Source organism: Tympanuchus pallidicinctus, unplaced genomic scaffold, assembly GCF_026119805.1.
Source record: "Tympanuchus pallidicinctus isolate F22 unplaced genomic scaffold, pur_lepc_1.0 scaffold20, whole genome shotgun sequence".
Lineage (NCBI taxonomy): Eukaryota > Metazoa > Chordata > Aves > Galliformes > Phasianidae > Tympanuchus > Tympanuchus pallidicinctus.
In genome coordinates, this window is record NW_026294722.1 from 2,243,400 (window position 1) to 2,530,797 (window position 287,398).

The following is a 287,398-nucleotide window of genomic DNA, read 5'->3' on the forward strand; positions in this document are numbered from 1 at the left end:
GTCAATGAAGTTCTCATGGCATTTATGCTGAATTGGGAAAAGACATTCTTTTATTCAGTTCACTTGGTGTTTCTTTGTCTCAGATTGCTGTCCTGCTGCCTAAAATAAATTATTGCTCCTAAAAGCACGAGGGAATGTTGGATCCCTGTAAGAGAAGCTAGATGAAAATCACTTTTCCTTTTTAAGAAAGGCCTGCTGGAGTTTGCTTCTAAAAAACTAAACAACAACAGGAAGAGATGGTAACAAAAATCCTCACTTGCTCTCATGGTGATTTGGTTCTCTGCAGGACAGATTGTTGCAGGTGTTTCTCCCTCCATAGCAGGTAAATTGAAAACATCTAAGCTCTTCTTTTCTTTTTTTTTTGTTTCTTCAAAGCCCAAACGCATCGGTTGGAAGGGGCTGTCCCACTTGAGGTTGTTAGCTGTTAGCAGAGAATGACCATTCTTCTCTGTTTTCCCTTCTTCCTTCGGGCTTCGCTCATTAGAAGATCAGTTACGTTCAGTGTAGCTGGCAGATGATACATCTGGCACCTGTTACATCCTAACTCTGCACAGTAAGATCTGCTAGCCCACAGAATGTCCGTCCTTCCAGCAATTGTCCAGACCACAGCCAAGGGAGGCAGCAAGAGACTGAAGCTAGCTGGAACATAGTAGGCATTAAGGCAAGCTCTTAAATGGCCAGTGGGGATTTTGTTTTTCCTATTCTCACTGCAGTGTTTCAGCTTTCATCTGTCTCCTTGAGACTCTTTGCTGATCCAAACGCTTCTGCTTGCCCTGAATCACTACAGTTTGGAGAGGTTTGTCTTTGTTTTAGGTGTGAGTGAGGTGCTGGATTTCCCATGCTATTTCATGTTAACTCAAAATAAACCTGTCAGATCCATAGGTTGCCAGCCAGTCCACTGAAAGAGGTAAGGACAGACCTTTGGTGAGAAATACGTTCCGCTGCAATCGTGTGAGCTGAATGTAGGCGACTAGCTGCACGTAAAAACAGAAAGCACCTTTTGATGCAACAAAGACAAGGAAATAACATCAGTTTATTTATTCTATTGATGCGGTGATTTATGTAGGAAACGTTAGTATCCAGCAGTTTAATATCTTGGCACTAAGATACATGTACATTTGTGCTCCGTGCTGCTCTTTTATCTGTAGCATGTACTGACTGCAGTAGTTTTTGATCCAGACAGGCTCTTCCTCTGCAGTTACAGAACATTCTTGGAAGTCGATATCAGACCTCTCGTACAGACCATCTCATAGCAGAGCTCCCCTCACGATTGCTCTGAAAAGAGCACACGTGTGTAACAAATAGGCAGCCTTATGGGAATTACTGGGAAACGGCTGTCTTATAAAACAAACGTTTACTTTTCCGTGTTACCTTTTTTCATCCAAGCTGTGAAATTACAGGGTAGAACTTAACAGCTTCAGAGCAGCACTGTTCTGTGTGCCATCTGTGGTGCCCTCTGCTGCACATCTCTGTAGGAGCAAGCCAAGTGCGCATGCTGCTGCATTCCTCACACTGCTCTTTTTCACATCTGAACATTTAATAATGGTTTATGATTAGTTTTCCTGGTCCTTTTCCCTCTAACACACATAAAAATGCATTCTGCATTTAAAATTGAAATGCTTTCAAAAAAAAGAAAATAATAATAATTAAGGAGAACTTATAGAGTGAAAATGAATAATTAAACAGGGCTTTCAGAAGTAAACCTGCTAGTTCTATTACTGATTGTTGCTCATTTGTTATCCTGGATACTAGCTTATTTGTTTACAAATACTTACGTATTTATACACATATATTTAGTTTCTTTTCTGTTCATTCTGATGTAAGCACTGAGAATCTTGGTCCTGCTTTTTTTCTAATTGCTGTTTGCTGTTATGGGGAAGGGACAAGTCATTACATTATCTTCTCTCATGTAGATATACATCGCTTCGTTTGCAATCCATCCCTAGGAGCAGGGTATTGTGTTGTCAGTTCTACATCAAACAAAAATCTGTTGATTTTGATGTTGAATTGTTGGAAAGAACTACGGAGTTTTTACGTAAATATTTCCGGAGTGATCTCAAGGTACCTAAAGGCCAAAAGACTGAACATGAAAGAACTGAAAATTTCTATTCATTATTTCCCCTTTCTTCTGCTTGCCTCTGCTAACTGGAGCACCTTGTGTTCGAATCTTAATGGCCTGGGGCCTTCCTCAGATCAGTCAATCCACGATTCTTTTAATTACCTACTCAGGATGGATTTGGACTGCTTACTCTCATGAGTACCAGAAAAGAAACTTCATAGGCAGGAGCCAATGGAGCAACAGCAACAACCTGCTGTCTCCAACATTTTATGCCCCGTGTCGTCTGCCTGCTAACAACAAGCCTAAGCATGGCGACTTTGGAAGTGCTGCTGGCAGTGAGCTCGGCACAGCACAGCTTCCAGTGTTGCTGCCTGCTGTGCACAAAATGCAGTTGTTATCAGCGCTGAGCTCACTACTATTTTCTCCAGAAAGATATTTATCTCCTGAGTAACTACTAATATTCACAGAATGACCGTTTTCAGTCAGTCAATTGCTCTGCAAGGAGCTTAAAAGTCCTTGGCCTATCGTAGCTGTAGAGGTGAGAGCTGTGTAAATCCCCAGACGTGGCTTTTCATTACAGCAGAGCTGCAGTGGGGGGTCCCTGTACTGTGCATTCAGAAACCACAGAGCAGAAAGAGCATGCGGCTCATCCTGGGCACTGCAGCACGTCTGCACTGAGCAGAAGATGGGCGCACGCTGCTCTGCTGTTCTGCTCCCCCAGAAGTTCTGCATCTTCTCTCGAAGCTCATGATGTCTTCTGAATTTCTGGCAGGAAAGAGGCAAATATCTGAAGAAAAATGGTACGAAATGCGTCAAGATAATAAAGACACGTGGGGTTTCCTTTCAAATTCACAGTTTAGCTGTGTGTTGTCCATTTTGAAGCGATGCCCTCCAGCCGAGGGTTCCACATGAATCACACATGGCCCATTGCAGCCAAAAGTCTGACAATATTCAGCATTTTTTTCCCTTAAAGCTCAGCTTCCAACACTGCAGGTTGAGTATTTCTTCTGAACACGAGTTTTTAACAGTGCATTGAGAAAAACATGAAAACGTATCCCAACTCTATTCTAAGTCCTCTGAACACTGAAGGCGAGTTATAAAATTAGTATTAAACAAAGCTGTATTTCATTTAGAGAAAAGAAACTGACTTCTCAGCTTGGCACTGGGGCTTTCAGCTTTCTTCCAGCTACTGAGAGCAATCAGGAAGAGACTTTCGGTGCTGGAGGAAGAAAGAAATCACTGGTTGCTCAGGAAGGGTGAGAAAAGTGTTGATGAGCCGTGCCGCCATTTTGTGCTCAATGGTTTCACTGATCGCAGTGCCTGCAGGGATCTGGGTGCTGCAGGGCTTTGCTTAAACAGCTGCTGAGGTACAGCAACCCTGGAGACCGATTTTGGCTTCAGTTGCTAAAGCAGTCAGTCAGTCCTGGTCAGTCAGGCAGTCAGTTGCAGCCGGTCAGTGGGTCAGTCAGTGGGTCAGTCAGTCAGTGGGTCAGTCTGTGGGTCAGTCAGTCTGTGGGTCAGTCGGTCTGTGGGTCAGTCGGTCAGGGCGGGAAAGGCTGCATCCATTGGGAAGGGTGGGGCCAACTCCCCCCTTGGAAAGGGCGGGAAAAGTCCTCAGTCAGTCAGGAAAAGCCGTTCTTCAACTCAAGCTCTGCAGCAAATGTCTGCTTTCCCTGAGCAGCTACCCCTGCAGTTTCTCTTTACGTCCCAAAGTAGCCTTTCCTAACCTGGCAGTCTCTTTAAAACAGCTCCAACCCTTCCAGGGAGGTTGGGTGTGCAGTGCCCGCCATGGAGGAGCGCGGTGCTGCGGCGCTGCCTGGGCACAAGGATGGCTGTGAGGAAACCAGAGCGTCGGCTCACGGCAGCGACGTCCCTAGGTAACAGCTGGGAAATGCTGCACTTGTGCTCTTTCCGTGGTAGGAGTTAAGTTGGAAGTGCTTGTGCAAAGATGACAAATACTGTGCTGCTGTGACATGGGAAAGAGCAGCTCTCACACTGTCCCAGCGCAGATGGGTTTCCTCAGATTTCCCAGCAAATCTGTAGGTACAGACAGCAGTGCAGCAAACAGTGACAGCAAACACACTGAGTGTCATCACGAAATGACAGGGAGCATCGCAGGGCTATCTTAAGAGGAAAAGGATAATAATCATAATGCTGGAGAGCTCTCGGTCTCTGTGGCAGGGCATGGGGAATGCGTGCTTCCAGCGTTCGGTTTGCAGCTCCGGGGCTTGGAGTGCATTGCTTTATCACTGTGCAGATACTTACTGGTAACTGTTTCTGTATAGTCATGTTACACTTGCTTGCTGTGCTATGAAATGAGTCTTATATGCTCCTAATGTTCAAGATCACTGCCTGTGCTGTGCAGAAGCTGTGTCTATTCACAGTTAGAAATGCTGTGTGGCACAGTGCTGCCCTCAGCCCCGTCGCAGTGTTAGCTAAACCGTGGGGAACATCATGCAGGCACACCTCGGTTTATCTCTGCGAAGGGAGAGGAAATATCAGCAAGGGGTACAAATAGAATTGCTGTCCTCTTCTTTATAATTTGTTGCAATTACAGCTTGCGTTGGCCAAGCACTGAGAAACGGGTGGGAACAGCAGCCTGGGCTTTCACGTTCATGAAGTGCAAATGGAATATTCGGACAGTGACAGTGAACAGAACCACGTGAATATGTAAAATACTTACAAGAATCAGAGCAATGACGTGGCTTAGATTTACCACCAACCCAACCATTCATTCATCCATCTGCTTATACATATTGTTGTTATCTTCAACTCTACCTTTTGCTAACTTGCTCTTCACCTTAGCCTTTCTATTCTGCTGTCACCCTTCACTGCGTTACATAGTTTAGCTTACCAGCTGACCATTCCCTCTACTTTACAGAACTGCTATTTTGGATAATGTGCAATAGGTAGGACGTTATGTTGAAGGAAGAGACCGTGAGTCTGGAAGTCAGGAAATCTTGTCTCTCTGTGATCAAATTTAACCTTATTGGACAAAAAAAATCAGCACTACTAGTAGGTTTGTGCTATATACAGATGCTACAATGAATAATTTAAAAGAAAAGATTAATACTTCCCAGAAATTGTTCCCAAAGAATGAGAATCTTGACTTAGCAAAACAATGGGGAAGTGCAAGTTGAGTCACAAAGTGGAAGAAATGTATTTAGATGACAGAAGAGAACTTTAATGACACCCCGTTGTTGTTTAGGGACACTCATAGCGAGGTTTAAAACATTATTCTTACTGGTTTTGTAACGGTAGGATAATTAATGTGGTCTACACTACATGTCTTTGTGTGTTACTTAATGACAAAATAGGTCTTTGCTGATACTGGTGCTAATGTAAGTTTTTGTTTGTTTGTTGTTTTTGGTTTTCTACTCTTCAATCCCACCTACGCTTATGATGGCATTTAACAGAGTTGTAATGGTAAGGACAGCTGAAATGTTGGTGTCAGATTGCTTATGAAAATAAAGAGCATCTGTCATAACACTCAGAGCAGCCTGAAGTTTGGATGTAATGCATCTGCTTGCAAGGTTACTTGGTCTTTTTAGATGCAGGTTCTGTTCTTTGCATCTGTTGAGACCAAGCCCTCGTATAATTAAAACCCTTAACAGTTTGTTTAGGGCAACAGATCAGAAGGTTAATGTGCAGGGCTACAACAGGAAGTATTTGTTCTGTTGAACTTTTTTTTCTGAATTCACAGCATTTAAAAACAACTTAGCACAAATCACAGCCAAGGCCAATATTACATCATTTGAAGTAAAACATTAATCATGAATCAGAAACCAGCCAGCTGCTCTGAAAGCTCAGCTGGTGAAAAATCCACTGGTTTTAGGGTTGAATAGAAATGTACTTTTAATTGTGCTCTCAGTCATGAATCTGGAATGGAAAGTCAAATCTTACATGGAAACTAAGGAGAAGGACATGCAAAAACAAAGAAGGCTTTGAAATGTGTATATATACAAATACGTGTGTGTGTGTACATGCCTGAAGAAGTTTTGAATTAAGTGATTTCTGGAAGGATGAGGATAGATTATGGAAATGCAAAATAGAACTGTGTTAAATTATATGAACTGCTTAATTGTTTTCTTTCTTTCAGTTCTGAAGTTCTTGAAGCAATAGAAAACGTTATTCTAGATGTGCTGAAAAGTTTGGCCAAAAAACAAGCACCTGTTCTCACACTGGCTAATAGATCAGATTGGAGGAATGTAGAGTAAGTACAGTGTGTTTTGAAGTCTTACCTTACATGAGTATATATGGCACAAATGCAATGCTTTTATAACTTCCAAAAGTTGAACTGACGTCGTTCTATCAGAATCAGTAATTCAGCTTCTTGAAAAACTGCTGTACAAAGGCAAAGTGACGCAGACATCGTGCATTAACTGAAGAGCAGGCCACAGCATAAAGGAGAATGTAAAATTCCGTAAAAAGAATGAGAAAGAAAAGAAGTCCTATAGCCAGATATGTTCTAGATGCAGTAGAAAACAGAAATAGTACGTTGTGTTTGATTAAACAAAAACTGTTTTAGGCTGGAAACTCTCACTCACAATTTTATTTACCAATCCATTCGCAGTGCTTTCTCTCTTTCTTTTTTTCTCTGCTTGTCCTCATGGTACCTTATTTCTTCAAATGGTAGCAATAAGTTTGTCCTCCTTTTATCCTTCAAAGAAGGTGGTTGCCAGCTCCTACCGTTCTCTTACTCCCATGCTGTGTCCATGCACTATCTTAAGTCCATTATTTGCCAAATAAAGTAAAACCAGATTCTGCAATGTTATCTAAATTTCAGATCTCATGCCAGCTTACCTAGGCAGGAGCAGAGAAAGAACAACCCATCCTTTATACCACAGCTTTGTAGAAGTCCATGCAGCAGTACTTTTCCAAGGCATGAAATTCAACTGAGAATGAGAAATCCTTTACTTTTTATAGCATGAAAGCAAAAGGATAAAGGAAGGCATGGATCTGCTCCTTATCTTGTAATAGCTTTGGGCACCCATGAGCTGAAGGATATTTAGATCAATCTGACTGCAGAGGTCCTTGTAAGTGGACATGTTACAAACACTGGAGGTTGAGAAAGCATAGCAGACCTTCCATGCATTACACCTCAGTGGAATACTCAATGAGAACAATAAATTTCTGTCCATCAAAGAAGTGAAGGTCCCAAAGGCAATTAGCTAACTGAAATGCTTGCATGCCCCAGTGAATGCAGTGGTTGGTGTCCTGATGGCTTGACAACAAATGTTTTACTTCAATGGCTGTAAAATGAAAGTATTATAACAAAGCTTTGCCATCTTTGGCAGTCTCAGGGGAACGGCCATTCTGGGCTGGGAAAAGAAACATGGGGTGTAATTTGCCATCAGAACACATAGAGGGAAAACGTCCAAATGAAAATGGCATCACAGTTTGTTAAAAATAAGACACGTCAATCAAATTCAAAAAGCAGAACCATTATTTATGGTGGAGAAATGGAAACTTGCATAGGCATTCCATTGAGTGAAAACATTTGTAGATACCCAGAGAGAGATTTACCTGGGAATGAGGTCAACCTATGAGAATGCCAGGCCTAAAGCAGTATGTGTGCTTTACAGAAAGCTACTCTGCAGGGAACTCTGCAAGGCCAGGAAGGACAGCTGGGTGCAGGCTGTCAGGCTAGGCTGAGCCTTCCTTGTGAGCCATGTGTGAGGGCTGTGGGGCTGGTTCTTAGGCAGGGTGTTCTCTAGAAGAAGTGTTCCTAGTGACCTTATTGGAGCACAGAGGTGACTGCTGCTCCGTGCAGATCTGATGCAGGCAGCAGGCAGCGAAAAGCGCGCAGCCTCAGTGCTGCAACACGCTGCAGTGAGTGCCGAGCACAGGGAGCTGCTGCTGCACTGGTTGTGCTCTGCCACCCAAAGGATGCGAGGAGCAAAGGAAGGCTTTGAGAATCTTGATGTGGTTTTGTATCAAACGATGGTCACCTCACCGTCAGTGCTTTTAAAAAGCACCTGAGGAGTTCTAAAGCAGAAGCGAGTGCTGTGTAGGCAGGCTGTCGTACCTGAGGGCACTGCAGCAAAACGCTGCAAAGAAAACGCTGTCTCTTCTGAAGAGATCCTTCAGATACAAAATGAAATGGTGCAGACCATTTAGGTGGGACAGCTGTTCAGAGAATAGGGTGCCCCACATTTTTCTTTCCAAAAGTTCCAAGAATGGAATCGAGTTGAGTTATTGTGATAATAATTTGAGGGTACAAATTGGATCATACAATTGTAAAATCAAATAATTGCGCTTTCTTGTATGTTGTACATCAGAAAATGACTGCATGTTAGACTTGAAGTGAATACTAATAATGAATGACATTTTTTTTCCTTTATTTGTTTGTTTGCTGCTAGTCTATCATGTCTGAAAATAGAACAAGCATCTTTGACTTTAAGAGAGGGCTCTCAGTCTGAGCAATCTGGGTAAAATCGTTTACATATCCTTACTTGTAAGCTGACAGTTCTATTGCATTTGTTTGCCATGTGTCAGATTTAAAGATTCTGTAGGTCTACAAATGATTCCTCGTTCCACTACAAAACAAATCAGAAGCGACTGCCCTGCAACAGCACCAAAGTTTGGTAAGTTCCAAAGTTGAATTCTTAACTTTTTTTGTTGTATTTTAGTTTGAAACCTTGTAAAAGACATAAATTATGCCTTGTGTGCTACAAGACTAACAAAACTGATACTAATAGGAAGCCCTTCAGCTTTTCTCTGTTGCGTTATAGTGTTGTTACAGTTTCTATGGTGCCTGACTGAATGTCAGATTGAAGCACATTCGCAAAGTCTACAAGTAAAAACATCCCCCTCCTCCAAAAAGCCAGCTGGGAAAGGAATCTTGGAGTACAGACAATAAGCCACTTTCCTTTTCCAGAGCAGGCAATGAATTTCTTTGTCTGGACAGCAGGACATGTGTTCCCTCTCTCAGCTCCTTCATATGCACTTTTCTCTAACTGCTAGAAATTACTGGGTCCACTGGTTGGTGCCATCTCTCAGTATTTCACACCATGTTAAAATACATGCACAGGCTGTGTTCATGCTTCACTGTTTTATTGTATGAGACACAAATATCTGTCAACATAAATACAAATGATTGCATGTGCATTTCTGAGCAGTGACAACAAAGAATTTGTAATGCATTTTTTCAGCTATGATGCTCAAAATGTTATCGATGATCTATAAGATGGTGCAGAGCAATTCGTACGCAACTAAAAGGTAATGTGACATTTCTGTGAGTTCAGGTGCAGTTGTATTTTAGGAGCGCTGCTGGGGAAGCAGAGTGGGGTGCAAATCTTTCAGATAACAGATTTCTCTGTGGGAAATCTTTCCAGTGGTTTGATTACCCATGCCTTCAGCTGAGTGTTACTCTGTATTCTGACAGCCTGTTAGCTTTTTCAGTATTGTAATTCATATTGTAATTACATGTTTTGGTCTTGACAGAGATATATACTACTCAGATACACTCCTGTTCGGTAGCCAGAGAGTTGTGGACGATTTAATCAATGAAATCTCTTGCATGCTTCAGATACCTCGAAGAAGTCTGCACATTGTAAGTGGCTTATGATTACTGCTTTTATTCTGTAATCATTTCCAAATCGTATGGGCAGTGTGTGAAGCTGAAATATCAACAACACCTGATGAAGTTCTACTGTAACATTTGAAAGGTTCCTGTTTTCAGAGAAAATTCATACAGTTTGCTTGCTTCCAAGAGTGGCACAAAGTGCTAGCCAAGATCACGAGGCCTTTTGTATTACCTGGGAAGGCAGTGCAGAGTGCAAGGCATCTGCTTTGCAGTTTATACTGAGATGACTTCCTAGTGTGGGGTTTAAGTGGAAGTTTTGAGTGAGTCAGACATGCAGCCATCTGAATTTCCTGCATCTCATGCTTTACAAGAATTATTTTGTATACACAAATGCAGTTGTTTCTGTACTTTATTACAAATCCACCTTTATATCCATGGTGTCAACAATGTTGCTGTGTGTTTTAAGAGGTCGATGGCTGCTGATAGCAGCTTGTTACCAGTTGGAATGTTTTCCAGAGGTTTCTTGGTTTGCCCATTCAGTAACAGTAACATAAAAGCACATTAATTCCAATTTACTCTATGCAACTTTTTATTTTTTTTCAGCTGTCTACCAGTAAAGGATTTGTTGCTGGTAATTTAAGTTACACTGAGGAAGATGGTACAAAAGTGAATTGTACCAATGGTGCAACAGTACGTATTAAATAACTAACAGTAATTAGAATACATAGAACAGTTGCATTTGGAAGGAACCTACATAGATCAACTACCTCCGTGTGATACCCTGCACTTCATGTAGCTCAGGTTGCTCCATTTATTAAACTAACTGACACTCACCCTCTCTAACTTCTTTAGTGGCAACAAAACAGAAAAAAGAATAAACTGAGCCATCACAGTAAGAGGAGTAATTATCTTCTGGACCCAAACTATGTTCTCATTTACACAAGTTTGATAGTAATGCCCTATTAGCATAAGAGGTAATATTCTCATCGTGTGCCCAATGATGTACAAGCAGAGATCTACAAATGTAACATCAGGATATTTAGTCTCAGAATATCACTAATACAGGACTTGCAAGCATTAGAAGGGCTTGTATTATCAACTGATGTTATCAGAGGTGATACTGAGCTACAGAGAAGTCTATAACCACAGCTGTATAAGCAGCCAGGAATTGCTGATTGCTGTCGCTGTTCAGGTTATGAAAGTGGAAGCAGAACTGTGACTGCTGACTGCTGTCACGATTTCCTGACAGATGTGCTCATTGTAAGCTTAATCTGGCCACTTCCAAATGGAAAGATTGCTTCAGCTGCCCATCATGCTTTGTTTTTAAGCAAAGTGTAAAGGCCCCCGTTGTTAATACTCTTCTACAGCTCTTCATAGTTTTATTTGTTGGCACCAGAGGTGATTTAGCTGTCAGAAATAAAAACAGACCACACACTTCAATATAGACACGTTCTTTTGCCAAGTTCTTCCTCCAGTCCCTGCTCTGTTATCCATATGCTTGCCAGATTGACCCAATCCTAATACGAGATGTAAACATTGCTGTGCCTTAAACTGTTGCAGCAATGTAGTTATAAAAGCAGGTTGCAGGTTAATAAAAGAAAGGATTAAATGGTCTTCCAAAGAGAAAGCCCAAACACTTTAAACCTGAATTAAATTTGCAATCTTAAATTGGCACCGAGCTGACCTTTCTTCTGGCTAAAAGAGATGTGAAATGAATCAGGACATTGTTTTCTCTGTACAGCCCATGCAAAGGGCTGAGCTGCAGCAGTGGCACAGATGCACTTCAGAAAAGTGTGCAGTAGAGCAGGATACGAAAGGTTGAATGTACTTACAAAGCAGGGAAAGTGCCAAGGCTGATCTTGTATATTAGGAGATGAATGGTTGTTTTAGGATGTAATGGTGTCCTTCATTACCTAATGTTGTTTTTTTAAAACATATCCTTTTCTCTATCATAAATTATTGGTTTGGTTTTTATTGTTTTAGGCAGTTACCGTGCCATCTAACGTTCAAGGAATTAAAAGTATCCTTTGAGCAGAAACTCTCAGTGTGGACTGAAAAAATAAAGTGAAAACAAAGAATATTCCAAGTTAAACAATGTTCTGGTAATTTTTTCTCTGCCTTTGGCTCCAGAATTGAGTCAAGAGCTGCTTTTGGCTCCAGAATAAGTATTTTAGAACATTCAGATTGAATGGGTTGCTGTGACGGATTGTCTCACGTGCAGGTAGCCTTAACATGAAAGATCTATACTCGCGTGCCAAATTCATATTAATTGTAGAAAAAGATGCAACCTTCCAGAGACTCCTGGATGATGAGTTCTGCATTAAATTGGCCCCATGTATAATGATTACGGTATGAGTTTACATTTCGTATTGCTGTTAGACATCAGAATTTACAAGGTACCTCAGCCTCATAATGCTGCTCAAACTTGGCCAAAAGGCAGTAATAAGACAGTGTGCCTTAGCATCTTGGTGCTGTTTTGTTATAATGGTAATGAAAACACAAAATGAACATCGTGAAGATTTATTTCCTCCAGCCATCCTCTCAGAGCCTGGAAGCTGATCAAACTCATCTGGGTGCTGCAAAGTCACACAAGGCCCCGCTGTTGTTCTCCATGCTCCTAAACTTTGCAAGCCCAAGTGAAATCAAACTGTTTGATTTTTGGATCTCATTGAAAGATTTACGCAGCTTGCACAAGTAATTAATTCATGAGTTGATTAAGAACCTGAGGGATGTGTAAATATCCACGCCTTCGTGTTCTGGGACCAGCAGCGAGGAAGAGACTTGGGCCCCTGTCTAAGACGGAGAAGCACTTATACTCTGTAGCACACCGTATGCACCTTGTTTTACATTGTATCCTTAGTGCTACAAATGCTTTTGAGAAGGAAAAAAAGCAGCCTTTTTCTTTCAATGCTTAAGGCCTATTGGAGAAATTTTCCTGCAGGCGTTTTGTTTGCAAGTTTTAATTGGCAAAAGTAAGCATATATGTAGCCAGATGTTGTTTTAATTAATTTAAACCTGTCTGCTTTATTTTGTTTCCTTAGGGAAGAGGCATACCAGATCTTAACACACGACTTCTGGTCAGAAAGCTCTGGGATACATTTCAAATCCCTATTTTCACCCTTGTGGATGCAGATCCACATGGTAGGTCTGTAGCTCTCTAATAGAAGAAGAAAGCAAGATTTACCTTGATTCTCATTTTGCACTGTTAATGCCATAAAAGTGAATTGTTAACGCAGTCTTCATAAGCATTCCCAGTGTGAAGATAACAGATACCTGACAATTGGTGTTCTTGAACCCAGGTGTGGAAATAATGTGTATCTACAAATATGGATCTGTGGTGAGTATCATTTCCCACTCGAATATATTGATCTGAATTCAGCCTTGAAGTTTGGATGCACGATGAGTTAGAATGGTTACTACCTCTTCCTATTTTCTTTAAACACAGGCACCATTTTTAGGCCTTTGTATCTGCAAGAAGAGCTTCTTCCTGTAACAAACAGAAATTGGATAACAATGTCAGGTGTTTCGTTTAACTGTATCTCAGTTTCTTCCTGCTACGCAGGCAGTTCTCAGGAAATCCAAATGGAAAAGCATTTTCCAGTTTGCTTTGTTTCTGCCATGGAAGACAAATGATGGCTGGAAGAAGCTGGGGAGGAAAAGGACATAACTTGTGAGATAGGTGAACAGCACGGTCCTCCAAGGAATCGTGTTGTGTTGTGAAGGTTTTGGTTTGGGGTGAGAATTTGTGTTTGGATACATATTTTAGTGTGCAACATTAAGGAGGAAAAGGCAAGGGTAACAAGTAGGGGCACTGCATTACATCACTAAAAGAATAGGTCCAGAAAGACAATATGGAAGGCAGGCAGGTAGCAGAGAGAAAGATGGAGATGGAGGAAGAACATCTAAAGAAAACAAACAAAGAAACAAACCCCACCTTCTGGAAACAGTCATGGCTGATGTCCAGGCTCAAGAATATGTCATAACACATGCCTCAGGGACCCCAGTGGAGACAGAACTCGTGTTTTCAGGTGATCTGCCAGGACTTTAACTCTGCCAGCAATGTGTGTAAACTGAGAGAACAGCATTTTCCAGGATTAAAATAGATTATTGGGTTTCTGATAATCTTACACAGCGAAATTCACTGATTATATATAATGTGGTGCTTGTAGCAGGGAATATCAGGAATTTCCAGTCATAGTTGTCACTGCTTCTCCTGGCTTCAGTTTTGTTTGGCAATCAAACTCAGGCTGACTGCAAACAAACAAACAAAAACCACAAGATAAAAAGAACAGAATGCACCAATCTAGAATCTTTCATGGCTGAAGGTGGCAAGCCATAAAAGAGAAACTGTTCTCAGCAATGGGGTGTGGTAAGTTCCAGTTGCACTGTTTCCTCCTCTAAAGTTCTGATAGTGAAAAGAGCCAACCAACCCTGTTATGCAACCTGACTGTAGCCAAGAACTGCTTCTATCTCAAAGGATTTAACTAAAAGTCTCTGAATGTTACAGCTGGCTTTTCTTATTCCAGTCAATGTCTTTTGAGGCTCACCAGCTCACCGTCCCATGCATAAAGTGGCTTGGTCTCCTTCCGTCTGATCTCAAAAGGTTGGTGATTTCCCAGAAGGAATGAAACTTTCATAGACAGTGAATAAAATCTGACTAAATTCATCAAACAAACAAAGCCACAGCAACAAAACCAACATGCAACACTTGAATCCAATATTGATTGCTGTTTTCATCCATTATTCTGGCTTGTAAAGAAGTAACTGGAAATCAGTGTTTCTGAAATACATGAGAAAATGTAATAACTTTATTTGCTTTTCAGATTAAACATACAAGCAGATGTCCTGATTCCGTTTACGAAGCAAGATCAAAACAAGTTAACAAGTCTACAAAAGAGGCCTTACATTGCTTGTCAGCCAGCGTGGAAAAAAGAGGTCTGTACAAACTTATCTCCTATTTCTTACTTCTATAGGGCAAATCCTGCCACCTGCAGTCCTGTTCCTTCTTATTCTTATAAACTTTCAGTATAGCTTTTGCAACTGTAAAAAAAAAAAGGGGCACGATTGAGAAAGTCCATGTCTACCCCTGGGTCTGGGTCTGGCGGTTACAGCATCACAAATTAATTAGTTCCTTTTTTATTTCTTTTAGCTGGAAATTATGGCAGCATCTAAAATGAAGGCTGAAATCCAAGTTCTAACTTCTCTTTCATCAGATTATCTTTCCAGAGTGTATTTACCAAACAAATTGCAATTTTGTGGATGGATATGAATGCCTGTTTGCAAATGGGCTGTTTTTCTTTATATTGATTTGTTTTCTTGATTAAGAGAAAAACAGAGAAGCATAGGAGTGTGTATCAGCATCTTGCTCGGCTTATTGTAACTAGATTAGGATTGTCTCTTCTTTCTATTTCAAGCTGTAAAAGGAATCACAGCTCTTACAGAGTACAGTTTGTTCCACTCTGCCTTCAGCACTGCACTGTTCCTTCCGCCCAGGGAACGCTGTTAGAGATGGCAGCTAGGATCGGATCGAGGGACTGTTTTGTCTTCTGTCTCAAAGCAGACAACGATGCTGTGCACACCTTGCAATTTCTGCAAAGTAAAGGACTTTGTTGGCAACTTGTTGTAAGCACCTCCTTGTGGAAACGACGGCAGCCCAGCACTGCGCTGCTCTGCGCTCTGTGTGCGCTCGGGCTGGCAGCGCGCAGTCAGAGCTTCATTCCCGCACATCCCAAACCGCTGTAAACGTTCCAGCGACCCAACTGCTATTCGCTTGGAGTGAGCAAGCACGCAGATGTTGTTCATTAAGAGTATAAGCAGTCTTGTTAATGGTGCACATCACAACAAAATCCCTCCTTCATTTTTTTTAGTTGGCTCCGAAACGGTGAAAAGGAGCCGGAAAAGGCAGTGATTAAAGTGTATAATAAACCTTCTGTGAAGAAACGGAATTGACTGCATGGGAAAAGCTTCCAAAATCGATCCGCAGCCAAAACCGATGCACGTATTTTCGGCAGACTTTCTTCCTACCGCCGCACCAAATTAAAAAGGAACCGGAACAGCTTTTACTGCCCCGCTCCGCGCAGCGAAGCCGAAGGAGCGCCCGCCCCGCCCCTGCGCATGCGCTATTCCCGCCCCACGGCTAGCGGCGCCTGCGCAGTGAGGCGCGGCCTGCCCCGTGCGCAGCGCTCAGCCGGGCCGTGCTGCGGGAGGCGCGTTGAGCCGTGCGGTGAGCGAGGGCCGGGCGCTCGGTACCCGGAGCCCTTAAGCGGTCTCGCGTCGCCCCGTCCGCGGTCGGTTCCGGTGGGCTCCCAAACGGTCGCGTTCCGTCGCCGGCCAGTCCTCCGCGCTGCCGGCGGCGCGGCGGATCCCTTGGCATGGCGCTGCCCCGCCTGCCCGCAGTGCTGGCCTCGGCGTCGGCCGGCCCGTAGGCACAGCGCGGTTGGGGCCGGGAGCCGGGAGCGGGCTGCCGTCGGCTCGGGGCTATGAGGGGAATTAGCGGGCTTCCCATAGCATCGCGGGGCGGGGTCTCTCGGGATGCGGTACTTCGTTGTCCCGCTGGTGTCCCCTCCGCTTCTGACCGGGCCGCTTTCTCGTTTGCAGAACGAGGATGAGTCTGTTCGGCTCCACGTCCGGGTTCGGTACCGGCGGTACCAGCATGTTCGGCAGCACAACTGCAGATAACCACAACCCAATGAAGGCGCGTATGTGAGCCCCTGGAAGCCATGCCCTGTGTGCTCGCAGTGCTGCACTCCCACCAACCCCACAGAGGTAAAGGTTTCAGTGTCACAGTTCTCAAACGTGGCTAATCTTATGTCTTTTGTTTTCTTGTAGGATATTGAGGTCACATCTCCGCCCGATGACAGCATATCTTGTTTAGCGTTCAGTCCACCAACACTGCCGGGCAATTTCCTTATTGCAGGATCGTGGGCAAATGATGTGAGTACCCACAGTCAGGCCTACAGATGAATAAAGTAAAAGCATCGGGGCCTACAGTGCAAAATGTGGTCCTTAGAGCTTATGCTGTGGAGCTGGAAGTCCTCCTCTTCTGTTGCAAAATGTGTCTTAACGCCTTGGCACCACATACTTTGACATGGCAGCTTCAGCTGGGAGATGGAGTTGTGAGCTCATGTTAGTCATTCCTCTCCCTATGGCTTTTAAGTTTCAGCTCAGAACACGTAATCAGTATTTCTTCTGTTGTGTTTTTGTTATTTTGACTTTTGAAGATTCATTTTCTTGTGCAATTAGACTATCATACTTTGCCCAGTGGAAGAGCCGTGAATGCAGATAAAATCTTAGCTGGTTTGACAGGTTTGTGTCAAAGAGATGAGGCTCTTACAGTCTTACTGAAATTTCTGTTGGGATTTGGAGTGTGTGTTCCCAACCAACACAAAGAGAGAGTAGGACTAAAATGCGAGTGGAGGTTTTAACTGTTCTGCTTGGTCTGGTGGCCAGTGGCCTGCAACAGCTTGCTCCTAGCTGACAGCTAAGCATCTTCAAGATGAGAAATCTTCAAGGTGAGAATTCTTTTAACTTTGTAGTCTTACATCTCTATGTTACATCGGTATTTGTGTCTCCTCTTCCAGGTTCGCTGCTGGGAAGTTCAGGATAATGGGCAGACGATTCCAAAGGCTCAGCAGATGCACACAGGGCCTGTACTGGATGGCTGCTGGAGTGATGTATGTTTCAGCTTAAAAATAAACAGTGACATTTAATCGTAAGCCTAAATAAATTGGCATGTATTTTCTGGAAACATGAGTATAGATGTAGATGCATCCCATGATCATTGTATACGTTTCTGTTACTGTGATTGTGTGCTGAGCATGCTCTAACAGAAGAGGCTGAGAGGGGCAGATAAGAGGTAAAAGTGTATTTAAAAGTGAAAGTGTATTTAAAGCTAGGTAATAGCATGGCTTTCTCTTTGGGCTTAAAAGAAAATTGGGAAAAAGCCTTGAATGGAGAACCTTAAATCTAAGCTGCTGTATTTTAAGCTGAGTTTCCATTGTGTTGTTTATATTTCACAATACAGAATGTGTTTTTGTGAAGATTTTACCAACCTCACGGCCTTCTGCTGTTTACAGCAAAGGGACACAAATGGGCTAGTGATGATTTGACCAGCAGAATGTTTAAAGGCTGTTATGGGTATTGTTGGTGTAACGGCCCAGAGTACAACAGAAAAGAATGTGCCAAAATCAACTACCCTTCCTTTGAAAAGCTTTTAGCTAGATACTGAATACTTTTTTCTGTATATTGGAACAAATAATCACTGTTTGTTGGGGCCTTATCTTTGTTACTAACATACAGGTGTGAAGAAACAGTAGTGGGCAGGCATGGAGGAATGCCTGTTTCTGAGTTGAAGGTGGCATTGCTGAGTGTGCCACTGTTACACAGACTCATAAAGAAATTTCTATTTTGTTTCTTCTTTTCTCTTTGTTTCTCCTGTTTGTCTTGCAATGCCTTTATGTGTTACATTACTGTTATATTCTGGAACAGAGTAAGACATGACAATTTTCTGATGCAGATATTTTTTCTCTTGTGCTTTCTCTTGTTATTCAGGATGGAAGTAAAGTATTTACTGCTTCCTGTGATAAAACAGCCAAAATGTGGGATCTCAACAGTAATCAGGCTATTCAGATCGCACAAGTGAGTCCCAAGCTATTGTGTAGTTTTTTCTTTTCCTTCATTAAAAGCTACCCTTGTTAGCTGAGTGTGCTAATGCTTAGTGTCTCTAAAGTAGATACTAATATGAGAGAGATTTTCTAGAATGGTTTAATAAGTGTAAATACATGCAAAAATATGAGGAGCATAAATAAGAAACGTGGGTCGTTGCCCTAGTGTGTGCTTTTTCTTTTTTATTTTCTTCTTCAGCACGAAGCTCCTGTGAAGACCATCCACTGGATTAAAGCACCAAATTACAGCTGTGTGATGACAGGAAGCTGGGATAAAACTTTGAAGGTACAACTTTTACCCAAACAAGGTGCAGAGTGTGCTGACAATCTGTTTATGGCAGCATTTATCAGAGGGAAAATATTTTCTTAAACACGCGATTCAAGAACAGATCAGTGCAGTGACTTCACTTCATAGAGGGTTGTAGTGTCTGACAAGAATGAATCAGCTTGGTACTATTTGCTCAACTCTGAGCTCTGTTTGTTTTGCTTTCTTTCCATCAGTTCTGGGATACCCGTTCACCAACGCCTATGATGACTCTGCAGCTCCCTGAAAGATGTTACTGTGCAGATGTGGTGAGCCATGATGTGTAGTAAACTGAGAGTCAGCTGGATGGCTGGGGGGAGGAGTGAAGTGGCTGTGTGGGGCTTTTGTAGGTTCACACTGAGTGCTGGCTGTTAGTATTTGACCTCTGATCTTAGTGACAACACTAATGTTGATGTTCTTGATCCAACCTCCAGAAAACAGATATTTGCAGCATACAAAGTGAAGAGACAAAGGCTTGGTGTGCTTGTAACATTCCAAAGGCAAACCAGCAGTAGGACTGGCCTTGCTTTATTTGCAGATTAGGTTGTATACCACTGTTGGAAATCACATTGGAAGGGTCATCTAATGATGAGGGGGTTTTGGTAAGGCTCTCAGTGGCAGTAGAGAGCTGACTTGTTGGAAGATCTGCCTGCAGGTGAACTCTTTTCTTCCTACCTCCCCAAAAAGAAGTCTGGTGCTGTAAAATTCTTCAGGATTTCTGTGAAATAATAAATTGACTTCTCTGTCATGCTAAGAACACCACTGCCTCTCTTCCAACCTGTTCTATAACTCATCTAGGTTCATCCTATGGCTGCTGTGGCCACCGCAGAAAGGGGTTTGATAGTTTATCAGTTAGAGAACCAGCCATCTGAATTTAGAAGAATAGAATCACCTCTTAAACACCAGGTAAAGAGTTATATTTGATACAAGTGCATTTGTACAGATTGTTGAAATGATGTACTTGCTGTTCTTTAAAAAAAAAAAGCAACAAATTATGTCAAAGGTGGAGTTCTTTCCTTCGGTGTGGCACGTGTCCTACGTTGATGTTTATTATGGTGCTATATTAAAATAAATTGCCACCTCCTTAATTTCTAAAATGCTCTCTTCCTCAAATCTAGCATCGCTGCGTTGCTATTTTTAAAGACAAAGTGAACAAACCTACTGGATTTGCCCTTGGAAGTATTGAAGGAAGAGTAGCTATTCATTATATCAACCCTCCAAATCCGTGAGTATTCTTGTTAAATCATTCTCAATTTATTTCTCAGTTTACAACGAAGAACAAAAGAGATGTTTGTTGGTTTTCTCCCCAGTGCAAAAGATAATTTCACTTTCAAATGTCATCGCTCCAATGGAACAAACACGTCAGCACCTCAGGATATCTATGCTGTAAGTACTGAGCTTATATCTCGAGGTCGTCTGTGTGGGAAAACAGCGTGAGTTCTGAACGTAAAACCTGCTATGAACTGTTAATTCTTTTTCAGCTTCAGGTGAAAGTTGTGTTGGACTCTGTGCTTTAGGTGCAGTCGTTGGCGTGCACTGAGGAAAAGCAACATTTTGCACTTTCTTTAAAACAGAAGTCAGATTAACTGTTCATTTCATCCTTTTGGTGGAGATAAAACTTGTTGATCTTGCTGTTATTGCTGATTTTGAGCCAGTGCCATTACACAATATACTAAGCATTACACATTTAATATTTAGCTGCTACAATAAAGATGCTTTCCTTGTTGCTCCAGTGTCTAGTTTCAAAAATGGATCTGGTAAAACACTTCAGAAATAAGATGTATCTATAGTTGCAAAAACCCTTTTATCGTGTATTTACTCTTGGGATTCAGCATGTGTTTTGTTCCAATCTGTGGGTGACTGTGCTGTCTTCCATAGCATTTTCTGTGATTCTGCAGGTAAATGGAATAGCATTCCATCCTGTCCATGGCACTCTTGCGACAGTGGGATCTGATGGTAGATTCAGCTTTTGGGATAAAGATGCACGAACAAAACTAAAAACGTCAGAACAACTTGACCAGCCAATATCTGCTTGTTGTTTCAACCATAATGGGAATATATTTGCATATGCTTCCAGTTATGATTGGTCAAAGGTAAGAAAGGTTTCAACCCGTGTTCACTCTTGTACGTAATGATTAGGGCAATTATCCTGTCACACAAAGCTTTACTGATCTCTGTCGCTGGTGATAGAGACTTTCTAGCTGCATAGGCACACAAGGAAATTTACAGTGGTCATAGTAGGCAGAAAAATGATGACTTCTAACACTGGAGCAGTGTGATGTTCAGTATGGCTCTTAGCTTCAGTTGCTAAGATTGGAAGCAGTGCTGCTTTGCAAATGTGATGAGCAGCACGTAAGCAGTGTGGCTCAGGAGTCGTGCTGGTTGCTCTCATGTTCTGCTGTGGAAACGGCCGTGGTGCACGCTGCACACTCAGAAGTTCTCACTAATCTTTGAAATCTGCTTCTCATTCAGATGACTGTTTTTTCTTTCTGCTAAGCTGTCACTGTGTTTATAAACACTTCTAACAGTGTTTCAATGGTAGGTACTGTATTTCCAGAACCAAGTGCAGCTTGCTGGTGGCTCTCACTTATCCATGTACCTTCCAGATTTGACTTAACAAGACCTTATCTGGGTGCAAGAGAATCAAAAAGCATTGAGGTGCAGGATCAGTTCTCCTTTATAGTTTATGAAAGGCACAGTTGAAATATGACTGAATTTTAATGGAATTACAGTGGGAAAGTATTCATTGCCTGTTATAACTCACACTCTTAAATCTGAAGATGACATTCATTGTATTTTCAACTTAAATGAATGCAGAAGTAACAAATGAATTCTATCACATGCCACGAAGGGAAGTAAGGCTGTGATTTCCTGTGTTGTATCTAGTCTTAGGAATGCTGGCCAAAGTAAAATGACGTTGTTAGACAGGGGCAGATGGATTCTTCTGTTCTAAATACTCAGGTAGACTGCAGTGGTACGTGTGCACCAAAGTGTCTTTCACATCTGTTCACCAGTAGGTACTAAGTTTGTTTTCTGCAACTGTTCCTACGTAGTAGATTTGATAAGCTTCAAGTTGTGCATCAGACCTCAGTAGTTCTACACAATTCTTGTGATTACTTAGCTGGTAAACTGAGCAATATATTACTATAACTAAGTGTTATGACTCAGTAATGCCTGATATCTGACCTGGAAGACCTCGAGTGAATCGTAACAGACGAAACTAATGGGATATTCATATTTTTGTACTTTAAGATAATGTTGATATTGTCTCTATTGAAGAGAGTAAATAGAGCTGATGTTTCTTTTTTAGGGTCATGAATTTTACAATCCACAAAAGAAAAACTACATTTTTCTGCGGAATGCAGCAGAAGAGTTAAAGCCTCGGAATAAAAAGTAGTGAGTATGAGTCTGAGTTGTGTTACTCTCCTGTGTTTCTGCCATTCATGCCTATACTCTGCCACTTGTGCCCTACTGCACCACAGTTCTGTCAAACCTGGATTGTTTTTAACGGGAATTGGAAGAATGATTGGTGTTGTGAATTGCTGGAGGATGTTTTTCAAGCTAATTATTATGATGTGTCTGTATGTATTGGAGGAGAGGCTGTTGTTCATGTGACTCAAGCACTGTCTGTTCCAAAGCAATAATGGAATTGCAGCAAAATTTAAGTCTTCATTAGTTATTCCTGCTTAGAAGCTTAGGCATTTGTTTCTTTTTTTTTTTTTTTTTTTAATTGGTACTAACTAAAATGTGTTAATTGTAATAGTTCTGGAGGAGTTGTATGCATACTGTATTTTTTTTGTAAGCACTTGCAATTCTTCATGTAGTTCTTGAAGGAGGCTTGTTTTTACTTATGGTCTAGGGATTCTTTCATTGGCTGATACATTTTTTAATGATTTTAAATGAAGTGCTGCCTGCTGTATGCTGGGAGGAAATGCCTTGCAAATTGTTTTCCATTTTTTTAATGACTTTGGTAGGTATGTATAGCATTGACAAATTCAAGACAGAAGATGGATGGACACAAGTTTTCCTTTACTTTCACACTCCAGCAATGCACAAGACTTTTGAGCCAATGATTCTCCTGTTAGTCCAAAGGAGAAACTGCCAGTTGTGCCAAGTGGTACAGAGTGATGTCAGCAGCCATTGAAAGTTCTGTTCTGTTTGTGACCGAACCAATGAGTGCAAAATACCAGTGGCCTACACTGCTTTAAAGCTGACGTTTTTTGAGTTCAGTTAGTTTCTACATCTCTGTTAACACTTCTCGTCCCTTAACAGGGGTTTCTGGACTGAAAAGAAAGCTCATTTTTCTATTAACTAGAGAATAGTGCTGGTGAGTTTCATCCTGATGAAAAAAACGCTGTGAAGCAAAGTCAAAGCAATGTGTGTCCCTCTGGTCTGATCCCACTGTTTACTTCTGACTGTCCCCTTGTACACATGCCAAAGTTTCTTTCTAGAAGCGAATGCTTACTGTTCCTGCTCAACTCTTGTTTGATAACAATGGTGAGGGGATGCATGTATAAAAATACTTGTCCTATTGTACAAACTCTGTAAAACTGTATGTTGTGACAGTTATGGTTATGGATTCATGCGAGGTTTCAAATAAAATTTTTACGAAATGCTTTTTTATATTTTGCAGTTCTGATACAATCACGTGGCCACGTTGCTGTGCTTGCTCCTGTGAGCAGCTTTGTGTCCTTTCACTGCAGTTCATACATTCTTTAAAAGTAAAATACTTCTTCCCCAGCTGCCTTCTCTGCAAATGGAATGCATTTTGCAGCTGCTGTTTTATTGTGAATCATACCTGTGGTTTGGCCTCAAAGAATTAAGAGGAGAAGCATTAAAGGCCTTTTGTCTTATGGGGGAATGAAGTTGCTTGCTATTGCAACAGCCAGACACCTGACAATTGGACTCCAGTATAACTGAGTCACACTGTCTTCACAATCTCCAGCTCACTGGCGCTCTGACTTCAGACCCTGCTGTGTTCATCAGTCCTTGCTTGCTTTCTTGGTGTGTATTTCCTACTTGGTGCATCTTTGAGGAAGGTCCATACTGCTGTTGTCTGTTCTGGGCCTTGTTTCTCAAGCTAAGTTTTTTTCCTGCTACTCCTGTGTTGATATGATTTTGGTTTTCGCATTCATGGACTATTAGTTTTCTTCAACATAGGAAAAAAAGTTCCCAACAGTTCAGCAGTAGCTGCTTGCTTGCTTAAATAGATCTGTGTGTGTATGTTTTATTGTTGCTTGCTTTTCAGTTGTTGCTTGTGCCGTAATCTTCGGCTGTTCCCGTGTTTTTCCAGTCTTCCCAGTCAGCTGGATGCCAGCAGGCAGTAAACTCAAGGTTGTGTGATTGCTGATGGCCAGAAAATTTAAAATCCCGTGAGCAGAGCCTCCCACTGGTGTAAATAGGGAAGAATGGGATGTATCACCTCTTGTTTAAAGATTCAGATTCTTTGTTTAAATACACAACTGTGTGAATGAAGTTGAGAGAAAATGGATTCATCCCAGGTTGGCATGTACATTTCTATGGGTTCCAATGGAGCTGCACCTGCTTGAGAGGATACTGAGCTTGCCCAGAACTTTTTCATTTTGTATTACTAAGTTGAGTGCTTATTCTCTTGTTGGAATTGACTTCTTTATCTCAGCGAGGCTTCAGAATTATTTAGTCATTGTGTTAATTGTTCAGACTAATTTTAGAAGGGCATATTTTCCATTACATTGCTCTGTGTGTTAGATACATTCAGCTGAGATGACAAACTTTGAACTGATTTGCTCTCCATTACCCAAAAGAATGCATTGGCAATTTACTCCTCCTCATAATTATTGTGGATTCTTTTGTGAAGTGAACACAGCTGTATCCATTCAAGCCCTAAGAGCTTACTTTCCTTACCCACATCTCGGTGTTACTTGTGTGGCAGTTACTTATCCTCAACTACCTGAAGCAGAAAGTAAGATTCTTGGGGAAGGTGTTTTCACAGCCACGGTGGTGGTTTGCCCAGAAGGAAGGAAGTTTTTGGAGCTTCACCATGGAACGTTGCCCTGCCTTCTATGCTTACAGCCGGCTGAGGTCTGTCGCCTCTCAGCAGTGCTGCAGCAGAACACAGTGGATGGAATAAATTCAGAAAACAAGTCCCTCGTCGAATTTTCTGTACTGACAGATGCAGTAACGCATAAAAGGCATGAGGTCAACTCAACCTGTTGCTGTGCATCTCCCTTTTAGCCAGGAGGTGGCAGCGTTGGCAGGATGGTGCGCGCTGTGCGCAGATGCTTTGCAGTGCAACCCAGCCGCAGTTGTGCTGGAATACAGGTGCCTTCATACAGGTGCCTTCATTGCTTCTTGTCTTTGTATTGGCTTATACAGCTTTGAATTCGTTGATGCTTTAAAGGAAAAAAAGCACAAAAACTTAAAATGTATTTCTAATATCAAGCTATCCCCCCAAAACACTGACAGAATGCAAGGGCGTACGTACGGTTGCAATGCTTTCCTTTTAATTTGAGTTTTAGAGGAGTGTATCTATCTGTAAAGGTAAACCAAGACTAAGAAAGAAGCCAATCTGTGTACTTCAGTAAAAGCAAGCAGGTAAGCTCAAAGCTGTGTAACCTAAAAACAGGTGCACTTTTTGGCAAAAATTTGAAAGCCTTTGGATTTTCATTTTCAAAGCTAACAAGTGTGCAAGACAACAAAAGGGAGAAACAGTGTGAATGTCTGTGTAGGATTTTAGATTGCTGCCTCACGTAGCTGTCTTATCCCTGGGCATCATCTAAAACAAAGAGCAATGAGGTCTGCATTGGCAGAATGTCATCGCCTGCCTCCCCAACCTGCAGCAGGAAAGGAGCTGATGAGGAGCTGATGTGGCAGCTGCAGCCTTAGCAAAGGGATGGCAGCGATCTGTGGGTGCCACCTGATGCTGGGCTGGACTCAGGCTCACAGGTATCTGTTTCAGTTCCATCAGAGGGTTCTTTAACACAAAGCAAACCTTTGGTTATTTGTGCCATTTCCCTGCTCCTGAAATTGGGATGGTGCTCTTTTAGGTAAAAGAAATTCAAGGCTTTCATAAGGCAGCAGGAGGTGGAGGCATTACCACAGGGAGGGCTGTGTGCCTCTGGAGCAGTTTCACATTGGTAGAGCAATTCCAAATGTTTGTGTTGCAGCAGTTCTGCAAATACTTTCTGTTACAGTACATAAAAGATACAATACCTGCCAGCGTTAGCTTTGTAAAGAGAGACCGTTTTCTTCTGTTGACTAATTAGCCAGTGAATATATTCAGTTTGAAGAGTCACTTCAATAATTTAGCAGGCAAGTGCCAGGTAATATAGGAGCTTTTGTCTTCCCAGCGGCACAGATCCTGTGTAACTCAATCTCTGGCTTTATGTATTCAAGGAAGTGTTTGGTGTAGCTCCTGTATCAAGTGCCACTGAAAAGCAGGCCCAGATAAAAGATTAAGGTAATGCTCTTTGCTCTGAAACAGGAAAGTCTACCCTTTACTGTCCAGCGTATCTTTTGCAGGCAAGAACTGCTTTATACACCTATGCTAAGGTCCAATAATGAGCCTATTGAAACAACATAAAAAAGCTGAAAACTGCTTTCTAAACAAGTCTTTGTCTTACTTTATGGCGTATCACCAAATATTTTTCAGTCTGATGCAGGATGCTTCCTGTCATTAATGTTTCTTTAATGCAGACCACCACTTGTGCTGCATTCCTTGGTTTGCTGGACCAGGTGGGGAGAATGATGATGTTCAGTTCCTGGCAACACCACATAAGCAAAAACCAAATCACACATTTTCTTCAGCCTTTTCTAAGGAATTTATTCACATTTGTGCCGTCTGCCAGAGAAGTTTAAGTTCAAATGTCCTCTTCTGAGTCAAAAGGTTCAGTGATCTTTCCCTACCAGCCTACAATATCACAACTAACCTACAAGAAAGGGAGATACGTTTCGTTTGGGATGGGCATGACTATTGCACCCAGCAAGGAGCAGAAATAATGCACTACCTTAAACTGGAATCTAGCTAAGATGTCTACCTTGTATAGAAAGGCTGTTTATTCTCAATTGACTAAAACTGGAATTAAAATGCAATCTTTTTTAAACTTTCTTTGGTAAGGACAGCTGTCTGCCATGCTCCTGCTGTAACACAGAGTGGGATTTATGTGGACTCAAAAGGACCAATACCACTTACTGACAGGTAGTTGCTTTCCCACTCTTTTCCTTTGAGATCTCCTTTTTCTACCTAATGTTAATTCATGGTCTAAATCAGCAGGGCTGCAGGCAGTAATTAGTTGCTTATGCTTTGATGTTTAATTTATGGACCAGTTTCTATATGTGAAGAACAACTTTACTTTTGCTGAGAGTTGTCAGATGATATCAAACAGTGTGTAGCAACACACTGGCTGGGTCAAAATGTCTTTCCACAATAACACAAAAAGGTGGGAAGCATCTGTTAAGAGTACAGCTTAGTGTAAAGGTTTCCACTGAACCTTTTTTTTTTTGAGCTACTGTTCAAACACAGGCTGTGTGATGCAGTTAGTTCTCTGATGCTGACCTATGTTTTTCACAATGGCTTCGGTCATCCTGATCACCAGCTGAACAGCTTCCTTTGGTGGTCTTGCCAGCAGCAGTGGAGAACTGAAAGAAGATTGAGCTCTCCAAACTATGGTGAACGTGGCAAGTTCTCCACTAGTCACTTTCCTATCATGGAGACATTGGAGACTGCACCTGCTGCTCCCTTGCTCTTACAAGGCCTTCTCTTCATGGGCTGTGCTGTTAATCCTGGTAAGGAAAGAGCACTGTTGTTTTTTATTCTTATGGACTGATGAAAACGTACTTTGAGGTGATTCCATTCTGTGGGCCTGGAGTCCGAGGCCAGTCCTGGTGTATTATTCCAGAAGAATTATTTCCTGATACAGCACCAATTCATACGTTCCATTCACAACCTTGAATTTATTTCAAATAGAAACTAATCCATCAACCTTCTCTCTGAGAACGTGTGCATGTGCTGTATACCCTCCTTGTCGCTGCGTTGCTGGGATTTGCCTGTTGAGGTACTGGTGATGTTTCACCCTCCGCAGTGATGGCTTCATGCCGGCTGCTGGCTGCAGCAGTGCTGTGAGAGCTGGGTGCCACAGCCCAGGGAGCTGCGACCTCCTGTGACCCTGCTGCTCTCCTGTGGCAACGTGGTGGCTGAGGTTTTGCTCTTTAGCACAAGGCGTGCTGCAGGCCTTACAAGGCCGTGTAGAAACTGGAATCGTTCTGCCTGAAGTTCAGTCCAGGTAACTGCGTTGGTTTTCTTTGAATACCTTTCTGGACTCCATGGATACGGTTTTTGTATCCAATATCGATATGTTGTTTTGATGTCTAGACAGTTCAATTGTGTTCATATCCTGGGCAGAGCCACTGCTCCGCAACGAATCTTTGCTGCCTGGTGTTTGAACAGAGGAGACATGGCAACTAGAAGGCTTTGAGAGTTTCCAACCGTCTCTAAAGAAGGTTAATTAGACCTCATGCTGATCATCTGGTTTTTTGGTGTACAGTATTCTGCACTTGGCAGGTTCACTGCAGGCATTAAATATCCTCCAAAAGTATCAGAGTTTGTTTGGAAGAGGGATATCAGGGTAGGTGGATTGTTCATCTCATTAGATGTGGCGAGGCAGAAGTCGATATTATGAAGGTCTAAAGGAGGCAGTGCAGATGGCTGAGAGCCATCAGGTTCATCTGTGTGAAGCAGGATGGAAGAGCCCACCTCAGCTCCACCCCAGTGCTGTTGACATGCTCAGCTCTGCAGTCTGGCAGCTGTTAAGGATGCCCATTCTGTATGTACCAGCCTGCTGTCAGTGTGGGAGGTGAGACACCTTGCTGAATGTTTTATTTCACCTTGACCATTCTGGGGTTGGAGTGGGTGGGTGGTTCCTGCCCTGTTTGCTCTGTGGTGTCACACACAGCTCATGAAAAGGCCATAGGATGTGGCCCTGTCAGCTCTGGTACAGATTGTTAGAAACATTCTGGCATTATTCTTTCTTTCTATCTTTTAATCAGAAAATACCACTTATTTTTAATAGCTCAGGAAATACTTGGAGAGAAAAGAAACATGTTGTATCAAAATGCCTGAAATTTTCTGCTTCCTTCCTTTAAGGAATGAAATGGTTGCTTCCTCATATTAAAATAATGGATTTTATGATTTTAAAAATGCTAACAGAAGTTTGAAGTTACAATTAATATTTCCCATGTGTACAATATTAAATTTAAGTTAGGAAAACATTTGTTGAGCTAATTGGAAAGCTTTGCAGTTTGACTCAAGTGGAATGGAAAAAATAAAAACGCAGGGAGGGCGCTGCCTCCTTTGCACTGAGCATCCCGACGAGCTCACTGAGTGCCAACAACCTGAACGGGCCAAAAGCCATCCTCCCCTGAAAGGTAAGGGCTGCATCACTCAAGGCAAAGAAATCATCATAGTGATTACGATAAAACCGTTTGGCGTAGATTGCAATGATGCCAGCAAACAAGTCGCTGTTGTAATCGAGGGCAGCGTTCTCATCACTTAGAAAGGCAGCAAAGCACCCTGCAGGCAGACTGTGACAGTTCCCAGCTAGCAGGTCTAATCAGATTGTCTGCATCCTCAGCGCTGTCATCCCAGCTCCTCAGCGTGCTCTGCCCAGGCTGGCTATAGCTGGGTTGGCTCCACAAATCCCCAGAGGTGACCTGTGAAAAACAGACCGTGGAGGAGAAACTCCCCAAGAGCAGAATAACCAGCTCTGCTCTGTGGATATCGGCAGGGAAGGCATGACCACTCAAAGTGCACTGCAAGATGTTCAGCTGAAGCACAGTGAAACAAACCCTTTTACTTGCTGACCCAATCATCTGTGGTCCCAAGCACATGCTTCATTTTTCCGCAGCTCCTTCTGGGCCAGGAACTTGTCTCAGCGATGATTTCCACCTCCCAGCAACAGGCAACCAGCAGAGTCCTGCACATCAGGCTGGACCTCAGTTTCATCAAGGCTTGCCACCAGCTGCTCCCAGCCGGCCACCTCCCAGGCAGCAATTCAGCACAGAAGGACTATTTTCCCTTTCTCGCCATCATGGCCCATTTTGGTCACGGATCTGTTACCACACAGATGCTTCAAAGCCACACCTATCAGTCCCAAGCATGGTCTCAGCATGAAGGGAGTCTGTAATGTGTATGCTGAGTGCTGGAGCATGTGGAGGGGAAAGTGCCAAGCTGCTGTGCTGCATCTGAGCCTGATGTGAGGAAACTTGCAGGGAAAGTGATGGTGAGGGTACCAGTGATGAATCTCACTGGGGAATCTCACTGCCACAGCTCATCTATTCTCACAGCTGGGAGCAAAGCTCTTGCAGTGGCAGCACCCAGCAGCTGGAAGTGATTTACCATCCAATGGACTTTGATTCCTGATATTGCCTGTCGACCGTGTGAAGTACAGGATTGGAAGAAGGGGGAAAGAAATTGCAAGATCTGCATGCATGCCATCAACAAAAGGCAAAGCACAGCACTCCAAACTATAGAACATCCATATTCATGTGGCATCCTGTTGTGCTTGTTCATTGCAGGTTACCTGCAGCATTAAATCAGACCACTCTGTGTCCACTAGAGCTAATGGTCTGCCTGTGTGCAACCAGTAGAGCCAGCAAAAGAAATGGAGCATGCTCAGCATCCCCGGTTCTGAAATATTTCAGAACAGAAAATAATCCTGCTGGAAGACTCCCACTAATGCAAAAGCCTATTCAAAGAGCACTCCTGACTAGGAACATCCTCTATTCAAATATTTTATTAAAAGTGGCCTGAAGAGAAAGAATATTTATTTTTTAATTCTCATTGCAGCAGCTCTGAATTAAGCAGTGGTCGTGGTGTGTTCAGGGCATCAAAGCAGAAAATCAGACAAAGGGCCCAGATGCAGAATTTCCTGCCATAACCTAAACCAAATGCCACTGAACGCAGCTTCCCCCAAGGTCTCCCTGCAACACTGCTGCTCACAGCCGAGCTGGTGGCCAGCATCCAGGCAGAGCATTAGTAAAACTAACAGACCAAACTGTTCCCACACTAAGTCCCTTGCTCTTGAGTTAACTTATTTAACTGCTGAGCATCTGAAAGGCATGTTTCATCTACTGTTGCAACAAGCAGTGAGTGGGTATCCATGACAAAATCCAAGGGCACTGCCCTGCAGCCACGAAGCCTTGGCTGAGCAGCAGCAGAAACTGGAAAAGGTCAGAGTTCCACAGTAGCACTGCTCCATTCTAAAAATAAAGCCCATCAGTTTCTTAAGAAACGAGGGACATTCTTTAATAGCTTTCAGATCAGATGTGTGCTATCTCAGCACACTTCTCCCAAACAAAGGAGAAATGTACGTGAGGACAGTACCACTGAGCCTCACTGGCAGCTGTTTTGTCCATCCCTGCAAGAGAGGGACAGGAGCAGGGCAGGCTTAACAGCAAGCAGGGCACGGGGCTAGCTTTCTCCCTGCAATGAGTTTGCTGTCTGCTTTTCTTTGATCCTGCTCGTGTGCTGTCAGGCACACAGCTCCCTCTGCCACCATTTGTTTTCGTTCCTTTAGTCAGGGACGTTTCTATGGTTCTGTACCTGTTTGATCTTACAGTGCCTTTGCTAAAGCTCCCAACAGACTCCGTGCACGTGGTCTGGTGACCTGCAGCTGCTCTGTGTTGGCTGTGGGATATGCTGCTGCTGGAGCCCACTGGGAGGAGCCTTTGTGTATCAGTTCTGCGTCAGCCTTAAGGAGTAGATGAACGTGAGTAGAAGTATATTAATGTAAGTAAGAGATCAGTGAGTTTTCTTAACTATGTTATCATGAAATTAATCTTCCCAGTGTGTATTAGGATAGGATGCTCTGGATGTGCCATACAGTTCACATAAATCAGGAGTACGGACAGTTGCACACTGCTGCCAGATAGGACTTTTATTGCCTCTGTGTTGGGTGACCGGTGTACTTTTAGTTCTTAATAACTGCACAGAGCTTCGTAGAGCTGTGCAATAACACGTATCAGATCTGCATTGCTGCTTCTGTGACTTTTTGCTTGCAGTCATCTCTCAGCTTTGTGCTGAGCGTTGCCCAGTGTTCCCAAAGCAGCTCTGTAGTTGGAGATACATCCAATGTCTGCAGGGGTTGACCGAAGAAGCTCAAAACATGCTCTTCTCAGGTATTCCTCTTATCATAATAAAAGCATGGGAAAACATCAGCTCCTGCAGCTTTGATCTGCTGGCTGAATCAAATCGCTTGGTGTTAGGGGGAGGCCAGCTCCCCCCAAAATTAAAGTAATTATATGTATCTCTATAATATATACATAGACACTTATTTTTTTCTATTATAGATATATAGGCTCTCGTAAAGCTACTCTTACTCACTTTCTTTCTCTTTTCCTTTCCTCTGTGTTTGGGTAACATCTCAGGCTGTGTTTGTAATAGCTGCATCATGAGACAGGAGATTTCATTTCCCGTCCTGCTTGCAGGCTGTGGCACAGTAAATGTGTGCTCCCCCACCCCACAGTGCCAGTGGTACTGTGGGATTCAGAGCGAGGATTGAATCCTCATTTCTTTCTTTTCTGACTGCAGAGAGCTCCCATTGCTGTCTCCACGAAAGAAGAGGAATTGGGTCTCATCCTGAGAGAGAGGTGGGGTGCAGTGAGGCAGAAAAGAGAACAGTGTGTGTGATGGTTTTTGTTCTGATGGGTTTGAGTGTCAAGAGCTGAGATGTTTGTGGTGGCTTTCGAGGACTCCAGGAGCCTTGCCTTCCTTGGGGCAGGAGTCCATGTGCATGGTTTGAATCTCTGCCACCACGTGGAGCAGAGTGAGGGCTGTTAAGGGCTGGTGATTGAATGCCAACTGGGTTGTTACTCACCGAGGGTGGCCCAGAGGGCAGTTTGTGGGGGAAGTCACGCAGGCATAGGGCAACGATGCAGTGTCGCAGAGGTGCAGCTCCCGCTGCGTTCTGACCCCTGAGACCCCTGGCTGTGGGCTGTGCTGCTGGGAGCCAATGGCTGATGGTCCCTGGCTGCTCCTTGTTCAGAGGGTGCTGCTGCTGTGGGATGCTGGCTGTGCCAGCTCAGCTCCATCTGCCTCTACAGCAATCAGTGGAAATGTGTCTTAGCCTTAAGGTCTGGGGCTTTAGGAATGAAAAGCTTAACGGCTTTCCTTTCTTCTCTTATGGAGCATAGGATGTTTAGAGCTATGGAAGCAGTGCGAGAAAAAATATTAATGAATAACGATGGAGTGCAACCTTAATGCATTCCTTTCTCTTGAAATAACTGGCTTTTCTCTGTGGGCTCTGTAGAAGAAACGTCTGTAGAGGCCGAGTCTGTTCAGAAGCCAAAGGATGGAGTCAGACCCTTCAATGGTTTTCTCGCTAAAATGTTACCCCTGCATTTATCGCCCGGCAAAACTCCTCCTTCTGCCCCACTCTAAAACCATAACGCAGGATGAGCCGAAGGCTCCGAGGCTCCGGCTGATGGAAACCGGGGCGTGGGAGCTGCGGCGGTGAAGGGGTGCGGTGCGGTGTTGTTTGGTGCGGTGCAGGAGACCCCCGCCCTCGCAGTGCAGCAGGAGGAGGCGGGCGGTGCCGGCGGCGCGCCCGAGGCGGGCTGTGTGGCGGCACTCCGCTCTCGGCCCCCGGCGCCCTTCGGCCCTCCCTCCTTTCCTCCGGGGCCGCCGCCGGTGCCCGGCGGGCGCAGGGCCGGACTACGCGCCCCGAGCGCCTCTGCGCGGCGGCGGTGCGGCGCGGGGCGGGGCCGGGCGCGGCCCTACAAAGGCGGCGGTGCGGCGCGCGGCCGATACTCACCGGCACCGGCGGGCGGGGAGGGCGGGCGGCGCCCGCGCTGACGGGACAAAGCGCGGCCATGAGCCCGCTGTAGGCCGCTGGGAGCCGCCGCCGCCTCCAGGGAGGGAGGGAGGGAGGGGGTTCTGGCCGCGGGTGGATGCCGGTTGCGGCCGGCCGCGCCCGGCACCATGCACACCGTGCAGAAGGACACTACCTTCACCAAGATCTTCGTCGGGGGGCTGCCCTACCACACCACCGACTCCTCCCTCAGGAAGTACTTCGAAGTCTTCGGGGACATCGAGGAGGCGGTGGTGATCACCGACCGGCAGACGGGCAAATCCCGGGGATACGGCTTTGTAAGTGCCGCCCCAGCGCTGCGTTGCGGGCCGGGCTGCGCGCGGGCGAAGGGCGCGGTGCGGTGCGGTGCCGGTAACGCTCCGTGCGTCCCCCAAAGTCCTCGCTCCGCTGGGACTGCCGGCACCGGCCCGCTAAGTGCCCTAACGGAGCGCCAGGAAGGCGAGGAGAGCCGCCGGCTGAGGGCAGCTCGGTGCGGGGCACGCAGCCCGTTTGGGCACGGGGCGCTCCGAGGAGCGGAGCTGAGCGCCGGACCGAAGCGCGGCGGTAAACAAAGCGGTCCGGGCGCCCGTTGGCGGAGCGCTGCCGAGGCGCGGTCGCTACAAACGACGCGGTTCTCCTTCCAGGTGACCATGGCGGACAGAGCCGCGGCTGAGCGAGCGTGCAAAGACCCCAACCCTATCATCGATGGCAGGAAAGCAAACGTGAACCTGGCGTATCTGGGAGCAAAGCCGAGGAGTATTCAAACCGGTGAGGAGCCCGAGAGGTCCGTCGCTCTCTTGTTAGGTTGCTGCGGCACGGAAGGAGTGCTCGGGCTGATCGGCACGCTGCCTGCTCGCCCCTGGGTGCTGCTGGTGGAGGACGCGCTGTGCTCGTGTTACCTCTGTGCCGTATCCATTACTGTACCTGTTACACCGGCACAGCGCACCCAAGTTCACGTAACTCAGTTAAAGCCCTTTTCTTCCGCGGCCGATCTGTTTTCCTGCTCTCCCCTCCGTTACGTCAGCGTTAGCACCGAGATCCATTTCAGCGTTTTGCCCTGGGGTTTAATTTTACCCGCGGTGCCGGGCGGTAGATGAGATGTTGTGCCCGTTGTCTGTGCTGATGGCCGCACTGGTGCACCATCCTTTAATCTGAATCCCCATCTGCTGTGCGCTGTGCACCAAACGAACTTGCTCCTAAACGGGGCTCTAAGTTTGCTCACGCACGCAGCGCACAAAATGGATGTGCGTTGGTCTGATGTTGTGTGTGTGTGCTGAGCCGCAGGGCACAGTGGCTGCCATTCGGTCATATTGTTTTCCTGAATGTTTTTTCAGGTTTTACCATAGGTGTGCAGCAGCTCCACCCAGCCTTCATCCAGAGACCCTTTGGGTAAGTGGATGTTGTTTCTTAACAGTCGGGTGGAAATCAGATTCGCAAATCAGCTTCCTCATTATTTAAAATGCGTGAAACGAGCCGGGAGAGGGGAGTTGCAACAGCTGTAGTTAATGCTGGGAGTGCTTTATTTCTGGTGGAGATTTCAGAAGTTTTGTGCATTTGTCAGCTTTCATATAATTCCCAAAGATCCTCCTTTATCCTCAGTAAGTCTCAGTCACAGCAGACCCGGCGCGCTGCTCGCTGCTCTGCCAGCTTCAAGAATTCACGCGAATTCAGATATATGGAAAGTAGTTTCTCTGTTGCAGTACTTAAGGTGTCAAAGCAATTAAGCAAATTCTGTTCTCATGTTTCTCAAATAAGAGCTGCTTCCTCTGCGCCGTTTCCCACGTAATAATGCTTGGGGTACAGTTTTATCCTAGAAAACAAATTGCATTGGAAACAAAGTCTGTTACTTAATGAAAGTAACACTAGGTCAAAAATTGATTTTGGACAGATGTTATACAAGGCTTGAATAGTCTGCAAAAGTGGGCTTTTGTCTGCTGTTTTCAATAGCTTATACCATCCCTGCTCGGTTAGAAAAGTCCTCTTTTTATACATCTAATAGGATCTGGCAGCTGCTCGGGAAAAGACAAGTGTGCTTCACGAGAACAATAGTGACTGTCATACTGCCTTCATTTAACTGTTTAATGATTGATGCCTTTCCTTTTCTATGCTATTTCAGAAAGTGAATATTGATAAGGTTTTTTATTATTATTTTCTAAGAGCATTAAGAAAGTAGTGCATTTTGTAAGGCTTTTGAGCACCTCTCTGTTGTAGTTTTTATGTGACAAATATAAATAGATGGGATTTTGGCCTTTGTCAACAGAAATATTTCATCCCTTCCCTGTTTTCTGTTTGTAGCACTTCTTGTGCCTTTTTTGAGGGATGAGGGGGAAGAAAAAAAAAAAAACGAGCTAACAACAAAATAGAAACTTTCACTCCTCTGCCCTCACGCCTGCAGTTGCCAACTGCCTGGGTAATCTCATTCCAGTGAGTTTATGGGTGCAAGAGGCTGTGTTGCCACAATAGCGCGCTCCCAGTGCATGCGTTGTGCACAGTTCAAACATGCCAGTTTTCATAAGTGGTCACAGCTCTGTTGGAAGGACTTGAAGAATATCTGTCGTGAAACGAAGAGGAGTTTTTCTGTGTGTGAGAGCCACAATAGCACGGATAGAGAAGCTGTTGTTCTTCAGGAGTGTTGGGAGTTACAGCAGCTTTTGGAGCCTTGGAGGTAGGCAGCGCCTCTGAGATGTGACCACCAGAGGCTTTCCAAAATGCACGAGAGCACACAGTAGAGCTGGGTGATAAAGCCCAGCACGTTATGAGGTTTTTCATGAGCAAACAGGCAAGGTGTGCAGGCAGGAGCTGACCCTCGCCTGTTCCCCGTGCAGACGATCTGCTGTTCCTTCGTGTGCCTCCCAGCAGCCACAGCTCTGCGGCTGTGGAAAACGTGGTTTTTCTTTTTGAGCAGTTCACTTCTGAGCTTCAAATCCAGGAAAATGTGGGATCGAGTGAGTAGGTGTTCCCTGTGATCTAGGCGGCTCCTGTTCCAGTTCTTGGTTTCATCATTAAGCCAGCAGAGCTGCACTTGGTGCATGCAGCAGAGAGCACTATAAATTATTTATCAGTTGCCAAGAGACAGGAACCAGGAGACCAGAGGGGTGGAAGGAGAGAGGATTATATATCGTTATTTGCAAGCATCGGTAAACATGAATTTCGTTGCATTCAGTCACCACTGGAGCAGAATGGCTAGAAATGTGGGTTTGGCAGAACGTGGAGCCATTTACCTGAGCACCACGGCTGGGGCTGTTCTGTGGCTTCTGAGCACAGCATCAGGTGCTCAGTCAAGCAGTGGGGCTTGGCTGCCAGTTTTCCCTTTGTGTTGTCATTAGATTAGCAGGAACAAGAGCCTGCCAGGCTCCGCTCTCGTATTCCCTTGAACTCATGATGTTCTTTGTCCTCTGTGGGATCTGAGGATGGATGAGGAGTTTATGGGGTCTGGCAGTCTTTGGAAGTGCGGCCAACTTGCTGTTGCTCATTTGCTGTCCACACTGTAGAGCAAATCCTGGTCTTCCCCAAACAGAGCTCTCTATTTTCTCTGCTTTGCTGCATACAAGGTCTTGCAGGGTTTTCCCTCCTTTACCTTCTGTCTCTGCAAAGTGTTTGCATCCAGGATTGCCATAGAGTTTCCAAGTGACGATTGTTTATGGGACGTGGGGTATTATGTGTGCAAGCTGGATGTGGCAAGGAGGAAATGAATGAACAGCCCGTGATCTATGAGGCAGTTAGATAGGAGAAAACAAGCCACAAAATGCAGGTTTTTTGGTAAAACGTGAATGGAAACTATGATGAAAGCTACCCAAACATTAGTAAAGATTATTTATAAACCGAAGGCTTCCCCACAGCCCCAGGGACCCAAATGCAGCTGTAAATATTGCCCAGGGTATGCGGAACAGAAAGAGAAACCATGAGGAGCCTCTCTCCTTCCTCCTGCTGTCCTGGCAGGGGAGGCACACAGCAGACAGCACGGAGTCGGTAGTAAATCCTGTTTTGAAAGTAGTCTCTGGGCTGTCGTAACTGGAGATGTTAACAGTAATGTGAGGTGAGGGATGTGGTTGTGTCAGGGTGACTTGGAGATCTGGCTTCTGGGGTTAGGGAAGCAGCCCTGGGGGCTCAGTCTGTGGCTTATAGGTTGCACTTGGCTTGGGGGCAGGTGGGAGTGCCCCAGCGTTTGCCTGCGGTTACCAGCTGGCATGGAGCTGTGTTTATGTGACCAGAGGATGGGAAGACTCTGTAGATGGACTTATGTCTTACTGCTGAAATGTCCCTATAAAGAAATTTTGAGAAATATCTGAAGCATCTTTGGAAGCTGCTAAGAGTACCTGCATAGGCCGCTTGGCCAGGAGCATTGGTGATGTGGCAGAGCTGCCTTGTGCTCCCATTGTGGTCCTCTTCTCTGGGACTCCTCCTCAGGGGAGGTTCAGGTTGGATATTAGAAAAGATTTCTTCTCACAGCGGTCAGGCACTGGCACAGGCTGCCCAGGGAAGTGGTGGAGTTGCCACCCCTGAGGTTTTCAAGGTGCATGTAGATGTGACACTGAGGGACGTGCTTCGGTGGAGGAGGCTCGGCGGTTGGACTGGGTAATCTTGATGTCTTTCCTAGCCATAATGATTCTGTGACCCCACTGCCCCAGGCTGGCTTGAGCCCTGCAGGGAGGGGGATTCCCTGGTTCTCCTCTTCCCAGCTGTGCTCTCAGCTCTGTATGCAGGCGGTGCATGGCAGCTGCATTCCTGTGGCTGTGCCTCAGCAAATGGGCTATCTGTGTGGGAGATCTACCAGTGGCTGAGTAAGTGACTGAGCTCTTGGGAACTTACAGCTGTCTCTTGCAGTATCCAGCTCTTTCCATATCTGCACATGAGATGTTGCTCCAGAGACTTCATCTCTCATCCTTCTGCAGTTGCTTATTTTGCTGGCCTGTGGTCCTGGGCCGACACTGGAAATGGTTAAATCTCTGTGATTTTGACATTTCATGCATTGGTCTTGCTGCAGTGGGAAGTGAAGGAGGGCCCTATCTGTGTCAGCCCACCTCCCTTGCAGCTGCTTATCCTTAAAACTTCTCTACTGAGTTCAAATTAAGAAGAAACAAGCTTTCAGTGGCCAGAGAGGCACAGGCTGCCCTTGCTCTGTTCAGGCTGACAGCTGGCACCCCCGGCTCTGACTTTCATTGCACCACGTCCCAAAGCTGGCTTGCTGTGGACCCCTGGCTGCTGTGCTGCTCCTGTGGGGCAGGCTCATCAGCACCTGTTGTGTGTCGCGTGCCAATAACATGAAAGCTCTGAGGGTGGGTGATTTCCTAAGAAACACTCAAATTTGTTTTCCAAATGGCTTCAGCTGCTAGTTCTCAGGCATGCTTGCTGCTATTCAGACCAAAAGATTCCCAGTCAGGAAGAACTCTTTATTTTTTTTTTTGCTGTTTTTAAGAATAGATTTGTAGTTATAAATGGATCTGATGGCTTTGCAAACTAGGACGTCTACTTCAGGATGGCAAATGTTGGTACTGGGGCCAAGGCCTTGGTGCTGTTGTTTTGGACGCAGTATTCTCATGTTCTGCATCTTTATAGAAGACACAAAGAGAGAACAGCCTGATATACTGACTGTATGTGTGGCTGTACAGCTGGGGTGCTGAGCTCAGGACAGCACTGGACCTTTTCTAGGGACCAAGCTGTTGATTCAGGCTTCACTGTGCCATTTGATGTATGTGAGGGAGAGCAGGGCTGAGCTGGCCCTGCCTTAGTCTCATTAAGACGTGGCTCAAGCTGTGCCCTCTCCTCTGCGTGGCTCTGCTGGTGGATTTACTGTTCTCCATCCCAAAGCAGTAGCAGCAGTGACCCAAGTCCTTTCTCCTGGTTGCAAGGAGCTAAGGAGCAGCAGCTGTAAGCCTGTCCTCTTCTGATCCATTGCCACTTTAATCCCAGGGCAGCGGATTTGTGCACGTGCCTGAATTTTGAGAGCAGCCCAGCCTGTTCCTGAGCTCGTCTTTCTTGAGCGCAGCTGCTGGCCGCTGGTCCCTAACTCTGTGGTATTAAACACATGCCCAGTAATTCGAATGAGAAATGCAGCTCTGACCAGCCTGCTTCTGAGCTGGGGACACCATGAGGGAACAGTTGTGCTGATAATTTGGTAGCAAGGACACTGGGTCACTTCTAAATATGACTTCTATAAAGAACTTCTTCCCCACAGATGGAGCAGGCTGCATACAAGAGCTAAATATACTTTATGATCACAAAAGATGAAAAGTCTTGGACCTCGGAGTGAAAATTTACTCTCCTGTTTCTTAATTTCTTGATCCCGTAAGCAGGATTGCACTGACCCTGATTCCCTGTGTGTGTCAGCTGCCCTGTGCCCTCGCTGGGGGCTTGGGGCAGTCGCTGAAGGCACAGCTGGCAAGAGACACCCCAGAAACACTTGAAATCAAATTTCTTTCTTGTCTGAGCAACTGCTTGTTTTATCCATTATCTATTTCTGATAAAAGAAAACCTATTACTTCACTGCTTCTTCTGTAGGTAAAGCACTTTGCTTCAAAATACTTTGTATATCCAGGAAAGAACTTCGATAAATGTATGAAGATTTTAATTAAAAATCAGTGGAAAGAATCATACAAAAAGAAGCCTGCTAGAAATACTCAGTTAAATGTAGGCAGCTTAATCTATATATTATTATCAAGCTTGCCAGGTACTGGAGAAGACTTTAAAGATGTTTCTGTAGCTTTTGCACCTTCCCAAAATGCAGAGGAACGTGGGAAAGCTCAGTTGAAAGTGGAATTTCTGGGGCTTCCTGGGCGTTAATCTCTCAGAGCCATTAGTGTTCCTCCTATGTGGACGCAATGAACGTAGCATCCTACTGGCTTTCTCTCCTTGATGCTGAAGGCACCTGCAGATGACTGAGGTGAAGAGTTTTCTGCTGCTCCAGTCAGTCTGTCTGTTTGGGCTGTGCTGATAACTCTGGATCGCTGACTGGCTGTGGATAAACTTCCATGTGGCTTTTTCCCTGGTGCCAGATGGCTCTTGTTTCAGGCCGATTTTATTTCCACCTCTTCTACCTGAGTGGTTTCCAGCCTGCTCTTCCAAATCTGTTTTTGGTTTGTCCCACTATACTTTTCTTTGGAATTACTACTGATTTTTCTTTTTCCCATGGGTGTGTGGGAGACGAGATGCAGAGGATAAAGCTGTGAATTGTTGAGCCTGGTTAACTGGTGGTGGAGCTCAGGATGTTACTCTCAGGCTCTTGGTTAAGAAAAAGGATTAGATCATTGTAGGAGATGCGTTCTCATCTTCGATAGGCATCCTCTTTCTGTTTACTTTTTTGTTTTTTCTCTTCCACACCTCTGCACTGGCTGTGCTTCCTGATGAAGGCGTGGATGGCATTTATTTTTATTTCTTTCTGTGGGATCCACCTTCATTAGTTTGCATCACAAAGTCAAGATTAGCTAAGGCTGTAAAATGATGGCATCGCTGGGCTGTGTTGGGTTCTCAGCTGCTGCAGTGCTCCCTGTTCCCTATGGTGTTTTTTTTCCTGACAAAATGAAGTTAGTTTGAAATCACGAATGTTCATAGTAATCATGAATAGTTGGCATTTGTATTTCTTAAGCAGTGGTTCTGGGGTGCTCAGCTATCAGTAGGGGTTATCACTGAAACCTGCAGTATGCTCACTTTCTGCTCTGACCTGATTCCTGCCTGGGACAGTGTTGCAGCAGGCTGCTCCTCGGCCATTGCCACCAGCACATTGTGGCAACCAAGCAGGAAACCCAGTATGTACCTGTTTCCAAAGGACTAGAGCAGGAAGAGCAGAAGACAGACAGGCAAATCAGTTGCAAGATGAGCAGAATTTTTTTCTTTTTTCCTTTTTTGGTGCTGATTTGTGTTTGTGTCACAGTACAGCAGGCAAGGGTACATACACAGCCTCAGTGGCTCACCCTTGTCTGTTTGGAATCTGGCTGATGAGGCAGAAACCATTGACATTTCAATGCACGCTTTAATAGGGACATTTCAGGAATCAGAAGTCTGTCATGGCAGTGGTTGAAGCCCAGCCCAAGTCAGTAAATGCTGATGAACTGCACAGTGGTCAGTGCAGAATCAGTGTCCCAATCTGCATCAAACCGTTCTGCGTTGCGTTTGGATTTGAGAACAGGACTTGAATTTGTTGCATTTCTGCAGCCTGGCACTGTGGCTGTAGGCATTGCCCAGACACCAGTGTTTCACCCAGGGTTAAAGAGCCCAGGCAGCTCCTTGTGTGATGTGTGCTGTCCTTGTCCTTCAGGAACGTTGCTCCTGGGGCATCGGCCATGGCAGGATGTGTCTGTACATCACTTACACCACGGTGGTGCTGCACCACTTCAGCCAGGGCTTTTCTCAGAGCAGCTTTGGTCTGATGCACTTAGACTCACAAATTCTCTTCAAAATCTCTCTTCAAACCTATCACGCAGGCTATGGTTGGACATGTTACTTCTGTGCAGGCAGTTTTTACATTGCTGTGGTACCTACCAGCTGGAGTCCAGCATCCCATGATATCACTGCTGGTGCTGTGTACCCAGAGGGCTCAAACACATCCGTCTGTCCTGGCATCACGTGTTGGGGCAGTGTGGGTGTCTCTGTAGCAGCTGACGGGTCAACTCTGGTGGAAATGGAGGCCAAATTCCTGGGGAAATGCTGCCGTTTGTGCCTGCAGTGGCAGACACAAAGGGCTCTGTTTCTTTTATTCTTCAAGGACTAAATGGCTGGCCATGGCAGTGGCATTTGTGTGCTGATCTGTGAGGCTGCCAAGAGCCCCGTGCCCCTTCTTGTTTACTAAGTGTCTGTGTGATGCTGTGTCCCTCCTGACAGAGGACTGCACTTGTCTCCCACCTTGGCAAAGGCAGCTCTTGTGTGGCTGGCGGAGCTCAAAGGGGCCGGGAGCTCCAGCTTTCTCAGACCAGCACACTTTGCAGGGGTCTGAGTGACTCTTGCTGGGCCTTCATCCCCATTGCCACCAATGCCATCAGCATCTGCTGCATCTGCAGGTGGGAGCAATGGGGGTGGTGGGAATTGCTGCTCACCTGGGTGATGTTTCCTATTTGTGCTGTGCGTTCTGGATGAAGTTCCCTTCTGGCTTGCAGGGCCTGTTGTGGAGATGAGGAAAGCTGCAGGGAGGAAGGGAAGGCATGTGAACACATCTCATTCTGGAAGATGTTCAGGTTACAGTTTGCTGGTCTGTAGAAAAATACAGCACTCCAAAGGGGGTGGTTTTTTTTTTTTTTTTTTTTTTTTTTTTTTTTTTTTTTAAGATTTTTCAAATATAACGAAGGAGGGAAAGGTGTTTCAAGACCTTCTAGAGATGCAGCCAGCAGTTAACTTTGTCTGCTGTACTGGTTTTGTTGTCTTTGTAGCTGCAAGTAATCCAAGTGACCTTATCTTGGGTTGACAAATGACTCTCCATCTATATGCTAATTCAGAAGCCCAAACTCCATAATATCTGTAGTGAATCTCCTATAACTAAATGCTAGAAACCCACAGAGCAGAAGAGCCTTCCCTTCACACAGAACATGATGCTGGAGTTTTTTCAGTGCAGTAAACTGATGTGTGATGCGTGCGTGTGTATGCGCTGGGCTGGGATTTATTTCTGGAAGCAGGGTACAAGAATACTCCTTGTCTTGTTAGCTAATGGTGCTTTTTATTCAAAGAGGCACTGAAGAGATGGAAACTTTCCTTGCTGAGGAAGTAGCAGTCTAGGATGTTGCAGGCTCGCTGTCTCTTTGGAGCGTGCTTCAAGAGGAGCCATGTGCTTAGAGACAGCCCCTGGAGCATGCACTCACATGGGGTGTAGCTTTGATGGATTTCCCAGAGGCTGTCAGCCCAGCCGGGTCATTCCACAGGCAAAGGCTCGATGGCCCAAGGAAGAGGCCATCTGCTGCAATCCGATGCGAGCACGGGACATTGAGCCTGAGGTCTGAGCTCTGGTGGGAGCTTCTGACTGAGCCATGCTGGTCTTAATTTGGATCACAACTGCAGCAAAAATGATTCAGTGAACGTCTGTCACCTCATTTCATTCTTGTTAGTCACTGGCTGATACTGGGTACTGTGTATTTCTGGACTGAAAGGCTCCCTGTGAGCTCTGGAGGTGGCCATTGCATTTAATCAGCCACGCATGGGGGTGCTGCTCCCCGCCATGCATCCTGCCCCATGCCTGTGCTGCCACCTCCTTTCATCTGAGGAGGGAGAGTTGTTGAGAGGAGGAAGGATAGCAATCATTCTCTCATAGTGCAAATTGCCTACAGAAAAAAACAGTGTGCGAGTGGCAAAACAAGAGAAAGATCAGATAACGTGTGTGCTTGTTTGGGGAAAGCCTTTCTCCTGCCTGAAGAGCGGGTGAAAGCATCCAGTGCTGGCTGGAGAGCAAATGGGAACAGCCCCGTAGCTGCTGGCAGGGGCAGCCCCAGGGCACTGAAGGCACCGCTGAGGCCCTGGGCAGTGCTCAGATGGGGTGAGGGAGTGAGAGGCCCTGCAGAAGCTTCCAGGCCACGGCTGGGGCAGCGCACGGGGTTCTGCTGCCCTATTTCTGACAGGGATCAAATGGAAGAGTGGGTCCCTGAGCAGCTGAGCTCCACTTCGCAAAGCGCTTCAGGCATGCAGCAGCCTGCAGTGTGTGAAAAGCCTGTGGGAGGCTTTTAAAAGTGGTCGCGTTAAAAACGCACTGTCACACACATCCACACAACAGTCCCCCAAATGCTTGAATCTGCATTAGTGTGGCGCAGAGTTATACCTTGGTTTGTGTTTGCCAAAGCAAGTGGGGTTTGGGGGTGGGGATGAGGAGCTGTCTGTGGGTCACTGCTGTCACGCAGTGCAGCACGGCAGTCCGATGGAGAGCCTTTGCACATGGGTGGCACCTCTTGGGGCACGGGGCACTGCTTTTTGGTTGTAACGTGCTGTCAGCTACTATTTTGGCAGCCCCAAATCTTCTCATGGGCCTTTCCTTCTGTTTTTATGTATTTATTCATTTATTTATTAGTTATTAGCATTTCCTAGCAAACGAGTAGGCAGTCCTGCATTAAGCATCCCCAGGATGGCTCGGTCTGTGCACGGCTCGGTTCCTGCCAGCAGCAACTCAAGGTACAGACCGGTGATCCTGGAGTGCTGCTCTGACCCAACAGCCACCAAAGAGCATGACGGGGGGGAAGAAAACCAGAAAGAATATCTCGTGTTTTACAACAAACACATTGTAGCGTTGCCCTAAACATCCCATGTTATGGAAACACCAGCCTAAATGTGTGCTAACTGATAACAGTGAGGAAGGCCCGGGGCTGTTCCCAGCACAGCCGCCATGGGGCACGGGGAGGGAGCATGGAGGGAGCAGGGACACGCGGGCCGGACCCCTCACTGACCCATCTCCCTTTGCTCCCACAGACTCACGCCTCACTATGTTTACCCCCAAGCTATCATTCAGCCCAGCGTGGTGATCCCCACCCCCGTGCAGTCCATCGCATCTCCCTACATCGACTACACCGCCGCCAGCCAAGCCTACTCCCAGTACACCACAGCTGCCTACGACCAGTACCCCTACGCTGCCTCTCCCGCCGCGGGCTTTGTGGGTTACGGCTACACGGGGGCTGTGCAGCCCCCCATCACCGCCAGCACCCCGGCAGCGCCCGCCACCTTTGTGCAGTACCAGCCCCAGCAGCTGCAGCCCGACCGCATGCAGTGAGCCCGCCTTGCTGGGACAAGTCCTTTGCAATGGAAGGAGACAATTAGGACAACAAAAGCAGCGGCAAAAGAGAAAAAGAAAAAAAAAAAAACAAAAAGAAAAACCCCACAAAACAGAACCAAGATGCAAAAAAAAAAAAAACAAAAGCAAAAAAAAAAAACAAACAAAAAAAACAAACCAACAACAAAAAAAATCCCAAACCGAACATAAAAAAAAAACAAGGAAAAAAAGAAGTCGCCCTGACCTGTCTCCCATTTATTTAGGTGCATATCAATACCTAAGCTATTTCTAGTGTTACGGGCAAACCCAAAGCCTGGCAGTCTGACTGTGCTCACGAAGAAGGACTTCGGGTAAGTTGTTTTTCAATCTGGACAGATCGCGTCTTGAAGATGTTCTTGAAGTGACTGAAATGATTCACAGGAAAACTGCAGCTCCTCTCACATGTTGCAGGCTGCTTCCATCACCTGTGGGCTTCTTTCTGCCCCCCCAGCCCTCCTCATCGAACCTGCAATTTTCTTATTTACTGTTGAGGTACAGAGGTACTCGGAGAACGTGGAGAAAAGCAATCTTATTTTTTGGTTGTACAAAAACTTTGTAATACTCAGAGATGCCTTACAGAGAAAAAAAAAAAAAAAAAAAAAAAAAAAGAAAAACTATTTTTTAATATTTATTGCGATTTTATTCGCATGAGCTGTGAATTGCAGACAGAAGAATAGTAGTAAGTATCTGCCTTGTTTAATTCTCATTTTACTAAATTATTGTACGTAGTTAAAAGTTCCTAAGTAATTGCTGAATCACTTCAACTTGCAAGAGGGAATATCAGCTCGAGGGAGGGCCGAATATTCCTTTAGTCAACGCACTGTACTATTTTCTTATTGTAATTGTTACTCTGTTAAGATTATCTCAAATTTAGGTATATTTTTAAAATGCAAAAAAAAAAAAGCAAAAAAAAAGCAAAAAACAAAAAACCAACCAAGAATACCGAACATTTTGTCTACTTCAGTAGATCTTTTGTTACAATGCTGCAAACTATGGAGACATTTACAGTATTTATGTCAGAGATTTGGGGCTGTTGGCCAGCTAAGCTTAGGAGAATATCATGAGCGGAGCAAAAGGAAGAAAGGTGTTATTCACTGAACAAATGAGTAAACGTGACCTTTTTATGCTTATAACGCAACAGCCAAATAAAGGAAGAGAACAGGCAATGTAAGTTAAGTGCATTTCTACAAAGAACAGCAATAAACTATTTTAACTTTTAAAGTGATTGGATACTGTTACGGAGTCATGTTTGCTTGGCTGGAGTGCATTAGGGTGTATCAAACCAAGCTGTTGCAGCTGGCCTCTGTCTGCGATGTGCCAGCGTGGGACCTCAGCCCAGCACTGCGATGTGTGGTCACTACCTGGGCACAGCAAGCACTGTTGGTTGCTCTGTGTCTCCCTGTGGCTCTCGGCAGCTGGGGCTTTCTGAGCTCTGGGAGCATCGTGCTGGGGCTGTGCCCAGCCTGGGTGCTTGAGTACAGGCAGTGTGTGTGGAGCAGGGCAGATGGGTGCTGAGCCTGTGCAGCAGTGCTTACACCTCGTGCCGCCTCAGTGCAAAGCCAGGCAGCTGCCATCCCATCTCAGCCCAGAGCTCTCAGGCAGCAGGCAGTGTTCTGCCCCAGCCCTGCCTCAGTCTATGGGCTGCAGAGGTGCCTGCATCCCCTGAACCTCCTGTGCATTGCTCACATGGCCACATGTGACTTGACCTCACTGACTTGCTTTAGAAATTTGGTTTTCAGATTTTGACAATTAGGAATTTCCAATATTTGTTTTTAAAAGTAAATAAAATGATTCTGTTTGAACACGACAGCAATCTATTTAATCTCTGCAAAGGCGAGGGCAGGACTGGTGCCAAGAAGTGTTGCATCTTTGGCACCAGGTTGTGTTACTGCTCAGAGGTGATGATGCCTAAAGCTGTGATGGGGGAAGAGGGTGCTGTAGGACAGAAGTAGAGGCAGGACAGTTCTGTGTCTGATCAACTGCCCTGTTGAAGTTAAAGGCACAGAGCGGGCATGTCTAACGTCATCAGTAGGCTTCAGAGTAAACAGCCCATCTAGATGAATGGAAACAGCTCATTCCTCCCTTCTTCATACTGCATGAGAATGCAGAGCCTGATGGTGCTCTGTTAGCTCTGCTTGGGGTTTTACTTACAACCATGCGGGTGACATTTATTTCCTTTTTAAGTAATTACTTTCTGTATACAGCTGTGGGGCTGCCAAACGAGTAAGAGCTGAGCACCACGTCCAGCCCAGCGCCGGCGGGATTGGAGCCTGGCTGCTGGCTTTGGAGTCCTGTTGGGGTGGGGATATTCAGCAGTTCCTTCTCCCTGTTTGAGTATTTGGTGGGGAGCGCGTTTTGGGGCTGGGAGCTGCTGGAACTGCCTGGCCCTGCAGCATCCCTGTCCCCAAGCCCCAATATGGTCCTGCAGCAGGGCTTAGCACTGGCTGCTGCCTGCACCTGGGGCCTGCCTCTCCCTCAGTCAGTAAGACCAAGGCCTCTGAAGTGTCATCTGTCAGGAAAAGTGCTTAAATTGCCTTGCAATCGTTTAAAAGCTTAATTATTATTATTTTTGTGTGAGTGCACTGCTAGATGGAGCCTCATCTTTCCCCTGTGCCATGTGGCTTCTGTTGTCCTATGGCCAGAGACCTTGTGTTGGGCTGCTATTTCCATGCTGGTACAGGCCACCTCCCTGCAGCTGTGCCTGTATGCTCAGTCATTTGCAAGACAAATGCAAATACTTTTCCCAGGAAAGCATCACACTGGGGCTATCCAGGTGAGCGTTGAGCTGCAGGGCATCCACCTGCTGCCACTTGTCAGCATTGCCTTAAATGCCAGCACATCCCTCAACAGCACGCCAGGACTGTCACCCTGACCCAAAGGACAGTGACATCCTGGGGTGCTCAGGCAGTGCAGTGCTGCCCACACGCAGCCCTGCTCCTGCAGCAAAGCCAGAATTTCTTGTCTGCGAGGGAAAGGCCTGAAGTGGGGTTTGGTTGCATGGCAGCAGGGATGCTGGTGGCACTTGCCCTTTAAAATGAGAAGTTCACAGCAAAACGGTTTTACCCCCTCACACACAGGGAATGCTAACAGCATCCTTTTCTTTTTTTCCCCACTTCTGGCCGAAACTTGTTTTTCCCTCCTTTGTGCCTCTCTGAATCCTGCCAGCGCAGAGATTCCCTTGTTCAGAGAGAAAAAAAGGAAAGAAAAAAAAAAAAAGAGAGAGAAAGAAAAAGTTAAGCCTGGGATTAAAAACCCCATCACTAAAATAGTCTGAATAACAAAGTCAACTGCCTGCATGAGGGACTGCCGCATGCCTGTCCCATATCGCCGGCCGGCACAGTCATGTGCTGCTCGAGATAGTTCCTGGCAAAGCTTCTGCTCAGCCTGATAGCCCCGCAGCTGCTGATACTGCTATGCCTGCAGGAACAGCCAAAGTGCTGTGGGATGATGTGGGGGAGAAGCGAATGTCCCTTTGGGAGCAGAGGAATGGGTTCTTCTTGGGACCGGAGCCACCTCGATGCCTCCGATACTTCCCATGGGATGGGGCACCCCAGGGCCTCACTGGGGGATCTGTCCTCACCCCACAGCCTTATCCCTGTGCTGACAGTGCAGCACAAACTTTGTGGCACAGAGGTGTGCCACGGGAAGGGATGATAGCACAGATAAGACCCTGCTGTGTGAGGGCAATGACAGGCTCAGATTTATCAGCTGTGTGCTCAAAGCCCGGCAACACTGGGGCTGGGGGATGGCGTGGAGAGGGGGGAGAAGGAGATGCCTCACATGGAGAGGTCAGAGCTTCATGTGCTGCAGTGCTTTAGGGTGAAACTGCACAATAAAGGCAAGAGCCCGAGAGCCACAAACTCCTCAGCCACTGAACCTGGGCTGTGCCCCAGCAGGTGCTGGGCTGCAGAGGTTATACCCATCCTCTACAGATGTGCATGACTGCATTCATTTACTTGTGTAGGCATTAAAACACATATATAACATCTGAAGAATTATGCAGAGATTTGTTCAGACGTGCATCTATTGTTTATTTATTTGCTTAGATGTTAGAATCCATGTATGTAATTTGAAGACGTAATTTCACACCGTCGTGTTTTAAATTCGGTGTTGCACAGCCCTGCGTGACAGCAGAGACACAGAGGTAATGCCCACATGTGGGCATCATGGCTGTTGTTCTGCATCTTTCTGTAAGAGCCACTCTACTCAGCTTCCATCAGCTATGCAAGAAAGAAGCTTAAGGAGAAATAATGCAGCACAGAAAGGCGAGAGGTGAGCTCCAGCCCCGTGCCTGGAGGTGGGTGGGCAGCCCAGCATTCGTTCCCATTGACATGATGGGCCCCAGAGTCCCAGCAGCAGATTTTGAGGAGCTTTTAGACATACAAAGCCAAAGAGCACGGCCTTTTATAAACCAGCACGGAGCATCTTGCCTCAAAAATAGCACTGAGCATCTTATTACATGTTCAGCACTCAAAAGACCTTTTAAAATCGGGCTAAGCTCGCCTGAGTGGTTCTCGTTTAATCTCTCCCTCTGGATAAACACTGGGGAGTGCACAGATACAGCCGTCCATTTGTTTTCTTGAGTAACATCAGCTGCTCGTGTTTACGTTTGCTTCTTGCATGCTAGCATGTTAAGTAAACCTGGAGCCCTGCGAAATGAAAGTGAAATGAAAGGAATACATGGTACCATTATTTTGCTGAGATCTGGCTTAAAAATTAGCAGACCTTGGCATAAAGATGAGCCCTCAGGGGAAAAAAAAGCCTTCAAACCCCACATCCTACTTTATTTTCAACGCTGTACATTGCTATGACTCATTTTGGAAAGGTAAACCAGTTGTTTCCTGTTTCCGATTAAGTTTGTGTGTGTATATATTTATCCATTAGTTATATATATTTATATGATCTATAGAAAAATCTCGTTAGAAACATACATGCATGAATACATATACGTACTTTCAGCTGCATGCATATTCATATATATACATATACATATATATATATGTATATGAATATTCATGTATACATGGACAGATGTGCAGTATGGTTAGCCTGGACAAGAGAAGGCTCTGGGGGGACCTGAGAGCGGCCTTCCAGAACCTGAAGGGGCCCACAGGAAAGCTGGGAAGGGACTTTTTATAAGGGCATGTGGTGACAGGACAAGGGAAAATGACTTTAAATTGAAAGAGGGGAGAATTAGGTTAGATATTCAGAAGAAATTCTTTACTGCGAGGGTGGTGAGACTCTGGAAGAGGTTGCCCAGTGAGGCTGTGGATGCTCCCACCCTGGAAGCGTTCAAGGCCAGGCTGGACATGGCTGTGAGCAACCTGGTTTAGAGGGAGGTGTCCCTGCTTACAGCACAGGGTTGGAATGAGATGATTTTAAAGGTCCCCTCCAACCCAAACCGTTCTGTGACTCTGTGATAGTATACTTATGTATGCTATAAACCTACATCAGTGCATGGATGGGTGCAGGAGTGAGGGCTGCCTGCTGGGGGCTTTCCCCTCTGCATGCTCCCCCTGTGCTGAGCCCGCTGAAGTGCCTGCAGGGCTCACAGCAGTCTTGCAGGAGCCCTGTGGTTTGTGGCAGCATTCCCACGTGTGCACTTCGTATCAGCCAACTGCGAGTGCTTCTTCAGTCTCACTCAGACACAGCTATTTTGGGCACCTGCATGCTGGATGAGAGCTTCAGCCCTGCCAGCAGCTCTGCATGGGTGAATGGAAAAAATACATATATACACATATAGCCCTTCAGTTGGGGGACTGCTGGCAGGAGTCAGGCTGCCCCAGCTCTGGGCACTGCCATCCCATCCCACATGGGTGAAGGGGAGGTGCTGTAGCCCAACCCACCTCCATCCCCCTCCTCATTCCCATCCCCGCTGCCCCCCCAGCCTTATCCTGCCCAGCCTGCCCAGCCTCCCAGCAGCACCAGGATGAAGTACAGAAAAAATAATAAATTGAATCCAAATGTTTATACCATTGGCACTGTCTGGGGCATGTGCCTAATAAAGATGAAGAGTATTTTCTTGTAACTGCCTGCTAAATTGCCAGAAATGGCTGCTGAGCAGACTGTGCAGAGGCAGGATGGAGGGGGGGGGGGGTTAACCTGGGACAGATGATGGACAGACAGACAGATGCTACGTGTTCTGGCTGCTGCACTGAGATGCCTGGGAAAAAAAAAACAAAAACAAAAACAAACAACCAAACCAACAAAGCCCAGCCCAAGCCATTGCAACAGAATGGCTGCAGTGAGGTGACCGGGCATTTACTCATTTCTTCAGCATCATCAGGCTGTGAACGGGGCCCCGGGGGCGGCGGGGCTGCAGGCTGATAAGGAGCAGCTCCGTAATCTCCAACCCCAGCAGCTGGGCGGGTGGTGGTGATAACGCACATGCACAGGGTGTCCAGAGTGCTGTGGGGTTTGTGTAGGTGCAGGGGGGGTAGGATGCAGTGTGCCCACAGCACAGCACCCTGCTGCCACCCTCACTGGGATGCTGCCCGGTCAGGGCACAGCACACAGCTGTCATCAGGGTGGGTATGGGCAGCCCGTCTTCTGATGGGGGTAGAAAGCCAAAATCTCAGTGCTTGGCTAGCACTGCCAAAACAAATGGCAAAAACCAACTGTGGAGCTCACACGCTGATTAGAGGAGTTCCTCATTGGTGTGAGGGGCACGGGGACCTGCAGACCCCCCATGGAGATGTGCAGGATCTGTGGATGCCCACGGGGCACTGGGACTGTGCCCTAGCACCAGGAGCACTGAGCGCCGCCGCTCTGCATTGCCACTGCTCGGCTCCTGGGACAGCCCCTGTGTGCCAAACTGCACACACGATAATCTCTGCTGCAAAGCACATTTTTGCCAGAGGGCAGCAAGATAATATCTTAAAATAGCTCTGCGTGACATTTGAGGGGTCTGTGCCACTGCCTTTTCCATGGGCTGCCTTCCCCTCCTGCCCTCCTCAGCTCTGGGCAGGACCATCCCGTGGGAAGGCTCTGCTCCTACAAGCTGAAGCAGCCACGTGTAACTGCGGAGGCAGCGCTTTCTGCAGCGGGCATCGCGCTCTCCTCGTGGCACGGTGCACTGCGTGGCACTGCAAGACAAAGCCCTGCCTCCACACCTCGCTGTGCCCGCAGTCCCTGTGCCAGAAGTTCCGCGCCTGCTCTGCCCGCGCTGCCTTGGCTTGGGCTGAACAGAATTTGGCCAAAGCACCGGCAAGGGAACAAAGCGGAGAGACCCAGCAAAGCGTGGGGGAGCTGGAGGAGGGCCCTGCTCCATGCACAGCCTGTCTCCAGCACCAAAAAACAACACTGCATGAAAGTTCAACCTTCCCCTCGCTGCCATCGCCTCCTTCTCCCTCTCCCTCTGCTCCCAGTGCTGCTCAGGGAGAATGGGTCGTGTTTGCTGGGGTGCACTGGCAGCTGTGTGACACCGTGGAGAAGAGTGAGGGGACGATGCCAGCATCCTGCCTTGGGCAGGACACCTCCAGTGCTCTGTGCTGCAGGCGCACAGCCTTAACCCCCATGGTGCCAGCTGGGCATGGTGCAGCACCGCAGGCCTTGAGCTTGCAGCAGCACTGACAAGCAAATGCTTTAAAAGAATGTATCCCCCCACAGTGGATTTTAGGCACACGCTCCAAATCTCTCCTGATTTGCTTATGCTTCTGTGCTGCTTCTAGCATGTCATCTTTAAAGGCAGAGTTTCAATTTCTATCTAACCTTTCTTAATGGAAGGTTAGAAATGCCTTCAAAGAAAATAAACATTGCAGTGCCCACACAAATTTTCTAACTTTTTAAAAGGCCCATGAGAGCAGCTGCATTTAGGAAATGAAGCAGCTCACATAGACAGGAAAATGTGGCCCACACACTGCTGCACTGCAGACCCAGCTCCTCTCTCAGAGGCCAAACTGCAGCTAGTCCACAGCACCCAGTGTTTGGGTGATCCTGGGAGCCAGTTACTGGATTCTTATCCAGGGCACAGACACCTTGTGTCCTTCCAGCCCCTTCTGCTGTGCTAGTATCCCCAAAATCCAGCCCTGCCTGTGAGTGCATCCCCGCAGCTCTGTGTGTCACCCCCTATGGGTGCCACGCATGGCCTGAGAGCAGCCAGTGGCCGCTCAAGCAGCAGCACAGGGCTGTATGGAAATGCAGCACTGTATCTCAGCAGCCATTAAATGCACACCTGCTCCCACATCGTGCCGTGGTGGGATGGCCCTGTCCTCTAAGACATGCATAGGTGGCTCCTTGAGTTGTGTTTCAAGCACCCAAACCAGCCATCTAACCCAGCCACCCACCAAACCAGCCATAAAACCAGCCATCCCAAGTGGCTCCCTGGAATGGCTGCCCTGTGTCCTCCCTGCAGGTGGCCCAGGGATGGCCCTGTCCCCCTGTGGCCTGCCTGCCCCTAGCATGCTGGTGGTGATAAGGCTGGAGGGTGCTTCGCTATTACTGTTATCAGAACAAAATAAAGCCTGTCTGCCTCCAATACATTCTTTTGTCTTAATTGTTCTATTTCCCTGTGCCTGTGCGCTCCTGGCCACACCACTCCTGCCAGGAAAGCAGAGCGCTGATCATCCTCAGATGGTTCACACAGAGGTTTCTGTTTTGTTTTGTTTTAACAAGGATCCAAGATGATTGGGGGAGGGAAAGAACTTTTGTCCTCTGCTTAAAATAATTCAAGAGCTTTCCACTGCCTATGCCAGGCCAGGCCGAAGCAGATATTTGCATAACAAACGAGCTTCTCCTCGCTCTTCAGCCCCAAGCGACTCCTGAGGCTCCTGCTCCATTCTCCAGCTCCAGCTCCAGCTCCAGCTCCAGCTCCAGCTCCAGCTCCTCCCCATCGCTGTCCCAAAGCCCCATGCAGGAGCTCAGCTGAGGGCTTTCATGGAGCAAACTGGAGAAGGTGGGTGGAAACAAATGCTACCAGAGCCCCAGCGCCATCCAAACATTGCATTCTAAGGAAGAAAGGTGGGAGAGAAGGCAGTTATTCATTTTGAAATGAGTTTCCATCGAGATTAGATCCTTTTTTTAATTACATGTCATTATGGCTACATAATTAAAAACAACAATCCATAATCGGGCAGATGCTATCATCCCTCCACAGACCTCTAGACCTCTTGAGCATCTTTGCAGCCCACAGGTAGCATTTGCTACAGGGCAGAATGAGGATCCTTCTGGCCATTTTCAACAGCGTTCTGAGGCACAACGTCCTTGCCCTGGGACGGCGCTGCCCTGGGCCTCAGGTTTGATCTGATTCCTCCCACCTGCAGCTCGCTGCCTTGTCTGCTTCCTCCTCCTGCCCAGTGCCAGCTGCTCACAAGCCCCGCCGCATCAGTGCTGCAATGGCACAGGTATGGGCAAACGTTAAACCGGTCAGCAGTTTACAAAGACAAGAAAAAAAAAAAAAAAGGCAAAAAAAGACCAACAAATAGTTGACTCCGTTCCCAGGCAAATAAAAAAGAACAGTTTGGGATCGTCACCAGTGTCCCTTTGTTTACGGAATGCAGCAACAGAATAGACAAGGAAAGAAAAACCCCCGCTGATAGCGACAGCTCAGCGTGGGTGAAGCAGGCAGGGACATGCCCAAGGAAAGGAGGGTCAGGCGGTGCCTATCTGCTGCTGACGGGAAATTAATGTGCCCAAAAGCACTTAAAAGAAAATAAAAAGGACCAGACCTGATTGCAGCAGTTAGAAGAGATGTATTCTTGGCACGGAAACAAAAAGCAAATTCATAGCAGGTTTGGAGCCGATCTTACTGGCTTACATGGGATTTTATACTTTGGTAATTCCATTGTTGGCTGGTGATACCTGATTTATGGCTGAATAAGGTCCTGATCCTGCAAACATTTACTTATGTATTTTAGTTTTACCTTTGCCCCAGACGCCCTATTAATTTCACTGCAGTGAGGATAGTGCTTGTTTGCAAAGCTGGCGCCTTTGCAAGAAAATCTATGCCATAACGCCTGAGATGAGGAGGAAATTTTGCAGTGAGAAGTGAACTCTCCCAGACGGGTGACTGCTTGTGGCCTCAGGCAGAGACAGCGTGGCACATGCAGCCCCTCCAGCCCAGGAGCTTCAGCAGGCAGCAGGGAGAGCCCTCAGCTGAAGCCTGCAGCTGCTCTCAGCTCTGGCAGCCACTGCAACAAGTGGAGAATCAGGCAGCAGTGTGGCATTAAGTTCAGTGTTACACCGTCATTTCCCCTGGGCAGACCATCAAGACGAGCTTCTAAACAGAGCCAAAACAGTATTTATTTGTTGTTTCCGTTCAAGAAAGTGACATTTACCATTAAAACCACTGGGTTTAGTCTATACCCTCCTTGTAAGAAGAGGGGACATGCTAAAATTCATCCACCAAACACCATCCTTTAACAACACAACGACCAAATCTGCTTCAGGTTGATCACAAGAATAAAAACCTGACAGAGGGGAGGAAGAAAAGCTGCGAAGTTGTGGACACATGGACAGAATGCAGCAGCTTCGGCTGCCAGCCCAGCAAGATGCTCCCAGCAGAGCCGTTGCTCACATGCCCATCACATGGGAACACTCTGCTGCTAAAACCAGCCGAAAGAGAAAAAAAAAGGGGGGGTGGTGGTGGTGGCTGTGTATCTTGGAGCAGCTGCTTCCCTCACTACTGCCGCCAAGCCTTCCTGAGAGCAGAGCTACTCCTCAGTGCAGGGCAGAATTCATTTGCTCACAATGGAGCCATGGGGGCTCTGCGGGCAGCCCGGGCTGTGCACGGCCAGGGGCTGCTGGGGGCCTGGAGCCGGGCCCAGGGGCACTGGAGGCTGTGGGAGGGCTCAGAGCAAAAGCCCTCCGGTGCAGATCTGTGCTGCTCCCTGTAGGAGATGCTTGGCCAAGATGCAGCAGTTCCCAGCCCACACTAAGTGCTAGCTGCCCAGCAAAGCTTGGAAGCTGCTCGTGTGATGTAGGGCACTTCGGCTCCGTGTGAACACTTCCTCCCTGGCACATCTGTCGAAGAACAGAAGCAGCAAGACATGTGCTGCTATACTTTGATTTCAGCATCTCTACAAGCTAATGGCTTGCTGCCTGTGGGCTGGGGCTCCTGCTCCAGAGCCTGAGCACAGCGTGATGTGGGTCTGGAGTTGTGCAGCTCAGGTGGATGCAGCCTGCAGCAAATCTGGGCAGTGCTGGGGCAGAGGGCACAGCCACAGCTCTGCTGCAGCACCCTGGCCCTGTGTGCCTTGCACGGCTGCAGGCTGCTCCCACGAGCTCTGGTACACTTCCAGAGCAACTCCTGTGAATTTGGCTCAGCTTCTAACGCAGCAGCCTGGAGAAGTGAATATTGCCTCTCTACACCAATTTAATTATATATAAAATTAGAAGGAGGAAGTCTTAGTTAAAATTTCATACTTCTGGAAGACAGCCGGTTCGTTAGCATCACTTTAATGAGGCACTAACCTCACTGTAATGCTTTTATTAATGCTCGTCACTTATTGAGTGCCAACAGCTTGGCTCCTCTCCGACAGGCCGGCTGGCCCGCAGAGTGAATGGTTTAGGGGTTCTTTGATGCAAAATGCGAGCGCGTTTCCACCACAGCCACAGGACAAACGACAGTTGGTGAGATGAGACACAGCAAACCCCACCAGATGGTGCCCAGAGCGGGCGATGCAGCGAGAGAGTGAGATTGGGACAGACGCAACGGGCCCGGGAGGAACAAACCAAGAAAGCAGAGGCGATGCTGTCCCACTGACACCACTCCTGTTGGCTGCAGTGGGGTCAGGATGGGGCCAGGCCAGTGAGCAATGACAGCCCATCAAAAACACGTCTCACAATGGGCTTTCTTTGGCCCAAGCAGCCTCCAAGCACCCAGGCTCCTGCACTCTGCCCTGCCCAAGAGCAGAGTCCGCTGCTCGCAGGTAGAGCCCGGGTCTCCAGGCACACCTTTCAGACATGGACACAGACAGAAGGACGAGATTACCCCAACAGCTGCCAGGACAACAGCCCCACACCTCCTGGGAGCTGAGGTGGCATATGCCATATGTTTCTCCTCCTGTTCCTTCAAACTCTCTGAATAGAGGGATTAGAAATTATCCATTGCAGCCTAAAACAGCAGAGCCAAGTGTGGGCTGATATTCCAGCACAGAGCTTACCATGGCAGCAGAAAGCTGGTGGGTGCTGCATGCGCACCAAAAAGTGGGGCATGGGTTGGCTCTGGTTTCCTACCACCTTCTAGGAATGGCTGCAGAGGTAACAGGAGAGCCCTCAGCAAAGGATTCAGCTCCATGGCTGTCATACTCTCGATTTTTCCTGCAGCTGAAATAGAGCACTCCAAGTCAGCAACAAAAAGAGGGAAAAAAGATTATGCAGAGCAAGGGGGAGGAAGGCAGTCGGCTGCCTGGCACAGAGCGGTGGGACGGGGCCAGCTGGATGAGAAATAGGGCAGAGGCTGGAAAAGCAGGGAGAAACCCCCCCGTCCCCATTGCATTCTACCAAATCCGCAGAGCAACAGCACCAAACCACACAGTCATTGAACTGGAAAATTCTCAACATTGTTTTCTCCACCTAATCTGACAAGATTCAAAGCCAAACATGGACATTTCATGGGGTGCTGATGTGCTTTTTTCCCTGTGAAAGTTTCTCTGGGTTTCTGTGGGAACCAACCTGGTTCTTGTGAAGAAAATAATCATAGAAGAGAAAAGAAAGAGGATATTTTCAAGGAAAACTAGTGAAATGCAGCAGCTCTTAAAGTGACTGCTACAGGTAACTGGGGAAGTGGTAAAACAAAGTTGTTTTTCCAAGTATATTTTTTGCCAAAATATGGGAGTTTTTTTGGTGAAATTAAGAGCTTGCAGGGCTGCTTGGGCCCAGGTGTAGCTGTTGTGCAGGCTGGGCTGCCAGCATGCAAACACAGCTCGCTCACTACAGTGGCTTTAGCAGCAAAAAAACCTCCAAACTTGATATTTTAAATGGGATTCAGGGCATAGAGAGGAAGTACGTCGTCCTGGTCAGAAACAAGAAGACTCATTAAGAGCTCAGTGCAGCTGTAAACAAGATGCACGTTGTTAGGGTTCATCACCCTGGCAGAGAAAACTGTGTCCAAGCTTAATCAAGGTAGAAGGGGGAGTTTGGGAAGCATCACATCCATGGCACACGTCCCTGCTTTGTCACATCGCACCAAGCACTCGATAAAAGGTCCCTTTGAAGAGGAGCCAAGTTCTTCCTTGCTCTACTACAGCCCTGTTGTGTTGGGTTCGCTGAGCCGGGTTTCCAGTCGTGCAAAGGATTTGTGAGAGGCAGAGAAAGAGTGAGAGCGTACAGAGCGCGTTGTGGCTCAGAGGGAACAAGAGGTAGAGCTGTAATTAACTATTGGGCTTTACTTCTGGGTTTTTTGTTCTGGCAGTGGGACAAGCAGCGCTGTGTTGGTAGAATGCCGGCCCTGCGTTATGAGCAGGCTTGCCTTCTGCATGCAGTTGGTTTCATATCGTTAGATATTCAAAATCCACACGCCACGTCCCCAAAATCACAAGATTGGTAAGCAAATCCTGAGATTAAAAAGGCTAATAGTAACAAAGGGCTGCCTTTTGTCTCTTAGTGGAGCTGTTAGCCTGCCAACCTGATTTCAATAGGGACTTGGGTAAAGGAAAATAAAAAAGGGAAGGTGAGACTTTCCCATGGTTACACCAGGAGTTTAGTTTCCCAGAAAAGCGAATCTGTAATTCATCTGTAATGTAATGAGATCATTTCCATCTGATGAAGCCTAAGTTTATATTCAGAAAGCTAAAGAGAAAAAAAAAAATCCAGCATCTAAAAGCATATGAGCCAGCCAATGGGTACTGGGATGTGTGTGTACCCAATCAGAGCACACAAAGAAAGTGCTTTTTCCTTCAATTAGGGGACTGTGGCCCTGGTTTCCTTAGCAGCATTCACTCTGCAGTGGGTAGCAGAGGTGTGAAATGGAGATGCTCATGACACAGAATGCCTGCAGCCTCCTGGGGCAGCTCGGGACCACAGCCTGATTCCTTTTCCTCTACTGGGTGTAATGCTGTGGTAGGAACGGCCCAGAAGCTTCTCTTAAAAGCTTGTGGCCCTTTCTCTGTCTTGGGTTTATTGGGCATGAGCTCAACTACTACATGTCAGCCTGCTCTTGGGAAGGAGCTCAGCTGGCCGTTCCTGTGAGGAGCTGGGAGCAAGCAGGGTGCTTTGGCATGGCATTAGCATGGGCTGATTAGTGGCAGGCACACCCTCATGCTCCTGCCAGCAGCCCCAACCCAGAGCACCATGGCTCTGCCCACCAGCCATGCTGCCTTTGTCCATTTCCCCGCAGCTGTTTGCTCTCAGCTCTGCTGCTTGGACAAGCTGGCCACAGTGGCTGAGCGTTGTTGCTATTTGTTCTCAGCCCTGGCTTGGCTTTGTTGCCACAACCAGGTGAGTACGCAGTCGGTTGGTTCTCCCACTTACTTTCTACTGGAAAGGGACTTCAAATATTTGCTTTCAGAAATATTTGCAGCAGCTCCTCTACAATTAACAGCATCAACCGAAATGCTCAGAGGGGATGGGAGAGTGCTCCTGTGCTTTCACTCTCTCCTCAGTCTTGCTATGATGACCCAGAAACTCTTGGACTTGGTTGCTTTGCTACTGGGTGCATCTGATGGGCAACATATTAGAATATATGTGGGAATTGCCATTGGCATCACCATTTTAGACATCCCAGTTCCTATTCCATACCAGACAACTTTGCAGCTCTCAGGAGCAGCTTTCAGTAATACTTGTACAAAATCAGAAAGTCTCATTGACTCACCTTAGGCTGATAGCAGTGCAGCAGAATAGAATCTAGCCCTTGCATTTAATGAACTACAGAACTGCCTGAGGTTAAGTGCTAATTACAGAGGTACTGATCTGGTCATGCTGGGTTACAGTGCAGGACACCATCCAACCAACCAACCTGGCAAAGCGTGCCTTAATTCAGACGGGAGCTCCAGCCAGACACCCATCCATTGAGCATGGATGCTCTGCTTGGGATCAGTTCAGGGAAGGGTTTCTCTTTGCACAGCAAAGGCTGAGCTGAGACTTCCACTGTATGGGCTCCACAGCCTGCTGGGTATCTGTGACTGCCATCAGCCTACTGCAACCTACCATTGGGAACTTGCTTTAGCAGGGGGTTGGATGAGATGATGCCCAGAGATGCCTTCCAACCTCTGCAGTTCTGTGACTCTGTGATCACTTGAAGCCTCCAAAGGCGGTCTAAATCCCAGATGAGCTTCCACTCCCTCAGAACACACAGACCTAATGGCTGTATTTCAAGAGCAGACTAAGAATTTTGGAGACAAACTCCGTTGCTGAGATGTGCTCTGAGAGCCTGGCTGTGTTGCCAGGAGATGGGCTTTCCTCCAGACACAAATCATTGCTCCCTGCTGCAAAAGGGATCCACAGTCACAGCAAGTCAACATGAGCTCTGCAAAAAGGGAGAAGCGACCCAAACCAAGGAGTGTTTGGTTCTGGGCAGTGCATCCCGAGAGCTGCTGGAGAGATGCCACTGCCTGCAGGGTGCAACACTGTGCAGCATCAGGACAGCACAGGATGGGGCAATCCAAGCAGGAAATCCAGGGGTGGACTCTGGTCAGTGGGTTTGGGCAGGAGCAATGTCTTCATCATCACCTCTCCCTACTGCCCGACTGGAGTTACTGATCTGTAATGCTGTCAGACTCACATACTGCACAGCATGCGAGTTGTTGCTAGGTCCCTTTTATTCTCCATCCTGCCTGGGCAGAGCATGCTTTTGGCTTTATGTACGCTGTAGTTTCTCTCTTTTTGTTCTTTATTTTGTTCTTCTTTTTTTTTTTTTTCCATCTCTTGTAAAGACTTTGCTATGTCAAAATCTGTCAAACAACTCCTCGTGCCATGTTTTTACAAGAATCCTACTTGCTGAACGGTGCCAAACACCCTTTAAACAATACTCAGTGAAGTATTGCGTTGCTGTGCTCTCTCTTGCATGCCATATTTAGACAAAAGTTAGGGAATTCCCTGGCCTAAATGAGGGCTTGAATGAACCCATTCTTTTCCCACCTCAGCTAAAAATGTACGTGATCACACCAGGCAGGCCTTCTTCTCAGCTTTATTATTCATTGATTCCGCACTTTATCTGTCTAGAAATCAGAAAGGAAAAAAAAAAAAGGAATCAGAAAAAGAAACGAATGAAGTGCATGTGAGCACAGACACACGCTGGGTCCTGCTGGGTGCATTCCCACCCCAGGCAGCAGAACACAAACACCGCACCCCACGCTGACACCCAAGCCGAGCGCAAGCGACGTCACATCACAGCCAAATGCAGCTTTATTGCTTGGGCCCGGTGCAAACAAGCAACAAGGTTACGGCCGAACCGCGATCAAGGTTTTCGTGGGGGTGCTGGCAGTGCACCAGGACCCTGTCAGCCACCAGAATGTTCTGCACAAAGGCCGCAGCACGTGGGGCACGGCGTGTGCTGCCCTGTGAGCAGCAGCCCGGCGAGCTCTGCGCTCCCTGCACACGCTGCCCTGCACGTCCATCCATTCAGGCAGGCGAAAGCCGGAGTGCAAGGGCTCCTACTGACAATGCAAAAGTCAATGGGGCTGCAGATCTTTCTGGAGCGGCTATTGAGGCTCCGCATTCCAGAGCGCTATGCTAATCGCTTGTAGCCAGCCCTCCAACATCCCTGCAGTCAGTAATGTTTAAACTCTTTGCCATACTTTTGTCCACAGTGCGTGGGCCCCCCAGATTTTATGACATGTGGCTCTCCCACTTGCTGCCAAGTCCTGTGGGATGTCAGCCCACAGGGCCCAAGCAGATGCCTTCCACGCATGAAATCTGTTGGAAAAGCATCAGATAAAAGCCCGTCTTCCCCTCTGCTCTGTTCCATAAAGCACTAAAAAATGCTCACTATTCTGCCCCGAGAACCGACTTAGAAGGAAATCTGAACCCTGAAGCTGAGCATTGACAACCACAGTGTATGCAGTCTGAAACACAAGGTGAAATACTCTGAAAAAGAAGGCATTAAATGTTTTATATACAAGCATACACATATAAAATCCATTACAGCCGTAATGTATCCGTGCTGCTGATGGCGATGGTGGGGACCTGGTGATGGTGCAGACAGGATGCCAACAGCAGCTGCCTGTAACTGCTGTCATTTAATTCCTTCAGTGTGGCTTGAGACAACATAATAACTGAGACATCAGTCACGGCCTGAGCAGCCTGGTGCTCCTGGTGTTATTGCCACTGTGGGAAGCAATAGAGGAAAGGAATGGGACGGAGAGAGCTGTAGTGCTACAAAATGCACCCTTAGGATCAGATGCTCACAAGCACTCAGTTCCCATTTAGGAACCAAAATGAAGCTGGCAGGATTTCAGAAGTGCTCAGCATCTATCAGCTTCTACCGAGAACATGCTGAGCTCTTCTTGAAATTGTTGGAGAAAAACAATTCAAAGATAAGAGCCAGCTTGTGGTTTACAATTAACATCATTGTATGGGTCTTCTTGGCAGTTTGGCAGGAGCAAGAATAGTGGCTTTCACACGAGATATTCCGTATGAATTCATGTCTGAAAGCATGCAGGCAGGTCTGTGAGCAGTCACCCCACTGACTGCCTCCTGTGAAAACTGCGCACCCTAAGGAGAAATTTCCCCTTTGTGTTAAATGATGCCTTGTGTAGCACTCAGCAAGATGGGATCGGCTTCTGATTGCATCAGTAGAGACCAGAAAGAGCAGGATGAGCACATAACACACTGAGATGCAGTCAGGAGAAAACATCTGGAGAAACGCACTGATTTAGTCCTAAATGACATCAGTTTCTGACTTACAATTAGGAGCAATATTATACACAGGTTGATATCTTTAGTCCTCAGTAAGCTCTGTCCCACGAATGCACAGATGCCTTCTGGCAGTGGTGCAAAAGCAGTGTTCTCACACAGCCCAGCAGGGCTGGCTCCAGCACACACCTCCAGCAGACAGAGAGGGCTCTCAGATCTCACCACACCAGGAATTCCCTACACAGCTGTGCCTCAGTCAGAACTGCTGGGTAACACCCAGTTCTGGGACTACATGTTTTGTTCTCTTGCACCTAAGGAAAAGTTCTGTTTATTCTCAATAACGGGTGCAAATCACAAATGGACGGAACCCAGAGGAGCTGTGCTCCTTTAGAAGGCAGATAAAACACCACACAGCCATGCATCCCAGACCTTACAAACTCAGGCTGTGTTGATTTACTTCCCAACATCTAGAAATGAAAGCAGAACAACAGCAAAATGCATGCTGCTGTTTTCCCTTCTGACCAAAACATTTAGCGTGCCGTTCCTCAAATGTAACGATTCTGCACAATTCATTACACCCATCCATCACAGCTCGTTTTTTACAGCTGTAGCAGCAATGCTGAGTCAGGGCCTGAAGCAGTGATGGAGCACCTGATGGGAAGGTGGGGCCAACACAGGAGAGCACAGGTGTAAGCAGTGCATCTGAGTGATGGAAGGGCTGGAGCCAGGATCCACCCCTTTCAGTCCTCATTTAAGGGCTGGCAATGGAGATGTGGGTATCTCTCTTTGGAGGTTCCTGTGTATCTGAGGTCTGTTGAAGGTAAATAGTTTTCTTTCTTTTGTTTCTGCATCAATAGTTGTTGTTGTTGGGCTTGTTCTCATTTGCTGCAGCCTAGAATTGTGCCACTTTGCTATTATTGCTGTATTCTCTGTCAGCAAATATTATAGCATTACAATAGCTAACTTTGTAGGCAATAATTTGCCCAACAGGCACCAACCCTAGGGGGAATGCTCTATTCCCAGGAGGTGCCTCTTCAGAATAGATTACTGTAATAGGCTGCAGGAATGGGAAAACAATTGATTGCCATGCTTTGGCCAAGGAGCAATGCTGTCCTTCCTCTCCTGAATTTGTTCTTCATAGGACAGGACAATCTGAGAAGATTTAGCCAAGAGAATTCTCCATGCCAGTAAGTACTCAATTCAAGCGTGATCTCCCAGTGAGCAGGGAAGACACAGAGCTGCAGAATCACTGCCACAGCACTGAGGGTCAAACACTCATCTGTCTCCGAGCTGAGCTGAGCAAACCCAGGTGAGAGGAAACAAAGAGAAATAACAAATTAAAAGGTGTGTCTCCTAGGAAGGGGTGCTGTGGGTGTTCCTGCCCCCAGGAGCTGGTTGCTCACATGCTAATGCTTGGGGTTTGGACATGGCCTTTGAGTCCTCCTCTCGGTTCCTTTTATTCCCTGCTAGGTTTACACAGCCTCTCAACTTCTAGTGTATATTTAGTCCAAAGAAAAACACCATTAAAATGCCAAGGAGGTTTTCAAGACAATTGTTTTATTATATTAAACTAACTTCAAGTCTAAACTCTGCTTCTGTGAAGTTACTCAGTAGATGGGTTGCTTCAAACCTAAATTGCTGACCGAGTGCAACCATCACCAAAAAAAGATCACAGCTTTCACAGGTCAATCAGAGCAGAAAGGCTTCAACAAGAGGATGCCTGACTTCAGGGGTCTGCACACAGCCCTTCTGCTCCGGCTGCTATCCCAAAGATGGGCATCCTTCAATGCAGAAGGCACCTTCCCCAGTCCTGGTGCTGCCACCTGAGCAGTGCTGCAGCTCTGAAATGCCCAGTGCTTCTGTGTGCAGCTCTGGCACATGCTTCTTCTGTTTCTGCTGATGCTTCAGAGGAGAATCAGTCTGAGCACCACAGCCTGTGTGTCACCCAGTGAAACCCAAGAGCTGCATCCATTTTTAGCACCCGGCTGCTTGCCTGGAGATATGTTGCATTATCTGACCAACACGTAAGGGAACAAAATGAACTGCAGCTCCCCCTGCCACTTATTTACCTTCAGTTTAAACAATGCCTCTGCAGCCTGCTCTGCTCTCTCCTGTGCACCCATTTACTCAGCACCTCTTGCAGGGCTGCTCTATTTTTAAAAGTGTGCTGCTGGCTTTTATCTTCAGCTGGCTGCTTTTTTTTTTTTTTTTTTTTTTTTTTTTTTTTTTTTTTAAGCTCTTGTACTCTCTAAACTTATTTAAAACATGTTGGCAGATAAAAGTAGCAAAGGGAGATACAGCAAATGCATCATGGTTGGCACTGATAATTGAGAATTAAGGCAAGAGATAACAGCAGAGGTTAAAAACAAACCATTAAGCTGAACAGCAGCAGTGTTGGTGCTCAGCAGGTGAGCTGTGAGGAGGGAGCTCTGAGGCCATGAGCACTGAAGGCCTCTGGGTGCTGAGTGCACCAATACATCACCCCAGTACATGCAAAACCACTTCAAAGTCTGGGCATCATTAGAGCTAAGAGTCTTGTTCTCCTGAGGTTGTGGTGTTTTTTTATTAACAAATTTGGTGACTCTCTTCGCCAGGTTTGTTTCTGTCTTATTTCTATCAAATCTTGCAATATTTTGGTTGTGTTTTGGTTTCTGTTTCATGCGATCTGTAACCTTTGCTTTTCTCTATGGATCTCATCTGGACATTTAGAGGAAGTCGCAGGCTCATGGACTTGTGTACATGTTATGGCTTCCTGCAGTGCATCCGTCTCTGTGTACGTGGGGGAAATTCTCTCTCAGATGGAGCAGGAGTTGGGGCTTTGTTTGCCTGATGCTCAGGTGCCAGCTGTGCCCTGTGGGGCTGCCCTGTGCTCCCATGGTGTTCCTGCAGCAGTCCCACAGCCGCCTCTGGTACACTGTGCACGTTGGGGGCTGAGCTCAGCTCCATTTCACATTCAGGCTGTCTCAGAGCTGGTTGGAATGAGGGCTTGCTAAAGCTCCCATCAGATGCTGACGGGCCTTTTTGTGCCAGGAAAACGGATGTGTGTGACAACAGCAAAAGTGCCTGGAAGCATCCCAAAGGCTGAGTGAAACGAGGGAATTTTGAGTGGCACCAAACAAAAGGAGCAGTGATTTAATTGCCACAGATGGGGAGGGGGGAGTGGTGTTAGGAAAAGCAGGAGGCTGAGATTAGCGAGGCAATAAAATGAAAATGGGCAAGAGGTGGAGCAAACTGTGCTGAGATAAGGGGAGGTGGATTTCAGTGGCGGCAGATGGAGGGGGAGCTGGCAGCCAAAGAGGGAACAAAAGGAAACCCAACAGGTAATAAATCTGTAAAAATCTCAATCAACAACTCGAAATACCATTTCCAAACTCTTTCCTCCAGGGAGCTGTGATTACAGCAGATGGATGTGCGGGGCTGTGTGCTTTCCTCAGATGCACTGAGGACCTCCATCCAGGTGAGTGCGGCTCCTGTAAGCAGCGCAGTCCTGGCACAGCAGAATGGTGGTCAAACAGCAAGAGGTGAAAGAAACACCTTCTTCCTTGGCTTCCAGGCTGACCATTTGACTCAGCCTGAGTCAGCAGCACGAAGGCAATGCGCTGTGTTTCCTCAAGCCCTGTGGCAGCACACTGCACCAGGTATCTCAGCTCTGGGTGATAAGGCAGCTGTTAGCAAGAAACTCATTAATGAGTAAAGCTGGGAATAGGTGATTAATAACAAGCAAGCATCTGGCCACTTTTAAGGAGTCATTAAGGCCTTGACCATGGAGGTTTTAGCAGATAATTTCTAGAATATCTGTGTCATGTTGGAAAGGCATCCCACATGCTGAGCCTTTGCAGGCCTTTGTGTAAACCACATCAATCCCCCAGTTCTCCATTGCTGCAGGTGGGTCTGTCCCAATTCTCCCTGGCTGTATTCCCATCATTAGATGGGAGATCATTCATTTGACATAATATTCTGGGAGAATGGAAAATATCTGGGTACTGCAAGAACAAAATGGGGAATGAATAGGTGAAGTATGCTGGTTGCTCTGAGCTGGCACTTTCCCACCTAAGTGTAGGCATGGTCTGACTGCTGCTGAGATGGGTTCATTGAGCCCTGCTTCCAGGCTGCCCCTTCCTTACCCCACATGGGTCTGTCTTCCTCCCTATGCCTCCTCAGCCTGTGTAACATCTCCCTAACCCAAAAGAACAAAATTGTACCATAAAAGGGTATAGATCATTGTAAAAAATAAATAAATAAAATATTTATGCTTTAAAGGCTTCCATTAGCTTTCCCTCATTGTTCGTTACAGGTAGGGCAAGAAGATGCTTGGAACAATGATCCTTACTTGTGGCCTTTAAGAATCATAGACCAGAAATGAAATTTCATAGCTAAAAGACCAGATGTAAGGGAAAGGGGAGGAAAAAAATGCAGTCTAGCACAGGGCCAGGAGAGCTGTGAGCAGTGAGGGGGCACAGGGCAGAAGGAAGCCAGGGCCACAGCTGTTTGTCCAGGAGTTTTCTTGGAAACCCCTGGGACTCCTTGCTCCCAGCATGTCAATGGGAATAAGAAGCATTTCTACAACGCTGAGCTGACTGCAAAATCAGGGGTGGTCTGTTTGCTTTTTTTTCCCTTAGGGAAGCACTGTGGTCAGCCAGAAGTTCTTGGACAGACAGTAGGAGTTAAGTGCATGAAATCTAACACTCCATGCCATATACCAGAGGTCAGGCCCAGGGTCCCTTCAGATCCAAAGCACAAATGCAGCAACTGTTTCCCACCAAGAAAGCCCTCCACAGCCTGTTTCTGGAAAATGCAGAGCAGAGGCAGAATGAGATGGGAGAACAAAGTCAGTCCAATGGACACAAAGCACTGCGAGTCGACATCTGATGTCAGTGCCTATGGACACCAAGGCTTGGCTCAGCTGCAGGGCCCAGCAGTGGCAGCCCAGGGTGCTGGTCCTTGTCTGACCCCGCTGTGTTTCACATGCTGTTCTCCTCTGGGCTGAGCCAGCTCATCCCGCTCAAAACTCTGACTGAAAACATCATCTAAAAACAGCTCCTCGTGCTGGTGCCCAGGGGGGAGGAGAAGAACTCAGCAGGCACAGATGGAGCTGCAGTAAATAGCGGAGCCGACGGGACGGGGTGGGATCTCACACTGACAGCAGCAGCTCTGCATGAGTTGGGATGCAGGATGTGCAACTGTGAACTCACAGCTCCTCTGCATTCAGGGCTTGGAGCTGGCAATGAATGCTACAAGAGTATCATGGTGTTCTTACTACCAACTAAATAAGCTTTCCTGTGGTTGAAAACCATTCGTTTTTTTCTTTAAAGCTTCATATATCAGCTAGACACAGAATTAAACAAACAAACAACCCGGGACATTTAAAATGCTGTGTTTACACTTTGGAGGAGCTCAACTGTTCTCTGCTCAGATGCAAATAAGGCGTATTTCCACTCTATGTATTTTTGGTCAGAATGAAGAGATAAATAGTGCACTCCAAACGTCACGCTTCCAACCGGCTCCAGCTTACTTTGGTCAAGAAAACTTTGCACAGAACACCAGCACATTTTGAGCCTGAACTGTAATTCTCCTGGCAGGAATTTATTGCTAATCGAGCCTATCTGCAGCATGGGAACCAACAAGTGAGGGCCAAAACCGAGGCTGTCAGACTCACTTCACTTACTGGTTATGAAATGGGACAAAACAGCCCCAGAGTCACACGGAAACATGAGCATGGTGGTGACACGGCCTTTCATGCACAGCGTCAGCACTAAAAACAGCATATAGATGGTTTGGGAAGTTATAAACACGGACCTCATGATTCTATTCTGGGTTGGTCCTATGACAAAAGGGGAAAAAAATAACCGAATGAAAACAGCAACAACAAAAATCCAATGGAAGATAAGAGCCCAAAGCAATGGGCAGCACTGCTCGGGGCGCACCGTGCTGGCTGTGGGATGGGAGCTGGCAGCACTGACTGACACCAGCACAGCTGCAGCCCCACAGTGCTTCAGAGCTCCCCTTTGTCTTCCTCTTCTTAATTATTGTGACTTTTTAACTCAACAGCCATTGTCAGGTTACTCGTGCCGTGCCCCTGTCTAGCCTCCCCATGTCCAAAGTTTGCATGGATACTGAGAATGGCTCTTCCTCATCTTCAGCATGTCAGACTTTTTCAGTGGATCTCAAGTCTACCTCCAGACATCTCCCAAGTATGGTGTGGGGCCGATCTGCCCCAGACAGCCCTGCAGGAGGCCTGGATGGGACTCTGTGGGGCAGATGCAGAAGTGCAGCCCCAGCCACACCTGCCCTCCTCCACCCTATGCCTCCATCCACCAATCCACTGATTATTAAGCAGCATTGATCTGCAAATGTAGGACTGAAAGGCCTTTGGGAGACGAGCGACAAACTGTTTAGAAGCCAAAAAATTTCCATGAGATAATTTTAAGTGGAAAAAGATGGAAAAAAGCCCACTGTACCTTAAGTGCAATGTAAATTCTTATCGGTGAGTGTTTTGATGTAGTTTTAACCTCTGAATTAAGAGCTACAATTCAAAAGACATCTGCTAACTGATGATTCTGCAAAACCAGAAGTGCATTGCCTGCATTCAAATGAGCTCAAAAAAAGCACAAGCACATCTGGTTTTGTGAATCAGATCAGAACAAAAACTGTTCTTTGTTGCTGCTGGTTTTGCCAGCAGTGGAGATGAAGGTGAGTGAAAAGCAGAGCAGATGAGATCTCTGAGGGTCGTGCGGAGTCGGCTCACCCCCAGCTGGGGTGATGTGCTGGGGTGATGTGCTGGTGCGTCAGCACACAGAACTACTCCTGTCTTTTCCACACAAGAAAAAATATCAGCTTCAGCTCTGAGTCCAGAGATGCTCCTTTGGCCCTGGGTATGTTGAGCACATGAGAGCTGGAGCTGAGGGAGCCCTAGCTGTGTAAGTAAGGGGGATTTCTGCCAAGAAGGCGGGAGAGGTTTTTCTGTAGCTGGCCCCTGGAGAATGCTGCCTTTGACAGAAAAAAGTAAATGTAAAAAATCCATCCCTTGCAAGCTTGTGAAAGCATGGCTATGGGCCATGGGCATTCTGATGGGCTTTCTAACTCCCTGGCAAATGTCCCCCACCTTTCTGCAAACAGAAGAGGCCTATTACAAGAAGTCCTCGTCCCCTCTCCTTTTTTTAATTTAATTTATTTTTTTTTGCTTGTTCTTCTAAAGCATTGTCATCACGTTGCTCAAGTGCTGCAGTTTTGACTTCCCCAGCAGTAATGCACAGTTTTCCCCAGCCACCCTTTTCACAGCAGCAGAGATGATGCTCCCCAGCCCTGCTGCAGCAGCCTCCCGCTGTGCTGTGAGCACACAGTGACAAACCCAGCCTCCTGTTGTGCGCTTTGCAGGAGATATCTTTCATCTCAGAAAATCACATTTCCCTCTCCCAGGGCCATTCCACCATCTGACCAAACACCTCCCTAAATTCAAGACCCCAGGACTGAACTCTGGACCAGCCCTGGGCAGAGAATTATCCACAACCTTGTCCATCAGGGCTCAGTTTTCTCTTACAGAATTTGTCAAGAATTGCCACCAGCTAACCTCAGCTTGAGAGCAGCAGCAGGTTCCAGTATCAGTGCTGTCTGCAGCCCTTCCACAGCTGGGTGTGCTCTGCTCCAGCACCTGGAATGTGCTTCCGGAGCCATCTCCTCTCTTATCACTCACTGCACTGATAGTCAGCCTGAAACAAGCTCGATCTTCTCATTGAGTTGAACTTTGGACAACAGGAAAACACTTCTTGTAGCAACACAGTCAGGCACCCAGCTGTCTGCTTTGTGCAACAGGACAGTGGTGTTGCATTAAGGCCCATTCCCCACCATGAGCACAGGGGAAGAATGGAAACTCACCAGATGTTGGCATCAGGCTGAGCAAGATGTGAGTGCAGGTGGGGCTGTCAGTTCTGCCTCATGCTTACACTACAGAACACATTTCAAAGAAAAATAAGCTTTCCAAATCATTGAGGAAAAAAAAACCCTGGTTTTTTTTCTGCTGTCCCCATGTGCCCTCCCAAAGCCATCCCTGTGCTGAGGACACTTCCTGAGAAGGGTCACTGCTGATCCCGCACACTTCGTCACCAATGATGGTCAACAAAACCTTGGGATTAAGGGAATGTTTCCGTGGCATTGGAAACAGAATTGGAAAGGAAAAGATTTAGTTGAAACAAACAAACATGCTCATCAAGCTGCCACAGGCCAAATTCTGTAACTTCATGCTATATTTCAAACTTGGAAAGGAGAAACAACACCAAAACAACAGAAAATGGATAACAAATAGTTAAGTGGAAAGCAATGCAAAAACCAGACATGCGGGGACAGCCCCGCTGCAGCACGGCGTGATGCCCTCAGGGCGGTGGGGACGCGCACTCCCTCCTGGGGGTCTGCAGATGCTTTGCTAGGTACTGACAGCCCCGAGGGGCTCCGGGAGGAAAGCAGCCCGGTACCGCTCTGCTGCTCCCTGCGGGCTGATTGCAGAACTGCTGTCACCCTGCAAAACCTCTGTAATCGTTGAGCGAGTGCCAGAAGCCTTGCTCATTCTGGGTAACTCTTGCTGTCTCTTTAGAAGGGATCCTCAGAGCCGCAGCTGTCTGCAGCCAGCATACGACACCTCTTCTTTCTTACCAACACCAATAAGGAAATGGTGCTACATGCACAACACACGTGGTGCCTTCGGGGCAGTGCAGCCACTACTTCAATCTGGGGGCTGGAGTGCAGCGGTGGTGCCTTCAGCACAGATGTGCCTTTGCCTTTAGGGTTGTGCTGCAGCATGGAGCTCTGCACGAGGAGCCCTGAAGCACCGTCAGGAGGAGCACAGTGTTCAGTGCTGACTCTTTGGGTGCAGAGGAAGGAAGGTTGGAGAGCAAGAATTCTGCCCTTCAGGGCTCATCAAACAGCCACACATGAAAATCGCACCTTCAGGGCCCCAAACACCTGGCAGCAGGGAGAGAAAAGCACTTTTTGGTTTTAAAATGTAAGAACATAACAACATTCTGATTTAGATCACATCTCCATGTCCATTCAAGTTTGGAAAGTTAAATATAGCCAGCACCTTATAAAATATTAATTGAAGCAAGCATCGCACTGGGACCCATGAATCACTGTGCATGTGTTCAGTAGTTACAAGTGTAGCTATGGTGAGGATTTGGGCTTGACCCCTCACTATGGTGCATAAGGGCTGGTGGGCAACCTGCTGCTGCTGGCTTACCAAGCCATAAACCATAAACCTGTTATGTGGGTGGGGACAGCCCTCAGGTCACAGAACAAGGCTCACAAGTCAACAGCACAATTTGATGTCAATCCGCAGCTCACGTGTCAGCTGTAAGAGTTAATGTTACAAGCAAAACGTCTGGCACAGACCCCAGGAAATGCTCTTCTTTTACCTAGTTGGTTTCTGTCTTCTTTGCGAGGATGGTTGGGGCTTTCTCCACACCACATTGGGGCTGCAGTGCTGAGCATCTGACTCATCCATCCAGGCACGGAGGACCTCGCGCATCCCTCCTTGCTGCTCTCAGCCACCGATTATCTCAGATCATCATCAGTGCTTTGGATGACCGAATAAACAGGATTATCCTCTTCCAGTGCCTGTTAAGTCAAAACTGGATGGTGAGCCTATTAGTGGATCGCAGTAGCACGAGGATATCCAAGCAGGAGATTATCTTTTACTTGCTCTGCGGAGCTGAAAACAGCACTGGGAAACTTTTAATCTCCATGAAGGGGACAGTAGAGCTCACAGAAGGAAACCTGAATTCGCGACCATCCCCTCAGTCAGCTGCCTAGCTCAAAAAAAAGCGTCACGATCGACAAAGTCACACCATCCTTTCATTGATACAGTAATGGATTTGGGATGCCAGTGGAAAACATCTTACATGCAACGCCTCTTTCATCCGAGCTGATCCCAGCAAGCCTTACAAGCGCCACATGCCAACGGCACGTGGGATTAACTGCACTTACAGGAGCCTGTCTGTGCTCCCACTGAGGTTACAGAGCAGGGGCACTCACTGCTGAGTCAGACATGGGCTGGAATGGGGCCAGGCTGCTGAGCTCAAGCCTTGCATTGTGCTGGAAGGGTTTGGGCCTGCGCCTCGTGCAGAACAACGGGGCAGGTTGCAGTAGGGCACAGAACAGTGCTGTTTGTAACATCTGGATAGTTCACCCTTGTTTTTTCCAGCATTGAGGGTTAAAAATATTGCAAGTTGCAGAGGAGGAAATACCCGTATCTCAAGTAAAATCTACTTAAAGAAATCTGTTTTTTAAAGCAGAATATCAGGGAAGCAAGCCAGCCATTCCTAACACCTTTTAATAAATGCATGCAGAAAAATAAATTCCTTCAAAAGAAGCTTTGAAGGGTGTAATTAAGCATGAAAGTTACCATATATTAAATTATACATCTAGTAAAAAAAAAAAAGAGTCATTAGCCCAGCAAATGGGCTGTTAATGATTTCAGGTTTGCTTCAGGCTGCAAGCTAACCAACCTGTGCTGAAGCAGTGGCTGTGCTGCTGCTGAGCCTGGCTGCTGCCACAGGCCTTGCTCACTGCTTGACAAGTGTGGAACAGCCAAACCTACAATAAGTCACACCAAATGTGACCTGTAGAAACAGCTAAATTTTGGGGCAGGCGAAATGCCAACTTTAAGGTGCTGGGAGCTCCTCCATGCATCAGACTCTGGTGTGCATCCAGCTGCACTCCCCCACTTCTGCTGGGTTTCGTGGTCCTTTGCTCCTGCCCAGAGGGGTCCCAAAGCCATGGGGTTCTCTGCAGAGCTGCCACAGCCCCATGATCCCCACAGCAGAGCTTTGGCTGAAGCCTGCCTGCCTTCAGCACTGAGCTGGCTGCCTGTCCAGAAAGAGGAGATGTGGCACTGAGGGACACCGTGGTGGGGCACAGTGACATGGAGTCATGGCCATGAGGGCCCAGCTGCTCTGCCTGTTGCTGGCCGGCTGCTGCTCCCCTCCTCTCTCTGGGTAATTTCTCCTCTTCCTGTGGTGCAACCCAAAAGCACAGAAACCCATTCCCTGGCTGGTCCCTGAGCTCCACTGTTGTGCTCCCTGGAGAGCTGCTCACGGTCTGAGCTGGCAGAGCACTCCCCCTGAGCAGAAGTGGTGTGAACACAGCACACCATGGGACGGTCCAACAGCAGAATGAGACTCTGTTTGATTTAAGGAAGCTCTGCTGTCACTATTTCGTAACGAGCAGGTCTGGTTAGTTCCAACTTTTTTCAAATAAAACAAAGAGGCGCTTCCCCCTTTTATGGCTCACATGATCGAAGATTTGCATTTCCACATAAGAATAAATTGGATCATGTCAGCAGACAGTGGCACGACCCCCAGACCCAGATCCCACCAGAGCAAGGCTACTTGCCAACTAAGGGAGGGAATTTCTGTAGAAACAATGCTTACCAATAGCACCGAGAGCTAAAGTTTCCTTTCCTGACAGCAGCATTCAAGGTACAATCTCAGGTGGCCTTTCGGACCCCATTTAAGACATCTATGTCATTCTATGTCAGATAAATCACATGTATGGTGCCTGGTCCTTCCTCCAAATGCTGTTTTCTTCTCATGGTTATTCCTACAAAAAGAACATGGCTTGATTTTGGCAGCAGTTGCACAGACTTCAGGGTAAATATAGCTGCCGTTGACTTTCCCTGAGCCTCAGATACTTCTGAAAATAAGCTTTCTGGCACCCACTGAGGAACATGCTGAACATCTTTAGTTACATGCCCCCAAATAAAAGGGACCCATAAGATCCTTACCAGCAGCAACATGAATTCGATTTGAGATCACATTGAACTCTGGTTAGAAATATTCGGGCAAAGTCCATCTCTCGCTCCACTGACTGCAGTCAGAATATCTTCAGTGTAACTGGAAAGTAAGATAATTAAATAAAAGAACTGAATTATTCAATTTAACGGCCTCCCCAGTGGGTCCACATACACACTGGAGGCTGTTCTAAGAGCACCTGGGCTTCCACTGTGCAGATCCCAACCTCAGCTCACACAGCTCTCAGGTCTTTATATTTAAGATACACTTTCCAAATTTGTTTTGTTTGTAATACATTAAAAAAAGGAAAAAAAAAAAAAGAAAAAAAAAAGAAAACCTTTCCCACTAAAGCAAGTAGATTTTCCAATGAACTCCAGCACTTAACCCTGCAGCACTTTACTATTTCTAGATTAGAGCATGAGTTTCGCATTTTTTCCAGGAGAAAAAATATATGCATGAATTTATAATGCCACTGTAGCAAGCAGAGGAAGAATCCTGGAACAGAAAATAACCCGAGCAATAATACTGAGCCCAAACTTTCCCAGAAGTTCAGGAACAGCAGCTCACTTCTGCTAAGGCTGCAGACAGTTCTGTGCCCCTGTATGCAGCTGCCCCATCCAGAGCTGGGTGCTCTGTTACGGACAGCCTTTGTTCACTGGCTCTCTGCTGTTTCAAGGATGCTCTCCTGAAGGGACCAATGCTGACACGCTTTGTTTCACATCCTACCTGGCTGGCATGGCCTTGGTGTGGCCTTCATCACTCACAAGTGAGCACAACAAACGAGCATTGCTTCTTGCTGAAAGCATCCTGGTCTGCCCTGAGTGACCCAGGAGGGTTTTATCACCACAGCTGGTCATGAGATGGGAATCCTTTTCCATAAGACATCTCCCGATTAGGAAAAGCAGTAATAAAAGAAAGCTACTTCATTTCCCCAGAGGAGCATTTTGGAGGAAGCAAACCAGGGCTTTTCATTCTGTTAGAAACCTGTCTGGGAGGCATCACCCACCCCATGCTCTCCCACCATCTGGGAGAGGATGAGACGAGCCTTCTGGAGCTGAGATACACACTGCATGCTCGTGATTTCATTCAGAAACACGAATGACAAAGTAAACTGTTACTTCAAACCACATTTCAAGCCCTCTGAGGATGGACTGCAGCTGCCCAGAGCTGGGCTCAGGGGGCTCTGCGGGGCTTCAACCTGCTGTGCTGCTGTCCCTCCCCACAGAACCACAGAACTGCCTGGGATCAAACTACTGAATGTCATTTATTTGTGATGCCTCTCCTTTGCAGAGACGTGCAGACACTTGCTGTGGGAGCTGCTGGGCATAGGCAGCACCAGAAGGGCACTGCTGTCCCTGGGAGGGCAGGGTGGCTGTCCCACACCCAGAGCTGCCTTGGGAGCAGCTACTGCTGTGAAAAGTGGAAGAATAGCTCCCGTTTTTAATTATCTGGTCGAGTTTTTCCACACTAAATTTAATTGAGACAGCAAGGAGGGGGCAGTACTTGAAGACAGACAAGGCATTTGCATCTGTTTTGCTGATTATAGTAGTTGCACATTTTACTTTAAACACCAATGGGCTGCAACTGCTATTCAAATGATATGGAAATTGGTACTTTACACTGAAATCTCCCTTAAGCAACAAAGGAAGGGATTAGCACATGGCTCTGCTTCTCCTTTTCTCTTCTCCTTTTCATTTTACTAAAGCACTGTGGCAGTGGAAATCTGATGGCTCATAAACAACACCTGTATCTTCTGATTTTTATTACATCAAGCTGCAGAATATTTGAACCCTTTTGTGTAACTATGACAAAACAATTTTTAATTAAAAAAAGAGTGATCTATATCTGAAACACTGAATTAGCTTCATGTTCACAGGGCCTGTCCATCCCAGATACATAGGCACACAAGTGACAGAGGACAGTGATCAGCTGGGTGCCTGCACACAACCTGCCTCTCCTGCACAAACCCACATGGTGCCAGTGCCAGCCAGGACTCAACGGCTGCCCTCAACCCCCTTTCATGCAGTCCCACAGATGGCAACTTTCAGTGAGCTTCAATGGAAACGTTGCATGAATGCACCCTCTCAGCACAGTTATCCAGGACTTGCTGGGGAAACAAAGGTGCATTGCTAATAAAGTATTTTGCGCAGCTCACAACACACCTGTGTCAAAACTTTGATGCTCCAGGGACCTGGGATGGGGGAGATTGTCAGGTCCTCACCAAGTCATGCAGCCCCCTGTGCTGAAAATTGCTGATTCAAACATCGAAGCACTGAACACAATCACTGCGTTCTCATGTTCCACTGAGACACCTTCAGCTCTTCATAGAGCACAGACAGGATTAAACAAAGTAACTCCTTTATCTCAGTAAAATTTCACTACACGACCCACAGAATAGAGCATTATCAGTCTGGAGCTGCTCACATTACACAGGGACCCAAATTCTGCTCTTACCCACGTGCCTCTGCATCCCCACCGCCTTCAGGGGATTTTTAATCACAGAAATAAAAGGGCAACATCACTTCAGAACATTTGCACTGTATCCATCATGCTAAAACCAACACAACAGGGCAGGCTACAGCACATTCATGCAAGAACTCTGATAACTGCATTTGCACTTCTGGTTTTGTCAGTCACACATGAATATTTATGCACATTTCCACGATGTGCCCCTGGTTTGCATAGGGCACAGGTTGTCAGCAGCTGAAAGCCATTAGCGTCTGACAGCTGCTGAAAGAGCTTGTTTGGAACAAATAGGTGTCCTGTCCTGCAGAGCAGGCAGGTGATCGGGGCATCGTTAGGGGTGCAGCTCTGGCAACTGTCTGACAAGGAAGGCTCTCCCTGTGCTGCTCAGCCCGGCCTGGGCAGGGAGATTTAATTATCATCACCACATAATGAGTGGTTTGTAGGAGGCCCAGACCTGACAGAAACAGATAGTGGGCAAACAGAGCAGATCGCAGCCGATGGAGCAATTACAATCCAAATAAGAGCCCATGAGCTGAGAGAGCAGATGTTGCTGCCCATCTCCCCATCAAATGTGTGTTTGAATGGGATTTGAGGAAAAGGTAAAAGAGCATTGCTTGCAGAGCTGTGGGATGCTGGTGAGGGATGCTCAGGGACAGGTCCTCAAGGGCAAACCCTGGGGACCTCTTGGGAGCAGAGGTGGGGACATCCAGTGATGGGGATTGAGAGATCCCAGGAGGGGCACCTCCCCCTGCAACCAGCACCTCCCAGCACAGCTAGAGCAGGAGTGAGCTGAAGGCTTGTTGTTTTATTCCATGGTAGGGAGATGAGCCCTGTGAAGTTGGCAGACAGTGCTGGGTGTTCCCACCTCAGCCACAGGGAGGTGAACAGAGCCCACAGAATCCTGCTGGGAAAGGCTGCATGTACAAAGCATGCCCACAAGTGCCAAACGCTCCACAATATCCATCCAAGCAACTGTGCTTTCTCAAAACCAAAATAAAAGCATTTGGTGGGCTGAGATGAAATCGAGTGGTCAAATATAACAGAAGAGGTACATTGCAAGATTACCCTTCTGAGATGCTGGAAATACATGCCTTTGTCCCACACCAACAGCACAGCAATCCCACTCAGCACTATTCACACATCACTCACACCTCCCAGCACTCATCTGCTTCTGGGGAGAGACTTGAGAGCACATGGGGCTGGGCCTTCATCTCACATTCTGTGCCCATATTTGCAATTATAAGCACAGCCATGGTGAATGTCTGCACAAAGGACAAGCTACAAATCCTCTTGGTACTTCCTGGGTCGTTGCTTCACTGGTATTCTTGAAAACAGCAAGTATGGAAATGCCCCCACTTTTCTACAAGCACATGCGTGATACAGCTCTGATGGACAAGCCTTGAAGTTAACAGGAACAGCAAACATCTGTGCCCAAAACCATGGGCGAGGAAGCACCCTCCATCTCTCAGGGCTCACAAAGCATTCACTGCTGCCTGCTTGAGCTGTGTTTTTAAAACATGGGTTGTTTAAAATATACACAATTAGTATTAACAAAGACCTGCATTTCTCAGGGCAAGGCACTGGCACAAGCACTGCCTTCCATCTGATGTGCAGTGACCTTTGGAAGTATTTTTAGGCACTGTCCCATAAGCAATGCCTCTTGCACCAATTGCTTCTCTTCTGCCCAGATATAAACCAGCAGTAACCGTGAGAGCTGCGTGGGATGGATTTGTGTTTTCTAAAACTGGGGGGGAAAAGACAATTACTGAAGTTTGGAAGAGGGTCTAAGCTGCACAACTTTCTCATTTGTTTAATTCTAACACATACAGAGACTGCATGCCATGGGTAAGGATACTGCAGCACATGGAGAGCCAGCAGGAGGCTTCTCAACAGATCACACCACAAACCAAACCAGTGCCAGAGTTCAGAGGTGTAAGATGTAGGATTTGTTCCTTTTCACTTACTATTTAGAAGGGTCACGTGAGGGAGCAATCAGCACATGAGAGATGAACAGAGTTCCACTTCTTTTTTAATTTATTTATTCTGCCAAGGTTCCTGAAAGAAAAAAAAAAAAAGTTCAGCAGCCTTCTGTGCCCAGACTTCTCACTGTCTGCCCACCTTGCAATGCTATGACATGATAGAAAAGAAAATATAACAAGGTGTAAGAGCAGCAAGATCTCAGACTTCAGGGAGTGAAGACCTGCTTAGATGTGATAACAGTGGGTGCAGAAATAAGAGAAAGAAGCTGCTTACCTTCAGAATGCCTGCAAAACCCTATCATATATCAGCATCTCCAAATGAGATACCTTCACTTTCACCGTCACCCCTTAAATGAGGGCTGGAAGGGGTGGATCCTGGCTCCAGCCCTTCAATCACTCAGATGCATTGCTTTCACCTGAGCTCCCCTAGGTTGGCCCCGCCTTCCCACCAGGTGCTCCATCACTGCTTCAGGCCATGATGTACCATTTGCACTGCAGTCACAGGACACAGCCCTCAGAGCTGCTCGGGGTCCTGGTGGCAAACCCTCCACCCTCAGTCCCCATCCCTGCCATGTGCCCACACTCTTTACACCGTGCACAGCAGGAGGAGTGCCGGCCACCTGGCTGTGCAGGCACAGCACTGAGAGAAGTGATGCCAAGGAGCTGCTCACTGTCATTTCCTGCAATTAAAGACTATTTATTTTTGAAGCTCGTGCTGCCAACCCCCCATCTGACTGTCACACTTGCTGAATTTTATTTTCAGGACATTCTAATTTGTTAGAGATCACATCCAACCGGTTATTTGACTGTCTGGGTTTAAATACCACCTTTGTAGCTAATCCTGGGTCTCTGTATCACAAATGAGAAAATTTAGGAGAACTTTCTCCATTTGTATCTCATGAAGGAATTCTCTTCATTTAAGGCAAAGGATGGAGTTCTCTGCCAAGCATTTATATACAAATAGAATCACAATCTCTGGCTTTGTGATAGGAGCTGCATCCTCAGGGAACAATTACGGCAATTATCTGGATGGATCTTCTCATCAGTAACCTTTGACTCATCTCCTACACACTGTCAGTCTTCATCATCAAATGGGGAAAGCAGCCTATTGTTTCTATTCAATCATCTGCTTCTGAGAAAAAGAAAACCCCGCGATGAAGACAGCCTGCCTGCCCATTTCCGTGACCTCCTGCAGCTCTCCTGCATCTGCCAGGCGGGCGGCAGGGACTGGCAGCAGCTCACTGCTGTGCTGCACTGCTGTCGTGAGGAAAGCAGCAGGCGCCCTCTGAAAATGCTGCATTTCTTTTCGGGATTTCAAGGCAAGCAGAAAAGATCTTTTTGCATGCAAAATACAGATGCACCTCCTGGTTCTAAAAGGTGCCGAATGCCTCAGTCCTCCGTGGGGTCTGTTGGTCACCCATTATTTCTGGGACGTGACCCTAGAAGGGAGAGAGCACTGTCCCAGCTCCCATCTAACTGTAATGCATTACACTGAGCTAAAAGGGACTGCTAATGATTTGCACCTATGCAAAGATGGAGCACAGTCTTGCACTAGCACTACTATTATGCTTACTGCCACACAGCTGGTACTGAAACACCAGCAGAAGTGTTGTCGGAGGGCATGGCCTGGGGGATACAGCCCATTTTAAATGGAGTGATCTTAATTTGGAGTCAGCAATGCAAAGCAACATGGCGTGAATGACTCAGTTCCAGGAGAACATTTAATATAGGATGGTAAATAACTACTGTAAACATTTTTAAAACTTAAATTATTGTGAATTATTATGGGAAAAGGACAGATGAATTGCTATGGCAAAACAATGGAGAATCACTCCTGCCCTAAAGGGGTATGGCTTAATTCTCCAAGCATACAGTCCTTCCAGAAAATAAGTAGCAGTTCCCAGGCTAAATTAGTCACCATTAGCTGCTGCATACTCTTGGATAAGGTGGTAACAAAAGCAAACAGTAACATCCCTCCTTGCTTTCACCCCATTAGCTGTGAGTGCTGCTGCGTGAGCAGGACAAGGACACAACTAATAACAGACCACAGCTGGAAAAAAATCAAAGCTAGAAATAAACTAAATCACAGCGATGAGCTACCACAGGAGTAAGAAGCGAAGTTCTTCATCCTCAAGTGCCAATTCAAAATGGAAACAGATTGAATGAAAACTGTCAGAGGATTCTTCACACCTTCGCATTGCTCACACCCCCCATAAGCTCACACAGCCCTGTGATGCTAGGCAGAACCCAACTGGTTTGCAACTGACTTCAAACAATAGCTGGGCTGTCCAGAGCCCAACAACACCAACGACGTTTGCCTGCAGGCATGCTGTATTAATGTCAATTGCTTTCAGATGCGCATTTAGTTTCTCAAACAAAACAAAAAATCAATATTAAACTGTGCAAGTGGAAGTTAGTGTAAGAGCGCACAGCATTCTGTCCCGCACGCCTCTACCACCATCAGTCACACAGAGCAGCTCCCTTCATTGCAGGAGGCCACACTGCATCTGTACCCACGTCTAAGGGTTCCTCATTTCACTCTTGCTACTTTTGGAAGGTCTTCAGACTGTTGAATCTGCATCTCCTTTGTGAGCCTTCCTTGTTACCAACAGCTGAATCTCCATCCACGTTTCCTCCCCGCGAGACCCTTTGCCACCAGCCACAACCACAGCCTTTAGTCGTGCTGCCCTGGTGCTTTTACATCAGCCTAAGCTCTGATCTTTGCAAAGTTATGAATGTTATTTCAATTTTAATACCTGGAGTTTAATGTCTCTGGAGGAGATTAACAGCACCAGCTTAATGTCTTTAGGTCCTTGCACATTTGCTCACTGCTTTCTAATGTAACGTGATCACCGCATGCTGCCACACCCCTGTTTCTTTCTTGAGTTCAGTGAGATGACTTAAACAAGCAGTAAGACAGCAGCACACCGTATCATCAGCGGGTCTCATTGCTCCTAAAAGCAGAAGAATTAAATCAGAGATTAATTTTCTTCTGTTTCATCTTCCTCCTCTGTACAATGGAGGCAGCCATAGCTGCTGCTGCAGGGAGCTGCCAGGTTTTCACAGCAACAGATACAATTAATAGAGCTGCGGGAGCAGGGAGGAAAAGGAGGTGTGCTCAGAGCTGTGGGCAGGGAGCTCTGGCTGCAGCTGTAGCAGCACAACGCCTTTGCTTCCACCAGTACCAGCACTGCCCATCAGGGAAGGAACCAGGCAGCACTGCCATGAGGTCACCTCAGGTTTGAGCTCTGAGGTCCCACCACTGTCACTGGACTCCTTCTTTTACAGAACAGGGCAACGTGCACCAGTGCAAGCTGGTATCAGAGAAATTGCGGCTGTGCACCTTTTCCAATTGCAGTTGTGAGATTGTTAAACAACAGTAACAAAATAATTCTAGCTGACAAAAAAAAGTAATCGCTGTGAAGATCTAGAGCAGATGACAGTCTGTGTGTTTTGTTACTGAGATTCAGCAACCAGCAAGATTTAAAAGACACAAACAGTTATTTTGGATACGAAGGAGAGGGATCAGGAATTTAAGATGACAGTCAATTTCTTGGAAAGGAGACAATTCAGGAATGGAAACAAGCTGGAAACTCGCTGTTCTCTGCTCTTATAGAACACTGCCTAGGCAAAAGATAAAGATCACTGTGCAGTGAAATCCCAGATCACAGCATGCTGAGCTGCCCTCATGTGTACAGTGACACTGTGCACCATTCCTACGCCACTGTAGGAGCACACAGGCACAGGAGTGCAGGCTGGCACGGCCCCGAGGAAGGCAGGCTGTACACTGGGGCTGTGCCCCCTGAGCACACTGCCCTGCAGCCCGTCCCAGCAGCGCTGCTCGCTGCTGTGGGAGCAAGGCAGATTCACAGCCATCCTCCTTCCTGGCAGAGAGGATGCAGCTCGTAGTGACAACCGGAGCTTCGTCTGCTAAGAAAAACAGCTAACAAGAGCTCTTGTTTAGCCTTGAGCTGCGTAAGATGTTAAGCGAGACACCTGATTTCTAACTAAGGCAAAAATAAATAAGTAAATTAATTTAAAAAAGAGAAAAAAGGAAAAAAGAAAAAGAAAAAGCATCGGAGCATCTTTGTCGCGCGTCTAACTTTTGCTGGTCTGCTGTCGGAAGAGATGCGAACCGGTGCTGCCATCTCCAGGAAGCGCTGCCCATCGCCTCCATCGCGCAGCGCTCAGCACCAGCCCAGGGCAGCACAGCTCACAGCACCGAGCCGTGGCAGGGCAGCACTGCCGTGAATTTCTATCTCACGACGTGAGCCGTTCCTGAGCGTTTGATGACTCCTCCATAATGAGTAACATCAAGTTTGTAAAAATTGGCATCTGTTCAGAGTATGGGCTTTTAAAGGAAAGAAATAAAAGTGTACTGATCTTAAAGGTAGAAATAACACCATTAACTGTGTAAACTAATCATCTGAAAGCCATGGCAATGCACGTTCTGAACCACAAAGAACAATCAGCGTTCCCAATTAAAAAGCATGAGTCCATAAGGAGTGACTCCTGAACAGGTTGAAAGAATTCATTCTTGATTTCAGAAAGGACACATTCTGGCTTCTCACTGTTCAAAAGTCATTTTTCAACTTCATTAAAATCTTTTATTTTTGTCTTTTACATTCCTCTTTGCATAGTCTGGTGCTCGGACCCCAGCACAAGATAGCATTCAGCTTGGTTATTGACAATTGAAGCAAGCAATATATTCAGAACATTGATAAAGTAGCTTCTACAGACTTCAAAGATGAATTTCAACAAAGAAATCTGTTGCTCAGAATTTATAACAATAATGAAAACCTTCATGAAACAGACACAAAACAATAATTATTAAACCTTATTAAATGCTCTAATAACAACTGCTATAATGGAAGGAGGAATGGAGTGAATGATCTTGATAAATGAAACAAACTGACTCCTAGTAATTGCCACAAACATCAGATAGGGAGTGTTCACTGAAAGGACAGTTAGCAAATGTTCCTTACACTGAAACATCGTTGCCTTTCATTTTCTCACCTCAGGAAAACACAAACAGGCTGAAGCTCGCACAGCTCTCAGTTGTGCAGATTACTAAAGAATAAATCTGTTTCAGGTCAGCATGTAAATCTAGAATTCTGTATGTAAATCTAGAAGAAAAACGACATTCAAGCAGAAAGAATCCTATCTTTTGTAACTTACTTCAAAATTAACTGGTTTTCTTCATCCTGTTGTGTGAATATAATACAAGAGGCGAAGCTTCCCTATAACTTTCAGACGTCAGTCCATCACAGCCATTTCACAACGTGGTTCTGTCTTCTGCTTTCAAAGCTGTTGCCTCTATTCCTTCTAAAACAGGAAGAATCTCCCTGGCACAATGTTCACTCTTCACAGTAGAGACATCTGGGAACAACTGCAGGTCAGTTTTGCAGAAAAATTAAATATTGTGATGATTAACCAGAAAGACAAGCAAATATTTCAATAGTTGCCAGTATTAGACAGTTTAATGTAGTGAATAAAATAGTTCCAGTATATAACATCATGTCTTAGCTTTCAATTTATTTAGAGAATGAAACTATTTTACAGTGAATATTATGTGAGGAGCCAGGTAAGTAAGCAGCACTCATTATATGTTTAGAAGAAAACTAAGCATGAAGTGTGGAAATTTAATTTTCATATGAGAATATCATCAACAATTAGAAAAAGAAAATGTGTGCTCCAGCAAATCGCTGATGGCAGCAGCCACAAGCCATTTCTAACAAGGGCTCAGCTCTCATGATAACAGCCATTAATGAAGGATCCCACAGGCCCTGCATGATGTGCAAGAGTGAGCAGTGATGTATACCCCCAAATGTCAACTGTGTAAAAAAACTCTGGAACTGGCACAGGAATTCTAAAAGTTGTGCTTGTCAAATAACAGACTGAATATCTGCATGAGCACTATCTAATGAGACATTATCTTAGGGTAGAAATTGAAGCTTCCAGATGAAAGGATCTGAAAGATACCAAAAATATATTGTTTGCATGTACCAAAACATTAATAAACAGCTAAATCTAATTATTGCAAAAGCATACACACTGCAGCTGTAAGATTCTCTCTAACCATAGCATTACAGCCTTACCAGTGAAAACAGAAATGTCAATGCTCATGTAAACTCAGCTGCTGATATATATTCATTAGATTCTGAAAGGCTTCAACATTTCTTACTGTGTCAAATTTTGTCTCCATATCATTGGCCACAAATCAGTATAGGTATAACCTGCTATATCAAAATGTGATGTTTGAGGACACCTGGGCATCAGATCTATTTCCATAATTGTCTCTTGATGCATGAGCAGACCAGGATCCTGCCCATGGCCTTGCCTAACTGAATTTTGTGTATATTGTGCTTTGCCTAGTCAACAGAATTGCACATAAATAAGGAAACATCTCTGGATCAAATTTAGACTGTAAGGTAAAATTGCTAGAATATTACCATGCATGTGATGACACTCTAAGGTTTAAGAGTATTAAAGTTAACTTCACCTCTTCTAAGAGTTGCAAAGAAGAGAAATACTTGTGCCAGGAATACGCCAGCAGACAGCACAGGTGCTGCTATTGCCCCTATGGAGATCTCTGACTGAGCTCAGCCAGTGAGTTATCTGAATTGATTCACTTCTTAGGAACCTTTACCTAATGAGAAAAGATGAGGAAGCAGAAGAAAGAGAAGGAAAGACATTAACTGCAGACCATCCTCTGTCTTACACTGAAGGAATAAGCGCTCAGTGCTCAAGAGCTACTGAGCATCACTAAGTGATTACAAGTGCCCTTCTGGCTGCACAGACATGCTGAGCCAAGAGCTCTGTAAATGGGCCTGGTCACCTCTGCTGCATGACAGAAGGGTGACTCTAGCTATTCAAATCATGGAGTTTTTATTGCTGGATCATTATCTGATCCAAGTACGAGAGAAGAACAATTTCTTCATTAGGATGCATATTGAGATTGATGTGCAATTTGAGTTTTGAAAATGAAAATGTTCCAGTCTGGTTTGTATTAAAGCAGTGCATTAGCAAAAATGGGCTCATAAGGAAACTCGCTACGGCTCAACTCAGCAACGAGTGTTTCATTCACCTTTATAAAGGCAAAGTGAGTTTGTAAAAGGGAAAAGAAAAAATGCATTTGTAAGCATTGCTGAGCAGGGAGTTTAGGAAGATATCTGCAGGAGCTGGGGAGCAGCAGGCCCAGAACAAGGACCTGAGCAGAACTTCTGCTCAGCAATTCCAGACTATTCTAAAGCATTCCTCCATTCTTAGCACTTAAATTAGCTTCATTGTGAAACAGTAATTAAGCAGCAGGGAAGATTCACCGCCTTAGCCTTTTATTCTTGATTCTAATTTACATGATTAAATTCTAACTTATTCACTGATTACCTTCTTGCTTAGCATGCTTTAGATTCTCCCTTTCTTTCCTTCTATCCTTGCTTCTTTTGCTGGATGCAGCAGTGTTGGCCCTCACCAATCCACAGTTTTCAGGATGCTTGTGCACATCGCCCTGTTAGCATCATGAGCCACAAATACCTGAATCAAATATTAATATATGTAAGAGCTTTAACACACACAAAACCCCCCCCCCCAAAAAATTGTTTTGGCAGGCACATTTTGTACACTGTGTGAAGGGCTAACTTAGTTAACAACCTCCATAGAACTCCTGGAGATTTGTTCAGAACACATGCTAAAATTCTGCTGGAGAGGAGCTCTGTACATCTGATTTCATATTCATTCACTCTTTTTTTTTTCTTCTGATCCATGCATAAACAAAAACGTAAAATCTGTGGGGAAAAAAAGGTTACATTTGTTTTAGAAATTTGCACATTTGATCCAGAAATGGATACACACCTCACAGCACACAGCTTTTGAATAAGTGAATGATAATTTCATGGTAGTTTTCTGGCTGAACTGGTCCTAGCACTCTTTCCCTTCGCTTATCTTCTTGAGTTCTTCAATTTGTCTTAAAATTCATACCTCTATGCTGCCTCTTAGTTTGAAAAGGCTACTATGCTCAAAATGAATAACTTCCATACCAGACTGTACAAGCCAGTACCAGCTCTGAGTGCATGATCTGGCAGACATTCTCTGCCAAAATGGAAATACTATAATTATTATTAATTATAAGTAATGAATAATTATTATTAATTATTAACTATAAATTATTAATTGACCAAAGTAATGCTTGGAAAAAAAAGACACCAAAAATCTGCTATGCTGGTTTAGCATTAAGGAGTTAACATTCCACCCAGCCAAACTGCTTCTTATTCTCTGTTCCTCCTATCAGTATAATACTAGATTCTTAAAGACAACTCCACAGAGATTCCTTAAAACAAAGTATCTTCCCCAGAGTGAGGAGCCCGTGCCACATTTAGGCATTCATAAGCTGTAGAGTTCACACTGGAATCACAATGCTGCTTAGAGTGAATTGTGAAAAGCTGTTTCTGTTGAAAGGTTTTGCTGCAGCATGAGCAAGTGAAAGACTTCTCATCACTATGAGTTCGTTTACGTGCAATTAAAGGACGTTTCTGAAACAAAGAAAATATTTGCAACATAACTATCCAGCTGTGTATCACATTCAACAAATCCATGCAGAAAAGGACAAATCCACACAGAAAAGGACAAGAGCACTACGGCTCCTTCATTACCCTCCACTGTAAGCAGATGCTGAGGAATGCATCAGTTGCTGCCCAGTCCCTTGGAGAAGGTCACAGCTTCTCCTCCTGAGGTCATTCCTGTTTGCAACGAACACAACCAGGTGAACCAGTGGAACACATTCCCAGGGAAGTTGCAGATGCCCCATTCCCAGCTGTGTTCAGGCCACGCTGGATGGAGCTTAGAGCACCTTGATGTGCTAGAAGGTCTGCATCCCTAACGATCCTAAGGTTCCCTTCCAACCCAAACCATTCTATTATGTAAGAGCTTTTTTTATCATACCGTCTAGCATTCTTATGGCAATGTAGTGGTACTGAATTTCACCCAGGACAATAACAACCACAAAGACAAAAGATGATGTTCACACTACAGGCCGTGTGAATGGGCAAAAAGACAGATTTTTCAGATGGCTGAGAAAGGAAGCAATGGGAAAGCTTCGAATGAGGGCAGAATGAAGATGCTTTTATGTGACAATTTGCTCTATCAAATAGTGCTATTATGGTTTGGTTTTTTAAAAATCTTTTGTAGTTTCCATGGAAATAAGTAGGAGACATCACTGTTGGATCAACCTTCGTATTTCTCCATACTATCAGTTCAGCAGAAGATATATGCAGTATAATTGATGCTTTCATTCTGGATTTTACAGTTGTATAAAAAAGTATTTGTCAGAGATACGCACAGATCAGAACCTGTGGGCCTTCATTTGAGCACACACACTCGCTGGACTAGAGATCTCCCCCTTTTTTTCTCCCTGTAAGTCAGAGAAAAGTATTGTTAAGTTTCTAAAGTGTTGACTGTGCTGCAACATAAAGAAATACAACACACGCCTGTGGTTTTTGTGTGCTGTACATTAGATGACAGCAAAGGTAAGCAACACAGCAACTAATTAAAAGTGGAATACACTGCCAAAGTCCAGTCTTCACTTGAGGCTGGAAAGCAATGTGATCCTGACCGTGTTTGTGGGTATGTTTACATGCTCAGACTGATTTTACCCAGCGACACTGGGTGAGAAATGTGGCTGAAAAATCACACAAAGCACAAATATTTGCCTTTGTTCTCACGTCACTGAGGTGGGCCATTCTTCCTTTATAGTTGTGAACATCCAAAAGATGTAACAAGACAGCCTCACTTTTCTGCATTCCTGTTTTATTTTTCATTTAGGAACCATTTTTCTTGCAAATAAACCATAACCACCCCACATCAGTTGGAATGCAGTAACAAATCTTTATCTTATTTAAGTATACCCAAAGTGAACCCTGCCTTGCCAAGTCATCCACTTAATGTGCAATAATTTGTCGGTGAGTTGAAATAGCTGCTTGCATGCAGAGCTGCACTGATCACGTTTGAAACTTTTTCCACCCCTGTGAATCTTCCTGTGCTGAGTAAGAGCGCAATGGTTGTGAAAGGCAGCATCACAGTGACTGCACTGAACTGCCATTCCATGTATGGAGGCACGTTTTGGCACCTGGCAGTCAAAATAATTATTTTAATGGCAAATTTTGGATCTCCACAAGTTTGAACAAGAGTTAGGTTGTGCTTAGCCCTGAGTTACACATTGGTTATAGAAGAAAATGGAAGGAAAAAGAAGACCTGTGCTCTCAGCAACAATTCCAGAGTAATTAAGCATTTATAAGCTGAAATATCACTGATTTTAATGAAAACTGTTTAACAAATCAAATCCCTTTGAAAATTCCAGCAACTGCTTTCACCTGCACAAGATTAATTTCAAAATGCTACCCAAAGCAGTCTGTATATACAAAGGAATTGTGACATGTAGACAATAATCCCATTTCCACCTTGAAATATTTACATCTGTTAAGTGGCACCTTTCTGAAAACACAGGTAGATACAAAAGGCAACTTTGTCTGCCTAAATATTTTTAATACAGCCATTTCATAACTTCAAAAAATCTAACACTGCATCGAGCTCTTCTTGGTATTTGTCAACTGAATCACTTAAAATAACTAAATACGCTCTGTTTCTTAATACTGATTTCTTAATAAAACTCTTACCCCTACAAGAATATTTTCTTCCTAGAAGAGAATTGAATTTACACATGAAATAAAGCCACAGTGAGTTTACAGGGATTTGAATCAAGTAATCTTCCAAACTAGAGCTGTTCAGAAATGTAGTACATGGAATCACCAGAAAACCCCAAGGCTTGCATCTCCAGAACTATGTATGATAATTTTAACTTTTACTTTCAGTGTCAATCTGTATGCCAACGCTGTTTGATATGGATGACAATGGGGAAAAACACAAATCAATTTCCTGCGTATAGGATAAAAATGGACTTATGCAGTGCTCTATTTTTTACATTCTGGGAGAAGATCCCAGCCAGAGAAGAGGCATTTCAGTTTATTGTATCACCTTCAATGTTTCATGATTGTTTTGTAGCCTGAAAATAATAGTGGATATTGACATAAGCAAATTCAGAGTCCTACAGGTATCCTGGAGGGGAAAAAGACCAAAATACTTGATGTTTTGTATTTTAACCAGCTTAAAGCATCAACCACAAGATGTCACCCCATCTCCTTGCAGGAGTAAATCAGCAGTGACCACATTTTCCATAGCATATTCTGTAATGATGTAAAGTCACAGAATGCATTTGGTTTCATTACAAGCAGCAACAATTACAAACATTTTGGCCCTACTTATCTCTACATTCCCTTTTCCCCCTGCTTTAAACTCACCCAAATCTCTTTTCTGTGCAATATAGGCACTGCAGTGTGGACACTGGTATTTTGGCACATCTTCTCCATGCTTCCTTATTATGTGTGCTTTCATGTTACCACTCTGAGCAAATCTGGTGTAGCAAATGTAACATTCGTGTGGTTTTTCACCTATTAAAATGTGAATATATACTTAGGAACCCTGTATTTGATACAAACACTACATTCACACAGATCTGAACATCTAATCTTTAACAGCAACAGCCAGACCAACCAAAATGTAACGTTACCTTGTAATGCACGAAAGGCCAGCATTGGCCATAGCCCATTCCTATGCAAACTCCTGGTTTCCTGAATCTGCAAGTCAACCTGATGAAGCATAAAACCATTAATTCTAAATTATTAATCAGGTATTATCTTCATTACCTTTTATCCCATCTTGTGGATGGATTCCATTTCACGTACAAAAATGCGGTGTTACAATTGAGTGCACAAGGAGAGGAAGTGAATGTCTGCGACATCAAGATAAAATTGATTCAACCCCAGCCATCAATATTGGGGAAATATTTTCTTTTCCTTGACTTTCTTTCCCAGAAATCCACATCAGCTCTGAATATCATCAAAAATTACATCAGTGCTGGTTGAAAGCCCAGTCTAAGAGCACAGGGAAACATCCAGTGTTGAGGTTTTGAGCCAACTCCAGTCTGGCCCTAAGGGCTGAGCCCCCACCACGACTGGGCAACACGAGGCCCACTTTTAGACATTTCTGGTCAATTCCTCAAAAAAGAAGTTAGTCTGTTTGCACCAGATTACTCTGAAATGTAAACCAAAGCATAAGTGGGCATATTCAGGAGCTGTGAAACACACTGCCATTCGTGCTAACATGTTAACGAGGCACACATCGCACTGTGACTGAACTGATATGAAACCTGAATTATGAGGTAGATAAGGTAGATACTATGTTCTCAGACAGTGTGCACATTACAGTCAATTTGGGCAAGATCAATCTGAGGTCACAACAATGTGGAATAAGCAAACTGCACAAAGTGTGCTTTTCAGGTATGCTTTTACTCAAAATCATGAATGAAAAGCGTTGTGATTTACAGTCTGAAATTAGGTCACAAGGAAACCCATGAATTTTGAAGGCCTATAGGAGACACAAGCATAAATCATTACATTGGGGAATCCTACCTGATTCCAAGTGTACCTGATTGCCAAGTGTCTTTTCAGTTTATATGCATCTTTGCCAGCATAGCTGCACAGGTAACATGCATGAGGACGCTCTCCTGTATGTGAGCAAATGTGTCACTGCAGTTTACTTGCCTGGCATAAAAACAAGACAATTTCTGCAGTAACATTTACATTTATAGAAGTATAAACAATTGAAATATCAGGACATTCACAAAATACATCTACTGCAATTTTAAATATTGCATCTGTTACAGATTTAGTGCTGCCTGTTCTGGTTTTAGCTGATATTCTGTACTTTTCCCCCAGGTGATCTTGCTTCCATCTTTAGTACCAACATAAGGAGAACCCTTAACAGGAGAACAGAAAAAGCCACATTTTAAAATTGGCTGAAAAGAACACCAATTACCTTCATGCTACTCTGTATACCAAATTTAAAATGCCCAAACTCATTAGCTAAAGCCTTTATTCATCTTCAAGTTCATACAAAGAACATTCACTGCAGAAGCCTAATTCATTCTATTTTTTAATACTGTTTTTGTGTTCTGTCCTACATAAATAACAAGTATGCAAGTTGAAATTAGGAGTTACCTTCTGTAGAATTCCTGCATACTTCATGAGCTCACTTCTAGAACCACTTAAATCTACCATACCAGTGACTTACATAGAACTAAGCATGATTGTTTCCCCACTTTTGTAGCCCCTGTGGTCCTTTCACAAGTCAAGTTTTATACAACATCAACTTTAGCCTTTTGGCCATGCACTGTCCAGCTGTACATTTGCACTGCAAGCCAAGCATTCATACTGAGCTTGACATATACAGCTTAGTATCTGAAAGCCTACCAACTTTCCCCAAAGGATTCAGAAATGCTGTGCTTGCTTCTGCACTTGAATATTTACACATGGAACACTTGAAAGGTTTTTCAAAGGTATGCTTGTAACACCTGTGCCGTGAAGCTCTCCACTGGTCACAAATGCCATATCACAGTCACTGCATTTACAGGGCCTGGTCCCTGTGGGAATATATCATTTCTTAAAACCTTATTTAACAGCTGTTTGATTTGTCTGCATTAATTCAACACAATTTTTGCCAGAACCTTTTTGTGACTCTATTTTTTTACAAATAGACAATAAACATCCCCCATATACTGATCATAAACACCTGCTGTGTCAATTTGCTTCACATTCACAAACAGTCACAAAGAAATCACCAGAGAAGTTTCTATCATGCATACAAAAATCTAACAAAACCAAAGCAAATTTTCAGTTGACAGAAATTCTTAGAATGGCAAAAGGTAACGGAATAGCAAACAGACCACATCCTGTCAGTGCAGAACTCCAAACAAAACTGGTGAAGCTTCTGAGGACAGAACGATCACAGAATCCGCCTCTAAGTCTGCCACTTGCCCGTGGATTAAATCCTGCAGACAATATGTAATGGAATAACTAGACACATTAGATACCTGCATGCACATTCACGTGGTTCTGCAGGAGAGCAGCTGTTCGAAAGGCCTTGAGGCTGATGGGACACAAGTGACGTTTGCCTTTAGAATGGATTTTCCTGTGGCGGTTCAGACTTGATACCTTGAGCGAGGTGCATGTACACAACTCACAGCTGAAGGCTGCTTTTTCTCCTGTGAGAACAAAGACGCATTTAGATCATGAGATAGAAAAGAATGACTTCACTCTTCAAAAATAGTACTGAATTCAAGATAGTGCCTCTAGTTTAGGCAAAACTACCTCACATTTATACATAAAAGTGCTTCAAAATGCAATAATTTCCGCCTGACAGCTTGCCTTTTTGTAATGTAGCTATTTAAGACTTAAGCAACTCACCCCAAGATAGTGCCACGCATTAGTGATATAGTTCAGAGCCTAATTCTAGAAATCCTACCTCTGGTCACAGAATCACAGAATCACAGAATCACAGAATCACCCGGGTTGGAAGGGACCTCAAGGATCATGTAGTTCCAACCCCCCTGCCTAGCAGGACCACCAAACACACACATTCAGATCAGGTTGCCCAGGACCCCGTCCAACCTGGCCTTGAACATGTCCAAGGACGGGGCATCCACAACCTCCCTGGGCAGCCCGTTCCAGGGCCTAACCACTCTCCTTGTAAAGAAACTAACTCCCACCTCCAAGAGAAGATGAAAGTGGCTAAGACGTGGTTCATGAAGGCATTTCTAAACAATGCAACACACTTCTTGTTGTCAACTGTATGATTAGGGGTATGATGTAGGGTTGGATTTGGTTTGATTGAGGGGTATGATGGGGGGTTGGACTCGATGATCTCTGGAGGTCCCTTCCAACCCCTACAATTCTGTGATTAGTACTAACAAATTTAAAGATTTGGGTATGGCAGGCTAAGCTATCCTCAGCTTTCAGTAAGGAAAAGTAAAATCTGGTACGATGTAAAAGCTGCTACAAAATCATTAGTTGACTTCAAGGAAAGATCAACTACTTGAAGAAGACAGAATAAAGTTACAGGATTATATAACGTTCCCAAGTTCTTATCACAGCAGTAACAAGTTCCTTTGAGAGTACCAAGTAAAGAGGAAGCATGCTGCACTTTCAGTTTTGAAAAAGATTCAAAACTGCAAAATGGCAAATAGATCATATGAGAAGAGCCTTTCCAGAACAGTTGCCTCAGCTCCCAAGTGCACTTTGTAATGTTTTTCATGCTGAGACCAGAATACATTTATACAGTGCTTCATAGCGCACAGAACATGCAGCTAACACTTGAGTGACAGCAAACAAGACTGCTTTATTGTTGTTTATTCATTATGGATTCATCCCACAGAACAGAACTTCCTTTGCATTGTTAAATCTGCTAAGTGTGCTTCCTTTAAACACAATATCCAAACCAAGGGACATTATTGATTGGTACAACATCCATACTTCAAACTTCCTCCACCAGTATACCTTCATATCCAGATATTATGAGGGACACATTCACAGGTTCTTCAACTCCACTGATGTCACCCAACTTTCAGAGTACAGACATACAGATGCTAGGGAAAGTCACATTACATGCCCTTTAACTTTTAACATTCCTGAAATATTAAGACAGCTACGTTCCATTACTCTTATTTAGGTTCTGGGAGATAACCTTGCTGACAGGCACTGGTATTTGCCTACCACTCTCAACCAGCAAGTTGCAACCATTCTAAGCTCATCCATAAACCCCTGAATCTTGAAGCTGGACGGACCAAGGAAGATTAAATAAATTACTAGGCTTATTCATTATATTATTCATTTATACCCAATCTTAACTTTGACAGCTCCCTGGAGGTTTTAAAAACCACATCATGTTCATCTTGTTTCAAAATCTAACTTAAAATATGTTATCAAATAATTAACTACAAATATTATAGTCAACTGTTTACCTTTCTTCTGAGGTGAAGCACTCGTTTGACATTTTAGATACTTGGGATTTCTTATAACTGCTTGTACTGATGGAGATGCATATCTGTGGTTTTTATCTTCATCACGCGAGTCTGACAAATCATCACTAGCTTCACAGCTCAGACCCTCTGCTTCCTTTCCTCCATCCTCTTCAGATTGGGCCAATTGCTGGACCTTATTTTCAAATTCAGTGACATCATTATCTCTGTCAACCTACTTAAACAAGAAGATTTTAAGCTGCCTTAATCAAAAGTAGTTGCTAATGGCAAAACAACTCTCATCAAGAATCAATCTGGTAATGCACAGTCATCCTAAATACTATTAGGGAAAGCTGCAATGAAATTTCACATTTAACATCCAGCAACCTGGCTGGGATCTGAACCATTACTAAAATGGAGTCCTTGCTCCTGAGAATTGTACATTGAGTTTCAGAGCATCTTTCTGAGACAGCAGCAAGGAGAACATAGAAACTTATATCCTCAGCATTTAAAGAAAAGGTATTTTAAACTTAATTTCAGTACTTTTGCCTTCTAAAAAAGGACAAGATATGTTCTCAATTTTTTTTTTCTTTTTTAAAATGAAACTAATATAGGACACACATCCAACAACCACTGTTGTATTGTACTCATTACTAAAAGAAAGGAAATTATCTAACACTATTTAACAGACCTAGGCTATGAAAAACAGAAGCACCACAGCGTTTCTGATGAATTGAATTAAAAGTTTGAGTTGTAGCAGCTTAGAGTTAGTAATCTAGAAAGGCTACATTTTTTGTTTGCTTTCCTCAGTATAGCTTGAAAACAGGGAGCTGCACAAAGGATTAGCTATTTCAGTCCAACAAATCTCATCACTTAGGAAAAATGATACGAAAGTCAGAACAGTGGCCCTCAGTCTTAGTTGTAGGCCCTGAACCTTCTGTCCCTGCTCAGCTGGAGGCCATGCGGTGCAGCTCAGTTGGTTTTCCCACTTTTCAAAGTATTTGAAGTGATTCCCATGTTTCCCATCCGGAGGCACTCAGCCTGGTGCCACCTCTCTGAGTGCTGCTGAAGAGCTGGCTGACGGCAGCGCTCAGCATCTCTTACCTTTGCAGCTTAAGTATTGTGCAAAGCTGATGAAGTACATTCATAGCGGCAATGGAGTGCTATATAAACATCATTATATTATACTTTAGGCCACTGCTGGTTATTCAAGGAGAACAAGTTTTGGATTAAGTGCTCTCCAAAGGTATTGTAAAAATGTTTTTGAAGTAAACTGGTGAGATTTGAGAGACTAACATTTAATCTCGTGTACCTTTCCAGACTAGCGATTTCCAACACTCAAACATCTCACAAGGCCCACTTACCATTCATACTCTATTGGAAACCAGTGCAGAGGAAGGATGTGGAGCCTTCCCTCTAAATGCTGCACAGCGCATTGCAGAGCTGCTATAGCCAACTATGAGCCAGATCCCACTCAACACTTCACTGACCTTAAAAAATATCCCTCGCCAATTTATGGTTTTCCTCACCTGTGTAAATGACCCCTGGAAAGCAGCATTTGTGAAATATCTTTAGTTCAAAGTAGCAGCAATGCTGGTGGCTTGTTTGGCTTTATAGTTCCATTAGACAGGGTGGTATTTTGCCCAACACCAATATTATACTGTGCTCGTCTGAATGCAGTAAGCACTACTGGGTATCCAGGAGCCACATGAGACCTTTTCCAAAGAATTTGGCATTCCAAAGAATTTTTTACTTTTGTGTTTAGAGTACATAAGATAGCACACGTGATGCAGCTCTGGATTTCTACAAAAGGTGCAGCCATGAAAAGTACCTCAGTGGTAAGGCTGTGAGAGTGGTCACAGGCTGTAAGGATAGCAAATTAAAATCTTCCTGAAAAATGAATATAATGATGAGCCAGATATTAATTAGGTCATTGACCTTATTGGACCTTATCCTCAAAGGCAGCACATTCCTGTAATTACCACAGATGTCCTTGACACAGCTACTCTTATCCACAAATCTGTAGAGTTGCAAATGCAAGAACAACATAAAATTTTTACCCTTAGTGACTGCAAATTAGTCATAGCTATTATGTTACAATGATTCAACACAAATCCAAAGCAATTATTTAAGGAAGAGTGTGTATTCCATCAATTCAGGGCTAATATTTCAGTGCTGATACCACATTATGAATAATCTTCTGAATCTGTACATATGCAGCTGATATTATAAAAGCTTCATTATGATGCAATGTAAAACACACGTACTTCAAAGTCTTCAGCTTCATTCTCTTCCCATGTTTTAGAAAATCATTTCAGATGGATTTAGGGGCTGTGTAACCAGCCTTCCTTGTGTATATTTTACACCTCCATATTCCCATCATAGGTCCTAAACTATAACCCTCTGATACCAACAGGATTGCCATTAATTTAAATGCGTTTGGAATTAGGCCCAGAATAGGTAACTACTCAAGTAGAAATGCTATTTGCACATTTATGACCTGTCCACAAAACTCGGGGCTGTTATGGTACAGCAGAAAGAAAAAAACAAAAAACAGACCAAAGCAAAAAGCCTAACAGATAAGCCCCAGTTTAACCTTACATGTTCGTAACCGTTCACTTTTATGATATTTCTTCTTGCAGTTCAAAACTCCATTCCCCTCTGGCACATGACTCCTGTTACCCTACCAGGAAACTCAGTCTTTGTTGTGACTTATTTTGACAGTTTTAATATCATTTTCCACCTGGCATCTGAAGTTTTCCATTTTCACTTTCCTCCGATGTCTCACTTTTGTTTCCAAGTGTATGTTGCATTCACACTGCACCTGTCACAGTGGAATCTATGTCCCCTAACATTGGTCTACAAACATATACGCCTTTACTTTTGCTCTTACACCAGGGACAACTGCTGCCTTCGTCACCTGTTTTGCAGTGTGATCTGCTCCTCCGAATGATGATAGCAGGAAATAGCTCTCACACCATCACCTGTTTCAGAGAAAGCCTTTAGAATTATAAGTTCTCCTACCTCACGTGCCTCCTTATATGTTGGTCTGTTATCAGGTTGTACTCACTAAATGGTGACATATTTTCACTGTATTTTCTGGTGCTGTTGTCGACTTGTTCTTTTAGTGTTCCACTTTTGCACTGAAGAAGGATTACTTCAGGGGCTCCCAAAGACCTGAACTAAAAAAAACAAAAGTCATGTCAACTAATGGTAAAAAAAAATACATTTTATACACGATGTATATACAAATACATTATATTCAGTGCTGTTCCAAGCACTGAAATTAGCAGATTCAGAATAAACTTAGTGCTTCAGCACTGGCCTAGAAGGCTCTCAGGAGAAATTATACGTTCTGAATTTCAGAAAAGACACTGATCACTTGGAAAGAAGATGACTATTAAAACATTTGAGCTTTTTCCTTTTTTGCAGACATCTGGCTCTGGGACAGGAGTTGCAGTTGTTTCCAGCAGGCATTTTTTAGCATTCAGATCTGCCTTGGATTTCTTGCTGAACAGCACAGGACTACTGTCCTCATCTCTACAGCTATTTAAAAGCTGGTCAGACCTCTAGCCCAGCGGCTTAGCTGCAGCTCTGTTTGTATATACAGTCCTACTTGTTACTGTACTTTTTCACTGTAGCAAAAGAAAGACGGGAACACAGCAAAGCAAAGTCAAAGAGAAGTCATTCTGGGGTGCATGGGTTGACCAATGTCTGGCCAGGTATAAATTACCACTTCTCTTTCTCAGTGCAAAGAGGAGGATGAGCAGAGATACAGCGCTCTCTTAGAGGCACAGAGATGCTCGGACTGTGCCACTCATGCACAAACCACTTGATGTGCACTGTATGAAGGCACAGTGAAAGTCCTGTGCTGCTTTCTCTCCAGGGCTCCTCTTGGCTTTGAGAAGACAAATACCCTCTTTAAATATGAGTGGTTCTAATAGAAGAACCAAAACAACTTCTATTGACTTAAAGACCTTAATACTTTTACAGCTTGCCTCTGCTTTTCAAATCCTGCTCCATGCAGTTAACAATTATAATTATATAGCGTGACAAAAAACCAGGGCATAATAGCATACAGATGTGGGATACATAAAAGGGAAAGCATTTAGCATAAGCTTGTTGGAGCTGAAAGTACCAGGGGTGATTGCTCAGGCACAAGTCACAGGAGTGGTCTAAAAATATTAACCAGAATTGCAATTTGTGTATTAACTGTTTCATCTAACACTGTTACATATTTAGAAACAATTTTACTATCCAGTAATGCGTGGCTTGCTACTTCTGGCAGACAGCAGAAATACGTGCCTGGGTTTGTTGGGAAGAAGTGTGTTTGCTTCAGGACCTTTTTCTTCCATTTCAAACAACTTGAACGTAGTTACAGTTAACTACACCTCAGTGACTCCCAGTGTTCTTACAGAATACTCTTTAATCAAAGAGATAGCAAAGAAAGTTCTAAAGACAACTCCCCTTAGTTAGTTAGTTTGCTGCTGTTTGTGCAAAGGTCAAAGAAGTTACGTTTAAAAGGCAGAAAGTTTTCCTCTTGTTTTGACTAAACTGGAGGAAACGTGCTAGAGCTGTGCAGAATTTGATTGCCAAACATCAAGTGAAGACACACAGTGAGAAAAGGTAGTAAAGGTTTAACCCAACTGATGTAAGAAACAAAATTCAAGGATGCCCATGTTTCCTTGCCTTTATCACACTGTTAATCTTTAATCAGGAAAACAGTTCTGAGAACAGCACTTTGTGGACAAATAAACAGGCATAAATGTCTGGAAGTTAACAGGATCACCAGAGAACAAGACTATTAAATCATTGTCCTAATAAATCAACAGATGAGATGTACAACCCCAAGGAGTTCAAATTCTGCTTCCACGTGGATATGCAGCAAGTGCACGTTAAACCTTGCAGAATCAGCAGAAAGGAGCTGGTCTGCGGGTTCAGAAGAGCACTGGCTTCCTGTGCAAGTTTTTTCCAGCTCAGATCACAGGTTTTAAAATGTCTGAGGATCCTGAATCGAACTCCTCAATGTAAAAATCCAAAGAAATTTAGGATGGCCTGCAGAGTTCAAGGACAAAATAAGGAATTACTGCCTTAGTGCTACTGCAATGCAAATTCCTGAACTATGCAAGATTAACCTGTGGATTACTTGTTTTTACTTTACTTGCTGAATGCACGTTGGTTGCTGGTCATTTGAGCATATTAAAGCTCACAAATAAGACCTTCTTCCTTAAGTAAAGAGTATTTGTATGCTAATGCACCACCCCAAATCAGTAACCTTGGAGACAGGTATAGATGGTCAGTAAACAGAATTGTGCAGCAGTCAGAATTCTGTCTTCCCAGAAGGATGAGAAAAAAAGTGTGATCTCCAGTGTACAGTATGTAGGGTTTCACCTGACCTATTAACACTTACATCAGGGTTTACCAGTCAGCACAGGATCTATTACACAGGGAACTGCTTTATGTAATGTTGATTTTCTTGCAGCAGTCAGGTTCAAGAACCCAAAGGTATGTAGTGCTTGACCTAGGCACATTTGCCTTCTGACCTTTAGTTGTAGCCTGGCTTTTATTTCTGCACAATCAGCTTCTCTCTCTTCATGTTGTCACTTCCAGTGTTACAAAGTGCTTGAAATATTCATTGAAGCCATTTTCCTGGGAAAAATATAGAACAAATCTTACTTGGATCAGAAGTTTAGCCCAAGTTGGTGCCATCAAAGCAGAAAACGGATCATAGTGATGTTTTTCACTTTAAATAAGGACGCACTATTTGCATCACAATAATCTAAAGAGTAGCCAGCAGGGACTGTCTGTGGCACAGAATATAAATATGAAAAAAGATAATGATCTCGTCTTATTTATGTTTTAAACTCCTCAGATCAGGAACTATCAACCAAACCAGAAAGAACCCACAAGAAGTGAGAAGCTGACATTGCCAACTCCCAGCCCCTTCCCACGGAGAAGATAAAGGCTTGGAGATGTAAAGCAAAGCATCCAAAGTCAAACAGGAAATTCATAGCAAATCCATAGGAAGAAACAGAAGCTAAACTTGTGGATCTGCGCCCACACTCACTGTAGGGAACCATTCTTCTTGAAGGAAACCGGCTGATGAATGACACGGATCTGTGCCCCATAGGTTGGATTTCATGTAACAAGGAATAAAAATGACAAGTGAGACAAAAGGTAAATGAGAGTCTTTCAGTAAGTGAGAAGTTTGTTGCCAGTTGGATAAACTGAAACAACAACTAACAATGCAGTGCTGCTAGCAAGCAAAGGAACATGGAGAAGTACTGTGCAGCATGCAAAAGGAAGGAGCTCCAGGAACCAGGATTAGCTCATCCTGGAAAAAATAAACCAGCTTACATTTTTACAAGGCACTGCCATTTCATTCCATCGGTGAATGGAATCTCTCTTAAAAGTGCCAGTAGCACCCCAGTAATCAGCAGGAAGACAAAAACTGCTCTTGAACAAGAGATTGAAACACTGCCTGCTGCTCTGAGACTGTGGGTTTGGCACTAAGGTTTGTCATTTACCCTTCCACAGGTAGGAAGCAGGGAGTCCTTGACAGCTGGAAGCACACAGCACTGCGGTAAACAGCTTTCGCTCCAGGAAGGGTTACCATTTTTATTTGCAAAGCTAAATATTGGTGCCATCTGGGCTTTGTGTGACTGAGCAGAGCAGATGCTGCATAGGTGAAGGGAAACAGAACCTTATGCTGACTGTTTTCCACTCTGTTTAGTACAGTTTGTCCCCATCTCTCCTGGCTGTAGTCCTGCTGTGCATCCAGCCAAAAAATGCATTAACCACATAAAAAATAAGACACGCTGTTATCAGTCTTGTGCTGGCTAAGGTAAATTCAAAGTCTTGGTGGGTCCAAACACTCCATATGCCTCTTAAATCTTCTACAGAGTGCCCACTCTTGTCCCATATCTGGCTACAGTGCACATACCAGTGGACAGAGTCATGCACAGTGTAGTTAAGGCTACACAGCTCAATGCCATCTCTAGAACTAACGGGATAGTGAGAGAGAAGGGTAAATGGTGGACAGCATGCTGCTCAGAACCAGCAAGTGAGGAAACACCATTCGTGGGGAATGCTTGCCTTGCTCTGCTTGTGGGGTGCTGTCTGGTGTGACACAAAGGGAATTAAATCCTCACAGTCATTTACAGGCAATGTGTAACTAAGCCACAGCACCTCCCTAGTCAGTCATTCCAGTTTTTATTCTTTACAAGAGAAAACAGAAAAGAGAATCTCAGCACCCCCAGTGACTATAATAATATCTGAGAGCCTGTCAGAGAGAACTTTAAAGAAAAGAAAAGGAGTAAATCCTTTGCTGAAGCAGAAGAATAACAAGCAAGAAACCAGTCTGTCTGTAGTATAATGTTGGCCTTGAAATGTACTGTGGCGCAGCACTTTCCTTAAAATATAGCTTAGGAATGGGAAGTGGAGCTGAAATTATGCATCAGATATTTATGACTTTCATCAGAAAACATAAGCATGCACTAATGCATGTTTCCTGAGATTTGCTGCCATTTCTTTTGAGAAGTTTTAGCATGCCTGTTGTCAAGATGAAAAAGCTGGACAGGCTAACAAAAGTTCACCAACCCAGAAGAAAATCTCAATATTTATTCCTCTCCTTCCTCTGCCTTCAGAACATATCACCTAACTTGGAGGACAGGTAGAAAAAAGGGACACCTCCTTAGTGAGCCACAGACCCAGTATCCTAAGAGCTGCATATAACGTGACAGGCACCACTGAAGGTTGGAGAGGGAAATGTGGAAGGGAGGCACTGTGCTCCCAGTTGGCAGAGCACACGAGGAGAGGAGCACAAAGAGCCTCCAAATCTCACGCAACTGCGTCAGAGCTGAAAAAGTGCACACAAGAAAAGGGGCTGAGGTGGAAATGTCACACAGAGCCGCAGCGGGTCTGGTGTAAACACCTGGCTCTATCACAGACTCTTTTGCAACTGCATGTAATCCACACAGGTCACGATTTGTTGTCTAAAAGTGAGCAAGTAGTCCCTGGTCTCTGCAGGCTGTATGTGCATGAGAGCAGCCCTTGGAGCAGGGCTTGTGCAGCTGCTGGTAAAACAGCCACTGCAGCATGCTTGCTCAGTGGCTCGGTGGCAATTGAGCACAGCTTTGTAGCAAAAAACAACAATCAGAAGCAACGTTCTTCAGCTAGTACAATAACTGGGAGAATCTATTACAGAAGAGCTATCCTTCCTTAACAGAACAACAAGCGATATAAAAACTCTTCTGCAGTGACAAAACGTGGGATAATTAGTACGGCAGGGGGTAGAATTTCTCAGTATTATTATATGCCATTAACTTTCAAATCTCACTGAGAGTGCTTCCTTACACCTCTGTTTGTAGCAACGAAGCCTGAAACCTTATGGTGCCTTCTCACAGAATCCAAGAACGTTCACATTTACTGAATTGAGCTCCAGTTGGCAAAAGTGGAAGTGCTCAAAAGCATTATTCTGAACAGGCTGAATGATGTCCATCAAAGCAAACATCCTGAAAACACTCCTTTCGAGGCACTTGTTGAACACGATCATCTCAAAATGTCATATTCGCCCTCATTTACATAATTTGACAGCTTCCAAGAAGACACCTTGATTAGCATCACATTCAAGTGTCAAGATGTACAGAGAAAAAGTGCCAAACAAAAGTTAGATCCAAGGAAGTTGTATCAGCTATTAGATAATATAATACAGTTACTACCAAAGAAGATTTTTCACTTCAGTGGAAAATACACTTTAAATTCAAGACTTTTTTTAGTTTTTTTTAGTTTAAAAAGAGGCCCCCAGACCAGCTCCCATGTTTCTTACCAGTGAAACCCCCACGCTCATTGAACCCAGAAGGCAGGCAGACGTCCAGCACACAGCAACGTTCTGTGGCAGTGGGTGAGCACCCCAAGACCAGCACGGCCGAGCTCCTGGAGATACCACTTCTAATTCCCTGTGGCAGCCACTGGAACTTACGAGTCTTCAGTATCTTCAGATTACAACTTCAGTGCCATATGTTGCGTATCTGAATCTCTAAATGAGAAGTTTCTTCTAAAAAATCTCGGCCTTGATTTGCATATGCTTCAGTTATGTCATTCCACCACAGTACAAAATACTATGCGTGCTTTATATAGGGGCTTCAGGCTTACTGTGTGTTTGTGGCATGCTTTGAGATCCTCTGATAGGAGGTGTTACCTAAATAGAAGTAATTAGATGCTTAAGTGACTAGAATTCCCAGTGGACATCTGCACTCGAGCCCTGCTGCCATCACAAATGAAAAACATTTGGAATCCTTAATGTGATTTTTAATGGACATATGTTCATAACACAGTGCCACCAATTTGGCATATTTAGTGTCTTCTCTAGAGAAGCCCACAGTTTGTATAGCAAGATTGTGGGAGGTTAGGATTGCAGTGTGAGAAAATTTGCACAACACCTGCCTGCCTATAATTTAATTGGCAGAATCTAATGCTGCGGGTTCAGGGATTTTTTTCTCCACTCCAAACTGAAGAGGCACGAGGACTAATCCTGCACTGCTACACTGTCAGCTTGAAGCTTTTATTCAGACTTTAACCGTGCTGCAATATGATCATTTTCTGGCCCTGTCTTTTTTTTCCCCCTTCAATCTGTAGTATTACCGTTTTACTCTCAGTTGATTATTTCTATGTATAATGACTTTTATAGGACCACCAGCAAAGACTGTGATTATTGCTGTACTCCTCTGGAAAGAAAAAAGTCTTCTCAGTGTTTCAGAAGAATGTGCCACGTTTTATTTTTGCTGAAGCGCTTAATGACATATTTTAACATGAAAACATTTGGGCAAAATATTTCTGCTCACAAACACCACTCGCATTATCACATCGGCTCTGATTTTACCTTTGCTTACAGCAGAGCCCTTTCTGAAGCAATCTCCAGCACCTCTTATCCTAACAGATTTTTGTTTTCCTTTTCAGGAATGTTTGGCCTTGCTGTGCATCAAGGGCAGCCCCTCTTACTTCACTATTTTTTTCCCCTTTGCATTTACAACACACAATAAAAGGCTTTGCAGGAGAGATAGAGGATATGGTCCCAGGGGAAGCATTCCCATGCCCACTGACCACTGTGCTTGTGAGTTCCAGCCCTGCAGTACCTGCAGCTCAGAGTGCAGCTTGGTGCTGCTCTGGCAGACCCAGCTCTTTGGGGCTTGCAGCTCTGCTGTCTGCATCAGTGAGAGCCTTGCAGGAAACACCTCACTGACTGCACGAAGCTGAGCAGGCGGTGGGTTAAGAATATCCTTTGCATCAATTTTGTTGCTTTAAGAAACTCCCAGAAACGTATCTTGCATTTCCAAATTCACCATTCTGTGAGCTATTATTGATAATATCTTACATGATGGTAGAACACCCACTGACATAAAAAATGCCAGAATTTAGCATTGCTGGCACTAAATGGAAGCGGAGTGCAATGAAATGGCACAGGAGTTATTTCTACACTGATCTTTGTCTGAAATATGTCAGTCCTCACACACTGACTATGCAGGCAAACCGACACAAAGATCAGCCTCTGTTTGTGGACATGACGGTTTAAAATGGAGTGGCAGAAGGCAAGGAGCTGGCAGACAGGCAGAGTCAGGAGCAGTCAGGGGAGACCTAATTTAAGCACAGGTTAATGTTTTATTGCACCCACAGGATGCAGAGTAAAAAAACAAATAATTTTTTGGGGGGTAATTGCTGAGGCAGTTGGTGACCTGCCTCTTCTCCAAGTTGTAGAGATAGATAACAATTGCTCAGCTTGCATGAGCCTATAATGAGCCACAACCAGCAGTTCTCCAGTGCCGAAGCTCAGCATTTCGATTTACACCGCGTCCTTTTTTTAGAGTCACATGGATGAAAACAAGACCTCCAGGCAGGAGCATACCATGGCTTTTCAGGCCCATCAGTGCTCAGCACTGAACTTTATCCACAGACCAGGCAGAGCAAACACACCTCAGCCGAACCCCAGCTTCACAGCCAACCTGTGAGCAGCAGCTCGCTGTGCCAGCTGCTGGGTTGCACCAGCTCCCTGTTCCAGGCTGTGCCCAACCTCTTCCACACACTGAGACGTTGTGACGCTTTTGGTTTCAAAGCTAAACTGCATCAAAGTGTGGTCAAACTTCATCAAAGTTTTGTAACTGCTCCAAAGAGCAAATCCAGGGACCAAGAACTACCGCTTTCAGCATTCATTAATCGGACCTGTTCAATGATTACCTCGCCAGGGCTGTTGACAACTTCGCACGATGACAGTGTGTCAGTGGCAGTGTCCCAAAACACAACCAGTGGTGATGTAAAGGACAAGCCTCCCTCACCTCACCCGGTGGGATGGACACCACAGACAATATTTAAAGGAGGAGAACGCCGCCTCAGAAACCAACAAGCACTCCAAAGCAAGGGAAACACCACCAGCTGAAAGGGAGCCAAATCCCCACTGACATCCATCCAACTCAACAGTAAGTACAATGCTTTCTATATATTTTTTCCAGCTTGAGATTAACAGTGATTAAAATTCTTTTTGTTGACTTTAGGCAGAGGTATAAGATTAAGCCTACTACAAATTCTGGTCTTTCATTATGCATCATTAATGGTAGAATATCACAGTATGCTAACAAACAAAATATATTTGATTTTAGATCGTGATCAGCATTTCAAAGCTCTCAACGAGAGCCACTGCAGCTGCAATAATGCCCCCAGAGCTGAAAGATGAGGTCAACGTCATACCTAAGGTTATCCATGGGGATTTGGAGAGCCTGCCTCCAAAAGTGAGGGAGTTCATTGAAAGCAGTGCCAAGCTGTGCCAGCCTGAGAGCATCCATATCTGCGATGGCTCAGAAGAAGAAAACAAAAAAATTCTGGACATCATGGTGGAGCAAGGCATGATCAAGAAGCTGAGCAAGTATGAGAACTGGTGAGTAGTGAAAAGGGGGACAAGGGGTGTCCCAGAACAGCAACGTGCATTCTCTGTCCTGTTTAGGTTTAAAACTGTTCGTAACCTGCAATATTTGCTTTCCATGAACATTTTGGCACCCCAGTTTACATAGTTGAAATAATTAAGAACAGCAAACTTTTCCTGTAAAAATTAACATAAAACACAGGAATATCAGCAGTACATTGTCTCTATTTATTAGTTACAGAAATCAGGGAACTGGAATAATGTCATGAGGCTCGTGTAACTAATCATTAGGAATGGTTGAATATTATTTAGCAAATACATCTTTTGAAGAATTCTACTATTTTAGTCAATTAGTTTATTCGTCAAATACTTTTTTGTGGCATTCAAATAGATCCGTGGGTGTTCAACTGTTATTCAGTAGAGGCATTATTCACATCATGCCAATGCGTTTTGACTGTAATATATTCAGCAAATTCTTTTTTCAAATATTTCGTTGTCTCTCCCAACCAACCCAACATGAAAGGAGAATATTAACAACAAGTACATGCTAAGGAATTAAGTGCCAACCAAGAAATCTTCATGGAAGAAATCTGCAAAGACTTTTGAATAACTAAGTGGAGGAATTTGGCAATCTGTTTGCAGACTATTTGGGAGAGAAAAGGGCAAGATTCACCAGATAAATTATTCATTGTTAATTATATGCTTAGCTGTAGTGATGATGGTTATGACAGCCCAGCTAGAACATTTTTATACTCGTGGAAAATTTCTATGCACAGAGGTGAAAACGTGAAACAATCCTTGCCTTTGTAAATAAATGGCAGAAATTTTTAGGGGGGAAAAAGAACTCTGTCACTGTTTATGACACGCTGATACTCAGTATTTCTGCTGTGATGCCTCTGTCTTAAAAGGACAATGTGAACTGGATTCTCATTCTGCAGGCATTTTGACCAGCACGTAGCATGCTTACTTGGCATCCACTCTGCTTGAGGCACCACTTTGTGGATCCCACGCAAAACAACTGTATACTGATGAGAAGGAGAATTAAAAGAGATTTTTAACATTTCTCTCAAAGTCAGCAGCAGAAAATAAAGCTGAGATAAGAGGCAAAGGAGCATTAACATGTAACCCAAATTTCCCAAGCCATATAATTTGTTATTCATACTGCAAAGTCTTGAAGCAATTTGTAGGAGCGAATATATCTGACTAATTTTTGAAATTTGTCTCACTTACATTGGCTCTGTCACTTCAGTTTTAGTCTTATAAAACATTGCACCCATTTTGCTAAAGAGTTCCTAGCAGAAGGGTGAAATAAGTGGGTGAAGTGTCATGTTGATCTTTTTTTTTTTTTTTTTTTTTTGAATAATTAACATTGATTTTCCTGGTTTACACTGAAATGCAGCTGGTTGGCTCTCACTAACCCAAGAGACGTAGCAAGAATCGAGAGCAAAACTGTCATTATCACTCAAGAACAGAGAGATACCATCCCAATCCCTACAACTGGAACCAGCCAGCTGGGTCGCTGGATGTCAGAAGAGGATTTTGAGAAAGCTTTCAATATCAGATTCCCAGGCTGCATGCAAGGTGGGTGAGAAAGAAAGGCTGACATGGAATTTTTAGGATTACTGAAACACTAATCATTATTATTCTGATATTTAATAGAAGAAATGTTCACTGAAGGCTTAGGTGCAGGCTCTCACTGTTAGTCATCGTGTAGGTTTCATCCAGATCTTCTGCACAGATCCAAATGCCTGCCCAAGGGTAGCCCTCAGGCTCTTTCCAGTAGAGAACTCATTTTCCTTATAAAGAGGGGCACAGTATGGTTGGAAAATTCAGGTGCTTTCTTCAAGTCACGCAGCACCTCAGCAGCTGATAGAAAGTGAGGCGAGAACAGAGAATCCCCATGCCCAGCATTTGCTTCAGCTGCAGCAGTTTACACCAACAGAGAAGCTTCCACCCACCTCTCCTACTGGCTAGACATTTTGTCTGAACAGCTGCTTTCAACATTTAAGATAAAGCTTCTTGCTACGTGATCTGACAAACAGAAAGTTAGATGTTTAAACATCAGAGACACCCACAAGACAAACAGCTTTGAAAGAAGTGAGAAACAACGTCCACATTAGTACAGATGATCTCAAAAGCTCCCTGGTTTGCTCTTCGTCACATAGCATTCTTGCTCCTGTCTCTGTTCGACAGGACGCACAATGTACGCCATCCCCTTCAGCATGGGGCCTATTGGATCTCCTCTGGCCAAGATTGGGATCGAGCTGACAGATTCTCCATATGTGGTGGCTAGCATGAGGATCATGACACGGATGGGAACAGCTGCTCTGAAAGCCCTGGGCACTGGAGAGTTTGTGAAATGCCTTCACTCGGTTGGATGTCCTCTACCACTAAAAGGTAGGGAAGATTTAAATGTGGCACCCCTGGAATTACTTGGGCATGTTTTAGAGCTGTCTGCATATTTGCATATTCTCAGCACATTGGAAATGCTCACCATTAAAGATTCGGGGTGGCTTGTGTAATTGCACTGGGTTAAAAAGTCAATTAAAGGAATCAAAGCTCAAGGAGAGTTTCATGGAAAGGAGATTATTACCACCAGTATTTACCAGAGGGTTTCCTTTGAAGCGTCTGGTACGGGTTGCTATCAGAGTCTCGATGCTGATGAAACAGCACAGTCTGATACAGCATGGAAATTGCTGCAGTCATGAGTACAACATTCTGTTCTGCAGAACCATTAATCAACAACTGGCCATGCAACCCAGAGTTAACACTGATTGCTCATCTCCCGGACCGCAGAGAGATCATTTCGTTTGGCAGCGGCTACGGAGGAAACTCCTTACTGGGGAAAAAATGCTTTGCTCTTAGGATTGCCAGCAGAATCGCCAAGGAAGAGGGCTGGCTAGCAGAGCACATGCTGGTAAGAGCTGTTGAGTGGTGATGTGTGTTTGAACAACCATTAAACCTGAATTTAGACCAACATAAGTACAGTCACATCTTGAGATCAATAAAATGACAGTCTCATGAGTTAAGTATGAACTTATCACTTAGCAGACTTCTGATAAATAGGAAACTGCTTGCAAGTTCAGGTATCAAACATTTTAAAGAAATACATATAAAATTGGGAACCAAGAAAGATTAAGAACGTCTGACAGTGACTACCTGTGGGCAGATCTGTGCACTGAGCAAAGCCTAAATGTTATCACTGGGCATCTATACTGACCCTACAAATGGAATCACGGATTAATGCAAGTGTGAAAATTTTCTCTCATGTTATAAACAGGTCTGTGGACTAAAACTTCTGCAATGTTGTCATTTAATTATTCTACTACTGTAAATTACAACTGACAAAAAGAATCTCAAAGTGCATGATTGAAGAGTCTCAGGGGAAATGTCAATGTACTATGAGAAGTATCATGCCTGAAGTGCACTCACTCCATACTAATTTCACAGTAAAAAAATATTGCCTGTTTTTCTTAGCTCTCAGTTAAGAAACACAGCTATATGCAGTCTGTATGTTTTTAATCAGAAAAACAAAGATGTTTGAATGACACGTATGTGACATTTCTAAAAATATAAGGTCTGTTTACATATAATCTAAGGGCAAGACAAGTGGATTTTTTGCTGAATTAAATACTGCCTGTGTTATTTGTCAACTATATTACATGCTGCTTCTTTTGTAGGAAGAATTTTGCATAATCAAATGTTTTACCATTACCACTTGCTGGGAGACAGTCTTCAAAATGAAAAATGCAAGAAGAAAGAACTATATTTAACAACTGTCTTTGGTTTTCAATAGATCCTGGGAATTACAAATCCAGAAGGTGAAAAGAAGTATTTTGCTGCAGCATTCCCCAGTGCATGTGGAAAAACCAACTTGGCCATGATGAACCCAAGCCTGCCAGGATGGAAGATTGAGTGTGTGGGTGACGATATTGCCTGGATGAAATTTGACGAACAAGGTATGGAACTGAAATTAGATTGGTGAATAGCCCAGTATTGCTCGCTTTTAGAGTCAGCAAGACTTGCTAAAAGTTCTGGAAATAATTAAAGCAGTTTTATTTATATTTTGTCATTTAACTTCCAGGCAACTTAAGGGCAATCAATCCAGAAAATGGCTTTTTTGGTGTTGCCCCTGGAACCTCAGTCAAAACAAACCCCAATGCTATTAAAACCATATTCAAGAACACCATCTTTACCAATGTAGCTGAAACGAGTGACGGAGGGGTCTACTGGGAAGGCATTGATGAGCCGTTACCGCCAGGAGTAACACTGACTTCATGGAAGAATAAGGATTGGACCCCAGATAACGGTAACCTGGCTCCGTTCCACATTCTCTCATCTTCCTCTACTGAGTCCGAGTTCCACCTGCCCTTATGACCTTTCTGTCACACTCTGTACAGGGGAACCCTGCGCTCATCCCAACTCGCGGTTCTGCACCCCAGCCAGCCAGTGCCCCATCATGGACCCTGCGTGGGAATCGCCTGAAGGCGTGCCCATCGAGGGCATAATATTTGGAGGCCGCAGACCTTCTGGTAAGAGAAGCAGAAACCACCAGCAAGTCTCAAGTGCTCATCTCAGGAGAGCTGAAACACAGCTGGGCACAGGCACAAGTTTTGCTATCCCAATACAGAAGCAAGGAGATAACCATGTTAGTTTAGCTGCTCCATGTTAGCCTTTCACACACACGCTTACAGACACTTCCAATGTGTAAACTGCTAGATGTTCACACCAAACCGTTACTGATAAGAGTGAATCGGAGAGTGGAGAGAGTTCAGGACCCAGTACCTTGGGTAGGAGAAGCATAGCAAATTATTTATGTCAAATTGCTTGGTTTAACTAGTTCAGATAGGAAATGATCAGGGATTTAAACCAGTTGTAGGCAGTTTACAGGTAAAGAAGTTAAATAAATTGGTCTGTTAGAAACCACCTAAAGCTGAAAAAGAGAAATAATACTAGGCCTGAATCTAAATCACCATCATGACCACAGGACCAGAATCTGTTTCCAGTAAAATTTGTTGGGAATTCAGATATCTCCCAGCTGATGCGTTCAATAACCAGTAGCCAGTTTTGAGAACATTCATACAGATTGCTCTAAGAAGGCAGGAAATTAACCAAGTTAAAAATCAACAAGGAAAATTAGAATACATTACATAGTAACTGGGATCCAGCAGTATCTCAGTTAGCAAAACCTGTCATAAAAGTGCTTCTGGATCACTAATCACTGAAGTGACTTTATTCTTTACAGGTGTGCCTCTTGTATACGAGGCCTTTAACTGGCAGCATGGAGTATTTATAGGAGCAGCTATGAGATCTGAAGCAACAGCAGCTGCTGAGCACAAAGGTAAATCAAAATCTAGTCTGCCTATCTGTATTACAAACAACCTTCTCTGGAGAGCCTGCTCTCTCTGTCCTCCTCCTCTGCTCTTGAACATTTAAATCTTGGCAGATAATTGTGCAACCTATGCATTTTTACAACAGAAAATATTTATACTGGACTTAACAGCCAGATTTTCCTTAAAAGACAAATTATGCAAAATAATCCCCTAGGTGGCAAGCATACAGAGCAGAGTGCAATCACAGTGTTGCCAGAAGAGTTGATATGGAGTTCTTGTTACAGTCTGGGATAAGTAAACTTAAATTTTCTGTGCTGCTAGCGCTCAGCAAAAAACAAATGAATAATGAAGGCCAGCTCTCAAGAACCTTAAACTGCTTGACCTGAGCTTTAAGAAATTTACTTTCCACTGATTGCAAAGATTAATTTAATCTATGCTTCAAGGCTAACATTTGTACCATTTCTCAAAGTTCTGTGGTTCACATGCAGAAAGGTGGCTAAGGGTGCTGGGTAATAAATACTGTGAGGAACTGAAACTTCGTGCTTTAGAATAAACGTTCTCCATTTGTGTTTTGAACAGGAAAAATTATTATGCACGACCCATTTGCCATGAGACCTTTCTTTGGCTACAACTTTGGCAAATACTTAGCACACTGGCTTAGCATGGCACACCGCCCAGCAGCAAAACTACCAAGGATCTTTCATGTTAATTGGTTCCGGAAAGACAGCCAAGGGAAATTCCTGTGGCCTGGCTACGGAGAGAATTCCCGTGTGCTGGAGTGGATGTTCAACAGAATTCAAGGGAAAGCCTCTGCCAAGGCAACTGCCATAGGTTACATCCCTGCTGACACCGCTTTGAACTTGAAGGGCTTAGAAGACATCAACTTAACTGAACTGTTTAATATCTCCAAAGAGTTCTGGGAAAAGGAGGTGGAAGAAGTCAAACAGTACTTGGAGGGGCAAGTTAATGCTGACCTTCCCTATGAAATAGAAAGGGAAATGCTCGCCTTGCAGACGAGAATAAAACAGTTGTAGCTGATCAGAAATAGAATTACTTATCAATCCACACATTCTGTAGCAGGATAGAGACATTTTACCAAATCACCACTGAAAGTACAGCAGCACACTGATGAGCAGGACTTCAGATGAAGGGTAGGTCTTAGTTTAGTTAGACTACAGGTAAGGGCATCCTAGAAATAACTACAGACCCGGTGATTTATAACCACATCAGTTGTTGTGTATTGTTGAGCAGCTGTGGGAATCTGTGAGCACAGTCTTCAAAACTGTGATCTGTCACTTGCATGCACAATTCTGCACATACCTATGATGTATGTAAATTGCTTGCTGACAGCTCAGATATAATCCAGCCTGCAAGGTGCAGCACATTGTTTCACAACTGCACATAAACCACAAGAGTCTCAGATTAATTTTGTTTTCCATATCTCAGCAGCATCACTTACAGGAAGGAATGAAAAATGAATGTTGTATATATGTATTATCTAAACATATTTCATGACTTAAATATTTTGTAGAAAAATAAAGTTGTAACTTTTATCAGAGTGAAAGATGGCTTTGTATTACTAATGCATATTTAAGACATTGCTATTGTATGTGCCTCATGTTACTGTGATTTCCAGATGTTTTACGTGGCTTATTCTTTAAGCTATTGAAATAAAAGTTTATACAAAACATGACCTAATTTCCAGTATTCTCACTGTTTATAAAACTACGTGCCAACAAAGTGGGCCTCCTGACAATAGCACAGCACAGAGACAAGTTCACAAGTTAGATGTTGACTAGCATTGATCTGCTACTCTTAAGCAAAATAGTTTAAACAATTACTTTCCTTGCAACCTTTATTCGAGCCAAAGGAATGATACAGAAATTATGACACCAACTGAGAGCAGACATCCAGCTAGGAGCGTACTCTCCATAACTAGGCATTACTGGTTGCTTCAGACCTTTGTAAAATAAACTGTCCTCTAGGAAAGTCCCATATTAGGATGTCTCTTGTTTGCTCAAGTCTTAGGATTTGTCTCTGTTCCACAGTACTTTGGCTTCTGCAAAAGGAACTAGCAGAACTGCTGAAGCAAAGAGAGCTTGTGAAAAGCTTTCTAGATTGAGGTGTCTGAAGCCTGAAAGCTTGAGCTGAAAGAGTCTCAGATTGGTTTCCTCATAGACCCAAACGGTAAAGCCATCCCATGTTCTCCCAGTTTAAGATATCCTTTATGTGCTTCTCACATCCTTGGCAGGTATCATGCTTTTTCACTTTGGATGCTTGATCTCCCAAAATATATTGCAAATATTTGCTTAGCAAAAAGAAAATCGTTTACACTGTGTAATAAGCCTTTTTATAGACCTTGCTTCCTCCCAAAACAAACACTATCCGAGCTGGCCAACAGATGCCCTTCCAAGTTTGCTAGGGGAGGTCACACATCCTGAAAAGCCACTGACTTTGCCTGTAGGAGTTAACTCAAACATTACCAATTCTGAAACAAGCAATAGGACACAAGTCGATAGGTCACACAAAGTGTAGGCAACAGAAAGCTGCGAGGGAAGCAGAGCAGAGCCGTGCAGCCCCTGGAGAAGCGATTGTCTGTTGGCCTGTTTGCTGCTCAGTAGCACATCTCTATGGGTGTAGGTCTCCTGAATGTGCTCCAAATACAAATCAATCAGTCAATCAAGGGGGACGACTAAACAACTCAGCGCATTCACACTCCCCTGGGGTGCAAGGGGTGACATCGTACGTATAAAACAGTTACTTGTAATTCTGCAGTTGATTGGCTTGGTCCATTCCCAAACTTGTGGCTATTTGGGAGCTGCTGTTCAGGTAAGATTGAAGGAGGACAAGGAGATCTCAGAGAATCCATCGTGGTAATATCTGAGTGACAGCCAGATGCAGTCTCAGGATTTCTTAAGGGCCCCCACGAGAGGCTCTTGGTTCTAAACAATGCCAAAACACTCGGCACTTTTTGAAATGCTGCCCAGGAGATGTGCAGAGGTTCAGGGCTTTCCAGAGCTCTACGAATCTGACAGAAGGAGCAGCTCATGATTCATGTCAGAGAAACCCATGCCAAAGATCCAAATCTTGCGCCTATATGGACCTGGATAAGGCAGTGACCCTCGTCCCATGAAATGCTGCTCAGCAGCAAGACAGGTACCATCACTGTGAGCCCACATGACTTACAGCTCATCCCTACCTGCAGGTATCGCTGGCACAAGGCGCCTCACAACCAGCCCAACACAGGGTGCTGCACTGCAGCTGAGGCCTCGCTTCCATCCGTGATGGCTGCCTCGCTGCAGCCTGACAGGCTCTGGGCAAACCCTGCTCTGGGTGTTCGTCCCACAGCTCCTCAGAAAGGGCTAGCACAAAAAATTCTGGCAAAAGCATTGATGGTCATCTCGCTCCACATGTTTTAACCACATGTACCTCCTCAAACACTGCTCAGAGTGATGGGCAGACAAATTGTTCCTGCAAATACAGAAAATGGGGGGAAAGTCTGCTGTACTGCGAAGGCTGAGAACAAGAAAATAACTTCTTACGTGAATCATTCAACAGCTCCTTTGTATGTAAATGTATCTGTAACCTATCAGCATCTATGGGGAGTACAGTTCACATCCTGAATGATCACAGTGTTTAGTGTTGGCATGGAGAATGTTTAAAAAAGAGAAGGCGGAGGTTTAAAATTTAGAAACTCAGTCAACCGAGCCAGATTATGATCTCAACTTCTCTCCTTCCAACAAATGCTATGCTCCGTAAAAACAAAATGAATTGCAACAAAATGCTTTTAAATTGAAATTTGGAATTTCCCCTGATTTTCTCAAGAAAGAAGGGAAGACAACAAATGCAATAAACTTCTTCAAATTAGTAGAGAAATATAAAACGCGTCCTATTAAACGAGATTCAGAGAAAGGCAGCATGGGAAAGACTAACACATGAAGAGCACATAGCCATAACATTTGCAACAGCTGTGTTATGAAATGCACTTGGTGTTCTGGGAAGCGAGAAACAAAATACTTTGTTAAAACACTTGTGGATGCACCAGTGGCTGACGAGAAGAGAGACAAAGTCAAAATCACACTTTAACCACGAATGCTATTGGGGATATGAGCTTCTGTCATGATTTACCAAAACCAGATGGCACAATGATGGACACGCCATGCCCATGGAGGCCCTGCTCAACACTACAAAGTTAGCACAATCTCTTTAACTCACTGCTCTCAGGATCAAATACTCACATTAACACAAAGAAGTCTGCAAAGCTCAGAAGCAGGCCTTGGTCCAACCTCTGTACAGGTTGAGAAGTCTCTGAGCTCGATGCCCTTCTTGGACTCATTTCTAAACATTTCTAAAGTGTTTCAAGGTCAGATTTCCGACCACGTTTTGTCTCATTTCTTCAAAACCCTTTCTCAGGTTCCAATCCCTTTCATAATTAGTCTGAGTACATCATATATCAACACACTTCTGTCCTTTCAACATGAATGAAGGCTACACCAAATAGAAAAGTAAAACTGAGAAGCATCATCTCGCTTGCTGCAGAGCTTTTCATTGGAAAAAACAAAATCCCACTTCCAATCTCACAACTCTGTGATGACAGAGCTATTTTCAGGGAAAGAAGCAAAATTCAGAGAAATGACATTTTTGCTGTGGGAAATACTGTTTTTCCAAAAACCTTGGCTACCATAGTAACATGATTTATTCCATACTTGCGGCAGTGTAGTCAATTAGCTCCCTCACTGAAGACAATTACTGTGACTAGAGACATACCTGGCTGCAAGACTATCAAAAAGCTGCTCATGAATGGCACAGCAGAGCGTTCTAAATTCCAAATTAGCAATTGTTATTGATGATGACAGAGGACACTTCTGGCAGTGGTTTAACCTCAGCAATACAAAAGGGCACATTTGTCAAATCGGGGCTGGCACACCTCAGTCAGCAACGTTCCGCAATGCACCTCACCACCTCTGTGAACCTCTAGGTGGAACAGCTAGGGGTAAAAAAAGAGGAAAGGGAGAAAATGAATTGCTGTTGTATGCCTTCTAGCTTTCTGCAGCCATCACAGATATTACTTTTGCCTGACAAACTCTAATAGAGAAGAATACACCAATATGCAAAAATTCAGGCTGATTCTGATCATTGCAAACACAATTTCTTTGTTGTAGGCGGGCACGTGGAAGAGCCCCACGCTGTTCCAACACACACAGAAGGCTTTCCCTGCTTTCACTACCACCAGTGGCACTGGCCACTTGCCTCTGCTCCTCATCATGTTAGCTTCACTGCACTTGCCATGGCTTTTCTCCATTGTAAGTGTGAGCAGACGTATGCAGACATTACAGCTCTTGTTCAAATCAGTAAGCTGCTTGCAGAACTGTTCCAAACACACACCCCAGAAATGGTATTTGTACCTTCCTTGGAAATGTCGGATACTGACCACTGGGGAAAACAAGAAAAAAGACAAAAAGAAAACAAAATGAAACATCTGTTATAATCTTCCCAAAGGAACATGTAAAAGCTTTGGGGCTGTTTTTGCACAGCCTCGAGGCCTTGTATTCATCTAACAGAACCTTTTGTAAAGCTGCAGTTTGTCATTGTTAGCCTTCATCCAAACTGCCAGCAGTCATTCTTGTTCTTACAAAGCACCACAACAGCATTTCTCAAGCAAAGGTGCCCAAGGAATGGCCTTTTGTTCCTGATATACAGCTGTGTTCCAGGACAAATGAAACTCACCCTCTATGAGGTGGACAGGCCAGCCATCAGCCCCCACTAATGCTACCAAAGCACTGTGATTTGCATGTATGTGTTGCCAAGCCTAGAGCAGCTCAGCTCTGCCAGGAATGATTCCTGCTGGCACAAGGGTGGTGAGACCTGAGCAGACCTTCCAGAGGTGACAGCAAACTGCCCTGACTGGTGGAGAATCTGACTCCTGGTCTCTAATGCAAATTAGTGCCTACTTTCCTTCTCCTATAGCCCATTCAAGTACGATCTCATTAAAACAAGCATGCCTGAACCTTCCTTCCACCTTAGGCTGAATCACCTCAATACTGAATAGCAAGTTTGTGAAGGGCCATAGTGCCAGAGGAGGTGGAGAGCAGAGCCTCCGATGATCAGGAATCTGGGTTTGGTTTTGTACATTTGGTCTGTTTTGTCCTTGGAACTGGGAAGCCTACCAACAGTTACTCGAAGCTCCAGCGATAGCCCAAGGAAAAAAAAATACTATAAATTTAAGTAGGATAGCAGCTGGGAACAGGAGAGGGAAGAAGTTTTGATAACTGTGGGTCTTACAGTACAAAAACAATATCCCTCTGACACTGGTAAGTAGAAGCAGGCCTCAGATTTCATGGAGTTTTCTTGGACTTTATAGCAACAAGACAGAAAGCTGGCTCCATTTCATCGTAGTTATCTGCACTCAGACACCCCTCCACCCTCGAAGGAGATTAGCAGTGATAATGCATCTGGTACCTGCCCCAGCAATAACAGATCTATGAGGAGAAGATTACAAGAAATTGTTTGGACTCCTGCCCAGTCCTAGAAGCCCTACCAACCATTTCCGTAAGTCCCATCGGTTTTTATGGCTTGTCTCTCAAGAAGGCTGCTGAAACCTACATGAAGGAGAGACTTTAAAAAGATTTCTGCAGACATTTATTTTTGGCCAAATTATGATTGCTTGGAGGAAAAAGAAGCCACCATACAAATCTTGTTAGAGACTTCAGCAGAAACTCACAAACCCATGCAGAACTGAGATAAGCTAAAAAAAGCAAGAGCATCCAGGAAGGGAAGACAGACCAGCCAGCCAAATGCAACTCTAATTCCAACCCGTGACAGACCCCTGGGGCAGCTCCAAAGCCACTTAGCGCAGGCATGGAGCAGGGCCAGGAGGAGATGCTGGCACCAAAAGAGCAGCTCTAGCAAGTCTAGCACACAGTTCTGCAAGGGGACTCGGATGGGCTCAGACCCCAGCACAGCTCCCACCTGCGCAGTGCTCCGACCGACAGCCCTGCGCCTCGCGCTCCTGCACAGAAGAGCACGCACTGCATGCAAGCCTTGGAAACCAGAGCAACAGCACAGCTGTTAATGACACAAAAACATGCTGGCAGCGCTCAGCACCGCTCGGCAGAGAAACCCGTATCAACCGCCTGCAGGCCAAGGTCTAAAGGGCAATCCGCCTCTGAAGACGTCTGCAGCTCTCAGGAGTGGCATCTTGCAGCCGGTGGGTGCCCTCCCAGCACACAGCCCCAAGGTGCTGCTCCATGCCTTGAGTGTGCCCTGGGAGGAGAGCACACGAAGCATCCTGGGAGGTGAGGGGCTGCATCCCCTCCCGATGGCTCTCAGTCCCGTGCGGGCTCCAGCACACCACTGTGATATCTACCAACAAGCAGCTCTCTCCCATACTGCAGTAGCCTTAGAAAGCAGAAGCTGAGAGCTCCTTCTCTTCCTGTTCCTGGGAGCAGGTCCCAACCTCCTGGTCCAGCCATGTGCTGCAGGTGCTGAGGATGCAGAGGAAGGCAGGGGAGGACAGCTGTTCCCCAGACATTCATGGTGGTAATGATTTATTTTGAACTATGAATTTGAACAGAAACTGTGCTGTACCTAAAATGTCACTGCTAGGCAAAAGGAGAGTCATGAATCGTTAGCAATCTTCACCAAACCATAATTTTCACGTAGAAAATGAATATACATTGGAAGAAACACTCCAGCTGTGTCTCAGCAAAGCAATTAATGAAGGCAGAGTCTCACAACCGGTCCCAGGGCTGTTGAGTTCTTCTCCTGTTCTTCTTTCTCCCCATCACTCTGCTTATTGTTTGCTTCATTGTTAATCCTACCTAATTTAAAAATAGGAAATTGATTTCTTATGTACCCATTACAAACCAAATCATTTCTTTATTACAGCAAGGATCGTATTTCGTAAGCAAGTCATGGAAAATTAAAACCATGCCTGTTGCTTTGATGAAATAAAGGAAAGAAATGCTGGAGGGAAGGCACTGACAGCTGGGGGCTGTCATGCAACCAGCGGTGCAGGTTAACTCTTTGCAGAACCCACAGCTTCTGCAGTTGCATTTTCCTCCCCCAAACTTCCAGTGGCATTGCTAAGCACTCCATCACTGCTAAAACTCCAAAGTCTCTAACAAAGCGAGAGCAACTCCTCGGAACAAAGCAGGGCAGTGGTTTTGGTACTGCAGATTGTTTTGCTGACAGGTTGCAGTGTGTCTGTGTGCTCAACCAGGTGCTTCCCAGTGCTAACACTACAGACATTAGGTGCCAGACAGTGCTGCTGCAGTGCACACAACACAGGAACCCACTCACCAGCCCCACGTTAGCACCACAGCCCTCACAGCACACACTGTTCTAGCAGGCAGGAGAACCACCTTTGTCCTGGGACAGATCTGGTCAGATCACACATGGGTTATGTCAGGACAGCAGGGCAGACCCACAGCTCATTAGCGGCATGCTGTGACTTGGCACAGATGGGGAATTAAAACAAAATCCATTGTATGCATCACCAGGGATTTATGGACTGCTCTATGAACCTCCCTGTGAAGAAGTCAGGACATTGGTGCTCTGAGAACTAATCCAGATAAGCACTGTGGCTAGCAGGGCATTGCAACATCCAACCCAAAGTTCATCAGCTACATCACTACTATGCTGATCTCCAGGCACCTCAGCCAAAGAAACAAAGCCTCTAATTTCCCAATCAGAAAGGAAAAGATCACTGATTTATCTCTGCACAGTATGTTTTCAATAGTTATCAATGCACCGTGCCTGAGGACAAGGGATGAGCAGAGCTGTCAGAACCACGGGAGAAAAACCATGCAAGAGAAAGGTGGCAGCAGGGATGGTTCTGGAGCAGCACTCCATCTCTGGACTGCTTTCTGAGCCAGGAACGATTTTCCGTCGCTCTGGGATAAGACCTCTATTTTGAAGGAAGAAAGAAAGAAAGATTCTGAACTACAGCCCGTGTCTGTGCTCAGAGCTTTGCTGTTCTTTCTGGAAGCTAAAGCTGGTGAGATCGTCGTACCAAAGGGATGCTTACACCAACAGAGAGGGCTGGAAACACTTTCACCTCTCTCAGCCCTTCCCTTCCCTGGGAGTTGGCCAGGGCAGCACTTGTGTCCTGACAGCAGGCAGCTGCACTTGCCAGTTTGTTACAAAGAGCTTCCGAAGCAGCCAGCCAAAAAGTCCTTCTAAAACTCTTTATGGTCCTTTTGTGCCGATGGTTCTCAGAACTGGAAAACAAGTTTTGTACGTTGCTGGGAGCAGAGGAAACGGGCCCAGGAACACCCCGTGCTGGCCCTTCTGCCCCCCACCAAAAGTCATCTAAAACTGCATCCCTGGGAGAAGCGTGCTCTGTGCTCCTTGCTGCCAGCTTCTCTGCTGGCCGCTGTCACGTGGAACCAGTTTATAAAGATCCCAAGAAACAGCCTATGTAATTACTGCCAATTAGTGCCACTCAGCTCCAAGACTGGCTGGAACGGCCCCTGTAGGGTTCTCCTGTGTAAAGGCAATTCAGTTCTAGCAAGTATTTATTCTGATGATGTATTTGATAAAATAACCCCGCCCCCAAATATCAGCAACACGGAAACATGCATTTGCACTCACACAACAGAGCAGCCTCACCCCGCTAATATTTTAATGGAACCACTGGATGTTTTCATTAGCTGCATTTGACATCATGACAGCAACAATAACTGCCAGACAGATACTGAGACAAGGCACAATAATTAGGTCAAACCTTCAGGATAGAGCTGTCATCACAAGACATAAATGTACTTTTTTTCCCCACTGTCAAAGCTCCATAAGCCATCTTCTTGCTATGAGCTGTCTATGCAGGAAAAAGATGTGGAAGCAACAAGGGTCATTCTTCCTTCCACTATTCTTCACAGTTATCCTGTGCTTAATCGATCTGGATTAATTATTTAAGGTAAATTCAGCTTTCCTGACCTAATGGCAACATGTCAACTGATTAAGTTTACAAAGCCAGCAAAACGATCTGCGCAGTGAGACCAGCTCCCAGCGTGGGTTATTGAGGCCAAGGGATCCTGTGTCACTGCCAAGGACACAGCAGTGAGCACTGAGGTGTGCAGGGTTCCTCTGGGAAGGGCTGGGCTGCCCCTAGGGCCTTGGACTTTCCAGGGGATTCTGCTTCATTTGGGTGCTGAGCCTGTAAGTGGGAAAAGCAGTGCCCTATTTGGACTGCTTTGTCCAATGCAGTAAAATTAATTCCTGGAGTAACAAATGTGTATCAGAAGGAAAAGGTTTGTTTGGGTATCTGCAGCATTCCACGGCTCTTCTGGCCAACTTCTAGGGCAAGTGCACAGATAAATGAGAAAACACTCGTCAGCGTGCTGGCTGCAGGGAGCAGAAGATAAGGCAGATAAGGCAGCAAGTGAAACTTTCCTGGTTGCAAACACAGCCCTGGGTAAAGGCTGCTCAGCCACAGCAGAAGTGTTGCTTTGGTTGCTAGCAATAACTGCACCTTCAGGCACAAACAGGACAATAACTGCCATCTCATGAGAAGTCTGTTTTGCAGAGAACCTGGAGCCTTCCCCGCAGCCAGAAGAACCCAGGGAGGGCTTTCAGCCTCAAGCCAAGGTCTCCGGCCCCAGGAAGCAGGTACTCAGGGCTGGTCTGCATGAGAGTGAGAGCTCTGTGACCTCACAGAATGCAGAAGAGAGAGAAACATGGACACCAGAGGTCAGCTCAAAGGCCAGTACCACTTGTAGCACCCTCCCACAGCCCCCCCAAAACCTGCCTGTCAGAGCTGGCTCTGCCACTAGGAGGAGAGGCACAAAGGCAGCAGCATCCATCCCCACCAGCCCCAGCAATTCCTGGCCACTTTGGTTCTCTAACCCCAAACCCTTCGAGGAGCGAGAATTTCCCTGCCATGCTGCTGCCAGAGGCTCTCAAATCATCTCACCCTCTCTTTACCCAGAGATTCTTGGAGCCTTCATAAGGCCGTTTCACAGAAACTGATGGAGGCTTTCTGCCCAGCTGCTGAGACTTATACATCCCAGCAGTTCCTTCCCTGTATTTATTGCTGTTCTGTTTTCTACCTCTGGGACCTAAGAAAGCCATTGAGCCTGGATTAAGAACACCACAGAAGAATTCAGTCCTAGACACAGCCAAACTTTGGTTTCCAATGAAACAAAACAAAAGGCTGCAAAGAAGTAACCACCTCAGCGGCTCTACAGCCACGTATGTAGGTATTACCAGTGGGGTGAGGGGAGATAAGAACACACCATTCCTCCAGAAGAAGCGTCCAAATCAAACTGATTTTTCAGCAGTTTTTTCCACCACTCCAACTTCAGCAGAAACTGTGGATAAGCCACATTTAAAAAGTTGTTTTAAAAAGGGACAGAAGAAGTCCTCGTTCCTGGTGGGACAGCAGGAAGGCATTTCCTTCCTGGGCTTTGTCCCAAGATGCTGGACATCCGCAGCTCTCTGTCCATGAGCAGGGCACAAAGCAGCCCTCAGGTCTGACTAGTGAGAGCTCAGCAAACTCAGCATTTGGTTTGAGCTAAACATAAGTATGTCTTTCGAGGACGATCATCGCTATGACCCACAGAGCTGCCACGCAGCCTCATGGTAGCCACCCGAGGGGTGGAGAAGTGAGGGGAGCAGGGCTGGGTGGCCACTGAAGGTCTCTCCCAACTCACACGACTCTATGAGCAGTGCACAGCCCTCCCACCCCCCTCAAACACAAAGGAAATCAGTGCAATGGGAGGCAGCTGTGTGTGTCATGTCTGTGTGGACCACACAGACATGACGAGCAGGTGTAGGAAGAAGGCAGCTATGCAACAAGCGGATTTACACCTGTGCGTTAAAGAACAAGAGAACTTACAAAGCCTGAGACCTCTGTTTTCACAAAGGGATGGGGTCAGTGCACAGCAAAACGATGGGTACAAACACTGAGGAATGCGGCTCCAGCTCAGTGCTGGTGTAACCTGTTTGCTCCACGCACAGCCAGCCCTGTTGGCCGGACTTTGGCCTGAGAACATTTCACCGCATGTATTAACCCAGCATCCATCAGAGCAAACATTTCATTTTCAGACTTCGCAGAAGTAACTGAGCCAGGTGTGGAGGGCTGCAGCCCCACCAGGCCCATGGGTTCCACCCCAGCACCGCAGACACTGTTATTCTTCCAGGCAGAATCACCATCTAGAAAAAGTGCTGCAGGAAAGGTCAGCACTTGTGAGTGCGCAGGATGCTGCAGGGGATGGCTGCTGCACCCACTGAACAGTGCTGTGCTTTACCCATAAACAATAGCCCTGTGCTGCCATCAATGTTTAACCCTGATGTCCTAAAGCAACCCCACAGAGCTGCCTCACACCTGGACACTGCCAAGGGTTTAGGGGAAGCACATGTCACCTCCGGTGGCAAGGAGAGGCTAGCAGGTCCGTGCTCACTGCAAGCAGGGGCACATCTGTGGTCCACTCACACCCGAATGAAGGCATACAGCCCAGCTGGGCTCTGTGATGTTAGAACTCCAACTTATCACAAGTAGTTGTTGATGTAATGCCATTTTCATATTAAGAGATAAGCACTGTAAGAACAGGGCAGCATCACCTGCCTCTCCCTGCTCACCTCTCCACCTCAAAAGCACAAAGCAGCCACAGGTTTCTGTGTGCTAAAAATGAAGTAAGTCTGGATGTCCTGCATTGCCACGCATTGCAGCAAATCCAGTAGGTCTGCTGGAGAGCTGTTAGCTGTGTGCATATGAGATTATCAATTTCTCTTACCTTTATAAGCACCATGAATTCTCTCAATACAGCAGTACAACCACTGCTGCAATGCTCAGGATGCCCCACATCCAACCAGTGCAAGCGCTGGGCAGTTCTCTTACAAAGCCAACAAGTCCTTAATAAAACGCCCCTTCTGTTCCTGCGGACATCCCCCCGCAGAGCAGAGCCCAGCGCTCACCGCTTTGCCTTCTATGGGGCAACGTGTTCGGCACCCACGAGCAGTCCCCGCCTCCTCCAGGTGCAGCTCAGCAGCGCTATTGGGGCTGCCCCAGCCCCGCTCCCACCCGGCCCGGCTGCATAGGGGGGAGAAGGAAGGGGGGGGATGTCCCCGCAGTGGTGGCACGGGGAGGGGGAAGCGCCCTGCCCTCGGGGTTCGTCTGCGGACACGAGCAGCCGTGGTACATTGCGGGGTGCCCCGAGCCGTGCTCGCAGCACATCGCTCTCATCGAGCGTCCAATCCTCCCCCTGCCCTGTCTGTGTGTCCGTGGCACGGCACGGTGCCTCTTCGCTCGCCCCCTCGTGGCAGCGGGAGCCCAGCACGGCCCGGAGCCGATGTCCCCTCGACCCCAAGCCGTCACGGCCGGGACCGCTCAGAGCCGGGCGGCTGGGACTCGCCTGGCAACAGCAGCACACGTCCCTGTCCTTGCAGCCCCTGATGTACCCTCAGCGCTGCGGTTCGAGGTTCTATGGGGGACCCGACGAGCTCTGCCAGTGTCATCGCTGCACCCATACGCTCCCATTGTAGGCTCAGCCAAAGGATTTTCATCAGATGAGCCCTAAAAAGAGCCGATGGATGCCTGGTTGCTCTCCCAGGCCAAAGCAGCATGCCCCAGCCCCAGCAACCGCATCCCTCCTGCCCCGCAGCACTCGGCCCTCCACCTCACTGTTTCTGTTTTTCCCCTCTCATTTGGGTTGAAAGCCACAAAAGGAGCCTCCCTCTCCTGCCCCCGCCTCTCCCCCCCCTCCCATCTGGCAGGTCTGTGTTATTATTAAGACACTTGAGATTATGGTTGTCTGAAAGTTGAAGAATGACAGCATAGAACCAGATGCTGCACACTGATGAATTACAAGGGCATTATGCAGAGGCAGCTGTGCCATATAAACGCCGGGGTTTTACGCGGTGCCATGATTTTCCATGTGGCATCGTATGGTTCCAGCATCTGGGCGTCACCGTCAATGCCTCCCATATATTTTGCTGAGCACTGTCATTATGATAATGAAGAAATTGCAGCAGACGTTAATTGCAGTTCCCGCTGGCTATTGAGAGAACAGGAAGGCATGGAGCGGGCTGTGGGGGCCTCAGCTGGTGAGGGGTTCCCACTCCCCCTTTGGCTTTCTCATAGCTGAGCAGAGTGTGGCCACGGACTGTGTGAGTCCTCCTTGGTCTCCCTGTCCCCTCCTCTGTTCCCCATTCCCCAGGTGGGCCCTTGCTCTATTGGCAGGACAACGTATCTTCAGTTTTCCAATTAGTTCTGAGTTTGGAAAAAGTCAAGTTACGGTTCTCCTTGGACTTAAGTATCAGTGCTTACTATGGAGTTTGGTATATTTGCCACAAGTCTGTGTGTTCGGCATTTCTTCCTCTCCTGCAGCCTGAGAAAATCTGAATTGCATGCAGAGCTGCTCATACCTATAAGATGTGGCCTCCTGGCAGTGTCCCTGTGCCCTCTGCAAGGTGGTGAGCCATCTCCTCCCATCCCCACATGGATCCGGGAGTTGCCCGCAGGCTGTGGGTAAGGAGCAGCCTCATATCTCCAGGACTGCTCAGTGTGCCAGGGCTCCCAGGCACTGCCCCGAGCACAGTGCAGGTGGCACTGGCAGCACATGGGGGGTGGCTGCTGGGAAAGCAGCCCGGTGGCACTGCAGCCCCAGCACAGGGATGGGTCCCCACGCACCGCTCAGCCCCATGCCAGGCCCTCCTCTGCCCCCCAGAGAGACTGAGGGACACTTTGGGCTGATGGCTTCATTCTGGGTGCGGGTCCTGGAAACGATGGCTGCCCAGCGATGCACAAAGCCTCTGGAATTCACCACTGGCGTTTCCTTGCTCTGCCAGGAGCCGGGATGGGCAGGATTGCTGTCCCCTGAGTCACTCCCTGATAACCATCTATTAATCAGGAAGCTTCACGGATGAAACACTGCTGCTCCTGTTTGCCCCCAGCCCAGTGGGAGGTGGCCTCATGGCATCGCCCTGACTCACAGCAGGAGCAGCGCCAGTGCTGTGGCAGGCAGAAGGCTGCACCAGGATCCAGCCCTATATGGGACATGGGACAGCAGGTGGGGCACCACGGTGCCAGGCAGAAGTGACAGCAGCTGCAGGCCCACTCCTTGTGCCCCCTCCCAAAACCCACAGCAATGAGGCCCCAAACCTACCTATGAACTCTGCCCAAATTGTTCCCAAAGCCCCTCAAGGCAGGGAGCTTCAGTTCCCCTTCTCCGCCCCTGCCAGACCCACGTCCTTTCCAAATGGCTCCATGGTGTTGCAGGTGGGACTACTGGTGTTATGGCAGCACCTGGGGCTGGAGGGGCAGCAGCTCTGCTGGAAGGCGATGCAAACAGTTCTGAATCTGCTCTCTGGGAAGGCAGCGCTCAGCTCTTTTTTTTTTTTTTCCTTTTTTCCAATGGGCAGAGGATGATGAGCGAATGTATGTGGCTGCAGCTTCCATGGAAAAGCACTCAGGCTGCCCGGTCAGCAGGCTGTGCTGCAGAGCAGTGTGCTGTCAGCACAGCCAGCTGGGATGTGCTGTGATGCTGGAACACAACAGAGAACCAAAGAGTATTCATGCCCACTCCTGTCAGCTACCAGGAAAAGGAAAAAAAGAGAAGGTGACCAGGCTGCAGAACTATGAAGAGATGGATGGGGATGCAGGAGCTGTTGGAGGTGCAGCACTCACTGCTCAGGTGTGGATATCCACACTCATTCCCCACAGCGCTCAGCAGTGGGGAGCAAAGAGAGCAATGCCTGCAGCTTGAGCAATGCTCTGCCTGCAGTGAGAAGAAAAGGCCTGGGGGACACGGAGGAGATTTTCCTGGAGGAGGGGGGGAAAAAAGGGAGAGGGAGGCCGCCTGTCTGAGCGCATCACTGCCTGGCACCTGTGTCCCGGGGCAGGCGGCCAAGCGCTGGGAGCAGGCATGGTGCCACGACAGCAGATGGGCACAGAGCAGGCAGCTCTCGGACTGGGGAGGGGGTGGCTACCGAGGGCAGATTTCCCAGCTGAGAATGTCCAAACAGCTGCCAGTCTGGAGTGTGTACACCTATAATTAAGGGGGTATGCGATTTCTAATCCAGCTCAAACGGAGCTGGATTAATTGGCAAACCTAAAAATAGCATCCATGACCATGTATGGCAAGCTTTTGTGTGCAGTTTAAATTAGGAAAGCGAGCTCTGTTCAGAGTAAGTTAGGAGAGACAGGGGCATCGCTCTGCAGTGGGACAGCCTGCAAGTGACAGGAACAGCCCACAGCACAGCCGTGATCCCACGGCCCCAGGAGCACACGGGGCAGCACCCAGGAACTTCTGCTTATGGGGGAATAGGAGGTGCCCCCCATAGAGACCAGCTCTTGGCTGGGCCTCCCCAGTGTGCCTGTCCCAAAGGCTCCTCAGACGCCCCGCTGTCCCACACAGACCCCAGCAGCACAGCAAACCCTGCTGACTGTGCTCCACCACCGCTGCCTTCCTCGAACGCCCCGCAGCCAGACTGCAAGGTTAAATTGCTTTTAATTTCTGTTTAATTATCTGCAGTGGTACAAATAACTAACAGTATCGATCTGAACTTGGCACACAAAGGCAGGTTTCAAATGGCAAAGCATATTATGGGATTGAATTATTAAATGTAGCTAATGAGCAAAATAATGATGCGGTGCCAAGCTGTAAGAGGTTAGACTTTAAAGTTGTCACAGTTCATAAGCAAGAAAGATTCAATCACATTCTTAATCAAATATTTATATGATAATGTGCCTTAATCAAAATAACAACAATTAATTTGGAGAGGAATATATTGCCTGCTTCCTGCTCCTGCGTTGTGGTGGTGTTGCAGCGGGCTTTCCCTGCATGTTAATGGAACCCATTCACTGCATGGTGGGACCCATTTATTGCATGGTGGGACCCATTTATTGCATAGTGGGACCCATTCACTGCATGGTGGGACCCATTTATTGCATGGTGGGACCCATTTATTGCATAGTGGGACCCATTCATTGCATGGTGGGACCCATTTATTGCATGGTGGGACCTATTCAATGCATGGTGGGCCCATGTGGTGCTGGGGAGTCAATCAGAGCACTGTGACAGTGTCAGGGCTCTACCCACCCCTCCACACCTTTGGCATGCACCTCCAAACACAGCCTGGTCGCTTCTTTCCCTCCCCTCATGCCAGCTGTGTGTGTGTGCACTTTTCACTCTCAGCCTCTTTTACACTTCATCAGAAAGCTGGAATTCTTTAAGCACCAAATTTGCCATTTCTGTTGGAGTCGAGATGAAAAGCTTTCAGTGAACCATCTCTGATTGGAATCACTTCTGCTGCCTTTGCTTTGGCCAGATGTTTCCCAATTACTTATCTGTCAAGTATGTTTTTTAACATATTTTTCCTCTAAATGAGAAATAGCATACTGTTCTTGTTTAGTGTCTTCGCCTGAGTGATATAAGCCAGGCTAAGCTTCATCAAGGCCACATCTCATGCTTGAAGGCTCAACTCAACATCAGAAGTTTGATCTTTCTCCTACTCAGCATAGCCTTTTTAGAGCAGCCTTAGCAGGAGCCTCATGGCACTGTGTGGCATGGATTTACAACTTTTGTTTTGAAGGCTGGATCCGAGTCATGCAGCTTTCTCCTGGGCCAAGAGTTTCATGTGGTAACCCATGAACCTGCTGCCAGTACTCACCTCAATGAAGACTTTGTCACCTGGATGGACTTACTGAACTGGTGCTTTGCAGTGTGAGGACAGCGGAGCCATGCAAAAGCAGCCCTGCCCACCCCAATGTCACCTCTCCATCTGCAAAGGAATTGGAAAGCCACACACACAGGAGAAGAAAAGCTACAGCCATTCCCCACAGATTCTACAGTCCAAGCACTGCTGCAGATGATAGACCAATACACAGACAGGATTGAATCAACCGAAAGCAAACCCATAGAACATTTCTTTTTTTCAATAGCTTCAGTTATCTTTGAGGCCAAGCAGCATTCTTTAATGGAAGCAGTGAGACTGGGCTGGTAAAACTTCCAGAGTTTAAAGTTATTTGATAGCCAGTTATTTTTCTTCAAAGGAGACGAAGTAAACCTCTGCCTCCAGCCCTCAGCACAGCAGCAGAAATGCTTTCTCAGTGTATTTGTGACAAATTAATTATAGCAATGGCAAATCTCGGTGGAAATGAATATTCAAAAACAAAAACTTTTTAGGCTGTTGACTTCAGGGAATGCATTTCTGGTTCCAAAGCTCTGTGTGTTCCTCATTAGCTCTCCCCCTCCCCCATCTCCTTTCAGAAATGATGAGAAATGGGCCGATTTTCAACCAGCCTGAGGAGCGGCTTCTGAGGCACAGCTGGGTGATGCTGGGCTCTGTCTGGCACCCAGCAGTGGCCTCGGCAAGCTCTCAGAAAATGTGCTGGGATTACTGCATTGCTGCTGAACTGCTGGGTATCACCATGCAGGAAGATGTTGGCGTGGAGTTATCTCACAAAGCTTAACGCTGAAGGAGTTCCTGTTGCTATTTTCTGGCCCTCATGGCAGATGGTGCAATCCCCAGGCTCCCATCTGCAGAGACCTCCCTGCCCCGGCTGGGCTGAGCGCTGTGGTTGGGCTGGATGGTCTCACTGGTCTTTTGCACACTCTGTGGGTGTAAGAAAGCACAGCAGGGGCTGGTGGCTGTGGGGCAGGGCAATGGGATGCCCAGCACCGCACTTGCCCCACGCTGCTCTGCCCTGCTTGGCCCAGGAGCACCCATGAGGGCCGCACCTCCATCCTCCAACCCCCCAGCGTCTCAGCTTAATTAAGAAGTTGAATTAATAAGTAGCACGGGGCTGCTTAATTAATAATTAATTAATCTGTGGTTAATAAGGCCATCAGGAATTAGCTCAGAAGGGAATTGTTCCAATAGACTGAGGTGAAATGAGGAGGTGAGAGCAGCAGCACCCAAAGCTGTGTGTGGTGCTGACCCCCATGGTTGATGCCCTGCAGAGCTACGTCCCAGTGATAGTGCACGGGGATGGGCTGTGCCCTCCTGGGAGCACTGCTCCTGGTGGAAGGGAGGGAGGGAAAGGGATGTCACACTGAGCGAGCAATAAAAAAAGGGAGGATCTGCTACAAAATACACTCTAAACCCATCCTTTCCCTGCAATCACAGTGCAGTTGGGTTGGAAGGATTCTCACATCCCCCAGGCCCACCCCTGCCCTGGGCTGGCTGCCCCCCCAGCTCAGGCTGCCCAATATCCATCCACAGCCTGGGGCACACACAGGGCTGGGGCATCACAGCTCTGGGCAGTGCCTCACAGCCCTCACATCTAACCTAAACCTCCCCTCTTTCAGTTTAAAGCCATTCTCCCTTGTGCCATCGCTATCAGAATGTCGCTCTGTCTCCTCCTTCTAAGCTCCCCCAAGTACTGGAAAGCAATGTTGATGTTTTCTTCTCATTTTGATACAGTAAATGTCTTGTTTCTATATTAATATTGATCTCAAGGTGTGCATACATATGTATACACGCCGCATTAAAAGCGCTCATGTTATCACGTAACATTTCAAATGCAGCTAAACTGAAGCAGGTGATTTCTCCTGATGGCTTTGGTTTGAAATTTCTCATCCACGAACCGCTCTGAAATCTCAAACAACACAAGAAGTCAGAGCTGCCATTTCCCACACAACAGATGCAATGCAACGACGGAGGAAAAGCAGGTTTCAGTTATTTTTGTTGACGGTAACTTTTGCTCACAGAAGGGTTCAGAGAAGATTTTGGGCGTACCAACAAAAATAACAACAAGAAACCTTCACAGAGTGTAATTATCGTTATTTTCACTTACAGTGTTGTCATTTCTGTTGCCTGAGCACATCCACTTGTAGTTCACCTTCATTTAACCGCTCAGCACAGCACTCAGTTGGCACCTGGCTTTGTAATGCCATCCATCACAATCCCAGCGGCCCTTTGGGGCACTGTGGTCACCCCAAATCCAACAGCAGTGCTCAGGATGAGCACAAAGCCATCTCCTCCTCGGTGCAGCTTAGGGCTCCAGAGCCTGGGGCAGTCAGAGTCCTCCTTTCCCAGTGCTGCACTCTGCAGCTCACGGTGCTTACAGACGGGGGAGGGAGCGGTGCAGGGCTCAGCACACCGCGCTCCCACCCGCCCGAGCAGCTGGGAATTGCAAACATCATTACAAATTCCTGTCCAGTGAAAAACTGCGTTTACTCATCCAAAACAAATGCGCGGGCGTCACCACAGTCGAAGAGGGTAGGTCCTATTTTGGAGCACAGCCATCCAACTCAGGCTGCATGCACGCTGGCTGCCTTTGTGACCTTTGGAGGAAGCAGGGGCTTGCAGATGTGCAGGTCTGCAGCTCTGGACACTTTTTATTCCCTTTTCTGTAAGGAGGAAAGCTCAGTGCTGCTGTTCCTCACCAGCACTGGTACACAGCACACAGCTTTGCTGACCTGACTGCACTGGCACATCTCCCCAGCACCTCCTTCATCTCCCCTGGAAAGCATGAAGTGTGAAAGACCATTCCTTGCAGGCTGCCCTTGTGTGGGGAGTAATTGAATCAGGAAATAGGAAATATGAGGCAGGAGAGCTTAGCTGTCATTGTACAAAACAATTAAACACGTGAAATGTATCATAACGATATAATTAAGGCAAAATTCCAATCTTTCATTAGCAGGGGCATGAAGTATTGCGAGCGCATTGCAGTCGGCATCGCTGCAACGAGGAAAGTCTTTGTTACGCAGCTTTATTAAAAAGCATCAAAATAAAAGTGGATTATCGGATCCTCAGGAGAATCTCTGATGCAAAATTCCTTCCAAACCAACCTTGATGACAACAAAATTCAGCTCAGCAAACGGAGGGGAGGAAACAGAACCCTCCTCCCTATGCAGCCACGCAGCTCCTGGATGGTGCCCCACAGCATGCTGACAGCTGCTGGAAGGGGCCTTGGCAATGGCACGTGGATGGCTTCCTCCACCTCCATCACCAGCTCCATGGGGAAAAGTCAATTAGCAAGAATCATTTGTTTCGGAATGCTGTGGTCGGAGGGAAGCATTAGTTCAGAAACATTAATTTCTGGACAAATGTTTACAATTAAAATGCAGTTTTGATTCCACTCAAGTTCCACACCACCATCACCAGCTCAGCCAGGGCTGAAGAGCAGATGGACATCTCCAGGAGATGTACAAGGTGGGGGCACCAGGCAGTTCTGCAGCTGAACTGTGCTGCACAGAGAGCAGAACCAGTGGGGCAGCTCAGGCAGCTCTGAATTACACAGACTGGTGAATATAGAAACTTGTTTGGGCATCTGCAGTAAAGTCTATCCTGAAAAACGTAAACAGAAGTCCAGCTTCATACCACTCTTACAACATTACTGTAAATGGAGTGATATTTAGTATTTCTTTGTGCGTAGGAAGCCCGCTGCCGGCCATCCTGCCCTGGCACAGGAGGATGAGGAAGCTCTCCAACCTCCTGTTTGCAGAGCAATAATCCAGAACAGGGCTCAGGGATCAGAAGCGAAGCGCACAGCCCTCCTGCTCCTCCCTGAGCTGCTGTGTGCCCTCCCCAGCTTGTATTTAGCTCTGCCCTGCCCAGGTACTGTGGCCAGGGGCACTGAGTCCTCCTACTTTATCTGGAGGGAATGTGTGCTCATGGCATCATCCTGCATGATAACATCACCAGTGGGTGCCCACCTGTGCTGGCTTTGCCCCATCCACCCATCACCACAGCAGTCTCAGCAGTGCTTTTCCAGCCTGGTCCTGTAGCACAAGGAAGGAATTATTCCTGCTTCTCTCTGGTCCTGCAGAACTGTCATTCAAAGACCCGAGCTGAGAGCAAAGTGCTCTGCCATGCAGAGGGGAAAGAGTGGGCTGGGTACATGCAGATAAAATACTGCTGTGAAGTTTGAAGTATGGATGCTCTGAAGTCAGAGTTTGCACCTTTCGGTGAGCAGAGCTGGGAATGCTGCAAAAAGGCTCAGTGCTGGGAGGGCAGGGGGGAGCTGAATCTGATTCCTGAAGTCCTATTGAATTTGCAGCACTAAAATCTGTTTAAAACCAAAGCCTTTGCCCCTCGCAGTTCCCAAACTCATGGAATTGTTTCTTCTGCTGAGCAAACGGCAACAACAACAAAAAGTTAAAAATAATCTTGTGCCAATCAGCCGTGCTGCAGTGTCCCTGGCTCACCCCATTAGTGCAGGTAGCTTAGGAACAGCACTCTGCCCATTCCCACGCGCTGTGCTGGTTGGGCTTTTTGCTTTTTCATTTAAAAAAAAAAATCCCCTTTGGAAAAGGTGGTTTAATCTGAGTTCCCATTTTCTGTGGGAAGATGTTGGTTCCAGCCAAAAATGGAAAAAAAAAACCCAACCATCATTTCGAAAGTGGTTGAAAACCAAAGCTCCTCCTGGGGAAAGGCGTGGATGAGCCGGGCTCCAGGAAAGGCAGAAAGGGGCTCTGGGATGGGATGAGGCTGTGGTGCTCCAGGAGAGCTTTGGCTTTTTGGCACAACGCTCAGAGCCAGTTGAATTACTCGCTATGTAATGTCTCCGTGAGACATCAGTGTGGGGTCTGCGCTGAGTGCTTGGCCCTACAGATGATGTAGGTGTGCTCAGAGCCGTGCACATGGCTTGGGATGCACAGCACAGCCTTCCCTGAAGGTGGGAACCCAGCCCTGCAGAGCTCTGCTTTGGGCTAAAGCATGGCATGGACTGCAAATGCCTTAAAAACTGTATTTAGCTCCAGCACTCATGTAAGCTGCTCGGTTGCTAAAAGGAGGGAGAAGGTTTCTGCTCATTTACAGTAAGATTTAGAGGCAAAAAAGGCTGACAGCTGGCGTGTGGTACAGGGTCCTAATGCTGGCACACGGGCACTGCTGAGCACCACGCACCGACAGCTCTGACATGGCACAGCTTTGTGGCATCTCCACATCCCCAGCTGCCCAGCGCGGCCGATGGCCCTGAGAGTGCAGGGCTCACTGCTGCATCTTCTTCTTGAGGGGAACCCACACTGCACAGGGCGGGCAGCTCTGCAGAACATCCTCCAGAAGTACACAAAGAAAACCCCCTGCAAACAGTGACGCTTCCAACCATTTAATTGTGATGGCTGCCATGTGACCGCAGCCTCAAGAAGAAAAGTCACACACGTGGTTGGTGCTTAGGGTTGGAGCCCACCTGCACTGTTCTCTTCGACTGATGGTCATTCAGGTTAAAGCTCTGACTCTCAGTGCTCCCATCTGAGGGGCGGCTGCGCTTCTTCTGGGAGGAAAGTGGCAGTGCTGGAGCTCAAAGCAAAAGGAGCTGAGGTGCACAGCAAACAGCAGCACAGCAAACAGCAGCACAGCAAACAGCAGCACAGCACGCTGCACCCACACAGAACCAGCTGGGCCCGAAGGATGCTGTGCAGAGGGGGAGCACAAAAAAACCCAAACCTGAGAATATTCTTTTTCCAGTATTCAAAAAGAAAATGGGAAGTGTTCCTTAGATGACACTGAGTTGGCAAACTCTGGTTTTAGGGTAACAAAGCGAAAGGTGAAGGCAGATTGTCCAAAGTATTGTAAAATTTATTGTATAAGTATTGCAGCTTTTAGAATGACATATAATTGCCACTATTGGTTACTGTTACACAATAAGCATTTACAACAGAATTTTGTAAATTGGCATCAGAGTACATATTCATACTAAACCAGCAAAATATAGGTAAGTACTGCATTGCATGTGCGGTCAATAGTTTACAGAAGTTTAAACTTGAACAGAACTCGGGATGCAGGACTGCCCGTAACAAACTCCAAAGCCAAAGCAATGCAACTGGAAGGCTGAGGAAAGATGAATACAATGAGGTTGTGTCTGTAAGGCAGGCAAACCAGGACTGTAGTGCTGTCCCTTACGGGCTTCTATAGCACAGCAACAGTTTGAAGCGCCGTTTCTGGAAAACTTTTTTGTTTTATGGTAGCATTGAGAATGTCTGAGTGAAACGGAGAGACTACGAATTCATTCTGTCCTCAGCCAGCACTGCTGGTGCTACACAGCTGGAGGCAGTCCTTGTCTGATCCTCAGTGAAAACATTGGGCTTCTATTTCTTTAACACAGCAGGTAGTGCAGTGTAGAGGTTGTACACACATAGGGAAGGTGAGCGCCCCAGAAATCAGATGGATTTCCTTATAGCCCCAGTTAAGATACCTCAGTGAGGCCGTCTCACACCAGCAGGCTGTGGAGGGGGCCAAAGCCTCAACGAAAAGCACTGCTCCTTGCCATCCTCACTGAGAAGCCACGTTTGTTCTGGTGGCACGCTCAGGATGCTGTTTGCCATACTGTACCCTAAGGAAATCCCTCAGATTAATGAACCCTTCTAAAGCCAACACGACTCCTACAGCTCTGAGCAAAAAGGCTGAGTTGTGACGGAGGCTGCTGAGCACTGGCAATGTCTTATTTCTCCTGCTTTGTCGCAGTAAGTCACTGGGGCAGGGCCTGATGCTCCCTCTGCTGCAGCTGTGGGATGCGAGAGCAGCTGTGGGCAGGTCCTGCATAGAGACCAAAGGGAAACAGAGTGCATGGCCAGCACCCGGCCATGGAGGGACTGGGGGGTGGGAGACGTGGACCCCGAGGCAAAAATAACATTAAATAGCAATAATAAGGACAACAATAATAAAGAATCAACATCATAATTCAAGAACATTATTTCTAACACCCATTCAGAACTTGGGAATTCATCTGGGCCCCAGATCTGGTCCTGCATTGGAAACACAGGGTGTGCAGGGCTGCAGGATGCGGAAAGGAGCGGGGCACAAGGGGACAAGTTGGCTGTGCTGAGCTGGGCTGGGCTGGGGCTGCACTGGGCTGGGCTGAGAACCATTCTGGCAGCCTATGGCAGCTCCAGGGGTGTGGGACATGGGCTGACAGCAGTGCTGCAATGGCAGTTTGGTGCTGATGAGCCACCCTGCTTTAAGCTCATTCCACGCCCCACACGGCAAAGGAAAGCAGAGCCAGTAACACAGCAAAGGGATCAAGGAGCTGCAGGATGCTCGGGGTGAGGTCTGCGAGATTGAAATTCACACGGGGAGAGGACGGGGAGGGAAAAAAGAGAACGAGTTGAAATCCCAAGGCCTGATAGAAGACCTGGAGCCGCTCTGACTGCACAAAGCCAACAGAGCACCGCTCAGTGCCCACCGCCCAGCAGTGCCAAGAACCCCCGCCTGCTCCGTGCCGGACCACGATGCACATCCCACCCCACACCCACTGAGGTAACCATTTGGTTTTTGTAGCAAACACACGAGTTAAGCTCACAGAACAGAACACCCCCCGGAAACAAAACCCAACCGCACTATGCACGCGTTTTGGCTCAAGAGGGCAGCAGATATTACAAGCGTCTTTTGGTTGGTACCTCACGTCCAACAGCAGCTGCGGTTCCTGACCCCACGCCATGTGCAGGAGCACCCAGGTGACCCAGGCAGCATCCGCAGCCCACGGGGGGACAGCTGCCCTGTGCACGGCATGCGGAGCAGCACTGCTGGGTGGTGATGCCCGGGATTCCCTTCTCCCCTCTTTTAAAAGGGAGCGATGCTGCTTCTTTCATAAGGCACTAATAGATATGTTACATAAAGATACGTTCTCATAAACTCACTTCGCGCCTTCCTGACACACTCAAGTCGCTCTCCTTTGCATTTCTGGTTGTTTCTTTCGTGGTTTTGCGTGGCTGTAAAGCTGGGAGGACCCCGAGAGCTGCAGAAAAGTGCTCTGAAGGACTGAGAGAATACAGGATTTATTAAAAAAAAAAAAAGCAAACAAAAAACCAACTTCAAGTTCACTTATTCTCCATCTTCACCAAAATACATATAAATATCGTTCAAACCGTCACAACTTCAGAACTGTTCTCACGTATTTTTCTTTTTCAAGTAATAGAAGAGTTGCTTAACAACAACTTATTGCCTTTATGTCTTCCACGTCTGTCACTGCCGGGCAGCACCCTGCAGGGAACGGCCCCACACCTCCCCGCACCGACACGGAGAGCAGAGGGACGGACGGCACCGGAGCTGAGCTGAGGGCAGTGTGGATCTGCAGGCAGAGGGCCGAGCAGGTGCTGCTCCCAGTGAAGAAATCTTCCAAGGAGGTGAAGGGCTTTTGCTTCTAAAGCATTGAGCCCTATTCGGTTAGCTTTTAATTGACACACCACAGGAACAGGCTCGTTCCCACCCATCGTGCCTCACACCTATCTAGAGGGGTAAGAAAGCAAAAAAACAGCACTGAGCAGAGGCAGGCGGGGCTGCAACCCCACTGCTGGGAGCAGAGTGCGGCCCCACGCAGTGCAGCAGCCCTGCAGCCATGGCAGCCCAGCATGCTGCAGTCCAGGTCTGGCTTTGGGGGGGAGGTGGGGGGGGGGTACAGCTCTGCTGCTTCCACACCTGCACGCAGCGCCCTCCAGGCTGACATTGAAAGAAACAAACCAAAAACCACTTTGTTCCTTCAGACACAGAAGTTTATTCTCATCCCCGCCGCCACCCCCCTCCAAAAAGTTAGAGGTTGTCCAAAAAAAAAAAAAAAAAAAAAAAAAAAAATCAAGTAATTTCTGCCTGCTTCTGCTTCTGCTTCTGCCCCCCCGGCAGCAGCCAGGCCCCCCACAGCCCCACAGCTCGGCTGCACGGCGCCGCAGCGCCCACAGCCCCACTCACTGCTGCTCCTGTGGACAAACATCCCTTAACAGTTGCATGGTAGACACGATAGAGGCTTTGACCAACACAAGCACTGACATATTTATATTAAAAAATAGTGCAAAATTTCAACATTTATATAAATAACTCTAAACCCCTGCTTTTGATTTTTTTTTTTTGTTTTGTTCTTTTTTTTGTGGTTTTTTTTTTTGTGTTTGTTTTTTACAACGTCATACACACTTTTTGAGTTGGCACTCAAAAAATTGCCATTTTTCTTCTAGTTCAGAAAACAACTTTTTTTTTTTTTTTTTTTTTTAATAGGCCTCTTCTAATACAAAAATACTCCTGCTCCTTACACATACACTTTTCTCTTATTCTTAATATATATTTATATATTTATATTGCAGATCTTTAAACAAAACGTTTTTTTGTGCAAATATTTTGTCTTTAAAGTTAAGTGAAAGAATCAAACGAAAACAAAAAAGCATTCACACACAGCTCAACTAGAAACAAAACCAAAAAAAAAAAAAAAGACTACAGTTGTTTTCTTTTTCCTTTTTCAACGTCTAGACACAGCTCAAGAAAGAAATGTTTCTGCAAGCTTTGTGGGCTTGTGCATTCAGACCAGACATAACAAGTAAATATTTATACATGGAGAGATGGGGAAGGGCTTTTTTTTTTTCTTTTTTTTTTCCTTCGCTCATCTTCCTCAGCTCCCAATCCCTCCCCTTCTTCCTTCCCACCAGAAGTGCAGAGCGTTTCGCCGACTTTGCCTTTCTCTCCTTTTTCTCCTTTTTTAAAAGGGGTGCCCTTTCTGTTTCTCTTTCTCTTTGTTCCACGCCGTTGTGCTCTCAAGGCCATTGATCTGTGAGGGATGGAGTCTGCTGCCCTCCAGCAGCGAGGGCACCCCGCTGTTGTTCTGCTGGTGCTGGTAGAAGGTGGCTCCGGGGTAATGCCCGATCACCTCGCTGTAGGTGGGCGGCGGGCCCTCCATCCTGCCGTTGCTCCCATAGCAGGTCGCGCTGATGCCAGAGTTACTGCTGGGGGGGCACGGCCCCCCGTACACCGAGTTATCTATCAAGTCACTGTCGAAGATGGTTCTGTTGGGGGGTGCGCGCACCGACTCCCTGTTGAGCTCCATTTGCTGCTCGGGGTCGCGCAGCTGCAGAGTGCAGGGTCCCTGGTACGGGGGGGGCTCCTCGCCGTCCGACAGCGAGATGGTGGGGGGCAGGTCGATCTCGTGCTGCAGGTAGGGGTAGGTGGGCTGGAACCTGTTGAAACGGTCCCGCTGCAGGAAGGACGGCACCGCCAGGCGCTCGCTGGGCCGCGGGGTGTAGATCTGCTGCTGGAGGGGAGAGAAAGAAACGAGAAGGGGCGGCGGGATGTGAGGTGCGGCCCTGGGGCGCGGGGACCGGCGGCACGCGGAGCCCAGGCTGTCCTCACCTCAGCCATCCCGCTCCCCGACACGGTGCTTTCCGACGGCCACAGGCTGCCCTCCTGCATCGGGAAGAAGAGAGGTTGGTGTCAGCATGGCTGAGCTGCGCCCCCCGGCCCCGCTTCCCCCCATCCTGGGATGGGATGGGATGGGCTGCCCTTGGAACGCCGCTCCTAGCAGGGCTTCCCTCCCTTCCCATCCCGTTGAGATCTGACAAATCAGAATGAATGATGAGTGCCAGCAGCAAACCGTTTTATCCAGACTGCAGGCCTCCCCCTCCCAGCCATGCCTGCTCCGTGGGTTCCTCTCCCGACCCCGGCCGTGTTTCTCAATATGTGATTCATGAGCCATGAGTGATTCACGAGATATCAGCAAATGCTCCATGAAATAATGGCAAGATTGAGAAAAACAGAAAACTTCACACCCACATTCTGATGCAAGCAATCAAGAAAACCATGGGAAAATAAAGACAGTTAAGCAAATACTTAAGCTTAATCTTGACGTGCTATAAAAAATACATCTCTAGCGACAGGATGGTTCCTCCCCCAAGGGATCAATGGCCCATGGTTACAAAGACTGAGGAGCTGAGGCTCTGTTCATCCTGGCACCAACCCCAGTGCTGCAATCTGTACCTGGGACCCACAGCCCCTGCAAGGAACACCCACAGCCTCCCCACATGGCCTTACAGCCCACCATCACAACAAACAAACAAATGTGGCCTCCTTCCGTTGGTTGCAGATACTGCGAGCACACACAGTTCACTTCTACATTTCTGCCCCGGGACCTGAAGTATTTAAATATTGCTAAAATTCATATATATTGCAACATTGCTCCAGGAGAGAGAGCGGGAGGAAAACAAGCCTTGAAGGGCTCATAAATCCACCTCTACTGGCTGGCACTTCCCAGCTGTGTGCAGGTGAACCTCCAGGGCTGGCACAGTCAGACACCTTTACCCCAGTGGAAAAAAACCTGCCAAGTCCCCTTTGTATTTCCCTTTTAGGATTAAGAGTCCCATCCAAAGGTCACTCTCCACCTCTTCCCAGGGATGCCCAGGGATTTCAGCTGACTGGCAGCAGCCTGCCCCTCGCCCAGCCCTTCGGAGCCATGCCAGCCCTGCAGAGCACAGCCCAGAGCACCTTGCAGGGCTCACCTGCTGCTCCAAACACATTGTAAGCCCCGTGTTAACATTTCCACAGAACCGAATAATAAACCCTAGTTTTTCCCTTTTCTCCATTTTCCCCAGTTTGGGATACACTTCTCACCGGGAATGCAGCCCCCAAACTGTTACTGAAATACCTGCACATCCATCTCACAGTGGTCCTGCTGCCAGTGCAAAGAAAATGGTGACGTACACCAAAAGGAGATGCCCCAGTACCTCCCCTGCTCGGAGCCCCACTCTGGCTGCAGCACCACACTGCCACCCCTGTGCTGGGCAAGGCAGCAGCACCACACTGCACAGCCCCAGGATGCACACAGCTGTTTACACAGGCACCGGCTGTTTAGTCTGGGCTGCTCTAAGTGCACTCCTTGCCTGCAGGCACCGTCTGCATTCAAATTCCCTCAGCAGCTGAAGGAGCTGCAGGCTGCAGGGCAAAGCCTGGCCAAGCAGGGTGCTCAGCACCGTGCCTGCCTCCTGTGCTCCCAGAGAGCTCCTATCTCACCTTCCTGAGTCAACAGCAGGATGAAAACTGCCAGAAACCAACAGCCAGAGGTGGGCAAACCCACAGACACAGAGCGTGTCTGTTCTCAACCCTGGTGCCGTGGGATGGCCACCACCAGGCCAGGCTGCCCCTGCACAGCGCTGCACCCCATCTGGGACCTGAATTCATCTCAGCAATGGCTGCAGCCCCAAAGCTTTGTTTTCTCAGAATGGAAGTTGGGTCTGCTGAGCAATGTGGCTGTGAAATCCTGTAAGTATTCCAGGACTCACTTTGGAACCTCAGACTTCTTTCTGATTTCATTTTACAGCTCCATCTTTGACTTCATGGAACCTCTTGCTTTAGTTATGGCAGAGCATTCCCACTGCAGAGCAGAGTGACACAGATTAAATTTCTGAGCTGTCTTTTCAATTTTGTCTTAGGAAGGTCTCTATGCTCCAGAGGTGCAGGGACAGTGCCATTCTTATTGAAAAAAAACATACATATATTTTCAGCCACATTTCTTAAAGAAAAATAAAGGTACCTGTTACAAGGAGACAATTTAAGAAGTAGAACAGATAGGACTGTGATGCACAAACAGGTGCAGCAGAGCAGGAATTCCTTGCTAGCACGAACCACATTAAAAAACCCCACCTTCGGGGAAATGAATTTCTCCTTCAGTTGTAATTTTTGAGCTACAAGAACTAAAAAAGACAACTGCTGCACATCTTGCAGTACTCTGACCATGGGATGAACTACTTTAATATTTTAAAAGATGAAAAACATGTTTGTAGCTCCAGTGCCTGTCTGGTCATGACAGCAAAATGAAGTTTGAGATGTAAAAAGCCCAACACCAGTTCAGTGCAAGTTTAATGGCTCGCACAAGCTGGTTCTGAGCTGAGCACAGCCGCTGCACACAGTCAGACTGCAGCAGCTCTCCCCAGGAAGGTGTGCTGTGCTGAATCCCAAATGAGCCGCCTTGAAGGTCGTTCTCATGGCTGATGCCACTGTGAGATCTCAAGGGCTTCTCGTGTCTCCAGGAGGGCTCTGGGGACATGCAGGAGCTTGGCCCCTCACCTCGCTGTGTCAGGGCAGGGAAGGAGCATGAGAAGAGGGAGAACAATAAATGCCCCAAGTGGGGGATGCAGAAATGCTCAGAAGGCTCTGTGCCCTCATGCAAGTCTGGCAGCCATCTCTTTCCAGGTTAGCCTTCTTTCTTCTTCTTAAAGAAAATAAAAATAGCCAACCTGAAAAAGGCTTGTCCTGACATACAGTGTGCTGACGTGATGCAGAGTGGTTTGGTTGAGCTTGGGGCTTTCCCAGCACTCCTTCCCAACAGGCAGCTTCCTCCAGCAAGAGAGCAGCACGGCGCAGGGACAGCGGTGTGATGGGTACCACAGGCTGAGCAGCCTTCAGCAGTGCCATGCTTATTAAACCTGATGGCAGAGCTCTGCTCTCTTACAATGAAAAAAAAACCCAAAAAACAGCCACAGTACTTGATCATTTTCCTGGTTTTGCTAGAAAGGAATGCAGCCCTGCAGAGACCAGGACAAGGCAGCAGTGCCTGCTCAGCCTGCCCTGCACATTGGAGACAGGAGCTTGAAGCAGTGACCTCAAGAAAGCCATACTGTTTAAAGAGCTTTAAGATCTTTCAGAGTGAACGAAGCAAAAATCCATCAGCACAACGTATCCCTGCACAGGGTTATGTAGGCAGCAGTGAGCGTGCTCACCCTCCACTAAACTTGTGTCTTTTCTCTGTAGGTTCCTGTAACTGAGCTGCTGTATCTGATGAAACCTTCAGCTCTGCATAGACCAGCATCTGCCACAGGCTGGAGAGGCTCTCCTTGAGCTGCAGAGGCAATTAACACATTTCTCCTTGGGCTTCTATGAACCACAGAGCCCAGGCTGTGCTGGGAATCTCCCGAGCATCCCCTTGGTGAGGTTTCTGCTCACGTGTCTGATGGGCACTTCCTGGCACCTCCACCACAGCAATGACAGCAGTGCTGCTTCACCCCTGGCAAACTCTGGAAATCCTTGAGGATTTCCCATCCTCTCGAAGGCAAGGAGCAGATTAACACACTCGTCTGGGACTCTCTAACTGGAGCTGCTGCCAGAGTCAATAGCTTGGTGCTGTAAATGTCAAGGTGTGTGCATCCCCAACATCCGGCAGTGCAAGGTGGTTTCAGGAACAGGGCACACCAGGAGCAGCCTGGTGTGGTTGCTTTGTTAATGGAAAGTCCAAGCTGCAAAGTGTAGAGCTGCCTGTATGCTACATCATACAACACCCTGAAAAGCCAGAGGCATCCTTACAAGGCTCCCACGTCCCTGGGCAGATGAAGCCAAGACCCAGCCTGGTCATCTCTCCAGGCAGCACTGAGCCTCAAACACGCAAACCCAAGTGAGATGAACGCCTTTGGCTCTCACATTTCCCAAATTTCACATCACTTGGCAAACAGCGCCGTACGGCACAGATGGGAAGAGCAGCGTGTGACTTACTGATGACAGATTCTCATCTCTCCGCCTCCCTTGGCTGTGCCGGCTGATGAAGGATCGCGCAGAGAGTTTGTAGTGGTTCAGCAGGCAGGTGATCACCACCACCATCACCATCATCACCACCACGATGATGATTATCTGTACAAACTCCAACTCCGCTGCAAGAGAGAGAGACATATTGTGAGCCACCTGAAAAAGCAGCACTTAATGGAGTGTGAGGAGGAGGAATTTGGCCAAGCAGGCGGTGACACAGCACAGCTGCATCCTTCCCCCACAACACTCGCAGACGCACACATGTGGGCTCCGTGTGCTTTCAGCCCAGATACTTCATAAAAAAAACCCACATTAATTCACATCTTCGGTGCCCCAGAGCAGTCTCTAGGAGGGACCTTTAGACACGACCCACAGAGCACAGATTTCCAAACCACAACCCGGATAAAACTTGATAAAACTTCCCTACCACTCCCTGGTGCTCTGCTGCCTGCAGGCTGCACAGCCCCCGTGCCCATGGTTGCTGATGGAGCCTTCCCCTCCTCGCATGGCCAGGCAGAGCAGGGCTGCAGCACCACACTGCTCGCCCAGCTGACAGCGGGAGCTTGAGCAGCCTGAACTGACACACAGGAGAGCTGCCAAAACCCCTCCAAACAAAAAGGAACAAGCAAATAGACGACCTGCTTAACTCCAGAGACACTTGGCATCCGAAATAAAAAACAGTTCTGGGCATTTTCACTTTGCATCTCAGTAGGGATGGCTACAAAACGCACTTTCGGAAGGCTCTGCCTCACACTACTGTGGATGCAGCCACCTGCACTTTATGCAGACATACACAGCACACGTGCCCACACGCAGACTCAAGGTGCCCAAGGGCAGCATCACATTGCTCGCAGTGCCTGCGATGCCATCTGCTGAGTCAGGCAGTTGTTTTTTTTTTAATGGAAAGTTTTCTCCTGGCAGGTGGCATTTAAGTGCCAGTAAAAGCAAATAAATGTCAAGAAAACAGTCCAGGTGGTAAGTGCCACCGGTTCCTTTGGAGTTCATTCTGCTAGCAGCAGCTATTTCTGCTGCCAGACAGGCGCACTGCCCATCACCCCCAGATCCCAGAATGTTTAACTGCTCCATCCACCACCTGCACAGCACAGTTACGCCCTGAAAGCAGGAGTTTGTCCTGACACGTGGTGGTAAGCAGCCCTGGGAGCACAGGACGTGGCTCTGACACTGGTGGAGCTGCTACCAGCTGTGCCAGCACGGGTTCCGAGGCAGGAAGGGGCCGGTGGCAAGGCTGATATGGGGGGATGGAGGAAGGGGCTCCCACTTTATAGCCACACTTATGGCCATCCATCAGCAGGAGAAGCAGCTCTGGGAGCAACTGGGGAGCAGCTCTACAGGCTGACTGCAATCTGCCTGCTTCCCATCAGCCAACAAGGGCACAGCTCATGGATTTGTGCACACAGAACCCCAGGGCAGAAGGAGCCCATGGGCAGTGGAAAAGCCTTCATGCAGAGAGCACTGCAGAAAAGCAAAGACAAAAAGCCACAACCCAAGGTTTAGGAAGATGAGTCAATTCAGCCTCAGAATGAAACATGTGCTTTGGCCACAGCAAGAAGATACAAGAAAAACTAAATGAGGCCAGCAATGGAAAGCCACCTTTTTAGCTTAAAAAGAAAAAGAAAGAAAGAAAGAAAGAAAAAGTAGCACTTCTGAAGAAAAGGGAGAGGAAGGCAGTTATAAACGAAAGTTCCCTTCCTAAAATGAAAGGCACACTAAGCAAACCAAATCCAGCTCCACTGCTCACAGCAGTGTGGTGATGCTCGTAGCACTTCGGCCATCAGGAAGAGCTGCCCCACCTGCACTGCCGAGCTGGGAGGTTGCAGTCAGGAGCAGCTGGGGAGGAAGGGGCTCCCATGGAGGAGGAGGAGCTGTGATGGGCGATGCACCGTGTGCTGTTTGCTTGTCAGACCCCAAACTGGGGGGTTGTGATGTGGAAGCGAGTCCAACCTTACGGCAATCACACTGACTGTATAAATAGCAGAGGGATTTTAATATCTTGCTTTGTGGGAGGGGGATGACAATTAAGCTGCAACTTAACATTCTGTAAACTGCCACATCAGCAGCCGTACTCTTCTCCATTTTCCTTAGCACAGAGCAGGAGCTGAACGTACCCACATGAGCACCACGAGTAACGCACCTGCCCTGCTGCCTCTCTTGTTGCTGAAATGAACAGTTGCTCACATGCTGGCAAAACCCAGCAGGAACCCCCAACCCCTGCACCAGGACATGCACGGGGCTCCCTTTGCCCCCAGCCCAACCGGAGCCTACACACAAACAGTGGGTGCACCAGGGGAGCTCTGATCCACCCAGCAGCAACCCTTCTGCAGCCCAGTGTGGCAATGACATGCAATCCTAAAGTGCCCCGCACACAGCTGGTGCTTTTCAAGTTGCAAGAGATTCGTACCCACTCGAGGCGTGGAAGCTGCTGCCAGCTCTCCCCCTGTTTTAACTTGTCTTCATGGGCTCCATATTCAGAGGGGCAAAAAATGAACAATGAACAGCACACTGAAAGCTGGATACACCTGGACAGATTATATCCAAGCAGCTCAGTCAAACTAATGAAGTCAAAGAAAAGCCACCAAACTTTGAGTTAATATGTTATTATACAAGTGCAATTCAGCTGCTATGCTAATAACAAACCTTTGGGGAATGAAAAACAAGCCAAACTGCAGAGCATGTCATTTATAATTCTGCTGGTATTCTTAAAACACACACACAACAAAACGAGAAAAAAAATACTCAACACATTTTGTGTTTGGCTTCCTAATCATCGTCACTTTTCAATTAGAAGAGACCTCATTCCATTTCTCTCAGTAATTTTCCCCAAGGGAAGTGTTATAAATGCACGAGGCTTTGCAAGATGGGCAAATGCAGCCTCCCAATGCAAAGTAAGGTCACACTAATTTAATTCTGCATAATTTTCACTCCAGAATCCATTTCACACTCGCAGGTTCAGACATCGCGTTGAAGTGACACAACCTGCCTTTCTGTGCTCTCCATCCAGACGCTGCAACTTTGCAGACACTGAGCACGCACACAACTGCTCTGCAACGTGAGAAATGCTCTCCCCTCATGCAGAGCATCACTGCTGAACACAAACGCTCCAAGGATGGCAGGTAGAGAGAAGAGAAAAACATACCCACCTACTTTTTGCTTTTGGACAGGTGTAACACATCTGGGGGTCAAATCTGTTACCTGTATGCCTCAGTGATGGCTCCCATATACTGGAGTTGCATTTCATGTGAGAAGCAAAACTGCTGAGGAAATAATGGCTAAGCTGAACAAATGGACCTATATTAGCAGCAGTTCCTAAGTGAAACACAGCAACGCTGCAGCAAACTGTGCTAAAAGTGCAGTTTTGCTGACACAAAATAGAACAAACCCGAGAATCCCCGGCAGGACACTTTGCTTCTCCTTTGCTCACTTTCACTTCCTCTGGGTGTTTTTATCTTTCAAAATCCCTCACTCTGACACAAAGCAGATTGTTGGGCAGTGCAGCATGATAGGTCAGCTCAAGGGCTGCAAAAGACCATCAGAAACATCCTCACACGGGTGTAGAGGAAGAACTGCTGCTGCCGCCGCCGCCAGTGGGCAGCCCAGCAAGGCCACAGGTGGGGCAGGAGGAGGGTTGGCAAACCTTGCTGCTGCAAGGCAGCAACCTTCTTGTTGCCTGGGAAGGATGGCACATGCACCTGTGCTTCTGGATGCTCTGCCCAAACAGGGCACAAAGAGTAAGGCTTTCTCATTTCGCCTGCTGAAACGTGGGCAGGTGTAGCATGGTGTGCACAGCACAGCCTCCCTGCTCTCTCCCTGCTCTAGTGGCAAGGCTGTATGCAAAGGATTATGTGCATTCACATTAGGGGAAAATGATGAAATTAAGGTTCTGCGGGAGGAGCCTGAACCCAGCATGGAGCACAGAACACTGTGGGCAGGATGCCAGTCCTGGGGCACGAGTGGGGAGCAGCACAGGGCTGCCTGGGGCACTGAGCCTGACAGAGCTTGGACTGCCATGGGACTCACCCTATGCTGCTCCCCAAGGCAGTGTGGAGCCGAGGAGACACTTTCTGCCACCACAGCCCTTGCTCCAAGCACTCAGCAGCACTTCCCCACTCCTCACTGTGCTCGGTGCGGGGCAGAGCACCCGCAGTTATTTATGGAGCCTGGCTGTGCAGTGACTCAGCACCATAATTCAACAGATCCCCATTCAGCACCCGTGAAGACAAAGCAGGGCACCACAGCAGGACACCACAGCAGGACACCACAGCAGGACACCACAGCAGGACACCACAGCAGGACACCACAGCAGGACACCACAGCAGGACACCACAGCAGGACACCACAGCAGGACACCACAGCAGGACACCTGCAGCACCAGGCTGAGCTCCAGCACTAACCCTGCAGCCAGGGGCAGTCGGGCCATGGCGGCTGAGACTGATGCAATTCACAACTGAACAAGTTGCCTACCTCCAGCAAAATGCAGGGCACTGTAAGGCCACACTGAATGTCCCAGCTTCCTCCAGGATCCTTGGGAATGCAGGGTGAGCTCCCTCCTCCCAGCACTGCCCAAGAAGGAAGGTCTCCACGCACACACACATGAGACATGACAAAATCAACTGGATGAATTAATAAAAAGCGTTTGCAGCTCCGCAGTAAATGCCTCCATAATGCACTGCTTCTCCAGGTTTCCACTAACATCTCTGACACCATGGTGCTGCCCTGGAAGCATGACACTCTCATCCCCTCTCATCCCAGGTTTTGAAGTTTTTCATCTATCCGCACCTGGGGCACCTTTTGCTTGAGCAGGTTCCTTGCAGACATCAAATTACATAAAAAGAACACATAAAAAATAATGGTACAGGCAGCTTTTGGTGGAGTAGGTCCACCTCCCCCAGCTTTAGTGGTTGTGTGTCAATGCACACACGGGCAGCTACATTACTATTCTACAGCAAGCATCCTTTACGGGTCCAGAGGTCTCTGCTCCCCTACCTTCACACCAGCTTTGAGGCACAGCAAATACACCCTATGCAAATCTCTGCTGCTGTCTTCACAGAGATGCTGCCCTATGGCAGATGCAAAGGGTCTAAAGGGCGTGACTTCCAGCTGCCCCAGAACCTACATCTCTGGCTGAAGGCCTCAAAAAACAACCCATTCCTTCCCGCCCCTACTGACATTTCTAAGCACCACAGCGCTGGCAGCAGCAAGGAGATGCACAAGGACTGACCTTACCACGAAGAGCAGAGGGCTTACTGCTGCCTTGCATGCCCTAGTAATCAGGGCACAAAGCAGCTCTCAGTCGCTTTCAGAGAATGGCAAACCAGTAAGGCCAGGAACTGGCACTGCACAACTGCCTTGCTGCATACCTAGCCCAAGGCATGCCCCAGCTCCAGCCCGAGGTCCCACTGCTGTGGGCACATCCCTGGAGAGCAGGAGCGGGGTGTCACGGTGCAGCCCAGGCACATTGCAGACCAACCTGTGGCTCCTTGGAAGGATCTGAAGGTTAAAAACACTCAACAAAATTGAGTCCAGCTGAAGGGCAATGGTTACGCCAGGTGCTCAAAGCATCTGTAAAGGATGCGGGCTAAGCAATGTAGCCAAACTGCGGGCCTCATTTTTTCTGCTCAAAGCATGTGAATTTGAGAAGAGCCATGTGAATACAGGCACCCGTCAGAGCTTTGTTTTTCCCAGGGAACAGCCTCACAACCCTTCAGCAAGCAGCTGCAGGCTCTTGGATTCTGCACATCCCAAGGGCCAACACCAGGACCACCTCTGACTGCAGCCCCATGCCAGCACCCTGCTAACACAAACTGCATGGAGAACACCCTGACACAGCAGCACCCGGTGTGAGCAGCTCCATCCCATCCTTCCCAGCCTCGCCTGGAGAGGGGACATGCTCACTGAGCAGAACATCACATCTCAACCAGTCTCATTTCAGCAAGAAGCAAAACAGCTCCAGGCAACAGCTGCAATCCGAGGGCTGCCAAGGAGGGTGCAGCACCAAGCGCTGCTCCTGCTTTAGTGCAGTGATTTCACCCATGAGATGCCAAGCTCCACTTGTGAGAGTCTGGTGTTCTCTCTCCCTGAGATCGTGGCACAGGAAGATGAGATGAAAGAACAAAGAAGTTCAGATGGCAGATTACTCAGCTGTTTGTCTGCTAGGTCATCTGAGCAACAATCAGACCAGGCGAAGCCTTGACTGCAATATTTGTGTTAGTGTTTATCTGTTATATTTATCTTCTAAATAATACCTCCACAAAACCACATACAAAGGGCCCATCAGATTGCCAACATTTGTATTTGTTTACAAGACAGCATGGGAAGTCCTATCTACCTTTAGATAGATACAGAGCGTGATATTACCACTGCTGGCACAGATCAGCAGCATCCTGAAGCTGCAGCACAATATCGAGGCACAACAGAGCAGGATCAGGCCCACGGCAAAGAGCTCGTGCTGGATTCAGTCCTGCCTCATGCATCATCAGCACTGTTAGCAACTAAATTACATTTCCAGACTTAGCCTGCTGGTAATGATGCACAAAGCAGAAGTAACGCCACGTGAGGTAGTGCTGCCTGCAGCAGGATGGCTGGCAGAACCTCTGGCACCAGGGCTCACAAAAGGGGTGGATCTGAGGAAAACCACTGCTGCAGAATGGGCAATGGCAGCCCAAGAAGTCATTTGCATCATGCCAGCCCTTGGAGCATAACTGCGCCTTTAATACAGTTCCTTTTCATCATCTGTCACCCCAGGCAATCAAGCATCACATCCTCTGAGTCACTGACAAGCGATGGCCTCATCCTGCACCCCCACTCCCTTTTTTTTGTTTGCTTTAAAGGAAATGGCCCCGTTTCACGCTTACAGCTGTGCAGTCATCAGGCGGGTCAGGCCTTAGGAAATCTCCTAGTCCTCAGACACCAGTAGCTGTCTGGTACAGAGCCATTCCGATCCAAAGGGCGAGCGCAGCAGGCGGCGGGGCTGCGGCTGCGGCCATGGAGAGAGCAGTGAGCAGAGCCAAAGGGGAACGACAGAACGGCCACACACAGCTCTGACATGGAAACTGCAAGCAGTCCAGCAAGCATCGCAGCTCTTTCAGCCAGGACACATTCTGATTGCCAGCAAAGACCTGACTAGTGGTAACTCGTATGGAGAAAGCTGGAGACAGTGGGGGCTCAGCCACTGAGCGTGTTGGTGCCCCCAAAAACCTCCTCTGCGCCCTGAACACAGGCATGCAGAGGGGGAACAGGACTGAGAGTGACAGGCTTGTTTCCAGTCACACACAGCACAGACCGACCATACCAAGAATGACCAAAAAAGACACTCAATATCCAGACCGAACCAACTGACCCTGGGAGACCAAAGCGGTTTCTTCAGGGTATTTCTTCAGGTAGTAAAAATAAACCCATGAATAAGTAAGTACTTTCGCATACCCCGGGGACACAGGCGATCAATATGCGGCTTGCTGCCACGGAGGTTTTCTTCCTCCCAGCCAGCAGAAGCCCACGACAAAGGAAAGCACATCTCATTTATGAACTTAGCTATAAATACTTTTGCTAACTGCCATTTAGGAATTTCATTTCCTGCTTGAGCAAGTCCTGTTGAAAGAGGCAATTACCAAATTTGTTTCTAGTTATAGAAATAGATGTTTGTTGCTGCCCACATCTGTTTCGACAGACGAACCGCCAGTCGCGGATGCTCCGTGGAGAGCAAACATTGCAGCCAGGGAGGGCTCTGCCACCTCTGCACAGTGCGAGTGGCAATTAAAGGCTACGGGTGGCAGGGAAGGCCTGGCCCTGGCGTGGCGGGGCACACCTGCAGCTCAGGGTGAGCCGTGAGCCCCCAGCTCCCACCCACTGCCTCTGACCTGAGGGCAGGCAGCACCGCAGCTCCGAATCACAGAACTGCAGGGGCTGGAAGGGACCTCTGGAGATCACTGAGCACAACCAATGTTCTCTAGGATGAATTGCATGGGAAAGCATCCACAGCAGGAGACTCCGCCACCCCCTGGCAGCTGTTCCAGTGCTGCCAGCCCAGTGCCAGCACCCAGCTATCCAGGACCCTGCAGTGGCACAGCCCCATGGCACCCACATGGCCAGGGGCAGACGGGTGTTGAAATGTGAATTGAGCAAGCTGGCCAGAGACATGCTGAGCTGCATGGAAACCGGATTTCCTTGGCTCTGTCAGCAGGACACCTCTCCTTTCTGTACCTCTTTTTAAGCGCCGTTATCTTCCCCAGAGCGTGGCAGCTTTTGCTTGCACAAGGAGCAACATTTCACAAGGGCAGCTACTTCCAAGAAACAAGTACAATTTTATGTTACAGTCACTCACTGCATCAAAAATGCCAGACGCGGGCAAGCGCTCACACATACACACTGCATTTGGTCACTGCCATACTCAATTTCAATTCATGATCTGGTCTGAACACCACTAGACAGGAGAGAATGTATGTGTGCGCTTCCATGTAGGTATGTGGAAAAAACGAATGTATTTATGTATACATATGCATGTCAGGGCAAATGGGGAAAGTGAGTAAAAGCACCCCAAGTCTGGTTAAATTAAGAGGTAATGAACTTCAACCTTGATTCAGCAACAGCCCTAGATAGATTTCAAATAACTCCTGCAGCAGATAGACTGGAAGGGCCATATCCTGCTGTGTTGGTTTGCGAGTCTCTAAGCAGACACAAAAAAACATCTTCTGCTCAATAAGCCCAGCGGCACAGGACTGGCTCCCAATGCCTGGCTGGTGCTCCTCTCCTCCAGCCAGGCAGGATGAGGTGCCCCATCCCATCCCGTCCCATCCCATCCCATCCCATCCCATCCCATCCCATCCCATCCCATCCCATCCCATCCCATCCCATCCCATCCCATCCCATCCATCTGTGCCCCTCCTTTGCCCCACTTCCAGACCTTTCCCATGCTGCGCAGCCACCAGAAGGCAGACTGATGACATGGGGCTGCGGTGGAAAATTGACGGCTGCCCAGCGAAGTCAACTTGCTAGGGGCTCTGGGGAAGGCCGCCGGGATGCAGCCATGGTGGCGAGGACCCCTCCGATCCCTGTGCCCCACAGCCCTGGCTCTGCAAGGAGGGGACTTCACGTTGGGCTTTCAGTGGCCACCATGGGCGACCGCCACCTGCCCGTGGGGATGGGGACAGCAGCTGGGGCGGAGGAAGACTTCGGAGGATGAGGAAGAAGAGCACAGAGGGGAGGATTATCCAACAACACAGCTTGTCCTCTTTTCATTGCATTTAACAATAAAGCAGTAGCTATAGCAACGGGGTTAATTAATGCGCCCTATTTGCATAACTAAAACTCTGACCCATTCAAACCTCGCTGATATTTTCATTCTTAAACCTGGCCCGCAAGGCTGTGCCCTTATCGCGGGCAACACAAACAAAACCATCTCCATATGTGCCCATAAACCCAGCGATATCTGCACACACCGCTGCTCCACGGCTCCTGCAACGCGACCTGCGGCGGGGCTGCGGGGGATGTGCTCCACACAATCTTTATTCCTCCAAAAAGCATTAACATTTGTGAACACACATCCTAAAAAGAACAGCAAAAATGGGAACTGAAGCGTCCTTCCAGAAATAAAATGGGGGAACAGCAGTTTTTTCAGGGATGGAGGGAGGAAGGCACATTCCAGGACAGAGGGGTAAGGAGACAGGCGATGCAAAGGGCTCAGACTATCGTATAACCAGAGGGGGAAATGTCTTCTCACCACAAACATGCATCTGCATGATGTCTAGACAGTCATAAAAAGGGCAATTAGAGTACTGCAGGCTGCAGTAAGCTAATGTCTCCTCGCTCAGTCTAAACAGTTGAAACGTACTGCACCAACTTTGAAAGAAAATACAGAGGGGGAGAAAGACATGTTTGTGAGGAAGAACGTTTTGAAATTCGGTTTTAAATAAGCCGGTGAATGAATTCAACCTTGTCAAATCTTTGCCTTATAACATATCAAATATTCCGCCTGCGTCCTGTCTAGACTGCGATAACAAAGGGCATTTAAAGCCCTGCAAGATGCGCTGACAGAGTGGCCATTTAAAGATGCAGTATTGCTTTCTCCATCTAAAACGATTTGTCAGATGGAGTTCAAATGAAAATGATAAGCAATCACCCTGGTTCGCAACCATTTAAAAAGGAAAAGAAAAAAAGACTAAACAACCAAAATGCCCACAGCCTGTAGATATAAATCCCGCTAAAGTCATCCCAATGTATCATCCCAGCAGGATTTGTCTGGCAGCTGCTTATTTTTTTTATTCTGCTACTCTGAGACACTGCTACCTCTGCATATCACATACATCTCTACATCCCAAGTGTGTTAAGTTTTCAAACAACTTTGGAGCATTAATTGTGATAAAGCAATGCTTTGTGGACGGACACTATGAAAACTGGAAGAGACAACAATGGAAAGGATTGTTTTTTTGCCATGTACTTGAAAGCAGCAGGGCAAGCTGCCTGACACAGCCAAGCACCAGTTGCCATCGCCGACCACTCAGCCCAGGCACTCCTGTCCGCAGTACAGAAGGACAAATCAGAGCAACCCATGGGCACACATGGCGTTTTTACTTCTTACTGACAAACAATGGTACTCTGGAAGAAGCAGAAGCAGATACAACCCTGCCTAATACCGAAACACTCCTCCCTTCCTGAGCTTCATCAGCTGCTGGAGAACCAAGATCTCAACAAATAAATGCAAAGTAGGGCTCAACTGATGCTGCAGCTCTGGGCTCTGGCAGGGAATCTGGAGGCAGCCCCACGCAGGCAGGGCAGTGCAGATCTCTGGGCTTTGCTGCAGGTCTGAGGGCTGAGAAGCAGTATGAGGAGGGCACACCAGGGCACAGCCACCCCTACGGCACAGCAGCACGGCTCAACCTGGGGCAGGTAGGAGTGCAGTGAGTTCAGCGCTGGGGTCACGGCAGCTCCTCGCCCTCCAGCATCCCACCAGCACCTCATCTGCACCTCCCTCTGCCTCCCCACCCTTGTTTCTTAATTATTATTTTAATAAGAACGTTTCCAACTTCACTTGCTCATTCCGCAATAGCCCAAGGGCTACAACTGTTCATTAGGCGGAATTTCTGTTTTAATTGCACCGACACAGATGTGTAGGTTATCTGGAAGAAATTACTAAAATGAGCACTAAAGAATGGGGCTGGATGCCTTCCTCCTGTTCGGAGAAGTTCATTTAGCACGTTTCCCCCCATAAAATGCATTGCTCAGTCCTTTGCAGGTGCCATACACGCATACTCTGCACCTTACAGCCAAGGGCTGGCCTTCAGGAAGCCTTTTTCCAGGAGCAGAAGTCAGCTTGCTCTCACCATACATATACATACACACATATTTTATCATTATTATTGTTGACCCTCACTAAGATCTGGGAACACTGAGCCCTGCAGGAACAAAGCAGTGCCACTGCTCCGGAGCCATGCCCAGCAGATCCCACGGCCTCATTCCGTCCCCTCGCTCCACTCTCAGGCTCCAGGCTCAGAGGATCCTGCCTGCCCCCTGCACAGCACTGTGCCACCAGACACTGCTGTGCTCCACACAAACCCCACTGCCCAGCAGAGCTATGGCTGCAGCTGTCAGATCAGCTGTGGGCTGGGCAGGAGCTGCTCTGCAATCTGTGCTGGCAAGAGCCAGACACACCTCAGCCCCAGATTCACCAAGAAGTGGCTGCCTGTGTTAGTCCTATTTAGAACCTTTGTTTGAGCTCCAGACGCTCACCTTTCGTGCAACACACTGCACACAAACATGAGATGTGGGAGCACGCCAGACCCAGGAGCACGTCACCTCACCAACAGCACTGCTTAATAAGGGTTTCAGCTCTCTGTAAGTATTTGGTAGATTTTAATTCAACAGTAAAAAGCATGAACCTGCCAATTTTTGGTTACGTCCTCTTGCCAGGAGCAAAAAGGGACAGCATGAACCTTGCCACCGGCTCCACCATGCACATCCCACCTACCATCCCTCCTGCCCCATGGGGCACCAGGAGCACCAGGTTGCAGCCACAGGGTGGGACAAGCACACACCAAGGGCTTGGGTCCCACCTCCGAACATGGCTAAAAGCCATACAGAGCATTCTCCTTCAGCAAGACTATGCTTTGGTTTCGAGTTGGGGGAGTGCCAACAAGGAAATCACAAATGCTTCCTATCAGGAAGGCAGAACTAAGGAATACCACTTCTCCTGTGCTGCAAGGGGACTTGCTTTGCTTTGTGTCTGCTGAAAACCTTCAACGTTCTACTATTCTATTTTAACAAAACCCTGACACTGAAGCATCTCATGTGCTAAAATTCAAGAGACAGAAGTACCATCCGTTATTTCTAAGTGCTTTGCTCAGGCTCGGCTGGGTTTTGTGTCTTGGTCCTAGATGCTTTTTGGCAGTTTGCTCTAGACTTCCTGGCAGGGGCTAAAAGGGTTTTATTTAGCTGGTGTCAGCTGAGCATCTGTGCCTGGGAGAAGAGGAGCGGGGGCGATCCCGACTGCCTTTCAGAAGCACATTTCCTTCTGGAAATGCCTGGGTGATGTTAAATCCCTGCATGCTTGAGTTATGGGGTATCCTCACCCCAGACCAACATCCCTGCCCGGTGGTGCAGGGGAGCCAGCAGGCTGTCCCCACCCCAACCTCTTCCCAACAGAAGGCACAGAATGCCCAAAGAACAGCCTGAACCCCAAGACAGATGGGGGAGTGGAGAAGGGATGCTCACAGCATTGTGCAGCAGGGCTGGGACTGTGGCAATCACAGGGCATGTCCCAGCAGGAGCCAACAGCTCGGGGGATTCCACACCTTCCATCTGAGCAGGCAAATACTTTGTGAGACGTCACAACACGCAAATACCCCAAATAAATGATAATGGCAAGTTCCTGTTGGAGAACTGCATAAAGAGAAAAGAGGAGACCTGCTAAAAGCTCTCCTCCATCCCTGCAAGAAGGAAAATGCTGTTATCAAGGATGGAAGAAGCACTTCAGCAGACAGAGGCTCAGGAGCACCCAGTGCAGTGCCCTGACTGCAGCCCCGGATGGGGGCAGCCATCCCTGCAGCCTCAGCCCTTGCTCCGCAGCTGGGCAGCTCCTGACACCATGCGTGAATTATTTTCGGTACCGTGCATGGGAAGAGTGGCAGATCCTACAGTGAGGTTTTATCAGCAATTTGCAGCTATGGAAACAAACCAATTTAGACTAATGTAACAAAATACCCAAACTGACAACAATGAAATAAAGGGCGAAGCCTTATGGGCGTTTTCACAGGGGAGTAGGGAAGCAAATGCAGCATGATCCAACTCCTGGGAACTGGGTGAGGGCCGCACAGCAGCTGGGACAGACTGCCCCCAGCCTCCAACAGGCAATGCACAAGAGGGAAGCCTGGCAGGGATGGCTGCAGCCCCTCTTGCTGCCTACTGTGGGGTCCCACAGGACTGCCTCCATCTCAACCAGCAAAGGAGATACAGCCATCAGGTCTGGCCACAAGCTGACCCATTTCAGGCCATGCACCATGTTCCACATCCCACCCATCTTTCCCTCTTCTCCTCGAGGCACAAATCCATATACGTGGCATAGGAGAAATCAGAGATAGCAGGAAAAGCTGCAGCCAGAACAAACCCTTGCGCAAGCTTCCCCAAATCACGGGGCAAGGCAATGGGTGCAAGCTGCACAACCAGCAAGCAATAGTGAACATGTGCAAGAGCAACAGCACGAGAGCACAGCTCAGAGCAAAGTGACACCGGGTTTCCAACAGCAAACCCCACACATCAGCTGTCCCACACATCACCCTGCAGGAGCCCATCGCTCCCCACCGCACACAGCACCTGCACCACAACGCTCCTCACGGTCATGTTTTGCAGCTTTTCTGCATAAGCAGAAGCTATTTTGCTGTACAACCAAGTTGTGTCACCCGGCTCAAAAGAAAGCAACTGAAATAATTATTTTGTTTGTTTGGTTGGTTATGACTTACACTAATAAATGCTCGATAAAAGCCCAGTGAATGATTTGTAGGCATTATGAGCATGTTAAAGATCCGTATGTGGTTACAAGCAAAGGTCATAAGCCCTATTGACTTTGCGGGCTCTATAACAATTGATTAGCTCTTTATTAAAAGCATTTATTCATCACTTGTAAATACTTTATCTAGTTGGTTCTTCTCTAGCCATTTCAGATACCACACCTGAGCAAAGACACCTTACTTGTGAGGTATTCTCATAAACTCAGATGTATATTGAGAGAGAGAGAGACCCATACATGTTATAATGTCTTAAAACAGCAAAGGCAGTTTTGCAAACAGCTGTAACTTCACACAGGCTCAGCAGGGCTTCTGAGGCCCCATTCTGTCTGTCCTGGAGGCCCCATTCTATCCATCCTAAAGGTCCTGAGGTCCCATTTTGTCTGTCCTAAAGGTCTTGAAGCCCCATTTTGTCAGCCCCTTACACGCTGAGCCTCCACAATTAGATACTGGCAACTCCTGAAATACTGCACTTCCCCAGTGTACCTGGGAAGGGGTGACTCAATAACCTGGACTACCGAGAAAAGCTGACCAGGCAGCAAGGCATCCTGCAGGGGATGCAGGAACACCTGCACACACAGCCTCCTTTATGAGTTCCACAGGGACTGTCTGTCACTGATAAGGGTTAATCAGTACTAATTAGTACCTGCCACAGACTGATTCCAAGGAGTCCTGCTGCCCCATACGGCTGCCTTTAACCCCACACCACAGTCAAAGCTGCTGTAGCCGCAGCCACACCACGGCTTCCAGCACTGCTCCAGTCCTCCTGCATAGGGCTGGGAGAAGTCACTTTCCACACACAGACAGTGCTGAGATAAGCAACTTTTTCACCCCGATGAAGGGGTGGAGAGCAGCTGTAAATTACCACAGCAGCTAACTAGCTTTGGCTCCTCAGGCTCAGTCAGCTCACTGATTTCAAGTCATGCTGATTTAGAGGAACGACTCCAGATGTACGGCAAATCGATCCTCCAGGCACAGGAGGCACCAAGGAGCTGCTGTGGGTGCAGGAGCTGCTGTGCTGACAAGGGGACTTCGGGCAGCCTTGCTGGGGAGGTGCAGAGCAGCTGGTGCAGACGTTGGGCAGTGCCTGGCCAAGATACATTCAGCAGAGGGGCTGACTGGGGATGATTTACCTCAGAATGAAAACATCAGCCCCACTTCTTGCAGCCGATGCAAGAAAGGCACTGAATGTTAAACAGAGGCAAAAAGTATAGACCAGCAACATCTGGAACTTATCCTTCCCTGCCTCTGAAAAAAAATAAATAAATAAATCACACCCTATTCTTTTTGAGAAAGAAAACTGATTATATAAAATTATAATGCTGCAAGGAGAGAAAAGCAGAGATTTTCTTTGAAAAAGTGCCTGCTTTCCTCCCATATGCTGGCTGAGACGAACCGAGTGCTCATTCTTGTGGGACCTTCAGTAAGCTCAGATAACCAGCTCTCATCCTAACTGGGTGAAGATAAACCAAAAAAACCCACAATTCCTTCAATTTGTGGCAGGAAGGTTCAGAGGAGCCTTGCTTCCTGCGGAGAAACCCCACCTGGGGACCAGTTGTCCCGAAGAGGAAGGGTCAGATGTTACCTAAGAGAGCCAATGCTCCGTCTCTCCCAACAGAAGAACGGAAAGGCTTTAAATATAGAAACAGGAAAGCCTATCTGGATTACTGTAAGGATGCAGGGTCAAAACACGACACCCTTCACTTCCTCAGGCCCCCGGTGACAGCCCGCCCTGAGCCCAGGACCCACACAGCAACCTCCCAGCCCACAGAAGTGCCTACAGCCATTGAATTACCGACGTAACTGCATCGATCAGGCTGGAAAACAAAGCGGCGGCTCTTGGCACACGCACCGTCTGGCAGGCACAGCTGCAGGAGCTGCATGTTTCTCACCTGCTGGCAGTTACAGCCCCAATAAAGCCGCCCTGTGACCCGGCAAGGCTGTGCCAGGCAGCTCGGTGCTGCAGGGTGAGCTGGCGGGCACACACAGGGGAGGTGCAGCCGGTCCTCCACCGCCTTTCCAACTGTTCAGAGCTGCAGGAACTGCTGGGTATGTCTGGCTGTGCAAACAGGAGCAAGGCTGTTCGTGGTCCTGTTCCTCGGGCTCCACAGCCCTCCATGCCCCCATCTCCGGGGCAATGAGTGGACTGGTTGCAAGATTTCATCAGGACACTGAACTCAGGAGCCGTAAAATCACTGTGCAAAAAATTACACCTATTTTTGTAGCAGCCAATTAAAGCACGTATTTAGGTCTCCTTGCATAGCCCTGCATTACATAAAGCAATTCTTCCACTTGAAATGCAAATTTTAAAAGGTCGTTCTGCTTAATTTAATAAAGCCTTAACTTGGATCTGCAAATCTGTGGAAGCAGAACCAAGGAGGACACATGGCTGAGAGAGGCGGTGTGATCCCTCCAGAGCAGGGACCCAGGGGGGATGAAAAGCATCTCCTGAGCCACAAACCCGCTGAGCCTGGAGTGCACTTATGGTCTGAAGAGCAGCAGAACCCCATAGCCATGACAAAAGAGAAATTCCTGAACATCTGCACGGGGCTCTGAACCCACTTGAGGCACTGCGCTGCACAGCAGGATGCACCTTCATCCTGAGCCCACCCCGCCATGATTCCCTCACCTGGGAGGGCCTCTTTCTGCACCTAAATTAAGTAAATGCTTCCATCTTTATACACACAGGCATATATATATACAAATATAAACACACATATATATGTGTGTATAAATGCACACATATAAACGTATTTAAAGCTGCACTCATAAAAAGCACGTAGTGAATTATCAAATGGAGGCTGCCCATTTTGTTTACGATTCCTTACAGTTCAGCCTGGATGGCAAGTCAGTGGATGCTTAGCAGTATTTATCGACAAAACCCATGAAATATGAGGATTAGGAGCCATGAGCAGAGCAAGCGGCATGCATCCCACGGGATGCCCCACACATGGGCATGCACTGCAGACCCGGCCTCACGCTGAGCCCTTCCACATGGCAGCTCCCACCGCAGAGGCTGAAGAAAAGAGCCCCAAAGTGAGATTTCTGTGTGTTATACTGCAAACTCGAGCCTCTAAATTGTGTTAAGGTCAAGGTACTCAAGAGCCTAACCCGTGTGTGAGACCGAGTCACAGAAGCCAGAAGACCACACTCTTGCTGGGGTGGGAAGAAGGCAGAAACACAGGCAGGGCAGGAGCTGCTCCAGGACAGCATCCCACTGCAGGGACACCCAGGACACCTGGGAACACTGACAGCACCAAGCCCAGCCCTGCGCCTCGTTATCACCAACTATAACCCTAACAACTCCAGCACCACCCAGGAGCGCTGCAGGGAGGATCTCCCAGCCCCATCCACACAGAGCAGAGCCTGGACTCATCCCCAGCATGGCTAGAGGCAGACAGAGGTGGGAATCGGAGCCTGGCAGCGCTCATCCCAGCACTCTGCACTCAGACATCCTTCGGGAACTCACCCAAACTGCTTGGCTCCCTCCCCACCTGCCCTGCAGGTAAATCCAGCATGCTGCTTGTGCAACGTGTTGACTTACAGTGAGGGCAGAGGCAGCAAGCTGTGCAGACAGCAGGAGAGGCTTTCGGCAGTCTGGGTCACTTCCCTGTGAAGCACAACAGGCGTTGGGCCAGGCCTGGCTCCCTCAGAGAGTATACAGCAGGACAGTCATGGCCTTCAAGGCTTCAGCCAAAGGACAACAAAGACACATTGCCAAATGTGCATTTCTGGCCCGGCTGCTTTCTGTGGCTATAAAGCCCAACTGCCTCCTGCTCACACCCAGCTCACACCCCAGTGCCTTCCCCAGCTCCCTACCAGCAAGCCAGCGCACTGCTCTACCCACCAAAACCCCAACAGCGTGATTCTGAAGCAAATGCAGCCAGAACTGCTTTTGATATCAGTTACCAGGGGGAAAATTAATGCTCACAGAGAGTGAAATGGGACAGAGATAGAAGAAAGCTGCTTCGTATGATGCCAGTCTCTTTCTCCCTTGGGTTTTAGAGCACTTCTTCAGACGCATTTGACAGGAAAACCAACTCACCTGATCACCACCATCTCTACTAAGATGTCACATAACCATTTAGCATGACGTGCAAACAAGAAATGCTATCACTCATTAACAAGTTAAGCAATTAGCAAGTTAATTATATATTAAGCCAAAATCTGCATGTAAAAGATATAGAGTGAGGTCTGCCATAGCAAAGACCAGGACTTTGTCACTATGAACACACACCATGCATGTTCACATCTGCATCTCAAGGAAGTTATGGGGGAATACCAAAGCAGTTATGAAGGGGAGTTCCTTAGGAGACAAGCCAGACAATTTATTTCTTATATCAGACCTATGTAAGCATTTAAACAGGACCTACTGCAGCAATCCTTAGCAATGCGCAGATGTGGTTTTTGAGTAATGGTTAGTGTTACTTAACTGGTTATATTCACTAATGTAATTGACACCTATTCCATCATTCTTAATACACCCACTTCTTTCTCCGATACCATAAATAGATTAGAAAAGTTTCTGCAGATGGCCATGACCCCATTTGTTTGTGCACTTAGCCATGTATGAATCACTCTTGGCTTGCAGCAGCACTCTGGAATTACTGAAAGATAACTAGTCGGCACAGACACCAATAAATGAATCATGCTTTCCACAAGACCAAACCTTTGGGCTTTTACAGACTCCAATTACAAAGTAAGAAGAAAAGAACAAAGAAATTACTCAGTCTATTTGCACAAAGTCATGCAGAGTTGATTCATAGTTTTGCAGAATTATTACTGACAATCATTTGTAGGGGGTTCCAGTAACAAACCAGCTACTTAACACATTGGGCAGAATGAAGGGAGGGAAAAAAAAAATCCCCAAACCATGTCCTGCATGTAATTCTTGAAAAGTTGTATTGATTCCTGTGCAAGGGCCTCTTTTCATTGCCACTATCTTCCAAGCCTGGGGGTTAAGCAGCTCTCATTCTCCAAGGCTAAGCCGTGTTTCACTGGGTTGCTTGGGCCAAGTTGGCAAATGTGAGAAATCCTGTTGCACCTGCTGAAGTGCCCGTGCCTCTTGCCAGCAGAACACTGCATGCACAGCTCCTCATCCCCGTGTGCATGAGCAGGGCCTCGGGAATGGATCACAGAGCTGACATGTGCAGAAACACTCGCATTTCTAAATGCACATTCTTGGGTATATAAAGCAAGTAAAAGATCAGCCAGTCAGAAGTACTCCATTAAAGATATGTGTGAGACTGAATACACTGAACATAAATGTGTGAACCACTTGGAAGGACTGTGGACATCCACCAACACTGACAACTTGTGAGGCAAGTTTCTGAAGACGTGCAAGATAGCTTTATGTAATGCATTGCCTGTGACAACACCAACACACACCGCAGACACAACACCCTGCTCTGCATGCAGCGTGAGTCCAGTCCTGCACCAGCTGGAAATCTGAAGTCAGCTTACTTGCAGGAAGCAGGTGACACTCTATCAGTTATAATCTTAACAACGTTATCCTCCTTGACATGCTCCAGGAGCTGTGTTAAGTTATAAGGATCCAGGGGTGATGTGAGACATGGTGCCTGCCTGACCCCCACAATAAGCACCAGGGCATCGAGTGTCACAGCTGCACCTGCAGATCACACGGCCACGCTGCCTTGCACCCAGCCCATCAGCATCTTGCCCCAGAAAAGGATGCAGAATGATGAGGATGACATCCAGCAGAAGGTCGCTGACATTTTGGACCAGGATGCAGCAGATGTGTCTACACTACCATTTGTCTCAGTCACTGCTGTACCCTTTGCCCTCTGAGGCCCATCCATGTGGGCTGACTGCTTGCAGGTGAGTGGCGCAGCCTTTCTGCACACCAGCTGAGCTTGGTCTCCAGTTTGCTGCTGGCCTCACACATTTCAGAGTCAGAGCTCAGGAGAGGCCAAAGCCAGCACCACCAGCGACTACGAAGCTCTGCATCCCCTGGGGAACACGTGTCTATTTGTCCTTCACCTATAAGGCCTCTGATTCCCCAAGCTGTCTGCAAGAAGGAATGATGCTACAGAAGATTTAAACAAAAGCTTTAATGAATGTTCTCAATTCCTATCCCCCCTTACTCCATTCCTACCACAGAAATTAATGCAACAAGCCCTCTTCATAGGGATAGACAGAGTTTATCTGAGAACGTGCTGTAGATGAAAAGGGAAGACAAAGGTCGCCACCAGCACCTCTAAAGCAGCAGGCTGTCTTCAGAAAGCTTCTGGCTCAGTACACTCAGGGCCTGGAGTGCAGCAGGAGATCACCAGGCTGCATGTGCTACATGGAAACATCAATTGTCAGGTGTTAAAAAAAACAACCAAACAACAAATCAGGAACCTGCGATGCTGGGTGGGTGCTCTGCTCAATGCTGCACACCACATTGCAGCAGAAATGCTAATGCAAGTTTAGTTTTCACACTGGAGATATTTCAGAAGATTCCCAAAGCTTTGATAATATTTAACATCTCTACTAATTTCCTTTCTGGCGTAATCATGAATGTGCCATAGTAGCCAACAGATCTGGGATGAAGTACAAGTTCTAGCTGGCTGCAAAGCAGACAGGAATCATGTGTGCTCATACTGTTTTCTCCCACAACATACCTCTGCAAAACTGACTTAAAATGAGAAAAGAAATTGTGAAACTGCCATTACAAAGAAGCATTTAAAATGCAGATCAAAGTGCCGCCTTGGAAGCCGCATTCCTGGCCAAATCATCAGAGCTCTCTTTACTCTCAAGAGTTCCCCAAATCCTCCGGTTTGGACGATGAACTGCAGCTGAAATTTATCTGCTCTAAAAAAATGCACAACAAGTCACAACTCCTTTCTCCAGCTACCAACCCCTTCTCTCTCAAGTCCATTTCATACAATTTTGTTGTACTGCTCCATCAATTAACTTTCACAAACGGGTTCACGCCTGTGTGCACACACAGATGCTACCCCAGTGCTGCAGCTCATCTCCAGCATTTCCTCCTCAAATAATTACAAAATGATCCCATGGTAATTCAGCCACACAGACGGGACGAGCGCTGCATGCAGCATCCCCACTGACGTTAATGATTCCTTTGCTTTATGGCTTCCTGGCAGTGTGCTGGTGGCGTGAACAAAGTTTCTCCCCAGCTGTAGCCCTGCACATCCCTCCTGCAGGCAGAGCCGCACCACCAGCAGGTGCCCCATGTCAGCACCAAGGGCTGCAGTGACCAAACAGAACGGATCTCCCTGCAGGCAGTGAATGAGGTGTGAGCCAGTTTGTCACCGAAAAGCCATTGCAAATAAATGACCTTTTTTAGCTCATGAGGGTTACCAAATTCTGCCAGATGCCACTACCTGAAACAAGACCAGCAGGGATGACGGCACAGCGAGTTACTCAGGAAAGCAGCTGGGCTGTAATTATGCCCATTAGTGACACCACGTATTTTGGTACTTCCCTTGAAAAGGTCTCCTCATGTCTACCCATTTCTAATTTAGGTTTACAAACTCATTCTCAAGTTGGATTTAACTTGCCACTGACTCTCAGCGCTGGAAAGCTAAACATATTAGCACGCTAGGTGAGCAACAGCAAATAAAAACCAATAAGGAGAGAGAGCACTTCTCCATAGGCGCTCCCCTCCACCTGCAAAGCGAGCGGCTCATTCATACCCTGAGCATCTCAAGGTGTCTCAGACCCCCCGCAGCTCCTGGCTCTGAGGGACGCAGTGTGGGTGCTGTGTGTCACACACTGCGGTGTCATCACTGTCAGTCAGCACCTGCAAACGGCGCCAGGTGAAACGAGGGCTGGGCAATGTGCAGCCCGTCACACATCCCGCAGTCCCTATGCCCTGCTCTGCACCTCCTGCTGGGGCAGCCCCAGCCATGCCACGTCCCTGTGCTGTGCGTGGTCCTGGGCACCGCTGCTGTGTGTGCAGTAGGGTCCTGCTGCAGTGTCACCCAGGTGTTCGCCCAGAAGAAACAACAAAAAAAAAAAGCCGGATCTTTCTCCTCCCACTACATCTTTTCATTTTTCCATTCAGCCCTGATTATAGCAGCAGGATTACATCACTGCTCAAGGGCACCAAATCAAGTCTGGCTTTATGACCCCAGTGCTGCAAGACTGGAGCACGGCCAGCACCCAGGCCACCACCTGCCTCTGCCTTGCTCCTTCTGGGCACCCCTGGGGATGCTGACCTGCACACGGAGCAGCACAGCCTGCAGGGACACATGGCATTCTCCTGGTTTTGGCTGCAGCCAAACTGAGAACCACAACCGGAGCACACTTAGAGAACGCTCTACAGCTTGCTAAGGCACTGGCGGCAGCTCAGCCTTCCTACAGCCTCCTACAGGAAACCTCACAGATGAGGGAGGAAACGAAAGTGTTATACACTCTGCCCTGAGCGCTGTGTCAGGACAGAGACATTGCTGCCAAAACGCAGTCTGAAGTGGTCAGGAGACGTGATCCTCAGTGGAGCCATCAGCACTGTTTGATACTAAACCCAGGAAAGTGAAAACCTCAAAGCCCCCACTCCAGGCAGAGCTCCCACCAGTGCCACCCCCAGCACGAGCACAAACCCAGCAGAACCCTTGCACACCCACACCCGAAGCTGCCCCCATTCCTGCACCAACCACCTCCTCGGCATCCCATCTCCCTTGGCAGCTGAACCCCTTTGGGATCATCCCATGGGGTCTGATGCAGCCCTGGCACAGATGAGGTCCTAGTGGAGATGCTGGGATGCTGCAACATCCCCCTCCCGAGCAATGAGCTCCCAGACACACACCTCAGTCTGTCACTCACCTCACAATGAGTTCTTTACGGACCCATCTGACACCAGGCTCAGCCCTGACCTCTGTCACTCTGCAGAGGCAATTCATTTTGCTGCACCCAGTGCTGCCCAGCACAACTAGTAGGCTCAGCCTCTCCTTCCCAAACCCCTCATCCAAGAGCTGCACAGAGCACAGCTGCTGCTCGCTGCTCAGGGAGAACCAGTGAAGAAACAGTTTGGGGGCTCAGATACAGGGCTAACCTAACGAGAGACCTAAATTAGCTTACAGCTCTGCCACTATCTCAAAGCGTTCGTGCCTGGGAACTTTTGGCTGGGAACTGAGATAGCATCTGATGGGAGCTGCCCAGAGGTCCCCTGAGAGCTATATTAAAAGAATAAGCACAAAGAAGCGACTGGAGGAGGAAAAAGCCATGATATGACTTTCTGTGAGGATGGATGGGGCTCAGCTCTTCCCCCCCCTTCAGAGCTGGACTACAGCTCCTGCAGGACCACCACAGCCCACGGCTGCCACTGCGGTGAGCGGCAGCAGAGAGATAAATGTCATCGGTGGCAAAGGGGAAGCCCGGGAAGGAAAAGAGAGGCGAGCAGCCCTGCAGCCCGGCCACACAGCCCAGCTCTGGGGTTGAGCACAGCGTGGGCAGCACTGCAGGGACAGCCCTCGGGACTGCGGGCACTGCATCCCACTGAGCCCATGTCAGAAAATGCAGAAACAAAACCCAAGATGCTATCTCTAAGAAGTATGAAATTCAAAGCTGGGGTGGTTGCAACAAAACCTCACAGCAACAGAGTGGGAGAGCAGCTCTATCTCCAGCAGACACTGGCCGTGTGAGCTCCCAGCGCTGCCACCAGCCCAGCCGGACACCGGCTGCAGCCTCAGCCCCGCAGCGCTGCTGCTGGCACCCACGGAACGGTCCTCATTATGTACCCGCCGCTATTGGTATGCACAGCCCGCCCGGCCGCTGGAGTCAGGGGAGAAGAATGGTCTATTCAGTACCGGCAGTGTTAATAAAATCAGGCAAATCCAGCTTAGTTTTGTCTGAACACGAATGAGATTAAATCAAGATTAAACGCACGCAGTACAAAGGGAATGTTTTATGCTAAAATTCAGAGTGAATCCATTTTAGCACCCGGAGTAGAACCGCCCCCAGCTCTCCCGCAGGACGCGGACACCTGAACCGAACAGCGGCGGAACCGGAGGCGGCGGAGGCTGCCCGGCACCGGGCTGTGAACGGCCACTGCTCACGGACCCACTGCGGGAACGGCACGGACCGCAGCAGCGCCCGGTGCCACGGCCCCGCAGCCGGCACTGACAGAACCCACGTCCTGCTGGGAGCACACGCACAGCCTTCCCCAGCTTTTGGACCATTCAGCCTCAGAGGGCTTAAGTTCTCGAGCACCGCGCTGACAGCCCGCCTGGCCCCAAGATCTTTCCCTGCACAGAAAAGCCCTTCGCTTTTCAGTCCCAGAGCAGCCGCCGCGCCTCTGTCCTCGGCAGTGCCATCCTGCGCTCCATCTCTGCGCAGTCCATCTCCAAAAGGCAAAGAGTAACAGAACGGCGGTGCTATCGGGTCAGGCGCCGTCCTTTCCTACTCTGCGCGGGTTGAAAAATATTCATTACCAAAGCCGAACAGCCCCCAGAAGAGACGGGGGAAAAAAAAAACACCAAAAAAAAGCACAACCACGCCGACACCTGGAGATGGGGGTGGGGTGGGGGGGCTCCTATCCGCGCCGAGACAGAGGGGGGACCCCGTGGGGCCGGGGGAGACCCGCGAGGGGTCGCGGGCACCGCGCGGGGGCGGCGGAGCGGAGCGGCACCTTCAGCCGCGGCCCCGCCGTGCCGCCGCCGTGCGTGGGGAGCGCAGCGCGGCCACAGCCACGGCAACTTCCCCAGCCCCGCTCCCACCGCCCGCTGCCATCTGCACACCCAGCACCGCACGCCCAGCCCCGGAGGGCCGCAGGTCGGTACTTACTGATCTCCATGCTCTGGAACAAAGACCTTTTGCAGTTGCATGTGCAGGACACATTGGGCTGAATAGCGACGGCCGTGCTGTTCAGACCCATTAAGTTATACATTTAAAAAAAAAAGAAAAAAAAAAAGAAAAAAAAAGAAAAAAAAAAAAGAAAAAAAAAAAAAGACGAAGGCGACGGCGACACAAAGCACTTCAGGGCCGCCGAGCGCTCCCCGGGCAGCACCACATAAAGCCGGGGCTCCTCCTCGGCGCGGGGGGGCGGGGGGAGGGAAATGCAGCTGCGATTAAAAATTGGAAATCACAACCGCGGCGCAGCGCAGCGCCCCCCGCAGCGGCTCTGCCCGGCACGGCTCGGCTCCGCCCGGCTCGGCTCCGCGCCCCCTCCGGCCCGGGCAGCGCTGTGCTGGGCCCGGCCGCGGCAGCCCCTCACTTTTGTGGGGCGCGGCGGAGCGGCGCGGCGCGGCGGGAGCGCGGCCCGCCCGCTCCCCGCTCCCCGCTCCGCTCCCGCCCCCCGCGCTCATTCACGGCCACGGGGACGCGGCCGCGCGCCGCCGCCAGCCGCGGGCGGGCCCCGTGACGTCAGCGCCAGACGGGGACTGCCCCGCGTCCTCGCGCCGCCGCCGCGGGGGGGGCGCGGAAGGGGGGGTGCGAAGCGGGGGGGCGCCCCGCGGTGCGGAGCGGGGCCGGGGGGGTAGCGGAGGCCCCGAGCGCCGCGGTCCGAAGGGAAAGAGAAGGGAAGGGAACGGGGCAGGCCGAGCGCCTCGCCCGCAGCGCGGCTGTTCGCTCCTCCGGATCTCAACCCATAGTTCTCGTTCCCTTTTATTATTTTTGCTTCAGAGCGATCGCTTGAAAATGGAGCAGCCCCGTTCGCTTTTAGAAAGGAGAAAGGAAAATACTCCATCCCCTCCCTGGGTCTCCACGTGCCGGGGGTCAGCACAGACTTCTTAGCTTGGAAAGGGACCCGAGTGGGGTGCAGCCACGGGCCGGGCGGGGGGCAAAGCGCGTCTGGGAGCCCACGGTCCCGATCAGCAGAGGCCGATTTTTCCGTGATGGTTTACAAACCCTCGGTAACGACGTGCCTGCACTTCGCAATGCCTCGTGCCCGGTCCAGCACTGCAAAGCTACCTGAAGGACACAGCTGGGGGCTGCCAAACTGAGCTGCCCCTCTGTGCACCCGGCAGTCACCATCCTGGGGATGAGTGGGATGCCGTGCTTGAAGGGAGCTGCACTGCTCAGCTCCTGGTGTGTGTGGGCCCACTGCCATCACTGCTCCGCCAGAGACACAGCTTTGTGTATTTAAAGCCTTTGGCGGCTGAATATTAGAGACCTGATCCCAGTGAGCCTCACCTGGTGGCCCCAAAAGGTGGCTGTGAGCTCAGCCTCTGCCTGCAGCTGGCAGCACCCGTGGTCAGGGCATGGTGACAGCATGGTGGCAGCCCTGCAGTGCCAGCCCCCTGCCCAGAAACACAGGCCATGCAGCCCCACAGCTTGCAGGGCTCCGCCGGAGGAAGGCTGCATGGGAGGAAGGCTCCGGTTGCAGACACAGGCTGCTGCAAGTCCGCACATCGCCCTCACCTCACGGAAGACAAAGCAGAACGGTCTGCAAGTTGACGCTGGCCTACAAACGCCCCGCTATCCCAACTGCATCTGAACCACTCGTGGCTTTACAACTATCAGCATTTTTCCACCGTGATTTAAGAACAAATAATTAAAGTCATTCCAGATGGGCTGGTAAAATCAGCTAACTGAACACTCTGCAGTAACACCCCTCCCCCCTTCCCCCCCCAACGGTGCTCAGGGCAGCACCACACACTGCGGTGCTTCTCCAGTGCATTCTGACACCTGTGCTCCATCCTGGCTGAGCTCGAGCTCCTTGGACAACCTGCACAGCACACAGCGATGCTCTCTGATCTGAGGGGCCAATGGCACTGTGTCCAGGCCTGCAGTCAGTCACTGCTGACACAGTCATGCTTCAGTCTTTGCTTTCAATTCTTCAGGGCAGCGCTTCAGTGTTACAGATTGCAGTGACCCTGCTGTAATCATTGCAGTGCTACACCAGGGACAGACTGATAACTGATAACCATAATAGACACAAGTAACTCTAAGAGTCAAACCACCCTGGCAGAGTGGTTGAGGAGATCCAAAGAAACACAAAAACAGCTCCCCAAAGGTTTGTTAACCGCACAGCTGTCCATTTGAGGAGTCAGAGTATCTCACAGCATTACTTTTCAGACTCATGTTAAATAGACACGCACCAATGCAATAGGGCAAGAGTTACCATGGTGAATAATTCTATATTTATTTCCAAGTGCACCTTATTTCTAACAACCCCAGACACGGTTCCACTTTCTGGTGACTAACCACTTCATTGAGGCTTTTAAACTGTTCGAGACGAGGCACCCCAGTGTTCTCCCTGGCAGGCAGCAGTACTGAGATCTGTGCAGAGGAGAACAGTGCTGGGCAGGGACGGTGCCCGGCAGCCCCTTGCTTCCCTCTGCAAGTTTGCACAGATTATTCTCACGTATGATTTAAAGCCCTGCAGCCACTCTGAATTAATTCCTCAGCAGATGAGCCCTCATTGTTGTCTGGAACATCAGACACATTTTCCTTCTCAGAGTTCATCCTCTGCAGTAAGTGTTGAGAACCACCACAATCAAGATTTCACCTCCAATGATCCACAGTGCCCACCGTGTCTCTCCTAATGAATTGTGGCTCTGCTGCTACTGTCCTGAGCCCCACGGAGCCCAACTGCTTCTACAAAGCACCACCCATAACCCAAACCCTATGCCCAAGAGTGCTACCCCAACACTGTGAGCTCTGGAAGCTCAGGGCCGTGCCCACAGCCCTGGGTTACTGTGCCATGCCCACCACCCTCTTGACAAAGCTTTTCCCCAACACGCCTGGATCCTCCCGATAGCTCCATGCCTGTTACTGTCACCATACAGCAGAGCAGCACAACACACTTCCATCCCAGCAGTGCCCACGCGAGCACAGCCCTGTGCCCTGTGCCAGCCCCAGTCTCCCTCACGGCTCCCCAGATGAACGCGTTTTATTTTCTTGCACTGAAAAACAAAACCAGCAAAACCAGGCAGGGAATTTCGAGTAGACTTCTGCGGGGCCAGGACCTCACGACCCCTGCAGGACCCTTACGACCCGGAGTATCCCAGCATTCTGCATGTAAAATAAAGCAGCGCTAGGGAACGAGTCTCAGAACGCCCGGACGCGCCGCAACCTCGCACCTTCCCGGGAGCACGGCGGCCCCACGGAGGCGGAATCACGCACCGCACAGCGGCGGTGCTGCGGCCCCTTTAAGGTCCCCAGACGCCTCGGGGGCGGCCCCAGACGGCGCCCGATGTCACGGACGGGCGTTCCCCCGCCCTCCGCATGTAAACGACGCGCGCCCTCAGCCAATCAAAAGTGGGAAACCCGTCCGCCGGGCTCCGGACAGCCAATGGGAGAAAGGAGGCGGGGCACGCCCGGCCATGTGGGCTTTCCGTCCACGTGGGGCGGGGCCGTGACCGCGCGCTGACCCGGTGCCGTGACAAAGGCGCAGCTCGCGCCTTCCCGCACCGCCGCCTGGAGGGGCCCGGGCCGGCGGGGAGCGCCGCGGGGGGCGGCGGCTGCGGGCGGGGCCGAGCCGAGCCGTGCGGAGCCGAGCCGCGCTGCGCTGCGGGGCTGATCCGCTGTGCGGCGTGTGCGCTGTGGGCAGATCGGCCGCGCGTGCCCCTGGCACCCTCCGCACCGCGGCCCCGTTCGCTCGGGATTCAGCACCAGAGCGACGGGAACACAAACAAACGGGCGGATGAGGAGACGGGGAGGATCCTGGAACGCGAACGCTCCCATAAATGCCTTTTCCGTAACTCTATTTACTCAGCTGCTGCGGTGACTTCAGCCCAGCGATTGCCTGACGCGCCGAAACCCCCATCCATCCCCTGCGTGACGGTGCGAGCCTCCGCGTGGCGTTACCTGCGGGCTGCGCTCCCCCTTCCTTGGGAAGAGCTGTCAGCCCCGCAGCGCGTATCGCCCCGCCCCGAGGTGGGCCGCAGCCCCCCCGCAGCACCGGGCATTCCTGCGGTCCCTGCCGGCCCGGTCCGGTGCGCTGCGGAGGCCGCGGGAGGATCTCATTTTCCGAACGAAAAGAGTTTTAATCTCACTTTAAACCAAAGGGTTCCGCTTTTGCAAATCTTTTCCTGCTGGATTTATGCAGCTCATCCATCGCCAGTGTTTCCAAGGAAACCAATGTGCCCTGTTCTCACCGAACTAAATCTCACTATTAAAACAATTAAAAAACTTAATCTGGGTTCCCTTCCTTGATCCCTCCTCTCCTTTTGGTACTATCATAGGCATTTTAATTGAAAACACGATAGCAGTATTTTACACATACGTAGGCTACGCCCTAAGTTACCTATAGGAAACTTGACTCCAGAGCATAATAATGGGGAATCGAATCTACTTCCACAGCTGGGTAAAAACAAGCGAGCAGGACTCTCGCTGAGCTGGTGACAGCCATTGGTCCCAAATGCCACCCGCCGGCTGTCAGAGCTCAGGGCACTGCTGGGACTGCAGCACTGCTGTGTCCCAGCGTGGCCCACAGCCCCAGTTCTAGCAGGGCCGGCAGTGCAGGGCAAAGCAGGGCACCGACAGGCCGGGAGCTCTGCAGCCTGCTGCCCGCTGTGCCAAAGCCGACCAGCAGCTTGCACACTGCACCCAAAGGGCTGTGGGACAGAGCAGCAGGGCCGGGCCTGGCAGCCTTCCCCCTTCCTGATGTGTTTGTAGGGAGCCTTGCCGTTCCCCTCAAATGTGAGCCCCAGGGACAACCGCCAGGGAGCTGAAAGCCTCGAAGCACACAAGAGCTCGGGCTCTTTGTGCTCAATGCATTTTGCTGGTTCGATCTGAAGAGGCAGCCGGATCCTGGCACGGGGCAGCAGGGCTGCTGAGGAGAGGGATCTGCAGGTCAAGAGGCTCCTGACAAGAGGAAGCCGGCTCTGAGCAGAAGTGAATGCCACCAAGAAGGCAGCAAACACAGCCCTGCTCTTTGTTTCCCCGCACTGTGCTCTGCCTGCCGCGCTGACTGCGCTGCTCTGCTCCCTTGTGTGCAGTTCCACTGCCCTGATGAGGGGCTGAGCACGGGGCTGAGCACAGGGAAGGAGCAGTCGGCACGGAGATGTTTCATCTGCATCCAGGAGCTAAATCCGTCCCCAGCTTGTGTGCTGCCCCGATTCTCCAAGGAGCAGAAGGGAAATGCGGCCCGGGTGGCTTCCTCCACCATTGTGTGAGCGGTGGCAGAGGGCAGGGGACAGGGACAGCGTGTCTGGGCCAGTGTCTGGGGCACTTCCAGCTAACCCTGTGCCCGGCGGGGCTGGCTTTGCAAACTCCCTGTGGGGGGATTCAGGGCAATGAGTATTTCTCACTGCTCTGTGCACATCCCTCAGGGCACTGTTGTGTGCTCCTCACAAAAGCAGTTTTCTGTGAAAAAAACCCAGCTTTGCTAGCATCCCATCCCACACGGAACGTGATACACTCCAATTCATGCCCACTTCCCACCGCTCTGACACGCAGCACTGTACAGGCAAAGAAAGCATACGGCACATCGGCACTCAGAAACACCCCTTCCTCAGTGGGTCGGGGTGACTTGGGGTGATTTGAGAGGGTTTTTCCCCCCTTGTTCCAGAAGAGGTTGGAAAATTACTTTCCACCATCTGCCCTGCCAGAGCCGGGAAATATTTGGAATACATTCCATTCTCCTAATGAACACGCAGCAGCAGGGGTGCAGCAAATAAGAGAGAAAATCTTTCTAATGAACAACAAATGAACTAGAAATCAGATCTGCATAGCTTCAGCTTTTGTTGCCTATAGCTTAAGGGTGATTCGTGGAGACAAAAATCAATGAACGTGCTGTAGACCCAGGCCTGGCACGGTGTGCAGAAGTCTTGCCATGACCCAAGCCGTGTTTGTTTCGGGTACAAATGCCAACTCTTGATTGCTTCCTTCTCATTTAATTGAACAGAAGTGGGGGAAGAATTTCTTACGTATGATTCCTACGAGTCTTGTTAACGCTCTTCAAAATGTGTTGAATTTATAGGATACTGTCAAATGCGTATTAGTATTCATGACAAATCACATTGCTTCCAGCTGGGATATAGAGCTGTGTCGTGTTCTTTTGTTTAAAAAATAAAATAATGTGCTCGAAGTGAAGAAAGTAGTGGGCTTTTCTCAGAGGAAGGACTCAGAATTCCTCTTGATCCACGCTGAGCATGGCCAGAGGTGAATTTCCGGATCCTCCACAGCAGAAATTAAGGGTTTCTCTCAAGCACTGTGTGTGCCATTATGAATATGCAATTTGCTATTCTTTTTAGAGCTCTGCCTGCTGCAAACCATCTAGACATGAGCAAGTTTCCACCCAATGCTTTTGGTGTCAGCTCCAGCCTCAGATGCTGTGTGAAGCAGCGACCCATCGCAGCTGGCGATAATGCAGAAGTGTGAGGTGCAAAGCATTTCTGAAGCTGTAACCCATCCTCAACGGCAAAACCTTTGTTTGGATCCTGGGACTTTTCCTCACACTTCCTTACTGGTGTGTTTTTGTTTCACACCACTCCAGAAGCTCAAGCCCAAAATGCTCAAGAAGTGACAAGTGCCACCAAAGAGCTCAAACCATCACCCCTGCAGCTGCAGCATCTCAGCTGGTCCCTGAGAGGAAAAGCTATGAGAGCACAGGAGCTGCTGCCAGCACACCTTGAACACAGCACAGCGGGCACAGCAGGCCAAGAGCAGCACTCCCAAACCACGTCGCTTTGGGTGCCAGCACACAGATGTCAGTCCAACAGATGTTCTCTTAGGAGATATTACAGCCGCTGCCTACACTGCCCTGACATCCTGCATTGTGGACACTGCACACTCCTGGCTCCAAGAGCACCGAGTTCCTCATGGGAAACATCACCACCAGCTGAGACAGGAGTCTATTTCAACAAGAAAACCACCTCACCCTGCCCTCACAGGCATCTGAAAGTGCTGAGCCCTGGAGATACACGTAGAGCAGCCCAACGTGCAGGTGTGGAGAAGTGATGGCCAGACACGCTTTGTTCTACAGACAGGGCAGTCCCTGCTGTGCCCTAAGCAGTCCTTGTGCTCTGTGGGCTGGCTGCAGGAGGGGAGGACAGGAGGTGTACACCAGCTGTCCTCTGTGCACCTGGCATTGCACCTGGCTGCGTGCTGAGCTGCTGATTTTCTGATGCGTGCATTCATTTCCTGAGAGCCTGACGCTGCAGTTCCTTAAAACACTGAACCTGCAGGAAAGTCAGCAGGGCTCTCCCATAACAGCATCACAGTGAGGCCTCTTTATTTAACGCCATCTTCTGCATACCTGCTCGCCTTCCTCTCCTTTTTATTCCTTGTATTCCCCACTGGAAAGAGGAGCTGCATTCAGCATCAAACACACCCTAACGGCTGCTTGGTCCCCTCCTGCTCCAGGTCTTTCATACTGCAGTATGTGTTACATAGGGGAAAAAAAAAAAAGGAAGAAAGAGACAGAACGTTCCTACAAAAAGCAATTTCTTGGCTGGCCGCTTTTTTTCTACTCCCCTCAATATGGCAGGAGATATTTCTGTCTGAACAAACCCTCCCAACCCATCCAGCTCTCCCCATTCTGCACCACAGTCATGCTGTTTGTATCAGTCTGTTGCTGTGAAAATTAATGTGACAACACAGAACGCAGCATAATGACTGAAGGTGTGTGAAACAGTCCCGGAGAACTGAGCAATGACTTCAAATGCAAGGTATTTCCTTCTTCTCCTCTTTCTCATCCTACAAGCTGCCACAGCTCTGAAAATGGGACAGTTTTCAAATAGGCTATATTTGCAGAGCAAAGATGGATGCTATTTTTATTGCAAATTAGCAGATTTTTTAGCAGATTCAACCTCATTTGCAAGTGAAAATGACTCTACTTACCATGCAGATATAGGTCTTATGTTGGAAACTCATGGAAATTCATGTTTTGAACATACTTACAGAAGAAAAAAATAGACCCTGCCTTTATTTCTGGCTGAGCCTCGCTCTGCTGAAGAAGCACCAGTGGGGCAATTAGTGCTGCTGCTCTGCTGCACGGTGTGAGCGAGAGCAGGGGATCCTCAAACAGTTCTCTGTTTGTGAACTTCTGGGGTCTCTTGGATTTAAAGAGTCAGCAGAGATGGGAAAGGGCCAGAAACCTGCACCCGGGGATCCACATTGCCCCTGGAAATATTTGACTGTTCTGCATGCTGGAGAGGACTGACATCTCACTGTGCTAACAGAGCTAGCGAGGGTTGCTGTGGTTTGCCTCGTGTGAGGAAGTGAATGTAGTAAATGGTGTGAGGGCAAAGTGTTCTCAGTCAGTGTTGACTGGTCCTGCAGGAGATGCACATTGGGATGCCAGAACTGTTGATACAAAGGGGACAAATCTGGGGAGTGGACTCAGCCAAGGAATAGAGCTGAAAAAAAGATGAGGGGAATCAGAACACTCCATGGAAGTGTTACAGAATCAAAAGCTGCTCGGGCTTTTGTCTCAAAGTGAGATATTGGAGTGAAAATTCAGCCTACAACTTGAGAAAGGTGAGTGACGGTGAAACGCTCCGTTCCCAGAAGCGTGGTTTGGGATTTATTTGCAGCTCCACCATGAAAACCAACTAAGGAGATTAAAAAGAAATAATCTTCATTTTAATATGGGCACTGCAAGGAGAAAACAAAAAGCGAGCAGCAGGCAGAGAGAGCAGGGATCTGCTTCTGAGAGGTGGGACATCATGTCAGGAGTGCCATTCCTACCTGCTGGATTTGCACATGCATCCCTGGAGCCGTCCTTCAGGTGTGAACCTGTTTGTACTCCTCCCAGTGGAGCACAATGGAGGGAAACCAGTGGTGCAGGTACTCAGGTGTGCTCACCAACGCTGTGGGCAGATGCCAGTTTGGCAGTTAGCTGCTGCACACAAAGGAGCAGGAGGTGCATGCCGGCCCTGCTGCCAGGCTGAAAGGGCTGAGCTCAGCCCTTCTTTCTCCCTGTCCCATCCTGGGGGTCATACAGCTCCCATTTTCATGACGTCCATTGCAAAGCACAGATCACATTCCCAAACACTCTTGTTGCTCCAATTTTCATCAGAAGCAAATCTGAAATCGGAGGCAACATTTTTAAAGCACCTATGTTCATGTTGCAAAAACAGCCAAGTACCCGCTATTCAAACCTAAATGGCTTTGGTTGCTCCCAAGCAGGGTCTCAGACAGCACTCCACACTGCTGCATCCTGCCTGCCCATACACATCCTCAGTTCAACACCTGTTCCACGCGGTGACTCCATGCCATGGCAGTGATGGCACTGCAGGTCAGCACACAGCAGGGTGGGGTTTGTCACTGCAACAGCGAGGCCAAGGAGGCTGTGGATGCCCCATCCCTGGAAGCATTCAAGGCCACGCTGGATGTGGCTCTGGGCAGCCTGGTCTGGTGGTTGGTGACCCTGCAAAAGCAGGGGGTTGGAACCAGATGAGCATCGTGCTCCTTTGCAACCCAGGTCGTTCTGTGATTCGATGAGCAGCAGTGACATCTCAGAAAATGACAGCCTGCCCTTCTCAGTTCAGTTTTACCATTCCTATTTTCTTTAATGGAGGTTCAGAGAATATGATTTCATAGTGCTGACAAACAGACCCAGCTATTCTTTCCTGAGCATGAGGCTTTGTATAGTTTGTAGCAAGCATGAATTATTGCCTCCATCCAAACAAGTGAACATCTGTATCCCATTTTCATTGGCACTGCGAGGTACCTGGCGCAGCCCCAGAGCTCAGTGTTTAGCTACAAGGGTTTAAAATATGCAGTAATTTGCTGTTATGCTCTGGTATTCTCTGCTTTGGGAAAAAAAAAAAAATAATATTTTATCAGCGAAGTCCTCCCACCGTCTATTTGCCTTGCTCTAATCCACAGTGAAATGAATCCAGGAGAACAACGCTGAAAGCCTCATTTGTTTGCCCTCCCGAAGAGTGTTGTTCATGAAGCCAGCTGAGCTGTGTGCTGCAGGAGTGGGACACTGTGCCCCCAGTCCTCGGGGCAGAGCTGCTGGGAGCAGCGTTCTGTGCACACAGGGACACCCAGCCCTCCTGAGGTGGCGCTGGGAGCGATGCTCAGGGATGTGGCAGTGCTGAGCTGTGTTTCTCTGCTGATGGCTGACGAGGTCACATTGCCTGCCCGCTTCAGCTCTGTTTGGCTCTCAAGTAATTGACAATTAAAATGGTGAGGAAATTCCTGCTATTAGATGTCTGTGAACTAGCCAGTAAGAAACAGATTCACAAGTATCAGCAAAAAGTATGCTGAGCTATAGCAATAGGAATTATAGAAGTAAATAAGGCCACATCCCCAAAGAGAAGGGCTGTTACATCAGTGCAGGTGTCACTGCCCTGGAAACCCTCTTATTGCAGGGCAGGAGGGGGCTTGGGACGTGGCTTCAGGAGAACGACCATCTCCTTTTCAAATGCCATCACTACAGAAGATATCTCCCAAATACCTGAATCCCTGAATCAACTCCGGTTGGTCCCTTATCCAATACTGGCTATTTTCTCTTTGCAGGTGAGGTCTCCTCCCCACACCACAGATGGAATGGCTGCAGAGGATTCCCCTCTCTGAGCTCAGCTCCCTGCTGATGCCTGCCTCCCCCAGCGCTCCCATCCCCGGAGCATCACGGGGAAGGAATGCCACTTGCCTAAACGTGATAGACTATTGCTGCAGGCAGGAGTAACTTGTGCTGTCAGTGTTCAATTAGCACCAAGTTAAACTAAATGTCTTGTGAATATTTCATAACGATCTGCCAGCATCGTATCTGAACTCTCTGGCTTTTACCAAGCCATTTCCCTTCCAAAGTGACACGTGTGGAATGAAAGGATGATGAGCCAATCTCACTTGTTTGAGTGTCTGTTCAGAATCATGCTATATAATAAAAAAAGTAACAATTAAAAACTGGCACAAAATGTCCCAGCAGAATCAGCCACCGAGGCTTATCCTCCGAAAATAAACTCTCACCTTGTTTAAAGGCAGCTTAGATCAAAAACAGCTCTTCCTTTTCTGACTGTAGGTTTATGGTAGCCTTCCCCATTTACTTAAGGAGTGACAGGAGCTGAGCTCATGTCAGCTTTTATATTGCCCGTCATTATTCACAAAAAAGCTCAGAAGGTAAATGGGTTGGAACAGACCTTAAAAGCCAGGGCTGGCTTCAGCCTGAACATGGAGCAGGGGCAGGCAGTGGCCAGGCTGGGTGAGCTCCCCATGCCCTGTGCTGGCTGCATCAGCTCTACTCAGCTCTGCGGGAGCTGGGACAGAAACATCCACTCCAGTGCAAATACCTCTGTCTTGGAAACCAGACATGCAGATCTCCGGCTGGAAAGTGGCTGTGAGGTCTGCATCACTGTCTGGGGTGCTGGGCAATGAGGCACGGGGACGCAGCTCTGGGCTGTGCAGAAGGCAGCAGCATCCCAAGGGGCTTCCTCTGAAGGACAGCAGCTCCCCTATGCACAGAAAGGTGCTGCTGGGCATGGAGAATCTTCCCCAGATTTTCTGCTGAGGCTGCCAATAAGGAGATAAGTTGTTTCCAACAGTAATGGACCAAAGCCACCAATTCCTATCACCTCATCCATCATATGCTGGTGATAAATGATGCTGGTTTTGGAGGACACAGCCAGGCTGCCTTGCTGTGCTTGCTGAAGTGACACTGCCACAGTACCCGAAATTCTGCTGGGTTGGCTGCCTGGGCTGGGATGGATGCCCCAGTGCAGTGCATCTGCACAAGCAGAACAAGTGATGGGGCTGGAAGGTGGAGAGCCATAGCAGGGCTGCAGTGGCCACAGGCACTGAGCTGGCTCCTTCTCAACACAAAATGGCCCATGGCTAGTTTCACCTGGCCACACTCTGCCTCCAGTCTCATCTCTGCTGGATTTTACAGCAAAATAGTATGAATTAGGTAACTGCCCATAAAGAAAATACAAGTCACACCACTTTGGCAATGAAGACTTAATAGAGAGCCCACGTGGGAGCTATTCTGTGGCAGTGCAGCAGCAACTGTATTGATAGCACAGATAAAAGGGGTGTGCATAGGCAGGATGCATGCTTTGCCATTTTAAGAACAGCACTCTAGCACATAACATGTACACATTCACAGCAACGTTTCACTTCTGGCCTCCCTCCCCCAGCACACTGCCTTGCATGCATTGCCATGAGCAGGGTGGGATCCCACTGCTGATGGGCTCTGTGGTTTGCTGAGCAGACCCAGAGACTCATAGCACTAACTGCTGTGGATACAGATGTAACACAAACAACAAAGCAAACCCAAGTGTGGCTGGGCTGGAATATTAATGGCTCCCTCTGAGGGCAATGGCAATAGGGATGAGCCTGCGTTTCATAAACACAGGGAGGATTTTGCTGGGGACAGGCAGCCTCATTAACAGCAGAATGCCCCAACCCGGCTCTGTACAAATACTGACAGTGGCTCTCCCCAAATGGCTGAACCAATCTGCTGATAGCAGCACTGGCATCCTTCCACAGATGGGAGTGGGCTTTTTGACCCAGCCCCTTGTCTGAGCACCAGCATCTGTAACACAACCCAGGAGGCCTTTATGGCTCCAACCTGGAGCCATGTGGGACTGCTTCCATTTTCTGTTAGTCACAGAGAAAAGGAATGCTACTGAAGTCACACATTTGCCCGATTCTGTGTTCAGCTGTTTAATAGTTGCCAGAGTAAATTCAAGGATGTGCTTTAGAGTGCCAAAATATAATAGCAATGCTCATCTATGAAAATAATGATTATAGGAAAGGGATTTGTTTGTATGCCTTAAAGAGAAAACATAATTCATCCCATATTTTGCTTGAAAAGAAGGAAATCCCATATAAGTAGAACCTCGCTCCTGGAGTTCTGAGCTGAACAGAAAGGGTTGGACCCACTGACCCACCCAGCTCCTGGGGCTTCAGCAGCTGGTTAGAAACAATCAGGAGGCTGCACAAATAGTATTTCTAACTTGGTTAACACGATGTTCCTCTTCGCCACAGTGCTGCCCCTGTTTTTTTTTGTCCTTGATAACCAAGGGGTGGTGGCTGATGCTGTGTCACTGCCACCAGGCTTCATTTCAGCCCTCAGCAGTGAAAGAATCTAAGGGAAGGGTCCCAGGGGGAGGGTGACAGGGTGGGTGATGCTACAGCTTTACAAGAGCGAGTAGCACAGGTGGAAATGCTCTGATAGACACCAAGATGGGGCAGGATGGGGAAGGAAAGGAGTCCTGCTTGCTTCCCACGGTGCTGCCCTGCACTGGGGCTGAGCCCCACACTGGTGCTGGGTCACCCTACAGCTCTGTGGGCTGCAATGAATGCCTGCCTGTGCTCACCTGGCACCTCAGGCTTCCATGGGATGCTTTATTGCATTAGTGTTGTCAAATGGTGACATTTCTGAGTGTAAGTCGTAGGGTTGTTGTTAATGCCAATTTAATGGTGATAAAATGATTAAATATGGCAGGCTTTTAAATAATAAGGTACATAAAAGGTGTTAATAACCTCTTAAGTGCTTTAATAATATTCTGTGCTATCATAAAATGTTAGTAATTGGGCCTCTTAACTTTCATCTGCCATAAAGTAATGAAAGAAAAAAAATCTCGACAGAGGTGCTGAATGGCTGAAAATTTTGCTTAAATAAAAGAAAAAAAAAGGGGGAACAATGGTAAAACGGAGACCTATTTGTTAAAAAAAAGAAAAAAAAAGAAGAAGAGGGAATTAACTGGAAAGCCCAATGGAACGTGCATTTTAATAACATGCAAATTGTTTGCATTTGGTACTGCGAGAAGAAAGGATCCGGAGGAAGGCGCAATGGTTCACCATGAAGCCCAGCCTGGGGGCAGCCAACCTGATGGGAGGCAAAGGTGTGCATTCCCTGTGTGTGTCAGGCACAGAGCTCAGCTGTGCTGCTGTGCAGAGCTGGTTTTGTGGGTCTGATCCTGCAATGGGAGCATCTCCCTTAGAGGCCTTCTGGGATAGGCAGTGCGCAAAGCCCCTGGAATTTCATGGGAACTGAAAGTGATAAAGCACCATTCGGTGCCTCTGAGGGTAATGAACTGCCAGTGCTGGAGAGCAGAGGGTGAAGCAAAGAGCTGTGGTGGATGGGACAGCAAAATAACCAGATATAAATAAAATGGCAAATGGAGGACAAATAGGAATGCCGGAATGAAATGTGGCCAGGATTCAGGTATGCAGGAGCAAGAGGAGAGGTCTCTAACATCCCCCAGGTACTGCTGAAACCCCAGCCAGCAGTTAGCCAGAGGAGCAGTGGCAGCTCCCATAATGTACTGACACCCATCTGCTATGGCCCCAAATCCTCCATGGCTCCCCGCCATCATTTCCAGTAGCATTTCTTGGGTATTCTCTTCCTAAATGCTAATCAAATCCAATCCAATTATTGTGGGAGAACCCGTACCAGCAAAAGCATTTCCATTAATGGCAATCTGCACGTTCCTGCTTCAATGGCTTTCCCAGATAAACCCTTCAGTCTTCCTGGCTGCTGCCTTACATGCATCTCTTGTCATCTGTTTACACGTGCACCCAGCTCATTTAAGAACAGGTGCTTTGAGAGGACAGTGGAAGTGGGACTCATAGGGCTAGCTGGGGAGGAGGCAGTGCCACACGTGCTGTGCAGCCCAGCAGCACACAGAGCCATGGCAGCTCACCTGTGCCATGCATGGAGCACTGGGGCCACAGCAGCCTCTTTGTAAGACAGGGCCAGAGCAGGAGCCGGCCCACGTCAGCGTGGCCACCAATGGCTGCACAGGAATATCAGTAGGAAATGGCAGAAGCCAAACGTTTGCCTATAGGCACTGAAAAAATTATAATGAGCAAATCAATTCTGAGTAGTCTAAATTTGTTTGGAGATAAATCAGGAACAGAACAAATGCTCTATCTAACAGAGAAATGATTCACCAAGTACAGTGTTCCTAGATCCATGCAGAAGGCTCTTGGCTGCTGTGAATGTTGGCTCCTTTTTTTTTTTGGCTTGGTATCGCAGACCATTATTATTTTCTCATTACAGGTCTAGTACCGATCCCACTGAAGTCAATGACAAATTTTCCATTAGCTTCAATGAAGGACTTGGCCTCATAAAAGCAATTATTCATCCATCCATAAACTACTTCCTTGACTCTCGTATTTGAGAGAGACCGCTCCCCACTTGCCAGCATCTCTTCCAACACAGCTACAGTTTGCAAACGCTCTTCATGCCCTACTGCAGACCCCAGCATCCTAGCACAGGATCATAGTCCTCTTGCTCAGATGCTCCTTGGTTCATTTGAGGCGCTCATTATTTGACAACTCTCATTTTTCCCATTAGGTAAATTCTAGATGAGATTATTATTCTGGATTGCTGTGTTGCAATCCATCTTTATGCTTATCAGGATTTTAGAAATGCAATCTAATTTGTGCTGAAGTACAGAAATTCAGCTCCTCTATGATCTGTGCCATTCACATGTCACTGCTGTGTCTGCAGTGCAGCCCTAATGCAAACACAGCAGTGGGAGAAGCAGTGAGGTTACAGTCCAACAGGAAACCCCACTGAGACAAGAAGCTGAGCCCCAGCGAGCCTTGGGACCAGGAGAAACCAGCTGGCTCACAGATGATAATTCTTTTTTAACTCTTTATCAACTCTTCACAAAACTCTCATTTTTTAAACTCAACTGGGAATCATCAAACTCCTTCTGTATCTGTAAGTGCAATTCATGCTTTGAGCCACGTTCCAGGAATGTCAGAAGATGTGCAAAGCCCAACAAGGATGCTCAGGTTTTTTTGCTCTCAGACCAGCTCAGGTTGCAGTCAGTGCAAGCCTCTGCCTTGTTCTTGCTCCCAGAGCTCTGTGGACACCCTCAGCAACGTGGAGAAACGCAGCCTACCCAGACGTGCCAGTCGCTAGCAGTGATCAGATTCCAATGTTGATTGGATAAGTTAATTAGAGCAGAAGTTATTTTGCTAGAATAGGTTAAAAAACACAGAGCAAATGTTTCATTTAGTGATCAGGTGCTGTGATTAGCTTCGGCCTCTGGAGGAATACAGCGCGGTGCTTCAGCGTGACTGCAGGCTGTGGCACTGCCCCACAGCACCCCATGGCACGGGATGGGGAGCCTTCTTCAGGATTTCACCTCTGAACTTTCACACATGAGAAACTGCTCATGTCAACACAGTATGTGACAGAGATTCCCTCCTCTGGTGCCCTCTCAGGGCTTTGCCATCCAGATTTTGCCAGGCAGAACTGCTGCCCACTGGAGACATGCAGAAGTGCTTGGTGCCTGTGCTGGGAGCAGGACCCCGAGGCAGGCAGGCTCCTGTCCCCACAGCATCCCATGGTGTTTGATGCTCCGTGTTCTACATCGCATAAAAGAGGAGGATAAAATCAAAATCAGCAGAGTGCCCGCAGAGGTGCTCTGTGCAGCGCTTCACACGCGTATTTCGGAGCCCTCATCCCCATCACTCACTTCCCAATTCTGTTCTTGGAGAATAAGCACTGGGATGTACTCTGCAGCCAAAAGTAAAGTCATAAAGAAGTTTGCTCACGTTCCTCGACACACGAGATACAGAGTTAATTAAAAATTGTTCTCTGTACAACAGGTTTGTTTCACTGGAAAATGTCACTGATGTAAGCCTGTTCTACTCTTGTTGCCAACTACATCGAATTCACTCCATTATAAGCTTCCTCCTCCTCCCTTCCCATTACTTTTCTTCCAATAATAAACCAAAGAGATCTCAGATCACTTTTTAGTTGGAGAAGGTGTGTTAGGAGGAGCTGAGTGGAGCAGCCGCTGTTTATCTGTGTTTCTACATGAGAAGCAAACCCTTGCCCCAGCCCCGCACAGCGTAAATGAGATATTTGATCCTAGGGGCACGATGCTGCTAAAGATGCTTAATTAGATAAATACATTTTATAAAAAGATTTTGCAGAATAGTTGCCTCTAGCAACTGTGACAAGTCTAGCAACAGAAGCTTCGTCTTCTAGACGGAAAGAAAACTCCTGCAGGAAGCGAATGCGTTACATCCGAATGAAAGATGGTATGACAGAATTCATAGAAGGGGGTCCACGCTCCGATGGAAATGCAGTCCCGCTCCTGGAAAAGTGAGTTGGCTTCATTGCTGCCTTCAAACAGCACAGGGGTTTGTGCTGGAATTTTTCCAGCCAGAGTGCCAAGTCTTTCTGGCTGGAGCTGCAGGGAAGGAGACCCTGAGCACAACCTGTGCTGTGCTTCAGGATGGACCAGGCAGATGGCTGAGCCGGGGAAGGACCCGGTGCTCCCAGCACTCTGGCTTGGTGCTCCATGGAGGAGTTGGGATGTCCTCCTCCAAACACAACATGTTGTCCCCTACCCCAGCCCTGCACACAGCCGTGCCTCTGCACCGTGCGGGAACTGCGGGATTTCCCTCTCCCACTTTCAGATCCCAGTGAATGACGCGTGCTGGTGCGCCGTAAGCTGGCGAGTTTGGTCTGCTCAGAGCAGGGAGGCAGCTGGCACGGGAACTTTTCCATCCTCACCCCCATACTCAGTATATTTAGCCCTGACCTAGAAAGACCATCCTTTCTGGGGCTGAGCTGTGATTCAGACAGTCTGCTCGCGGAGCAGAGACTGCCAACTGTGCCGAATCCTCGCTGATTAGAGGTGGGAGAGAGCCTGTAAAACAATACACCCAGGCAAACGCGGTGGGTTTGGAGCGGCTCACAAAAATTATATTTAACACCATTTCGGTGGCTTAAAGAGAAATTAAAACAAACAACCCTCGCACCTTCCAAAATAACCCTACCTGTCTGCGGTGGGAGAGAGGAGACTGGCAAAGTGCTGCTATTTTAAATCACAGTGAAACAAGATGAGTACACATACAGATAGGTGGATTGAAGTACAGGGGCAACCTCACCTCCAGGCCTGGGAGAAAGCAGGAGAGGGGAGGCATTGTGCTTATGAAGCAGTAATACAGACGTGGAGTTAGACTGGGAAATACTGCATAGCCCAGTCTGGAGAGAGCAGAACATGAGACCAAACACAACAGTTTAACGAATAATTGCAGGTTCTTTCGATGGGCTAGGATTTGTAATCCGCCTTCATCCACTTCTCTTTGCGCAGTTTAGAATTACAATGCCGAAGGGATCACAGGGAATCATGAAATAATGTCCTGTGTTTGAGTGCAGAGCAGACAGTCTCTGAGGGTTTTAGGCAGTCCATTTGATACTCTTTTCATGAAACATTTACCATGTTGTACCAGAGCATCCACTCCATTGTAGCTCAGCAAACAGAGCGCGCTGTTACACTCACATGTGCAGGATGTTTGCAGCCATTAAAAGTGATGAGACAAAACCTGGTAGGTGCTCCTGGATTTAGATTCAGCTGAGTGTGGGCCTTGAGCAGTATCTCCCCACTATATTTACCACACCATAAAACAGAGTGAAGCAATGGCTTGCATTTCCACAAACGCTCAGTCTCTGAGGACCTCCTCCTCCATTTGCTGCACAAGGTATGAAGGAGTACAGCTTCCAGTCATCTGTGCTGTTAATGCTAACTGCATGGAGATGGTGGGCTGACAATAGAGGTTCTGGGTGGGTTTGGGGGCTCCCCCACACCCCACAAATCCCATCCTTTGCAGAACTCAGCAGCACCCCTCTGCTTTGCCTGGAGCACCCTACAGCTGTGCCTCCATGTCGGGTGCCTCCTGCTGCCCCGAGTGACAGCACTGCATCCCAGGACACTGAGAGGGCCTCTCACTGAACTGGGCTAAAAAGGAGCAAGGCACTGCGCTCGCACTTTGCACTATGTGCACACAGACACTTCAGGCTGCACTGCCAGCAGCTGCTGAGCAGGGGCACGAAGATGGGGGGACACACAGCTGCTGTGCTGCTGCTCCTCCATAGGTGCTCATGGATGGGGAACAGAAGCAGTCCTGGTAATAGACGAGAGTGAATGTTAATAAAAGAAATGCTAATAAAATAGCTCTAAAAATGGCTCGGTAGAAGGAACTCACAATGAATGTCAGAAGTTGTTGAGGAGTCAAAAAGAAATGAGAATTATCTGAAGTCAAAGAAAAGATGCTGTTCTGCTATAAATAAAAGGCTTTTTTTTACACCCTAAGTGGTTTTTAAACACTTCTAGATAATGCTGGAGGAAATTTCACAATGACAGTTTGCACCAAATGGAAATACTTTGTTTAGAAACATCTTCACAAACATTTCACATTTTTCATACTGCCTTTCCACTCCCCCCCCCCACCTTTACACAAACAGTGTAAAATTGCCACTGGTTTGGGAAACACTGTTGCATTTTTGGCTCCAAATATTTCACCCAAACCACGCGTTCATTTCCAATTGGAAGAAGTGTCTCTGAAGGACTTCTACAACAAAAGGCCTTCCTTGAAGCACAAGCTGGAGTCCATTCGATGTCAGTGAGCTGAGCACAGACGTAAGGAAGCGATTGGTGAGCGCCGTGCAGGGCGGCGTGCAGCCGGGGCTGTGCTGGAGCGCAGGGTGGGAAGGGAGCACAGAGCACACGCAGAAACAATCAGCAAAGAAGCCCGGCGCTGCGAGATGCGGAGCTCTGTTTGTACAGTATTTCTAAGGTGTGTTTTGTATGTCTGAAAACCCACGTTATTCAGCAGCCCGGCATCGCTCCCCCATGCCCGGCAGTGCTGAATAGTGAGGCACAGCGGGCGGCCCTTTATTCCCAGGGAGGCTTAATCGCTCCCTCCCGAAACCGCGGCTCCATTTGAGTGACAGAATTAAACGCAATCCACATATTGGAGGGGAAAAAAGAAAGGCAGCCCCATTTGGTTGTCAGACTGTGGGTACATACACAAAGCTTTTAGCAAAAAAAAAAAAAAGAGAAGAAAAAAGAAGGAAAAGTTGTTGCCCTCTTAAATCACATCTATATTAGTGACATGAATGACAGGCTTAAAGGGAAAATTATAAATCTTTCTTTCCAGCTTTTCTTCTATTACCCAACCATATCGTTCATCTCTGCAGAGCGGTGCCATTAAGCACGCAGCTGGCAGAGGCGGCTGCTGAGGATAAGCAGCAGTGAGGCCCCTCCTGCCCCGCAGCCCCTGCAGCACCCTGCTCCTCTCTGCTCCATCACCCGTGTGGTGAGGAGCGAGTGAGACCGAGTGCCCTGCTGGGGCAGTGCTTGGCCATACCCCCACCCAGTGCTTGGGGCTCTGTGCCATGGCAGAGCAATGCTCTGGGGCTCTCACAGGATGTCCCATGTGCCATCAGGGCGGTACGTGCCCCTGGTGTGCCAGTGCCTTGAGTTCCTGATGGATAGAAGAGGGCTGGCTGCCCTCTGCCCCCTGGAAGAGAAGCCAGCAGGTCTCTGTTTCTGCTTTGTTCATTTTCCTACGTCAGTCTCAAGGGAAAACAGAGAGGAAGGCAGAGAAACCCCCAAGTCTTGTGGGATCACGGAAGTACATTTCATCACCTTCGGTTAAACCTAATTCCTTTGAATTTCCCCAAACCCAATTCTGCTTTTGCTGGAGGCAACACAGGGCTGACATGACCGCTGGGCCAGAACGTGTGCATGTATATGTATGCATGTATCCATGCACACACTGCCATTCCCTTTCTGTGCCAGCCTCAAACACTGCAAGGACACTTTATTGTCTGTGACCACCACGCTCCCAGTGTATGGTAGCCTAATTACAGGCAATCCACTTTAAATGCTGACATGTCGTGTTAAGTTATGCTGCAGGTGAAAGAGTGGACAGAACATTTCTCTGCCTTCTCTCAAATCCTGTAGCATTATTAACTGGCTTCGTCAGCGGCACGACTGTCTGGAGAAATTAATCTGTTTCAAAGTGGTCCTTGATTTCCCATCACCAGTGGCACTGAGTGCACAGCGTTTGGGGAATGGTGGTTGTTGGTTTTTTTTCCCATGAGGGAAGTGGAAGATTAAAAAAATTAAATGGTTTCATTTGAAACCTCCTGCAGAGCTTACTATGTAACAATAAAAGGCAATGATGGCTCCTTACAAATCAACTGAGGGGAAAAAGAGAATTAAGAGAGAGTGGCAGTGAGGATGCCAGGTGCTGCAGTGTGCTTCTTGTTGGTCTGCACAGCCCAAACCGTGCAGCTCCCACCTCTGTGCCAGCACCACTGCAACACAGAACAAAACCATTTCACTTTCCATGACTCTTCTCATCTGAACAGACACCCAGAGATTTCTCAGCTGTGGGAAAGTGCACAGAGCCTCTTTCTGCATCATGGAGAGGCGCAGGGAAAGAGAAGAACGGGGTGGAAACTCTGTGATGAAAGAACAGGCTTTCAAACGTTGAAAACACCTGAATGACAATACACAGCACAGGGAAATAAAGCGTGCTGCCACCCCAGCACTGCAGCTTGGTCCTGAGGGGTCTGCATGTCTCAGAGCAGAGAGATTCCTCAGGGCTGCAGAGCCCCGCAGAGCCGTGCGGCGGCAGGGAGCCCTTACCCCCCAGGCACAGTCTGGCACATTAAAAACCCGACAGGATCTTTCTGTTTTCAGCTCGCTGCTTCTGAGGCTCTCTAATGTGTTGCCATTGCCCTGTGCTCATCCCCAGCGCAGTATAAATAGCTGCCAGTAGATGACAGATAGGGCATGGACATGATGCCCATGTCCTCCCCCCATCCCGCTGTCAGACCGTGGGGGACAGCAGGGACTCAGAGGGGCTGAGCAGCAGAGCTGAGCAGGAGGAACTGCTGGTGGTGTTCCTGAAACCCTGCTGTACGTGAATGTAGAGGTGAATATCTGAGCCAAGCAATAGCTCCAAGGCTTAATTGGGGCTTGGTGTAATCTAAGAGTTGGACATAACTAAGAATGTATGTAATTTTATGTTGGGTGTTTCAGTGAGCTCCCAGTTCAGCTTGGTTTTTATCCTGAAACCCTCCAGCAAGGCTGTTTCTGGGATAATGGAGAGCTTAAACATCAGCTCCTTGTCCTGTGCTAATTGTCTTTACCACACCATCCTCCATCCAAAGCAGTACGGTTCCAGCAGGATGCCCAGCTTCAGACACCAAAATTTGAGATGACTGACAAGAAGCCGGAGAAGAGTAAACAGGAATGGTAAGAGGTTTGGAAAACAGGACCAAAAAAAGAAACCAAATTTGCTCCGTTTTGACTGCCACTGGCTCCCCTCTGTTGACAGCAGTACAGATTTGGGGGCTGGTCTTTCTCCCACGACATTCAACAGGGAACTTTTCCATTGGCTTCAGTGGGGGCAGTAACAAGCCGTAGTATCTGTCAGTGCACATTGCCAATGGAAGACAAACTGGAATTGCTAAGCACTGTCTGTAATGAGAGATCATTTTTTCCTTCCTCCTCCTCTCCCCCCAGCCCATTTTCAGACCATAACCACGTTTTAATGAATAAAAAGTTGTTGTTTCAAATCCTTGCAGCACTGCAGTCCCTGCCAAGCCTGTTTTTCTTCTGGAAAGACAGATGGGTGTGCTCACATTATGGTAGTTGTTTCTTGCGTGCCATATATTTTCAGTGATGTTCATGAAACTAGAATTAGTGACACTAATAATGACAAATCAGAGGGCTAATATTGTTTAACCCTGTTAAAGAGTGTTATTACATTTACATGTTCCCACAGAGTAAATGCTGTTTGGCTCAGACATATGTCTTGCTATCTGTTTATTTTTATGAATCAGAAATGAATCAGCAGTCAGTCTAAGAGTGTCCCTTAGATTCACTTGTCTCATATACCACCTCAGAAGGAAAAAAAGAAATCAACCATAAATACATACCAGGGTTTACTGAATCATTTTGTATTCAGTAGAAGCCTATTATTATTACTGCATTAATTCTAATCAATAAGACAGAATGTTGCAGGTCTACAAGGATGCATCCCAAAATGCTGAGCCACAAAGCTAGATCGTGCTCTTGCTGATGCAATATGCATTCCTTTTCAGATGGCAAAGGCAAAACAAAACCTTCAAATGAGTCCTTATGTTGCTCCTGTCTGGTCTGCACTGCTTATGAGCAGTGCCTTTAGCCAGCAGGTCTCTCAGAATGCAAAGAGCAGATGCACAACACAGTCTACGGCATTATGTCCTATTTGTGTACAAGACCTACAGTGATTAAGAGCTGGGGAACGGCTCCCTCTCAGCACTGCATACAGCAGATAAATAGAAGGAAATGACAGGCCCTGCTGAGATGGTCCCAACCATATCTTGCTTCCATCCTCAGGGACTTTCAGGAAAAGGTCTCGAATCTCTGGGAAGGCCTTTGAGAGGAACCCACTGTCCTTCCTGATTCTCAGGCCCTGCTTCTTCTTGGTAAGGAGCCAGTAACAGCCCAATGATTTTTGCCTTAAAGCCTAAAATCAATTTACCGCTTCAGAAAATTGACCAAGAGAGTTATGTAAGAGGCACAAAAAACATCACACTTTCTTAGAGCATTAGACATTCCAAGAATTACAGAAGGTAATTTAAATTCAACTCAGCCACCACTGTTGCAATATTGAGGTTTTAAAGTCAGTTTATTTATATTTTAACTTTGCAGTTTCCCATAAGGCATGGTCAAAGTCTTTAACACAATCACTGACATTAGGAATTCTCGTCCTCCTTTTCCCTTGCTCCTTATCAAGCGTACTTTGTTTCCTGCAATGGTTTATTGGGACCATCTGCATCTCCTCCTGTTTTCTCTCAGGCATGGAGATAAGATTTCACCTTTGGCTGTCTGGTTGAAGTCCAGCTGGCAGTCGGGACGCATTCGGCCGCGGCTCTGCGCCTGTTGCATGCCTGCGCCAGGCTCACATGGTGCCAACAGAAGGGCCCACGTGAGCCACTCTTCATGCTCAGGACCTGCTTCGTTTTCCCCTTCCAGGCTTCAGAGCTTCAGAACTCATTGCTTGAAATAAATGCCGCAAGTCCTTATCTGAGAGGCTGAGCAATCGGCTGCGTGTCGCAGTCTGTGCTCCTCCCCGATGTGAGAGGGGATGGCGAAGCCCGCTGGGATGATGAGGGCACTGCTTGCCAAACCAAAACCCAATCTGCCTCCTGAATATTTTCAAGCTGCTGTTGGTCCCCACAGCTGCCCCCATCTCTGCTCATCGCCCTCATTCCTGATCTTGCTGCCTATGCTGAAAGCAGCACCGTCACCACCTGTGTGCTTGGGCCGTACAGCCTTGCGCCCAGCAGAGCAAGCATTTACTGCACCCAGCTCAGAGTGCTTCTGGATGTCTGGCCATCTTACCACTCTCCCCTGGTATAAACTTTTGCCTTATGCAGTACTTGAACGTGAAGTTGAAGGCCTTGATTTCAGCCTTCGGAACGATCTGCAGCAGCAGCCCGCTGCACTGAGCAGTTGGGAAGGAATGCAGCCCCCCAGAGCTGGGGCACAGCTCCCAGCAGTGGGGAGGGAGGAGGCAGAGCCCTCCCCCAGCTCACCCAGCAGCCCTGCAGAAATGCTGCGGTCTTTGAAGATAACAGGAGCAAAGCCAGTTCCTTTCTTCCTTCCTTCCCTCGCTTCTTTTTGGAGACACATTATCCGCACAGAGGGTCAAGTATCTAGTTAAACGTTTTTCAAAGGCCCGAAGTGAAGGTCTGCAGTGCAGACAAGCCATCTTGAGCCTCGCTGCACATTTTCCCAAGAAACTGGAGGAACACCTCATGTTCTATTCTTTTGTTTCTTGGCTTCTTTCCTTTAATATTTTTATTCTTATTTTTTAGTATCTCATGAAATACAAGAACCCGCCAGTCTTTGATGTTTTAGAAAAGCCAAAGAGAAAAATCTGTAAAAGCACTTTCTATGTTTGCTGGATTTTTTTTTCTCCTTAAACACAGGCTGCAAGTCTCAGAAGAAGTCAAGGACTCGGTTTTCTCTTTGTTTTTAGTGCCTGGCTGCTTCCAACTGCGTTGAAGTGTCAGCTCCAGATAAATAAGGGAATGAAAACAGAGAAGGTCTGTTTAAGAGAAAATGTCTGTCCTTCAAAGTCCAGAGAGATAGAAGCAAATTTATAGTCCCCTGGGTAACGTCCAGGGAATGTTTTGGAGCCTTGAGGCCAACAGTGGATGCTGAAGCAACAGCCCTCAGCAGTTCTGTGCATCCTTAATGCTGCACCAAGGCCTGAGCAGCTTCCCATCCAGAGAAGCAAAAAGCAGATTAAACCTGGAAAGGAAAGGGGCAAGGAGAGGTCCCTCTGGGCCACTTGCAGTGAAGGGCCCACGGCCCAGGGGTCAGAGGTAGCCACAGGGCAGTACAAAGCACTTTGGAGCTGTGTGTTAGAGAAGTTCATCCCGTGCCCTGGGATGGTCACTTCTTGCTTGTTCTTTTTGGGGACGTGCAAAGGAAGGTCTGACATGTCTGACAAGGTCTGAGTGTACAGTTTCTAGACCTTGACAGACTTGGGTGAAGGTGGCCTTCCCTTAAGCACCTGCATACAAGCATCACAGCTTATATAATCATTGTAATTAGCATGGTGCAGTCTTGCTTATTTGGACTCGTGATTACCTGAGAACCAAGGCTGAATTAATCTAAAAGGAAAAAAAAACAACAGTGGATGTCTGTCTCATAGCTACGGAGAAATGTTCAAGGCAAAGGTGGACTTCTCCACTGTTCTTCCACAGGCGTATTTCCGAGGTGCTGTTTTCCCTCAACCTTTTATTCTGTGTACTCTGCAGCAGGCAGCCCTGCCTTGGTGTGGACGTGCAGGTTGTACCACACAGTGCCAGCTGCCTCTGCTGGGCTCAGCACAGACTGTTTTAAACTAGTTTAGGAGGAAGTTTTTCACCCAGAGGGTGGTGACGCACTGGAACTGGTTGCCCAAGGAGGTTGTGGATGCTCCATCCTGGAATCATTCAAGGCCAGGCTGGATGTGGCTCTGAGAAGCCTGGTCTGGTGGTTGGTGACCTGCACGTAGCAGGGGAGTTGAAACTAGATGATCATTGTGGTCCTTTTCAACCCAGGCTGTTCTATGATTCTGTGAAACCCACAGCATGCAGAATTGCACTTTCTGTGGAATCAAGACTAATGCAGAAGAGTTACCATAACAACAACACCACGACATGCTGCTTGCACAAATACCTGAATGGAGTCAGTGTCCTGTTGGGTGAAAAACATTCAACCCATTGAAGGACAGGCTGCTGCAAATGGTGCACCTGGAGTCATGATTTTGTAGCAGGAAATCTGTCTGTGAGAAAAGGCTTTCACAAATTACTGATCAGAATTGTATTGCTCTTCTACCCAAGCAGTGGCGATGCTGGCTGCTGCCACCCACTTGCTGGCTGAGTCCTGCTACTGGGGAGTTGGAGGGTTCATGGCAGCAGAACAGAGCTCTGTGGTGGTGTGCACTGCACAAACACGGGGCAGCAGGAAAAGAAAGGCCCTAAAGATAACCTGGCAAATGACAGGTTATCTTCAGGAATGTGTGCTTTTGGAGGAAAAAAGTGTAGCTATCCAAAGTAATCTAATGGAAGGAGATGGAACAGGAGCAGAGATAAGGGGGAATAGGGCAGGGAAGAGAGAGCAGCGTGGAAATATATAAAATGATGGGGGTTTCTGAAGAGAGGTGATCCCAGCAGTCCAGCAAACAGCCCTGCTGTCCCATCCAGTGGTGGCTGCTTTTAAAATCCCTTAATGACGTCCATCTCCCTTTGTCATTGCAGTTTTCTCCTAAAACACCAATATCACAAGACTCTTTGGCCTATGGAAAGGTTTGGGGGTAGGGATTCCTTTTTTTAATTTTTTAATTTTTTTTTAATTAGACACTTTGCTGGTGTTCAGCATTTTGCTGTCTTAATCCCACAAGGCTTTGTGTTTAGAAGCCAGGCAGCTAAATGCCACACAGTTCCTTCCCCTTCAAATACTTCTTCCACCCAGCCTGGCTACTGTGAGGCAGCTCAGTGCACAGCTGTGCGCAGTATTCCCTCCCATTGAAGAGAACAGGGCAAACCCCACGCCCAGCCCTGCACCTGCATTCTTCTCCTTTTCCTTGCAAACAAAGTGCCAGGCCTTAAGTTTCCTCTAGGTTTCCGTAAGCATTGTTCTAACAGAGATCCCTGTTTATTTGTTCCCAGAACAGTGCTGGATTTTGCTTACAGTCCATCTCTGCTGTTATAAGAAAAGAGCTCGAGTGATTTCTGCTCTGCTCTCTTTGATAGCGATATTCAGCAGTGAGTCTTTGTGTATAAGAAACCCACAAGCAGCAGCTTTTCCCAGCATTATAATTTGTTACACTTAGTTGTTACTGAGCTGCTTGCTGTAACCTGCAGATTCCCACAAGTTTCTCTTGGTCCAGGTTGGTCACACAGTAGTTTTAGGTTCTCTCTGCAGCAAGTGGAGGGAAAAAGGCATCCTCAGAGCTGAAATTTATCCCACTTTAGATCAGAACCATTCTGAAGGGTCTCTCTTCCCCACTGAGCACAAAGGCAGTGCAGGGCAGGTGCGCTGCTAGGAACCCTTCTGGGCTGGCTGACGCCTGCCCTAAGCTGCTCTCCACCTCAGCAGACAAGAAAAGAAATGAATGGGAAAGAAAAGCAAGACACAACAGCAGGAGGTGGGCAAGGAGGCTCAGAGAGAGCAGGCACTGCCTGGAAGTGGCACCCAGCACAGGGCTGGGCTGGGACCCAGATCTCCTGACGAACCCCTTTTCCTGCAGTTTGTAGTGCATGGCGCTCTGCTCTGTCAGACAAAAAGAATGTCATCGTCTATTTCCTTCTTCTCTTCCTTTCCAGTAGTTGCATGTTAATTAAGCACTTAAAATTTTCCAGAGCAGATGTAAAACCAGAAACCTCTAAGTTAGATGGAAAGAACTCAACATTTCAGCCCATGTGAAGTATCCAGCAAAAATAAGCATGTGGGAAAAAAAAACCAAAACATCGTGCAAATAATATTGCTGAGAGAAATATAAAAATTACATGAGAAGGGCAGACAGGGGCATTGTGCAACGGATAAGGAAGGAGAGTCAGGACCGAGGCAGGGTTGTTAATTTTGCTTAGTAAGTACGGCTGCTGAACAATTCCCGTTCCCACCCCGAGGTCTCTGACCCCACAGCACAGCCTCACCACCATCTCATTCCATGCCCTGCACAATGGTGTGGGTCCCACGGCCTTCAGCAGCCAGGCAGTGGGGACAGGAGGGGAGATGGCAATCAGGGATGGGCCCCTTGCCAAGTGCCCTGCCACCAAGCAGTGGGCTGCCCTGCACACAGCTTGACCTCCAGAACCAGAGCAGGATGTGCCCTGCCCCAGCAGCCAACCTCCTGCTGGTGAAGGCACATCTGCTCAGCACCCAGCCCAGCAGTGACCTCCCAGCCCCACGGGGCATCTGTGGGATGCAGGGCAAGCAGCCTGACTTCTGGAGGTCATTAGACGAGTGTGTTTTCAAGGCACGCAGACTTTACTATACCCCCTTACAAGCTTAACCATACTTGGCACGACGCCCTGTGGTGATTTTAATGTGTGGTGGTTACAGGAGGCTTTAATTCCAGCTGCTGTGCTTAAACCAAACCAAGATGGCAACCCATGAGCCAGTGGATTTGGATCACAGCTGCCCCTTCAATGCCAGTGAGTGAACAAACACCTTAAGACACCCAGAAAGGATCCCTGCAGCAGAGAAGAACAAACTTTGCTCAAAAGAGGTTATCAGTGGGACCCCAGGAGACCAGTCACTGTGAAGCTCTACTTCATTCCGTAAATGTTTTGGAAGCAATTACTTCATCTTGTTCTTTATTCACAGGATTCACTTAACTGATGACATTATAGCTCAGTCCATTAAGTAAATGGGTTATATATTTTCTCCTGGTTTTGGTGAAGTAATGTTGCAGTCTATGTCGCTATCATTGTCAGCAGTCAATGGGGACAGATCCTCATTTGTTTAGTGAGGTTTACCTCAGCTGAGATCGTAAATATGATATAATTGGCTCTGGATATTTTATAACATTTGAGCAGGATTAAAAAAAAAAAAAAGAAGAAGAAGAAGAAGAAAGCAAGTGTTATTTTCACAAAAATTCCTGGCAGCTGTACCGTTTATTATGAGAGGAAAACGGAGCAAGAAAAATTGGCGTGTCATTTCTTAAATGAATTTATATCCTCATTTCCTTTAGAAAATGAATCCATGCTCCATCTAGCCATTTTCCATCAGTCTGCAGGGGCAAAGTTTGCAGAGCACAATCGAAGCACACAGTTATAGCGTAGGCCAGCGTGCCACATAAGGCTTTATAATAAGATCCTCCCCCACCACTACTGCCAGTAGCACTTACAAAGGCTTTATTTCCCATCAGTTAGCCGTGCAGCAGGTCTTAAAAGTCAGCAGCAGCTCAGAAAATGATCGGGGACAAGCAGTCAGAACTCTGGTCAGCAGGGCCAGAAGGAATCGGAGGGCGGTCACCGCACGTCCCTGCGCCACCATGGCACTGTTGGGCGCCTCTTTTGTAGCTCCTTTGCAATGTCTCAGTTTCCCAGGGAGGAGAGGCAGCAGGCTGGGGAGATTTGCCAACAGATAAGCAAATTCAGGAGCCAGTTAGAAGCACTGCATTTGGGAACTGTCACAGAATGCTGTCACTCAAAGAAGTTTCTCACAAAATCTCCAGAACAACCTCTTCCTCCCCCACATCCATCCGCCTCCTCCGAGGGGTGGTGGTTAATATACTAAATACAACATAACCACTTGGGAAGCGTTTTGAGTCACCACCTTGCTATTCCTGCAGCCACAGAGACAGAATGGTGGAGCTGATGTCATGAATCTGGTGCACACAGGAACAACCTGGGGAGCTGGGGCTGCAGTTCTGAGGAAAAGGAGGCCCTGGAAATGTCTTCTGGGGAAGTCAGGATGCAGGAAATGCAATGCTTTGTTGCCAGGAAAATGAAAGAAAAAGAGGATAATAGCACTGTAATGTCAGTTCTGCCTGACTCCGGTTTGTTTTAAAGCACTCTCAAATATATTAAAAAAAAAAAGGAGAAAACCTAAAAAAAAATAATAATGGAAAACAGAAAAAAGATCCTGCATTTACTGCCAACAGTTTTTTGGATACAGCCTTTTTATTCTTTTCAGCTGAGATTTTAAAAAAACACCCAAAAAAAGAAGTTCAAAGCCCGAAGTGATTTCAAAACGAAAAGCTGAAGGCTCCTGTTCCAGCAGGCAGCTCGCTGGGACAGGGTGGCAGACAGGGTGGGAATGCCAGACATCAGGTCCTGGCAGCCTGACAAACACGAGGGAGGGCCTGAGAGCAACAAAGCTGGGACACGAAACCCACAGACTGCCGGCGATTTGGGTCAACATATGGCTCAACACACTGACTTTGGCCAACCTCGCCGTGTTTCAGCCTCCAAGGTGCCACCTGCTATTTTCTCACATCAGAACTGCAGAGCACTGATGGCACTATGAAAGCAAAAGCGACTCTCATCACACCGCACACACGTTCCTGTATAAATGGGGAGCTACAGTGCTGTGTACTTACACAACATCTGATCTACAGCTCTCCTGGACCTACTGAAAGCTCGGGGGACTCCTGATAGGTATTTTGGCCATTGAGTGGGAAAGCAGCACTACTGATGTGGGCCGGGGTCCCTCAGCAGTGGTTGCATGAGCCGCTTCCCCCGCCAGGCGCTGTGGCTGTGCGCAGCCTGATGTCAATGGCACTATTATGATTTCACCCAGGCTCGCAGCTCCGGCTGCATTTTCCCTCATTCCCCGAACAGCAGGGAAGGTCTAGACGGGAGCTACAAAGATTTCCACATACACAGACACAGATTTTTTTTTTTCCCCCAAACTGCCTGTTTCACCAACCATGAGAGCAATTCACAAAGCATATGAAGGCTTTGTGCTCTCTGACCTGCTTGGCTGGCTTTCCTCAGCCCGTCCGAATGGCTCTGCTGGCCCAGCCCTGCACATATAGGCAAGCTCGAGCCTCTGTTGTAGACAAGCTAAACTTTGGGAGAAACTAAATGTGGATATTAAAGCTGGAGTGAGAGATACACGGCTGTGGCAGGGGAGAGTAACTGTGGGATGGAGAGAGCTCAAGGCTGGGTCTGGATACACAAGAAGAGAAATCTCCCTAACACCATCTTTCCTTGTACGTGAGATTGGAATCTGCATTTGGATCTGAGCTTCTCTCCTATTCCTCCCATGAGCCTGGGGACAGACAGATAAACGGGGCCCAAAATCTCCACGCGTGGCGCACTGCCAAGGAGTGCAGCTCACAGAGGTCCCAGACCCCCATGCTGCGCCCCACCGCCTGCAGGGAAAGAGCCTCCAGCATTCAAGGGAGCTCCAGTCAGGGCTGAGCAGAGCACACAGCACTGACGTTGCCCTCAGGTCCTTGAGCAAACCATCTCCAGCCCAGCAAGCTCTGGACCACTGCCATGCAGAGACTGTCCTGTTGTGTAGAATAACTGGAGAAGAACAGAGGACACGATAACCTGGGAAGGGCTTTGCCCTGGGAACACTGGCACTCAGGATGCTCAGACAGAGCTGTGGCAGCCCAGCTCACAGCCTGCCCTGGCCCGAGGGCTCACAGCCCCCAGCACAGAGCTGTCTGCACACAGAGCACTGGGGACGTGGGCTCCAGCAGAGCCCAGAATGGCACTGCGCGGTGTGACGGAGCTGCTTGGCAGCCCAGGGGAGTGCTGTGACATCGCTGCGTGACTCTGCTCTGTGAATCCTTTCCAAACAACAACAACAAGCAGCAGGCAGGTCAGAGCAAGCAGTGATTCATGTACTCAGAATGGTTCTTCTGAGAAAAGCAGCCATGACCAGAGGCACTTTCAGCAGACAGCACCACTCGAGCAGACCTGGCTGCTTCTAGGTTCATTTCCTTGAAAGGGCTGATGGCAGCGTAGGCAACAATGTGAACGATATGACAATAATCAGTGTGGGGGAGTTTAAAAAGGAAAGAAATTGGGGGAAGGGACAAAAAACCCAGGAGAGAACTGCCAGGAGGGGCACAAGCACAGTAGGTGTGCTTGTGTTGGAGCAGCAGTTTTTCTTACGAAAGGCATGTAAGAGAATTACAGGAATGAAATATTGAACCAAAATTTTAAATGTGCTAAGAATAAACCACTGCATCTCACACTGTCTCTATTTTAACCAAGTATTTTTCAATTTTCAAACTCTGCCATACGAGAGGAGAAATGGGACATCCCCACATCTCTGCCCACTCCTTGTGTGCACTTCCAGCCCAGTGCAATGGTTCCAGTTATTAAAAAACAACAACACACTGAACAACAACAGAAAAAAAACACCCAACAACCCTTCAGGAAGTGAAAGCTAAAAGAATACGTGTCATTTAATGGTCCCTCCTCCTTAGGTCTGTTTAACATCTTTGTGTCAGGTGCTACAGTTGGAAGCAGCTGCTGTTGTATTGGTGCCTGTTTGCTTTTCTCTTTGGAGTTTGCACAATCCCCATCTCACAATGGAGCGTGCCAACAGTTTCAGTGCTGGAAAACAGAAATAAACAGAGGAACAACTGTTCTGCATTATGCATAGCGACTAGTGAAAATTATTTTTCCCCTTCTTCTTTCCTAATGACTCACACCTTCCAAAATCCCATTAGCTGAAATCCATGTAACCTGCTTTTCCTCTTCGAGTCAATTCTGTTTTTCCCTCTCAACCAACTAACTTCAGAAGAAAAAAATCTGCATCTCAGTCCTTCTCATTCTCTGATAAAAGCAATCTGACCTCCACCAGAAGGGATGGGGAGACCTCCAAAGACTTCAATTCCTTTAAGTGAAGAGCAGCTGAACTTTTAAACATCCTCCTCTAATCCCTCACAAGCTCACATTTCGCCTTTACTCTCCATGGGCTTACTGACAGGGGAATACCTTCCCAGAACGGATGTACCACAGTAATTAATCCACTGTAGATGAGGCGAGTAAAATTCTCACCTGCACCTTATTCTGGAACGAAGCTTATTTTGTTCTGGATTCATGCCTGTGTGTGTGCACAGCTTTTGTTCCACAGCCCTGGCAGCACAGCCCGCAGTGACCCATCAGAGCAGGACGTGTCCCAGCACAGGTAAGCCAGGAGGTCCTCAGAGAGACCAGGCTGCAAACTGCAAAAAGGCATTGGGATTGGAACTGGGTTCATTCCCATTTCAGATGCACAGCCTTACCTACATGTCCTTCCCTGTACACAAACACCTTCAGGAGGGTCTCACTGCTCCATGGCTGTACCTGTGGTGCCAGGCCATTGCTCTGACCCCCTTCTGATGAAAGCAATTTTTCAAGCTGTTTTTCTAACCCATCACCCATCCATGAACCCAGCAGAGCTCCATGGCACCTCTTGGCACTGCTGGTTCCCCACTGCACGCCACGTGCTGCTCTGCCAGCTCTGCCCATCGGCACCCTGCCTTCACACTCACACTCTGTTTTCCCATTTTTTCAGTGGGAACGTAATACTGCTTTGGGGATTCATTAATTGATGGATATGGACAGCTTGGAAAGCATAAAGCACGACGGAGGACTTAAGTGTTATAATTAGGAGCAATTCTCATTCTGATTACAATGAGGTAAAAGCTGGAAGTCTTACATCACTGAAAGATTTAAGCTGATAAAAAAAGATCAGAGCGGGGTCTTATGATTTTCAATGTAAACTTGGGCAGATTCCCTGCCGAGTTACATCTGCAACTGTAATAAGATCATGGAACATGACAACTTGTTATTTCAGTAAGAGATATAGGGAAAATGCCCTTTGAAAAAATTGAACAGGAAGGAAATTTTAAAAGTGTTTTCTTTGGCTCTGAAACATATGCCCGGGGAGAAACTGTTCTCAGCAACGCAGTGGATCTTGAAATATTTACTGGGTCTGGCATTTAACATAATCTTTCTTGTACAAACGATATAGGAAAAACACATACTATCTTAGACTGCAATCTAGTGTGAGGATGAGATGGTATTTTAATAGGGCTGCATTTATCAACTGCAACAAGGGAGGGAACGTGCTCCAACCCAACGCGCCTGGTGGGCAACGCCAGCAAGCCAGCGACTGCGACCGCCAGAGAAGCACGGCGATGGGAGGAAGGCAGACGGACAGACAGCCTGCTGGGAACGAGGGCGGTCTGGGAGGCGAAGGGAGGCACCCCCTGCCCATCGTACCGGGATCCCATCCCCATCTCCACCATCCTAAATGCTCCTGGAAACCTGAATTTCTGACTTGACTTGCAATGGGATTTGCATATCTAGCCAGTGACACTACTATTTTCAGAAGTAATTAAATTTTTAATTACGCTTTTTAATAGCTGGTAGCTCCTGCCTTGCAGTTTTGTTCCTGTCCCTCTTGGACGCACTTTGGAGCAGCACCAGGAGCCTCCACTTCTCTTCCAGTGAGATGTGAGAGTGTGAACACACAGCAAGAAAGGGGAGAACGTGTGTGTCAATGCGTGCAGCTGATCTTGCAGCCACACATCACAGCTGGAGACTGAAATCAGAACTGGGCAGTGCATCTCAGCTATGGGAACATCCCCTCAGCATTTCCCAACACAAGTCTGCAGAAAGAATGAGGAAGCCAGAAAGGCTCAGACCTGCAGTGTGGAGACAGAGTTGGTTCTAGGAAAAGCACACCAGCTTTCCTCTAAATCAGGAGTTGGGGCTGGGTGCTTGTAATTGTAGGAAAAAGGGAAAGTTGTCGTATAAAAGCAGCCACAGGAGAAGTGAAATAAACTCTTCAGAGATGGCTCATGCTGGAGCAGATGCTGTATTGAAAATCCAGAGTGAGAGAATTCTCTGTGACCTTGGGCAAGTCACCCCATCTCTTACCAGCTCAGACTGCCAGTCGGTTACTAAGGCACACCAACCTCCTCATGCTCCTCTCCTCTCTGGAAACAGACAGAGATACAGAAGAATAAGGGTATCTCTTTTCTAGATATCCAAAAGGAGGAGAGGTCTAATAAAACAGAAAGGAATTAGAAGGCAGCTCATTTTGATCCAGGCAGATCCTTCAACCTTTTGAAGTTTAAAGGATCCCTGACTTTCCTGAAGCAGTCCCAAGACTCCCATGCACCCATTTGCAGAGAAAATAAAAGTCCCTCCAGAGCTGGCTGCTCATTAATTTGCTTTTCTTTTCTCATCATTTGTTTGTTAGCTTGTCTGCTTGGGAAGATGGCGTGGGTTCCTATGATTTTCTAGTCATTGCCTAACCCACCTGTTGCAGGGCCCAGCAGCGCTTAATGGTGCTGAGCACCACAGAGCTGCAGTGCCCATAAGCACGTCTGTTCCCAGTCCCTTTGGTGTCACTCCCTCACAGACACCCTTTAATCAGCAGATTTCAGGTGCACAGCAAACCCTGGACTTGTGGAGCACAGCAGTGATGCCACACTGGAGCGTTGCTGGCTGCAGACCCCCACAGGCACCGCTGCATCCCATCCCTTTCCAGCCAGCTACAAACAGCAGCACAGAGTGGCTGTGATTTGGCATCTTGTTACCGCAATGACTTCAGCAGCTCAGGTAACCATTTCCAAATTGCTGCTAATTGCTGTTAATTTGCGTGCGCGGCAGCCCGACGGGATATACAGCCCAGGTGGCAGAGGGCAACGCTTGGTTTTCAGGTCCTAATTTTATCTCACTTTTGAAAGGCAGGTTTGAACCTCCGAGGTTTTGACTTCTTCAGATCCCCTTGTTATGAAGTTATGAGAAAACATTTGTGGTGGGGTGATTTCCTTTTGCCCTAGACAGCTGTCAGGAGCAGCAGAATGGCCCAAGGTAAAATCTGACGTGGGCGAAAGGAATGGCTTAAGCCAGTAAGTTAAAGTGATGGGTAAGAAAGCCTGGGGGAAAAAAATGAGCCAATAATTGCTGAAAACCTTCCTGTTCTGCTAAGTTTATTTAGTCAAATTCGGTGGCCCCTCTCCAGGCCTGCAGCCCTTTCCACACCTTGAAGAGGAACAGTATTCAACATTTTGCACCTATTGTTCAATGACTCTGAGCATCAGCTCGGTGTCAGGCTCTGCAGAACAAATGCAGCCCCTCCCAGGCTGCAGGAGGAGTGGGCACAGAGGGATGGCTGGGGCCCAGAGCCCACCCTGCATTGGTTGCAGCATCAGCAACAGTTCTGGACCCCAGCTCCAGGCTGCCTCTCTCTGAGCACACGTCAGCAGCCTTTGGGGAGGTCGTTGCTGCTTTAACACCTCCATTTTAGGTACTGGGAGATCACCTGCTGCTTGGAGTCCTGAGGTCTGAGAAGTGTGACCAGGTTCATAGCAGAGCCCCCACAGCCTCTCCCATTGAATCAAACTGGAGATATCCATCACCTCTGTGGTGTTTCAAGTTCAATGGGATTCTAAAAATCTCCTTCTTACTCCCCAGCAGTCTGTAGGGGACTCTTTTACCGAGCAGTCTGCATCGGGAATGGATGAACACCCCTCACCAAAGAAGGTGGAAAAGTGGATTAGTGTCTCAGATACAGTTGTCACAGATCACATTTGTGCTTCCTGGACAATTTCAGTTTTAATGAAGAAATGCACATCTCCTCACCTCCAGAAATAATACCACCCAAAGGAAAATCTGCTTGAATTTGGAAAATTTTCAGAGGCATTTGGGGAGGAACACAGAGGACAACTTTTGTCTGCAAGAAAGGATAAAGGACCTCAGTATTTGTTTCAACATTCTGCAAACAGCAGTTGCAACCTCGATGCACCCTTGGCTCTGGATGCCAGCAAAATCCAGAGCTGTGCACAAATATGATCCCACATAGCTTGCAAACTGCAGCTTTTGGGATGGTGGCTGCTGCCACCCAGAGCTGCATGGGGTCCCAGGAATGGGGATTCCTCGTGCCCAGAGCTGCCCAGCATGCAGCCCAGGGCCCACTTCTGCCCTCTGTGCTGCACCCCGGGTCGCTCACAGCCTGCAGCCTTCTCCGTGTTTGGACACCTGCCACAGAGTGCTTCACTTCGCTAAGCAAGCATTTGCAACACAAATATAATTACCTTCCTCTCTGGTAGCCTTTGTGCTTCAACTAATTTTATGGAGCGCTCATTTTCATTCAATTAGAAACTGAAATTATATTAATACTAGATTATTATTATTATTTTTATAAAGACTCTTAAAATTCAGCTTTTGCTTCTTCTGCTAAATGATTGCGTGCAGACCTGTCTCTCTTAGGAGGTCTCAGCCTGAACCTTTCACGAGGCGTTCAGAGAATGCAGACTGGCTGGTTATCAGGTCATACTTTATACAAAGGCTGAATCTTTATTTAATAGTCAGTCTCCTATTGATTCCCACACGCAGCAATGGTGACTAACAGCTGTGATTCATTGGCACCTATTGGTGTCAGGAGGTTGGGGTTTCTTTTTCACGCTTCACAACCTCTTCCCTCTGCTTCCCCAAAACCCACATACTCTAAATACGTGTCTCTTAAATTACAAAGGAACAAATTAACAGAGTGGGAAGGCTATTTTTTTAACAGTAGCTCTACACTTGTAGTAAAATTCACATCCTTTTGTGTGTCCCATCTGCAGATATTTTAGAGCAATGTGCAAGTTTCTAAAACCTCTTAAAGTTACCTGCTATGCTGTTTATCTTTTTTGTTTGTTCATTTCTGTTAGATAGGAAATATGAGATGAAATCAAGTATAGGGGTTATAAGGATTTATAAATGATCCACGACAGGTGTATTTCAAAATTAGCTATTCCTTGTCCATTTTATAAATGCAAACACGCAGAACCCTGCCCAGAATTGATCCATATTACTCCCACTGAAATAAATAAAATCACAGTCCTGTTCATACATAGCTGGGTATTGTATTTTTGATGCAGTTAGAAAGAAACAGCAAGGCAGGAGTCTCCAAACAATGATAATAATAATAAAATCCACACATTTTCACAGTAGTTCAGTACTTCTAAGCACAAGCAGGTTGCACATCCTAGTACTGAAGCTCTGGAAGCTGCCCTGTCCCTACAAAGTTGCTCCAGGCTCTCTTACCAAGGAGCACAGCCCTTCAGCAGCACTGCTGATAGGCGCCAGCCCCCACCTCAGCTGGCTCCAAACCTGCTGCTCATTTTTACACGGAGAGGTGGCTACATCTCCAGGAACCTAAGGGAACATGGAACACGGCCACCAGGCCACTTTTGGTGAACAAACCCTTCTCTTAGATGTGCTCACAGAGAAGCAGACACTAACAATTCCAAGCTTTACTCCTAATGGTGTGAAATCGTTACCTCTACTGATGGGTCTTCCACTCTTTAAGAGCTGTACATGACAGGCAATGGAACCTCAGCTCTTCTTCATACCAGAGCCTCCCCCTGGCTCCTGCAGCCAGCTTTATACTTCCATTTCCCCTTCTCATCATCCTGCTTAATGTCAGCACAAGCATCAGGCATGAAGTCTTGGCCTCGTTAAATCAAGTCTGACTTTTACCACTTGTGACAGTGGGGCCAGCATTTCATTATAGGCCCTCTTTCCCCAGCCCTGAGCAATGGCAGCCAGATCTTAACTGGGGTAAAGCTGGGCCACCATCATACGATTCGTTTAATTAGTGAGTCATGATTTGACAGTTGTAGACACACCACCAATTGCTTCTGTGGAAGTCTGAGCCCAGTAAATCCCAAATATTTGAAATTCAAGCTCAGATGTAACCCACCGTTCCTTTTTTTCCTTTCTTTTTATTTTGCTTCAATCCAGTCTTAAAATCCCTTCCCTTGGAGCCTGTCAAAGCTGCCTCCCCAGGGCTCTCCCCATTGTGCATGTCCTCGTGCAGTCCCTCTGCAGTACCCAAGCCATGCAGTGGATGCTCAGACTGAATTAGCAAGCAGGCCTGCGTTTGATCTGCAAACATAACTCCAGCTTCACTTCCATCCCCTTAATGTATTCCAGCCTATGCCTGGGTAGTTAAAATCTTCAATTCCTACCACTCTCTCCTTTTCACATGCCTGTTTTATTTGCATAGTCATTTCACAGTCCAGTTGTTCTTTCTGGTCAGGTGGCCGATAAAATATTTCTATTACTAGTTTACTCTCTGAAACATCTCCAAGTGTAGCCCATAATGACATAGCAGGCCCGTTCCAGCCTCTCTCAGATCCCCACACTCAAAGGCTAATAAATCCTTTTTCTTCTCAAATAGCTCTCTCTTCTCTCATTCCCTTCTCTTCCCCCCACCCCCAAACAATCTAAACAATATCTACTCTTAATGTTAACATCTCTGTTATCTTCTAAGGAAACTGCAGTTGCATCCATACCTATTTCCCAATGGGCAGTGCCTACATGTACAGCTCAACTTGTAGCATCCACACCAAGATGCAGCAATAAGCATCCCCTCCTTCCATTCCCCTGCACCTACAGCCCAGCCCTTTCCTGACCGCATCTGGGACTGATGGCTTTGCCATTCCTGGTTGGGGTAAGAAGGCCTGATTCTTATTTCTGTCCATCTCCTGTCAACTCTCCAATTCTCCAACTGCTTCCAATTTGTCTGGGAGGAAGGATCTGGTTAGAGTCAGGGATTTCTACTTTTTAATGACTCTTCTACTGTATCCCATAAATATATTTAACGAGCCTTTCCCACTCCCACTGAAAGAAGCCATCCTTCTGTCAGTTGTTATGTAGGCTGGTTACACACAGCATTGTGAGATGAACCTGATGCTTGGAGGTGAAACTGTCCTTGAGGTGTGCACTGTGTATTCTGACCTGCAATGCCTTACATTCCTCCATCTGTGCTTCCTCAGCATGTATTTCTGCCGCAGTGGGAGAGTGAGTGGTACCTTGGCAGGTTCTTGTGCCCAGCCAGGTCTTTGCAGGCAACCAGAGTGGCTTAGGAGTCACTGCCATGTGCCAAGGGTTACTAGTGTGTCATTAAGCACCAGGCCAAACTTTGAGGAAGTTCACTCTATACTAAACATAAATATGCTAAAAAGGAAATTTGGCCCTGAAATGATTTGGTGACTACAAAATGGAATTTCAAATATGTTTCTATTAGTGATCTGGAGGAGAGCGAGGGAGGATGTGGAGAGCTACGGCCAGTTCACAGCACCTAGCAAAAAAGGACCAGCCAAAAAGGGAAGAGGAGCAATTTCCCTCCTTTCCTCTTGCAGCCCTGCTGCAGCCCTGCAACTGCATTCTCCAACACACCCCATGTTGCTCCCTGGCACCCAGGGAATCAGCTGGATTGTGCACCATAGCAAAGCTCTGCAAACACTGTGGTTGTTACTGACACAGGCACACATTCCCACAAATACCACTGTCATGCTAGATACATCCAACCAAGCAGCCAAATGGTTTAAAGCCAAGCAGTGGTCTCAGAGCCAGTAAACTACAGCCTTTGGAAATCCCTAAGAACTCCAGAGGCAGAGTGCCCACTGCTATGCACTGTCCCATGGCTGCCACAGTTTCCTAGCTATGAGTGATGCTGGTTTTGCAGACTGTGCCACATCTGAACCTGCCTGTCAGGCTGTGACAAATGCAGCCAGAAGCTTTGGATGTGGTACCTCCAGAGTGCAGCCTTCCAGGAGAACTTGGTGACATCCAGACCAGAAGGACTTGGTGCTGTACCTGGAATTACCAGTCTCAGCCCACGGGAGTGAATTTGGGAACATCTGAGGCACATCTCCTCTTCCAAATCTTGGAAATGCTCCCACTGTGGTTTCCCAAACGCCAATGTTGACACATCTTGTTGGGCCTTAGAACACAGCAGTTGGACTCGGTCTGTACTGAGTCAGATGGATCCCACTTTTGCCCTGAGTCTATTAGCGTAACATTTTAGTCCCTCTCGCTCTTCCAAACTGACACACAGTATTGCTGAAGTTCCTAAAAATCTGGGATTCTGCTTTCCTTGGTAAGCCCAAAACATTTTTAAAAGGTTTGGAAGAAGTCTCAGAAGTTGTCCTGAACGAGGTCTGATTCATTCCTCCCATGGATGCATGCCTTGCCTCAGGGGTCAGATACCAACTCAGAGGCAGTAGCTGTTAAGGGTTTGATCCTCCCATAGATTTTGTATGCGACTGAGATAAATGAATTTTACATCTTTATCTAACTTTTCTCATCTGGACAATCGGCTACTAAAGATTATTCAAGCCCATACATTCAGTGAGACCAACTTTTCTGTTGATCACGCTGTACGCTCAGAAGAGTGAGTTTATTAGCAGTTAACTGATCACACAGCAAAATAAAAGTATTAAAATGTGCTTTTCCTCTTCTGAATCCTACCGTCACTTCTGAGAATGGAGGCAGTGTGTCAGGTGAGGTCACCCAGTGCCTGGCAGTGTCACCGCACTGTTGGGCGTTCCATGGCCACACCAGCTCCTTCCCCAGCACATCGCACAGCCCGTCCTCATACCAGAGAGCTGAACCAAAGCTCGGCTGCAGAAAGGTGTCACCCTGAGCCACTGCTGGGAGGAGGTACCATGGTGCAGGGCCGAGCACAGGCTGTGCCATCCCCACTGTCTGCCCTGCCGTCGCTAAGAAGCACATGGGCCACATGGCAGGGTAAGGCTCAGAGTAATGTTGGGCAGCTCTCCCTGTGGAGGGACCCAGGTACTTAATGCTATATGGCATACAGGCACAGTTTTGCTGGGTAAATGACACAATTAAACGAGGCAAATGGACAATGACAGACAGCGGGAAAATTATATTGACTGTAATGTTTACAAACACTCGTCACCTTCCAGCTCACTGATGAATTGGTAATTTTTTTGCGGGAAGAAAAGATCCCCCTTGCTTTAAAGAAACCTATTGGATGAGGCACAAGGGAGACAACTAGACATTTAATTCAGTTTGACCAGCTCTGTCATCACGGCTCTTTGTTTCCCCATCTCTCTCTTTCTCTCTGACCTTTAGGACTGGGCAATTGGTGGCTGGCTTTTATTTATTTATTTAGACCGGGTCAGATCAAACAGATCCTGCTTCCCGCAGATAACGTGAGCGCAGAATATGAATGCAGACTTCCTCTATTGTGTCCCTTCGCCTCCCTTCCCCCCCCTGCTCCCCCCCACCTCCCTGCCTGCACGCTCCTTTGCACAAAAGCACACCGAGTCCCCACTCAGCAGCCCACCTTGAACAAAAACACTCCAGGACTCTCGAAACAGCAGAAGTGCTAATCAAGCAGGGCCCTGTGCTGTGTGCTTCTGCAGTGGTTGCCTGGCATAGAAATGGGCTGTCTGGCCGCAGCTATGAGGTAACGTCTGGCTTTTTTGCCAAGCTGCAGAACTAGTCAGACACTCCCTGGAACAACATTTCTTCAGGAAAAAAAAAAAAAAGTTAGGCAAGAAATGATCTTCCAGAAACTTCCTTGCATCTTTCTGTGTGGGTTTTTTTTTTTTCTTCCCTTTTTTTTTTTTTTTTTTTTCCTTACAAAAAGTTATATAACCGAATTACTTAGAATGCAATGGCTTTCGTCAGCTGATTTGGGGCAGTAATCTTACGAAACTGATTTCTCACACCAGGCACACTGGAAATTTGGAAAATGGAAAAGGGGAAAGAACACACCGACACCAATTACGTACACACAGGGATGAACCCCACTCTTTTTCCTGCACCACAATCTAAGCCCATCAGCTATTTTTGGATGGGAGCTGAAACACAGCAATACGAATGCATCAAGGCAGAGCTAACCTGCAGCTGCAGCGTCTTTTTTTTTCAGCGCCGCCAATGAATCTAATTAACCAGTTAGAGGGACGGTTTGTTGTGCTGCAGCAGCCCTTCTCTTTCCCTGAGAAGTTCCTGATATAGTCAGGCTGTGGAGTATTCCTGATTTAGACTATTCTGCTTTTTACAATGTCACTGACTGCTTTATTCTTTTTTTTCCTGAAGGAAAGGAAATACATAGCTCATTTTCTGCAGTGAAGGTCGAAGAATAATCTGAGGAGATGTGGCTGCTCCTTTGGAGTTTGAAAACCCCTTATATCAAATATGTTTCTCAGTCAAGAATTCCGGCTGTCCCGAGGTGACACCCCTTGAAGAGTTAATTCCTGAGAAGCAGCAGCCTTGGAAAGGTACAAGGAGGAATGTCTTGTCCTCGGGATAGGAGCAGCCAATGAAGCCGGGTGCTGGTGATGTAATGCAGCAAACCTGGTGCATCATTGGTTCCGGAGGTATTAGACTTGATATGATTTTGGAGAGTTGGGTGAGAGGAGTTTTTTGCAAGAAGAGCCTGTAAATTTCCCCGCATCAAGGACACCTCGCTGAAATCCTGCAGTGCTCCTCAGCTGGGCACATCCGGCCGGGAAGTTTGCTCTGATGATAATTCTGTCTGGTGTCTTCTCGGTACTGTTTAGCTATTCTGCACTCTGCTATCTGGGAGGCATTTCTCTGAAGTCAGCCTGTGCTGGAATTACTTCTCTAGCCTGCCCATGAAATTGAAATGAATTTTTAATAAAAAGCAGTTGTTTTTTCTCTGACTCACCTCTGAACTCTTAATTGTTTCAGGCACCAACTTCCATTCCCCCAGCTTCTATTACCTTCCGAGGTTTTCATCTGCCCAGTCTTATTTCTTTAGCTGATTACTTCATGAGGAGATGGCTGATGATGTCTTAAATGAACCTCTCCAGTCTGGGCTTGCTCTGAAGGGAGCTGCTCACAGCCCCGTGGTGGCAGCCCAGCAGCACAGAGCCTTTTGCTGGGCTGCAGTGTTTGCATGAGGCAGCAGCCCTCACTGCCGCTGCTGACGGGAGCAGTTTGCCCCAACTGCAGCCACATTCAGTTCCAGGATCCTCTGACATTCCCATCCCTTTCTCTCATCCCCCATCAGTGAAGCAGTTCTCATACAGACGTTCACATGTGTGGCTCAGTGCTGCTGTTATGTGCTTGATTTCCAAACAAGAATAAGAATCCCGAATTTCCCTCAAAACAATGGGGTAAATATAATTTCTGCTCAGGTAAAATCAAAGTCTGTGTTCTGATGCACACTTCCGAAAAGATGTAGAAAAAACCCAAAGGATTTACTATTCACAAAAAAAAGTCAAGCGTCCCAAACAATTGACTCCAGCAGTGAGCCATCTCCCCTCACCTCCCACTTCTGTCTGAAGGACACCGACACAATCCCAATGAAACCAGCTCACGTTAGCAGTGTGTTTGAGCAGCAGCAGAGCGGCACCTTCCTGAGATCAAACTACCACACTTTGATAAGGAGAACATAGAGATGAATGGAAGGAAACTTTGCACCTCCTCTCCCTGCTCTGTACAACCTATGTACGATGGTGCCAGCGTTCTTCTGCCTTCTTCATGTGAGTAATGCAGCCTTAAAAACCTCTTAGAAAGGGATCTCAAACTGTGCTGGAGTGTCTGTGCCACCGCCCAGCTCATCTAATAGCAGAAAACTTCTCCTAATATCCAATCTAAATCTTTCTTGCTTCCTGCAAATTAAGCTGATTTATTCTTAAGCGGATATCCTACCTCTACCAGCCACCATCCTCCTCCAATCTACCAGCTTTCTACTACCATACTGTTGCCATACTCTTCCTTAAACCTTTCTTCCCCCAGACTGAACTAATCCACTTCTTTCCATCTTTTCTTTTCACCCATGGTATCTAAATTTCAGATACTTTCTGTTGTCTTTACCCTGAGATTTTGTCTCCATTTTTTTGGAAGTTTCCAGAAAGAGATATGGCCCACCGTGCTCCTGGCAGCGTGGTGCTGCATCCTCTCCCCCCACTCACAAACACAGACAGGAGGAGCTCAGATGTCTTCTCTGAATAAAGGCTGATAGAAGCAAGGGAGAGGAATGTCATCCACGTAGCTCTTCTGCTTTGTGACATTTTGCTGAAAAAGCATCCCTGTTTGAATGTTCTCACAAAAGGAGAACTGGGCACACTGCACCTCCTCGGCTTCCCAGAGGAGCAGCACTGCCCAACATCCCCTGAGGGAACATTTCTGACCACTCTGCCCAGCGTTTCCACATCTCAGCACTCATCTGGACATCCCATGTGCTACCCGCTCATCTGGTCTGGCTTTCCAGTACCATTGTGCCAGAATGTCTCATAAACGCTGGTGAGGTGATTGTCATTAAATGGTACAGGAAGGAGGGATTTACTAGCAAGCTGTTGAAACATACAGGAAATGAAGGCTGCAGTGCAGCAGCTCACCAGTGCAATGCATACCGTGGTTGCAAGAAGCGTTACCAGGTTGTTTCTTTCTTCTGAATGCACGGGATGCAGACCATCCCTGGTCATCTTGCTGGTCCTTCTCACTTGAAGCCCATGTCTGTCATCTCTGCTGACATGGTAGGACTTTGTTTCTGCCATGTCAGAGTCGTGACTTCTGATTTCTTTCTTTGTTGTATTAAGCAAAATGAGGTTTTGTGTGCTACTTTGATAGAAAACAGTGCATCACTGCACTACATCCTAAGTAGAGGTATAAAATGAGCCTACAGTACAAGTGCACAAGATTGAGCTTACAAAGCCCCACCATGTAATTAGTTTTAGCACTGTTTATGGATTTTGATAACGAAGCCTGTGATGTTAGAATGTAATGACGATGAAATCCACATCCAGTGATCCTACAGCAGCACCAAGAACACCTCTTCTTTTCCAGGCCTTCCTACCTCCTAACAAGATGTTCTTGTGTTGGCTTTGGAAAATTCACATTGCAACAAATAATGTGCTGTGTTGAGGCCCTGCCCTGTGTGGAGAACTTGGGAATGGCCGTGCTGGGTGTTTGCTGTGTGGTTTATAGAAATGCATCTCACTTGCGACTCCAGCTAGCCGAGCGGCTCAAAATTGCTGTAATAACAGTGACAGCTGTGTTTGGAGTTGGTTTTTGTGTATGTGTGTGTGCTGCTTTGCTACAGGGAGTCTTTCCATTTACTTCAGGTAGTTTGAGAAAGGGCCTTTGGACTAGCAAATATCTTTTGCAGCACAAACTTTCATATGAGCCAGCCATTGACCCAAACCGCAGGGAACATGCATGCACACAGGGAATAAAAGTAAACATTTGAAAATACGGCTGTTTCCAAACAGTCTTCTGTTATGGCACAGAAGTCCAGTGGATAACCAGATACACAAAATGCATCACTACATTTTTCCCACTGCGTTGAGAAATCCACGCAAACTGAGCTCACAGAAATGTCGTCCTGCTCACAGCCGCTCCTCAGCCACGTCCCCAGAGGTCCCCGTCACGGTGCTTCTTAAAACCTGTCTGCAGATGATGTGCTGCAGGGTCACAGCAAGCCCTTTCTCTTGCATCCCTGTGGGGCACAGTGCTCCCCTGGCCCCAGCACCACCAGCCAGCCCACTGCTGCTGCACTGCACTGCATCCTTTGGTGCAGGCAGGCCTGACCGCACGGACAAACACAGCGCCTCACCCGCAGCAGTGACTCCTGCAGCAACCCCAATGGAAGATGCTTGGGTGTCTGGTTGCCACCGTGCTTCTTCACAAATTGCTCACATTTGAAAGCAGAAAAAATTCCACTCCACAGGACATAAAGTGTCAATTTAAGTGTTAATTATATTTTCATATCAGAACGTAAACTCCAGTTTGTAAGAACATGGGAGTCCTTAAAATATATGGCAATAAAAAATGGAAACAGCTAGTGTTCTTGAATCAATTTTCACATTTATAACTTTAAAGAATAGTTCCCTTTTTCTGTCTCACGTTGTCAGCTCTGTATGGCTCTCTGCTTGCCTTGTCATTTCATCAAGAATATGTCAGCCTCCCATTTGCAATGCTTCTTTCGATTAAAACAAATATCCCAAAATACCACCGCCACCAAAAAAACAGCAGAAGCAAAGTCTTAACAATATATTAAACCACATGGGCATGGTCATCTGAAAGAAGATGACAAAGTTATTTTATCAGCTATGGGGAAGATTCAGGCTGTAACTGTGAAGAGAGTATCCTTATCCTGCTACCAATGGCTGCCATCCATGTGTACGCACCGCTGGTCATTTCCAGAGGTCATTTGTGAAACACAAAGTATGCCGTAGAGATCATTTATCATAGCATCTGAGGGCTTTCTTGGGAATCACAACAACAGGACCTTCCACAGAGATGATTTACTTTATTTATTGGATTTCAAAATTCTAAATCTGTCCAAGGTCATCACGGTAATGAGAAGCACGAAGTTAAAAGATGCTGACTGCAGAGTTTGCAGAACCTTTCCGATACCTTCTAAGCGCTCATTTCTAATTCCTCAAACTACTGACTTCTTATTTTTAAGCTTCTCCAAACTCCCACAAATCCCAGGAGCCCATCACAGCCTTCCAAACCTCTAGCAGTACATTTACTTTCTTCTACGTTAACTACTAGACCTAATTAAACAACACTGTCTCATCTGAGTGGATGATATTCTTACAGGCTGAATACAAATTAAAATTCCAGTTCTGTTAACATTCAGGTCAGTTAATCAGAATAAACCTCTTTAAGAACTGGAAGACTAAAGTGATTTCAAAGTCAATCATACTCAACACATTTTTAAGGATGTCATTTGTAATATTCTCTGTTGGTTCCCTTTAAATAATCATAAAAAAGAACTAACTGGTCTCAGATCAGCCTAATTCAATGGAAGGAAAATGGAGAATTTTCAGTGAAGGGTTGCTAAAGAGCTTCAGTTTCCAAAGGGCAGGCATGCAGCCCTGCGTGTGGAAAATTGTACAGACAGTTGCCAAAACAGCATGGGCAAATTAGACATCATGCACATAATGAACTTGTTAGAAGACTAATTCAAGATTTGCATGTGGAAATCTGAATGTAGAGCTGCATTATTCCTGTGAATGCAGATGTATCTATTAGCTTGTGTATTTTAGCAGATGTTATTTTGAAAACAGTACCCTAAGTCCTCACAGTACAGAAATTAATAACCAGACTTTCTTGGAGTGCTTCTCTCTTACATAGGACATAGAGCTAGACACTCAGAAATGATGAGTTTTCAACCCACCCTCATAACAGAAATTCCACATGAGGGAAATTGTATGTATTACTTTTACCTACTTTTGTTTACCTATCAGTGAAATGGCTTAAATATTCCTTATCTGCCACCACATGCACGCTGTCAGACACAATTAGTGCTTGTAATTCACTTTAAGCTCTGCAAATGGTTGCATGTTTTAGAACAGAATTAAAACTCGAATTGTTTAACCCGATCATTTTCACACTGCAAATGCCAATCACTTGGCAGTAACTTTCTCACATGAAAGAGAGAGAAAAAGAGGGAGAAGGAAACAGACAGCCATCCAGGTATGCTGGCACACCTGGAGGTGGGCTGGGCCTCCCTAATTGGGGCTGGCACATCAGTAACGAAGCGGGTTTTAGATGAGGGTGCACAGAAGAGCACAGAAAGCAGAAGCACAGAAAGGCCCTATTTGTGCTGGGGAACGAACCCTCCCACTAATTGCTTCAAATGGGGACTTTCAACATGTACGTGCCATGGCTGATTGTTTTAGCTCTCAGCTGCAACGATGACAAACGCCGGCTTTGCTTAGCATGCAGTTTGCATATTGCTCAAATACATATAGCTGCTCAGGTTTTAGGCCCTGGAATCATTCTTTCTAAAGTGCAATGCTATTTTCAGCTTTATCTTCATTTTATTCTCATTGAAAATAATTGCTGTGATTTAGAGACTGTCTAATGCCCTGTCGTTATCTCCAGATCTCTGGTAGTATAAGTCTGCTGGCATCCAGTAGAGAACCTAAAAGCTGCACAGATTTTCAAGTTGCAGCGTGTTAATCTTGTTCAGTATGTGGAACGATCTCTCTAATTGAGAAGATGAATGTGGCCCAGCTCTAGATGTGCTTCTTCTGTGTTTGCATTTGAAGTTCAGTAAATGCAAGGAAAGGGAAAATAAAGAAATAAAGCAACAAAATAAACCAAAAACTAAAACAACAACAAAAAAACCCTCTGCAGAAACAAAATGAAACTGAGGTAAGTGTTGGCTTTGACGTCAATAACCTGATTTGATATGTCCTGCCTGAGCGTGCTCTGTCCATAAAAACTGAAGATGAATATTATTCAGATCACCTTGCAGAGAAAGAAATTTGCTTGTAGGAATTCTTGAAGTACAAGGATAGTGGAATCTTGTCTTTGTCTGAGCCATTAGCCAACCTTTGGCTTCGTTATAAGACAGTGCTGCTGGATTTGTGCCTTAACCTGTTGCACTGACACAGGAGATGGAAACCAAGAGGCTGAGATCGACTCAACTTTGCTTGAAAAGTAACAGATCATTGTTTTCTGACTGCCCAGTCAGCAAGAAAAGCAAGAGGGAAACACATTTTACAACAAAATCCATAATTTTTGTCTGTCGCTGCTTTATTTGTTCCATGTACCCGTTCAATAGCCCCTTCAACTGCTCGTTTCTTTCCTTCACAAGAAAGAAAACACTAACTTTTCCCAAGAGAAGTCTCAGAGGTCCCTGCACCAGAGTGCTGGCACCATGCAGTGCATCACACCCCACATCCCAATGCCCCCAGAGCTCTGTACATGCCACACTGCCCTCTGGTTCTCAAATCCACCCGGGGGGGTCCTTCCTAAGAAATCTAGTAGAAGCAGCAAAACACAATCGCATGGATTCCAAATGGCTGGTGCACATCACACCTCCCGTGTTTTCCCTCACTCTGCTCCTGCTTTCACCTGGTTGGCAATACCCACAGGTGTGGTTTGTGTGTGAGATGAGCCAGGTTGAGAGGCAGGCTGTTATCACTGCTCTCGCAGTGCATGTGATTTTTTTTTTTTATGTGTTCCTACTTGTAATTTTATCGCTCGGTTATTATTTCACAGCGTATTTTATTGCACTTTTTACTACAGGAGTCTTGTGAGTATTGCTGTTAGGTATCAGGGAGCAAGCTTCAGCTGCTGCAGTCTGCCAGTGGAAACAGGCAAGAGGTGCCCTGCTGAAGTGGAGCTTTCTGTCTCTGGGGTCTGCATGGTGCAATGTAACCTCAAGACGCCTGGCTTAGTCTATTCTGAAAGCTGTCTGCAGCGCTGCTCCGTGCACATCCTGCACAAGTCCCAGGTGGAGAGAGCTGCAGGCGGGTTGGCTCTATTATCCAAATCGGGTCACTCATTCCTAATTATTTATAACCTCTGTCTGCAGCGCATTGCGCATCGTGATGAGCGCACTCTAACGGGAAACTTCTTGGACGTCCAGCTCCTGCTGCTTTCTCTCACGAGGAATCCCAAGCAGAGCTCCCCTCGGGCTCAGCAGACCGCCACACTGCCGGGCCTGGGGGCACAGCGGCGGTGGGTGTGCTCCCTGCTGACCTCCCACCAGCCGCAAGAATAACATTTCCAGGCTCCTTGTAAAGCTGCCGATAATGAGGGCTCCCTCGTTACAAAGTCTAATTATCGGAGTGCGATTGTAGGGGACACAACCTTAACATACAGGCTTTTGTGACCCTTTTCTTCACCCAGTTTATCGGGATGCTTCTCCACGTTGGACCTGGCGGCGTGCAGTGCCCATCCTTGCTGAGCCTTTCCCCTCAGTCCCACACCAGCAGTCAGTTGGAATCAGTTTGATGAATCGGCGGGTCAGCAGGAGAGAAACAAGGCATATTAGTCTTTAAGCTCCTTAGATAAAGTGTCCCAATGAACTCTGGCAAAAAAGAGGAATCAGAGTGGGACCCTGCGGTTAGGGGAGGGGAATTAATGGCCGTTTGCTGTTTTTATTTTAAGGAAATCAATGGACTTGCTGGAGACGGGGTGATGGAACACACAGCTGGTAGAATGGACAGCCAAAGATCACTATTTTCCTTTTAAGCAAATCAATGTGTTAATTGGGATTCTGGTGGGATTCTGAAGCTGCTAATGGAGGTGGGGGCCAGTGGAGGATCATTAGTCTTTATTGTAAGGAGTACAGTTAGTTAATTGGGGTGTGATTGTGTTGTTGAAAGAGAGAACAACAAAGAATGAAAAGTGATTTTTAAAAGCTGTCACTTTAAGCTCTCTCTAATGAAATGGACTTATTAAAAAAGCTAAGGAAAGATATAATTTGTTTCTCCTTTAGGTCTTTCAACTTGTGAAGATCTTCATTGTGATGAGACCATTCTCTTTTGTATGACAGGTTTTCGGGCTTTCTAACCTGTATTAGAAAGAAATGATGCAATCCTTGGAAAGTTACTACTGATTTGAGCCTCATGAAGTTGGTGGCAAAGTGTCACTGGGTCAGATGAGATCAGGTCCTCCCCAAATGCCCCTATGACTGTAGACACAGCTCCAGCTCTTATTTCAACTGGGAATTCTTTTATGCACAAAGATGCACGGTTTCACAGAGATACAAGGCTGATAGGAAAAATCTAGAAAAATCTAGATTTCTTATGAGTTCATCCCTATTGTACATGAATGAGAAGTTCTGAGTCCGTCTGTGATCAGGCAGTGAGTCAGTCAGCTGAATGGCATGAAGACTGAGCAGGCTCATCACAGCCCTCAGCCTGCCCTCAAGAGCCCAGCAGCCAGGACTGCTTTATTCTCAGTGTAATAAAACCAGCTTTGCGCTGAAAGAGAGAGATGAAGTTTCCCTTGGAGACCAGGTGGAGACCAGGTGGTGGAGTGGATGCTTCTGTTGTTGAACTGAAGAGTTTCTCATCAAGGGGAAGGAGCTGTTTGCAAAACTGCACTGGAAAATGGTGGTTTAACCTCTTAGGGCTGATTCAGAAAAAAAAATCTTTTTTTTTTTTTCTTCTGTTTGTTTAATGAAAAAGTAAATGAAAAATATAGTTAGAAGTGAATCGTTTAGAATGAGTAAAATGTGTCACTTAGTTTGAAATAGAAAGCATCCTTTCACTTGCCAGCTCTTAAACAACAAATCCAGGTACATTTTGGAATGGTGCACTGTTTCATGTAAAAATGTTAAAAGAGAAGGCTTTGATTTGCTTACATTTTAAGAATGAAACGACTCGTTAAGTTGAACTCATAAAATGTTTCAGTTGGCTCAAATCTGTTTTCTTCAGAGCATAATGTTTTATCCACCTCTCCCCCAGCATAGCAGTACATCCCAGAAATGTTCTGTACAGCATCAGAACAGGGCCCCAGTCCTTTCTTAAGCACCTGTGAGCCCTACTCAGTGGCTTTGCTTTCTATCACACGTCAGATGTATGTTAATTGTGCAATTCACAAGTTTCACATCTGCTTTTCTTTCACTGCTCACAAGGTTCAGCTTCACCAGGCTGTGATTCCCTGCTAGCCTTGTTGGATGCCAGCAGACTTTCTGGTGCTGCTAAAAGCCCTCAGGCCAGGCTGGCAGATAGCAGCCCTCTTATTTATTTGTCTAAATAAGCACAGAGCGTGATGGGCAAGCTATCAGGGGAAAATCAAATTGGTGGGGATGTAGCTTCAAGGGAGTTACTGCTTCTGATGCACCGCTTTTAAAAACATATAAAAATTAACAGTCGGTGGCTAAAGCCAGAAACTGTGTTTCAGGACTGGCAGTGATGTTTCCAACAGAACATTTCAACTGAAAAGATCCTAAGCTATAGCACATGATAAGCAAACAGCTCATTCTAGAAGCCTGTTTAGCCCAGAAGTGAAAGCAGAGTGAAAGTGCAAGTGACTCCAGGTGTGTGATTAAAAGGAACTGAAAACAACGTAATGGCTCCACATTGTGAAAACTTAAATATATATACCCATATCTGTGTGCTGTGCGTGCTTGAGAAGAAAGTACAGAGAACCTGAAAGCTTTTAGCAAACTCATAAAACCAGACACTGTAGGAAATGAACTTGTTCCAAAAAGAAAAGCTACTTTTAGAAATACAGCTCCATGTCTGGCCACAAAGTAATTAAGGTTCTTAAAGCTTTCCTGTCCAGATGAGTGACTGGCACAAAAATAAGAATAACAGTACAGTAATAACAGCAGTGACTTGTCACTGTAGGGAATAGGCAGCAGTAAACAACTTCCAGTGGGAGGGTGAGAGCAAAGGGGTAGGAGTGTGCATGGCGAGGGGTCGTGGTGTGTGTGCCCCTGTGAGGTATGGGAGAGGAGAACTCAGACTGCTTGCCAAAGCAATGCGAAACATCTTGTCTTAGGGTTCAATTCATAAAAAGAATAGAACTGAGTCATATTCTTTCCACTATTCAGTGTGTATGTGACACAAGATGCAAATTCCACGTGTGATTCATAGAGAAAGATGTCAGTTTTGCAGAAGCACATGAGTCTGAGTGCTGCTTCAGGTCCAGACTGAGCCGCTGCGGGAAACTGGCTCTTCTTCTCTCAGCATCCAAAGGCAGAACCCAGAGACCTGGCCCAGACAGCACTCACCCACCTCCTGCAGTGTGATTACCAGTTTCCATTCTTTTTAGCATGAGTGGAAGGAACTTGTCATGTTACAGAACTGGGTCTGCAAAACTCATCCAGTTCAAGTGGAGTTTTCCATGAACACCAGCGGGCATCGGACCAAGCCGTGTAGGACAAAAAAAAAGGTTTAAATATGAGCAGAGCTCAACAAATCGCAGAGCATCTTTTCCCAAACATCTGCTGAACTTTCGATACCTCCATTCAGAATGCACTTGTGCCATCTGAAAGTAGAAAACTAGAGAAATTTCGAGTCCAAGTAAGATGGCATCACCCAAAAGCTGGCGGTGCGGAACTGACAGTGCCACGGATGGTTTTGTTCTGTGCTGATGCTGAGCTCGGGCTGACGTGCAGTACAGTTGCACTGCTTCCTTTCTGCATTGGAGGTAAGTGAAAACCCAGAAATGCTATCTGCTGTCCTTGGAAAATAACGCGGAGCATTTTGTTTGGCATTTCTGTCAGCGTGTCCAGTTGAGCAATCTGCCACACCACCATGCAATGCCATGATTTAATCCTTTCTTGGGCTGCCTTAGTACAGGATGGCACAGTCCCAGAGGAACACCCATTTGTTTTGAAAACTAAGCCAGATCTCAAAGTTCTTCTTTTCTTTTTTTTTTTCTTTTTAATTTTAGGAAAATTCCACTGGTTGGAAGAGAGAAAACAGGATTTTTTTCTCCATAAAATACAATGTAAAGTATTCCTAACTATAAAGCTGATCAGAAAATACATTTTCTCAAGAAAATGTCAATGAAAATAAAAATATTTTTTCCTTCCATTCATATTTTCCATGCAAATATTAGTCTTCAAAGTTAAATAAACACATGCACTCATGTACACGCTTGTTGAACATGTATTCTGTCATCCCTCTTCTCTACAACCCAAACTTGGCATGATATTCTGCAACAGCTCTGCACTGCTGGCATGGGGAAGGAGTTTCTCAAAATATTCAGTAAACAGCTACCCTCTGTTACAAAGGGAATGATAATGTCCCACAGAACCCATTGCTCTGGCAGTTTTATCCCCCAGAAAGGTGCTTTTTAGGGAAGGTACTAATGAGGCCACATGGATTCATTCTGTGTAGAAGCTGATTCAGAATAGAGAGATTCAGGAACCCCACAATGCACATTCAGAGTTCCAAGCCCAGAGTCTACAGAGGTGCTGCATGTTTGAACATCCTTCCAAATATTCAGAGGCCATGGATGTGGGATTGGAAAGGCCTCTGAAGTCATCAAGTTCATCTGCTGCTGCTGGAAATGAGTACAAAGGAGTATGTACTCAGGGAGGGAGCTGCTCTACGGCTGTTCTCTTCAGAAAGCTCGAGTTCATCTGACTGGAATCACCAAGCAAACCTTCAGGAGTCCCTTTACTTCCCCCATTGCAAAGGAAACTATTTCAAGCTCATGGCCTGCATTTGTAATGGCACCCTGCAGACTTCACACATCCTGGAGAAGCTGATCCAACAAGCATTACTTCTCTCCTTTTGTTTTTCAGTCTTACAGCCTGGTTATGATTCACTCTCTCAGGAGGAAATGAAAGTCAGCAGCTGTTGACTTTTTAGCCAGAGAGAAATACAGTTTATGGAGCAAAAAAATCCAACAGGAACAGAAGTGGGCTGAACAATAAACCAATTTCAGATGGAATAAACAAAGGAACAAAACCATCAGCAGCTGAGAGCAACAGGAACTCTGAGCTTCAGTTTGTTATTTGTCCATTGCAGGGTTACAAGCCAAATGAGTGTTTATATGAGACTAAGGACATGGACTGCAGTAAGAAAATACTCTAAAGGTAACAACTCCATGCAACTGTGTTTCACTTCAGTCATGTCCAGGTGTAACAAAGTCTCCAAAAGCGGAAAAGGAACTGAATAAAAATCAAAGCAAACGTTGAATAGCTCTGAATAGGTGTGGGACTCACCAGTGCTCCAAAACTGGGAGATAAAGAATCAAGCATTTCTTACCCTGTTTCCCCTTTCCCAAGCCTTCAAGTCCTGATGGAATTGTTAACTCACTACATCCTGTCAGGTGTAAATGGCACCACTACTGTCCTGAGATGAACAAGAGGCCAGCTTCCTTCACGTAAGGGTTACCAGTTCAGAATAAGGCCAGCAGAGGTGTAAGATGCTTTCTCCATAACCACTGTTTGGAATTAAGCCTACTTACCCATCTACAGTGGATAAGCTGCCTGTGTGCACTTGTTACACAGCAAGCCATAGGGAACCTGATCAAACAAAACTGTGAAAGATGAATCAAAGAAAATCACCTGCTGGTTTTGGATCACCAGTCTTTATAGCTCTAAAAACTATTGCTTCTGAGTGTTGAGATAAGGGAAGAGCAACTTCTTGGATGCAATCAGTGGATATTTTATTGTTAAAAAGCAACAGAATGTAGCTATCAAACTGAAAACTGCCCCACAGACCTACTGGAAATATCCTGTGCATGTTTAAGCGCATCCAAAGCAAGGAGTGATGATTCCACATCTAACCCTGTCCAATTTTGACGTTGGCATCCAAGTAACAGCTGCCTTGTGCAGCTTATTGAACGAGGGAACGTCACCTGTCCACACTCCTGTTTTGCTCAAGGCACCACAGGCAGGCACTTGCTCTTAGCCTGTATAAGCACAACCTCACGCTTAACAGTCACCCATTAACAGTGACATGCTCCCAGTTCCCATCAGCTCTAAAGACAGGCTGAGCTCAGAGGTCAGCTTTCAGGTTAGTGCAACCAGTGGTGAGCAGCGCTCAGCCTTCACATCTCCGCCATCACCACAGGCAAGCACTGCCTCAGCAAGGCTTCTGCTTTCTCGTTACCAACTGGAGAACTGAAACAGATTCCTTTGCCCTTAGCACCTGATTTATAGAGAGAGTCACTGAAATCACGACTGCAGTAGATCAGCCATGAGAATTGCAAGACATATCTGACATGCAAGTCAGCCAGCGGCAGCCCGCCCAGGTGGCTGCCACAGTAATGCTGAGCTGTGGCACCCTGTGCAGTGTCAGGCAACACCAGATGTGTATTTCAGCCCAGATAGTGAAAGGAAAGAGAAAGATGGGCTCTGAGAGATGCTGGTAGCAGGAGACTTGTGAGTGATACAGCAGAAGGTTAGCAGTTTGTGTGGGCTGAAAACATACTAGGACTCTTAATTTTTCTTAGCATCCTTCCCACTTCCCACAGGTTCCTTTCCTTAGATCTCACTTCGTTCCCTGCCTCAGTGGGAGACACCACTCAGTCACTGTCTGCAGCTCTGGAGATGCATGAGAAGCTTGGGTGGTTTTCTTCCTTGAACCGATTCATTCAGAGTAAAAAGGATCGTGGCAAATCTAGTCACTGTGGATCCAGAAGTACATCAGGCATAGTACCTCTATTCAGTGTGAAGTTTGGAAAATGCTCTCAGTAGAATTACTGCATTGATTGTTGCTATTTCAGAAAACCTATGCAAATTCTGTGAAAATACATAGAGTTAGTAATGGAAAAATACTAATAAAGGAACTCTTTCAGATCTAACTTGGCCTAAAATTTAGGCTTTGTAATAGCAAGCTGCAACAAAACTTGTATTTCCATGACATTTTGTTTTAAATTCCAATGTGGAGGAGGGAGAAAAGTTTGAACAAAGATTCTCTGTAGTCCTTGCTTTGTGAGGAAAGACATGAAGCCTGAGAATCTCAGAGTGACTTAAAGCTTCTCTGGGTGAATGCTGTCAGGAGTTTCTGTTCATCAGAACATGTGCTGCTTCTGTGCTTCTTCAGCAGCCCAGCCAGGACACTGCTTTAAGGGCACTGATGGCCCAGCAGAGCCTAGCAGAGCCCAGCAGAATTTCTCAGGGCTCACTCTGAGATTTCCTGGCTGCTGTCTGGGCACACTTGCCCAAACCCTGGACATCCAGCAGCCTGCTTCCTGGGAGCACTCCAGGTGGCCAAGGGCCAGGGTTCAGGCAGAGCCTCACTGAAGTCAGCCGAGTGCCTTAGCACAGGTGCCAAGCCAGCTTTCACGGTCCCTCCTTTGGATGGGGTACCTTTCCTAAGCTCTGCATTGAGGCAGTAAGAAGTGGAGAGTTACCTGTGGCACAGAGCATTTGTAAACCTTGAAAAATGAAGTCAGGTTGATTGATGCAATGAAACAGGAGCACGAAACATAAGGACTGTGGCTCCCACCTACATGTACACAGCCTCAGGCTGGGAGACTTGCTTCATGGTATGACACACGAATGTTTTCCATAGTTACTGCAGTCCTCACTAAATATTTCAGTTAATCCAAGCCCCAATTTTCTGTCCCAGAAAGGAGGAGGGAAGAGAAATTCTGACAAGTCTCAAATTGAACATTATTCCTACAGTCTAATATCATAGCATAGGTATATTAGGAGATCAATATTGCTAGCGAAGATATAATGCAATACAACATTATTTCATTGTGAAAAGGAGCTCGGCTTTTCTGGAGCTTCTGGTTATTTCCTGCTGAAAACCTCGTAGCAACAATTGGCGTAATGCACTGGGATGATCTTCTTACACAGAAAACATCTCCATAGTTGAGTCCTCCAAAGGGCAACATCTTTACAAGTACCACCACGAAATGTATGCTCAGGGTTTGCGTTAGCAACATTTAAAAAGTATTTTCTAGCATTTATTTGGCAGCTACACAAAGGACTTCCAATAAATGCCCACGTCTGTCTGTACTGGCACAGAACCCCCAGAGGAAGGCACTGCGGGGGCCCCCGGTCAGCACTTCGTTTAGTCTGGGGTTGCACCATCCAAAACATCCTTGAACCTCACAAGAGAACATTTCAAGGACACTTTTAGCAGACTTGTGATCACAAAGGGGAAAAAAAACCAAAGTATTTGAATTATTTATCCTTAACAGTATTTTTAGAGAGAAGAGGTTAAAATAAACTTTATCTGTAGGAAGCCTCAGCTTGATTGGAAACCTCTCCGTATATTTGGAGTCCTGTTTAATAAGGCATCCGGACAGAGGGAGCATTCTTCTGTAAAGCCCATTTGGCACAGAAGCCTGCAGCAAGAGCTGAGCAGGCAAATCCCACGGCAGGGGAGAGACAGCACTTTTTGACCCAAACAATGTCTAGACAGCCTGAAAACAGATAAATTAACAGGCAAGCAGCAGCGGCATCACACAGCAGCAAAGCAGTGGATATTTGTCACCTCAGTGATGGGTTAAATGAAGATTCAAGGCCTCGGTATAGTCTTTATGAAACACAATGTACTCCAGCTGTCTCCCTCCCTCCTCCTGAGCTATTTACTGTGTTAACAGCTCCATGCAGAAAGTTCACATTCACTGACATGGTAAACATTTCCCATCTTTTACAGGCTGCCCTAATGAGGCAGCGGGATCAGAACAAATTAGTGGCAGAACTCCCCCATCTCCGTGCACACGGTGTAGGAGCAAACATCCTTTGCATCTCGTGCACCCTGTAGAAGCTGCTCTTGGCTCCTAATGCGGCAATTCGTGGCAAATGAGAAAGTGGCTGTTCAGCCATAATGGTGTAACAGTATTTTTACATGCAGTTCCTGGTTGAGGATGCTGCGTTTGCTTTCCAGTCTGGCTGCCCTGTTTGAGAAAAGACGTCTTTTACTATATATAGCAGGGTCTGAAAAACACATTTCGCTACTCGAAGAAGCACGAATCGCTTCAGATGACACTTTGGGTAGGGAAGAGATGCGATTTCATCCACTGTGTTTACTGAAAATTATACACACACAAATTACCTTAATGAGATGCAAACCTTGTCGTTTGCATTTAGTGCACCACTAACGAAATTCTTCTAGCTGCAATGATAGTATATTTAGCATACAGAAAATAAATTTGTTACATCAATGCTGTCAAAATGAAACAAGCCAAACTGTGATTAAAGCAGTTATCATTAAACCAGAGGCTGACTTCCAGAGCTGTTGTGAAAACAGCAAAAGAAGCAATTTTCCCAAGTGCATTTCAAGTGATTGAGTAAAAATTGAACTTATGGTAGACTATGTTATAGAATACTACTTAAAGTGTTTGGATGATGATACTTCATAACACAGAAGCCTTCGTGCAGTACAATTTAAATCCTTTTTTTGTAGCAGAGCTTGAAAGCGTATTAAAGATTGAGAGACTTTCTGTGTGAATCATCTGTCCTATTCTCAAATATGACAGCAAGGAAGTTTTGTTTGTGTGAGATTCCCTCTGTATGCAGAAGGATGCACAGGAGAGAGGCAGGACTCCATATACCACACAAGATGCATGTCCTGGCTCTTGCCAAGCAATATTCTGTGCATCTTCAGTAAGGCAGGAGTTGTAAACATGTTGTATAATCACCTAACTGGGCTGTGACCCATTTGTAAGCAGCACAGGAAAAATACATCAAAGTCACAGATAGTCTCCTCAGACAGGCCTCGACAGATGCTCATCTGGTAATAACCTCGGACTGTGAGGGATGGGTGATTTATAAAGGTGTTAAGAAATAAAGATCTGCTTTTTATGCATACAGAAACCCTGGAGTAAACTCCCTACTGATTAACTCTGAAGTACCAGGAAAAGAAAAGGAAAAATAATTGTTTCAGAAACAGTAGAAAACTGAATGATGTGCAGTGAGAGACTGCAACCATATTAAAGGCACTGAGCACTGGTAGCCCTGAGATCTGCTGTCTGTTAGGCATATGTGAGGCTAAAGTGTAGCAGCCCCAAACAGCAACTGCCCTGAACTGCCTGTCACCCTCTTGTGTTTAACGGTGGCTGTCATCACAAGTGCCAAGAAGGCCGTGACAAACTACACAAGCAAGTCAAGTACCTTACTCCTTGCTAAAGCCCATCAAAGCAGATCTTGCACTTTGATTTCATGGCATTGAATCGCTTTGGTTCCTTACTGGTCTGGAGCTCTGCTTGCCACTGAGGGAGGTTGGGACTGACACTACTTGTGCCCCTACAGCTAGGCAGAGACTGGAGCAAGTGCATCACCTTCCAAATGTGTTACACATTCCAGAACGTATTATTAAAAGTAAAGAAACCTCATTCCACTGTGTAGTACCTCATTTTTGTGCAAGGCATATACAAGCACAGAGAGGTACTTCCATTCTTTCAAGCCTGCAGTCTCAGTATCTTAATAACATAAGCAGGTCTGATAACTGAAAGCTGAGTGCATGCAGACACCCTTTCTTGTCATGGGTTTTCTTCATGACAGTATTCTGTTTATATTCATTGTTCTCCTTGGAGCACTTTCCTTTCCGAAAGGTCTACTGGATTTAGGGAGGATGCATCATCGCTGGTAGACATCTTTTGTGGTCTAGACTTATAAGTTCTTGCTCTGTTGTTATATTGCTCCACCAGAAGGCTTATAAGTCACACTACTTGTCAAAGTTATGAGGATGCTGAATCACTTTTATTAGGCATCAAAGTCTCCCCCTCACCCTTTCATTTCTTTAACTGAAAACTTCATTAGATTGCAAAATGGCACCTCTGTGCTCAGACAGGCCTGTGGGCAAATCAGTTTCTTTCCTTTGTTAAATCTGATTGATTTATTTCACATATAAAATGAGCAGTAAATGTTCAAGTTCTAAAAAGTTATTTAGCAAGTGTCTGAGCAGAATGAAAATAGCTTTCTAAAATAGTGCAAATACTTATCATAAGCATATTAAAGAGACTCTTTTCATTTTCGGATGTTACCAAATGCTCATAAATTCTTAGATGTTCAAGTAGTCAGGCACCTGAGGAAGCTTGGGATAACAATTAATTATGAGGCATGCTGCTCGAGCTGAATTCTGCAGCACTGAAGAAGAAGGAGGTACCACTCTGTTTACTTAGAGGCAGGGAAACAAGAGGTAGACATGGAGGACTGCTTTGAGCCAGGCTACGATTGCAAGTCTCCCTCCAACCCAGCTGGCAGGCTGTGCACCCCAGGCATCACTGCACCTCCAGAGGACTCAGACAGGAATATACAGAACTGGAGTCTGGCAGTAAACCCTTATTCAGGCAATTTGTCAGAGATATCACTCAGACAATATTGTGTTGCTCTCATTTGGCCACTTGGCACTTAGTGACTCATAGAAGCTTAATGAGAAAAGACAGACACTTCTCAAGGGTGTCTCATCCCACTTGGAGGAACACGTCTTCTGCAGGATGCTGCCTCTCTCTACCCCCGTTTGAGACAAGTGCTAGAAGTTCAGCCTTGGCTGTGTTTAACCTGGGCAAAAGGTGAGGCAGCTCCCGGAGTAGGGAAACATCTTTTAATAGGGAGAAAGACAGATGTGAGCCTTGGGCTCAGCAGCAACCTAGAAGGGAGAACAAAACAGTGGTGGAGATGTAAGTGACAGCTTGTAGGCTGGCAGACTGTATCAGAGGCTTAGAAAAAACAACAAATCAGCATAAAGTTGCAGGTGAGCAAAGGCCAGTTTCCATTTCATGTTAATTTTGCTACAGACAGCTTGTCCTGCTGCCCAGCTCCAGGGTTACTGTGCTCAGAACCTGTTAATTTTCTGATTTCCTTTGACCGTATAAGAAGAAGAAAGCAACCCAAAAGGAGAGAGGTGTCTCAGAGGGGAGAAACAACTGAAGGAAAGAGAAAAAATCAGCTGAGGGAAAGTGGCAGAGGAGATCCAGGGATTATGCACTGTAAAAAAAGCTATGAGCACAGACTTTCATAGCAACTGAAGGGGAAAATATAAAAAGCACAACAAAAAGCCCCGTCTCCTGTGGTGAAACTTCACTGAAATGCTATTAAGGATAAATCTTTTATTGTATTGTCCTGCAGGCAGTCTGGTAAAAACTGTATTCTCAGCATAAATGAACTCTCCCATTATAAAATAGGAAAAAATGTCTGCTTTCAGGACTGGCTCTGTGTAATGGCTGCTGAGATATCCACTGGGGATATTTGGGAGCAGTAGCAAGTAGGAATAGGCCCAGATATTTCCTGCTGAAATAAGGTCTTCTGAATGAGCAGACACATCAGATGTGTTTGCAACCAGCTTCCCATGGGCTACCAAAAGACTGCAGTTCACATAAAGGATTTAGCCCAGGGAGAGCATTTAGTGAGAAAATAACTCCCTCTGCTCCGTGGTTTGTCAGGATCTCTTTTAATTGGCTCTCTGGCTGAGAGATAAGGAAAAACACTGGCCAGGTTAGCCCTGAGGGAGTTACAGCAAGGACAGATTTAACCCCAAAGTGAGAAAGGATTTTCAAAAGGAAAGGGGAAAGTTTTTAAAACCTTGGTCCAGAGCAGGAAGTCTCTATTTCAAAGAGACAGCTGCTGGTTGAGCAGCCCTTCTCCAACAACCATCACTGAGAACACCCAGAGGGCCCCGAGTCACCATCGCTGCTGGCAGGTGCCATAAGCAGGACACAGATGTGTGAATGAGCACTCAGACAAGCAGCACATCTCAACAAAGCCATTTCAGCCACAGAAGCTTGCCTTTTTTCCTTGCTTGCACAGTCCTTGCTGGTTTGTTACATTCCTGATGCAGCACTGCCCTCAGAATTCACATACGTGTCTTCTAACCTCAGCAGAGCTCTCACCAGTCAACCGACCTGTAATTTTAACAGAGATTTGCAGGCCGGATCTTAGAACAGTTTAGAGGTGCCATTATGTGTGTAAGGTCTGTGTGTGGTGAAACAGTCAACCATCAACTTGATAATGATACTGTTTGCATGCAAATCATGGCCACCAGATACACACACGCACATCTGCTGTGCGCCGACCTCGACTGCATGGGAAATGACAGGCTTGCTATTTCCAGTCTATCTGGCTGCAGGAATGAAAACTCATGTGAAAAAGCACAAAAAAAAGCACACTAAAAATGTTCTTATCTTGGGGAGATTTCTGCTTCAGATTCAGCCGTTTTTCTGAGGCCAACAGGCAGATAAATACCGCGTTTTGCCATCGCAGCACCATCCTAGTTTCTGTGCCACGTAACTCCTCACACCTCCTGAGCTTCTCCTGTGTCACCGTTCTGAAGGTCTTTGGAAAAAGCAATTCCCTGAAGATCCTTCTCAATCTGAGCATCTACTGCAGCCCCGATGGCAGTAACTGCTGCATTCCCCACCTGGAGCACTCTGTCTCTCTGTTCCCCCAGGGCAGCCTTGGTTCTGGGAATGGCTACATTTCAGACACTCAGATGACATTTTGGAGACCACATTTACAATGTTGCGTCCATTACTTTCTGAAACTGTAAAAATTTCTGTTTGTATGCATTATTATTTCTGTAGCAGCTCATGCTTAGGATAGAAGTACACTGTAAGCACAGGTGGAAGTGCTCAGTCTCAGTCTACATCTGTGTACATATGTACATTCTGTACATATGAGACTGTCCTGAAACCTCCTTTTATAGTTACAAAATATTATTCTAATTAAAGCTGTTCACATAGTTTTGTGGTTTGTTTGTTTTCCTTTTCTCTCACCTTGAACAGCAAAAACCATTTACATACCTAGCTTCATTTTTAGAAACACAGTAGGGATGGCAAGGAGGGATGCTGGGTACACCAGAACCAGGAGTTTATCCCATAGCAGGTTCCCTGCAGGAGCCGAATTTAAACACATTTTTCTTGATTTGGTATGATTAATTCTGATGCCAGGTATTTCGTGGTACCTTTGCTCAGAATAAATCCATGGGAATTGCAGACACTTGCTTCAAAATGACTGTTCAAAGTGCAGAGCACCAGGAAAGCAGGCCAGGGAGTAAGAGATGATGCAGATAGGTGGCTGTGATTTCCAACCTTTTCTTTCTCTTTTCTCCCTCCTCTCCTCTCTCTGCTTCAGCTGAGCCTAGTATTAGCACTGATGGCTGTGATTCACCATGTGTCAGACACCCTGGGGAAAAGAGAGGCAGGGAAGAGAAAGCACCGCTAGTCAGAGTAGGAAGAAAACATTGCTTTCCTTTTGATTTAGAATCTTTGTTCCCATCAATTCTTTGCAATTGTAACTCAACTCAGAAGTGGTAAAACAGTATTGCCCCAGAACTCACAGTATATAATCTGTAGCGGGGTGTCAGTGGCAACCAGAAGAAATGATCACTGAGTTCCAGCAACTGATGGTGGCAGTGTGGCAGTGGTCAGGTGGCAATGCTGAGCGTGTAGGTCTTCCCAAGAGTCTGCATCTTCTGTGCAATGTGACGTGGAGATGGGGAATTGTCATTGGATGTAAATTTCTGGGGCTTTTGAGGGACATATAACCAAAACCCTTGGCTCACTCACTCCATCTGGTTACAATACTGGGTCTTCCTTTCCCTGCCTTTGTGGAAAGCCTTTTCCCAAGTGACAAAATTGAGCATCAGCATCACTGCAAAGTACTCAGAGCATGAACATTTTTTGCCCGTTTTTCTGTGGCCATCCACTGGAGAATCCTTTCTCAAAAGACTTTTAGGAAGCAGAGACAGCCTCGCTATTGTGCGACAAAAACAAACTTGGTTCTGGGATCTCCAGGAAACTTAGCTGGCTTCCAGTTCCCCCAAAACTTAGGGTTGAGCCCTAATTGTAAAACATACAGGCTTTTGCTGGCTCAATTTCCAATGGAGTTATTAGCAGCAGTTATAAAACACCGCTGCAGTTGTGTCTTTATGCCCTCTAAAAATTATAAAAATTTTCTATCTGTCTTTTCTGGTATGTTTGGAGATGCCATCTTCTCCTTGTTTTCTTCCATGTTTATTACAGAAGAGCTGTCTAAAGCACAGCAATATCTGAGGTTTCAGTGTGGCCTGATAAAACTGCAGATTGCTGAGCTGAATTCATTATCAGCATATGGCTCCCATATAATAGAGGTATACGCAGCACCAAGCAGTAAGGGATCATTTATTGCAGGCTACAGATAGGATTCAGCTTGTGAAGTTACCAAGAATTTTTCTAGTGATATGGGCAGGAGAAATTAAATCCCAGGGTGCTGGAGGTCTGATAGATTGGGAAATTGTAGTAAAGCAAACTTCATGTCTATAAGAACTTAATGCACAGAAACCAAATGGGCAGCTTTCCTCCGACTCGGTCTGTTCTCAGGAAAACTTTCAGATACTTTCAGAGACACATTTGGTCCCTCTGTGCCAAAGCAGTCCCACAGCACACATGAGAACCTTGGATTTGCCCTGATGAAATCACCATTATGAAAAGAATCTTTTCGATTCGGTCAGAATTAATTCATTGAAAAAAACCTTGAGCTTAACTGGAAAACACAGGCTCAGGTGGAATATCCTTTGAAAGTTATGCAAGGGTATTTTTTTCCCCTCTACTTACATCTAAGATGGATTAACAGAGGCATATGGAAGAGATCAAATATACCTTGAAATAATGGATGTATAAATCAGTGGACTGAACCTCTTTTGAGTACTGGATAGGAGAGGAAGAGAGGGAATGTAAAAATATAGAGATCACTTACTGAGGGGATAGAATACTGAAAAGCCACAGTGGTTATAGGATCTTCAATATTTTATAAGAGGAAGCTTAAAGTTATTTTAATAAACCACTGAGGCCAGTTCTTAAAAAATGTAAATGTACAACTGTGCACAAAATCTGCATATGCAAATCATCCCAATTGGGCAAGCAAATCAGATAATTGCATGCAAATATGCCTACTCACTCTGTGCCTGTGTCTACAATGGTAGTAACTGTGCATGCAAATTAGGTACACATTTTGTACACATAAAGGTGCAGCTTAAATGGCATATGGCATGAAAATATGGCATATAATGTAACAAAAGAGGGAGAAGGAAATAGTGAAGGATGCAAAGTTAGCAGTAAATAATAATATGGAACGTACACAAACACACACACACGAATCAATAAACATGGGATTAAGAAAAAGAAAATACATGGGTCTTTTGAGAGCTTAAGGAACTGAAACAGCACACGATGAGTGGAGCGGGCGTCCATCCAAAGCTCACACAGCTTCCCAGGAGACCGAGTGCCCATTCGAAGCACAGGCTGAGTAGGGCTTCACCAGATTCCTGCTCGTTTGACCCAGTGTCCCCCTGAAGGGAAGATGGAGTTCCATCTCTCAGGCTTACAGAGGTGGAAGGCTCAGCCACGATGTCAACAAGAGTGCCAAGTGAATGTCAGATGCGGTGGCGGTTTCTTGTGATGCACGGACAGATGTCTTCAAGGAAAAAGGCTCTGAAACTCTTTTGTCTTTCAAAAGTATTGATTTTGCTTCAACTACCCTTTCTTCTGCTTGGGAACTAACCAATATGACCTCACTGCCTTTTTCCATTGGGCTTATTTGGATTCAGACTGCGTTATAACAAGATTGCTGGCAGAAAGGATGGATGGATGGATGGATAGGACTCTAACCTCAACTGCATCCTTGAACTTAAAATCTGTGTTATATCTTTAAAGCACTCAGACCTTTAGCTCAGTTGTTAGCAGATTAATGAGATGCACAGACTGACATTTTATTTGAAATTTTCCAGGCAGAGAAACATAAAGTGCTCAGCGTGAAGAGCAGACTGAGTAGCGATGACAGCATGCCCCCTCAATCACTCCAGGCTTCAGCATGCTCACAGATATGAAACAATGAGCAGAAGTTGGAGGATGGAATAAAAAACGTTGATTAAATTTTGACTCAGTCCTTTTTATGTATGCAACTCCAAATTTGTGCCACACTCAAACAGCCATAACGTTAGAGATTACTGACCACTTGGAGCCTTTGGGATTGGGCTCGTGGTACTCATACTATCAAAGACCTGTGTGAAGAGGGCAGACAATGCAAAAACATCTTGGTGATCCAGAGACAGTCACAAAAGTCAGACTTGCCCAAGGGCATCTGAAACATCATTGCACAGGAAACTGATGTGGCTGCATTGAGGATTGGGATGGAAAGTAGATAGACGTCCGGTCTCTTGTCTCCAGCTTTTTCAGTGTTCTTGTTGTCTGGTTTTCCTTTGCATCTCAGAAACCTAGGCAGGCTTTTGCCCTTGCTCAGACAGCTCCACAAATTCACTGAACAGCCCCACCATGGGGATTTTTCTGGCTGTTCTATTTCATGAACTCAGCGCACGTCCATGGAGCTGCTTGAGGAAGGCTGTAGAGGATGGCACTGTGGTGGACAGTGTAGGTAATGAAAAGAAGAGCATGGCTTGGGGAACCAGTTAGGCACCTTGCTACACTGAAAATAAGTGTATTTTTTGTATATCTGTGCCTTCTTTCTCATTGTTTTATTTTCCAAATGCAGTCATTCTCTAGAAGTCGGAGGCAGAAACTGCTGAGGTTTCTGCCATGCACAGCTTGGCTCTGTCCATCTTGTGCTACCTTGAAATGAGCAGCCACTTTCTCTTATGGATAACATCCTAGTGGACTGCTGTTTTATTCAGATCAACACAAAGTTTTAAAGTTTTAAATTCAGCTTTGGACCAGGATCAAATATTTTCCCTTACAGATCTGTATGGCCTTACATGCTGGAACAACAAAAAGTTGGAGCAACTCCACACACACTGAGTGCCCATACACACATTGAGAGAGCTTTCATTTTTCGGTACGTACCTGGGCTAAGCTGTTTTCACAAAGGAGGAAACTTAGCACTTAATGGATTTTGACCAAACTTCAAGTTAGTTTGGAAGTACATTCTGACATGCAGCATTAAAAATATTACTGGAGCTGCACTCAGAGGATTGGGAACAGACCAGGGCTTTCATTTCCTTTCCAACTGCAGCCTGAGCCTTTTGAGGCTTACTCTCATACCCAATAGAGTAGATGAGAGACTCTCCATTGGATTCAGGAGGAATTGGACAAATCAATACTATAATTTTTCTCTTAGGAGCAGTTATATTGGTCAAAATAAATAACTAGAACAAATGTATTTTAAACCCTTTCCTTCCCCTGACAAAACAAAAATATTTCTCATCAGAACTGGTCAGACATGTGTCTGTTAGTGGGATCACACACTGAAGCAGGGGATGGCTTCCTGGACACTACCAGCACGTGACTTGCAAATATTTCTTAAGAGACACATTGAGCATCTTTGCCAGAGTTTTGAATGTGGGAGCTTTGTCCCCACTGACAAGCTAAACTTACTTATTGCTGTCAAAAGTAGCATTCAGAGTTCAACTCATCTGATCAACCATATGTGATAAAATTCCCCTTTTAACAAAAAATTAAAATAACATCAGGTAAACTGTGCATTATATCCAGCTTGTTCCTTTCTCCCTGTCCTTGAGGAGGAACTGGGGACTTCCTGGCTGACAAATAGATTTCAGCTTCTGGAAAGGCAAGAATCAAAGCATTTGTAAGCCTACAGAAGATAACAAGGAAATAAGCATGAACAAACGTACACTTACTGGGAAGAGACTGCATCAAACCAAGCTCATTTCTTTGCATGACAGGGATGGAGGAGAAATGGTTGTCATGGCTTGATTTAAGCAAGTCTTTTGACTCTGACTCACCAGCCGTTTTTATAGGCAAGCAAAGATTCTCACTCTTAATGAAGCAGCTCAGCAGTGGGTGCAGTCAGAGTTAGTGAGACACAGCTGCAGCAATGACAGCACCAACAGTCTGGGGTGGCAGGAAAGGCAACTGCTCTCATAGGGGATAGATAAAACAGTGAATCCCCTCTGCACACAGTGGAAGCTTTCTGCAGAAGTACAGTTTCCACGTGCTAAGAGCAATTTCTAGAAAGTAGAAGTTAACAGATTGCTGTTAATTGTTTGGAATTGGGCAACCATAGGAACTCTGAAAAACATGGCTGGATAAACCTTCCCACAGTCTTCATAAACTTTAAAAGATGATAATAATAATAATCATGCTAATAATGATGATGATAGTAGTAATAAAAATGATAATAATAATTAATAGTAATAGAATGTTGCAGTTGAAGTCAAGTGCCAAAGTAGGATTAAATATTTGCACAGCACTGTTGCCCAGGGGCCAGAAGAAGTTGGGGTCAACAAACATTCATTATGCACCAACATCTCTTCATTTTGATCTGAGCATGTGGCAGACATCTGCAATGAAAAATGCATGTGTACAAGCTCCAGAAGTAGCTGATGTACTCAGTGTCACCCAGTTATCATGGATTTAATGAAATCTAGGTTAAATCCCCTATGAGATTGGGGAACAATGCCTTTTCTCTTCATCACAAATCTCAAGCTCGCTAGCACTGAGTGAAAGATGAAGTGTTGTGTGCTTTACAACCCGTTCCAAGCCCTTGTGGGATTAGTTAATTATTCTTTGCCATAATTAAGGCACAAACAATTGATATAAGAATCTCAATTTGTTTATAGTGTGAGGATTCCCTTCCCCCAAGGCTGGAGAAAGCTACAAATATATTTGTGCTCCAAAGCTGCTGTTCTCCAAAGGGAGATTGTTCTGCTTGGCTGAGAATGAAAGCCATCTCGTCGCTGTGGCAGGTATGGCTATATTAAGGCAGCAGTTGAGGGCCCTCAGGAGTTTCTTCATTACATGTTGGAACAGCTTCATTCTTCAAGGACTGGCATCAAGCCAATTAGTCCTATAGGAAGACTGATGTTTTAACTAGACACATCCATCTACGCTGCAGCTTTCTAAATACACTGTTTTCTAGGTATGCACTGCATGCCCATTTCTATTTCTCATTCTCTACAAAGGTCAAAGGACATCTGCCATTTTTTGTTCAAGGCAGATGTTCCAGGAACCTGGAAAGCATGTGAGTGAAAATCAGACATTGTCTTTTTTGTATTAATTACCTACAGCACATGCGGAGGGACTAAAATTATTATTTGGCCTTTCACCCAGTAATTGATCACAGGTTTAAGGGACTAGAAGCAAAGTAACCACAGTCCGTAAGAAGGCTGCGGGGTGAGCTCACTGCAGCCTTTCCATACCTGAAGGGAGCCTACAGAGGGGAGGGGAATCAACTCTTTGAAAGGGTTGATACGTGTAGGATGAGGGGAAATGGTTTTAAGTTGAGGGAGGGGAGATTTAGGTCAGACATCAGGGGGAAATTCTTTACCCAGAGAATGGTGAGGTGCTGGAACAGCTGCCCAGAGAGGTTGTGGATGCCCCGTCCCTGGAAGTGTTCAAGGCCAGGTTGGATGGGGCCCTGGGCAGCCTGGTTTAGCATTAGAAGTGGAGGTTGGTGGCCCTGCATGTGGCAGGGGGGTTGGAGATTCATGATCCTTGAAGTCCCTTCCAACCCTGTCCATTCTGTGATTCTGTGATTCTGTAAGCATCCAGTGAGATCCTGCTCAGAAAATCTAGCCAGGAAAAAAAAATAAAAATAAAAAAAAAAGTAGCATCTCAGGAAACCTGCAGGCACTGAGAAATGGGAGCAAAACTGTGCAGTGGCCAAAGTAATAAAGGCAACCACCTACATTAAAGCCACATCCCCAGGGGCATGACTCTGGACATGTTTGTTCTAACGTGCTGTGGAAGGACAGCCACCCGGCTGCAGCTCACCTCCCTCCTTCCCTGCACTGCCACGATGCAGGCACAACCCGACACATCCTCTGAGCGCGCCCACGGCTGCTGCCTTGCTGTGAGGAGCTCCTCTCTCCAGTGCTCTTAAGGTGTGTCAGCTTTTCACCTTCCCACCTGTGTGTTATGACCTGATAGAAAACTTGTGTGCTGGGCAAGAGGGAACCCAAGAGGCTGTTTTCTCTCTGCGGACCTGCAAGAACTTCTTTACAGTGCGGGTGACGGAGCACTGGAACAGGCTGCCCAGGGAGGTGGTGGAGTCTCCTTCTCTGGAGATGTTCCAGACCTGCCTGGATGCCTACCTGTGAGACCTGCTGTAGGGAACCTGCTTTGGCAGGGGGTTGGACTCGATGATCTCTGGAGGTCCCTTCCAACCCCTACAATTCTGTGATTCTGTGACCTGACTCACAGAGTGCATCTCAGCAAGGAATGTAGACTGCTCCAGGTTTATTGGGGATGGGATGCTCCTATTTTTTTCAGCAGCACTTCAGCAAGAAAGCTGCCTTTGTCAGTCTGCATTGCAGTGAGCAAATGGGAGAAAACGGCCCCAAGATCCTAAGTCCTTCCTGACACACATTAGCTGTAAATGTGAGCCTCTGTGTGCTCAAATGGGGGGCAAAGTTACATTAGAACAAACAAAAATATTTAATAATCAGAGAATCCCACAGAGTTTGAGATCTACAGTAAGTATTACAGAGATGTTTTTAACATATTCTAGTAGTATTGTAAATAGTCCTGTACTTAGTACTGAGCGTATAGAAGCTGGCTGCAGATTGTAACTGGGTTTCTCTATGATAAGTATTACAATAATGTTATAAGCATTACGATAATTAAAGCAGCTACTCCCTAAGTGACGTTCTCTATCATCTCTTTGGTAATTAATTTCCCCACTAAGGTGCAGCCTCTGCTTCTTCAGAGAAGCACAGAGGTGGTGCGGACACAGTTCTTGTTCCTGAAATACACCAAAGCAGCTCTGCCAAAGCCAGGAGGAGGTTTCTGCTGACTGCTTGTGCAGCCCCAGCAGATGAAGCAGGGGTCATGCAGGGCAGCATGCCTGCCAGGCTCTGCAGAGTGAGAATGAAGGCTGTGCTGCCATTCCTTCCTCTAGGAGTAGTCTGAACGCTCTGAAATCCTAAGAGGGCAAATAACCCTGAATTTTCACAGCTCTCTTTTGGAGGTACCAAACTCCAGACTGTCACAGTATATATCATCTAGGCCACTGCACCTACACATCTCAGCCGCTTTAATATCACATGTTGAAAGGGAAAGGTCTTGTATGCACAGGCACCTAAGGAGGGTTAAACAGTACCAAACTTCAGATGTCTCCATCTGATCTGCTTGGCTGGACTTCCTTTGTAGTCAGTGGGCAATCACACTTGCGGTGTGATTCATCCAACCTCTTTCAGTAGCCAGCTGCCAGTCAAGGTGACTATCACCTTTAAAGTGTCTCTTTCTCTGCACCGAGTACAAAAGAAGTTGAAAAGACCGTTTCACACCAAGATGCCTACATTGTGGACATCTCCAAACAGGTGAGATGAATCCCAGCCAAAATTTATATGAGCAAAGGGAAAATCAAAAAGCTGAGAAATTGCTGCAAAGCATTTAGCAGCACCCTATGAATTTCTTTTTGTTACGTGTCTGCCATGGGATGATCAAACTACAGTTCTGATGTCATCCTAATGTACTGCCTGTCTTCTGCTTTAAGTGCAGTTTTACATTCTCACAAAACACTTTCTTCACATGGTTACTCCTCACAGGATAAAATATTAAGGTAAAAGAAGAGGAGAGGGTATTATCAAACGAACTACTTTTTTTGCAGTGTATGCAGCAAAATGGAAAAGCTAATTTGTATCATAATAGCATGTCTTGGAAGAAGAGATGGGAACATTTATTCTTCTAGTTTTGCACAAATGCAGAGTCCTCAGTCATCCTGCAGCAATGTCTGACTTTTAAATCATTTACATCTTCTCCCTTTGTGTGTGGCACTCTATTATAGGAATTGCAGAACCACGGTGCTTATCCTCCGGATGTGTCATATGTTATTTGGCTGCAAAAAATTAAAGCAGCTACTTCCTGAGTGGCATTCTCTATCATCTCTTCGGTAATTAATTTCCCCATCAAATGTTGACCATGAGTTTACAATTAAAAAAAAAAAAAAGAAAAAAGCAATTTGGAGAGGAGACAACCCGCAATGGTTGGATGAGCTTTTGAGCCCTTTGTAATTGAAGGCCTTGCTACTTGCCAAAGGGTACTTTGAGTGGCTTTCCAGAGGTGATGTCAACAAAACTTTCACGGAGATGACTGCTGTCAAGAAGAACAACCTCGTTAACCTTCAGTCCGTCCCAGGGCTGTCTGCACTACTCGGCACGAAAAGCTATCAGAATAGTGCCAACCTACTTCTTACCCGTCACAATTCAAATGACTTAAGTCCCATGAGGGCCATCTCTTTTAATTAGTCACTAGTGCCACTGTCAGGTATTTTGTTCACACAACTGTGTGAAGGAGTGAGGATTAACTCGTTTCCCCAGTAATTTTTGGTTAACATCAGTTCTGTTCCTCCTCTTCTGTGATGGCACAGTCTGCTCTCCCAGAGCAGGGAGCCCCTGTTTCCAGCAGCACAAAGAAGCTCCTTTCTGAGAGGTGCACACTGCTAACTTTTCTGCATGCTTCTGGTAAAGATGCTCTCCTTTGTAGGGCCGTACATCTGAATTCATGACTGCTCACACACGTTCCCAGTTGTCTTCACTTGTTTTAAAGCACCTGCACCCTTGTTTACTCAGTGTTGTATCTCAGCATAGGAAGCTCCTAGGTTCAGAGCTTACCTTCTATTATTTGTTTGCTGATATAAATATTTCTTCCAGTATTTACCCAGCTTATGTAAGCTCTTATAATTATGTCAGCATTAGCTGACATAATTTCTTTGTCTGCTCACTTTTGGCTATACAAGTTCATGTCTGCTGGGCTGTGCTGCTGGCATCCGCTCATCGGGATGCATCGTCCCTAAGGAAGGTGGAAACTTGGACACTGATAGAAAGATGTTTTCTTAGTGTTGTTGCTCCTGGTTCTTAGCTCTTTAAAGTCCATGCAGCTTACTCCAGGGATATTTAATATTTTAATAACATGAGTTTCTTCAGCTTTCTAATCACTCTCTGGTTTTACAGCACTCTGTATTCAACTGCAAGTCTCACGATATTTCACAGGTTTTCTTTTTTAAAGCCCCAGCTGCTCAATTCATGCATTGCAAAATGCTCTCATCTTTCATTTTAAAAAATTCATCTTCTAGTTTTTATGTTTGTGGAAAGGAGCCTGAAAACATGAAGCCCCTGTAGAGCTCCAGAGAGAGAAGGCCAATAAAAGGAATTCAAAGAATATTAGTTTAAGCCAATCTCATGATTTCTTTTTCCCCAAGGCCTGGCTCATGATTTTTGAGAACTGGCATTTGGAAATGCTGGAAACATAAAACTCTTAGTAGGGAACAGGGGGAGTTACTAAGAAGCATGAAGAGAGAGAAGATTTATTCACTAAAATGTGAGCATTAAAGAATTGAAGAAGGAGCCTTGTTAAAGGCTAGCAAAATTCTATTACTCTCATACTCAGCAATTCTCCTACACAGTCCCTGGTGACTTAAAGGTGCATCATTTTATTACTCTTAATTTCACCAGCAGCTTGATGGTGTGAACACAGCAAAGTCATTTGGCTCACTGGAGAAAGAAGAGGGCATTTGGGGGCTGTATGTGGCTTCATATCTTTTAACAAAAACTATCAGGTCAGAGGACATCAAACAGAACATTTCTGGTCTGGTTTATTTTACCCCTACCAAGAATCCTTGTGCCTTACCTTGTTATACAAAAGCATTTTTTCCTCAGCTTCAGGAGAAGTTCGTTTTTATGATATAAAAACAATTATGGAAATCATTTGTTTTTTAAAACCCATCCTAAAAGCAGGCTGTTTTATACAAGTCTTTCTTTTTAAATGAGCTCCACTATCACAACTGATCATAAGGCCTTTGTTGACCTATTTAAAGATGTCCAAAGAATTCAAGTGTTCATCATGTTAGGCAAATACCAAATCTTTACCATAGTTAAACCCCAGCTTTGTCTGATGGATATGGTACATGTATATGCCTTGAGATTGCTAGACCACATGTTACAGATATAACAGAATCAGTCTATTTACTGAAATTCAGTAAGATGTTTTTTGCATTCTTTGGATACTGAAAATCTGTAGTATATCTTACATTCTCTCACTAAGATAAAAATATTTCGATATTATCTCTTACCCATTCATCAACTGAAGTGGGGAAAATTCACATTTTTGCTCTTATATCAATGCAGTCTTTGGACTCTAGGTAGTATACCCTGAACAGATGAAATGGGAAAGCAAGTAGCTGCAAAGGAGCTGATGTTGAGTCAGAAACAGAGAAGGCCTGGCTACCTTGCCTGTGTCAGACTAAGGCAGAGACTCAAGCACTTTCAAACCCACGAATGAAAAATTACCGAGGCGATTGCTTGGGCCTGAATGCAGCTACCGGAAGGCTCAGAAAATGAAAAATGAATCCAAGATTTCTCTACCCAAGATCTTTGTATAAAGTGGCAGGCATTTGTATGCCTAAAATTGCCTGCCTAGCCTTTTCAAATAAACTATGAAAAGTAAAGGAACATGCAGAATAAAGCAGCTGGAAATGTAAGAGACTGCTCGTTTAGCTCTTGTGATCACACGGTGTTCTGTATGCACAGCTGCCCCAGCAGTTTCCCCATCAGATGTGCTGCTGCATTTGTGCGTTTATGCCATGGACAACAAACTGCAGAAGATTCAAATGAAGATGCTTAAGAGGATTTAAGGGAAGTGCTGCAACACAAGTTGTGTTTGACTGCTTGAATTACATTTAATCTGGCTCCCCCAGAGATAACAATACTAATATAATATGCTGTAAAAGGGAGTTTAAAAATCTTAAATTGAATCGGTATGTTTACTATCAAAGTGGCTGTGCGCAGTGCGCGGTACAAAGTTTTAATACTTTCAGCAGGCAAGTCATACATCTTGTCTAGACACCGGGGAAATTTTCAGACACAAAATTATTCTAAATGCTAAAACAAATAATGCAGACTTTACCTCACATCCCTAGCAGATTGTGGAATGTCATTTACTTTAAATTTGCAGCCAGACATCACATAGCCAGAGAAATTGCCTGTATGAAAAATAGGCTGACACTTATCACTGCATTCCAGTGGGACCAGGCAGTGATGTCAGCGCTCTCTGTCTCTCCCAGACAATTGAGCTTCCTCCAAATCAATAAAAACAAGGTTTATTGGTATGTTTGCTTTATCACACTTGAGCCACTTTCATCGTCCCAGTGACAAAGTCTTCACAAATTGAATCATTAAGCACAGTAATTGTGTTTCAAATACATTTTAGAGAGGAGGAAGGGAAGAGAGTATAAAAGAATATTCACTGCAGTATTTATGGCTGCAGAATTTAGATTTGTAACAGTTTGCTGTACCTATATTCTATTTTTCAATATTCCTTTTCGAAGGAGCAGGGGTGGGGGTGGAGGAGGGACTCCAGTAAGTGGAACAAACAGTTGCACTCCAATTCAGACTAGCTAAGCTTTTAATATTTTGCTGAGGGAACGTTATATAAGGAATTTCTCAACAGATCCTTACACAAAATGCCAAACTTATTTTAAAATTATTTCTTAAAAATAGATGGGCTTAGGAAAAAAAAAAAAAAAAAAAAAAAAAAAGGCACCCCGGAGTCAGGATCTAAGGACTGCTCCCATCCTTGTGGTTAAAATAATTCCTTCCTCGGTGTTGCTCAGTCCCTTACGCAAGCCTGTAAACTCATTTCGCCCCAGCACTCTTTAAATCTTTGTCGCTCTTTGCATATGTGGTTGCAATTTACATGCCACCCACATTTAAAGAGGTATTGACATTTTCAAGTCGGCTATTTTAGCCCCTGGATTTAAAATAGTATCAATCACACTTTATTTCCTCACTCTGGAGCTCAGGCCTGTGCTTGCTGCACACCCAGCTCTCTCCGCAGCACAAGAGGTGGCTAAAAGCCATCTGCAGCCCAGCAGCCCTCCAGCTGGCTGCCAGGCCTGGGTTATGGAACCCTGGTGGGGATGGGGCCGGGTGCCCCCAGCCATGGAGATTTTGGCCTCTCCGTTCTCATAGTTGCTATGCAAACCGAGTTCGTGGCTGTTTGGTGGATGGCCCAGCGGAACACAGGCACCGTTCACAAAACTATCCAGCATTATTCAGCAAAATCGGGTGTGACTGGCGTTCTGGGCGCTGAAGGGGCCTTTGACGAAGCTGGCATGCAAATGGCATTGTTCCGTGCTGAATGGCGGTGACCTGTGCTGGGCAGGGTTAGGTCAGCGGCAGGCCAGGCCGAGGGCTCATAAAAGTCCCACATGCTTCAAGCCCGACTTGGGAGTAAATCGGGGATTCCTGCAGACAATGGCATGTGCGCTTTTGTCCTAGGCAGCAGCCCTCGAGAGCGGGAGGGCCGCAGACATGGGCTTGTCTCCAAAGATGTGCGCAGGTCGGGCTGCAAGCACCAGCATTCCCCTCTTATTAGGTTTCCTGGGTGAATCAGAGAGCATTTCTCCCTTCCCTCTTCTTATCTTGCTGCATTTTTCGTACTCAATTAGCCTGAATGGAACATGATCAAGCTCCTAGCTGGAGTTTCCTCCCAGCACACTGGTATCAGACCTTTCCACACATTCTACAAATGGTATTTTATCATCGAAAATTAAATCTAGACGGCAATGATGTTCAAGTACAGAACACTTAAGAATATACGAGCGCTTCCTCCGCTGCGCCGGCTCTCCAGATGAATGGAGGAATGTCAGTCAGGAGCTGCTGCTCTCCCAGCAGCTCTAAATCACTGCAGGCCCTTCCCCACGTTGCACTGAGCGGCCGCAGAGCCAGCAGCACGCCTCACACAGCAGGAGGTCCGCCGTGGTGCTGGCAGTCCCTGAGCTCTTACACACCATTCATTCCCTCACACATGAGCGCAGGACGCTGGAAGGCTGTTTGCTTTAATGCGTGGCTAAGAACAAAAATCGAATGCCTTTCAATGGCATTATTTCTTGCACAGAAACCATCTTGTGTGTGTTCTGATGGAGATTTATTTCTCTAAAGGCATAAAAGGGTTAAGGATCCACTTTGATCCTGCCAGTGAAGTGAGGGCAGGATTGATGGCCTTCCTGGGTGACCCTTTGCCTTACTGAGGATGGTGCTGAGGCAGGAAAAAGTTCTGCACAGCAGACATTCCACAGGGGCTTCTTAGCACCATTTCTAGAATCACTTGTGCCAGGGAGGGTGTCCATGAGCCCGCTCTGCTTTCATCCAAAGTTGCAGCCAGCAACTGCAGACCACCTCTGTTCCTGCAGCTGGAGGAACAGCAATATTTTATGGTCCATCTGCTAATTCAAAACAAATGCCACCCATTCGCACCAACATAAAACCTTCCTGGAACTGGGAGGGGAAGGATATTCATATATTGTTCACGTGTGTGAAAAAATACATATAAAATCACCTACATCTGGGTCATTTCCTCTCATCATATCGAGAAAAACAAACGTAGCAAGCAAACAGTTCAGACACATGGGCTTACTGACAATTAAACCTTGCATTTTAAAATGACTGTGGTGCAAATTAATTCAGTCGGCTGTAGGGCTGCCCCAAAATAAGAGTCTGGGTTTGGTAAGTCTGTCAGTGACGGCTCGATTTCCCAGTATATATTTACACTCACATCAAACTTGGTGAGTGGGTTTGCTGTCGAACTTGCAAAGCACAAACCTGACAGTTTGGTTTGAAGTTCCCCACACGAGGGTCATACAGGAACACTGAATAGATGCATTTGCTATAGGTTATAGCAATCTTGACAGTAATGAATGAATGACTGCTCCTAAAAAGTACATCTTGTTCTGACATTATCGCTTCGTTGCATTCTAAAAGTGGCTAAAACAGAAAGAGTCTTCCTCATCTTTCCCCAGCCCTGCTGCCATTCAGTGTCTCTTCTGGTTCAGCAGTCTGTACTTTCCAACTGTTTTCAAGGGGCTATGTAGTTACACCAGTGGGACATGATGCACAGTCGTAGCATTTAAAGCATAACAACAGTCTATTTTTCCAGAGAAGTGCTTAGATTATCAAAGCAGTGAAGTATTTTCCCTTCCTGTGTGTCTAACTAACCAGTCAATATTCCTGTTTAAATAAATAAAGCTCCCATAATCTGTTCTGCTGCAGCCTTTTTCTGTTATAACCAAAGGCAGGAAACGTTGCTGACTTCCATGGGAGCAGCATTTGCATCATGAGTAACAATAGGTTAAACACAATACACCAACCCCTGACTTAAACAAAACTCAAAGAGACATGACCACCTAGAAAGCCACGCTGCCTGTGGTGAGGGACAGCTTGGCCGGAACAGCAGCAGTGGCAAAAATAAAACAGTCTAAAACAGATACGAGAAATGATGAATTGACTTTGCATGACTATTTTTGCTTAAAATTAGGGCAGGCACTTGAGAACTTTGCTGAATCAGGGCCTTGATGATCGGTATCAGTAATGAATGCAGACATTTGGGAAGGTACGTTTCATTGCTGCCATCATATTTTATTTTTGGAGACGTTAAAGAAAGATATAAAGAAGACATAAAGCAAGTAATTAAATTTCTGTTTTGTGTAATGCAGAGCAAATATTTGCTTCGAGTTTTATGGCATCTTGCAAATCAAAATCATAAATGCAGATGAGCCTTTGTTTAAAAAAAGGCAATCTGATAGATCAGCATAAAAGAATAAGAGTCTTTGGTTTGGAAGAGAAAAAGAGAACCCTGACATGAACGTGAACATGAACACATTAAATTAGGTGATACTAAAGGGAATTTGCTGAAGAGGGTAGGAGTTGTCAAGTGCCTTCGCAGCAGCAAACATCCTCTCACTTCTCAAGTTGGCATGGAAGTCAAGAACACAGACTTACTTCAGATAAGATATTTTAAGATATTTGTTTTACATTTGCTCGTGAAAGTGCTCTGACAGCTTAGCTAAGAGGAATTTGTATTTGAGTGAAACTTGGATTAGATAGGAGTCAAGAGAATACCAGTGTTGGACTGGAACCAGCGTTAGACAATGGAAACAAGCCGGTGAACAAGTTACTGGGGAATATTTTCTGCAGCACATTCTTTCTAGTTTGAACCTTGCAGGAAGGAAATCCAAAATGCCAAAACCACCTGTTAGAGACACAGGAAAAGTTTGGTTTCCGGGGAGTCCAAATTCATTATTTTCTTTCTTCTTTCTTTTTTCTTTTATTTTTATTAACACTTTTAGCCCTGTAAATACTGCCTTGAGCTTGACCTAGTCAGAAAGCAACGGAACACTGAATACTTGCTACAGTTTTCAACAGTATCTTGACTTTTAAAGGAGGAGGAAATAAAGCTTGGGTCCAGAAAAGCCAGTGCAGTCATGAGATCCAGTGTTCGTAGGTTTCCTAAATTCATCTCCTTTCTGCTGAGCTCTCCATGCTGCACCTTACAGCCAGGCCTTTTTAGCAGAAAAGGGGAAGGCAGCCTGTGGTAGGGGTGCGTTGAGGCACACGGTAATCCAGCCAGAGAGCTGTGCCCACAGAGGATTCTGGGAGCTTAAATCAAGAGTTACAGTCTTACATGAAGCTTTTTATAAAGCAAGAGACTTAATGCAAAACAAATTGAAAAATAAACAAATTTGAGGCGGAAACATTTTTACCTGCCCTGTTCTGAGCAATGTGCACGTTGGTTTTTTCATCCTTTTGCTGACATTCCCAAAGCAGAAACCTCAGCTGCTACCATTCTGCATTTAACACACAGCTAGGTGCACAAGAAAGATATGTTGAGCATCAAATTCCTCCAGTTCTCAGACAAATTAACCCCTCTGTCTTTGCCCTTTAGTTCAGTATTGTACATGACAAAGTGAAAAGGTGAGCTGTGTAAGAAGAAACAAATCTGCATTAATCACAGCAGCTAATACAATTAAAAGCGGGCAAACAGAACCAGATTAGCTCTGGTGCACATAAGCCCTTCCAATAGCAGAAAAAGGAGATAAAAGTCAAAGATACAAATCCTTCACTGTCTAATCAGAAAGAAAAGCCAGATGATTGCTGCTTTGCTAACTGGAAAAGATCGGTCTTCTCTATGTTTACAGCAACTAACAGCAAACATGCTGATGTATTTTCTGCTGTTTCATGTACAGCCAGGGTCTAAAAGATGAGCTAGCATAAGTAATGCACAGAGCAGAGTGTATATTTATAGCTTAAGCACCATCCTTTACCTGGCTGCATGAACTGCACTGACATCATAGTCTTATGAACCTACTCGGCTGCAGATCTCCTTCAATATATCAAGTAACAAATCTGGCCCATTAAGCATTCCTCTGCTAGCACATGAAACACTCTCCTGACCCCACACTGCACATAGGTAAGATTCTCCCCTGTAATGTCCTTTAGCATATGGTCAGTGGACAGAATCTGGGCAGATTCCAAAGAAATTTGTACTTCCTCAGCTTTTGTCATTTGTAATCCTGCACTACTGTGCCCTGGGGGTAAATAATCAGCCCCATTTTCCTAATGAGGAAATTCATCCAAGGTCACACGGTGAGCCAGTGGTGCTGCAAGGAATGAAAAACAGGTCATGGGTGGGAATCACCTGCTCTGTGCTCTGTGGTTTCATTGCATTCCAGAAACTACATTTATTTAGTATGATAATAAGCCATCACCTGTTGTAACAAGACGATAGCGACCGAAAAGAGGCAGAAATATGTTGAAGCAATGTGGTAAGCAACAGTAGCTAATAGGAACTATAATAAGGCTAGGGAATTAGGAAGGAGCTAAGCATATTTCTGGAAAAGAGTATTATGGTGAAGTGTTACTGATCAAAGCCTGTAGGCCCTAATCCTGCAAGTGCTTCCTTATATGTAGGATCGTATTATTGGAGTCCCATGAAATGCAGTTCGGTCACAAATTATAAGGTTTATATGTAGTCTCTGTAAACTGCAGCTGTTACAAACATGAAGTTACCGGACAGGGAAGTGGTCCCCAGGAGGCCACTGCTGTGGCCTCTAACTGGATTCTATTAGTATAGTATAGTATTTTCTATAGTATAGTATAGTATTTTCTATATATATGTTCAAGTTCAATGCAATCAACCTGTTCCAGATATATAGGAAAACAAGTCCTGCATGTTCTTTATCTTCCCACATCAAATGATACGAAACATTAGAGATGCTCTGACCATTTTAAATGCTTTGCTGCTTTCACAGAATCTCATTATATACTAACACATCATTTGTTATGAAATTATGCATGTCACATTTATTTTTGGGAATTAGTGTTTCTATATCCTAATGGAGAAGCACAGCTCCTCCAGCCCCAAGAAAGAACTCAGTAATCCATATTCCTTGTGTCTAGCTACAAGTAGGTCATACTTATAAGCTTCCCATCACGTACTGGCTCTGGTGCCTGGAATGATCTTTCAGGTTGCAGGTAAAGCTACATTTAGCTCATGACCCCACTGTACTCAGAGTCTTAGTTTATTAATATAGCTATTATTCTCTTTCCCTCTGGCTTTATTGATTTCCTCTTACTGTGAAATACTGAGGTTATTTTCAAGTCTGTCTCACACCAAAAAGCTTGACTTTTCCCACTTGAACCTTCCCTCGACGAGCTCAAAACAGTGATAGAATGAATGGAAAATTGCAAGCAATACTGCTGATGTCAGCTGAGACGGCTCATACACGGGCATTTACACACTTGCCTGGATTAAGACATTCCTGATCTGGGACTACTTTGAGGGTTTCCTACAAACCCAGTGATAAAAATACAGCCACGTACCTGACTGTGAATAACGAGGCAGCCACACTGCAGGCTTGTGAACCGGCTGCTGAATGCTTGCGCTTACTGCATAGAAGGCTTTGAATATCTCAAATGGAAAAGTCATGACAGAAAAAGCCAGAAGTCATGTAGATATCAGGGTGGCAGACAGGAGCAGTTCAGGATTTAAGGGCTGTCCTTGTGCTGGCATTAGAGGTCACATTCAAAATCCCTGTCTCAGGGAAGAGCCTTTGTCAGGCTCTTAGGGACAACGTTGGAAAACTATCAAAATTGCAAAATCTCATCATTCTCAAAACAACTGGCTTATTGCTGGGGACTTTGCCTCCCTAATATAGATCAGTCCTGCAGGAGGCCTCTGAGATGAAATGCCATTGCAAGTTTTTATTGCCTGCTTTAAGCTTGAATTTCACAGAACTCTTTCTGTTCGGTTGTATCCCACCTGCTGGGATATTTTTGTTCCTAATCATAAGGAAACTTGCAGCACATTAACCTTCCAGAGGGAGAGTACTTCATCTTTCAGGATTGCATCAGCAATAAAACTTGTGTCTTACATAACTTCTCCATCAAAAAGAACTAAAAGCAGTGGTATGGATTTTAAAAGGTGGAATAATTGCAGCAGAGCCATTATTGTCACCGTCACGAGACATTTGGAGCGATAAAAGTCACTCAAATGGGGAGTGCTAATTGATTAATTATAATTAAATAAAACTTGTGCCATTCCCTGAAAAGCTCACACTATTGCACAGACTGCTCATCCGCCTCTGTCCTCAAAACCTATGGGTTCACAGCATGCTGCAGTGCCGCAATCAGACTTAGGCACAGATATGGGGGTAGCCTTGCTCTGATCTGTCCCCTACCATCCCTGGCAGAGCCCTCTGTGCCCACCAGCAGCCCAGGCAGCCCTGGCAGAGTTCAGCAGCCGCCCTGTGCCCCAGCTGCACCCGCAGCAAGTGAAGGTTACTGCGGCACTTTTACAACCGAAGCCCATTAAGCAGCTGAGGCGATTCAGCATTTTGATTCAATGCAGCATTTATTTGACTGATTGTTTGTTTTTTCCCCCCTCATTTTCAGGGTTTCATTGTTCGGTGCTTTTTCCCCCCCGGTTGTTTTTGTGCCTGCAGTTCTTCCCTGTGGTTTGGGAGGAGGTGGGAAGCGCTGAGCCCGGGGTTCCCCCGCTGTGCTGTCTGCCTGGCTGCCTATTTATAGCCCTTCTCTCACTGATCTGCAGAGATGCCAGAGTTTTGCAACTATGTGTTGGGGACTGAATCTTGCAGTGTTTACTGCCAGACAAAATTCAAGTGAGTCAGTGAGATTTTTGCCTCCTTAGGTCTGTAGATGAAAATAAATCAAGCCTAAAATTCTTTTTATTAAGTTCTAGGACACTTCTGTTTCATCCTGTCGGAAGCATATTTTCAGAAGCAAACACCGTCCTCCTGCTGTGTAAGAGCAGGCACTAATCCCATGTCTATGAGTTTAGGGGACATGAGCCACAGGGTTTGCAACTGCAGATGGTAACTACATGTCCCCTTCCATACTGCTAAACGAAGAGGAGAAGCTGAAGGTGACTGGCATTTAAAACTACAATTCTGTATTATCCACACCTCCCATTGTAAATATCATATCCATCATCGGAGAGTTTATCTTCCTTTGCCTTTCTTTAATATTATTCAAATCCAAAGGAATCTGCAGTTTTAAATAACTGGGAGGACAAGTTGTGCTTTCTGAGAAAGGGAGTTGGTACTCCTGCTTGAACAGATGTTAAGAATGTTTCCGAGTGTGCTAGACTCATTTACGAGTCTTTTTCACACATTTGAATCTTGGGGACATCAGCAGTTTGTTCAATATTTTCAGCCTCCTTCCTAAATGCCACATTGGGAAAATGAGAGGAGAAAAAAACGGAAAGAGAAAAAAGAAAAAAGGAAAAAAACCCACTGAGCTCAACTTCCATCAGTGTGTAAGCAAGAATCACAGCCAAACAATGAAGGCGCGGAAGGCATGGCCAGATTGTTGGGATGATAGAATCAGGCTGGAAAAATAGCACAAGATGATAATTTTAACATACAGTTGAACCTAGTCAGCTTCCCGACTCCTGACACCTTGGGCAGATCTGCAAACCATGGGGTTCTCCCATCTAAGGGAGAGCTGAACTGGCTGCCACAGCGATAGCAGGTCTGCCTATGGGGCCTCTGCAGCCATGGCACAAAAAAGCATCCTAAGAAAGCAGCACTTTGGAGCTCTGATTTCTCCTAGCATTATTTGGAGGTCTTTGGAGATGCTCTGAGTTTACCGGGGCTGGAAGGGAAAGCATCCTTTCCTACCAGGTTTGTATAGTGCCCAGAAGCACAGGGCTCAGCTGTGTCTGGCACAATGGCTGCTTCAAGAAAATAACTGATGACAGGGCACCAGTTGTGAAACGAATGGACGATCGCTTCTGGCAGATAATGAAGCTCAGCCACTTCAGACTCACCAGTGCACACTGATAGGCATATCTCTTGAAGGAGCTAGAAAAGCAGAAGATTTTCCTCTTGTTAAAAATACCAAAAGGAAGCTAAAGAGACTCTGGTTTTGCTGGGCTTACTGTCTTTCCTCTTCTGCTTTTTTTGTCTTTTGCTGATGCAAGTAGATAGACTTGTAAAGATGGTTTAATATTAGCAGTTGTTATGGAATTCCTCATCAGATTACTATAGATCCCTAAAGACTAGCTGCACTTTGTTATTTCCATTTGCATTATCAGTAGACCACAAGGCATCAGCACTCTCAAAGCCCTGTGCTCACTTTGAGGAGTTCTCTGTTCAAAGAGAATCAAAAAACCTTGTTACTCTGCCTAGGCAGCTATTGGCCTGACACACAATTTTGGAAGTCAATTCACTTTTCCTTGCTTTCTTTTCTCATCTTTGGTGCATCTTTTTTTTCTAGATGCTAAGTTCTGTGGGGCAAGTGTCATTTCTCCACTCATGTCCTTACAGAAGTGACAGTTCCAGTTTACTTCTGTATTGAGTTAAACAATTATTCATACTTCCAACCAAGCATCTTGCTTTCCTCTCATTCTGACAAACTATAAACTAGAAGTCTATTAGAAGTGTCCTGCAGTGACTCTGGTGCTCGCAATCAAAGGGATGCTATCAGACAATCCAGTCTCCCTCCTGCCATGTCAAAATACAAGTTTTATTTGTATGTGACTTCCTGTTTTCAGATGGAAGCATTCTACACACAAAAAAAACTTCAGCAAATATTTTAGTCTAGGTAGCAGCCTTTTTGTTCCTGGTGATTTTCCATCAAGCTTGGAAGGCCATCCCCTGAGTGCTGTGTTATCAGTGACAATGCAGACAGAGCAGTTGCGGATAATGGGGCCAATTTTGCTCTCAGGCAACCCCAGTGACTTCATCGTCTGGTTTATCTGATGATAGGGTATAAGCTGGTAGGATGACTCATCAAGAAAGAAAAAGAAATAGGGAAAAAAAAAGCAAAGGCAGCCAAGCAAAGACACAAGGCTGTCTCTTAAGGATAATTTTAATGGCAAAGACAGGGAGCAAGCTTCAAAATGCAGTAAGGGAACCAGAAGCCCCTGCAGTGTGGGTTCAGCTCAGAGCTGTGACACAGAGCTTGGTGCCTGGGGGCTTTTCGGTTGTTAGCTGTTGGGGGAGTAGGTTGGGGTTTTTTTTATTATTTCTTTTCTTTCTGCCCACCCCATTCCAGCCCCCAACAGCCAGTCAATCCTCTTTCCTCTGACTTACAGACCTGGAAAAGAGAGCCAACGTTAGCATATACAAAGAGAAAAGAGGGCTAACTTGGAGCAGTAGCAGCTCTTCATAATCACTGCATATGTCAGAAACAAGTTTTTTTAAATGTTGCCTCAGTGTTTAAGGAGTCTATTATACTATTACTTCATTCTCAGAAACACAGAAAACCCTCTACAAGGTCAGGATCCCTTATGCAATGCACTGGACAAGCCCCTGCTGAGAAAGAGCCCTGGTTCTTATAGCATTAAATAGATACATCAATCAAAGACAGGAATAAAATGGCTGACAGCCAAATTAGATGAGTGAGAGATTTAAATTCCCAGTGCTCCAAGTCTCCTCCCCTAAGCACTTGGTTCCAGTCCCTCTCCTTCTGCAGAGCTACAAGGCAACACGGTGGCAGGAGAAGCCCTCTGGGCACTTCTCTGCCTGGCTCTGAAAATCAGATGTCTTTGACCAGAGCAGGCTGGAAGACTTCTGGTGACTAAAATCAGAAAACTTAGGGAGAAAAGTTGCATTATTTGTCTCTGTGACTGGGAGAAGTTTTGCAAGTCTTAGGTTTTCTCAGCTCATCCCACTGCATCTGCTTACGCAGTTCATGAAGATCAGGGGGAATTTGAGTAAAGGGCTTAAAAATTACCCTGGGAAAAGAAAAAAATCAGACCAATTAAGGGACAGGAGAGCCAACATCACAAGAAAACAAAACAAAACAAAGACTTGTGGAATTTTGGAATGGTACTTATTAATGGTAATTATTTTTTCAGTTTCTGAAAAATGTTTCTAAGCTAAAAAATCATCAAGCCACCTCAAGCCCACTTAAAATGTTTATGGCACCATTATAAAACTCTCAAGCTAAAGAATTTTAATGGGGTTAGAGATCAGAATATAGGAAAAAGTGCTCAGATATCAACAGTGGAACATCCATACGTAGTGGGTAAAGCCTTGTCTCAAAGTATTTGAGGAGTCGTGCTCTAATGTTCTGGATGCTTGAGAACACACTGAGGATATTCTGGAGTTATTCAGCTGATGTCCTGATCGTTGTTTGAAGTCAGTAATAACAAGCCATATGTTGCCTTTTTCTGAAGAAATACTATTTATTAATTCTGTCAGAGTTACTTTATGTAAACTCTCAGGCAAAAAAGCACATGAAATGTTCCTATGCTATTTGGGTAAATTCTGTTTTACTTTAGAGGTCAGGTAATACTCTTTACTATGAAACTATTTGGTACGTCTCCAGACTTCGTTCCCTTTATGTACCAGTAGCAGATACACAAATCCTCATTGATTTAACTTGAATAGAGGTTTGCCTCCACAAAATCCTGCTCAAAAAGGAGACCAAAATATCTGAAAAATATCCTCCTCTCCTGCCAAACCTGTATCTCAGATATCCTGTATCTCAGCTGCTGGAACCAAGACTCCAACTGTCTTCTACCTTGGCTATTGAGTGCAGACAGGAATCATTCTGAGAATACAAGCACCTGAATTTGGTTCAGCAGCGCTGCCATCTTAAATTGGAAGGTCATGTACAACTTGTGGACATAAAAGACCAATAGCCCACCTATGCAGATCTTCCTGTCTCCTTCCTAACCAACAACCCACATTGAGGAAGGACCGAGTTAAGGGGTTGTATATATTTAATCTCACCTCAAGAAAACAGCAATCTAGTACAGTTAACTAAACTCAATCTGAAGATCTTTTCCTTCATAAAGAGGAAAAGAGCAGAAAAAAAACAAGTTCTAAAAAAAGGAGCACTTTGCTATAATCCCTCTCTAATTTACAAGGACACCTACTATTTGAGAAACCTCACATGCCCAAATTAATGATCCATGTGGGACAGAGACCTGGTGTTCTCAATGCTGTGTAAGACAACGCTGAGCAAATAATAATAGTTATCAGTAAGCCTTATGCACCATTGCACTGTGTAATACTGCCTTGAAATGAAAGCAACAAGATGGTTTGGTAAGCAAAGCTGTTCCCAGGCTACTGCCCTCTTCAGTAGGATCCCCCAAATCCAGAAATCTCAAACAAAACCTTCTTTTGGGGATGTTCCCTATTTGTTCTTTGCTAAATTAATTTCAAATTGGTTTCAGATAAGTAACCCCAACATAAATCTTGTACATACAGCACGCAGTGCGCAAAGCAGGATGGCATCAGCTTTCAAAACTCAAATGCCTCTTCATTCTGAATCTTCAGAGGCAAGGATGGTGAGAGAAAACAGGGGAACTGCAGCTTTGTTCACTGGCTATTCTCTGAGTATCTTACAGCCCTTATGCCATTTTAACATACATAAGTTGCTTTCGCTAAGATTGTACGTAATGTATATCATGGTGCAACCAACATAGCAGGGGTTTGAGAACAGTCAAAATACTCATAATGAAAAATGAGGATGGGAAGTTAGAACTGGGAATTCGTGGACTTGTCTTGCTTTCCAGTCTGGTGACTCCTGCAGTGATTGATTCCTCACAGGGAAAAACTTGATTGCATCATTAGGCCAGAGCCCTCTGGAAGAAGGCTTAAAAGAATTCAGGAGGGGGAAACTCCTTCCTCCTTTCCAGATGGAAAACAGTGGCTGTCAGTAACACTGCTACACTTTATGAATTGGAACATAAAGTCCACCACTTTGGGAAGACTGCTCTGCTAGTCAGCTGTTTAAAGATTCCTGGTTTGTGGACACTGAAAAACAAGCCACCACTGTAAAGTCAGTTTGAAAGTCCATATGAGCTCAGTATTTCCAAATACTTTTTATTCCCCTTGTTTGTAGTAGAAATATAATTGCAGAAGTGCCCTTTAATTAGAAGCCTTGAAGCTCCTGAAAGTTAAGTTTGCAATGTAGTAAAATATACAGAGCAAGAAAACAAAGCTTTGCCACTGCCCCTCCAAAAGAGGATAAGAAATTGATGTGCTTAACACCACTTTGCCAGTGGAAAATCAAGACACAGATTAAGTGATCTAGTAAACCAACGACTGGGCTTTAAGGCAATGACCTTCTTAGCTCTCCTTGAGTATCTGAGGCAGGTGATTGTTCTATGCTCAGGTTTCTCCCAGAGTGCCAGTCTAATCAGGTTTGCTTCCCTCTACCAAGTGGAAAGTCCACCTTGGAAATGAATTTGAAATTGTTCTATAGGTAGAACATCACGGAGTATAGGAATTATTGTGGCAGCAGGTACTGACACACACAACTCTTAGTAATTTGCAGGACAGCAACGACGTTTTACTCTTCCTTTTTGGAAAAATGAAAATCCTCTCAGAGCACTCCAGGACGCATTAAAACCAAACGCATTTGTTCTATCAGCTCAGGTTTATTGAGCTACCAGGTAGCTTTTAGCAGAAAGCAGACTGTGGGTCTATCATTGTGAAATCTGCATCAACTCCACGTAAAACCATTCCGTGATTCGGCTTCTAACAGCGAACCTCTCAGCGGGTTCCCAGTATCAGGATGCTGCTGTTTGACACCGCGTGTGCAGACGTGGCTGGACAGGCAGCAGAGGGGCAACAATTGGGTGCAGGCTCAGCGCCGTGCGAGGGATCGGAGTGACACCGTGGCAGCCACAGAGAGATGGGCTGGGACACATCGCCCCGCAGAGTGACAGCGATGGTAACAGGCGGTGAGTGCCGGCGGTGGAGACGGAAATCCAAACAGCCAGGCACTTGGCAGCTCACAGTAGCGGGGTGCAGATTAGCGTCAAGGTCAAATAAACATCATAAAACATTGCTTAAGCTGTCAATTAAAGAACAAACGAGCTCATCATAATTATACAAGATAATTGTTATCTGCTGGGTGTTAATTAGATACATTTTATCAGATCTGCTGTCACTGAACGGAGAGCAAAACTGGTCAACATTTTTTTTAATTGTAACGATTTCAAAACTAGTTTTGTTCTCCCTTCAGATGAGACCAATGTCTTATTTTCCCTGATTAGGTCTTCATGACTTTATTCCTTCTGCTAACAGGTTTTACATTTTCAGAATGAAATTATCTTACTGTGTAACTAAGCCTACCAAAGAAAAGCATGTACAGAAAAAGATCTAAAAATAAAATTTGTAAGAGGTATTTTCACTTTAAAATAGAAATTAAAAAGAAAAAAAAGACTTTTCCTTGTACAAGTTAAAAAAAAATAAAGTGTTCAATTTTATTAATTCTGAACGAATTAAGTGGAAATTTCAACCTACTCTGAATCATAAATTGGTACTAAAATGTCTCCAAGAATGAAACCAGCGTGCATCTTCAGCAACGCAGTGCTGGTCAATTACGTAAGGAAAGTACTTTCCTGAAAGGTTTCCCCCTCCTTCCAGTAGGTTTTGGGTAGTGCCCAAATGTGAGTGAGGAACAGAGCACGGTTTCAGCCCTGAAGGCAAAGGCTGCAGCCGCTGCACTCACTCCTAACCGTGAGAACAAGGATGTGGAACCATCTCAGAGGGACACGAGGATGGAGTAAGGGCTAAAAAATGTCATAATGCCAGTGTGGTTGTCCTGTTGGGAGTCTGAGGAATAAAGGATCATGTGGGAATGAAAACAAAAGGAATACAGAAGAGATACATAGCCGCACTCTTGCCTCCCCCTATTGGCCTTCATTACAGCAGTCCACGCTGGACTCCTTTCCACCCTCACAACTCACGGTTTATCTGCCCAACAGTTACCTTCATGTATTGCTTTCCAGCAAGAAAAGATAAATTCCCAGTATTTATTCCATCAACAGAAACATCTAAACTTTCATGCTCCTGGGCAGGAAGCTCTCTACTTGTTCATCACCAAACACGTAACAGGAACTTCCTGACTCAACTGCACTGAACAGTGACGAGAAAGGGGGGGCTTGGAGGCCAAGAGAACTACCAAACTTCAAGCTTCATTTGAATTCAGGATTTGCTCATTAAAAAGATAACTAAGAACTGTATCATAAGTTACAGAACTTGTATGTTTTGTATTGGTTTTAGCACAGAAAGAAAATATACCATTTTTTAAAAAATTTATTTCTATTTTTATTTTATTTTATTTTATTTTGAGGAGAACAGTGGCGCAAAGGTTTACCACACGGGGCCAAAAATAGTGTGAGAAAGGAACTGACTTCAGCTTGAATAATAGTCATTAAATCAAAACACTGGAAAATGCATTCCTTGTAAGAACATAGCCACTGGAGGTTTGCCCAGTCCTAAACAAAGAGTAGCAGTTCACAGCTGTAGGGGACACACTGTGGGAATACACTAATCTAAGGTTTAAATATACTGGAGGTCTGCAGCAAAACTTAGGGATTCCAGTGACTGTGCAAAGGCATCTCAGGTTGCATTCATTTCTGTATTTGATTTTGTCTCCCTAAATCCATTTACCTTCCCTTTCTAATTTATGGGAAAAGTTACCTTTATAGGAGTTATCCTAAAAAAAAATAAATAATAATAATCTAAAATTTATGTACATAAAACTGTAAATCCACTCTGAGATTATTTCAAGCAATAGGGGGTGTTTTCATGGCAAAAATGCTGTGGACATAATCCAAGAAGTACTCCTCAAATACAGAGACAAAGTTCAATGTGACTCATGTGCAGGTAATTGATATTATTAACGCAAACAGAAAATTTGAGGTCACAACTGGCAAGCAATATAAAAATCGTGTTTGTTTTTTAAGAACATTGAAAAGGGATTACAAGAAAGGCAAACTGAACAAAGACCGAGTTAAATATTTAATACATACATGTATATTTAATATTCATCTAACAATACCTCATTCATAGCTTATGCAACCTAAATGGTTCACAGGTTGAAGATATTTCCTCTTGTTCCACAAGTTAAACATTATGATACAACGTCCTTTTTTCCTTCCTTCCTACAGCACGTGTCTGTGTTACCGGTAGCAGTAGATACGGCTGATACTTAGGTGAAGATCTGAGACCTTTCATCTCTAAGGACTATGGAGAACTGAGAAAAGCTGGATAAGGACTTGGAGGAGAGACTGTAAGCCCTTTCAACTATGCAGCTCAATCTTTGTATACTAAAGCTTAAATAAAGCTGAAGGAATGATCCAAAGAGTACTGAAAGCAATAAGGACCTCTCTCTCGGTGGATATTAAGAAGTTATACATCAGCAAAATGAGAAGCAAACAGACACTTAGATTAAGAAAAAAAACATCTAGAGAGCAGAGGAAGGAAAGAAGCGACAGTCAACAAAGCCTGTTAGCTTTTTGTATGCTTTAGAAGTTTGGTCTAAGTTGGAAGAATTGTTCCCTTCACTTGGGCTTTTTGCCAAAGTAGCTTTTCAGAGAGAAATCTGAGATAAGAGAAGGCAGGCATCTATCACAAGTCACCTTTATCAGTTCTAGGATGCATGCTAGCTAACAAGGCTGAACACATTTGTTTTCACAGAATGCCACCAAGAATGGAGCAGCAGTCAAAGCAATGGGACTTGAGGGAGTGGCCCCAAGTTGTGCCAGGGAAGGCTCAGGTTGGATATAAAGAAAAGTTTATTCTCTGGAAGAGTGGCCAGGTGCTGGAATGGGCTGCCCAGGGAGGTTGTTCCTGAGTCACTGTCCCTGGAGGCGCTGAAGAATCATTAGGATGTTGTACTGAGGAACATGGCTTAGCGGGGAAATATTGGTGGTAGGTGGGTGGTTGAACTGCATGATCTTGGAGGTCTTTTACAACCTTATGTAGATTCTATGATTCTACATAATGCTACTCCTTGCCTGCTCTAGTAAAGAAATCTATCACATGTGACCTAAGGGGCAGAACGTGACTGTATTACTCATATTTACACAAATGTTGCATCTCTGGTAAAGAAACAAAAGAGAAGTTATGCAGTATTGGAACATTCAGGAACCAGAGAAACAACAGCGAACTATGAAAGAAAATCAGGCACAAGCTTTTGTCCCACGGATATCAGCACAGGGAGGGAGACTGAAACTTCCAGTCTCATTGCAAAATACAGAGTCCCGAGGATACAAACATTAGAAGAGCCAAGGGGCACAGCCCAGCATCCTCAACAGCAGCATTTCTCACCCTAAGATTGCGTCAGCACTGTCTGCATGCGCTGCAATCGCTGAATTCCAGTTGGTTATTTAACAGCAACAAACAGCTCGTCTCCATCCAAATCCCGTGTAACAACAAGAATCAAAGTCCCTCAAAATTAGCAGCTCGAGGAGCTTGCACTGAGGGCTCAGCAGCACACCTGCGGCCGTGCCCTGACAGACAGGAGCTGACAGGCAGAACTTGCCTCCGAGCGCTGCGCTTCCATCCCAGCTCCTAGCACTGCTCGCGTGCTTGTTCCTCGCACCCACACCAGACCTTAACAATCATCCATCTGACCCAGTTTTACTGTCATATGTAGGGCAAGCGAGGGAATTTGCTTTCATATCTGGAACAATTCAGATTTTGTTTTCTTTTGTCTCTGAAGGAGGAGATATGTACCGAAGGGCATATTTTTCAGAACTGTTGCTGTGCATGTCAAGCAATGCACATACCTCACTACTGCTTTCCATGATGGCAACTGAGATCCTGTTAATTCCTGTGACAGTTTGCCTGTTCCTGTCCATAACAAAAGAAAAGAAAATCAAGCAAATTAAATTGATTTGATTACAAATCTCTATTTTGATATTATGATTTCCTTCTATTGGATATTTTACAGCAGGGTCCAACCTTTCATCTTAAACTGACTGGAGTTCGCAAGAATAGGCTGAAGATAACTGGAATTGGAAAATTCTAATTGCAAAACAAATGGGTGGTTCAACTTCTTCTATTTCCCTTCTAAACAGCGAGGTTAGGCACAGCAATTTCCATTCCCTCCATGAGGAAAGGCCAGTTTTGGTACTGGAAATGTCTCTGGTAGTTCTCCCAGTGTCAGGCCAGGAGATGCTGAGGTTTATAAAATGGAGGGAAGATACAGCTGTAATCACTGGTTTCATAAAAGGTACTGGGGAAATCAATAACAGGCGTAAGATGACATCTTAGTGCTGCATACATTCCAACAATGAAAGATTATCTATTCCATAACGATTGAAGTCTTTGCAACCTCTAAATAGTATAAATATTGATGTATTCTGATATCTAGCATAATAATAGCTAATTTTTCACACGTGTGTGACACATACTACTGGAAAATGGCACAGAATATCAAAGCCTTCCTAGACATGCAGAGGAGTGGAAATCCTAGTCTGACTTATCACCTGCTTCAATAGCTCCACGGGGCCTGGAGCCCCTTTGCTGGCCTGCTGCTCCCTTTGGATTTCTCCGTATTTCTCACTGAGTGATGAATTCTCTCAAAGCAGCTACAGTGCTGCACTTTGTGAGGATAAGGGATGGGTGTAGAACACAACCATGCTGTTACAAATTATAGAGCACCTCAAAGACAGCGGAGCACAGGTCCTGGTGCATCAGACACAGCACACGAGGAGGATGTTCCTCGCTTTCCTAGTTAGAGAGTGAACTCGTAACTGGCTTAACTTCTTCAAATAGGCAAACTAAAGTAAGGCTAATTCTTGTCTTCTGTTGCATATTAAGTCATACATACACCATTTTATTCAACCTGCACATTAATATTTTTGTTCATTTGAATTTGACATAACACCTGCCTCGTAGTGTACTGATTATGATTTGATTCACATTACCGCCTTCATATTAAATCATCATTTGTGCCTATTAATGTAACCTTTAGCATGATCAAAACAGTAATTAGGTAATTGCTATTATTCTTGAATGCTACTAAAAGATTTCCCCCAAAAGGTGGTGGTGATGACAGTGATGCACAGAAAGAATGGCTGATGAGACACTGAATAAACCAATCTCTTGGTACCCTTGTTAAATTAGATATCTCTTCATTGATGGCTTCAGGCCCCCAAAAGGAACACACAGGAAATATCACCAGAATTTTACCCACGTTATTTGTACCACGATGTCATGGGATTCATATGAATGCATTCTCACAGAATCTCTGACCACACAATTTATATTGCTGCAGTCTGATGAAAACCATGTGCCTCACGTCCTAGAAAGAACACACTGCCCATTTGGTACAAAAGACACCTACTGAGTCAGTTACATATTTGGGGTTTTGTTTGTTTGGCTTTTTAACTGTAGCTTTGTCAGGCTTACAGCCTTAATTGCACATTTGTACAAAGGAGAAGAATCCAGAGCATTTTACAATAGGTATTGTTTAGTCTAGGACTGAGTTATGCTCAAGTGGGATAAAAATCTACATTTCGTCTTCTCTATTACAGCCTCCTGACTGCAGCCAAGAACTACTTCTTGGAATGAAAAGCAACATTTCTTCTCATGGTTGCAATTGTTTTTACTCCTTTCACTAACAAATCATCTGAAAATTTCCATTTCATTTTTTCTCCCTATTTTTAGGAACACTGACAGAAAATTCAAGTCATGTAAATGTTTTTCCAACCTATCTCTGCATTTCCCTCATTATGTTTGCTTTGGGAATGATTTGTCTTACTGTCTCTGTGACTTTCCCCATTTCTTCATAAAAGCTACAGTTCACCAGGCATAGAATAATTATTTTTAAAAAGGAAAAAAAAAAAAGCAGCAACAAGGAAAAAAAAACAATTAACAAAGTCTTATATGGCCAAGATGGTTAACTAAACATCATAAAACACTCCGATGTGGAAGGCTCTCGATCCAGTATTTAAGCATATATGCCAAGTGAATGCCAAACATTACAAAAGAGAGAAACTAAGAACAGTCGGTCGTGGGAAATCCAAAAGAAGCAGAAAAGGGATAAAGCATTTGAATAAAGTATTTAACATATCCAGTTCATCCAGTTCTGCTCCTTCTTCCTCATCCGGAAGAAAAGCCTATTAATGTATTCTGTATATGAAGTCTCCTCTATGAAACATTTAGCATATTACATTATTTTTCTATTATTATTATTTCAAAAACATTTACTCTGAGAAGATGATCACTTTCCTTCTCAATATTAGCACATGCACTGTGGAATGCAGATTTTAATAGAACGCAGTTGTAGAAAGGATAGGTCATTTTACGTCTCAAGAGGAGATGTGGCTCAGTCTGGAGGCAAAACAATATATGTGAGGTTAAAAAAAAGACTCAGATTCAGCCCTTGCATTCTCCCACACCTCTGGCTGTCATTTACATAGGAGGCTGAAATAACAAATTTGTATGCTGCTACAGAACTGGGAGATATTAAAGATTAATTAGCAAATTTTCTAAATCCAATCCCCAGGACGGTATCTAAGTAAGTCAGCAGCAACTTTTGGTTGATCCACTGTTCTGGAGATGGACTCTTATGAGCACGATTTGTATTCGGGTCAGCAAAGTGCCTCTTGGACCCTCAAGGCTTTGAGCTGATGTCAGATATCCCAGCTGTTGGGCTGTGAACAAACCCAAACTTAAGCGTCACCAGCATAACAGTACATTTATTCCAGTAAGGTGCATACATGGATCTTCCTCATCTCAACCCAGAGCTAGGAGATGAAGGGCAGTTTCACCCAACACTTTTGCACAGATTCAGGAGTTTGGCCTTGTCCTTAGTCAGCCCTGGCTGGTCCAAAAGGCAGGGGGTGTTTCTGAATGATACCAAATACCCTTCCCATGAGAGAGGAAAACAGAGGGGTTTCTCATCTCTTGCTGGGGTGAATTATAAGAATTATGTGAATGGATGGGGAATTTCTTTTTGAAGAAGACCCACTTTCTCCATTTCTCCTGAAGGAATAAAGACGTGCAAGGGCATATTTCTTTGTGCTGGTGCCAAATAGTGGATAGTTATCATCATAATTAAAGAAACAAATTGCCAAAAACAAATATTATTTGCAGATGGATTCCTGTCTTCTGTGAAAATGCTCTGTTTACATTTCAAATGAATGGAAAAATAAGATTACGCATTTGAAAAAGCCCCAGGCCAGCCATTAGGAGAGATAGGGGAGCTCTGAACTTTCTCCTGCAAAACACACCTGAAAGACTTTCTAATTTCTCAGCATGTTGACATTATTTAAATTCCTGTCTTCCTGAAATATAGCCAATGCTGAAGCTCTAGCCCCCAGAAAATAAACTCTTGTTTAATAATGTGATGGGTAAACGTATCCAGGAAATGTCACAAAATAAATCTGAGATAAATTAAACAAAACTGACTTCCTTTCTTATGTCAGATGCCTCTAATTTTGGCAGCTTGGAGTAACAAAGGAAAGAAAGCAAGCACTTAGAAATGAAAATGTCTGTTTAGCATCAGTGCAGTGAAGGAAAATGAGCACATTTCCAAATCTGTAACAGAATATATGACATATGACCTGGGTCTTCTACACTGTACGTAAGCTTCTCGTTGTTTTCAGTAGGAAGAACACTTCTTTCTTTGCAATGCTGGCTATTTTTTAGGAATTTGGGCTTAGTAAGGCTATGCTTCAGAGGATGCTGAAAGCTCTATTCCGTCCATCCTGTACAATGCTAGATAAGCTCCCACTCCTTGACTTTCAAGACGACAGTTTCCTACAAACCATCTGCTAAAATAACAAAGCATCAGGACAGAAGTCTAACTGCCACCAGGAACAAATCTGTGGAATTACAGATCATGGAAATCATTAATTAATGGTAAACATTGTTTCTCCATTGATGGCGGACATGGAGAATTGGCAGTCAAGGCTTACATGGGCTGTTGATAAAGAACCTTATCAAATTAAAAACTAATAACATGTGAAGAAAACTACACGCATTTGGTATGAAGGAAGGGCATTTGGGGTCAAAGCAAAATATGAAAGACAGAGCCTGCAGTCTTCCTTTGTGATAAACTTCAACTCCTTACTTCATTAAGTACCTGGCCCAGCTTTTCACTTCCTTCCCAGCAGAACTGCATTCTCTTTTGCAGGGCGATCTCCAGTGCAGGGTTACACACAGACTTCTGGGAGGGCTGAATGCCATGAGAGCACAAGAGGCAGGATGTGTGGGCTGCTACCTGAGCCTGTCACCCTTTGACGATGAGTCGCTTAGCTGACTGAAATAAGGAAACAGTTATCTTTGCACCTGGCTGAGTCCTTTAGATCTTGCTAAAATATAGGTGACCATCAAATATAGATTTGAATATGAAATTTGCCTAAGTCTTGCGAGTAGAGATTATTTATTTTTTTTTAAATTTGGCCTGATTCTGAATACCTTAAGGATGCCTACTCATGTGCCATTCTAACCTTACTCATTGCTCTGGATTAAGGGCTTCATTTCTCTAAAGCAGCAGATGCTGCTCTGATTACACAGTCACATGCCCTTGGGAGTAAGCCACCCTTAGCAATATATTTTGAATAGAAGTGGAAAAATCTTTTACAAGAAAAGATAAGCAGGAATTAAAGAACAGACTTGTCCCTTGAAACAAACCAGGGTAAAAAGAAAAGGTTCTGTTGGCCAAGTTTTGCCCCTCTAGAGACATCAAGAATACAGTTTGGGTTATTCCATACACCACTATTTCTCACTTTAAAAAAACCAACATACATATCTCCTTTCCTGAGCCTTCATGCTTAATGCCTCTTTGGGAGCGTACAGGTAGCACTGAATGCTGAAGAGACGATGCCTTCTGCAGCCCTGGACCACCAGGATGTGACTTCATTGACCACAAGCAGCAAGCTGACAGACAGTCCATCTGGCATGAGGTGATTCCAGTACTGCAGTCACTAGTGACTCAGTGGGCAATGTAGAGGTACACCACGTAGAGGTAGGCTGTGTTTAAGCAGCCATATCTAATGGGGATAATGATACAAGCAGTAGAACAGCAATGGCAAATGAAAGAAACTTATTTTCAGCAGATTATTCAGAGGGGGAAAAAAGTTCTCTAACATAGCATCAACTTTGCCCCCAAAGAAATCGCTCATATCAAATGATTTGTTCTCCCATAGAATCCTCCATCTGGCTGGGGACTCACAGAAACTAAACATTTCCACAGCAGCCTTTGAGAAAGGAAATATCATCATCTTCACATGGATGACAAAAGCAAGGGGCAAAGAATGATATCCTTAAGATTATACAGAATGGAACAAAGAAAAACACCCAGAACATGCTTGTTCAGCTCTGGAAAGGTTCTTGGAAGCATGAGACAGTTCCATATATTATGATCACAGAGAATCACATGGTGTAAAAGAGGGGATGGGAAAGTCTCACTGCTTCCCACAGGAAACCCCACAGTAATAAGCCTGGGGAAGGAGTATTCCCAGAAGACTTTTTCCCACATCACTTATTTGAGGGGGTGGGACTTCAAACCTCAAAATATGCAGCTTGACCTGACATACTTGTTTTTGCACAGTAAGTTTCAGACAGACAAGGCAGCTTCCACTAAAAGCATTCTACTACTGCTGTACAGTTGCAGAAATTTATTTGGAGTGTTTTCTGAGCCAGCTATCTCCATACCAATCTCCCCGTGTCTTGTTACAGGAGAACTAAGGCAAGCAAGCTTTCCAAAGGAGAAAGAACCCTGAAGGTCTGATTAGTGGAAGACACTGCATGGTTCCTTCCTCTGTGGGAAGAGAGGAATGCAGCCTGCCTTACACTCCAAAAGTAGAGTCCCGAGGGCCAGGTATTCTTGAGCATTTATCCTACACTTGACACCACCTGACATCCTATTACAGTAGATCTACTGTGTGCCTTTCCTCCTTGCCATCCCAGTGATATTGCTTCACAGTAATGAAGCAGCGAAGAACGAAAACGGTAGAGCTTATTTAGAATGAAAAAAGCATTGCTCATTTTTCTGCAGTTTCTGCACAGCTTTGCAGTTGCCCTAGGTAGGTCACTACCTTCTCGAAGCAACTGAAATAAGGAAATTCCTCATTTCTTTCCCGAGTAATGATACCAATAAATGTTACACCACTATGTACTAAATCAGCATAACCCTTCATGGCTCATATGTCTTGAAAGTGTTTATTCAACTTGTTTTTAGCTGAAGAGGACTGCAGCACGCTAGTGAAAAAGAGGGGAGAAAAGGAGACAGGCACTAAAAAAGCCTGACTTACTGCTCCAAATAACTACTATAATCTCATAACGATGAGAAATTTCTAAAGAAAATTGTTTTCTTCCGTATTACTGAGAATCACAGAGGCTCCCAATAAGAGCCAGAAACTTTGAAAGGAAGGGGTGTTTATGCGAATGCGTGGATTTAAAAGTCCAGCCAAGCACAGAACAAAATCAAGGCAACTTCAGCCTCCAGAGAAATAACCTTCAAATCGCAATTTGACAAACAATATCAACAACTATCAGAAAAGCAAGCAATCCAGCTGACTGCGGGGTTTTCATTCCCTTCTCAGCAGTGTGACCTCATCACAGTCGCACTCGCACAGAATCCTATTACTGCTGCCTCAGCTGCAGAGCTGCAAGACAAAGGAAGGTTACAGACTTCTGTGCCTTGCTAATCAATAGTTTTTATCTAATTTCTTTGCTTCAAGATACAAGAAAACAAGGTGCTGCATCTGAAATGAAAGGCTGGGAATAACTGAGCTTTGAGGGAATCAATAGAAAATAGAATAGCTGACAATGTCATTCACTGAAACACTATGAAAAAAGAGCTGAAGTTCCTTTAATTATCTACACATTTGTATTTTTAACACTGACTTAGCGTCCGCAGAAACACTGGCACTGTATAAAGCTATTCTGGTTTCAGCATTTCTTGAGCTCCTGGTTAGTCTGCACCGTTTCCTTATATTCCTATTCTGGGGGGAAGTTTCCCTTTTGGTGTCAATTTAGGGCTCAGCATGAAGCATCTGATAGCTTGCTACACTCAATGGATAACTTACGTGTGACAACATAGCATCTGAAGCCTGGCTAGCAGGATCAGCTGATGGACAGTTAACAGACAATGGACATACTTTCTTTCTCTAAAGTCCGAGGTGATTTTTAGCAATGCCACATTGTGCGATTTCCTTAAACACATTAATAAGAAACATAAAAGTCCAGCAGTACTTAAACTAGAACCAAGAGAATTAAGAGATTCCCCTGACAGTAGAAGTAGCCTGCATGTAGCTGACTCAGAAGAGAACAATAAATCAGAGTTAAGAGATGTAAAATGGAAGTGCCAACTTTAAGCATCCTCTGTCTCCTCCAGCGCACCAAAGGGCTTCTCTCAACTAAAGCACATAGAAAAAAGTTGATAAGGCTGCATAGCCCACTCCACTTGCCTTAGTGGCTCTCCAGAGAATCTTTCATGCAGACAATCAACAGCAGCACAAACCCACTCCTTTCCCCCAGCTCAAAATCTAGTAGTGTTCCTGTGGGAAGTCATTAATTCCTTACAGCTGGTGGATCTCTGCACTCCTGACAGGCAGCTGTGTTACTGCATCCTCCCCTGCCCCCACAAGGGTGAATTAACACTTTCCCAAAAGCCCTTCACCAAACCAACGTGCACTGTTACACATGCTCTTGCTTTGCACCAGCATTTTATGTCCTAGGCAGCAGGAGGGACTTTGGCATGGAACAAAACCATCCAGACTCTGCTCTTTGAATGCCTTACACCTAAGAGACTTCAAGATCACAAAGACAGAACTTGCCAAGTATGTACAGTTTTCCTGCTGAATGTGTGCATAAATTTGTGCAAAACTGAGGAACAGGGCACCTATCATACATCCATGCTGTTCAGGATTCTGAACTGAGCCATTCCCATACCTGCCTCACCTAGGTTTCCTCAGTCAGCGCCTGCCATACTGCAAAATGCAGCGGCACTCTGTTCTTCATACTAAAAACAAGAGAAATCCCCTTTATCCAACTTGGTCAGAGTACAGACAGACTTTTCTTCTTTGTTTGGAGGGATTCAAACCCACTTGTCCAGGGACATTCCCCGCTTAGAGGTAATGAAACCACAGGGTTGCTGCAGAAAAGAAATGGTTCCCAACATCCCCCCTCACATTGTAAAGGATAGCGAGTCCTGCTTTACAGTAAGGGGAAAAAACAGGGACTGGAAAACTTACCTTCAGAAGAGTGTTCCAAGCAGCTAATCCCACATGGAGAGAGATGCAAGGCCCCAGCCCTGAGCGAGGAGCCTGAGCTACAGCTGAGCGTGCCCCTGTCCCTGGCAGCGCTGCCTTTCCTGGCAGCCATTCTGAGGCTCCTTGCTCAGGGCTGGGCATCCCACGAAGGGGGCAGGCATTGAGAGCTCCCTGTTTTGGCATCCATAGAAGACTTGGGGCCTGCGTCTGATGTGGGCTTGTTGCTCCCTTTTCAGCTCATGCTGCTTGTAGAACAGCATCTTCTTAAAGCTTACGCTGTAGAAATCATGAAATCGAGGGAACGCGGAATTTATGTCACAAAAAGCAGCTCTTGCATACAAACTGTAACTGCTCCACAGCTGAGACTTCTCAGCCAGAGTAAAACATTGTTTTTCAGTAAACTATGAGATTTAATTTTTGTATAATTACGTATAATTAATATGGTTAGCATATAGCATCTACAACCTCCCAAAAATGCAGTGCAAGCGCCAGCTACTTCAAGATGCTACTTTACTGCAGCTTGCAATCCTGTTTTGGAATGCTGTGAGTTTGCTCTAGAAGGGATTGCTTTAATTTGAGGCTTTTACTGTAACAGTCTATAAAACTCATTCAGAATAAAGGGCGTGCTTCTGTTTAATGGATAAACCATTTTTTTCTGAATTGAACTTTTATAAATCTGCCACGAGCCAGGATTTTAAATAAAAATACCCATTTAATATAACGAAATGCTACTCACATGTTAAACAGTGATCAGTTTTCTTCTTTCTTTCTTTTTCTGTGGGCCACATAACTGCTTGCAATATTGGAAACTGGACAGTGTAAAGCAGAAGAGTGAAGATAGATGGATAACCACTAACAAGCCCAAAGCTGAGGTGCAACAAAGGCAAGAACTGCTCTGCAGTATATGTTTGTACAGTTGCTTGACTGTTGCTTGATGCTAACCTGGCACAAAGATCAGCTGCTTACCCAGGGAAAACTACCAACACAAGCAATTCTTGCTTTCCAGACTAATAGTAAATTCAATTTAATTTTGGTAAAGTTTCAGATTTAAAAAAAAAAAAAAAAAGGAGACATTTTTCAAAATGTCAAAACATTTCATGTTGACATTTTTAATGTGAAATGTTTGTCTCAGAAATGCCAAAAAGAATCATTTTGACATTTTCCTAATTGAAAGATTTTGCAAATTGGCATTTTTCATTCAAAAGTTCAGGTAATATTTTTTAAAAATCACCTTCTTTATTGAAAGCTAAATAGCTCAAAAATGAAATGAAATACTTCATTTCAGGTCAAATAAAATATTTCCCATTGATCAAATGCAGCTTTAGCATTTCTCTGAAAAGTTCAGTTTTGGCTGAACTCTCAACAGTTCTTATCTTGGTTTTTATTATTAAAAGAAAGAGAAGGAGGGAGCAAAGTCTTGTCTGAATTTAGAATTGGTGCTTAACAGATTTCTTGTTCTGTCTTTTCTTAGGTTCATAAATGGGTTCTTGCATCTTAATAAATGATTGTGCATTATCTGAACAATGTTAGATAGCAAAGTGTATTTTTTACTCCACATCAAACATGAGATAAAATGTTTAACTTGAGCTCCTTTAGTTGATGGATTTTATTCTGCATTTGCCACAGTCTAAATTTTTTTGTTGAAGTTTATTCACCACCAGAGGGTTCAATTCACACATACATCTGTGACTTGGTTTTGGTTGGGGAATGGTCTCCATTTTATATTTATGAAGCTGTATTAACACTTGGGAGAGCAGCCTATTTTTCCTGAAATAACATCAGCCAAACAAAGTTACAAGCTATAAATCTGGAGATGGCTTAGATTAATTAATAAATGAGCTGGGCCAATGCATTGTTTCATTCCTTAATGGTGAAATCTCAGGCTACAGAAGGTTAGAAATCCAGTGAAATGTTTCGTGCCCAGTGCCTGATTTATTCTTTGCTAGGCTGCGTTCAGAGCTGGCTAAAGCAATCCGAGAGCTGCGAGTTGGTTTCATGGAGATATTGCCCTCTATGGAGAGTGGATCAAGTTGCAGACGTTTGAAAATGGTCGGTCCTCACATCTAGACTTCAAAGAGGGCCCAGGGTGGGGGACCAGGATAGAAGCCAGGAAATAAGAAAGAGTCCAGACATCCCGAACTGCCAGAGAAGTATCACAATAAACTACCAAATATAACTTTATAAGTATCTGAGTGGATAAAGAACGTGAGTATGAAATTTAACCTGACCCAGGAACTGTCAGCATCAAAGGAAGAGGTCCTAACTTTTCCTTCCTTTGCTGCACTTCTACTGATTATTTCATGTGTGGTCAATCTCTTACTGATGTAAGAAGTCTGCTCCAGATAAGGAAAAAGGTGTAGATCCCATATTGACATCAGTAACATAATTGTTTCATATGATATCTCAAAACTAGATGGGGAAAGCACAGTCTTGGTCTTTAAAATGGATGAAATATTGATCGTAATATCTTCCATGGGTACTAATGATCAGTGGTTCACTGGAAGGACATGTGGGGTACAATGCTTCATCTTTTACTAGACAATATTTTCACTCTAGATTTTTGTGGTAGAATACAGCATATACATGTTCAATTTACTGATGAGAACACAGTAGAAAACATCGCGTGCATTTGGATAAAGAAGTGAAAGAATGAATGAAAAAATCAGTTCAGTAAGGAGACATTCAAGGCTTTACAGTTAGGCAAGAACAGCTAGTTACCCAGAGCACACTGGAGAGACCAGACAAGAATCTAGATATTACCACAGATGACAGGCTGAGAAAAATCCAATAACATCATACGAATTTTTGGAAAGAGGCATCACTTCCAGGACACGTGAAGCCATCTTTCCAGTCAACTGATCACACCCAAGGCCTTGCCTTGAGCCCTCTGTGTTCAGTACTGTACTTCCAAAAGGTTGTAGACCACTGGGAGAGAATCCAAAGGAGTGCTATGAAAGTATGAGAAATTCAAGTACATAAGGAAATCTTGATGGAACATAGGTTGCTTAGGGTAGAGAGGAAAAGATGGGAGGAAGACATGAGAGCACTCCACACAAAGGTAAATCTGTAGGAGATAAAACGTTCTTCATGTTCATTTTTAGCTGGACAAGAAATACAGGAAGTTAAATGGCAGAAAGGAACGTGTCACATGAATGCAAACTATTACTAATTAATTACCATTATTAATTTATTCATACTACGCAGCGTGTCTGCCAACATGCTGCACAACATTGCCAGGCTATGGGCACTTATGGTTAGTTACTACTAATAAAGTCCACCCCAGAGACCCATCTGGACATCAGCCAGCTGCTCTAGTCTTTCTTTTATTTTAAGTTGCTTTACTTTCTCAGACCTATGAATGAAAGCATTCTACATGTTTGATGTTGAACTAGTTGTTTTATGTCCCTTTACTTATTTACTGATGGAAAAGAAGAGACGTGACAGCTGTTTTGGTTCTGTTGCTTGGGTGCAACTTGGCCAAGAGAAGCAGTACAACAGGGCTCATGATTTGGGCTCCGCTGACGCAGTAGAGCAGTGACAGCTCTTTTCAATTGCAACTTGATTGATTATAGCTAGCAGATATTCATTATCATTAATAGAGTATCTCAACAGAACATATTTGGACTCAAGAAGTCAAGGGGTTAAGATCCTAGGTGGTGTAATAGAGACCTAAGGAGTTAGATGGATGACACAAACATCAGTCAGGACCAACATCTATAAAGAATATCTATTCCCTGCACTGTTTCTTTGCATCTTTTTCCTAAGCACCATTCCATTTAGAAACATGATATGCAGAGTAGGAATGTTTGCAAGTCTGGTCTTTTTTTCTGTTAAAACAAAGAATTTAGCAGCAATTAAACTCTGATTTTTGACAATTATTTCATTTTAAACAAAACTTAGGAATTCAAAGAAGCTCATAATTTTCTACATGAAACAACCCCCTTTTCTGTTTGAAGTCAGTTTTTTATTTGTTTCAAATGCACGTTTTACAGCCCTAAGCAGAACATCAAAATGATGTTCTCCAAAGAACTGAAAGCTTGAGAAATTTCATGTGAGTGAAAATTAAAAAAAAAAACAATTTCAAAATATCACAGAATTTCATTTCATTCATTTCCCATCCAAGTATTGCCAAGAAACTAACAGCATTGGATTTTCACCATCTCTAAAAATATTGGAGAAAACTCCGTGGTTGTGATTCATTAAGGCAATACCCACATAGCTGTGGGTAGGTCTTGTCTCACCTAGTCTGAGACATCTACAGTGTTGAAATCCCTGTCTGAGCTAGTCATCACAGCCTCCTTTAATGTCAACATGCTTGTGTGATGCATTATTTTATGGTAGGCATCTTAAATAGGCCACATGCATCCTATTTCTCTCTATTGGCAATGAATGGAATCAAGTTCAGGTGGTGACTTTGCTTCGTTGATGTCTTATGCTAAGCATTCATATTTCTATATAAATGAAACAGTGATAACACTGGGAGTCAGACACAAAAGGTAACACTCAGCATAGGTTGAGACAAGCACGATGAAGTCTACAGGAGGTGTAATCCTCTCTCCACCACCTACTAAATGGGACCTGGACCATCTTCTCCAGGGCACTTGCTTGGCCATCTGCTTTCTTTTATGTTGTGCTGGCTTTTCATTTGTTGCTAAAGGCAGGGATATGTAGGTGACTTTGATAGTTTTGCTTTCTGTAGCCCCAAGGGCTTCAGCACAGAAACGAGATTTCATTCAGACACTGAAAAGATAGAAAATGTGTAAAAAATTGTAGTGATGTTCTCAAGGTTGTTGGATTAACTTCCTTTTGCTGTCACTGACAATGATTTATCCTGGTTGTTTAAATTCTGCTGGTAACTATTATGAAGTGAGGGCAATTATCCTCTCCCTGTGCCGAAAGAGAATTTTCCAAAGCCAAGCAGGAATCTCCTACTTTTTCTTGGTGCTCTTTGGATTACAATTCTAGAAACATGCACAAGGGAAATAAAATCTTTACCCTTGCTACCTTGACATTTTCATGTAGGTCATTCACTCTTTCACCATAGTTCTCTGGTGCAATACTATAAGCTCCTTAAGAATCACAATTGACAGAAATGTCAGCTAATGTATATGAAGTATGTCTTCACTCAATAGATGGAAACTAGTGACAAAGCATTGCTTGCATTCTTCCACCTCAACCTCATTTACCCAATTTCAGTGTTCTGGCTTTCCAAGCAATTTCTCTCACTTTAGAAGCTGGTAACATAAAATATGTGAAACCAGTACTTAGAATGTACGAACAAACCATTTCAAATTAAACAAAGAGAATTTCTTTTCTTTTTTTTTTCTCATGTGATGGATGGTGCTGGATAAAGCAAAAGCCACCGTGAACCAATCTACAAAAATATACCCTTAAGGATGTAATGGAGGACAGAATATGGTCAGAGATGGAGTGCTGAGAGCCATGAGTTAGCAGTGGAGCAGCCAGCGGTTCCACACAGCGGGATTCAGTACAAATGTGGTTATTGTGCTGCAGATGTGTGCTGGCTCAGATGGAGCCAGATTGGCCACAGCTCCTCCTGAAATGCAGTCAATCCACCCCCACAATGAAGACTGATTAATCTGAGGCCTAAACTCCATACTCATCATTATCATCATCATCAACGACAACAACAAGAAGTTAAAAAATCCCTCTAAAGCCTTTTGATGGTTTTATTGTCCAGAGTCTCAGAGGAGCTACTGATAGAAAAACTCACCACTGAAGTACTGATGTGATACAGAAGAGAATGATTAAAACTTCATCAAAATAATTCAAAACAGGCTTTCTTTTTTAAAAAAAGTTTATGAACTGAAGTTTTTTTTAACATCTCATTCTTCCCATCTTTGTACCACTACTCTCACAGACTACAGTCATTGGCAAATGGCAGCTGCCCTCTTCAGAAAAACGGAGCCTATTCTCCAATGACCGGTACTCAATTAACTCTGGCACGTGGATAGTGACAAAGAATCTGAGGCACAGGTCAGAGCTTGTGCACTATAAAGGCACAGGCCAAAATGACAATCATGCTGCAAAAAATAGGTAAGCACTGGAAGGCTTCTCTGCTGAGGTATTCATCTTCAGTTCAAGTCAGATGGTTTATCCAAGTCTCAAAGGTTATTTATTTGATATGCATTATTCCACTTCATGTTCACTGTGAGAGCTGTCAGTGCCTCAGAAAATCAGCTCCTAAATACAGAACAGTTCTGGGACGCTCCATCCTGATCCTTCTTTGAATCCTGTCCTTCTTTGACTGTGGTTCTTTTTTGCAGCATGGAGTACCTGCACAATCCATGTAAGTGCAGAGACAGTCTGGCTCACCTCCAGTTGTGCCCTTTCCTGTAAGATTAAGGTGGTGAAGAATCCATCTACCAAGAAGATAAGCAATGTTTTCTCCTTCTCTTGCCTTTCTGTTCAGCTCACAGATCAGGTCAGGAGTTGATACAATGAAGACATCCAAGATGGCACAGGAGTGGAGGAAAAGAGAGGAACTCTTTGCCACGAGAAAGGGAAACGCGTGGCAAACCAGCCCACTTACAGTGATGGGAATGAAACTTCCAAGTCTTGGGAAGTCCAAGGCCAAAAGAAAGGGAAAATTTTCCTCCTACACTGTTACAGTCAGAATCCAGGGGGGATCTTTCCCTCTTTGGTGAGTTGTAAAGGATGTCTGAGCATCACTCGGAGCAGTAACAAGCCTAATACATCCAATAACTTCAGCCAAATCTCCCAGCCATCACATCACATGAATTTGCGTTGAAGCTTAGTTGCCTGGGATTTTTTTTAATGGTGAGCATATTCAGCTCACTATATATTCTCATTGTGTAATCATCTATCCATCATCTAGTATATGCACAGCTATAAAAGCACAACCCAGATCGTCATTGTTATTTTTTGAGAAAATATTCCTTTGTTCAAGCGTGAAGCTTCGTCTCCTTCAGCTGTACTGGGTTTTAGTTATTCTAAAATCTGACTTTATAAAAACCTTCTGCAAAAGCAGATAAAATGAAGGCTCTCTCTGTGTAGGAGTGATTAGTATTCTGTAGTGTCACTGTACATTTTCATACAGATTTTTTGTGTGTCTTTCCCCCTTCAGAATAGTACATTTGTGGGCTCTACATATCTTAAAATAGATTGAAGATAACATTTCTTAAAATCTACACTTGGGCCCCGTAATTCTGCAAGTTTTCCGCAACTTTTGAAGGATTATTCACATTAGGAAGACAAAATGTCAGCAACTGCATTTCTGGGGCCAAAAGTAAGTAACAATGTTTGGAAAGAAGGCTGAAAACATTCAAAAAAAGTCAATAAAAGCTCTATGTGCTTTTCTTTCCTAGGAATGTAAACATCACAAACATGACGTAGTTTCATTATTTCTGCAATACGTTTGTGGAAAACAGATATTTCCTAATGACATAAGATTATCATAATGACAAGGACACAGCTTTGCAGCGAGCTCAGTATCTCCTGAGCAGTGCTGAGCACTCAGTGCCACTCTCAATGCAGTTGGTGGCAGCTGCAGTTGCTCAGCGCACTGGAGAATGGGGCCTTGACTGCCTTGCAGCTCACAAATATTCAAAATACATGAGACTGTTGCAAAGCTTGGGCCTCAGATACGTCACTGGAGCACTCAAGTGAGATATGGTATCAAGACCTGAGCAAATATTTGAAGGAGAAGCAACTCAAGGCGCACAACCCAACCAAGGCGCCGTTGGAGTTGATCCAGTGCCTAACGTCAGGTTAAAAGTGTAAAAAGAAAACAAGACCAAGAACCAAAAAATATTGTATTGACCATAGCTTTAGAATAGAGCCCCTCAAAAACAAAAAATCTTTTTTTTTTTTCCCCTTCTGTCCCTGCACATTTTATTTATAATATAAAACATTTTTTTTTAAATTCTTGTCAGCCATGAACAGCATTTTCCTTTCTTGTTTTCTGCATGGACATTACATACATAAGCAATTGCTTTAACCCTAGGATCATTCCATTGACTTCAGCAGTATTTACTAATATGTTCAGAGTTGGGCACATGCTTAATTATCCAGCAGAAAAACCTTAAATAGTTTTTCAATATGGAAGGCTGTTTTAGGTTAACTACAAATGTGATTTGCCTTGTGGGAACCTTTGTCTCACTTCCATGATTGAGGGCAAACCATAATGGAGCAATGGACACATAATGCACTTAACTCCACTTTTTAAAACAATATTTTATTGATTGAACCGAAAATCTCAAGTCTGTGGATTTGCTCTCTATGATGTCAGCCAATAACTAAAAGAAAACGAAGGGAGGAGAGTGGTGGGGAGCACCAACATTTCACATTTCTGAAATTTTAACCCTTTCAAGTTTTTTTCTTTTTAAGACTCTCGTTTCAAAAGATGCAATGAAACAAAGCCCGAAGGGTTTCTTTGGCAGACTAATTGGAAACGCAGATAGAGAAGAAAGGCAAACAGAGACAGGCCAATTTATGTCACAGCTCACTACATTAGAGAATGTCTAAGCCCCGAATTTTTTCTCTGTTCGTGCCAGCACTCCTTTGATGATTACTTTATCTGAAAAAGATAAGACATTATGAATTTGATTATGGCATCACTCCATGTGGTTTGACACAGCCTCAAGCACATTGGCAAATTGCTGTCTGAGCAGTTCCATTATTATTGCATAGCATGGCTCAGATTTAAGGACTAAGCTGTAATAAATATAGAATTAAAAAAAGCCACAACAACCAACAGTCACTCTTAGCCTTTAAAGAAATTACTCTTTTAAAGTCACAGTGTCTTCCCATGACTTGCAATGTCATTCAGTAAAACATCAATAATTGCTGTCCTGAGTATTACCTGTAAGCTCAAAGCAATCCCAGAGCCCAGCTCCACAATGCTGAAATGTCATTTCTGACCATCTTTGAAGAATTTAATCAGTACTTAAATTGCATGGGACTGACAAGAAGAACTGTTGACAGCAGTTTCTTTGAGGCTGATCATACAGTTTTCAAGCTGAATGTTAGGACTGTGAAGTATTTTAAGTAGAACAGTGCAGTAACTGTAATTTTAACAAGAGGAACATTTTACATGTGTGTTTTTTTTTTTTTCTATGCATTAGGCTGGAATTCAGGCACTTAACAGTCTCTTAGTTTAAGGACTTCAGTCTCGGAACAAAGAAAAGCAACATATATTACAATTCAGGGTAGGTCATCAGAAGAGCAAACACATCACTGCCACCAGGAGTTCAGAAAACCGGTTACATGTTATTATTATGCCTTAAAAACTATAGTCAGAGGGAAATCTAAGGAATTCTGAACTGGGACCATTTACATTTACTTCCCATCCTTCCTTCCGTAGAGACCCTAAAGCAAAGAAGAGCAACAGAGTTTGTGGAAGACGCTACATGTGAAGTTGAAGACATCCCGACCAAAGCAGGACAGCTCTTTGTGAACACGGTTAATTGGACTTGCCAATATGCATAACCCATTTGGAAAAGGGCTTTCCAGCCCTTCAGCGAGGATGTGGCCATAACAGAAGGTTTGTTTTCAGCCACATCTGGGAGAGCAGAAACTTCCAGGATTGAGCAGAGGCTCAGAAGAGTGGAAGAGGAGAATTTTAAATAAGAGTAAAATGACAGGAAAGGAAAAGAGCAGGAAAAGAGTGACTGCTCCCTTTTGTACCATGCGTGTAACCCAAAGGCTAAATCTTTTGTTAACTGGCAAGTAATGTCCTAATTTTGCTTCATTAGAAGCAAAGCAGAAATCTCCCGAGGTATCTTGAAAGATGCCAAAATATGATCATATAACCCACATGCACTGCTATCATACACCCAGCTGATCTGAGAAGCAGTTTTAAAATAAAGCAAGAGCATTAAAGCCAAATAAAGGAGTGAAAGAACTTATCTACTGAAGGAGGTGCACGCAGCAGATGGCACTTGCAGAGCAACAACAAGCACACGCCTGTGTATCGCTGTGTGTGAGCACATGTGGCTGCATGCGTGTCTTTCATTTCTCAGGACTTAAGCATGCTACTGTTTCCTAAGAAGGTTCCTCCTGATTGATCCAGGTGTAAAAAAGTTACAAGTGATAACAGGTCTGGGGCTGCTCATTTCCCAAAGCTTAAAGCTCACTGCATGAGTCACAGGTACTGCAGCAGCCTGCGTGCAGGGTTCCGTTCTGCAAAGGCCTCCTAAAAACCACTTCTAACTGTGCAGCTTTCCTGGGCCTGCTTCTGCATATCAGGGTTGCATACCCCAATTCTCTGTCTGCAGAGCTCGCTTCCTTCTCAGCTGACACCGTGAGCACAAAGCCAAAGCAAAGGGGCCCCCCGGCTTTGATGTGCTTCACTAGGAGCCAAGAAAAGTGTATAGAGGGTATTTTAATAATTAAGAATTATGGATATGAAAGCAAAGCTGTTAGCGTTGCCAAGTTCGGCCACAGTCTTTGAAACGAACTCTGTCAAAATGTGTTTCTAAGAAGAAATTATGTTATAAATTATTTTTATGGAATGTTCCAAAGTTAAATGAATATTTAGGCTGTAGTTCATGAAAACCTCCCTCTTCTGAAAAAAAATGTTTTCATTTTTCAGATTTCTCTTTGTCAGCATTTCTAACAGTAAAAATGACAAACTTTCATGGGTAGGTGCCAGTGGAGACAGCTGTATTTTATTATTGAATACTTCTGGTGCTTAGTTTGGCACCAGTCCTGTTTATATTGCTAGTAAGATTTCATGCAAGCCTTTGCAAGGTCTTGTGTTTAAACTTAAATGTCTGATATGGTCTGTAATTGATTCCACCCAGTTCCTTCCCTCCTCCTTCTCGGTCCATTTTGTAAAGGAGAATTTATCACTGTGTAGGGAACACAAACCTTCCAGTTCTGCAAATTCAAAGACAAAAATTCCACAGCAAGATCCTAGAAACCTCTGCTGCTATTATGATTCTCTTCAGCTGCTAAGGGAATGTATTCATCCCCACTGTTCCTGCCCTTGGATTCTTATTTTTGATGTGTTTTGAATAACTAACTTTTCTCAAGGTTAAATCAAACAAACCTGTCTGCTTCCCAACTTAGAGCAAAAATCTTTATATGCATACCCCCTGTGCCTTGATTTTTTTTCTCTTCTGCCAGAACCTCTATGCTCACTGTGGCTACACCACGCTGCTTACTACGTGCTTGCATACTCAGTGGATATGTGAATATGGAAAACCAACTTCATAACAATATGCCTTAAATACGAAGATGGTTTGCTTTGGTGCCTTTCTGCAAGACACCACAGAGGTGAGCTTCCTTTCTGTCAGGGCTCATGTAACACAGGTCACTAAGGTCAGAGGATTTGCTTCATGGAGTGAACTTCAGAAGGGAGCAGAGGAAAGAGTGTTAAAACCCATCCACTAGAGCTCAAGCATGGAAGACAAGACATTTTTGTTTGCTTTGGTCTGGTCTAAACAGAGCCAAACAGAAACCAGAAATAAAATACCCACTGGCCAATTTAGTGTGCAGGGAGCTACTCCTGATGAGTAGCTAATCAGTGAACTGCACTTGGCCTTGCTTGTCTTTGACACAACCTCTGTGACTGCCAGCCTGATCACACCTCTTCTACCACTGCCATGTCCTGTTGCAGGACTGCTGGACCTGAAATGCTCTTTTTGGCATCTGCCAGTACAGTAAGTATTGCAACATCCATGCTTCTGGCTGGGTTTTTAGCATTACTGAACTACAAGAGCTGACAGTGTGACATATTCTGCAGTTCCTATCAGATCACGCACAGAATTTCACAATATTTAGAACTAGGTATTGCTTTTGCCTTGTTTTATATCAAAACAGCTTCCATGCCTTTCAAAACTCACTCCCTGTGTGCTGCTGTAACTATTATGCAGAAAGATAAAACAGTTTATTCAAAATCAGCTCGGATCCCCATGACACTCTGCATTCTTGGTGGGCCCATGTTAAAACTGTTAAAACTTCCTCACTTTAAATTCTGATACAGTGAGCTGCAAGAATAGCTTAACAAATGTCTGTATAGCCATAGCTGTAGAGAAAGAAAAACTATACGGGGCTTTAAAAGTCAATGCTTCTCTCCCACCCACCATAAAAACTGTCTAGAAACTTCTTGTAGCCATGAAAATATGAAGATAATTGCACAGGGTATGATTGTCCTTCAAGGGAAATGAAAGAATATTATATAGATTTCAATACAGAAAGGAGGCTGTAATTGCATGCTGTGCAGATACCGTTCATGACAGAATTACAACAAATATCACATGCCAGTAAGTCAGACTAAGAGCTGCGGTGTTCAGCTAATCTCTCACGGGGTGAACAGAAGATGGTGCATCAGTAAATTGGCACCAGAGTCCAATTAGTGTTCTCATTCAGCCTACTAAGTAGGAAGAGATGGCAGAAGAAGTAGATAATATTCGACAAGTAGATCTGGATTAATATAAATTCCAGACCCAAGGATCTCTGAAGTGCAAAACAGAAGATAAAATTCTATCCAGCTACATCACACTAGAAGGCAAAACAGAAGTCTTAGTCTTAAAACATCTCTTGTCATCATGGGTATGTAGCTAAACGAACCCATGTTTCCTCCATGTGTTTACTTCACCTTCTGCTATGCAGAAGGCGAGGGCTTGGATAATAACTTACCCAGAAACATTTTCTGAGCTAAAGGTCAGGTAAAGATCCAGGAGAAGCAAGTTCCAGAGGAATGCAGCTCTGAGTAAGAATTCCCACGTCCAGCTCCCACTCCCATCTTGAAGGGGAGGATTAGCTGAAGTTTCCTGACAAGTGTAGGTGTTTGCAACAAGTCAGAGAGAGAGAGAAGTGATATATTAGGTCATTTAGACAAGTCTAGCACCACTGTGTGGATAGATCAACACCTCAGATTTCACACAGGACTCTTAGACAGCGTGAAGAATACAAGAGAAGCGTAACGAAGTTCTCTTCCACTTGGAAGGTGGACAGCTTTGCTGTGATTCAGCATTTGACCAAGTTGCTGGACAGCATTCAAGATTCCTCCCTTGTACAGAAGCTTCACTATCAGCCTGCTTCAAAGCAGATAAGCCTTTTGATTTTAACGTTTAAGGATAGGAAAAAACATGCCAGTTCCTGACTAAGGAAAGACAAAACTACCAAGATATCATTTCAGACTCCTAGACTGAAGGTGCATCCAGTAGGACTTTGACATGATACGCAGTTTGACAAGAGGCAGGTTTATTGATTGAACTTCTGCCAGGCACACAGAGCTTGCTGAGAAGCAACTCTGGTAAAGAGAGCTTGCTCCAGTGGTAGGAGAGCCCACGTTATAATAAATTTGATTTTATGATGATCATAATTTGCATTAGATTTAGCACTCACTAAAGTTGGACTGTATGATTTTAAATTTCCCCTTTAAGGGAAAGGCTGCAAGAACTGTAAAACCAGGATGTACTGAGATAAAAAACACCAGTTGGAGAAACTACAGCAAAAATCACAATTTTTTCTTTCTCACAGAAAGCGCAGACCTTTTATCACCCTATTGGCTGAATCCTATTGACAGTACCTTACAGTAGAAGAAATTAGATACTTATTACTAAGAGCCTTCAAGAAAGGCTGGAAATGTGCATCTGGGGCTCTGACCATATCGATATGCTTCTGCTACTTCAAAGCGAGCTATCTGCTGGCAGCAGATAGGCACAATATAATATTTTAGGGTCTCAACAGCAGTTTTCATAAGCGATGAGACATACCACTTCAATTATTAAGTCTGGCAGGAGTGTTTTCATTGGGTTTCATCTGAAAATATAAAAGGAAAAACATTAAACTTTGATAATAAAGTCAGTATTAGAAGAGTGGATTGGGCCAGTGACTGGAGATTTGAGTGCAGAAGCAGAAAATAAGTATCAGTAATAAAGGCCAGAGCTGAATTTCATTGATATGTGAGCAGGTGGACCTAAATTTAAAAAAAAAAAGGAAACCATATTTGTTTCAGCTCAGAAACTGAACTATACTTAAGAAGTTCAAATCGCCCCTGCTTGTTGTTTTGTCTCTCACTTTCTCACTTTCTTTTTTTTCTTTTTCAGCTGTTTCTTTTCTCATTTGTAAGGAAAAGAAAAGAAAAGAAAAGAAAAGAAAAGAAAAGAAAAGAAAAGAAAAGAGAAGAGAAGAGAAGAGAAGAGAAGAGAAGAGAAGAGAAGAGAAGAGAAGAGAAGAGAAGAGAAGAGAAGAGAAGAGAAGAGAAGAGAAGAGAAGAGAAGAGAAGAGAAGAGAAGAGAAGAGAAGAGAAAAGAAAAGAAAAGAAAAGAAAAGAAAAGAAAAGAAAAGAAAAGAAAAGAAAAGAAAAGAAAAGAAAAGAAAAGAAAAGAAAAGAAAAGAAAAGAAAAGAAAAGAAAAGAAAAGAAAAGAAAAGAAAAGAAAAGAAAAGAAAAAAATACATCCACTGCAAAACTGACCTTCTGGATGCTCAGTTCCAGTCCAGGTCCAGCTTTTATTGGTAAGATTACAGAACCTTGAAAGTCCTTGAATGATAAGACATTTGCAATGACGCATTTCAACAAGCCTCAGAAAGAAAATCCAGAGTTGCACATTTCAGTAGCAATGCATCTGTTGTCACAGTACCAAGTGTAAGGGGTGCTATGCTTCAGCCTGCTGATTTAAGAAAGAATGCAGGAGAGAAAGACACAACAACTTCAGTGTCAATGCATGATATCAGTCCAGTTCTTATTTATCCCAATGGGAAACGAGAGCAGAAGCCTTTCCCTTGGTCTTTTGGCCTTAAGATAAGGATGCAGCTTTTAACAATCACTGGAGTAACACGGCTTCAGAAGCACAAGGAAAAATAATATCAGATTTGCTCTGGAGCTTCAGCAGTTCAAAAGGTTCCCAAATTGGTTGTTGGGTTATTTTTCGCTCTCTTTTTTTTTCTTTTATTATTCAACTTTTTATCTCTCATTTATACAGTTCCCATGAAAATGTTTTCTTATAACTTTTATTTGGGCAAAGGTGACAGCACTCTTCACTTTTTGTGATACTTTCCTCACCACCTCCTCTTGCTTCCAAGAGATTTACTGCTCTCCTGACATAAGTTTTCAAAATCCAGCACACAGCACGAAAGCTATAAGGGCCCTTAATTCATTTGGCAAAAGTCATTAAGATTTTGTGAGCACTGTAGAAGTTTAAGAGCCCTCCCAAGGGAGGCGTTCAGCAAGAGTGATGACTCAGAGGACAACAGACTGCCATGCATTGGTTTGCTGGTAAAGATGAATGCTGTTCTTTCCTGCGTCGAGGGGAAGCTCTTAAAACACACATTAGACTGGTTTGTTCCTTGACTTTGCCACAGACTTTCTGTGTGACCATGAGCAAGATGTGCCATTCAGTGAGACTGGAGTGGGAGGTGAGCAGCACATCAGAGCTGTGGCTGACGACAGCCTCATCATTCACAGATAAATACAGGCTACTCTTCTACCCACCTAGAAACACCAAGGGCTGATCCAACTCTGACAGGTGCAGCTCTGCTATGAGAGAAAATCTTCAATCTGAATGCAGACTCTAGGCTTAGTTTAGCAATTGTGCAGAAAGGAAAGACTGCTACGGAATCTAGGCCTGAGAAACAGCCAGAAAAGATCCCAGATGGAGAGCAATCCCAGCTAAGAAGGCACTGCCATTTACATCACAGGGCAGGTTGAGATGTTTGGCTCACCTCCCATTTTCCTGCCTACAAACACAGCAATCACATCAGCTGTGCAGTTGCACATGAGATGTCCCATACTGTCAGCGTTCACCCTAGGACCTCACACAACTTCTGTGGCACAGATATCTGCAAGATGGAAAAGGCCTTGCCCAGTTGTTGCAGAAAGAGCAAGACACTAACAGTGCAATGTAATGTTACCCAGCACGAGGCTACCTCATCCTTTCCTGAAGGCAGGCACTTCTGCAAAGCTGTGTTCAGTGGTGTCAGTGCCTGTATGGCTACATAATGCATTTTTGCAGAGAAATCTAAATATTCCAAAGCATTGATGCAAGAGGCAAAATTCACTACCACCCCTAATCTTGTGTTTTTTTCTAAGATATAAGGAATATTCTCACCCTGATTTAGATGTGTGGTATTTTTTCTTTTTTTTTTTTTTTTTTATAAAGACATCAGTCTTGTAAGTGTTTATAAAAGAGCTGGTAATCTATTGGAAAAGTTCCCTCAGCCCTGTCTTCAGTTAAACACATGGTATGGTTTCTACCTGCTAGACAGAAGATCACATCACATTTCACTTTGAATAGTCTTGCTATTAAAATGTTTTCAGAGTACTGATGGAAACCGTTTGCCAATGAGAAACCCTTGCCAGCTGAACTCTCAAAGTCATCCACAGGACAGGGCAAATGTGCTTTGAGGCTTTGTGTCCGAGCAAGGCACCCTCAGTACTGAAAAGGAAAGCCCACAAGTAAACAGAACATTAGGTTCCT

At 45.9% G+C, this 287,398-nt stretch overlaps 5 protein-coding genes and 2 long non-coding RNA genes across 12 annotated transcripts; 5 read left to right on the forward strand and 2 right to left on the reverse strand.

Moving 5' to 3' along the window:
• Positions 1–3,847: 3,847 nt before the first annotated feature.
• Positions 3,848–14,949, forward strand: SPO11 (SPO11 initiator of meiotic double stranded breaks). Its single transcript, XM_052683887.1, has 13 exons — positions 3,848–3,936; positions 6,159–6,272; positions 8,558–8,646; positions 9,214–9,280; positions 9,506–9,614; positions 10,191–10,277; positions 11,571–11,607; positions 11,827–11,936; positions 12,629–12,728; positions 12,887–12,924; positions 14,114–14,190; positions 14,411–14,522; positions 14,737–14,949. The coding sequence occupies exons 1-13, from the start codon at positions 3,848–3,850 to the stop codon at positions 14,854–14,856; spliced, it is 1,149 nt and encodes a 382-aa protein (XP_052539847.1). The 3' UTR covers positions 14,857–14,949.
• Positions 14,950–15,677: 728 nt separating this feature from the next.
• RAE1 (ribonucleic acid export 1) lies at positions 15,678–23,177 on the forward strand. Its single transcript, XM_052683888.1, has 12 exons — positions 15,678–15,810; positions 16,185–16,281; positions 16,416–16,520; positions 17,168–17,260; positions 18,138–18,224; positions 18,450–18,536; positions 18,752–18,823; positions 19,353–19,460; positions 19,673–19,779; positions 19,865–19,940; positions 20,453–20,647; positions 21,865–23,177. The coding sequence occupies exons 2-12, from the start codon at positions 16,192–16,194 to the stop codon at positions 21,949–21,951; spliced, it is 1,107 nt and encodes a 368-aa protein (XP_052539848.1). The 5' UTR covers positions 15,678–15,810; positions 16,185–16,191; the 3' UTR covers positions 21,952–23,177.
• A 10,261-nt stretch (positions 23,178–33,438) lies between these two features.
• Positions 33,439–46,308, forward strand: RBM38 (RNA binding motif protein 38). Its single transcript, XM_052683891.1, has 4 exons — positions 33,439–33,675; positions 34,021–34,144; positions 34,711–34,765; positions 44,747–46,308. Exons 1-4 carry the CDS (start codon positions 33,508–33,510, stop codon positions 45,042–45,044), a joined length of 645 nt encoding a protein of 214 aa, XP_052539851.1. The 5' UTR covers positions 33,439–33,507; the 3' UTR covers positions 45,045–46,308.
• Positions 46,309–65,376: 19,068 nt separating this feature from the next.
• Positions 65,377–67,943, forward strand: LOC128081066 (uncharacterized). 2 transcript variants are annotated; one of them, XR_008206969.1, is made up of 4 exons: positions 65,377–65,586; positions 66,198–66,270; positions 66,367–66,451; positions 67,433–67,943. It is a non-coding gene; the product is annotated as an uncharacterized LOC128081066 (long non-coding RNA). The 2 variants fall into 2 exon arrangements; XR_008206968.1 differs by lacking the exon at positions 66,367–66,451.
• Positions 67,944–71,153: 3,210 nt separating this feature from the next.
• On the reverse strand, positions 71,154–87,165 carry LOC128081065 (uncharacterized). 4 transcript variants are annotated; one of them, XR_008206964.1, is made up of 7 exons: positions 86,422–87,165; positions 84,214–84,424; positions 79,021–79,111; positions 74,584–74,692; positions 74,231–74,399; positions 72,215–72,416; positions 71,154–71,765 (listed from the first exon to the last, which is right to left on the reverse strand). It is a non-coding gene; the product is annotated as an uncharacterized LOC128081065 (long non-coding RNA). The 4 variants fall into 4 exon arrangements; XR_008206966.1 differs by having other exon boundaries at positions 72,215–72,430; XR_008206965.1 differs by having other exon boundaries at positions 72,215–72,522.
• A 19,080-nt stretch (positions 87,166–106,245) lies between these two features.
• PCK1 (phosphoenolpyruvate carboxykinase 1) lies at positions 106,246–113,870 on the forward strand. Its single transcript, XM_052683970.1, has 10 exons — positions 106,246–106,404; positions 106,585–106,859; positions 108,244–108,425; positions 109,038–109,241; positions 109,574–109,761; positions 110,641–110,803; positions 110,929–111,153; positions 111,245–111,376; positions 112,090–112,185; positions 112,757–113,870. Exons 2-10 carry the CDS (start codon positions 106,636–106,638, stop codon positions 113,209–113,211), a joined length of 1,869 nt encoding a protein of 622 aa, XP_052539930.1. The 5' UTR covers positions 106,246–106,404; positions 106,585–106,635; the 3' UTR covers positions 113,212–113,870.
• Positions 113,871–138,993: 25,123 nt separating this feature from the next.
• PMEPA1 (prostate transmembrane protein, androgen induced 1) lies at positions 138,994–169,533 on the reverse strand. 2 transcript variants are annotated; one of them, XM_052683890.1, is made up of 4 exons: positions 169,078–169,533; positions 144,293–144,447; positions 140,168–140,221; positions 138,994–140,066 (listed from the first exon to the last, which is right to left on the reverse strand). In XM_052683890.1, the coding sequence occupies exons 1-4, from the start codon at positions 169,178–169,180 to the stop codon at positions 139,521–139,523; spliced, it is 858 nt and encodes a 285-aa protein (XP_052539850.1). In that variant the 5' UTR covers positions 169,181–169,533; the 3' UTR covers positions 138,994–139,520. The 2 variants fall into 2 exon arrangements, with proteins under 2 accessions (XP_052539850.1, XP_052539849.1); XM_052683889.1 differs by having other exon boundaries at positions 138,994–140,069; positions 169,078–169,530.
• Positions 169,534–287,398: the final 117,865 nt, after the last annotated feature.

Bases quoted from the DNA above. Each gene is read 5' to 3' on its own strand.
- RAE1 (XM_052683888.1), top strand. From the start codon at position 16,192: ATGAGTCTGTTCGGCTCCACGTCCGGGTTCGGTACCGGCGGTACCAGC. The intron at 16,521-17,167 runs GTGAGTACCCAC...CTCCTCTTCCAG, and splicing joins CAGGATCGTGGGCAAATGAT to GTTCGCTGCTGGGAAGTTCA. The intron at 17,261-18,137 runs GTATGTTTCAGC...CTTGTTATTCAG, and splicing joins TGGATGGCTGCTGGAGTGAT to GATGGAAGTAAAGTATTTAC.
- SPO11 (XM_052683887.1), top strand. From the start codon at position 3,848: ATGGAGGAGCGCGGTGCTGCGGCGCTGCCTGGGCACAAGGATGGCTGT. The intron at 8,647-9,213 runs GTAAGTTCCAAA...GCATTTTTTCAG, and splicing joins TGCAACAGCACCAAAGTTTG to CTATGATGCTCAAAATGTTA. The intron at 12,729-12,886 runs GTAGGTCTGTAG...TCTTGAACCCAG, and splicing joins TGTGGATGCAGATCCACATG to GTGTGGAAATAATGTGTATC.
- PMEPA1 (XM_052683889.1), bottom strand. From the start codon at position 169,180: ATGTATAACTTAATGGGTCTGAACAGCACGGCCGTCGCTATTCAGCCC. The intron at 140,222-144,292 runs GTAAGTCACACG...TTCCCGATGCAG, and splicing joins GAGATGAGAATCTGTCATCA to GAGGGCAGCCTGTGGCCGTC. The intron at 140,070-140,167 runs GTGAGGACAGCC...TCTCCCCTCCAG, and splicing joins CGGGGAGCGGGATGGCTGAG to CAGCAGATCTACACCCCGCG.
- PCK1 (XM_052683970.1), top strand. From the start codon at position 106,636: ATGCCCCCAGAGCTGAAAGATGAGGTCAACGTCATACCTAAGGTTATC. The intron at 111,154-111,244 runs GTAACCTGGCTC...CACTCTGTACAG, and splicing joins GGATTGGACCCCAGATAACG to GGGAACCCTGCGCTCATCCC. The intron at 112,186-112,756 runs GTAAATCAAAAT...TGTTTTGAACAG, and splicing joins AGCAGCTGCTGAGCACAAAG to GAAAAATTATTATGCACGAC.
- RBM38 (XM_052683891.1), top strand. From the start codon at position 33,508: ATGCACACCGTGCAGAAGGACACTACCTTCACCAAGATCTTCGTCGGG. The intron at 34,145-34,710 runs GTGAGGAGCCCG...ATGTTTTTTCAG, and splicing joins GCCGAGGAGTATTCAAACCG to GTTTTACCATAGGTGTGCAG. The intron at 34,766-44,746 runs GTAAGTGGATGT...TTGCTCCCACAG, and splicing joins TTCATCCAGAGACCCTTTGG to ACTCACGCCTCACTATGTTT.